This window comes from Phaseolus vulgaris, chromosome 6, assembly GCF_000499845.2.
Source record: "Phaseolus vulgaris cultivar G19833 chromosome 6, P. vulgaris v2.0, whole genome shotgun sequence".
Taxonomy (NCBI): Eukaryota; Viridiplantae; Streptophyta; class Magnoliopsida; order Fabales; family Fabaceae; genus Phaseolus; species Phaseolus vulgaris.
Window position 1 is genome coordinate 30,413,617 of NC_023754.2, and position 233,990 is coordinate 30,647,606.

Sequence of the window (233,990 nt, forward strand, 5' to 3'; positions counted from 1 at the left end):
TGGAACAATAACTGGAATCAGTGGAGCAATGGTTCTAACATTCCTTAAAGGCCCAGAAATTGAGATATTGTCGTTCCATATAAACCTTTTTAACAACCCAAACACCAACGTAGTACATCCACACGCTTCTTCTGGCTTTATGACCATGTTCGGTGCTCTCGCGTCTGTCGGAAGCAACGTATCTTATGCACTCTGGCTTATCATTCAGGTCGGTTTCATTTTACGTTTATGTGTCACAATTGTGGTTTGGAGGATTGTTTATATGAACATAGTTTTGATGACTAATGCAGAGTTTTTAGTGTAGTGCAGGCAAAAATGAGTGAAAGATACCCTTCTCCTTATTCAAGCACAGCCTTAATGTCCCTAATGGGGGCACTGCTATCCGTTTCTTATGCATTTTGTGTTGAAAGGGATTTGACTCAGTGGAGATTAGGTTGGAATATCAGACTATTCACAGTAGCTTATGCGGTATGTATGCTACCTTCTTTCTATTCATTATTATACGTATATAGGAACAAAGTGAACGATTAAGTTCATTCTTGGTGGGTCGATTTATCTTTCCTTTCTTCATCTTGAAATGGTTTTTGTGCTCTCCTTTCACTCTTTTATTTTTTGTCTATGTGAAATCCAAACTTGGATAATATCTACAAAAAATTTCCACACTCGTGCTATTAATACTGAATGATGATGTACCTTATTCTCAAAATTTGTGCTTATTTATATAATTATCATAGGTAATTTATTATTGGGCCGGATTAGAGTTTTAGATCATCATTAAAAGTGTATTACTTAAGGCTTAACTATTGATTAATCTTGTTACTCTTCTGTTTAGACATAATGAATTTAGTCGTGTCAGTCGGTTCTGATCAGGGTTGAGACTTTCCAACTATGAACCTGAGTGGTACAAAATATATATATATATATATATATATATTAACACAATTTCTTAGTTGGGAACATATGGGAGGCCACAGATCATTGACTATAATGATCTGTCACTGAATACACTATGATTGACTAATTGAGACCATATACTAAGGTTTTATATGTTAATGATATAAGTGGATGGATATGTGAATTATTGATGTAGGGTATAGTGGTTTCTGGAGTGATGGTGGCTGTGATTTCGTGGTGTGTACGCACGAGAGGTCCATTGTTTGTCTCCATTTTTAGCCCTCTTATGCTTGTGGTTGTGGCCTTTGCTGGATCCACTATTTTGGACGAGAAGCTATACCTTGGAAGGTAACTATATATATATATATTATTAATGTTTGTCATTGTCTGCTTCATCTTTACAATAATTAATGCTTATGTAATACTCCAATACACACAGAGCCTATTCATTATTCCCTACAAAATGAATTTTACATAGTTATTCAGTTACATATGGTTTACATAGAGTAAGCCTTTTTTTTTGTTGAAATTTGTTGGCACATACATTTGAATGGTTTGGTTTAACTAATTATTTACTTTTGTTGGTTTCAGCATAATTGGATCAGTGATGATTATTTGCGGATTATACATGGTTCTGTGGGGGAAAAGCAAAGAGATGAGGAAGAATGAACGGATTCCATCAGAAAGCACAGACAAATTTGACACAGTTGAAATAATGGTAAAACCTGGAGTAGAAGATAAGAGCAACAATAGCCTGGTGAATGCAGTAAATGGTGTTGGGGATAATGAAGATTCATGGAAAAATGGAGGTGAAAACAATCAGTGTTGCAAGACCAAAGAAGTAATATCTCAGAAGACCTAAACATTCTACAGTCCAAAGGGATTTACTGTAGATAGCTTCCCATTCTTTTCTAATTGCCCCAACATGTTATATGCATTTTTTGTAGAGCTGTAGAAGGTGAGGCTTGGCTAATTAACTTCATTCTATAACTGTTAAAAATCCCACATCAACTTCTATTCTTATCACAATAGCCTTTATATGTTACAGTAATGAAAATGTTTTATTTCAACCTTTATTTGCCTCTTTTTATTATATTATGACCACTTATGATACTTTTTGGAGGTGTGGATTAGTGCCCATGATTTTGATCATTTCCTTATTTTTAATCTTTCGCAACAAATAAAGTATAAGAAGAAGTGTATAAGCAACAACCTCACATGCAATACGTTTTTATTACCTTTTTCTTATCGACAACGATTTTCCACTTACGGTCTGTGTAAACAAATAGATGTTTAAAATATTAAGAAACATTTTTTTATTTGTTGTTTGTTTGTGCTAAACATGGTTCAATGAAAAAAATATTGATTCAGTAATGTTTAGTTTGATGTTAGTCTGGAATCCATAATTCAGATGTAAAAAAATAACAATTATTTAAAATAGTTTGAACTTGATTATAAATGATAAATTCATATTTAACTTCAAATTGCTTTTAGTAGTTCAAATCAGTTATAAATACTCTTTTTCAGTCTAACAAGTTAGGCATGTAATTTTTTCCACGAGATCACGTAAAAAAAAAGAAATATTAAGCTTTTGGGGTTGCATGGAGACAGAAGAAAACGTAAGACTTTTAATAATTACCACCTATGAATGGAAGAATTGAACATGATTACATATATTATCTTTGTTTTCTTCCATGTAAGTGTGAACTGATGAAAGATTAATGTCGAACTCACTCCTCAAATTACTTCTATTATCCTTCGCAGACATCTGCATAAAATTTCTAAATCTTCAGTTTTCAAAGAACTCAAATTCAAGTTGGAAATGAAGAATATGTATTCCCAAGAGAGGGGTGTTAATATTATTAATATTGGGCCTTTATTTTTTCTGTACACTTTTGCTTTTGTATTGGGCCGCATCTCGTTGGACCATTTTTTTTAACTATTTCTTCCTGCACCTCCACCTTCTTCTCTCGCCTCCATAAATTTTTGAATTTTTCTCCTCTGTAATATTCTGGATTTCATATGTGTATGTGTGCAGAGACAATTTTTCACTTTCAATGGTGCAGAAATGTTAATATTCTCATTAAAAACATATACTCATTTTAATAAATTAATATTTTTTTAATTGAAAAATATTATTATATTATTACAAATAGTGTTAAAGGAATGTTATTTACTATTTATAATAATGTCAAAAAATAAAAATAAAATCCTGGAAATATCAAATTTGAGTATTAAATAATAAAATTAAATGTATATGAAAATAATATCTTTAGAAACAAACGCATTTTGAAGGAGAAAGGTAATGACATGGATGAATGCTGAATTCATGCCTTAAATCATACTATATCAATTCAATTCATGCTATTTCTACTCTCTTTTTCACCAAACCCTTGCGTTGTTACTGCAATTATTTCAAAACTATGGAAGATACACATTCATTCATAGTGAACTAACCAAGAATAAAAAAAATATAGTTTAACAATATAATATAATATAATATAATATATATATATAAATTATTTTAGAGTGATGAAACCCATATAAAAAAAATAAAAAAAATTTAACAACATAACAATTTTTAAACAATTACTTAATTAATAAATCCGATCAAAAAATAACTGTCGTCAACCAACTAAAACAAGGAAAGACAGATCACAGAATCTAAGACATCAATAAAAATAAAAACATAATAATATTTATAATGTGTTTTTTACCAATTATGATAAAGAGATGTTATGGATGAGAGACTGGTACAAAGAAATCCAAATTAAAATTATAAATACAGAAGAGATGAAGTAGTAATTTCAACTTTGAACTCTCACCTCTGCATCAACCTCCACTTCATTTTTCTAATAATAAACATGGTGAAAAGATGCTTAAAAAAGTATTTTACAACAAGATTTCATGAATCTGTGTGCTGAAGTGGTGGCATTTAAGTAGCAATAGTTCCATGGCACTGCTATATAAACACTTTAGAATTAATTAAGTATTTCTGTGTGCCTGCACAACTCCTCATTGAGTGTCATCATCACCTATTCAAAAACATGAAAGAAGTTAAATGGATAGTGAGATAAGATTCTCAATTGTGGAGCCTAAGGATTTTGTTTTAACTTTTAATTCTTCTATTCACTTTCACCAGTTACTATTTTATTTTCTTCCTCTCTTTTTAATCTAATACTACTTCTCATTTTCATTTCTCATTTTAGATCTTAATTAAGTAAATTAGAGACAATTAATGTTAATTTTGTTGAAGATGATTTTAGGGTTTTTGACTATGGAGTTATTTTTTTTGTTTTTACCAAAATGGGGTCTGTTTAAAAAAAATTACAAATTTAAACAAGTCGTGCCAATTCGGCACGACTTCATATGCACAAATCGTCCCAATTAGACACGATTTTGGCACGACTTTAGTATGACATGACAGAGTCGTGTCTAATTGAGACGATTTGTGCATATGAAGTCGTGCCGAATTGACACGACTTACCTAAATTTATAATTTTTTTTAAACGGACAAAAAAAAAACAACTTCATGATGGTCAAAAACCCATGATTTTACTTATCATTTTTCAACTCTTGGTAAAGTTTTTTTCTAAAGTTACCAATAAATAAGTCAAATGTTCCAAATTTGTATTACATCAGGTATATGTTTATAAATTACTTAACCCTTAATACTGCTTTGGGGAAATTCTAATTATCTAAAACTTCAAAAAAATAAGTAAAAGGAAAATCAGTTCCATATACAGAAACTTGCACTAACTTGTGTTTTTTATTCTCTTTTGACTAAAATTCCTTTTTATAACTTTTCAAAATAAATTTTAATAACGAGTTGGAAAAGTAATAAGTTTAATTGATGACTTCATATAATTTGTTTGAACTTCAAAAATATAACTCTTTCAAAATAAATTTTAATAAGGAGTTACTTAAAAAAAAAAAGGAATAAGTTTAATTGACTTGATGAAGCGTTTCATAACTTGTTTGAACTTCAAAAATAGTTGTGATATATTTTTTTATAATTTTTAATTTGTGAACAATAATATTAAAAAGCTTCATCTAACCCATAAGGCAAATTGATTTTAAGAAAAAAAAATCATTTTTAAGGCAGTTTAACAACTTTTATTGTAGATTTCGATCACTTATATAATTCACACAGTAATTATTTGCATTAAAAGTTATAATGAAACTCTAATTTTGATTGAAAAGTAACATCAAAATCACCCGAAAGAATAGCATGTAAGCTTTGTATTTAGAAATTAACACCAAAAATATTTAAGTATATACATATAACTTTCGCTCTTGACTTTTAACAACTCTAAATAATAATAAAACATTAAATTAAGAAATTTAATTAAAATAAATTAATTATTGAATAAAAAATTAATAAGAATAGTTATGGAATGGTAGTTTAAATTTGAAAGAGTGTCAACTTTTTAAAGTTCATCTTTTCAGACTCACCTTTATATATTGCAGCACTGTATAAGAAAAAGCTACTTTCAAATTAACTATATATTATTATTCACATGTCTCTTTCAAATTACCTATATATTATTATTCACATATATCTCTATCCGTAAATAAATTTTAAATTATGTACACCTACAAATCTATATTAAGGATATTCAATATTATTATTAATATAAATATTTTTATTAACAATATTAATAATATTAATTATAATATATGTATATAATATGAATAATTATAAAATTATAATTAATATTTATAAATAAAAATAATTATTATTATAACTAATAGATAGGTATACTATTAACATTATAAAACTATAAATAATATTATTATTAATAATATTAATGATATTAATGGTATTAATGATATTAATGATAGTATTAATGATTTATAATATTTAATAGTATTATTATCTATACTTATATATAAAGGGGATTTTCATCTTTAACTACTCTTTTGGTGTTTATCAATTTTATCTTAGACATTTCAGTCATCTCATTACTTTTTTAAGTATTTAATAAATAACTAATTATTCTTATAATTAATTGAAAATTATTTTTCTTTTTTATTTTTAAAATTAATATTCTATCATTTTGTAAAAAGTAGTTACCAATTTTAAATTGGATGTGGAGTAGTTTATTAAATATTTTGTACACGTGGAACAATTTTTTACTCCATATCTTCATCTCACTTAACATTCTTTTTTTTTTATCAGCAAAGAATGAAATTAAATTAAGAGAAATACAAAAGGGGTATTCCAACCCTTTTACATAAACCAAACCACATTAAGAATCTCCAAAAATAAAAAGATAAACAAATATTCCAGAAGCAATAGATAGATAATGTTTGTTGCATAAGTTAGACATCATAGCACAGTTCACCTAACATTCTCTTATTGACATAAACTTAAATTCTAGTCTCATCCATTACAGTTTATTTCTAACATTAATTACAATTATAATTATAATAATATATATAATGATTATCAATAATAATCATCATAAATAATTAGGTAATGCTGAGTTATCCTTGTAGTGAGACTTGATGTTGCAAATTGACTAATTCGTGGTGCTTCCTTGATCTGTGTGAACTGTGGTATCTGACATACATACAAACAGCATTAACACATCACTGCAAAATTAAAGATTAATTTGACTTCCTGATGTCCCAAACTTGAACTCTATGAAACCACCATGAAAAGCACTTCAATGCTTCCTTAAATTTGGAGATCTCTGTTTTCCACCTACCATTATTTTTTATATAAACAACCCATGGTTTACCTTCTACTTCCACATCACCATAAATAACTCCATATCACTCACTAGGTTCTTTAATTGCAGACCCTTTTGCAGCAGTTACCTGTGATGATCACGTAGACATATACACATTTCAAGTGTAAGTACAACACTGTGTGAGCAATGAGAGATATAGGGAAAGTAGTACATGGGTTGAAACCAGCCCTTCTAATGTTGATGGTGCAGATTGCATTTGCTTCAGTCAACGTGCTCTACAAGTTTGCCTTAAACGATGGAATGAGTGTGAGCGTAATTACTGCCTACCGTCTCATGTTTGCAGCAGCTTCTACTGTTCCTCTTGCTCTTATTTTTGAAAGGTCCATCTACATCCCTAGCCCCACAACCTAGTTATTGCATGTTTATGTCTTTCTCAATCTTTACTTGACATGATTAAAATTTAGTTTATAAAATCCAATTTAACATTCAATAGTTTATCATCAGCTTCCTATGTTTATGTACTTTCCACTAGACTACTGTGTCCAATGTTTCTTTTAACTTGGTTAAAACTGTTTTCCTTTTTTATTATTTGCAGGAAAAACATACCAACACTGACTTGGAGGGTGATTTTAAAGGCATTTTTCTGTGGCCTATTCGGGTAAGTTTACATAAACTCATCACCCTCAATTTCGCACCTTGTTTAATTGTACAGCAAACAAAATATGGTATCATTCGAATATTATTTATTTTCTCATATGATCATGCAATAACATGACAGGGGAAGTCTATTCCAAAACCTTTATTTCGAGTCCTTGAAATTGATATCAGCAACATTTGGTTCTGCTGTTTATAATCTCATTCCTGCAGTCACTTTTATCTTGGCAGTAACTTGCGGGTACGTATTCATAATACACCAGTAACTCCAACCACTATACTTTTCAACAAATTAAGCTATCCAATGTCCGTACTACACATGACAGATAAATTAACTTGTTGTTGTTGTTGAATTTCCTTAGTTTTGAAAAATTAAATTTCCAAAGGGCATCAGGTAAGGCTAAGGTGTTGGGAACAATAACAGGAGTTGGCGGGGCAATGATGCTGACATTTCTCAAAGGTGTAGAAATCAACATTTGGACCTCCCACATTAACCTTTTGCATAAAAAGGGTACCAGGGGAACACAGAATGATGACTCTGGAAGTAAAGTGCTAGGAGTCTTTTGTGGTTTTGGAAGCTGCTTCTGTTTTGCATTATGGCTCATTGTTCAGGTTAGCTTAAGTATCAATTACCAACCACTTAAATTCTTCACTACATAATAGAAACTAATTTGTTTTATTAGTGGCAGAGTGTTGTGGTTATAATTGATTATTATATACATATGATACTTCAGGCTCAGATGAGTAAAGAGTTCCCAGGCCATCACTCAAGCACAGCTTTGATGTCAGTAATGGGGGCAATTCAAGCCACTATTTATGCCCTGTGTGTTGAGAAGGATTGGAGCCAATGGAGGTTGGGTTGGAGCATTAGGCTTCTAACTGCAGCATATTCGGTGTGCTAAATATTAATCTGACTCTGATAAAAAGAAAGAAATTTTGTGTCAGCTTACTTAAGATAATGACAATAATGACAAGTAGTAATTAATCAGTGTATGTATTGGTTATGTGAACTAATAATGCATATAACTTAATATATGGTTGATAAAAGGAGACACCTTACGTGAATTGGTGGTGTTTTTGCAGGGAATTGTTTGCTCTGGAATAATGGTTGTTGTGATTGCATGGTGTGTAAGGATGAGAGGTCCAATGTATGCATCTGTTTTCAATCCTCTTTTGCTAGTGCTTGTGGCCATTGCTGGTTCCTTGATGTTGGATGAGAAGCTGTACATAGGAAGGTATGTACCAAATATTGCACCTCAATTAATACGCCATAATGAGCATTAACTTTAGTTTATGATCCGGGGTCCACTCACACACTGATGAATTAACTTTTTGAAACATGTTTAGTGTGATGGGAGCAGTGCTAATTGTGATGGGATTGTACATGGTGCTGTGGGGTAAGAGCAAAGAAATGAAAAGAGTGAGTCACTTAGAAACTACTCCAGAACTAGAAGAAATTGAGGTTCATGATCAAAGTAGGTGCAGCAACGACAAGTACACCTGTAGTGAGAGCAATAGTGTTGGGAAGGATGATGATAATGCTTCAAAAAGCGAAGATGAAGGACAAGACAAGGAAAATAATGGAAAACAAGATATGGGTAGCTCCAATGGAAGTGTAGAAGGCCTAAAAGGTAGAACTTAGAATATAGAATGACAGAGGGTACATAGTTGGATGCAAAGCAAACCCATCTTTTCCATTTCTGCCACCAATTCAAAAGGGAAAGATTTGATAGTTTAGCCACACAGATCAGAGATCCAACTTTACTCCTAACAATTTCTAATAATTTCGATCTAAGCAAATGTTTATTCTCCTCCTAATAATATCCAAATGTAAAGTACAATTTAACATGCAAAATTTCAATGGATGAAGTACAATTTCAATGCCATGCAAAATTACATTTTAACACAGTTTGTTGTTATGAGTGAACGCAGACATTGAAAATTTTTGGGACGCTTTGTTGTTATTAGAGGTGATTTTTGGGTCTTTTTCTTTCTTCTTCTAGGCCCACCTCGATTGGAATGACAGGAGAAATATATAAACAAATATTTATTTTATTTTATTTGTTTTAATTTTTCATTAATTTAAAATATAAAAAAATTAAATAACTTATATTTGCCTTCATCACTTAAGGAAAAAGACAAATTTATATAGATTTATTTTTTCAAAAAACATTACCATAGTAAGTTAGAATTATTATTTTTAATTCAAAATATATTAGGATTAAGAACAATTCACAAGAATTCGTGTTTGGGGATTTAAAAAGTCACACTCAGAAGAAGTTGTAGGTCCAGCTGAATTCAAAGGAAGTTGAATGAAGTTTGATTTTTTTTTAACGGATAAGGTTTAATAGACCATCTAATCAGATTGTCTAGTATTTAGACAAACAGTAATAAAATAAATAATAAAAATATAAAGACACAATAAATTATAGTGGTTTATTTAAATTTTAGTTTTATTGAATTAACTGCTCAAGAGAGTTTCATTAATTAACACATTTAGTTATAACGAGTATTTTTTATCTTTTGAGATTACCACGAGTATTCATATATGTCATTTGTACAAAATAGTATTAAATCATTCAAATTACAAATAAAATATTGAAACTAAATTTTGTTATGCAACTAATAAATTTTATTAATCTATCAATTATGAACACATGTTGTTATGTTTAAAGAATTTACTATGTATTGTTATTGGACAAAATATTGTTAGAACATTCAAAATACAAAATAAATCATTTTATTTAAATATCATGAGTGGTCAATTTATATTTTCTTTTAATGATTTTGAAATACTTTTTTAACTACATGTAATTTAGTAAAATCCGTTGAACTGTAAATTAGATAATAAAAAATTAATTTATTTTTTATATTAGTCAATTTAATGTGTTCTCGAATTCAATCAACTAAAAAAAATTATTAAATAAAAATTAATTTAAAAAAAATTATTAAATAAAAATTAATTTTAAATAAAAATAATTATTAATTATTATATTAATTAAATTAAATATTATTTTATAGACTACAAAATTATTGATATATAAAGTAATTTTTATTATTAATAAAAATTTATAAGCTAATTTCTAAATTTATATTTAATTAGTTATCAAAATTTTAACTAACACTTAACTTAAATTTTAAAGTTGCACTAAAATCTTGATAGTTAATTGGATATTTAAAAATCAATTTATAAGTTTTTATTAATAATAAAAACATAAAAAAATATTCTATAATATCTAATTTAATTAATATAGTTACTAATTATTTTTTATCTCTAGAACTAGTTTATATTTAATAATTTCTAGTGTTTTTGCAAAACCTTTTATTATACTGATTATTTAAAATTATAATATAGAAAAATAAGTTGTGCATAATTTTTAATTAATAAATTAAAAAACTAATTTTGAATAATTTTAATTGATTTTTCAATTATATAAAATAAATATTTTATGACTAATTATCTCTCCATTTTAATTCATATTTATTCTTATTAAAAAAATTAAAGTATTTTATGAAACATTGAAAAATATTCAAATAATTTTTTTGTAGTTTAAGAAAAGCTTGACTCAAATAATTCAATGAATAAATTTAAATCAACTAAGAAAACTTAATTATATATTCATCTAATCATATATAGGAACTTTATTCTTCCAATTGTCATATCAAAACTTTTATACATCAACAAAAGTAGGTCGAATCTATCACTAATAATTTGATTTAAAGCAAATAAAATAAGATATAGGACAACAAAAGAAATTTGAATAGAAAAAAAGGGAGAAAGTACATCCATTAGTGTAATATGTAAGAAAAAATTAAGATAAATAAAAAAATTATATTCTTTCTAAATTTTTCTTTTCTTTCTCTTCCGACCAAAACACAAAGGTACCATATCCTTTTATCATCCTTAACTTTTGAGGACCATCTATTTTACTTTCCTTTGCATGTTGCTGAGAGTTGACACAAACTTATTTTGTGCTGCTTTAAAACTATTTTTACAAAGAATAATGTTACATGCCTAGTTGGCAATACAATTTAATTTATGAACAAAAAATAGTATATGACTTCAGAAAAACAAGATAATATTCCAAATTCAGTTTGGCACACCCAAAAACTTATAGGATTATTATAATTTTTTTAATCTTTAACTTTAATTAATTAATTTACTGCTGAAAATAGAAAATATTAATAAAATAATTAATGTAGTAAAAAAATATTTCAAATAAATATAGTTACATTTCATTTCGGTATCATGTGTTTATTATTTTATATAAGTGAAATAGTTCCATCTTATTTACTTTCATAATTTGGTTTAATTTTAATAATATTATGAATAAGACTCATCTATTATTATTTTTTCAATAATATATTCTATATACACTTATTTTTTTCATAATATATTTTAAATTAAGTGTTGGAGATCCACATCGACTAGAGATTAGAGTTTTTCCTTGTATATAAGTGGGTGTAAACCTCAACTTTATGAACCGGTTTAATGGGGTTGAGTTAGGCTTAAAGTCTACTCTGTAATGACTCTGTAATATTAAGTGTTGAAAGACTAATAAGAAAATAGATTTTATATACTGGAACAAAAGTACTTTTAAAATTTTATAAAGACTGAAAAAGAAGAAATTAAAAAAAAAACATGTTTTTGCGGTTAGTTTGCATAAGTTTATGCAGTTTTTATTTTTTTTCTTTTATTAAATACTTATACTTTATTTTTATTTTTAAATTTAATTATAATAGAAAAAAAAAATGTTACTGTTGAAGGTTGTGGTACCGAAATACAACTTTTCTAAAATAAATCCTAATCAAAATCATTTTAGACTGACATAATTTTAAACTTAATATCAAAATTTACCACTTACACATTAACATAATAAAAATTATGTTACATTAATACGATTTTTTTACATTAAAATTATTTCATATTTAATCGTTTTTTTTTTTTAAATAGACTCACTTCTTGAATAAAAGACGGGCAAAATTGTCCCCACTTTAGTAAAAAAACCTAAAAACTAACTTGTGTATACTCTAATTTAATTTATAAAAATGCAATAATAATCGTTGGTTAAAATGTAGCGATTTTAACAAAAATATATATACTGGTACAAAAATAAGTGCTAATATTATAATTGTGAATTTTAGGTTTAATGATTGATAATTTATTAGTGGGTATTTTAGAAACGGTAATGGTCCATTGGTAGCATTCATACTATTTGCCCCCTCTTTTATAGCATGCATTATGCAATTGTTGCACAATGAAATTAGTGGAATGTATATGGCTCATAAACCTACATAGGAGAAGGACAACCAGGTTTTGGTTGCTTACTACCCAACTCTTCAACCATACTTTCCATGTCAATTTCTACTCCTAATTGCCCCCTTAATGTCTCTCATAATTGCTTTCTTTCAACACTAAAGCTCTCAACTAATAGACTATAATCTAATTATTATTTTAGATAATTAAAAAATATATTTAAAATAAGAAATAAAATATTAATAACTGTTACCGACAAAGGTCGTGACGATCTTAGATCCAGAACACTCAATATACTAAAGAATAAATGTATTCTTAACCAGTTTGTAAATTTGTCTTCTCTTATTATGTGTTCTCTGATACATACTGAAAATTCATGTTTCCTTCTTCTTGTATCGGGTCTTAATACTAGTTTAATTCAATAATAAAGACTAATTATTCAAGGTCCTTGATTTTTACTGATCCAGTATTAATGTTTTTGGATATGTAAGGTCGGTAAGCAATCTGTTTATATGTTATATCAGACGGCTTAGCTCATGACGCTACAATAACAAATAAAATTATTTTTTTACTTTTTTTACTCAATACAAATAATTTTACTTTTTTTTTACACACTTTTCATTTTCCCAATTTTGTATATTTTATAAACAGATTTTCAATAAAATAGTCATGAAGAGTGGTCGTTCATTACATGTTTATTGTTGGTTGAATAACAACATTATTAATCAAGAAATAGGAAATAATTTATGTTGAAATGACTAACAAAATGTTTGACCAGTGAATGAAAAAACACAATTCTATCACACCGGTACCTTACAATTCACCTCAACTGTGCACCATCACCATCATACTAACCAAGTGCACAAGTCAATGTTATTTTTATTCAACAACTCACCCGCAATTATCAATAAAAATAAAAATAAAAATATTTAAAAAAAGAAAAAAAAAAGTAGAAGGAGAAGGAAAAAAGTTACACCACCTCTTACAATCGCCACCATTCCCCGTCATTGTCGCACTGTCAGAACGCCTGTAATTGAAGAACAGAAATAAAAGAGTTGGGTTGATATTGAGGGATTAAAACGGAAAACTTTTAAAAGTTCTTACTTAACAACCAAGTTCTTGCTTAATTCTGCTGGTTATCAGAGAAAGGAAGACAATTATTGATGAATTTTATGTTCGGTTCATTTAATGTACAATAATAACGTTTTTCTTTTTAAATTCATAATTATTTATATAATTATTATATATTCATTATTATTTCATCAACGTTTCATAATTAAGAGTACATTACTTAATACTTAAACTTATTAATTTATTGTTTGAATTTAATAAATTTAATCATATTAATCGATATAACCTCTAATTCTATCGATACAAGTTTTAACTCTCAAATTTATGGAACATTTTCTCTCTTCTTCCAAAATATTAGTGACGGTTTACTTAGGCAAAAGATTACAAGAGAATTACGTTGAAGGTAATTTTATACACTGTTTGATTTTTACTACTTACAATAATCTCATACGAAATCATGACATGTATATTTATTTTAGTGAATTATTTTCCTGAGGAGAAAAATATATAAGATAAACCTCCAGAGATAGAATTGAGAAACACCTGTAATCCTACCATAAGGAGAAGAAAAAAAAACCTTTTGATCTAGTTCTTTAGATTTTTGTGGTTATCCTATTAGACAGTGAATTTTTTTTTTCACTTAGTTCTTTAGATTTTCATTTTTTAAATTTATCATGTTAAAATTTTGTTATTTATATGTTTTTTTAATGTTCATTTCAAGTTAAGGAAAACAAGTTATAGGAAGATCAGGATTTGCCTTGTTTTTTACAAATTACTTTTTACTTTTTCTAGAAAGACTCATTTGCACAAACACGGCTAGAATATAGACTACAAAAAGTCACTTATGTTTGTTTGCACTGAGATGGATTTGAGAAAGTGGAAAAGAAAAGTGGAAAGTGATTTTTAATAGTATAATATTTTTGAATAGTATTATTATCTTCTTAATATATTTTTTTTAATTATTGTTAACTTTTAGTTAATATAAGAATTTTAAACATTTTATAATATAAAAGTTGAATGTAAATCTCATTTTATAAATCGATTTTATAGAAATAAATTAAATTTAAAATTTATTTTTTAATAAAATTAAATTATTTTTTATTATAATGAAATAAGTATAAGTATTTTAAAGAAGTTGAAAAATTAAGGGATGTTTAAATTTGTGACCAAACTTAACTCACTCGAGTTTAATCACAAAATATTTAGCTTACCAACAAGTAACGGAATTGAAATAATTAATTTTTAGCTATTTTGAAGACATAATTAACTCACTTTTAGAGCTAATTAAGCGTAATTTAGGATGAGTGGTGGAAGTACTATTTACCCACATTGATAGAACATGCACATTCACACATTGTTGCCACCAAAAGTTATTCCCTTTCAAATCATCACTTTGATTCATTGAATCACGCTGCTTGCATCCTGCGGATATATCTCAACACCATCTTCTTTCTTTTTTTAAGAAAAAAAAAAAACTTTAACTTCTATATATATTCAATATAAAAACAAATTGTTAGCCATAAAAATCATAATAATAAATAAAGTTATTTAAAAAAATATTATTATCGTGATTTTATCATGTTTATTATTGTTAACGCGCTTAATCTTGTCTGAATGATTTGAAATGGGCCTACAAGGTTTGCAATGTTGAGAACACTAAGAAGTTAGTTGTAAAACACTTCTGAGACATGTTCTTCTGCTCTGCACTTCCTCACCACGCAGCCACCACTGTAACCAGTCAAACAAAAAATCCCAACTTCAACTTTTAGTCTCATTTCTACAAAATTTTGTTTCACTTTTTATGATTTCATTATTATTTTTTTACTAAATTTCTATTCGATTAAGCCTAACTCAATCCCATAAAACCGGCTCATAGGGTTGAGGTTTGCACACACTTATATATAATGAAAGGCTGTGGGATCTCCAACAAATATGAATATGAAACTATAAGTTAATTGCATCAAATTTACATTTTTTTTAATTTGTCTCGTTTAAACAATGGAGTGTAAACGTATGCTTAATCTTATCTATTTAACTAAATAAATTATATTAGTTAATATTTTAATGAATCAGACTCCAATCATATATAAATAGTTTGACTCGTTTATTGGTCACTCGTAAAATAAAGCAAAGTCATGAAATTTTTGTCCATATCGTAACTCATCAACAACTAGTTATAGTAATTAATGATTGATACATTATACACACAAGTTATCATTAATATATAATATATCAGTAATTTATTTGTTTATATAAACAAAATAACTACAAAAAGTTATGACTTACTACTGATCACTATAGATTAGGGGATAAGATTGAATAAAACAATATACAATTATTGATTATAGACATAAATATTGGATAATGTTTTGCAAGAAATATGGAGAGATGAAGATGAAGAAATAAAAAAGAGTATTACGAAGTGAACTTTAAGCCTAATTCAACCCCATAAAACCGACACAAATACTCGTTAGGATAAGCTCGAAATGGCTCTGATATCATATTACAAAGTGGACTTTAAGCCTAACTCAATCTCATAAAACCAACTCATAGGATTGAGGTTTGCACCCACTTATATACAATGAAATGCCCTAATCTCTAGTCGACGTGGGATCTCCAACAAAGAGAATGGTGAAATACTTAGTTGAGAATAGATATAGCTAAGTAATAGCAAAAAGAGTTGAAATGTTATAGTGTTGTGAAATGGAACAGTGAGAAGGAATATATTTGATATGTGGTGGAGGGTTGTGAGGATAAGGAAGGGATTTGGTGCTGCGAAAAGGCTTTGTTCCTTTGATTTTGTGAAGTTTGTATGTGAGAAACGCAGAGAAGGAGCATCGGAAAGTGGCTCCACGAACCACTGCGAAAGCTATGCTTTCAACACAGGTAGAGTCAAATATACCACATGTACTCAATGGTTTAACATCTATTTTTATCACAACTTGTGCTATCACTTTCTGTGGATTATAAATTCTTAATTTTTTTGTTTCACTTTCCAATAATCGTAAAGTCCTTTTTGTACCAAATCAACTTTAAACTTGTTTCCTCCTCCTCCCACTTTTTTAAAGCTTCTACCAATTAACAATTTAGTAAAGCCTCTTCTAATTCATTTCAAGCTCAATTATGGGATTTTTCTTTTCTACTTTTTTTTTGTTGATATTATCAGATATCATTTTTAAGCTTCTCTTTCGGCTAGGATTTGATACGATCGAGTTGATAATAGTTAATGACTAAATGAACATGTAAAAAATATAAATATAGTAGTTAATAAACATTAATGAAACAGTACGCAAACCAAGTGATGCATGATTATGCCTTATAATATAGTTGGCAAAATCAATTTAGAAAGACCAAAAGATACATGGCAATTTCCATAAAGCCATAAAACAAGATATAACCAAAAAAGACAAGCCCTAGCATGACTTTTCAAAAGCCAGATGCATGGAAATTTTCGTAAAGCAATAAAACCAGCGATTTGCCTCAGCAGTGAATTTTAAAGATAAAAAGAAAAGTTGTTGAGTTTTTGGAGTTAAGAAAGAAAACTGTGTAAGAGTATTGAGTATAAGAATATTGTAAAAGATGATAAGAAGAAATGAGTATGATGTAGCATATTCTAAAGGAAAACATGAAATGGTAAAAGAAGGAGAAAGATTGAGGATTGGTTGGAAAAACATATGGTGGTCGTAGGACATGGTTGAGCAGAAACATTAATTGAATCTGTTGAAGGGTTCAAGTAATGTTCCCACAGGAATTGGTCCAGTTTGTCTTCCACTGTCCTCTGCATCTGTCAGCTTCAAACCAAAGCAATGCCAAGCCAAAAGCCTAACGTCCAATTGGCAAGACGTCCCGATTGACCTATTATTTTATTTTTTATCATTTTATATTATATTATATTATGCCTTGCACGTGCAAATCATAGTTAAAAGCTTCTACCAATGTTTCTTTGCATTCTTACTCTTATGTTGCGTCAAACCATTCACTTATAAATAATTTTAAGAACAAATTCTATTTCATAATATATAATATATAAGTGACTATATCTTCAAGATTTCATCCGATATCTCATCCTATAAGTCGATTTTATGAGATTGAGTTAAACTTGAAGTTCACATCTTGTATTAGAACCATTTAGAGTCTATCACAGTGACTAACGGTTGGATTTATCACACCACCCGCTATTAGGTCACTCATAATATATAGTCCTACGTACCCAGTTGGTAGTCTCGACGTAAGAAGTGTGTGTTGAATATTTCACATTAACTAAAGATTATGACATGTCATATATAAGTGGGTGGAAATCTCACCTCATAAACTGGTTATGAGATTGAGTTAAACTTAAAGTCCACTTCTTAATACTATAAAAAATTAATTTTATAAGATTGAGTTAAACTTTAATTTTATTTATAAATAAATTGCCAGCTACTATATCATATCTAAATATGACTTTTTTTTAATTATAAGGGATATGGATAATTTATAAAAAACAATTAAATATAGTGTTATATTCATCAATTGGTTATGTTTTATAGTTATTCTTTAATGTAATTTATCTTTTATATTAACTTTTTCGTCACATAGAGTTGTTGATCTTTAATTACTTTAACAATAATTGTAACAATGTTTTAATCAAACCATTTGTTTATCTAATCACACCCCCCCGTCATATTAAGCAATATGATGACACGAGTGATGAATATTATGTTTGGCAAACATGTTAAATTAGTTAACTTTTATCAATAAACTGAAAAAGTTGTTTGACTGATTAGTTGTGTTTGTTTGGTACTATCTCATTACCTTCTAACACTTTTATGATGCATTACTTTAAATACTTTTTTTTTATATATTTTAGTTTCTATTTTTTTTAAGTAATTATTAAATTTATTTTACTCTTTTTATGTAAGATAATATTTTTTTTCCATATTTTACTGTTTATTTTTATCATTATTTTATTTATCTTATTATTTAAAAATATATTTCAAATATTAATAACAAACTAGCGTGAGAATATTAACTTGCAAGTATATTAAAAGATAAAAGTATCCCCATTCTAGATTACCAGTCAACAAAATTAAAGTATAACTTGTTTTCACTATGATATTGATATAAATTAAAATATAACTTTTTATTTTAAATATATGCTATTTTTTTATTGATATAAAATAAAATTAATTAATCAGAACATTTGAGAGATGCTCCCACCCATAATTTAAGTGTATGTTGTACTATTATAAATTTGTTTAATATTTTAGCACATAATATATTGTAGAATGTAGCATATGTAAAATTATTGATTGAAATGAAATAAAAAAATGAACTAACTTTAAATTAAAACTTATAAGATTTTTAAAACTAAATTATAAATACATAAAATTATATTTTTATAAAATAATATTAAATTAATCATTAAACATTTATAATTCAATAAACTAACCTAATAACTTTCACTTAACCACATCAACTTATTTTGTTACTTTTAATTAGATTATATTTATCTTCGTTAAACATACTCTAATTTTTATTAAATATGTATATACAGATTTAATTCTTTAAAATTATATATTTAAGTTATAATGACGATTTTTCCATTATAAAAAAAATAAAGATATGTACATTGACAGGTTCGAAGAAAAAAAAAAGGTCAAACTTTTCTTTATATAAAAGCAGTCATTTATAATATTCCACGGATTCATATTGTCACGTTTAAAATATCCTTTCTAAATAATAAAGTAAATAAATGAATAAAATTTAGTACTCTAAATATAAGTATTAGTTATTGAGGATTTTAGGTTTGTATGGGTTGATTTTATATATGGATGAAAGTAAATTTTCAAAGATTATACTGTTTACTTATTCTCTTTTGTTCGTTTGTACAAAGATATTGTTTTAATATAATAATTAAAAATACTTATTCATTTTATTTGTCTCTTTCCTTACATCCAAAAGATTCAATCTCATGTATTTACTCACTCAATTTAAAGTAAAAACAATTATCTTATTTTATATTCATAATTATTTTCAATTTAAATATTTTCACTCATCAAAACACTATAAGTTTTTATTACAAAGTGGACTTTAAGCTTAACTCAATCCCATAAAACCGGCTCAATGAGATGAGATTTGCACCCACTTATATACTATGAAAGACTCTAATATCTAGTTGTGGGATCTCCAAAAGTTTCTCATCAAAAAGCAATGCTAAATGTTACAGTGATTAAGTTGTGAAAGAAATTTGTGTTGAAAGATTTAGGGGAGGAGTTTGGTGAGCAAAGTTTGGAAGGACAAAAAATGCAGCGAAGCAAAAGGAAACAAGTTTTGTTTAAAGAAGAATGATTGAATAGATATTAAAGTGTTTTTTTTTTTTGGAGTTAAAGTTGTATAAAAATAATAGAAAATAATTGGAATGAGAAACACTATTTGGAATCTGCATCTTCATTATTCATTCATTCATCTCTCCCCCTCATTGTAAGTATAAATACCCCTTTGTTGCTGACTCTATTATCTTCACATCGCACTCTATTATCTTCACTTTGCACCAAACAAACACAATGGTGGAAATAAAGGGAGTGATGAATGCAATGCATGAGCTGAAACCAGTGTTGTTGATGGTGTTAGTGCAAATTGCATACAGTGCTGTGAATGTGCTTTTCAAGCTCGCCATAAACGATGGAATGAGTGTAAAAGTTGCTACAGCATATCGTCTCGCTTTTGGATCTGCTTTCACTGTTCCTCTTGCTCTCATTTCTGAAAGGTCCATCATCATTTGCTTACTTCACCTTCTTCTCTTTGTTACTTTAAACTTAACCTCATGTTGTACTACAACCCAACATATTAACTTAATTCTCTTTCTTTTCTTTTTCTTCTGCACAGGAACAAAAGACCAAAGATGACTTGGAGAGTGCTTTTCATGGCATGTCTTTGTGGATTATTCGGGTATGTGTTATGTGAATGAACTTCTTTTCTCCCCCATGAATAAACTGTCATATGAAGATATATATGCAGTCAATTACGCTATATTAATTAATTAATCATCAACCAATCTAATACATGCCTATTATTACAGGGGAAGTTTATTTCAAAACCTTTTCTATGAATCCTTGGCCATAACATCAGCAACGTTTGCCTCCGCTCTCTACAATCTCATTCCAGCTATCACCTTTGTATTGGCCATCTCCTGCGGGTAATCATCACTTTCCACCATCAACACTATTTTTTCTTAATGTTCATCAATCATGCAGTTAATAAACAGTGTTCAATATAGTTTCATATAGCTAGGAATTGAGGTTAAGGTTAAGAACAATTTATATTAGCAGAACAAAACAGTATTGTTTGATTTAGTGGAAATTGAAGTTAGTGTTGTTTAATCTTGTGCAGTTTCGAAAGGTTGAATTTGAGGGCAGCCGCAGGAAGGGCCAAGGTGTTGGGAACTATAATTGGAATTGGTGGGGCAATGTTGTTGACTTTTATCAAAGGTGCAGAAATTAATATCTGGCCCTTCCACATCAACCTTATGCATCCACATCAGCACCAAGATAGCCACGTGGCACAGTTTCATTCTGACTCTAGCAATAAGTTGTTGGGGGCTCTCTGTTCCATAGCAAGCTGCTTCTCTTTTTCTCTCTGGCTCACCATTCAGGTCACCCACTATCTCATACTCCTTAGTTTAACTTCTTTAACTTGCATCTTTTTTTCCTATTTCTGAAATGGCCTCTTGTGGCACAGGCCAAGATGAGCAAAGAATACCCTTGTCACTATTCAAGCACGGCTCTGATGTCTACAGCAGGAGCAATACAAGCCACTGCTTTTGGTTTCTGTGTTGAGAGAGATCTGAGCCAATGGAAGTTGGGTTGGAATATTAGGTTACTTGCTGTGGCTTATTCGGTATATATTCTTATTTTAATTATTACAACTTCATTTGTTCATATACAATTACATAAAATAGATACATGAATGAAATAAGAAAGTTAAATTTAATTATTGCAGGGAATCGTGGCCTCTGGAATAGTAGTTATTATCACTGCATGGTGCATACAAAAGAGAGGGCCTCTCTTTGCGTCTGTTTTCAACCCCCTAATGCTTGTGCTTGTGGCTATTGCTGGTTCTTTGATGTTGAACGAGAACTTGTATGTAGGAAGGTACATGTTCTAAATCTCAATTCACCTATATATGTGTGTTTATACTTTCACTTTGGGCCTTGATTACACATATTCATGAGATGGGTTATTTTGTTTTGTATATAGTGTGGTTGGAGCAGTGCTGATAGTGTTTGGGTTGTACATGGTTCTGTGGGGTAAAAGTAAAGAGATGAAAAACATCACTCAGTTAGTTCCATCAGAGACCATTCGAGAAGCTGAAGCCATAGAAGTTGTTGTGGTGTCGACGCCAATGGATCATGAGAAACGTGACCACAAAAACCGAAGCCAAATCACTGATACTACAAGGAATGTGGACAAAGATTGTGAGGATTTGACCAAAAAATAAGGAGACTGATGATGAGGGGTTACGTCTCCTCCGTTAACACTTGTTTTTGCGTTTCATTCTTTTATTCCACTGCTGCTCAATCAACTACACTACACTTTACTGCTACTAATAATAATATATAATGAAACTGTATCATAAAGTTTAACATAAGCCTTCATGAATTTCCACTACCAATCACCCCAAACTTCTGGCTCATGATGCTTGGGCCTGGTGTAACAACATAATTTCATGTGGGCCTCTACTTTGGGCTTTAGCCCATAAACATGTATGCATTAGAGAGGTAGATTTTTTTTGTTTTATTTGCCAACCGAAATAAATAATAAATGCATAGACTTTGTTATTATGATATAAATTTTGAAATTTCTAATATAGTTTAGTGTTTATTTTATGGTGCAAAATTTCAGTTCAACCACGTATTCCCATGTCGTAATCACACTCATCAAATTTATTAAACTTAAATTAATAACGTTTAAAAGAAATCACGAAATTAATATGTAGAGTTACTTATTGATATAAATCGTCATATATTCAAACGCAGCCTTTAACTGTGTCGTTTTCTTTTCATTAATTGTTTTTTCGCATAATAAGTAAAGCTGCTAGTGAATTTTTTATAAAGCTACCTTATTTTATTAAATAAATAAATGAATTATGTTTAAAATTAGATTATATATATGTATGTGTTTTATATTATTATAAAAGATTATAACGCTAAGATCACGAATAAATTATATATATATATATGTATGTGTTTTATATTATTATAAAAGATTATAAATTTCACAATATCATTCTATTGTGAATTGTATGAAGATATTTTATTAAAATACTAAATTGTTACGGTTAAAAAAATTATGAAACCTGTTTTCTTTAGTGAATATCTCTTTTATAATTTATTTTTATTAAACAAAAATAAAAATGAGTATAAATATTACGTGACTTATTTTAAGTGAAGGAACTGAAAAAAAATGTCGAAAATGGTGAAGCGAGGTTTTTGGATGGGGTCACCCGCTAGAACCGAACTTGGTGAAATCCACGTGGCTTGATATTAATGACACGCAGTTTGATATAAACGTATGCGTGAGAAGTATGAATACGAAACTATGAATATCCACACAAATACCACAACTGAATGCATTAATTGGCGTTTCTTTCATCTCTCAAAAAAATTGTCTGGGCCTTGAAGGATAATTTCAACAGTGTTCAAAATTGGTGGCTGATGGATAAGGATGTAGTTATTGTGAGAGCACTGCATGTGCCTATGCCGTTCAGATATGGCGTGGCATTTCCGTAATTCGTCGAGTAAGGATGGTCGTTTATTTAGGGTAGAGTAGATAAATATGAAATCAAAACCTGCTTTATTTCAAGAAAGTGGAAGGAGAAGATGAAGAAGATGATGGCTGCGATGATGTTTTTGCTTCTCATCGCTTCGCAAATGGAGAGCGTTGTGCCTGATGCTGCCGATTGCCTCGACGGTTGCACTACCGGCTGTGTTCAAAGAGACTGTAAGTCATCATCGTTCTCATTACCATTTCTCTTTTTTTTTCAATTTTTTTTCATCATAAACAAATCTTTATTTCTAATAAAATATCTTAATTCATTCCTTTACTTTTCTGTAACTCTGATTGCTCTTTAATTGTGCTTAAAACTGTTGAATCAGCTTAATCATGTAAAACTACACTACGCTTCAAACCTAAACTCGTTAATTGAAGAATTTGGCTTGGCTTTGGTTTAATCGTATAGTGCAAACTAGTTTTACATTTTGAATGTTTGGCAAAATCAGAAGATGAAATTAGATGTAGGTATTATTGAGATGTGTATATGATGATGAGAGGTGAAAATGTGGCATGCAGCGAGGCTTCAAGCACGGTGTGAACGCAAGTGCAGCATTAGATGCGGTCCAGGTAATATTTCTTCTTCTTACATTACTTTCTTTTAACATTTTAATTAATCAATAAAACGAAACGACTAAGAAAAAACTCAATTCGAGTCTCGAGTAAGATTTCATGTGCGTGGGTTTTTGACTTGGTGCTAACAGAGTTTATTTTTATAATAATTAATTTCAAAGCTTAATTATACTAAGAAATGTCTTTTTATTATCAAGTACCATTGGTGTTTTCTTTCTATTATTGCTTTGCTTATTAAATTTGTTGAGCTTAAGAAATTTCTCCATAATATAAATTAGATTATTTCAGAAAACTGAAAACTGAAAACGTATTTCAGAAAATAAACTTTGAAATTCAGGAAAGAGTTCTGGAAATATAAATTCGAAAAAATATTCTGAAAAAAGGATTTTAGAATATATTTTTATTCACATTTCTTTTCTTTGACGAGTATTTTTGTCATTTTACATTTACATCTGGTGCATGTTCATATTTGCTTGGGGGTGCAGGAGGTAATTACTGTTTCTAATTTACTTTTTCTTATGGGTCAGTATGCCCCAATTTTAGCCAAGTTTAAGGCAATTGCTTTCTGCACCATATAACTGCACCCAATAAAAGCGGAAAAGACAAGAATACCCTTAAAAATGGGATTCATATTAAATTACATTTCGGATCCCTTTTCGGACCGAATAAATTTTTCTAGAATTATTTTCAATTCCAGACTTTTTTATTGGAATGAGATTTTGATTTTTTGTTTTCGGATTTTTATATCCGGAACACAATAATCTATTTTTCCAGAATGCATTATTTTCAATTCCAGATTTTCATTTTCAGAGGAAAGGGTATTTTTGGAATTTTTGAAATTGTGTTGGGTGCAGGAAGCAATTGCTCAAGTTGAAAGTTAATTGGGCCTCTAGTAAATGATCACTACAACAGCAAATCACGGCATCAAGATCAATTGATTCACATAACACATTTTAAATAATATCCAAAGACAATGATAATTATCGTCATTCTATTTGCTTTTTAAATAAATTAATTAACCATTAAATATTCAAATTGTATATTATAAAATTATTTTAGTCTCTTACATTAAACATTAGACGTATAAGTTAAATTAAAAGCTTATCATATGGAAAAAATTATGTTGTACGGATTTAATTTTATAAATTTTAGTCACACAAGCGTATAGCTAGGAAGATTGGTCAACTGTACAAGCAAACGCAACGCCTCAGTACTTATATAATACGACAGGTTTTAATGAATTTCGAAAAAGTGATTTTAAAGGTCTCGTTCTATACTTTAAATTTTACTTTTGTTTCTTTCTCGTATGTTTCTTCCTCTTTTTTCATATTTTTTCTTTTTTTGCCAAATTTACCGCGTTTAAGAAAGAATGAAGATGATTGTCATTTGGAAAGTTATCTATTAGTTTAAAAAATGTTGAAATTTTATAGAAATTGGTTTTTCATGGGTATATCTGAAAGATTTTTTTGTTTTACATTATTGTTAGAAAAATGGATTATTTTTTACTCGATCTTTAAAATCTTTTCTATTTTGAAAGCATAAAAGAGTGGAGCTAAATTAAATCAAAGGTGAATTTAGGTTGATGTATTGATAATAATTAGTCCTAAAGTTGATGTACTTGTCTGGGTGGTGTAGTTGCTTATCACGCTAGTCCCACACACTAGAGGTCCCCGGTTCGAACCCGGGCTCAGACACAGAGTTATTTAATTTTTTACGTGGAGATTCATTTTTAGGTTTTGATTAACCTTTTGTGATTTAATTTTACAGATTCCACAGTGAAGGAGGAAATGGGTTGATTAAGTAAAGCCAAGGAATGAAAACTAGTTGGTTCTGTCTTTGTGGTAACATCTAAACAAACATGGTTCTGTGGACAGCTTTTTGTGATCAAGTTTGTTGGATATAAGGAATAATGTTTTATTGTATAAGGAAATAAATACATCACCACCAATATTACTATGCATTTGCAATAAACTACTGTCTATGTTATCAAGTAGTTTCTTTTTATGAATTAAGCCCACTGCCGACTAGCTCCATTTTTTAAGATATTTAACTAATAGTATATTTAACTGATTAGTTATATTTATATTTATTGTGTGCGTTAAGAGATATATATGTTGATTAAGAGATATATATGTTGATCAGGGATCGTCAGAATAAACTTAATTTTTAATCACTCTGTATGGGGTTAGAGATTGTAGGTCATGGACTGAGTCTCATATTATTTATAAATAAGTAGTTTACTGATATTAGGTCAGTCTTAAATAATTGATAACATTTATTATTAAATTAAGTTAATAATAAAAAAAATATTGTGAAAATTAATATATAAAAACAAAAATAAAATTATATTAATTATATTAAATATTTTAGGTTTTAGATAGTTAATACTCTTATTTAGAATTATATTTTAAAAAAAACTGTTAAATTGTGCAAATGAAAAGTCTGACAGGTGATGTTAATTAATAATTTTCTGTCTTCGCACATAAAAAAATATACATTGGGATGATCTTTCTTATATGAAAGTGAGAAAAATAAATTTAGATTATACAAACTTTAAATTTTGATGTCACCTGTGGTCCCTTGGAAAAAAAGTCATATGACACGTGTTTTATTTTCTATCATTTATCTAAGATCTGAGGTTTAATGTTTCTGAAAATAAAGGAATTTTAAGTTTATTTATGACTTGTATACTTTCGTTACAGAATAATATTTGACTTCAAATTAAAATATACTTTAACTAGTGTAGGTTATTACATTTATTTTAGCAAGTTGTTTAAAACAAGTAACAGTTATAATAGATAGAAGCTATTTTGATAGTTTAATTATATATTTCAATTAATGTATTTCTATCAATATACAGTTATATGATAAACATTAATATAACATTTAAACTTATACATACAATTGTTAAAGTAAATTAAAATAAATATATATAAGTCGTTTAAACTATATATAAATAAAAATGTTTAAGGTTTTTTTAGAAAGTCATCAATGAAACTAAATTATGTTAGAGCGAATTTTGGCTAATCTTAATAAATTTCTTCCAATTCTAATTTCATAAAAAAAATTATGAATTTTAGTTGGAGGAATTTTGTTGAAGAATTTCTTTTAATATTTTCTCTTTTCAACAATGTTTTATACTTTGAAGAATAAACTTTTTCTCCAACATCATATTTGACAACCATGAACCTATTACTTTTAGTTAATAAATTCAATTTCATCAACTTTACAAATCACAATCGAATCTAACTACCAAAACTAACCATTCTATTTGTCTCAACTTAATTGAGCACCAACAAAGTTTGTACCACAAATTTCAAACACTTTATAATTCAACCATAATGTATCAAAGTATTACGCAATATACTTTATTAAAATACACATTTATAAAAAAAAAAACTTATTTTATAACTTGCTTGCAAACCAAAAATTCTCAAGAAAAACATAAAGCTAAAATTCAATTCCAAAGACAGAATTAATGTTGTATACATTGATCTATTTACAAATGTAATAAACTTAAGTATTGAAAAAAGAGTGTCAAGTAGTTGAAAATTAGTTCAATTCAAACAAATTAATTATCTACTGACAAAAATTAGTTTAACATCACCTAAAACCTTTTTTGTCTCAAATATACACTTCTCACTTTTTAACCCTTATTCCATTATATGCAACAAATAACATAATTTATATATTAATTCACTTATATAGTCCATAAACCACACATAAAACCTTAATCCTTACATCTACCTTTACATTAAACTTAAAAATTAATTTTATAATTTTCAAATATTTATTTTTATATGTTTCTAATAACACCAATAAACTCCAAAGCATCATGTTATTATAACGTAACTACAGGAAATGAAACAAAATAATGTTTTTTACTTTAAAAATTATAAAACATATTGTATCCATTTATTTATTTTGATTACATCAGTTAGCTTATAAATCTTACATAATTTTTTGTCGACAGAGTAAAATAAAAATAATGCATGTTTTTCAATTTAACTCCGTAATATTAAAATAAATTCTCAATTTTAGTCAATAGAAGATAAAAAAAAATGTATTAATTTCTGGAAAAAGCAAAAATTGAATTTGATGGTCATTTATGGGTGTTATGAAGAGTTGGAAGATTTTGACGAAAGCTAAAAGTAGTTGAGTCTATTTTTGAGTGTTGTTCTTCCCTCATAATGATGCCATGAAATGCAGTTCCCTAAATAGCTTCACAGAGAGGAAACATGGACCCCACACTCCTCTTCAAACATCTGTGTATTCTACCTAAATTCTGCCCTTTCATAAATCACAATGTTTTTCTCCATTCATTTGGTTTTTAATTTTCTAGAACTAGTTTGGTGAATCATCATAAGAAAATAAGTTTATAATAGGTAACAACATAAGAAACTATTATCCCAAATTTTTTTTACTATATATATACAAAATAATAAACTAAAAGATTATACTTTTATTTTTTTTTACAAATTAAAAAATGTTATTTTAATTAATTATATAAACTTATATTTCATTCATACAACTATTTTATATTTTATATAAAAAATTATTTTATTCTATTATACTCTCCGTCCAATTTAATCTTACATCGATTAGAGATAAAAAAAATATGGATATAATCTCACCTTATAAACTAGTTTTATAAGATTAAATCAGTCTTAAAATTCATTTTTCGCTATAAGAAAATCATGAAATAGAAACCAATTTTTAGAGACCAAAATAATTAGTTGCAATAGTAACTAAATTAGAGACCATTTTAGAAACTAAAAAAAGAATTGATTTCTAAATTAGTTTATATTATTGTTAAATAGTTTATAAATTGTTATCTAATTAACCACCAATGTTTTAACTACCAATTATTTAGTTTCTAAATTTGGTAGAAAAACCTTGATTGTTAATTAGATACCAATTTAAAAACTATCTAACCATAATAGAAACTAATTTAGAAACTATTTATTTCTAGTTTCTAAAATGGTCTCTAATTTAGTTATTATTTAACTAATTATTTTGATATCTAAAAATTAATTTTTATTTCATATTTTTTTTAGTGTTTTAATATATATATATATATTAGAGTTAGTTATTATACGATTAGTTATATATTATACGATAGTTTTATGAACTTATCATATCACCCAAATATATTATACAAATCTCAACTTATAAAATTAATTGAATTAAGATTAAAATTTATTTTTTAATATTTTATATATATATATATAACTCAGTTAACAAAATTAGGTATGGTTGATTGGAAATGAAAAAAGGTAAAAAGGGAAAGTATATAAAACATAATAATTATGGTAAGGTAGAGTAATAATAGTAGTATGAAGGTTGTTGAATAATGATTAATGAGCATTGTCTCGTCGTTCGTCAAACTCATACTTTGAAGCCAAAACTCCAACCCTAAACAATCAATCATTAATCTTAGTTCATTAAACATTATTTATAAATGAAAATTATTTTAAATTAATGAAATTGAAGTGGAAAGTACACTTTATTAAAAAATATTTAAATACCGTTTTGAAATATTGAATTGGTGTTACTGCCATTAAGAACTTTGACATAAACGCATAAAAAACGGAGAAAAAAATAGTAAATGAAGTACTAAACTTTGACATTGCTGTTGCTTCCAATTTATTACTATATTTGTTTTCCAATAATGAGTATCATGCATTTCACGTTTTTAAATTTCAGAATAACATTAAAAATATAAATTAAACAAAACTTATTTAAAAAACTAGTTCATAGCTCAAGTATTTTACTTAAAATTGAAAAAATATTGAATTATAAATGTTAAATACTTTTATGTTATTATTAACATTTTTCTCTAGTAAAATCAAATACATGTCTTATGAGTAGGAACTTTTAATCATACACTAACGTTTTTCTATTAAATTACACTACTAACATAAAATGAATAAGTGAATATATTTACGCAATATTTTGATATAAAATTAATTTAATTTTTTGAAAAAATATATATTTACGCATATAATTCTCTTTTTTTTTAATTTTGATTTAAAGATGATTTATTTTAGTTATAACTTTTACTTTAAAAATCCTTTTTAGTAAAAACTTAAAAAAGCAAAAAAAAAAAACAACATAAATTTCAATATTGTATGAAGAAACAAAGAGAATAACTAGTGAAAGATGTAGCTGCATCAATCTCAAAGAATATTGTCTTGGAAATGTAGAAGGAAGAAAAATACGATTACTTGAAACAAAGATAAAAAAAAGAAAATACAAATGAGATATAAGGTCAAACAAATAAGAATAATTAATAAGTATTTCAGATTAAAAGAAAATCATGTATAATAATTTCCCTTCCAACACCAAAAAAATATGTATAATAAATTATAAATTAAAGGTGGCATATCATAAAAAAAAATGCAACATTGATTATATTATTTATTAACATTTGTAGTACCGTATCACTACCTGGCATCTGTAATTTTTCAAATTATTAAATAAATCTGATTTATTTTTAAATAAACAATAAAAATGAAGAGAATAATGTATAATTTTAAAATAAATTAAAGAAAAATTCCTTGATTTTATTCAAACTAAAGATATGAATTCTAAATTATAATAAGATTAATAATACAATATATACACCGGAATGAATATAAGAAATACAAGTAAAGTCTAAAAATTAACATTATAGTACTTCAATTATTTACTACAAGTAATCAAATAAATTATATGTGATATATATTAATTTGTTATGTTAATGAAGGTTCTCACTCAAAGTCATATTCTAAGTTTCTTTTAGATTATTCTCTCAAAAAGGCTAAGATGAATTTGATCTTCTTACACATTATTATGACACGATTATATCAATTAATTAACACAAAAAATGAAATATTTTTATAAATTGGATGATATTATTTTGATCTGAACATGTTATTAGACTTTTTATATTTGAAAACGATATAATATTTTTCTTTTTTCAAGTTGTTTAGTTCATTAATAAAAAAAATGATATCTTATAAGAAATTACAGTGAAATTTACGTATCTGACAACGCGAGTTTTTTTAATAATATCACTTCTACAAGGAACACCACTTAACAGAAAAATAGGAAAAAAATGTAAATAAAAATTTAATTATAGAAAAAAGTATGAATTCATATAAAAGTTAGTCACTGAAATAAAACTTATAAAAAATTGGTATAAATTGTTAATAAAAAATCTTGAACATGTTGTTTATAAAAATCAGCCACGCAACAAATAGTTTAAATAAAACACAATAAATTATGGATAACTAATCAAACCATGTTTAAAAGGGTATAGAAAATTGAATAAAAAAAAAAGATGAGTTTGTGTCTAATAATATAAGAACCGATAATTTAGAAACCTCCATTTCAGCTGCATTTAAATATTGATTGAATCGATTTCATTACATAATCCTGAATTTTAGAAAGTCGTTGGTGGGTTTTCTTCTAATTAATTTGATGTGATTAGTTTGAATTTTCATAAAGTGTTTGGTAGAAGGAAAAACAAGTTCATTAAAAAATGTCCGAAAAAAAAAGGAGAAGAAAAAGAAATAATTATGATAATGATAATGGCAGAGAGAGTGAGCACATGATGGTGCTTGGCGCAACCTTTATGGAACCATTTCTTCACGGAGACCAAGTGGTTACATTAAACACAAAATTACCTTAACTATTAAAAAAATATTATTACAACTTTTAAATAAATAATTCAACAACGTTGCTTTTTATTTTTTTTACCTCAAGAATTACATTTAATGAAAGTTTGGAGTCCGGACATGAGGGAGAGAGAGAGAAGAGGGAGGTGTAAGAAATCCGAAGATGTTGTTGTTGCCATTCTGACCTAAAGCTCGTGTCTTTCTGCTTTGTTGTATCTTCTGCTGTGTAAAAGTGATCCCTTTCTGATTCATTTCTAGATTTCATCTCAGGAACTAGTGCTAATACTTCACCTACAGATCTCTCTATTCTGGGTACGTTCTCTCCCAAATTCAAAGTGTTTTCTTTTTTTCTTTCATTCTAACACTTTGTGGAGGGTTTCTTCAAATCTGGCTCTTTTTTAATTCTACTGGGTCTCTGTTGAAAATGCTGGGGGGGTAAAAAGTCATGGTTTTCAGTTTTGGTAAGTTTCTGGGAGGGAAATGGTGGGAGTAGAAATGGGGTTATTTTGTTTCCAGTGTTTGTGGGAGGCAAATCTCAAATGATGTAGTGGGATTTGAAGTTTTGATGAGTTTTCTTCTGACACTTTTTTGTGCTTTGCAGATGAAGGCTGGCTTTTGATCCGGCTTGGGAGTCTTGATCGACTTGATTTTAACTCCAAGTTGAAAGAGGTAGTTTCTTCTGGTCCTTGGTGTTGTCAATAATGGCCAAAGGAAAAGAAAATTGAAAGTTTTCCATTTCTGTACCTGCAAAATTGGCCGGTGAATTGGTGATATTTTTTCCAAATTTCTTGTAATTAATTAGTTTTTTGTGCCTATTTGCGATTTCTTTATAAATCCCAAATACGATTTGTAGGATAACTAAGCGATTGCTTTTTCAATAATGGCAGACACAAAATGATGGCATTTTTGCTTATGTATTTGTTACCACCTAATCATGATAATGCTGTTTTGAGCTATCCTTTTCGATTGGGAGTGATGACCAAATCTGTAGTCTTTGACACGCTTGTTGCTTCTGGCATTTTACTGTTTGCTGTTTAACCCTATTGACTTAAATTGTTGTCAATACATCTTTCATCAACTTCATGCCCATGGATGCTTAATTTGGAGAGTTTGAAAACACTGGTTGATGTTATAGGATAGAGTTTATTTTGGATTTTAGTCTTAATTTAAGAGAGTATTTTGGTTGGAAAGATGAAGATTAATAACTGTATTTGGTGAATGGCAGCCATTTGGTCACAGTGGTTGGATATAGTACATCAGAAGTTCACACATGAGATATATATATAATTATTCTTGGGATCCACCTGCAGAATGTCATTCCGCAGCATAGTTCGTGATGTGAGGGATAGTTTTGGGAGCTTGTCTAGACGTAGTTTTGATCTCAGACTTACGGGTCATCATAGAGGAAAATCTCAAGGATCGGTGCAGGATTTGCATGACCAACCTCTAGTGATTCAAAATAGCCGCTGGGCGAGCTTACCCCCAGAATTGCTATTTGATATCATTAGACGGCTTGAAGAGAGTGAGAATACATGGCCTTCTCGAAAGCACGTTGTTGCATGTGCTGCCGTTTGCCAGTCTTGGAGGAACATGTGCAAAGAAATTGTTAAGAGCCCAGAGTTCTGTGGCAAACTTACATTCCCCGTGTCCTTGAAGCAGGTTAGCTTTTTTTCTGTTGTAGAAGATTGATTCATTTTGATTAACCAAACTATTACATATATGGTGGTGGTTATAACAATGTTAGTTTATGGTGTGGTTTGAAGCAACACCCTGATTGTTTGCTCCTTTTGCTTTTCAGCCTGGACCACGGGATGGAATCATTCAATGTTTTATCAAAAGAGATAAATCTAATTTAACATACCACCTATTCCTTTGTCTCAGCCCTGGTAAGTTTTCTATTTATACATTTAGTTAATGCTTGGTTTTGTATGGTTGTATTGATCTGCCATACAAGCTCATGATTTTTTTTGCAAATTTTTATTCTGTCTGCATGTGTGTAGATCTTTGCATGAGTATATGGTTTGAGATCTGCATGAGATGGAACTTGCAATGCTGTAATTTATACTTGAAGCAATTACTGCTGCTAGTGTTAGAGGATAATTTTGGAAATGGGTTTTATAGATCAAGTTTCTATCCATATTTTCTCATTTTTTGCTCTAATCTGCCTTCACTCATTGCTCTGTGCATGGAAATCTGTTACTTCTATTATGATTGGTCTCTGTGTTTATTATTTCCCTTTATGGCCGATTTGAAGAAAGGGTCATCTTGTTTGATAGTCATTTAGTTGGGGGCAAACCTAGTTTTTTTGTCGTTTTATGTATGAATTGTCGTTGCTACCGTCATCAAAGTTTTATAAAGATATATTGTTGATAATCTTATGTAAACAGCCAAATACTTTATTTTTTAAATAAGGGGGATAATGTTAATCAGTGGTCATTCTTGTTTTACTTTGAGTTTTGCAGCTTTGTTGGTTGAAAATGGGAAATTCCTCCTTTCTGCTAAGAGGACAAGGAGAACAACTTACACTGAGTATGTTATTTCCATGGATGCTGACAACATCTCTAGATCAAGTAACACCTACATTGGAAAGCTGAGGTGAGTTTACTGCTTGCAAGTGTACACCTGCAGACTACGTTGTCTTTGACTTTATGCAAGGAGCCCCTTTTTGTGTCTTTTAAAAGAACTGTTAAAAGCATGATTTGAAAATTTAGAATAGGAGAGTGCATTCTATCTCCCTGAAGTATAATGGCAGAATTCATGATCTTGATGTCAACTTCAGTTGGTGAGAGATGTAAGCATTGTGACTGATATTATCTAATCAAACAACACTTTCCTAAATATCTATCTAAAGCAACAGTTCAGATTCTTATCCCATTGTTAGTTTCCCACAAGCCTATTTACTTGATATTTAATTTTGATGCTCTATTTAATACCCTTGTGTTCTAACTGATGAGATTTTGTTGGACTTCCAGATCAAATTTTCTTGGTACAAAGTTCATTATTAATGATACACAGCCTCCATACTCTTCGGCCCATATATGCCCTCCTGGGACTGGGAAGACGAGCCGCAGATTTTATTCAAAAAAGGTCTCGCCTAAGGTCCCATCTGGGAGTTACAACATAGCTCAGGTAACATATGAACTAAATGTGCTTGGGACTAGAGGCCCCAGAAAGATGCACTGTGTCATGCACTCGATACCGGCTTCAGCACTGGATGCAGGTGGCACTGTTCCAGGCCAGCCAGAGCTTCTTCCCCGTGCCCTGGAGGACTCATTTCGGAGCATCTCATTTTCGAAGTCTCTAGATCGCTCTATTGAGTTCAGCAGTTCACGGTTTTCTGAGATCGGGGAATCCTGTCTTGAGGACGATGATGGCAAGATGAGACCCTTGGTTCTGAAAAACAAGCCTCCAAGGTGGCATGAACAGTTACAATGTTGGTGCCTTAATTTTCGCGGCCGAGTAACTGTTGCGTCTGTTAAAAACTTTCAGTTGATTGCTGCCACCCAACCAGCTGCTGGTGCACCTACACCCTCTCAACCGGCTCCACCAGAGCATGATAAGATCATTCTTCAGTTTGGCAAAGTTGGGAAAGACATGTTCACCATGGATTATCGGTACCCTTTATCAGCATTCCAAGCTTTTGCAATATGCTTGAGCAGCTTTGACACCAAATTGGCTTGTGAATAAGATAAAATGATGATGAAGCAAAAGGGTTTAAGTGAGAGCTAATGAAACAGTGATGATGGTATCTTTCCCTTTGTTTTACTTTCCTTTTCCTATTTTCATTATCAGTGTCATGGGAATAGGCAATTGTTGTTACTCAGCTTCTGTATGACTCAATTGTAACCGTAGTGCATCTCTGATGTAATAGGATTTCAGAGCATTTTTAACATACAATGTTGCTATGTTTCTTTCTCAGTTGATTCTACCAACAGACCATCATTTAACATATATTAGGCTCTGCTGCTGTCTGCTACATGTTTGGTAATGGAGAGCTACATATAAACTGTCACATGGTGGTGTATGTGCTTGTACCTTCTATGCTGGGCACCCAATATATTCATCTAAAGACTTGTTTGGGAATCAGGAAAATAATGGTGCCTAAGGAGAATTATTGGCATGGGTTGTCTCAATGTTGGACCCATTCCAATAGTGATATTTCACTTGTTTTTGGAACATATTCATCATCTTTTGAGATTCACTTCAACTAATTATTGTAAAAACAAGTGACTGTGTCAGCAGCTTTGATAACACCACTTCAATTTCTGCTCCCAAATTAACATATCTATTGGATCTGGTCGTTTTAATTTGTATGCTTCTAAAACCTTTTCCATTTTCGTTTCTAACAGTTTCTATAAATGAAATTGTAAACCTTTAGCAAAAGTTTCTTTATTCTTAGAAGAATTTTCATTTATTCTTGAATCATTTTTACTTTAACTATTGATCAAGAAATAGTATCACTTTATATTCATTAACTAAAACCAAAAAGAAAATGAACACAATAAGGCCGAAAACATGAAATTTCTTTGTGGAATATTTTTGTCGAAAAATTGACTGAGCAATTTTAATAAGGTTTTCCTTTCCGATTAAGATTTTTCGATCCACTTACTTTAGGCAATAGAATCTAGTAAAATAGAAAAAGAAAACTTTTTTAAGATTAAAATCAAAGATACCCTAACAATATAAAAGTTAAAATATATTTTAGTCAAATATAAAAATAAAACTACTTTCACATAAGCAATAAGCAATGGATTTGAATTAGAAATAAAACAGTTTGTAATGGAAATGAAATATTCAACAAACGACTCATTTACTTGATAAAAAATATAAATGCAAAAGTAATGGTTATTTTAAAAAAATATTGTAATGGTTTGGCTAAGCTTTAATAACTTTTCATTTTTGTTCTCCTCTTATAATGTTAATAAAATTGGAGTGTTGAATTATAGCATAAAATGTGGATAATATGATTGAAGATATGGGACATTGTGTGTGGAAGTCAACTAAACATGTTGAGGCAAATGAATAAAGCAGCTCAAATGGTGAAACTATAAAATCTGATAAGTCAAACAATTATTAGCCACCAATGAACAATCCTAGAGCTTCAAATCATACACAACAACCACATAAAATTGAAAGCACCAATTTTATTTTTATTTATTATTATATTTTTTGGGAAAAACAAAAAATGCACCCATTAACACTTTTTTCTAGTTCAATTTAGATCACACTATATTAATAATAATCAATAAATAAAAATGAAAGATGTTATACTCAAATAATATTTTATTTCTCCTTATTCTTAGTACTCTGCTTTATTTTCAATAATATGATAGTTAAAAATATTTTTTTCCTATAAAAAAAACTAGTGTAAGTGTTTTTATAAGTTTATGCCTAAATAATTTTAATTTACAGAAAAAAATTATTTTATTTTTACTTTTTTCTTAAAAAATTATAATTTTTTTTCCCTATCATACCTTTTACCTATTTTTATTCTATTTGTAACACCAAAATGATCCTAAATATTTTAATTTGAAGTAGCAAGAAAATGATCTATTACATTCTCTTTGTTCCCCAAAGAAGAATAGTTTTTTTTATTTTTTCATTAAATTATTTTTCTTGCTTCAATAGACATCAAGAAAAGCAAGAAGTTTGTGAATTCGCCATTGCCCATTACCTCTGCCATACGCTTCCTTTCTTTGTCTGTTTCCAACTTCCTGTTTTCTTTGGATTTTCAGTTGTGTACGTTCCTGAAACCTGGTTTAAACCATAAAGGTACTTCATTTCTTGTGTTTTTCTTTTGATTCCTTGCATAGTGTGCCTGCATTTGATCTCTGGTGTTTTATTGTGTGGTCTTTAGAACATAATTGAATCTGGGTATTAGGATATTAACAGGTCTTAGCGTTATGTTAAGTTTCATTATTTTTTGTGAGGTTGATTGCTTTTCAGTGAGTTTGAAACTGAAGGAGATAAAAGTGATATGATTGAAATTGTGCTTTTTTTGAATTTGGATTTCTATTCCACTATCGTTGTTTGTTTGATTCCTTTGGTCAAAGGGATAATTTGATCACTTCAAGGCTTAACTAGTAGCACCTTCTATGTTGATTATGCTGAATTTTTTAGATTTTTTTACTCGTAATTGGGATGCAAGTTGAAGCAAGGAATGAGAACGCAGCTGTTTTTGATGGGTTCTATGTGATGTGGTGTTTGTCTACTGTTTTTCTGAAAGGGAATTTTTGTGAAGAGTTGTGACTTTTGACAATGTCCTCCGCTGATAATCACAGCCCTTCTCCACAAATTTCCTCCTTTGGCCGCTCTAAAAATCGTCTCAGGCAGGAACAGGTTCATTCTTTGGAAGAGAATCACAGATCCAGTACCCGGGATTCGGAGCTTGAATCATTCCAAAAGCAGGTTACTGATCGATTTGAGGAGCTGTTCAGGGTTAGTGATGATGAATTGCTCTCAATTGATTGGATACAGAAGCTTCTGAATGCATTTATCTGCTGCCATGAGCAATTCAGAGCTATTCTGTTGAACAATAAAGAGCAGCTCTCGAATTCCCCTCTGGACCGATCAATCTCTGAATTCTTTGAGAGGTTGGTGAAGGCACTTGACATTTGTAATGCAAGCCGCAACGGGATTGAGAAGGTTCGAGTGTGGCTAAAGCATTTGGAAATTGTGCTGTGTGCCTTGGGTTCAAATCAGAGAGCATTGAGTGAAGGCCAAGTCCTGAGGGCCAGAAAGGCTCTGATGGATTTGGCAGTGGCAATGTTAGATGAGAAAGATTGTGGTTCAGTTTTTCCTCAGCGTAACAGGTCTTTTGGGCGGCATAACACGAACAAGGATCATCGCCGCCACTTCACAGCTCTTTCTCGATCACATTCATGGAGTGTATCAAGATCTTGGTCTGCAGCCAAGCAACTGCATTCCATTGCAAGCAACTTGGTTCCCCCTCGTGGGAATGAAATTGTTGCAACAAATGGGCTTGCAATTCCTGTTTATACTATGAATTCTGTTCTCTTGTTTGTTTTGTGGGCTCTTGTTGCAGCTATTCCTTGCCAGGATAGAGGCCTCAATATTCAGATGTCAGTTCCACGGCAATTCTCATGGGGCGTCCCAGTTACTTCACTTCATGATCGGATCAAGAAGCGAGAGCGCAGAAGCTCAAATGGTTTGCTGAAGGAGATAAATCAAGTTGAAAGTTGTGTCCGGAACATGACTGAGTTGGTAGATTCAGTTCAGTTTCCACTGACAGATGAGCAGAAAATGGAAGTTAAGGAGAGACTGAAAGAGCTGAGTCTTGTTTGTGGAGCCTTAAGAGATGGATTGGATCCATTGGAACGGCAAGTGAGGGAAGTGTTCCGGAAGATTATGACTTGCCGAGCTGAGGGACTTGATTACACGAGCTAGGTACGTTATGCATGCAGAAACATAGACATTCACATAAACACTGATATGATATGAGACGATGAACATGGAGAAACATATTATCTCTCATGTAGACACATATCTATATATATTATATAATTATAAATTATATAAATTGACAGTAAATATTGTGTACAAGTATGTTTCAGTTTTTTTTTAACAGAAAGATATTTTTTCATGGCTTGTTCAAAATGATTTGTTCCTTATTTTTATAACCATACTAGAAATATAAAATAAGTTTGAATTTTTAGAAAATTAATATTAAAATTGTGTTAGAACCGTGTTAAAATTGTCAGAAATCCAATAAATATTTTTTGAATTGAACATTTCATTGATACATGTCATACGAGTGTATGTCACTGTGTGTCCAAAATGGATACGATATTTAAGATGAGTGTCTCCTAATACAATGTAATGGAACTGTTGCTTGCATGCAAATGTACATTTTACATCTTAACACCATTTTGGAAGGGGAAAGAGTGATTAAACCCGTTTAGCAGACAAATCAACCTTACTTGCAATGGATTTTTGTCAATACTTGTGAGAAACAATGATGATACTATTATTTGTATATTTATGATTTCCTTCATCAGTCACACACACCCCAAATGTTTCCTATGGACTATTGTCTGACAAAATTGTTTATGCTGTGATTCCAGAAATAGAAAGCAAATATCAGAGTCCTACTCTTGCCACGAGTCTTATTCTGATGCTGTCATTTTTTTCTCCTTAAGCTTAACAATATTTTTAGTCCCGTTAATTTGGATTACATGTGATTTTAATCTTTTGAATTTTTTTTAAGCTAATTACATTAATGATTTTTTAAATTAAACAAATTTGGTCTATTAATTGAGTTTGTTCTTTATCAACACCTAATTCTCATTTTCTACCCAATTTTAATAAATGAATTAAGTTATTTTAAACTTTTTATTGAAACTTCATCAACCAAAAAGCAAAGTTGTTTTAAATAGAATGATTTTGTTTACAGTTCTTGAACAAAAAATAAGTTATTTTTATCCTTATAATGTTTGACATGGCATGACTTGCCATTTGAAATGAATTTCTTTTATGTCCATGCAAATATGGAGATATTATTTTTTAGTTTATTCCATGAAAAATATACTAAATTTGTTTCTTGTTAGTGTGACTTGATAGTTCAACCTGCCATAGAAATCAGGTGAATAACGAATATTACAATTATCAAAATCTTTTAACCAAAAGTAGAGGGATTAGAAAAAAAGGGATATATTTATTAAAACATAACATATTTAAGCCTATCAATTATGTCCCCTTCAAATCCTAATTTCATATCTTACAAAATCTTTCAAATTTTGTTAATCACTGTTTTTAAACTATTTTATATCTCAACTATATCATAAACCTCAAAATATTTGAATAAAGAAAAGAACTAAATTAATTTGATATTAAAAATAAAAAATTAATTATTCTAAGAAAACTTAAAGACCATTATACAACTAAAAGAATGAAAAGTGTAACAATATTTTTACTCTAGAATATTTCCTTTTTGGTACAAAGTTGTGTATGACTGAGCATCAATCTTTTCCTACTAAGTTTGTTGATTAGCAACTTTACATAAATTTTTTCAAATTGAGAAGAAAAAAAGTTCAAATTAAGCTGAAAACGAGTGGTGGTGTTATCAATAATTTTTTTTTGATGAGCAAGAAAATTTTGAAGTGAGAGGACAATTTTCTGCTTTTCTCTGTTGGATGATGATGAGTTGTTGAAAACTGAAGCAAGAGGGGAGAATAATTGATCCTTCTTTTGGCCTTTTGTAAACGTCCTATAGAATATGTTGGTTGAGTCAAAGACAAATTAACAGTGAGAAAGCGCAAAATGAGGCAGCTGATAGAATCAAACTATACTAAAGTGAGATAAATAATAATAAACACCAGAGTTGGACCGTAGACAGCGGCAAAACATTTGGCATCAAAACAGTTGACACAACACTGGACCACTCCAATTGTAAAGTGTATAGAAGAGATCATTTTTTACTTTTAGAACAAAATTCTTTGAATTTCAAAGTCTGTATACAAGGTGTTGCCTATTTTCCTAATCCTACACATGCTGTTGGTTGTGCATGAGCATGCCAATTCCAACGCAAAAAATAATTGCATTGCCATCTAAGGAGTGCTATGATCTCAATGCAGTATTCACAATGAATCTATTCACTGAGTTGTGGAAGTCGTGTGTGATGCAAATTCCATGGTATACTACTAATGCTAACAGAACAGCTCTGGAAAAGACCACATTATGAACTTGACAAAAATGTCACACTCCAAGAATTCAATGTGAGCAGCACGTCCAATAAGTGTGTTGAAGCTCCTCTTGCCGTAGGAGGAGGCTCCAAAGTTAATGTCACAGCGCATGACAACACGGTGGTCAGAGTTAGTTCTCATTTGGTCCAAGCAATTATTTAACATCTCCAGAAACACTTTCCCTTGTTTTGAGAAGTCCAATGTAGCTGCTGGACTCAGTTCTATTCTAGCAGAATGATATGGAACATAACCATCCTGACACGTAATGTGCAGAAAACATCATGACAAGGCTTTAGATATGCACAAGCTATGATAACAACTTCTGTATTACAGACATATAAAGGATGTTACCTGAGGTGAGGATAAAAGAATCACATTCTTAAAGTTTGTCAGTGTCTTCTTCTGTAGTACAAGATAACAACCAGTATTATACTTTGACAACCAAAACTCATAAAATATAAATTATATCCCTATGCTCTAACCCTGAATTGAATTGAATTGAATAGAAACATTTTCTGCAGCCTTCTCTTCTAATAATTAGAGACTTGGGATGAGAGAGCAATAAATAAGGCAAGGTAATATGAATTCAATACCTTTGAAAGATTGTAGATGAAGGTGTTCTCAAGATCATGATCATCAGTGAAAGTTAGTTGGTGGATGCATTGTGTGCCCTTGATCTTCTTCAAGAGCCACAATCCTGAATTGAATAGAGAGTTCGAACTATACATATAACCCAAGTGTGGACCAGATATAGAAACATATGTATACAAATATCTTAGATATGGCTCCATGATGCTTTCTGAAATAAAAATAAAAGAAGACACGTTAATTTCCTTAGTTTTAGTAATGTCGAACATGAAAGCTTTATATAAAAAAAATCCTAGTTCAAATTTTGACGGGTATTATCCTCCATTCCTTCAAAACTATGTAAATACCTGCCAAAGCAGCTCTGACAATGAGGTTCCCAATAGAATGACCAACAAAGCTGAGCTTAATATCTTTTAAGATTCCAACTCTTGAAGCTCTATCCATCTTCTTCTTCAGAAAAGAAATCACTTCCTGAGCAAGTCGTACTCCCATTTCCCTGAAGTCTTCAGAAGTTTTGTCTTCGTTTGACTCTGACATAAGAACCTGTATTTTGGGGTCTAATAAAAGCCACTGGTTCCGAATAAGCCGTAAATCTAAATGATGTCCCTGCTTGTTTAAGAGGAAGAGGGTGTACTTAGTCAAACGATCCAGTCAAAACACAAACAGAATACTAAAATAACTGAGGCTAGATTAAGAAGTAAAAGACAAGATCATCAAAGCAAACACCAATAACCAGAGGAAATAAGGAAGTTATATTGCATTTCTTCACGGTTCTCTTTGAATTACTGATCTAAATTACATGTTACTCATAAATTTTGAAAACTCGGGATTCATTGATATAATATATACTTGAATCTAAACAAGGCCAACAATCGAATTGTTTGTTACCATGGTTAGCAGGTAGGCTGCTACAGTTTTCAAATGAAAAAAGTAGTTTTCTTTCAAAGACAAATAAGTAGTTTGTTAACCCCAAAAAGTTAAAGGCCACTGGGTAAAATGAAATCAGGAAAGAAATGCGAAATGATAAAGCCACCGCAAGAATGTGAAGCATGCCTGAAACCCGTGTACAAAAACAACTACTCTCAAAACATGCTCATTTTGTTGTGGGTTATTCCCAGGCAACTTGATTAAGGCTCTAGATCCATTTTCCAGAATATGTTTATCTTCGTCCTCAAAAGGAAGGAAATATGACTTCACACTGGTGGAACGATACATGTTCTCCAAGCGTTCTACCGTAATAACAGGAACACGTAAAGGATCTTCATATATATACATGTCTTGAAGTGATCGATTGTTGATCTGCATTGAATACACACGGCAAAAACACAAATCATCAGGAAAAACAAAAGTTGTAATCATACACATTCCATAAGTAAAAAACCACTTGCCTTCATTTGTGCTATACCACGTCTATGAAGTTCGGCTCGCATTGTTGCAGTCTGAATGGGCTGAAAAAGAAAAGAGATAGAACATTTTTGAAGAATTTGTTAAGCCAATTCACTTAAAGACAATAAAATGATTAGTTTCAAACTCATCCGATAATTTATGAAGTTTATGAATCAGATATAGTGTATACTATATAATTACATCATCATTAAACCTCCTTGTACTTGCTGATCTAACACGTAAGCTACGGTACAATGATGTCCCTTCAACTCCATTACTCATGTACTGGTGAGGCATATCAACCTTGGAGTACATCATCCATATTGACCACTCAGTTCTTCGATCATTAGCCCATGAGTTACGGAGAAATTCCAGTATCTTTGTTTTATTTTCCCTGACGAAGGGATGAGAATAAAATCGAAGAGAAAAAACATGTTATTGACTTGAGAGTGCTTAATGTTATGCTCTAAGATTTTCTCATAAAATACGTACCAACCTTAATCCTATTGCTAACAAAAAATGTTTAGTACCAACCTTAATGCTATTGCTAACAAAAAATGTTTAGAAAATAACTAAATGCCTGTAGATCAGGCTCCTTCATGCCTAATTATACCATGCAAAAATGAACACAGAAAGCAGCCTTTTCCAGATACCATAATGGTCATAACAGATACACAGACACTACAGCCTTAATTCATTGAAAATGAGGCTACAACGTCTCATAATTATTTGGATGTGTAATTACTACATAAATAAATTTGAGTATACCTGTGGAATTTCAGAAATGTATTCCAGATATGTAAGAGCTGGTTCCCAACAGACTGGAAGGGTTTCAGCATATCATCCCAAGACTGTTGAAGGTTAAGTATGATTGAGTGAGCAAAAAATCTAAAGCATTAAACGGGCATAACAGATAATGAAGCATTCACTTTGCCAGGATTAAGTACCTCAGCACTGATTTTTGTCCCATCAGACAGTTGAAGTGATGTCTCATCATCAGTACTTTTGTAATGAGCAGGAGAAGGAGAATTTAATGACTTAGTACCATCAAGCTCAAAATTAATTCCGGCCAAATCAATAGCTTGGTTAATTCCTCTGCTTATTCTTATTAGGTCATCAACCAGGATATCATGTGCAGCCCTCAATTCTTTGACGACCGCAGCCTGGTTTGAAAGAATGAGATACAACTGTAAGCAAATATATATTAAGATAAAAGTTGTAAGAAATTAAGAATCTTAACCAATACGGTAAATCACATTTACAATTCAACTTAAACAATTTAACGAAGCAAGGAGCACTACTATGCAGTTATAAAAGATTTTCTATCTTAACAGAACACACCTTGTTTAACCTGAGGTAGTCTTCACGGCATGTTTCTTTAGAAGCCAAAGAATTACTGGTACAACAAAATTAACATTTTTCAGAACAGAAGTTATGGTAATGCAATGGTTGCTACTTGAACCATAAAATATGAGTTCTGACAAACCTGGGTACCTTCAGTTGTGGTGTGTGATAACCAGATTTTAGTAGACTGATATGAACACTAGTATCGACAAGAACTGCATGGAAAGCATCAAAATATACAGGACAATATGAATGCAATCCCAGAAGAGCTTTCGGAGGGATTCTATACTCATGAACTGAAGCCGCACATGTATCCAATGAACTTTGTATCTCGGGCCTGCTCAATTACATGACAGTTTTAGAAGTCAGATCAGAACCTCTAGTCATCATATCAACTCCAGTTCAATCAGTGTCCCAGCTGTAACTTTCACTCAATTAACAGAACATGAGAAAGAGTATCATTAACTAACCCCATTTCAGGTGTTGGAGTGTGAAAGAGCTCAAACTTCAAGATAACAGCAGAGGATTTCCCCTGTGGATAAAAATAATCATCAGCTCAGATATTTGTCATAGAGAATAAAAAAATTTAACTATATGCCACTTCAAAACATGAATAAGTTACAACAGATTTACATTTTTTATATATTATCAAAAGGGCAGAAGAATAATTGAGAGGAGGACATAAACTGAAATGAAAACATCAACTCAATAGTGCAATAAAGCCATACAGTTCCTTTGCTAATTAGCAATAAAAATTCCCTTGAAAAAAATTATCCTTTGAAAGTGAACATATACAATGATGAAGGGTAAAAGACACCCTTGAAAATATGTCCTCCTTTACAACCCAATATTCCACGGAATTGCATGGCTTCTGATTTTACAACTGAAGATATCTGGATTTGAGAAAATGTTTTTTCTGTTCTACAATATATCCTTATTGCTTCTGCCATCAGCTTATTGAGTGAGATGAAGAAAGGTAGTAACTATCATCAAATATCAAGGTAATTTAGTTAAAATTTGATGTCAGGTGACCTGCACTTAGGTACACAGCTTTGGATAAGCAACTTTAGAGATATCACCACACATAATAGTCAATCCATGTTTATGTACTGATTTTGACAAATAAATACATTAATACATTAAATTTGTCATGTGTCAACGATCATGATCGTGTATGTCTTTAATCTTTAATGAGATCTTTGTATCTGTTCTTCCTGTAGTTATTTGTCACAAATTATTATTTAGATTTTCATTATGTTGTCCGAAGCCTGATAATTTCTGCTTCTTTCAAGAATTTTAAAATTATCCACATGATGTCAGCAAAATTGTTATTTTGATCACATAGAAAGCTTCATAAGATCATATGGTGCCTAAAATTTGTGTTGGTTGTGATTGGACTGTTTCTAACACTGTTTTTGTACTTGACTAAGACTGTTAGTTGTGTTGATTAGATGACTAAAACAAAAAGGTCATCCTTCATTGCTTGTGTATACTACAGGATATGGTTTATACTTAAAAATAACAGCGAGAAATTAGAAGTTACCTCATGTACGCCATAAGATAGATAGAATGAGATCATTATAGAAAGAAATACATCCTGCCTTGCATATCTGATCCGGAATGATGGTGTTGAAAAACTGTTATCTTTATCATCAATCATCCAAACTCCACAAAAATTTTCAGTGGTAACTTCAGGAGCTGCAGCTCAAAGAAAAGATAAACACAAAGGTTTTACTCTGTCTAAGAAAATATTGTGCTAGACGGCAAACTAACTGAGCAAAAAAGTAAACACCCAGCATATCCAGTGTGCTAGTTCTAATGTCTCAAAAATCAAAGCGTAAGGCAGTTCAAAATAGTAGGCATAAAGAATTTCAGAACATATTCCAATCAAGAATAATATGAAGTTGAATACAAAAAATATAATGAAAAACACTGGCAAAATCATTGAGGGAACAAAAAGAATAAGTTTGGAATGGTTAAATAAAAATTATGATAAGCTCAAAGAGCCAAACCTAAGTTGCTCGTAAAGAAAATATAAAAAAGAGAACGGAAGAAAAAACAAGAAAGTTCTGTTCTAATTTCCTAAGCCGAAAAAAAGGCATAAACAAGTTAGTATCAATTTGTCGCTCATTGATATCATATAACCCTTTCTTCCGAAATTGAAACCTAATTATAAAAGCTTCAACCATTTGTTTCCAAACTAAATAATAGATTTCCCCAACTTCAGCATAGCATAATGAATATACTTACAAGTGATGCACATGTTAAACTCTATTCAGCAAAACAAACAGAATACCACACTCATCAGTCATCACAACTTATCACTTGTAAAAAGTTGAAATAGACCTACTTAAAGTATGTAGGTTCCATATTAGAAAATATTGGTGGGCAAATCCCAAACACACCCACCCAAAAGGAGCCCTTAAACATCACAGGCACAGCATATCAGGACCAAAACAATTAAGTCTCAGTTAATTAAATAGATTGTTACGGCAAACCTAAAGTCAACAACTACAAAAGCCTTATCACATGAATAGCCCCACCGGACCGGGCTGATTAACTACCAAATTCTCAAACTGAAGAACATAACTGCAACTAAACACAACATTTCAAAATATCAGGAATATATTTCACCTTCATACTGAACAACCCGTGCAGGAATCCCGGGATAGGAGTCAGCATCGTCCTCCCATCTCATGGTAACCTTGATTCTGTACCATCTGCACAGCAATAACAAGAACAAAAAAGCGTAAAAAATAAGTTTTTAATTGTACATAAGACATAACCACACGAATGGCATAAATTAAAGCTTACCCTTGTTCGAAAAGGTCGAGATTGTGAAACCTGTGAATGTAAACAGCAACTTCGTGAACAGCATCCAGCATAGGTAGTTGGTGATTTGGCCTACCAGAGGGAGGTTGGTGGGCATTGAGCAACCTTTTGGTCGACAAATTGGTTTGATTCAAACCCACAAACCATCCTAGTCTCTGAAACATATGTAGGGTGTGGTGCAGGCAGACACAGTGATACAGAATACCCAAATGATCATCACTTAGAATTTCAATGGAAGTTGAGCAAAACCCATACGGTGTGAATAAAAAAGAAAACAACTTTGGTATCCCCACCTCACAGTTGCTTAAAACTTCACATGTAAAATATGAAGGGTGAGAAGAGAATGTGTGTGGGGTGAGGGGATTTGATTAGTTAGAGTTGGGAAAAGTTGGGACGAAAGTGGAATAGGGGAATGGAGTGTAGGCGTGGAAACAACAAGAACAAAGCATAGCAATAGTAATAATTTTTTTTGGATTAATATTAAAATTAAAAAAGAATGGTTTTGGCTGGCAATGAGAGCACAAGAGAGGGACCCAAAGAGCATCATTTTCGTCAACCCTTTATCGCAGGTGATGTTTTGCTGTTTTTTAATCCCAAAAAAGATCAAAAAAAGGTAACTTTGAAAATGGCACCAAGGCATGCTGTCGTGTCGGTGCTGACACACCCCGTTTCTACTTTTCCTTTCATCAACATTTTCAACTGTACAGATCGAAATTCACGGGCAGTTTCCTCCTCCATTTTCTACTGTTTCTTTACTCTCTCTCTCCTTTGCTTTCTGTTATTCTTCTTCATACCATTCTTACTCGTCTCATCATCTTATTATCCACTCAAATATCTTTTTCTTTCATCAAAACTTATGTATGAAATACACTGACGAAGTATATATAATATATAAAATATAGATAAAAAATACATATTTATATATTATATAATTGATAAAAAAAATTTGTATGTACAAGTATCTTCTATATTATTTTTTAGAGTAGACAAATATTTTTCATTATTAGTTCAAAATAATTTGTTTCTTATTTTTATAATAATAATAATAAATTTATATAATAAGTTTGAGAATTTAGAAAATTAGTGTACTTTAAAAAAAAACTGTGTTAGAACCGTATTAGAATTGTCATAAATCCAACAAAATACTTTTAAATTGGATACTGATATGTGTCCTAGAAGTGTCATATCGGTGTTCGATATGAGTATCTGACTTAAGAGAAGTGTCATAGCTTTATACATCACACTATTTCAATTTCTTATCACAATATAAGGATATTTTAAAATAATATTTATCATTTTAATTATTTTTATTATACTTATAGAGCATTTAAATTGAATTTTTATATTACTTTATGGTTTTAAAAAAATTAACAGTTCACATTAAAATAAAAAACGTAAATATGTATATGCACAACTTTAAAAATATAGAATTATTATTTTCCTCACTCTTTCAACTAATTGACTGCTCAATTTTGCTGGGATTGGGAGCATATAATTTGTTTTATTATTCTTTTTCTTTTTTCTAATTTCAAGAGATTGCTAGTTGTTATGAAAAGTAAAAGAGGTTAAACTTGTTGGTTTTGTTTCCATTTTTTTTACATATTTGACCATTGAGTTAGTGTTAATATTTATGAGGTGGGTTACTTTTCTTACCTTCATTTGATTAGTTTAAAATCAATTTTAAATAATAAAAATCAAGTTAACAAGTATTTCTTACAAAAATAGAATTTCATCTTTTTCTAATGTTATCTATAATATTTTTATTTTGTTTAAAATACATCAAAATAATAATAAAAAAGTATGAGTGTGCATCAGGGCTCTCCATCCTTTTCCACTAATGTTTCAAATGGATATATCATTAGATGGACGTGTGTAATTAATAAAATGATTCTATTTTATATATTTTATGTGTGTCAAAGTTATTATGAAGATATTTTTGAAATATATTTTCAATATTATAAGTTAATAGATATGATTAAATATTTAGATTTTTAACGATACATTGAACAAGACAGACGAATGTATCACGATAGATATTTTTTTATGTTAAGAGTGAGAGTTATTAATACTCAACTAAAAATATAAAATCGTCTTGTTATATGAAGTTTTTATATATTATGTGTCTCAAATTAAGGTAAATTATAACACATAATATTAAGTTACTTATAGATATCTGTTTTTTTTTATGAACTTAATGTTATTTTTCTAAGTAAATATTCTTTATTTCTGTTTATGTTTATGTAAGATACTATTTTTAATACTCAGGTGATCACATTAAATATGTATTAATGTTACTATGTATTTAATTCAAATAGTAAATTAATTTTTTTATCATATTTTATGACATATTTTTGGCTAAAGTGTGTAAATTTACAGGAAAAAATTAGAAATAAAATAATATTAATATATATATATATATGAATGATTTATACTTATATTACTGAGTTTTTTTAGTGTTACATATAAAAATAATAATGAATTTAAAAGTAATATCAAAGTTTGAAATTACTTAATATCATCAAATTATTAGAAAAGAGAAAAAAAAATAAAAAAAAATTGGTGTATAATCTATAAAAAAATATATACTTTGGACGATTTCAAATTCATATGATAAATATGAAAAAGAAAACACGATCAAACATTTTTTTTCCATGTATGTTTGATGCGAAAATTAATAAATAGCCATATTCATATTCAATTAATAAATAATTTGCAAAAAATGTAAAATTACAAATATTACATAGTTTAAAATTAAAGTTACGCCATAGTATGTTTTATATAAATTTGAAATGAAACAATAATAAATAATTTTTGCAATGATTTTGTATCCTTAAATAAGAAACATTAATCTTTTTTTACTAAAAAAAGGTAATAGGATTTAAGATTTATACAAGTAAAAAATGTTCGTTAATAAAGTAATCATTGTTTTAAATTATATATATATATATATATATATATATATATAGATATATGTATACATATATCTAGATATATGTATAAATCCTAATGAAAAGTCGTATAGTTTATATAATTATATTTTAATTGATAAATTGAATAATCTCTTGCAGCTTCGCTTTCTGTCTCTGTTTCAGATAAAAAAAGATTGTTTCCAATAATTATCACTTTACATATTTAATGATACATTAAATACTTTTCTGGATTATGCTTAATTAATACTCCCTGCATTTATTAATTCATGTATCAAAATCTTAAATGTAAAGGAGAGAGAATTTATTAAATACAATAAATAGTACTATTTAAATAAATATATTTATTACATATTTGTAACGACATATTTCTCTTTTTTTAACTGACTTATTTTTTAATTATTTATTTATCGTTTTCAATGTTTAAAGTAACAATTATATCCTTTCCTTTTATCTATTTTTTTATTTTCTATATATACATATATATATATATATATATATATACTTTAGTAAAATAGAAAATCCCATATCTATTCAATTAGGAATGATAAAAAAATATTTATTTTTCTACTAAAAAACCTGGAAAAGCAAAAAATGGCGTAGTTAATAACATTATGCATAATGTTAATATCAAAATAATAAATATAATTAATGTAAAAATATCGTCAGACATAATTAATATCATTAAATTTAATTACATTCAAAAACTAGTGTCAAATTATTACACACATATATATATATATATATATAAGTAATATTTTTAATACTATTACACTCTGGTTTTCACATGTTATTTTTTAAAATTAATTGAATTAAAAAAATAACCATAATAATAACAATAGTTTTTCTGACATAATAATAATTCCACTATTTTACTTTTCAATTATAATTTTCCTATCATTACTATCTTGCATAATAATAATAATAATAAAAATAAAATAAAAAATAATGTTAGTTGTATAGTAGATTATGCAATAATAATCTTAAAATAACAATAATGATAGATTGTTTATCATGGATAAAATTAATGTTTTAATTAAGGTTATCATTTACAACAAAAATTATAATTAAAAAAATACTAGCTTTTCTTATCCAACTTTCTTCACTCTTCACATTATATATAAGAAATGGAAACAAAGAAGGAATAAAAATACCTAAAAAACTTATTAATTAGTTCAAAAAATTCCATCGTAGTCACAAAACATCCATAATTGCATTAAATATCACCAAAACCCTTTCTCTAAAACAAAACTTTTCTATATGTATGTAACTTACTTATAACTCTCAACAAGAATAAGAAGGTATTGAATTCTTCTAATTGTTGCTAGATAGTAGAGTTTGAAGAAATGACAAGAGAAAAAAGAGAAGAGCAAAGTACTCAAGAAAAAGAAAAAATAATAAGAGATGAAAGAACGTAAAGAAAACATTGAAGCAGAAAGTTATCTTAATATATTGAGATAATGAATTGTTCTATTCACACCACTCAAATATATGTTCACCCTTTCATGCTAAACGTTTTTTAATTTTCATAACTAGATTTCCCGTGCAACAAGCCCAAACTCACAAAGCTTTACTTTAGGCACCACTCCTAAAATTGTCTCCACTCCCAAATAAAACACCTTAATGAATACTAAAACTAGCTCTCACACACATCTAATACATATTTTAAATACTCGTTTGATTAAAATAAAAAAATTTAGACCTAATTTAAGTTTAACTATCAATTTTCAATTTATTCCATTCACTCATATAAAAACAACTCATCACCGTACTATTAAATATCTAGAATAGTATTTTTTTATTTGAGGTGAATCACTTTTTTTTTTCTTATACCACTGGAACATATTCTTCAGATATTTTTTTTAATAATTATATTTTTTTTATCGATAAAAATAATTAAATAAATAAATATGGTTCAACTCTTATACATCTTGAATACAATCAACCTAACAAAACAAAACAAAGACAATGTCCCCTCTCAAAACAAACACACAAATACCTGATCAATATAAAATAAATAACTTATTTTCAATCAAAAACATAATATCAGGAGATCAAGACATCACTTTGGAGGTAATTCAAAACCAAAACTTCAATTGAGCCGATAAGATTTCAGAATTATTGATCTTTCCTCCCTTAAAAATGTGTTTATTTCGATGTCATCAAAAGTCACTTACCAAAACAATCCCGACACTTTTAAAAACTAAATTGAGAGATATAAAAACAACCAACAGAACTGAAGTGCAATTCACCCGACAGATTTAATAATTATTCCGACAGATTTAATAATTACATAATATTGTTGTTATTAATTTATCTGATTAAAATTGTTACATAAACGTTGGTTAAGAGAAATAAAATATATTGGAACCCACCATTCGTAAATAAATGTGATTCCTTTTAAATTTGAAATTCCCATATACAACATAGAAATGCATGTGAAACAACATTAGAGACGAAATTTCATTTCGATTTATACGTACAATGAATGGCATTTGTGTTTAGTGGTTGTGAAATTCTTATATAAAATGTATAAATGTCAAAGAGAAGGTAAGATATGAGGTTGATCTTAAAATAAAAGTTAGATGGAAAAGTTTGTCAAACCAAAAATGGGTAAGAATCTGATACAAAATTGTCTTGTATATGAATGAGAAGAGTGGGAGAAAAGCACACTCAACTTGCACAAAACATCCTTTTGAATAAATAATTTTGATTAAATTCAAATCATTCCAATTTTTTAATTGTGTATGCCATTAACGTGGAATCGCCAATTATGGTAACAATCTACCACAAAACACAATTTCATTAATAACTTTCATTCCTAACTTTTGTAATCACCTTTCAAACTCATCTTCACCTTTTTACCCTTTTTTCCCCTAATCAATTTGGATTATTCTCCCCTAGTATCACATCCGTGTACGGTTAAATTAAATTTAAATTAAATCAATCATCTTAATCAAATACTTAATTCCAAATTTCAATTTCCAATAAATAAATAATACCATGCTATATTTATGTGTTGACTTTATGCATTATAAATTGCAATATCATAATATTAAATTGATTTTTGCTGTGTAATATTTGAGTTTGGAATCTCCATATTTGTAGATTTAGAGTTTGTGTTCCTATTCTTAAAAACGGTAAAATATAATGATTTCATATGGCCTATTCGTAGTGTTATGCTATAATGAATAAACATAGAAATTTAATATGCTTACGGCTGAAAAAATATTCCCTTCATCCACCATGACAAAGATTTAATATTCTTTTATAAACTTCAAAACAACAATAAAAATATATACACTTTAAAACAATTTTACTGAAATGATCTTTCTTTTTCAATATATTAAGTAAATAAATAATTTTAAGACATTCGAAGTGAGAACATTAATTAATTTGAATTTTTAGATAATTAAAACTACAGTTTTTATTATGATGAATTGTAGAACGAAGGAAACACGTTTCTTACTATCTTATACGCTATAAAATGATGTTGTATTAGTATAAGTAACTCTAAAAAAATGAAACGTTATAATTGTGTGTGTTCAATGCATAATATTCATGAATTAATTACAATTTGAAGTACCTATCTTCAATGTATACATTGAAACTTTATTCTAATGCTGTTTTTTAATTTATAAGTTTGGCTCCCATAAAAAATATATTTAGTTTACATTGGAAATATAATTAATTTAGAAAAACTAAATTCTACCATACTTATTTTTATGACCGATGTAAAATTTTATATTGTAATAATCGAGGTAGAATTTAAATTGTTAAAATCAATATAGTTTTTTAAGGTTTTATATCAGTTTTTTCTTTAATTGATTGGGTCGATTGCAAATTTAATATAAGAAACTTTCATTTTCTATTTTATATATAACACTTTAAAATTGATGTAAATAACGTGCGATGTAGAAATCGAACAATACCATTAATTAAACTAAATAAATTTCACCATTCACCTCTAAAAATTTAGTAAAATAAAACCAGTATAAATTTTCAATGTTTAGCCAAGACATAGTCCAATTTTATATATAAAAAATAAAAGGAATTTAATGGCAATATTTATTTATTAATTATTAATAAAATGATTTTGCTTAGAACAAAATTAGCAATATTTGTTTGAAGTTTACACGATTAAACCTATCCTATGATGTCTACCATATACTTGAAACCAAAAATTGTATGGTTTTTCATAATCAATCACGGGATTCTTAAATCTTTTGTTCACTTATAAGGCTATAAGATAAGAAACAAAGATTAGTGATTTTGTAGGTTGGTTACACGCTTCAAGGTAAAGAAGGCAATAGAAAAAAAAAATAGGCTTCCAAATGAGGTTAATGTTGTGAAGGTTGCAGTTCTTGATATGTTAGTCTCGTAGCAATATCTATAACAATACCTTTTTTTAAAAATATCGACTCAATTATCCACAAGTGCGATTTTAGTGGCGACTCTAAAATGTTTTGCGACACCAATGATGTGTGTACCACAACACTAATTATGTGTGTACCACAACACTGAAAAACACTTTATGAAAGATGACATCTTTTAATGTTGTTTGTTTCAATGAAAATAGTTTCAGTTTGTGTAGTACTTGATTCTAAGAACTAATCATGCACATTGCAAATAGAAAATTTTTCCAACTCAGTAATTTACTTGCTTTTGAAGAGTGTATGCAAATGTTAATGTTGAGTGGGAAAGTGATAGAATAATTAGAGACTGGGGCATGTGGTTACGCAGTAGCAGTGCTAATGAAACATAAATCAGAAATGCAGTGCAGTTTTAGTGACTTGAGAATATGGGAATTTCTGTTAGCACAAAAGTTTGTTTTAGTGAAAGAGAAATGATACACTAAACCTTAAACCTGAAACTGTTTCACTATACAATTTCTAATTGAAAAAAAATGGTATTTTCCTTATTTTATATAAAACTAAAATTTTAGACATTGAAATAAAATTGTATACTAGAGCAAGTTTTAATATATAATTTATTTTAGTGGAAGCAACTCATAAGAAATAATGAATCACAGTAATTAGATAACTAATCTCTACCTTTATTTCTAAAATATCTAATTTATATATGTGAGTTTTAAGTTAACGAACTAACAGAAGTTCATTTACTTTTACTAACTAATAGTCAAAAGCAAACCCCTTCCTTCATTTCGAATTATAGATTTTGGAATGAATGAAATCTCTCCAAGTAGGATTTGAACCTAATAAGGTCAGTTAACAGCCGACTGCTCTACCACTGAGCTAGAAACAATGGAAAATTCGATCTCATAGAGTTCAATTCCCGTTCTTAACCCATGACCAATAGAAGCTCGAATTTTCCTTCGTAACCCTATTATATTATGTAATCCTTCATATAGGTTGTTTTTGTTATCTCTCAAACCTTCCTGTAACGTTAGTCCTTCTCTGTCAAAAGCTCTGCGGAAAAATAAAATTGTATATTAGAACAAATTTTTAATATATCATTTAATTGAAAAGTAGAGTGCGTATCAGAGAACTAGTTGTACATTCCCTACAAGCTAAACCTTTTTAACTTTTTTTATGGACAGTTTTTTGTAGGCAATGGCAGCAAGATGAGATACATTAATTTGAGAGGCCGTATTTTACTTGTTCTTTAACTAAGAGTCAAGAGAGGTTTGACTGAATAAATTGGACGAAGATAGGAATTAGGAAGGCTATTATACCCTCATGTTATACCCTTGATCTACAATGTAAATCCACCAAACTCTACTCAACTTATGATTCAAAAATCACTCTAAAACAAGCAAGTAGTAACTCATCATGACTTAAGAAGCTAACTTTTCACCATCATCCATGTAATTGATGGCGATGCACTTACGTATATTTTGACTAACTTTTTTATCGATTTGGTCAAAAGGTAAATTATTCGCACTAACACATTAAGAGTATATTTGTTAAGAGAATATTAATTTGTTACTGTGCAATTGACGTTTATAATTGATGGGACTAAGAATAAACATATTACCATATTGCGTGGTTACCCAAGATGACATATACGATCCTGAATTGGAAATTGTAGACGAGCTCAAGTAATGAAAGCAATCCCAATCATTGAGAAAAACGGATTGAATCAAAATGGCAAAGGATACAGTGACTTTATGAGTTCTCCACCAATGAACAAGAACAAATAATAACAAATATGTTGATGGGTATCTTCTTTTGTCTTACTCCTACCTTAGAAGAAATGGGAGGCTTCAAGGGGAAAAAGAACCAGATGCCTCTCACACACGAAAACCTTCAATTTCCACACAATAACAGCTAGCTCACACTATCAGACAAAGCACCAACACAAGGGCAAAGAAAGTGTGTCACATAACAAGAGAAGAGAAAAAAAAAAACCCACCATCTCATGCTAATTTGTTTTCGGATGGTTTCAATGCATGCACAGTGAAACCAACAAATCATTTCTTTGCTGTGCTCACGTGAATCCATCCCTACCCCTAACCCTACTACCTTAGACACATTCCCCATATCTTATCATCAACTTCTCCAGGACCAAGATCTGCATGCTAAATTGCCAGGAATCCTAATTATATATCTTTAAAGCCTCTCAAACTTATCCTCCATGAAAATACAATTAATTGAACTGGTGCAGAAAATGTTAAAAACGGCGGTTTTCTAGCTACAGTTGACTAGTGTGTAACCTTATGTTCCAAAATAAAGAAGACAACTATTTAACCGTTTTTTATATTTAAGAAAAGAGGGTAACTATGGTAAAAACAATCCTTTTATATCTCCTTATAAGATGTATGTATAATATATGCATGAGGGGTAAAAAATGCGGTTTTACCTCATAGTCATCGTTTTATACTCCGTAATTTTGTAGTGTTGAAAATAGTCAATTTTTTCACTGGTAACAGCTTCAAAGTACATGATTCGGTGCATACACAATTGTTTAATCATAGTTTTGCAGTGACTAGTAAGTTAGACGATCTGTTATGTCCACCCTGACCCTTTTTCCTTTTCTTTTGTAATCACAACAGAAAGAAATAAACGTTACATGTAGATGAGTAAACTATTCCAAAAACTTACATATAAACAGAGTTTGCATATCATACACAACCATTTGCATGGCAGGTGTCAGCATGCTATTGACGGGGTTGGAAAATTTAGACAGATGTGAAATTTGTCACTTAGAGAAATGAAGTGCCACGAAGGCAAAATGGTTTTTGGCTACGCTACCTACTAAAAGAGATGAATCCCTCATGAAGGGTGAATGACTTGATTACTCAGTAGTAGCAGTGGCACATACCCCTCACCAATAATAACAATTAATACATGCTTTATGTTATATTTTCCCGTATTTTGGATGCCTTATTTTCTCACCACTTTCCCTTCACGTTGGTTTGTGTATAAATAGGAGGAGTTGCTCAACACATTTTCATTCAGTGGCCTGCACCAGATTGAGGGGGTTGCTTTCGAAGAAACCCACCTAAGGTTTCCTCACAACCCCTAAAACCTCGTGCTTTTCCTCAAACTCCAAACACCAACAACTTCACTACCATATCATGGCTATCTTGGGTAGTCACAATCCTTGGGCAGCAGCTTTTGGCATACTAGGTATCACACCATAATGCTCATATCATTTCATCACTTGCTTCATTTCTTTCTTCCCTTTTTCTTCCTACCATCCATATTCACCACCTTAAACTATGTTCTTTTCTTAAGTAAATGTTCCTCTGCATGTGCATTTTGCAATTTCTCCATTTATGTTCATTGATTTCTGATTAATAACTCTTAATATTTTCTTCTCTGTTTTCGCACTGCTATAAGTGATAGTTGAGTTATTGGTAGATCACAAATTCATTCCCGCTAATGGTTGTTGAGAAATATTGTTTTTGTGGAGACACCTATAAAAAAGAATAAAGTTTTTTTTTCCCATAATCCATAATATAATCATGTATCTACTCTGATAAAGAGGAACTAACATGTTCATATTCACCTTTTGATATGTTCAGGAAACATCATTTCCTTGATGGTATACCTGGCTCCGGCGTAAGTACATGATTATCTATGTCAAATTTCATCATTTTTTTAGCTGAATCTGATTTGAATTTCCCTTACCTGAATTGCAGGCATACGTTTTACCGAATATACAAAAAGAAATGCACGGAAGGTTTCCAATCTCTGCCTTACTTGGTGGCGTTATTCAGTTCTTCGCTTTGGTTATATTACGCATCCTTCAACATTAAACATTCTGTTTTCCTTATTACGATCAACTCCCTTGGATGTGTGATAGAGATCGTCTACATTGTCATCTTCATCAAGTATGCGCATAAGGATGCTAAGGTATATATATACATGTGTGCCTCAACCCAAAATAATTAAGTATCATATTACCATTTCATATTTATTTATAGTGATATGTGAATCTTAATCACAGAACTTAACCATTAAGCTAGTTGCGGCAATGAACTTGGGGTCTTTGGCCTTGATCCTTTTGGTCACGCATTTCGCTCTGAATGCTTCCCTACAAGTCAAAGTCATCGGATGGATTTGTGACATCGTTTCACTCAGTGTCTTTGCAGCACCTCTAAGCATTATGGTAAGTGAAATTTTCATTTCAATTTTTTTTATCAGCAAAATAAGAGTTATTTCAGTAATATTTTAACCTTTATACAAAATCATGTCTAACCTCCTTACTCTAACATACAAACCTCACCTGTGACACATTCATATATTCATGTAAACCTTTACAAAATCCATTCTAACCCCTCTACTCAACAAAATCACCTAATAATTTTTGACAAATCTCATACAAACAAGTGACTCAAGACACCAATCACAATATGAAAAACTTAACCCCAACTTTATTCACTTTCCATGACTACGCCTTCAGCTGTGTCACTGTAAAAATATCTATATGGTCTACTCTGTTGCTTTTAAAGATCCTTTTATTCCTATGTTTCCAAAGTTCACCTATAACTTCTATTTACACACTACTCCAAATCTGGTTAACACTTTCATTCACGTCTCTCCTCTTAAAACATAAAAAATGTTTTTTTGGCTTGAAGAGATGAAGTTAGTGATGAGTTTGCAATCCTCTAACCAGTTATGAGTATGCAGGCACAAGTTGTTAGAACGAAGAGTGTACAGTTTATGCCCTTCAGTTTGTCATTTTCCCTCACACTGAATGCCATAATGTGGCTTGCTTATGGTCTCTTTAACAAGGACAATTGCGTTGCCGTAAGTATCTATAGCGCCACATAAACTAAGTAATAATAAGTTAATAAGATATTAATTTGATTAGCGTTGCAGCTGCCAAATGTGGGGGGTGTAGCACTGGGGCTACTTCAGATGGTGCTATATGCGATTTACAGGAATTGTGGTGCGAGGGAGCTAGCAACAGAGGGTGGAATGAGAACCATCGTTGTAGTGAATCCATTGGGACCTGCAGAAGTGTTCCCGATAGCAGAGAATGATGAGGTGAATGATGAAGTTGCAGAGGACCATGCACAAGAGAAAACCGTGGAAGCCATCGATTGCCCACTGTGATACGTATAAATAACACTACCCACTACTTTCTTCTTTTGTTGCTGCCTACGTTTCTCTCAATCATTCTATCATCTTTATGTTATGCTTGTTCAAACCTTATTAATCAAACAGAATATGCTTTAGCTTTACTAATTCATTCATTTACCTTCTTTATCTCAGTATTTTCATTCTTTTCATGAGTTAAAGAACAATAAACAATGGCAATCATAGATACTTTAACAAAATCTCACATAATTTAAGTGAGAAAATCATCTAAAGTTTTATACCAATATCGATGACTTAATTTAATATGATCCACGCAGATTTTTAAGATAACTTTTCTTTATTAAACTTTATACAGAATAAACAAATATAGTTTGAACATGCAACGTTGTGGTTACAGCACAAGAAAAAAGTTAGAGAATATTAGGGTGGTTAGTTTTTCTTTTCTGATAAAAAAACAAATGAATAAATAGGAAACAAATGAATAAATAAGAGATATTTCAACTCTTATACAAAAGATCTACCTAAAGTTCTTTCCTTCTAATCTTATTACAAAACCAAAAAACCTTAATAGAGACACCTATTACTCATGATATAGATTTCTTAGAAAAATTGACGCACATCATGAGAAGAGTTGACTCAAGACAACAATCTAAATACGAAAAACATAGTCACACTTTAGACATTACTCATGACCAAGCCTTCAACTGTGTCAGGGTAAAGATTTCAACATGATTTATTCTCTTACTTCTAAAAGTCTTCTTATTCCTATGTTTCCACAATTCTACAACAAATCTGATTATGTTCTCCTTGACACCGCTTATCTTAAAAACTTAAAAACTGTTTTTTTTACTCTCTATTATCCATCCATGCCAGTCTCATTCAATCATAACACCGGTGTGGTTAGTATTATGAATGCAAATCGAACTTCAGAGAATAGATGAGCACCCAGATGGCTTTATAAAAGGATGGCGGAAACAGAAACAAAGGAAACATTTTGTCGTGTATTTATTATGGTAGCTACTTTAGCAGCTTTTAAGGTGGCAGTTACCACCCAAAAGGTTGATTGTGCATGAAAAAGAGAAAGGTGTTTCCGCCAATAATGACGCTTTTTCTTCTTTTTTTTTATTAGAGTATCGTATCAGTTCATAACTTTTAGTATCAAATACGAGGTTCACACTTTGTCACACCTTTATGATCTTAAACGCTAAAATAACGCTACCATTTCTTTCTCAGAACAAAATTAAAATAATAGTTATACCCTAGGTGATGAGTCCAGCCAGATGGTACAGTAAAAGATGATTTTTATCTATATGTCCGGATACTATTTTAACACAAGTCAATAGAACTCGATTAATTAATTTTAATAACTCAATTAGGATAGGATCATAATTATATTTAAAGAAGTCATGATTGATTTTTTCAATATATATCATATAAGACAATGGTAAAAGAACATCTCTTAATACTTGATTATTAATGGAGAGTGCACTTATTTTTTATCACTTTAAATATACTTTGAATATAGCAATAGTTATTTTTTATCCTTGAATATACCAATAGAGAGTGCACTTATTAAAGTTGACCTTCTATCCATTAACTATACAATCATTGTCATGTTGTTACAAACTCTTTCTTTTTTTTAACATAATTTAGAAGCTACTCTCAAATTCAGACTTTTCGATTATATAATCCAGAATACCATTTTTTTAAATATATTTTGGATTACATAATCTGTAGGTTATTTTTGAATCTGAGATTAGCTTCCAGATTATATGTAATCCGGAATATATATATATATATATATATATATATAATTTTTAAAAAATTGCTTATGGATTTTATAAATCTACAGAGATGACACAAAAAGAATAAAAGAATATTTTTCACAATTTGTATGGAGGTGACATAAGAATAAGAATGGAGGTGCACCAAGAAACAGTCCTAAAGGTTCAATCTGACGAAAGTAGAAGCCCAAACAATATTGTCCACCTTTGTCCAATATGGGTTTCAATAGGACAAATTGGTGGATGAACCCCCAAGTTCCAGCTTGAATAAAAATCAAGGCACGCTCATTTATTTTCGGAAGAGATACTTAGGAGTATAATCTTTTAGATATTAAAAAATATTTTTCAGAATTAAAAAATACATTTTGAAGAAAGAAATTTATAATAATTTTTTTGTGTTCTGGAAATGAAATTCTAGAAGAGAAATGGAAAACCAAAATCTTATTTTAGAAAAAAGAATCCAGAGTAAAAAAAATACAAATACATTTTGACATGCATCTGTCCCTCCTACTTAAAAATCACGGAGGAAATTTTGGTAATTTCGTGTTAATAATAAGGTACAAATTCAAATTCCTTGGGTCGAGAAAGCAATTACCATGACTTTGTTATATATATTTTTGGAACATGTTATTATATATTTTTTAAAGGTTTCTAAATTCTTCAATTTTTATTTTTAATCAACTTAAAACAATATAGGCAAATGGGCCTATATTTGAACAATGATCCGTTTAAATTTCACTAAATTACAATTTTTATTTTCTTAATTCATGATATTATTTATAAGGAACACAATTCAACTTCATACGTGTATTGTTTAATGCAATATTAGTCTGTTAGGCATAATTTTTTGTGAATTAATAGTTTGAAATTCATGTCATTTTGTCATTTTCACTGTATATATTCGCACACAAAACCAATTCAACGAGTTAAGGGACAAGTTGGATTAGGTTGATTTTTTAAATATGTTTTAATGCGTAAATCGCTTCATTAAATACTATTTTCTTCGATACAAATTTTGTAAATGATTACAAATTTTACATTGTTTTTAACTACTTTTATTATATATATATATAAGTCATTTTTTATTTATTTAACATATCAATTTAAGTAAACTAAATCTGCATTCTTTTGTTACGAAGTTGGGGTTTGATTAAAGTGGGTTGGATAAGCTATTTTTTTAGAAAAAAAAACTCAATTGGTGCGGATTCTTGATCTGTCATCGTTACTATTAGAATAAATTTTTTGTCTGTCAAAAACAGTTACGTAATGGGTTTTTCTTGGAGAAAGAAAAAAATACGAAAAACAGTGATTTATTTTATATATATATAATTAGTATGTATAGAGTTGGTGTGGGTGAAAAAAAAAATGATATAATAATGATATATGACAACTTTCTTCAATATAAAAGAACGAGATTGATAATATGAAAAAAATGTATATCGTTTAGAAAAAATGGATTCTAAACTGGTTTAAGTTGTTAACATTTCACTAATAAAAATGTATAGTGTTCTACCAAGGGCTGAGTGGCCAAATGACTCTATAGCCAACGGCCTCTTGGCAAATCTAACATCCACGTCAAACTTCAGGGCTTGTGAGATAATCTTGATTAAGAGACACAAAAGATGATTAAATGATTATTGGACGTACATTAGCTCTTTAATAAAATAGGATTCAGTAAAAAGGTATAAATAAGATAAAACTCTGATATTTAAAGATAATGGTTGTTTAAATTTTAAAATAAATTAATTAAATTGACTTTATTTAACTTGATCATTAGTAGTTAAAATTTTTGTTGCTAATTAGATATCAATTTAAAAATTATTTAACAATAATATAAATTAATTTAAAAATTATTATTTTTTCTCTAAAATATTTTTAATTTAATTACTATTGTAATTAATTATTTTAGTTTATTTGATAATTTTATTGTCATATAGTTAAATCATTTGAATAATAAAGTGAAACTTACAGTAATTTGAAATCTTATATTTGAGTGGTTGCTTACGGTCATGACCTCTATCACCAACAATTAGCCACGCAGCAACAAGGTTGATGATATTTTTTTTATGAATTAATTAATGAATCAAATTTTAAAAGAGTGTTGATTTTTTTTATGGGTAATAAATAAATGGAACCACGGGTGGTTCAACCTTATATATAAAAAGCAAAACACATTATCATACTCCTACCACGAAAGACCTACCTGATTATCTAAGGAATAACCAAACTAACCACAAGAAAACATTAAACTATCCTCATACAATTCATTGGGTTCAAAACCCAATTAAAGTACCTGAAGGAAGCATAATGAAACTTTTCATAAATCCATGACCAAACCTTTACCTATACCAAGGCGAATACTTTGAGCACATCTATCATTCATATCGAAGGACACTCAGTTCTTATGATTTCAAATACCACTCACAACTCCAACCCAAATTGCATCTCAAACGTCATTAACCGAATCTGAAGTCTGACTTAACCTGAATAAGGACGTCTTTCCAAAGTTTGCCAAAGGATCCTTATGAATAAGGACGTCTTTCCAGATTTACCCTAATAACAACCTTATTCTCTTTAGTTGTATCCTGTTTAGTTGTGCAGTGCATGCCCTTTTTTGGGAGTGTGAGCTCTTGGTGGGTTGTTATAACTGTATTTGTGAGACTTCTATATCTCGGACTGGTTTTTTTTTTGTTGATTTGTAGTATATCTTATGTTGGTAGGGTGTTAGGAAACTTATTTTGGAGTGTTTTGTATAAGGGTTGGGACACCTTGAAGTGTCTCATTTTATTTTATTTATTCTTTACTGATAAAAAAAACAAGCTTATTCTCTATCACCCTCCAAACTCTGAACAAAACAGAAGGCAATAAAAAGTAAATTTATAATTAAATGGTATGAAAAAATTTAAAATAATAATATTATGAGTTTAACTTAATTAATTTTAATTTTTTTTAATTGTAAATATGTTAAAAATCCACAAAAATCACGGTTAAGAATGAATAAAAATTCTATAGAACAAAACGTGTTTGAAATTCAAATAGTCAAAAAGTGGCTACAACTATTTAAAAAGACCAAATCAAACAAACCGAATCACTTAACCGGTGGTGGAGGTTTTTTCTTGTGTTTTGTCGTTTCTCCGGCATTCGTGCGACGCTGTGACCAGTGGTGTGTTGCTAGGGGTAGCTGCGGTGTAGGGCGTGGTGGTGACGTTTAGTAACAGATTGGTTGGGGCAGCTGAGTTCATCAGTTTGAGCTTGGCATCCGTATTCATGATTGCATTATTCACCGCTCAATCAATTCTTTTTAACAAATAAAATAAAATAAAATACTTTAACTATCTGAATCTTTATAAAAAAGAATTATAACAAAGTTCTTAAGATCCAACAAATTGATGCTACAAAACAGGTACCTGATCAAATCCGGTGGTTTGTAGTCTTCTGAGTTACTCCCACTCCTAATTGCATTATTCACCGCCACCGCCCAATCAAAACTACCAACGGTGTAGTCTTCTAAGTTACTCCCACTCCTAATTGCATTATTCACCGCCATATCAAAACTACCAACGATGTAGTCTTCTAAGTTACTCCCACTCCTAATTGCGTTATCCACCACCAAACTAAAACCAGGAACGTTCTCCGCCGGTTTGGAATTTGAGTTTCTCGCTATCATAATTGTATTATCCACCGCCAAACTAAGACCAGGAACTTCGTCCGCTGGTTTGGAATTTGAGATTTTCGCACTCCTCATTGCATTATTCACTGTCCAACAAAATCTACGGCCGCGGTATACTCCTTTTCCCCAAATTGAATCATTACTACTCTTAACCTCTGAGGCGATTCTTCCAATTGCACAACCCATTTCCCAACTCAAATAATCAAATGTAATGCGCCCGTGTTTAACCTAAGGCCCAAACACACAAAATATATAGAGAGAGAGAGAGCCGAGTTGACTTGAGTTCAGCAGCTACCAGGCAAATGCAAGAGAAGAGAAGGTCTTCGTTGCACTCTAATCATATTCCACACGGCATAAACACGTTTCTTTTACAAAAGTTTTCTCCTAACTATATATATATATATATATATATATATATATATATATATATATATATATATATTGTGTGTTTAGGGTTTAGTAAATAATATACATTTGACATTATTTATAATAATATTTTTAAATTAAAAAATGAAATGAAAATGAATAAATGTTAATTTATGAAAAAGTGAAGTATATGTTTTAAGTGTCGAGGAAGTTAATATATCAGATCTCTTTTTTAGCCTTGATGGCACATCTTGAATAATCTCACTTCCACATTAATTAATTAATTTTCCTTTTTAATCTTTTTCTTCTGTGAAAAATATATGTTAAAAATTATCAATACTTTAATTCATTATTTTATTAACATTTGTTGTTGTTCTTTCCAAAAAGTTTATTTAAACAGAATTTAATAATGGTAAAGTGTATTCAAAAGTGATGGTAAAAAAAAAGGGGGTTTCTAGATGGATATAAGGAGCATGTGTTTACTAACCACTTGCTGCAACAATTCCAGGAAGGTTCCAAGTGTTTCGCGTGCGGAATCGCAGCTACAAACAACTTGTCAACATATATATACTCTTAGTACTTACTGTAATTTTGGTTGAAAATCATAAACTTTAATGCAGATAATAAGAATTGTAGGTTTAAGATTGAAAATTAAATTATGTATCGTTGAACCCTTAGGAATTGGAGTTATTCGCACTCCTAATTGCATTATCCACCACCAAACTAAAACTACAAACGTTGTCCGATTGTTCGGAATTTGAGTTATTCTCACTCCTAATTGCATCATCAACCACCAAACTAAAACTATGAACGCTGTCCCGTATTTCCAAATTTGACTCACCCGTAATCTCCTGAGACGATTCTTCCAATTGCACAACCCATTTGCCAAGTGAACTAATGTAATGTAATGCGCCTGTGTGTTTAACTTAAGGCCCAAACACACAGAATATATATAGAGAGAAAGAGACTGGCGACTTGACTTGAGTTCAGTAGCCACCAGGCAAATTCAAGAGAAGAGAAGGTCTTGCACTCTAATCTTATTCCACACCGAGTAAACACGTTTTTTTACATCCTCACTCTCTCATTAATTATCAAACATTTTTATTTATTATTTTATTAATATTTGTTCTTCTTCTTATTCAAGATCACCGCGTTTTCTACGTAAACTTACTTTTAATGAAAGTACTTTCCAAAAAGGTTTAACAAGAGTTTATTTAAAGAGAATTTAATAATGGTAAAGTGTATTAAAACGTGAGGGTGGATAAGGAGCATGTCTTTACTAACCACTTGCTGCAACCATTTTTCCAGGAAACTAAGGAGAAGCAGCATCTGCAATGTCAACGAATTTTTATTTAAGAATTTTAAATATTAAGGGCTGCTTCAAGGAAACTTCCAAGTTTTTCGCGTGCAGAATCGCTGCTACAAACAACTTCTCAACATATATATATATATATATACTCTTAGTTCTTACTGAAATTGCTTCAAAATTCATAAACTTTAATGCAGATAATACGAATTGTAGGTTGAAGATTCAAAGTTAAATTATGCATTACCCACTTATATACAATGAAATGTTCTAATATCTAGTCATTGTGATATCTCTAACACACACCCCTCACACTGAGAATGATAACTCATATTATGAATAGTTCCAGTTTGATAGGAGTGACTTTGATACCATATTATGAAGTAGACTTTAAACTTAACTCAACATCATAAAATCAACTTATAAGGTGAGATTTGCACCACTTATATATACAATGAAATGTTTTAATAACAATTAATGTAGAATTTCCAACTGATCCTGCCTGTTGACCAAAACGTAAGAGCCTTGCCTCGTCAAATCTGGATCGGCTTTGCGCCGTGCTAGCTCCTATCCTTCTCCTTGATTCACCTCAAGAACCTGTAAAAGACAGAACGGCGCCGCTGCGGCCGATCGCGCTCCGACGCCCAAGTCAGCGACTGGACCACCAAAATACTAAGAGAAAACTAAGAACTTCAGGAACCGTGCAATGTTCTCTCTCAGCGTACTCAAGTTCTCGCAAGCGTAAAATAAATATCTAAAACACATGCGTACCTCAGAAGTTCGTTAGGATCCCTTATATACCTTGTGCGCTTTCTCTCTCCTGGCGGTTATTCATCTGGACACGTGGCTCGCATCCAGCTGTACACGTGTCACCATCTGGAGCATCCTTGACTTGAGCGTCACCTCTTACTCTTCAGGCTGTTTGACTAAGTTACTTATGCGGGAAGCAACTCAGTGTATAGCTGCCTTGGAGCGCGATCTCTTCTGCGTGGCGAGTACGGGTGTTTTCATACACACCTTCCCTGTGGTCTCGCCGGCCGCCATTATATTCTACTTTACGCACTTCACTACGCATGCTCGGGTAGACTGTTCTACGACCTCAACCTCTGGCCAGCTAGGGAATGACCATCTGACGACTTCATCCTTTGCTTCGAAAGCCTGGAACAAGCTTTCCTGATCCTTTGGCGATGTCCTTCTCTCGGCGATCTCCGGTCACCTTGTCGCCTGGGTTCACACCCGGCGACTACGACACAAACTTGGTAACCGCCGGTTTAGGTATGCTAGAGATCAGAGCACGCCAACTTAACGACTGGCGACCACACGATCCCCCGTCTTCCTTCCCTTCTGCCAGCCAGGTGTCCCGTTCAACACACCTACATTATAGCTTGCTGCCACGTCATCTATTCTGACTACCCGGGCGGTATACCAACCATTTATATTATATAAAAAATACAAACAGCAGGTTCTCAAGGTAAAATTCCTTTGTTGTGATTTATTTTTTAATAATATATTGAATTTGAAGTGCCAATAATTTATTATGAAACACTTATAGAGATATAAAAGGAAAAATACATAAATATAATATGATAAAAAAATTGAACATTAAGAGTATTTACAGGTTAGTTTAGATTTGATTTAAAAGGAAATAAAATATGAACAAAATAATTTTTTATTCCTTCGATTTGAATTTTTAATTACAAACTCAGTAATCAAACTAATCTCCACCGTAATTGAATTTTAAATTGTTAATTTTGTCATCAACAATCACTATTATTGCACGTTACACCTGAAATGCTAATGACTAATGCTTGACAAAAAAAATTTCAAAGAAAGAAAAAAAATTTGGAAACACAGTGATTTATTTCAAATATGTTAATTATTGATGTTTGGTAAGAATTAAAGATGATGTATAGAGTTGGTGAGAATTTTTTGTTTCCTACCTAAATCATTTTAATAATATGCAGTGAAACTTACAGTAATGGGAAATTTTATATTTTAGTGGTTGCTTATCACCAACAATCACACAATGGTAGCCATGCATGCAGTGTATTAGGTGGATGGTGTTTTCTTGTATGAATTAATTAATGAACCAAATTATTATATGTAATGTAAGGTTGTGATTTTGAAATGAGAGATAGATAACAATAGATATGGGTTTCACAAAATACCTGCAAACACTCAAAGACCTGCTACAAAACTAACCAACTTTACACATTATTTAATCATCTTCATCCCAACCAAGACACCAATCAATATAAAATCAATATAAGAGAAAACAACTAAGAATGACTTACATATAATTCAAAATCAAACATTTAATTGGACAATTCTAAAACATTAGATATGTTGATTAAGAGGGGGATTAAACAAAGCATGCTCTAACAGATGATGATGGTGTTGAAAGAGAAGCATGTGTTGGTGATGGAGGGTGACGAAAGCTTCAACTCCACCGTCCCTAGTATCCATCAAAGCAATGGTGTTACTGCAAATCTTATTCACACTGCATCCCCACACAGCTTCTCCCCAACTAAAATCAACCTCAAGCAATGGAAACTTGCACCAACTGGAACACTTGTAAACAACACTCTTCTGCTTCAAAACTTCATCTCTCTCCATCAAACTCTCTATAACCGCTCCAAATGCACCATCCTCTAACAACCTCTTTGTATTGGTTTCAATACACTATTAAGAAGTGAATTTTAAACTTAACTAAAAGTCATAAAATCGACTTATAAAATGAGATTTGTAACATTTATATATTATGAAATTTTTTAATTTTTAGTCGATGTGAGATCTCCAACACACCCTTCTACGCTGAAAGTAACAATTTGTACGTGTGACAACATATTATGAGTAGTCTGATAATGATAAACACTTCTTAAGATATATAAACTCAAAATTAACTCTAATACCATATTAAAAAATAGACTTTAAGATTAACTCAACCTCATAAAACTCACTTGTGAGGTGAGATTTATATATAAATATATATAATATAAAATAAATTCGCAAGAAAAAATATTAAAATAGTAATATTGTAAATTGTAATGTAATTATAAAAATTGCGTTTTCAATGTATCTTTGAGGGTCTCTACACCCCAACTTGAGAAAGGCTTGCACGACTTCCTAAAATTTAAATTTTTTAATGAATTAAGGTCCCTAATTAATTTCAATTTTTTTAATTGCAAATATGTTAAAAACCCATAAAAAACCACGGTTAAGAACCTCACAATAAAAATTCTATAGAAGAAAACATGTTTGAAATTCAAATACTCAAAAAGGGGCTACAACTATTTAAAAAGACCTAATCAAACAAACCGAATCCCATGTCGTCATCACTTCCTTCCTTCTTTTCCTCAGCGGCGGGAGCGGCAACGGCGACGGCGACGGCGGCACCTGCGGCAGAAGCGGCGTTCAAGATGGTTTGGACTTTTCTGAGTTAGCCGCACTCCTTATTGCATTATCCACCGTCGCACTATAACTGTGAACGTTGGGCGGTGGTTTGGACTTTTCTGAGTTACCGGCACTCCTAATTGCATTATCCACCACCCCAACAAAACTATGAACGTTTTCCTGTGCTTTCGACTTCTCTGAGTTACTCGCACTCTTAATTCTACTATTCACCACCCCACCAAAACTATCACCATTCTCCACTGTTGAACCAAATCTACGAGCCTTGTATTTTTCTTCTCCCCCAACTGAATCATTACTACTTGCACAACCCATTTCCCAACTCAAATTATCTAATCTAATTATGCTATACTCTATGTTTAACTTAAGGCAACAGCTGTAGAAGATTCTCTCATATTCAAGTTTAATCAAGTACTTCCAAAAAAAATTAATTGTTTAAACAGAATTTACTAACCACTTTCTGCAACCATTTTTCCAGGAAAATAAGGAGAAGCAGCATTTGCAATGTCAGCAAATTATTATTTAAGAATTTTAAATATTAAGGGCTGCCTCAAGGAAACTTCCAATCTTTTGCCTGCAGAATCGCACAACATTAATCTACTAACTGCAACTACCAAAATCCTGTTGGATTATCCAACATCAATTAGATGAATTGTATATAACTGGGTGTAAACTTTATTCATGAGCCGGTTTTATAGAGTTTAATTAGACTTGAAATCCACTTCGTAATATTAAAGTCATTTAAAGTATATTCTATCGAGAATTTATTGGTCTTATCAGCGAGTCATCATGAGATCATCCGTAATGAAAATAATTCATTGCTTAAAGTCCACTTCGTAATAACTCCCACAAAACTAATAGAAAATCATTTTTGGACATTAATGTATTATGAAACACTATAAAATTTAAAATATATATAAATATTATACATAATATAATGTGATACAAAGAAAAAAAAATGGATATGAGGAGTATTTACAGGTTAGTTTAGATTTGATTTAAAAGGAAATAAAGTATGAACCGATTAATTTTTATTCGTTCGATTTGAATTTTTAATTACAAACTCAGTAATCAAACTGAAATCTCCTCCATAATTGAATTTTAAATTGTTAATTTTGTAATCAACAATAATTATAATTGCACTGTATCCTTTCAACTACATCCCACTTAATGTTCAAAACTAAAATTTAGCAATTATGTTACACCTGAAATGCTAATAACTAATGCTTGATAAAAAGAATTTCAAAGAAAAAAAAAATACGAAACACAGTGATTTATTTCATATATGTTAATTAGTGATGTTTGGTAATAATCGATGATGATGTATAGAGTTGGTGAGGAAATTTTTGTTTCCCTACCAATGGTAGCCATGCATGCAGTGTATAAGGTGGATGGTGTTTTCTTGTGTGAATTAATTAATCACCAAAGTTATTATATGTAATGTAGGATTGTGATTGTGAATTGAGAAATAGATATATTAAGAGTGAGCTCATGCTTCAGATAATATATTATGAATGTTATGATAAGTTAAACAAAATTTAGTTAGGATAAATTCGAAATATAAGAAGTGGATTTTAAACCTAACTAAATCTCATAAAACCGATTTATAAGGTGATTTTTGTTCCACTATATACCATGAAATACTATGTCTGATTGGTGTCTCGCCCCTTTATCTTGTTTGAATTCGATATAAGTTATCTGTTTTTGTTTAGGTTGTCAGGTATCTTTATTTTGTTGGATGTCGGGTTTTTGACGAATAGTGGGTTGGTTGTTGGTCTAGGTGGTTAAGGTTTATTGCTCTGATGTTCCTTGGTATGTTTGAAGTGTGTTTCTAACGTCTGGATTGTTAGATTGGTTTTGGTTCTTGTTGGAGATCCCACATCGACTAGAGATTAGAGCCTTTCATTGTATATAAGTGGGTGCAAACCTCAACCTTATCAAACCGGTTTTATGGGGTTGAGTTAGGCTTCAGAGCCATTTCGAGCCTATCCTAGCGAGTGTTTAATTCTTTATTTTTGATAAAAAAAACTAATATATTTTATTTTTTTAGTTGATGCGGATCTACAACAAGATAACATTAGATATGGTGATTAACTAGGGGATTAAGCAAAGCATACTGTAAAAGATGATGATGGTGTTGAAAGAGAAGCATGTGTTGGTGATCGAGGGTGACGAAAGCTTCAACTCCACCGTTCCTAGTATCCATCAAAGCAATGGTGTTACTGCAAATCTTATTCACACTGCATCCCCACACAGCTTCTCCCCAACCAAAATCAACCTCTAGCAATGGAAACTTGCACCAACTGGAACACTTATAAACAACACTCTTCTGCTTCAAAACTTCATCTCTCTCCTTCAGACTCTCCATAACCGCTTCAAACGCACCATCCTCTGAGAACCTCTTTGCCTTGCTTTCCACAAACTCCTTCATACTCTCCCTCATCCTCTTCACCATCACGTGCAGTTCCAAGTGCGCCTCCTCCTCCACCGTAACCGCGAACGGCCACACAAAGTTCCCCACGGCACCGTCCGCCACCGCTGGCTCCATCCGGGGACGGAGGTTCACCGCTTGGAACAAAACCGAACGCTCGAACGACGTCGTTTCCGAGCCAGAAGCCGAGAGAGCGCATTTCCATATGAGCGCCAGCACCGCCTCCACCCTCGAAGGTTCAAACACGCAACCTTCTCCGATTCTCTTCTTTAGCGCTTTGACCTTGGACGCCTCGATAACGAACCTCCTCGACGTGAAATTCTCCGACGAGACGGTGCTTACGGACGCGGTCATGACGGGAAGCTCTCTCGGAGGAAAGAGCACGGCGCCGGCGGCGAGTTCGGGATCCCTCGGAGGGGTTTGTCCGGCGCACGCAGCAGTCCAGGTTTTGAGGAGTGCGATGACGGCTGCTATGTCGGCGATTTTGTGGGAGAGAGAAACGGTTACGGCTGTGCCGCCGCAGCGAAAGGAGGTGAAGCGTACGAGGAGCATGGGAGCGTTTGTTGAAGTTTGGTTATCTGTGGAGGGGAGGAGACACTGAAGGGTGTCGAAGTTTGGGGCTTCGAGGATGTCGGAGAGAGAGGCGTGAGTGTGGGAGTGGATGAAGAGGGCGCCACCGTCGTTGCAGTGGAGGGTGGTGGCATCATGGAGGTTTCCGGCGAGAGGGTAGAAGCGGGTCAAGGTGTGGGAGAGGGAGGTTTGAAGGAGTTGGGATTTGGTGGAGAAGTGTGGAAGTGTGTGGGTGGTGTGAGGGTAGAAGAGAGTGATGTTGCCATGGATGTTTGGGGAAAGTTGGTCAAGTAAAGAGAGTTTAAAGGTTTGAAGGTGTGGTGGTGTGGCTATAGAGGGTTTTATGTATATTCTGTGTTCCACCTCTAACTTTATCTCTTCGCTCATTTCGTCTTCTTTCATTCCATTTCTCATGCTTAGCTCAGGCCCTTATATACCACAAACTCTCTGTTTCCATGCCTATTTTTGTAATTCTCTTATCCAATAATCATATTTAAAGAAAGGATTAAAAAGTCAATTTGTTGTTTGAAAGTCTGAAACCAGGTTTTATGTAAATAACCTTTCAAATCTTTTCCTCTCTTTTTCATATTTACCATTTAACACTATCATGTATCATTGTTTGGTATCTACAGACTTCAAAACTAGTCCTAACATATTACATCACCACTGGGCTGAATTCACTCTCCGTAACATTCGTCTTGGTTTACTCTTCTCCTCAACTGGAATAAGTCACTCCATGAGCCGCAAACAAAGAGTAAAAGGAGACTGATCACATTAACACACATGCACCACTTCAAAGTATTTTATTGAAGAGGGATAGTTGAAGTCGGTTAAAGTCAGTAAGGGAATAAATATAGAATAAAATATGAGTTGGAACTACTTCCCAATTGTGTCATTTCTATGGAGCTTAATCTGGTATATATACATTGGATTGTAACCCCTCCGCCTTTAGTCATTATTCTCTTTTAATTGAACGATTAAGGTTAATTGATTGAGATCCTTTTACTTGTATTCCCTCATAACGTTATACTTCAAAAAACAATCCATATATGATTAACCATCACACTAGACCCATGACCTTATATACCTTCCATATCTCAGATGAGGTATTTATTATATTTCATTGTCATACCATAACAATAAAAATGTCTTAGATGAGTTTGTTGTCCCAGCATTACTTATCGAAGTTGGGGTTTTATTAAAGTGGATTGAATAAGCCATTTTATTAGAAACAAAAACTCAATTGGTGCAGATTCTTTATCTGCCATCGTTACTAGTAGAATAATTTTTTTGTCCGTAAAAAATAGAGCTATATATTTGTTTTCGAGAAAGAAAAAAAAACGAAAAACAGTGATTTATTTTATATATATAATTAGTGATGTTTGGTAAGGATTGAAGATAAGTATGTATAGAGTTGGTGTGGGTGAAAAAAAGTGTATAGATTTGGGATGGAATTTTTTTTCCTACCTAAATCATTTGAATAATATGAAGTGAAACTTACAATTGGAAATCTTATATTTAAGTGGTTGCTTATCCTTGCGGTCATGACCTATAACACCCGCAAGTACACAATTGTAAGTACGCAATAAGGTGGATAATATTTTCTTGTGTAAATTAATTAATAAACCAAAGTTATAAATGGTTGTGATTTTGAAAGAGCATTGTAAAATATAGAGTTCACAAACCTTAGAATTGTATACTATTCTTAATATAATAAATAAATAATAAATTTAAAATTAAATAATACAAAAAATATTAAAAATTATAATATAATTGTAAAAAATATGAATTGTCAATATTTTTTTAATCAATAAAATATGAATTAACCATAAAAAAAAAGTGCTCCAACTTTATATTCTTTAAAGACCCGTTACATAGTCTGAAAGCACATTAAAAAAAGGTATAAAAACCTCTCTTTCCTCACAAATATATCATTACCCAAACTTTTAAAGAATAAAGGACCGCAATTAATTTCAAATTTTGGAGGAATGACTTATTTGTATTTTCATATTCGTCCATTCAAAGTTTTTGTTGTTCTCGCCATCGTGGTTTTCATTGTTGTGGTCGGTTGTCTTGGTCTTGGTGATGGTGTCGCCGCTTTCGCTCCGGTCATTGGTGCGACGCTGTGACCAGTGGTGGATCTCTATTTATGGGTGGTAAAGCATTTATCGTTTTCGATTCCGTAACAGGTAGCGCTTCTGCCATGACGCTCTGTTGGCCGACTCTGCAGTGTCAGCTTCTGCATCAGTTTCAGCTTGGCCATCCCTATTCCTGATTGCTTTATTCACCGTATTCCGATCTGAGTTATTCGCACTCCTAATTGCATTATCCACCACCAAACTAAAACTAGAAACGTTTTCCGGTGGTTTGGAATCTGAGTTATTGGCACTCCTAATTGCATTATCCACCACCGAACTAAAACTATGAACACTTTCCCGTTTTTCCAAATTTGACTCACCCCTACTTCTAATTATATTATTCACTCCTTTTTCCCAATTTGAATCATTGCCACTTTTAATCTCCGGGACGATTCTTCCAAATGCACAACCCATTTGCCAAGTCAAATAATCTTATGTAATGTAATGCGCCACTGTGTTCAACTTAAGGTATATATATAAACACAGAGATAGAGAGAGGCGAGTTGACTTTATTTAGATAAGTAGGTACCAGGCAAATGCAAGGGAAGATAAGGTCTTGCACTCTAATCGTATTCCACTCGGGGTAAACAAGGGAAGATAAGGTCTTGCACTCTAATCGTATTCCACACGGGGTAAACACAATTTTTTGGTCTTGACGCCACGTCCTCAATAATCCACTCTCACATTAGTTAATTTACTTATTTTATGTAAAACTGTTCTCGGTGGTATATTATAATAGAGCAACTATACAATTCTTCATTTATGATATAAAAAAAAAAGTATTTTTTTCATTTTATACAAAAGTTGAAATTTTAGGTAAAGAAAGAGAGTTACATAGGGGAGTAAGATTATCATTTTGTATCATTTTCCATTATAATATAGGGTAATGATATATCTCTTTTATACCACCACGTTACAACTCCCAATATTATTATTTTAATATTTTTTATATCATTTAATTACAAATTTATTCTTTACTATATATATTTATTTCTATACCTATCACATCAAAGATTGTAAAGAGTAAATTTATAATTAAATGATATAAAAAATATTAAAATAATAGTATTGAGAGTTGTAACGTGGTTGTATAAAAAATTGAGGTTGTTCATATATCATTACTCTTTATAATATATTTTGTATAAAATCTGAATGTGATGTATATAAATCCACACAAAGTTAAAGAATCTAAAAGGATAAATGCTTTCCGCACTGACGTTGGAGGAGACACATTCTCTTCCCTAGACACGCCGTAAAAGTCAAAAAAAAAAAAAGACGCAATCCAGTGTTTTAAAGATGTTTTCCACAGTAAATCACAAACAAAATCTTAAAATCTCAAAAAAAATAGTTAAATAAAAAATTATACAAAAGCCTTTAAAAAATCCAGAAAGAAAACAGAAAATTAGGAATAAATAACATCTTTTTCCTTAAAAGAATTTATAATATAAAAAATACACTCTATAAATCTGGATTAAAACGCATAACATAACTGTGGTGCGGTGGAGAGCATTGCTACCGCAGAAGAAGAGAAGAAAAAGAGAGGTGAGTAAGGTAAGTAACGTAAATTGTTTTTAGTTTTTAATTTTATTGTCAGTTTTTCAGCCCAATTAATTCCTTTCTAAGTATTCCAATTCCAATGTTAAAATTCTTTTATTTGACATTAAATTCAAATCTGTCATATAAGAATTGTAATAAATTACTACTTTTTCTATAATTTGCACACAGTACAATTTCAATTTCATATAACAAAATATATTATTACATTTTAATTTATATATTGCATTCTATAATTTTCAATTTAATCGTAATTTTGTGTTTGACGTTATAACCGTAATACCATATCTATGTCCATATCCGTGTTTGTGTTAGTTTCATGTCTGCGTCCGTGTCCATGATGTCTCCGTGTCCATATCTGTATCGTTTTCGTGGATTGGCTTGTTGACCGAGTTTGGAGTGTCAGCTTCTTCTGCATCAGTTTCAGCTTGGGCATCCCAATTCCAGATTGCTTTATTCACAATCAAATCTGAGTTATTCCCACTCCTAATTGCATTATCCACCACTAAACTAAAACTAGGAACGATGTTCGGTTTTTTGGAGTGTGAGTTATTCTCACTCCTAATTGCATTATCCACCATCCAACTAAAACTAGAAACGTTGTCCGGTGGTTTGGAATCTGAGTTATTCTCACTCCTAATTGCATTATCCACCACCGAACTAAAACTATGAAGACTTTCCCGTTTTTCCGAATTTGACTCACCCCTATTCCTAATTGCATTACTCACTCCTTTTCCCCAATTTGAATCATTGCTACTCTTAATCTCCGGCAGGATTTGATAAGGGTTTGGGTGCAGGTCGTTGTGTTGAAAAAGAGGTATAGGGATGGAAGTGTTGATGGTGTGGGTGGGAGTTTCATATTTTCTTTCCAAAGTTATTTGGCCTAAGGATTGGTGAAGGTTACTGTATTGATTTTCATGATGGGTGCTACGGAGAGTTTCATCTAGGTTTTTGTTGGGTTTAGGAGCCATAGTGCAAAACACCAATTGATACGCGGTTGCTTAAAAAACAAAAAAAAAGAGAGAGAGGCGACTTGACTTTCTAATCGTTGGTAACTCTTGGCCCACACGTTATTGAGCCACCTTCCCGTGTCAGGCTTGTCGGCCCAAATCCCGTGGTTATCGAACATTTTTATTTATTATTTTATTAATTTTTGTTCTTATTGACACACTAAGACAGTGTTGTAGGAGATTCTCCAAGATTCAAGTTTTAATCATAATACTTTTCAGAAAAATTAAAAATAGATTATTTAAAGAGAATTTAATAATGGTAAAGTGTATTAAAACGTGAGGGTGGATAAGGAGCATGTCTTTACTAACCACTTGCTGCAACCATTTTTCCAGGAAACTAAGGAGAGGCAGCATCTGCAATATCAACAAATTATTATTTAAGAATTTTAAATATTAAGGGCTGCCTCAAGGAAACTTCCAATGTTTCGCGTGCAAAATCGCAGCTACAAACACCGGTAAGAAATTATGTAAATTAATTTCTATAAAATGACTCACATGACTTAGAGTTTGGGCTTTGGGCCCAAATATGATTTATAGGGTACTAAAGGTTATAGGGTTCTGTCTTTGCACAAATAATAGTTGTATCACTGTTAACCATCACGAAAGTGTGTGACAAGAACGGAATTGCAAGAGATAGATTGGGATAAAGGAGATAAAGTAACTGTTCAATTAGGATCACTCATGGATAAGGTAAGTGCCTATTCCTTCTTCACTTTATGTTTTGTGTGAGAATCATGATATGATAAGATCTTTTAAGAACATAATTGTATGGGTTCAATTTACGTTTATTCATGTTTTGATTTACACGTGGTATTAGAGTCTCGTTGCTCATGTTGTGATTCTCCATTAATGCTTTTCCAAAATCATAAACCCTAATTTTTACGCCATTAACAACGTAAAACCTTTTGAACCCAAACGCAAGAAAGTGGCTGCTGCTGCGACACGGTGACTCATTGTGAGAGGGGTGGTTAACGGCATCCCTGCAGCTTAAGAAATTTTGCTTCATGAAAAAAAAAGCAAATTTGATTTACTGTGCCTTAGGTTATCAATTTTATTAATATTATATTAGAAATATAAAATAATGAAATACGTCAATTTTATTAATATTATATTATAATATAATAAAATGCATGAAAAGAATCTAATTAGTGAATCCATGTATGAATTATTCTCTACCATCATGAAATGCATGAATTCTTTGCTGCACCCCATATTAAAGTTTAATCAATTGTTACTTTTCTGTAATTTAGGTTATGTTATAATGTAATTAAATTTACATTTAAATTAAACTTTAATTAATTAATTAAAAGTGAGTAACGAAAAATTATTTTCTGTTTTATGTATCATGTTTTAATGTAATTTTATTTGCATTAAATTAAAGTTTAATTAAAATTTTAATTTAATTTTATTATGTTTTAATGTAATTTTATTTGCATTAAATTAAAGTTTAATTAAAGTTTTAATGAAATTTTATTAACTTCGTTAAATTAAATTTTAATTAATTGACTGAAAGTGAGGAATGGAAAATTATTTTTCCACTTTATGTATTTAATTTTAAATTGAAATTTTGGAATTACTTGTATGATGTATTTGTAATCACCAAAGTGATCAAATATTTAAGTTTTATTTAATTCCAAATTATGGATGAAATTTTATTTCATATAATGATATTATTTATGGAATTATTTGTATGATAGATTTGTAATCACCAAAGTGATCAAATCTTTAAGTTTTATTTAATTCCAAATTATGGATGAAATTTTATTTCAATTAATGATATTATTTATGAAATTATTTGTATGATAGATTTGTAATCATCAAAGTGATCAAATCTTTATGTTTTATTTAATTCCAAATTATGGATGATGAAATTTTATTTCAATTAATTATATTATTTATGGAATTATTTGTATGATAGATTTGTAATCACCAAAGTGATCAAATCTTTAAGTTTTATTTAATTCCAGATTACTGATAAATTTTATTCCAATTACCTATAGAATGGATGCTAAATTATTTATATATATGGGTAAATGGAAATTCATTATTATAGGGCATTATGGATCACCCAAAGGTTGATTAGTTGTCCTTATAATTAATGAATATGATTGTTGGTAGTGAGTATGTGTTATTAGTTTTGCTTGTATATACAAAGATAACAAGTGTTTCTATTTAATGCATACATCTTGCCAAATAAAGTTAATACTATTAGCATCATTATGTTTTGTGTATTAATGAATCTCCCAAAGGAGAACATTAGTATACATAGAATGTTTTCTGAATCTGTATAGTATGTTTAGTTTATGACTCAAAGTATTAATGTTAAGCATGTGTGATCAAGTATTGTTTCTGTATCTTTATGCGAATGAGCATAGCAAGTAATATTAAGTCTGCTCTTCCCAAAACTGATGGTGCAAAAGAATTTATGAAATTTGTGGAAGAGCGCTCCCAAACTACTGATAAGTCTCTTGTTGGGACATTAATGAGTATATTAACCACCATGGAATTTGATGGTTCTCGTACTATGCACGAACATGTCATTGAAATGACTAATATTGCGGCAAGACTTAAGTCTATTGGATCTAGTACTCTTTATGATGGATTATATAGATTGAATCTCGATAAACTATATGCTGAAACTCTTATGACCTCGCATCATAATGTTGGCACTAAACGAAGTTTGGTGAATGAATGTTCTGCTTTCTTGAGGCACAAACGTTTGGGACATATTTCCAAGGAAAGAATGGAGAGATTGGTAAAGTATGAAATACTTCCAAGTTTGGATTTTACTGATCTGAATGTATGTGTGGATTGTATTAAAGGCAAACAAATAAAACACACAAAGAAGGGTGCCACAAGAAGTACTCAGCTTCTTGAAATTATACACACTGATATATGTGGACCTTTTGATGCAAGTTCTTTCAATAAAGAAAGGTATTTTATCACCTTTATTGATGATTTTTCACGTTATGGTTATGTTTATTTACTGCATGAAAAATTGCAAGCGGTGAATGCCTTGGAAGTTTATATAAATGAAGTGGAAAGGCAATTAGATAGAAAGGTGGAAATTTTCAGGTCAGATAGAGGTGGTGAATATTATGGAAAGTATGATGAAAGTGGACAACACCTTGGTCTGTTTGCTAAGTTCCTTGAGAGACGTGGTATTTGTGCTCAATACACAATGTCAGGTACACCACAACAAAATGGTGTTTCAGAAAGGCGTAATCGAACCTTAATGTATATGGTTAGGAGCATGTTAAGTAAGTCAACTGTACCTGTTTCATTGTGGATGTATGCTTTAAAAACTGTCATGTATCTGTTTAACATGGTTCCTAGTAAGGCAGTTCAAAAGACACCTTTTGAATTGTGGACAGGAAGGAAACCCAGTTTGAGATACCTGCATGTTTGGGGATGTCAGGCAGAAGTTAGAATATGCAATCCGCAAGAAAAGAAATTGGATGCAAGAACAATCAGTGGATATTTCATTGGTTATCCGGCAAAGTCAAAAGGATATATGTTTTACTGTCCTACCCATAGCACAAGAATGGTTGAATCTGGAAATGCACGGTTCATTGAAAATGGTGAAACCAGTGAGAGTGATACTTCACAAAATGTGGAGATTAAGGAAGTTAGAGTACAAGTTCCTTTAACTAGTACCTTTACTTCAAGTATTGTTGTTCCTAATGTAGTTGAGTCACTCAACAATGAAGAAGAACAACAAATTAATGATCATGAAGTTAACAATGAACCTGTAGTAGAACAACCACAACAAATAGTATTAAGAAGATCTCAAAGAGAAAGAAATTATGTTATTTCTAATGATTATGTGGTTTATCTACAAGAGTCAGAAAATGACTTAGGTATTGATAATGATCCAGTTTCATTTTCAGACGCCGTCAATGATGATAATTCTGATAAGTGGTTAGATGCCATGAAAGATGAGCTTAAATCAATGGCACAGAATGATGTATGGGACCTTATAGAATTGTCAGAAGGATGCAAGAGAGTCGGGTGTAAATGGGTCTTTAAGACTAAACGTGACTCTCATGGCAATATCGAACGTTACAAGGCCCGACTTGTTGCCAAAGGTTTTACTCAAAAGGATGGCATTGATTATAAGGAAACATTTTCACCTCTTTCTAAGAAAGATTCCTTTAGAATTATCATGGCATTAGTAGCTCATTATGATCTTGAGTTGCATCAGATGAATGTCAAAACTGCTTTTCTGAATGGGGATTTAGAAGAGGATGTTTATATGGACCAACCAGTGGGGTTCATTGAAGAAGGAAAGGAACACATGGTGTGTAAACTTAAGAAATCAATATACGGGCTTAAACAGGCTTCTAGGCAATGGTATCTTAAGTTCAATAATATTATTGTGTCCTTTGGGTTTAAGGAAAACATCGTTGATCGGTGTATATACCTGAAGGTCAGTGGGAGCAAGTTTATATTCCTGATTTTGTATGTTGATGATATCTTGCTTGCAACTAATGATCTTGGTCTATTAAGTGAGACTAAGAAGTTTCTCTCTAATAACTTTGAGATGAAAGATATGGGTGAGGCATACTATGTGATAGAAATTGAAATATTCCGTGACAGATCACAAGGACTGTTAGGTTTGTCTCAAAAAGCATATATTAATAAAGTTTTAGAGAGATTCAGAATGGATAAATGTTCGACATCTCCTGTTCCAATACAGAAAGGAGACAAATTTAGTCTCATGCAATGTTCAAAGAATGACTTGGAACGGAAACAGATGGAGAATATACCTTATGCATCTATTGTTGGGAGTTTAATGTATGCTCAAAACTTGTACACGACCAGATATTAGTTTTGCAGTTGGTATGCTTGGTAGATACCAGAGTAATCCAGGATTGGATCATTGGAAAGCTGCAAAGAAAGTTTTAAGATACTTGCAAGGAACGAAGGATCACATGCTTACTTATAAAAGATCTTATCATCTTGAGGTGATTGGATATGCAGATTCAGATTTTGCTGGCTGTGTGGATACACGAAAGTCTACATTTGGTTATGTGTATCTTTTAGCCAGAGGAGCGATTTCATGGAAAAGTGCGAAGCAGTCAGTCATTGTTGCGTCCACTATGGAAGCTGAATTTGTGGCATGCTTTGAGGCCACAGTTCAGGCTAATTGGTTGCAGAATTTTATTTCAGGACTTGAAATTGTTGACAGTATTGCCAAGCCGCTGAAAATTTATTGTGATAACTCCGCAACAGTCTTCTTTTCTAAAAAAAACGACAAGTATTCCAAAGGTGCTAAACATATGGAATTGAAATACTTTGCCGTTAAAGAAGAAGTTCAGAAACATAAAGTGTCAATAGAACGTATTAGCAATGATCTTATGATTGCTGACCCTTTAACAAAAGGGTTACCGCCCAAAACATTTACTGGTCATGTTGTAAATATGGGCATTATGTCTACTAGTGAATTATGAATGTTGTTAATGCTTATTTGACACTCTGAGCTCATTGATAAATAAAGTTTCTGAAATTTATGTTGTTTTCTACTTTATGTATATGCATGCAAATTATGTTATTGTGTATGGAAAACAAATTATGTTGTTATTGATGACAATGACATTATGTTTGAACCTATTATGAATTTCTCACTATAAAGTCATATTAAGGAGAAAGAATGATATAGTAGTACATGGAAGGAAATGTGTTGATTCAAATGACATGTAACCGCCATGACTCTTATTATTTCTGTATTCTTGATTATGAATAATGATAGAACTAATTTATGTAAGGCCTTTTAAATGCGCATTTATGTCATTATTAAATCATGAAAGTATTATAACTCATATGAGTCAAGTGGGAGAATGTAAGAAATTATGTAAATTAATTTCTATAAAGTGACTCACATGACTTAGAGTTTGGGCTTTGGGCCCAAATATGATTTAATAATAATAATAGAATTAAAGGTCCATTGGTTAATGTGAGAAATATATATATGATGGTATACCTAATGAAAACCTACATCTGATGGAGATTGGGTACTAAAGGTTATAGGGTTCTGTCTTTGCAAATAATAGTTGTCTCACTGTTAACCATCACGAAAGTGTGTGACAAGAACGGAATTGCAAGAGATAGATTGAGATAAAGGAGATAAAGTAACTGTTCAATTAGGATCACTCATGGATCAAGGTAAGTGCCTATTCCTTCTTCACTTTATGTTTTGTGTGAGAATCATGATATGATAAGATCTATTTATGAACATAATTGTATGTGTTCAATTTACGTTTATTCATGTTTTGATTTACAACAACTTCTCAACATATATAAACCTCAAGCAATGGAAACTTCCACCAACTGGAACACTTATAAATATCACTCTTCTGCTTCAAAACTTCACCTCTCTCCTTCAGACTCTCCATAACCGCTTCAAACGCACCATCCTCTGAGAACCTCTTTGCCTTGCTTTCCACAAACTCCTTCATACTCTCCCTCATCCTCTTCACCATCACGTGCACTTCCAAGTGCGCTCCTCCTCCACCGTAACCGCAAACGGCCACACAAAGTTCCCCACGGCACCGTCCGCCACCGCTGGCTCCATCCGGGGACAGAGGTTCACCGCTTGGAACAAAACCGAACGCTTCAACGACGCCGTTTCCGAGCGAGCGAGAAGCCGAGAAAGCGCATTTCCTTGTTGTAGATTGAGTGTTTGTTGGAGGGTTGTCAATTATTTTTGGTAGAATTTTGGTTGTATTTTTAAGATTGAATTACTCTTAAAATGTTTCACAACTTATTATTTTTTCTGATAAGAAAATATTAATATTAATCACACACATAAATACATAACAATTTCATTACATTTAAAAAAAAATCAAAATAAAATTATTTGGTTGTATGAATTTATAATATATATATATATATTATAAGAGAAAAAATAATCTAACAAATTTCAAATATATATATATATATATACATTTAATTTTTTCTTCAATTTATCTTTATTACATTTTCTACCCTTATATGAATGCTTAATATGATTTGGAAAATATGATATTTACATTTTGAAGAAATAAGTTCTAGAATAGATAGGCATTTTGCAGAAAAGATTATATATAAAATTTATAAAAATATTTTTTCTTTACACTCGTATATTTAAAATTAATTATTCTAGGATCATTTTAAAATAAAATATTATATTATAATAAAATAATAATTTTTTTAGATATTAAAAGGGGAAGAAACTGATATCAAATTAACATTGCTAGACTTAGAATACTATTACAACATAGTCCACTTTTATCACTGTATCCTCTCTAAAACATGAAAAACCATACAATCTAACATTACTCAGATACAATCTAACATTACTTGGCTTCAGCTTCAATATCCATCAATAGTGAACCAATAATAGGCTTCAGCTTCAATCAAATTAGTTAAATTACTTGGCAGCAGCCATTTTCTCTTTACTGCAATGTAACTTGGAATGATCCTGCAAAATAATCAGCAAAGCTACATGTATGTGAATAATCTTTCAAATCTTTTCCTCTCTTTTTCATATTTACCCTTTAACACTATCATGCATCATTGTTTGGTATCTACACTAGGACTTCAAAGCTAGTCCGTTAGAACTAGCAACACATTACATCACCACTGGGCTGAATTCACTCTCCGAAGCATTCTTCTTGGTTTACTCTTCTCCTCAACTGGTATAAGGCACTCCATGAGCTGCAAACAAAGAGTAAAAGGAGACGGATCACATTAACAGACATGCAGCACTTCAAAGGTAATTATACCCTTAGATGGGTTTGTTGCCCAACCATTACTTATCGAAGCCATTCTTTGTACAGTTGTAAGAAAAGAGGGAGTTCACTTTACTCTCTGAAGTCTAGAAACAAAAATATTACTCCTGATCTTCAATCTATATTTTACCAAAACATGTAAATCTAGGTATTGATCAAGTGATGCATAGTATGTAGCAGGTGTATGAGTTCCAAGAATATATTTCCAACAAATTCCAAGGACAAGTGGATAACTGACACATGGCACATGAATGTAATTCAAGAGTACATCAAAAGTGTTGTGCCAGTGAGATTGAATAATCCATCAAGAATGGTAGGCGAGACAATTATGATCTGACTGAACGAGCCAACAATGGTAGTTCATCTGGATGACTTGAAAGATCAGTAAGAAGGCAACTGATCCCAAAAGAAAGCAGAAATTGAGATTAAACCTAACCTAACCACTGCAATTATATGCTGTACGCTGATCAAACCTAACCCAAATGTTTGAAAGGCAGTTAAAACGTGAACATTAATTGACTTCTCTGTGGACATTATTACACTTGCAAGGGTGACTCACCCCAAAAACTACTGTAGTTGTTAAAATTGAAGATACAATGTTGAGGAAAAAGCTCAGCAGCATTGAATTCAAAGTTATAAAAGCAAATAAATGAAAGTTGACTTGTTTTCTAGAGGTTTTCAAGAATTACGCCAATCCAGTTACAACACCAAGGTTGAAGCAGAAGGGAAGTGCATACTGTACATACCTCATTCAACCTCTGCCTTCTCCTATCAGCCTGCATATAACAATACCCAATATTTCATAAACTCCTGAATCATATTTAAACCAAAAAAATACAAATCTCCAGAAAGAATCAACCAGGAAAGCCCAGATTTTCACATCAGACGCGACCCGAAAAATTACGACTTTTCATTACCAACCACTGGAGTTAAAGTTGAAAGTTTACACTTGAATTATAGAAAATGCAGAAAATAAGTTGGAGTGAATTTGAACTACATAAATAAATTTAAACATACTCGTTTGGGTTAGCAAAAAGTAACAAAGAGAGAGGGGACAATTCCTCATAATAATAATAATAAATTAATAAAAAAGATGAGGTGTGAGGAATCAAACCTCTTCCTTTAACAAACGAGCATTCTCTTCCTCGAGAATTGTAACCAAAGACTCTAACTCAACTGTATAAGCCTGGAAACAACATAATCATCATCACCACACACTGTCACTCTCCGAACAAGTTTCAAATTAAAAAATAAAATAAAATAAAAAACAAAAAAAGAGAAAAGGGAATAGAAAGAATACCTGTTTTCGTTCCCTGGACCTAGCGGCAGATTCTCTGTTTTTATCATCCTTCTCTGTTTCTGTTGAGTGGCCCTATCCACGACGACTTCCTGCACGGCCTTTCTCTTTCCCCTTCCTCCGTGAGAGGGCTGAACGGCGTCGTTTCTGGCAACGGAGGTCAACAACAAATCGTGAAGGTTGATTGTCATGTCCTGAGACTGAGTGGGCGTGACCACCTCGTCCCATACCTGAGTCGAAATCGAACTCTGAGATGGCACATCGGGATTCGTGGTGACCACCACCTTGGACGATGCCATGTCGTGTTCTGATTTCCGAGGTTGGAGTTAGTTGTTTTAGAGAAGAGAGAATAGAGAATAGAATGGGAATAAATAATCAACCTTCTTCTCTCACCAAACTCTCTTCATTTCCCCAACACACCCCAACTAAATTCTTCTACGCTAAATCCTGCTACAACTTTTAATACTAAGGAAAATGATGGTTTGAGATCTCAAAAATTACAATTCTTGATGATGTGAGTATAAAAATATATAATAAAAAATAAATTTATAATTAAATAATAAAAAATAAAAAATATTAAAATAATAATAGAGTTGTATAAAAATGGTAGGTTTTTAATATATGATTATCTTCACAACAATCACAAACTAACCATTAATATTTTATAAATCTCGCACACTCCTCTTAAAATGACGTGTTCATGTCAGAGATACGTATCAGACAACCATACTCATAAACATAGTATCAGTTAAGTGTCTAATTCTAAAAATATTTGTTGAATTTCTTATAATTGTAGCATAGATCTAACACAGTTTTAAAAAAAAGAAATACATTAATTTTTTTTAAAACTCAAAATTATTGTATAAATCTTATTATTATTATAAAAAATAAGGAACAGATAATGTTGAATCAATCATAAAAAAACATTTTTTAGTAAAAAAAAACTGAAACATACTTAGTACACTTAAATCTTTATTGTCAATTTATATAATTCATAATTATATAATATATAGATCGTGTATCGTGTCTTACATTTTAAAAATTATACGTATTTTTATGTTTGTGTCCCATATCGTATTAGTGGCCATGTAAGTGTTTTTGCTACGTAGTTAATATTATTCTCTAACTTACATGTCGTGCAACACTTCAAAACAACTTTCAAATTCAAAATTAAATTAAGAATTGTGTAAACATAATTAATTAATAAAGAAGAATACACACTTAAAACATTTTCAAATTCATAACAAAATAAAACAAAATAAAAATATTATAATTATTCTCGACCCAATCAATATGATACTATTTGGTCTCGACATAAATAATGTTGACATGTTAACACTCTCAAATTTTCAAATACATTACATATAATTAAAATATATATATATATATTAATTGTTGTGGACATCCTTAATAAAAGAATGTGTTGGAAGATAATGAAATAGAAATTCTCTTTTATTAAATTACGTTGTTATTCTCATTTAATATATAATAATATAAAAAAAACAATAACAAATATATAAAATAGCATACCTTTTTCATATTACAAATGAATAAAAAGTACAAATGTATTTCCTAAAACAAATAAATGTTAATTATTAGGCAATAAAAGAAAAATGAATTTGATTTATATTTATGATTACGATGATAATAATGAATTTGAAAATGGAGTGGTTGGTGGAAGTGTTATTAGTGAAAAGACGCAGTTTGGTATGATTGGTGGAAGAATGAAATGTTTTTTGAGAAGAAAAGATGGATCATGGACAGCACAAAAGATTCGTCTGGAATTAAGTTATTGATTGGTGGAGAAGAACAGAGTCGGCAGAGACCAACTAATATTCTACTGTTCTTTTTTTACAATTAATACAATAAATTAGTACCACAAACTCACATTCAACAAAAAGGAAAAACAAAACATAATATTTTTTATGAAAAGTAGATGAATAAGGTAAATGCGTTTTGATTGCCACTACCAGCCAAAAGCTGAATAAATAATTCGAATTTGCCCTTCTTCTTTTACAAGGTTTATTCCTCACAAAACAAAAATTGGATTTTTTTAAGATATTTTTTATTATATTTTAGATAATAAATTACAGGTGTGATAATTCTTATTTGAGAAAGAAGTATTCAGATTTTGATCAATTTACTAAACATCTATAGTTATAACGATTTCTTATTGTACTCAAATTATTTTCCATTTTATTTTTAATAATATTTTAAAACTATAATACCAAACTAACAATAAAAAAATATCAACATTCAAAATTAAAACATGTTTGAAAAAAACTAATAAATAGTGAAAAGAGAATTGAAAAGAATAATTAGTCTCAGTTTATACAAATTAATCTCTAAATATTTAGAATGCTTGATTCTGTATAATTTAATATAATATACAATAAATAATCTATTTAATTATTTTTTATATAACAAAAAATACATACAAAAATATTAATCTATCAATTTTGTTAATAATGATTAAATGAAACAAATTATTTGTATGTAGGCAACAAGACCTTAGCATATATAATGGAATCTAACATATATCTCAATTACTATATCCTAAACTATATTTTAAGACAATTAGTAATCAATTTATGTCTAGTTAATTTTGTTCTAATCATAATATTAATCTAGTAAGGTCAAATTAACCTACTTATATAGAAATCTTCTTTCTTTTTTACCATGTAAATACACAGGTAAGAAAAAAACATTGACATATGATCGAAGTCTCGAATCAAATTCGTTTACTCAAACCTAATACATAGTTTAAGACAATTATTATGCATAATAATCCATGTGTATAGAATCATGTCTTAATCATTAGTAACAAAATTGTTTATACTTTTATATAAATAAAATTAAACTAAAAGACCAATTAAAATTTAATTAAGTAAGATCTACCACTATAAAAAAATACGACAACTTTGTATTTTATATGACGAAATACATCAATCAGTCAATATTTAATTTAACTTTTTTAAAATATGTTAGTTTAAAAGGATGAAAAACATAATTTAAAAAATGATTTCATTACAGAAATAAAAATTAATTATGGATAAAAAATTTATATAGTATGATTAAAAAATAATAATTCAATACTCTTGTTTGTGGTATCAATTGGTATGGTATAGGTTGATAGAGGAATTGATGATTGGTTGTGTGGTGTCTTAAATTAATACGCAACTCATGTGAAACACATGAAATCTGAGCTCTAATACTCATGACTGCACGTGAACTTTCTCTCAAAAAGCTTCTTTCAGTAACAGAATATACCTAAGTTTTCTTTTTTATAAATTGTGTCTGTACACCTACATAAACATGTACCATGCTATGCTTTTAATAATTTTAAACAGTATATATTTGAAAATAACTGTATGGGTTTACACCTATATAAACCACTATTATAAAACATTTATGAGTATAACACTATGCATAGCCATAAAATTATATGTTATTAACTTGTAAATGAATTAAAACACTATTTAAAAAAAATAATTTATTAGAAGAACTTTAATTTATACTTCAACCTTTTACATCCGTTCCTCTTTTCTATATTTAAATTATTTATTAAATAATATATAATGGAATTTTATTATTTTTTATATACTCTTTTACCTTTGCATGTATAAGATATTGATAATAACTAGTTTTTTTATTTGTTTTTTTCATTTTGCGAAAATGGTTATATTGATAGAGATACTATAAGAAATTAAAAAATATGGTTTCACAATATTACTAATTTATTAATCAAAATAATAATTTATATTTGGGTCAATTATCTAATGTTAAAATAAAATATTATTTATACAAGTTTTGCACTTAATTAAGAAATAACAAGTTGTGGTATAATGAAACCGGAACATATAAAGGCAAGTTAGCTTCTTACAAATGGTGGAAGGATCGTACCATTCAAAATTATGAGGTCACAAACCATTCAAAATTATCATTGCTAGGTGTCACTGATTTTGCAGATGATTACTTGACAAGTAATTACATTTATAAATAATAGGAATTTATTTAGATAAATATTTAGTAATTTAACTATGAATTTAAGTTTCATTTAAAATAAAATAAAAATAAGTACTATATAAGGAAGAAAATCCATAACTCATTATGTTAAGATTTTAGATTGAGATGTGATATTAATTTCTTATATAATTTTGACTCAAGTGTGTTGAATCTCCCAATAAATTTTTCATCAAAGAGGTAACAAAATAATTTTCTTAATTAAACAGTTAGTAAATAACTATACTATATATCAGACAAATGTTTATACGCATATAGATTGTCTCTTTAGTCTATTAATATATTGCAGGACTTATTAAAGAAGAAAAAATTATCCGATGAAAATTTCAAATACTTATGATAAAATAAGTAAAATAAAAAATATATATGAATTATTCCAAAAGCTTGTTTAATTCTTTTTAAAAGCCACAATAATTTCAGCTTAATAAGTAGGTAAACTAAAACACTCTGTTTTGTAATAGTTTTTATTTGAGATTACAAGTACCTTCATGAGATGTTTAAAGGAGAAATAGGCATAATACAATATGATTAATTCTTAAAGAAGTTTTTTTCGTATATATAAATTAAAACCAAAAATCGTATCTATAAAAACAAAATATATATTATATAAGTCAACCACGTGCTAGTAAATTTATAATAACTTAGGTGTTATTATTAATATTTAAAAAATCAGAAAATAGAAGAATACATATTTGTGTATTGCATAGATGCAAATATTAAGGGTCTTTTATGACCTATTTCATTTCACTAATCCATCTCTTTTTCAAAAAATATTTTTGTGTTAAGATATTTTAAAAAATTATTGTATTTAAAAAAAAAATGTCATTTTGAATAAAACATAAAAGCCAAATATATTTTGGTTTCGTTTAACATTTAATATAAATAAAATAAAAAAATAATTTGTTCTTGATTTTAATTCAATCTAAATAGTTAAAAAGAAAATTGAGTTTTGAATTTTTTTTAATCCATTTGAGTTATTTTTTTAATGTAATCGGTTATGAGATGAAAAATGAAATGAAATTGAAGTAAGAGGTGTATTTGTTAAAAAAGGTGATTTTGAAGTGGGTAAAAGGCCCAGTAAGAGAGTGGTTTAAAAGCCCAATGGGTGAAGAAAGAAAAGGGCAAGAAGGAGAGTGGGAAAATTGGCAATAAAAGGCAAAAAGTATGAAGACGAGGGTATAGAAGTAATATTTTGAAAGAAAAAAGGCACGAAAAGAAGAAACGTGATCTTGAAAATGTGGAGATTGGGTGCAGTGTGGGTGAGGTGCATGGTAGTAGCGATAGTGATGAACGCCGTTAGAGTGAGGAGCATACCGAAAAGAGAGTTTGATTCCATGCTGAGCAGCGTAAGAGGCAGAGGGTACCACCTCTTCTGCAACGCAATCGTCACCTCTGATCTACAAATGGACATTCTCTCAGACAACACCTCACGCGCCTTCACCTTCTTCGCTCCCACCGACGCTTCCCTCTTCGCCCTCGACATGACTCAGACCGCCTCCACTTACACCGAAACGCTCCGTTTCCACGTCGTCCCTAACCGCCTCTCCCTCGCGCACCTCCGCCTGCTCCCCGACGGTTACTCGCTTCCCACTCTCCTTCCTCAGCGCCTCCTCCAACTTACGCGTCCCAATCCCTCCGCCATCGCCGTCGGCGGTGTCGACGTTGCTTTCCCCGGCCTCTTTCACGGCCGCTACGTCGTCGTTCACGGCCTTGCTGGAATTCTCAGTCTCCGATCCGACGACTATCCTTCGCCGTCGCCGGTTGTTCCTCCGATTAGTTCCGTAGATCGCTGGTTCTTCTCTCCGAGAAGCAGTCCTAACTCGCCGTCGAACCAACCAGTTCTTGCTCCGCTTACGAATTTCGATCTGTTACACGTTCCTCCGGTTGATGCTCCGGCAGCGGTTACTTGGCCGGTTGATTCTTCGGAGGAGGAACCTGATTGGACAGTTTATGCTCCGGCAGATTCGACTCCGAGATATTCTGATTCGGCAATATCAGAGCCGCCGAAGGGATATTCCGACGGTTTGGTTTCATCTCCGGCGCCTGAAGCATTAGAAGGAATGAGAAAGTGTCTGAATCCAGATGTAGGGTTGGAGGAGTCTGACATGCAGTGCCATTCAGCATAAACTAGCTTCGTACATTTCAATTTGAGTGACACTCACACTGACACTGAATGCTGCATATTCAGATTCTTTTTTTTTTCTTTGGCCATTTGGTGTTTTGAAATTAACAAAAACTTGATTTCTTGCCGTTACCTACACTTGCATGCTTCATTTGTGTTTTTCAAAATCATTTCTAGAACATACTTTTATATTACAGTTTTCATTTCTTCAATTCGTAAAATCAAGTATTTTCCATAAAAAGAATCTGTTTGTAATAAATAAAGTGCAAAAAAAAAAAAAAAAGGAATCAATGTACCACGAGAAAGTCATTGCAATGGCTGCATCTGAAGCAGTTTTTATGACAAGAGAGCTTCTATCCAAGCTTAGTCATAATTTCACAGGTTCTGAATTGTAAAATATTTGGATAAAAAATTCGTTTCACTTTTGGTTCATAAAACAAGTTTTGGATTGCAACTTTTATTAAAAAAAGTTTGAGATTGGTTAATTCTAAGGAGAAAAATAAAATAAAATTAGAGATTGAAAGATGCTGATTTTGACCATTGGGAAGAAATTTGTTAGAATAGGAATGTATTAAGTTGAAAGCATGGTCAACATTCTAAATTCTTCCAAAGAGAATCATGCTATAATTTGTGTTTCTTCGTTAACAATGGTTACGTACGATGCACGTAAATTTTTTAATTTTCTAAGGGAAAAGTTTGACAAATAATAAACGTATCCACGGGCTTCTATTATAGTAAAGGAATATTAAAAAGTTAATTATTATATTTTTCATTTTCCTTTCAAACCAAATAAACAAAAAGTATTTATTTTTTTCTCTAGTTTGATGTAATGCAAATAATAATGAGAAATTTATAAAAGACGTGTTAAAAGAGAGAGAAAAAAATTATAATTTTTTTATCGTAGGTTGAAAACAGAAATGGTTTATGTTAGTGAGTGATATTCTGAGTCTCCTTTCTGAGGAAGGAACAGAATAAATCAAAATCCTTATGAATGAAGGAGTGATAAATAACTGGCAGAAGCATGTTTACAACGCAACGCGTAAACGTGTAGTTTAAATATAGAAACGATGACGAAATGATGATAATGGCTCCAAAAAAATAAGAAAGAAAGAAGCATGATGGTGTCGACATTAATTGAATAGTAATAAACATTATAAACTCATTTTATAAATTGATATTATGAAATTTAAAATAGATTTAAAATTCACTTTTTAACACGTATATATTTAATATTTAATTTAATATTAGTAAGCGATAAATAACAGTTTTAAAGGCTATATAAAATTATGTGTGGGTTGTGTTTTGTTTCACCCTTTTTTTCTCTCTCAATGGCATGCGAAAATAAAAAGAATGCTGAGAAGCGAAAAAAACCTTGTATCTTCACCCAAACGGAGATTGAGATGGCGAAGCTGCTCATACAACTTAGCAACAGCATCGCAGATTCTAGCAGCACTCATTTGCGGGAAGATGCGCTTAGCTTCAGCAGCAGCGAAAGTGTGGAATGGAAATGGCAAAAGAGTGATGCAGTAGAGGATGTGTTGGCAGATATAGAAGAAGATGAAAGCTTGAGGAGAAGAAAGAACAGGTACCGTTACATTCGAGATTTATATAACGCTACAAGATCAGCTGAGGACAAGTGTACATAATCCTAGGTAGATACTTTTAGAATGCTTCCATGTTTTTTTGCCTGTCAGAAACTTTCACAAATTTGCAGACACAGAGACATTACTATTGTATTATATATCTCAGAACTGCAATATTCAGAAGAGTAAATAGTTTGTATATATTAGCGAGGTTAATCATGTGAGTGGTATTTTATTCAGGAATTTCTCCATATAGCGCTTTTATGTTACTCTACGCTAGAAGCTCAATAAGGTTAAAACAGTAGGAGGCTACACATTGACTCAAAATGTAGTAATTAAGACTTTAAAATTTATTCGTAGTATATTGTGTAAATCTCCAAAATACAACATGAATTTCTTTAAAATTTTCGATAATCAGTACTAGCAAACTATTCTTAAGGAGAAAGCTCATATTTATAGAATGGAAAAAAATGATTTTTCCCACAGTTAGTTGTTCAATGCTGTGGCAAAGAAGAAGATTGAGTCTTCCCGGATAATGCTTTAGAAGGTTATGCGCAACCTCTGCCTATTTGTAATTTCACAAGACAAAATATGGTTTAACTGCTATGTAGACACTAAATGCTTCTCCAAGATTATTAACTTACAAGTGAAGAAATCCACAACATCGCATGGACTCCTATGCCAAACACAAGTTTCTAGTTTATTAATAGGGAGGGCAACACTTGTATCATTGGGCGTTACTGCAACACATTCTATGCAAGAAAGTCGAGTTGATAACAGATTAAGGCAACTAGAATCCAAAATTCAATTATAATGACGTAAAGAATGTATGGGATTACTTTCTAAAATTATAATCCAACTAATAGATAAAAATAATCAGCGTTAATATTGAATTGTCCACAGTAATTTAAATTATATTCCAAAATTATCGTACTAACAATGAAATTAAGATTTTCATGACAAACAATTCAGAAAACATGATAAAATTTAGGTTTTATTTTATTTTACTATATCATCTAACAATTAATTAAAATAAACGTTAACTACTTCAAATAAATTTATAACTTCAGTATATAAAAACTAGGTATCTCAGACAATCTGTTTAACTGTAATCAATGATATCTTGTAGTTTATCGCACAGTGAATGTACCACAACAAAATCCCACACGCCAAACAGTAGGAGTGGCGGTACGTTGAAGTAATATCTATAAACAATCTAATTCGTACGGTGTCGTACAAACAATAGATTAAGACAAATATCAAAATATTCAGTATATATACAGACGGACATTTCTTCCCAAAACAAGTCTAACTTTTATAACTGTTCAAATGTCATATGAGAGAGACTGAGAGAGGCGTGTCGAATAACTACCAAGTGAACTTCACCAATCGGTGCTGAAGTCCAAACACATAGAGGTTGGCTACAAAATTATCAACAGTATACATTCACTTTCAACAACATAGAATGTTTGATTGATCAATTTGAGAATAATTTCTTATAAAATAAAACGTCTAATTCTTCATAACTAAAAGCTTCAATGCTCAAGATGGAAAACATATTCTGTCAACCGCTGTAATTTACTATGATCAAGTTTCTGCTCGGTCACAACAGGTTGCTTCTTCACAATAAACATCCGAGAGGCAGGGTCCACAGTCCAGCCTTGCTGTAGTACATCTAAATTATACAACCAAAAATGTCAATAATAAGGAGAGGGTGGAGACAGTCCAGGTACAAAATATAATCAATATCCACTTTCTAAGGCTTCTAGATAGTGAAAATCACTTACAATTTGTAGCATCATCCTCATTCATTCCCAGAAATAAAGCAGTGTCTTTAATGCTTATTGTTGAATAAGCAGAGAGAAGCAGCTGAAACATCTCCTTCGTGTAAAGTTCTGGAAGAGTCTATTGGTGTTAACATTTTCATCGTACTAAACACCAGATATAGATGCACAAGACTTGTTGTGAATTCAAGCTATTTGGAAAGTCATATAAAACTAAGAAGCATATTTAATCAAACAAAGCATAAGTTACTTTGGAAGCAGCACAACACATTACTACTTTTATGCAATATCCATAGAACCTCTATCTTCAGACATGTTAGCCCAAGAAATTACAACATTCATCTACATCTTTTCATGTTATTTATCTAGGGGGGAAAGGAAAGTCCAACCAAAGCATATTTTTAATTCTTTGAGGTTTGAACTATAATACATTTTGTTCTCATCAAACTAAATTATAAGGTGTCATTGCTTTCATCCATTACGGCAATCACAGCAAAAACAACACTGCATAGTGTTACATAAAACCAATAACACTTTAAACAAATTAATTGATCCAAACATACACGCTTCACCAATTCCCCGACCCAGAAAGCATAACATAAAGTCTATAATTAACATTCAACAAAAGTTACATGTAACGGGTTATAATAAAAGTGAGGACAACATTTTGATGAAGCAAGGATCTCGGATAACAGCTTACGTCTCAGAAATTGAACAGAATTGACATATATACAGTTGGATTGTTTAGAAGACATTCGAAGTGACAAACTGAATAGAATGGTGCATTAATTATAGTGAGGATATACAATTCGTAACAGTTTCTTTAGTCTTGCCTGAAAATGCAGCGACTAGGCCTTGGACATCCTGACTCCAATCAAAGCCACGGATTGCCTCGTGCACTCCAGCATAGTCACGTAACCAGAGCTTTTGACCGATTTTCCAAACCGCGGCAACTTCAGGCTGGCTCTCTTTGATTGAGGAAGGTATTGATTTCCAAAGAAAGCGCGCACTGTTGCTGCAAAACCACAACAACACTTCCAAATTGAGACACACACACACACACGAGCGCGTATTAAAAGAATCAATTGCATAACAGCAATTATTTATTTCAGAAGCAACATGCGTGTAAAGTAACAGCCATTTCGTTGAGATATACAGTAATGTAGAGCGGGAAAACGAGAAGAGAATTGAAAGATAGATACATGTCGTGAACGTAATAGTGAGAGAGGAGGTGAATGGCGTAGGGCCAATCGTCCTGGTAAGCAATGCCATCAGCTGCAACCTGAGTGAGGATTCGTGAATTTGAAGTAAGTCACAAGCCCTAAGAAAAGGGAAAAGGAACAAGATGAAATAGACAGGTACCTGAAGCATTAGGTTATCGCATACATCCGCAACTTTCTCGTACGACTTCGAATCCAACGTAGCTTTCACCGAAGAGAAATCCATCACTCTCCTCTCCGATCAAATGAAATCCCTGTAGCAGCTAAACTCAAAAACTCAAACTAAACGCTAACCTCGAAATTCAAATAAAATGGGCAGTGAATAACTCTCTTACGCAACCAAACACGGCATTAGCGGAGCCATACCTCAATTCGATGCGATGAGAATGAAGATTGAAAAGCTCAAACCAGATTCTATTTCTCCGGCCAAGACCTATATATATTCTATGGTAACGACGTCGTTCTTACTCAAATTTGTATCCGTGACAGTGCCAAAAAGTGTGGGCTTTTCCAGCCCAACAAAGTATTGGGTAAGTGTATGCAAGGTCCATAGGGCCCAATATTAAAAAATAGGCTGCTTCTTCCTGCACCTCCATACCTTCTTCTCTCACCTCCATAGATTTTCGTATTTCCAAAACTACCCCTATGTAATATTCCGGATTAGATAATCCGAAAGTCATTTTTCAAATTTGTAATTAGCTTCCGGATTATATAATCCGGAAGTCTTTTTTCAGATGCATGATTACTTTATGAATTACGTAATCCGGAAGTCTTTTTAACTTCCGGATTATGTAATCCAGAAGTCTTTTTCCAAATGCGTTTCCAGATTACATAATCCAGGAGTTATTCTATGGAGTGAGACAAGAAGGATAAAAATGTATTTTCATGTTGTGTATGGAGGTGCCAGAAAAAGATATGGAGGTGCAGGAAGAAATAGTCTAAAAAATAATGGGTGAGTGAGATTACGTTGCCATATTCTGATCTCGTAGTTGGGCAAACATTACCCAATAATTTAAAAAGAATAAGGGTATTACGCCCCCACTTTATTTAAAATACCAGAATTATTCTTGATAATTTTGGATGATTAAATAGAGATTTGTAAGCAAAAGGTTTCAGAATAGAAGTTCTATAAGCAAGTATGTTTCCGGAATAGAAAATCTAAAAGTCAAAAAACCATTACATAATATCCTTTTTAGAACACATTTTTTTAATTTCTGAAATGGTAAATCCAGAACTCATGAAATGTATTCTGGAAAATATATTCCAAAAATATTCTGCAAAAAATAATTTGGAAGTCATATTTAAAAAGGATAAAATGGTCTTTTCCGAAAATGATGGGGGTGCAGGAGACATATGTTGGGGTGCCGGAGAAACACCCAATGAATAATTATTAATCATCAATAAAAATATTACTTTCATCCTACATGGTTTTTTACAATTTGAAAATATTGACGTTGTTATTTATGTTTTTAGTTATATTTTTATTAAAAAATTACTGTAACATTAATTTATTACAAGAAGTGAGATACATAAAAACAAATACTTGGCTTAAATACAATAACATTTTATATTTATTAAATACTCTGCGGATATAGAAAAATGTAACTATAAATGCAAGAACTTTAATTTAACTAAACACTTCACTTATCTTGATTTTAAACCCGGTGTAACTTAAATTGCATGGATGAATTTGGAGAAAAGTAACTGGATTTAAAATTAAAAAAATATTGAAAAAAAATAAAATAAAAAATTAATAATAATTTTTTAATTTAATAATTCGATCATAAAAATACAAGTGAATTAAAGTAAGTTAATCAACCTATGAACTCGATTAACTCGTGAAATGAACAACACTAGATTTTTTAGTGGTAGTATAAAATAAAGGTCACGTGTGTTAGTCTTGGTCTACAAAATTGTGTTTTTCTTTATTACATGAATCTTGTTTATAAGGATGATTTTGGTGTTTTAGTCACATATGGATCAAAGTTAGATGGTTATGTTATAATTACAATTATTCAAGTGCTAACCAAATTACCCAAAATAGAAGTATCTTTGTAGGTTGACGCAATGACGCATTCTCATAATACCCCAAAATCCGCAAATGAAAGAAGACACACCAAAATTATTTTCTTTCCTCAAAGTGCTGGTGGTGTTGGCTTTAAATTTTAGAGCTCAAAAAAATTAAAAACAAGTGGCATATAACAGATCTTCTTACACGAAATTTGAATAATTAATGTAATGAAATGAGCAAAACTTGCGAGGCACTTTCCAAAAGCAAAAAAAAGCTGAGGGAGAAAAAGGTTGAAAAGTGAAGAGAAGGAGCAGATTAACAAAAACCCATAGGGAAGGATACCTCACCCACTCATTGGATGCACTTTACAGTTTACACGTTGTTCCGCAGATTTTTGTCTTCCAAGTGAAGTAACCTATTCAAAACAATTCTGCAAAATTCTTTGACAAAAATGTTAAATGCCCTAATTCATATATTTTCCTAAACCTGTTGTTGTTTCTTCCACTTTCCAGTTTAACAGATTTTCTCTGTCTCCTTTCCCTCCTCATTTCTTCCTTAAATTAGTCGAAGAAACGATGATGCAGTGAGAAATTGCGTGGAGGATAAGGATATTGACAGTGCCAACAAGAATGATATGATCAAACAGTCAATCCATCGAATCCACACTGCTTGTAAGACAGAGATTGCTTTCTGGGACTGATCACAATAGCACAGTCCACCGAAACCTGTGTAATTGAGTTGTGGTTAATATATTGGTAAAAGTAAAAGAGGTTGATGAAAAATGTATTACTATTGCTTAAAACAGAAGCCCAAAAATGATAATGTGAACAGAGAAGAAGAAGAAGAATGAGAGCACTCCCACCCCATGTGCTGCACCGCAGAAACAGGATGGTCACATGGTAAAGACTTTTTCTTGGGCTTGAAAGAAAATTAAAGTAGTGTTTGACATTTCACATTTGTAAGCTATTCTCTAACTTTAAATTGTAAAGTTGGAATAGAGAATGACAAAACTTGCACAGTTAGTTAATCTGACATGTAATAGAGATGAACCTCACCCCACCCCAAAAAAACACTACTCCTCCCCATTAAGTTTTCTTTTTTAAGAAAAAAAATACCCAATTTTTCTGTTGGAGAGAAAAAGGGTGCTAAGGACAAACACTATAATGAACATTATTGAGCTTCAGTTGGTTTTGACACCGTCGTGTAGTAGTTGGTACCCGATTCAACACTGGTGGGACCTTCCAATTTTACCATTTTCTTTGCACTTTCTAATCATTCCTTCTTCAGTCCTAACCCCCAAATTCCATTTTTTATATTGCTGATTCCCATCATAAAATATTCCAGTCCTCGAAATTAAAGATTTCTCCATTGTTGTGCCCATCAGACACAGAAAAAATGTACTGCTACAACACTGATGCGCTCAAGTTATTGGAATGTCTAGCCATGCTATTCAGACAAATGCATAAAAGAGCGTGAAGAAAAGGCACTTAACAGAATCCTGCAATTAAGGTCCAGGTTTTTAAAGTGGTTTCACGGACTACTAGTAAATAATTAAAGCCATTGCTAGTTTGAAAATAAGAATGTAATAAATATTTTCTTTTGAAATGCACAGAGTGAAATGTTGGTAGAATCGTAATTTGATTAATTAATGAACAGAGAAGAGGAACGTATTTATGAATTACCCAGAGATGAACAGAAAAAAAAGTGATTTAAGAGAGAGGTGGGAAGAATAAAAAAGTGGAAAGGAAGATCCAGAAGGATGAATCCAAAAATGAAAAATGAAAAATGAGTGAATGTGATACAGCAATGCAAAAGAAAAGAAGAAAAATAAAATTGAAGAAAGTAGGAAATGGTGGAAAAAACAGATGTGTCCCTTCTCAGTTCACAAAGATAAGATCAAATTCAGACAAAACACTCAATATCAATACCAATGTCTTCAAATATTAATATCACTGTTATCACAGACAACGTCGTACAGTAACCGTAGAGCAGTGTTAGCCAGAGGGAAGAAAAAACACAGGTAAAGAAAACAGAAAACAACCACACTCTTGATTTAAAAGAAAAAGAAAAGGAAAACGAAAATTGCGAAGAAGATGCAGGTTTAATCAATCTGTGAGCGAAGAGTGAAAATGTGAGGTAACCTAAATTGGGAAAGAGGCGAATTGAAGAAGGGGACGAGTGTGTTACCTGAACGGCAGGGGAATCGAAGTTCATGACGCGGATCTTGGCGGCGACATCGCCGAGGACGCGGAGGTCCACGCGGTCGTTGAGGGAGGCGTCGCGAATCAAGTCGGCGGCGTCGGCCTGAAGGAGATTGACGCGATCGACGGCGATGGTGGCGATGACCTGGCGGGTGCTGTGGGGTTGTTGGAAGAAGCCGGGGACGGTGGCTTTCCCGAGGGGGATGCCGCGGTACATGACGGTGAAGCTGGACTGGCCGTATCGGATGCCGACCTTGTTCGGGTTGGTGGCGGAGAAGAGGAGGCGAATGGTGAGGGAGAGAGAGGCCGTGGAGGGGGGATTGGGTGTGATGCCCATGTACTGCACTCCCACCTGCTCCAGATTGAACTGCGGCTTCTTGGGCTTCACCGCCAGGATTATCACCAGCACCACCGCTAGCACCAGCAGCGCCAGGAACGAGAATAGAAGGAAGAGACAGCAGCAGCACCCTTTGAACGACGCCGACGACGACGACGAGCGAGCCGGCGTTGTCGGGTGGTACTGTCTGTACCCGTTGTAAGAAGTGGAATGTGCCGCCGCTGTCGGTGCCGCTTCCACCGCCGCTGCCGGTGGCCATTGTCTTCTCTCGCCGTTTTGATGTGGGTGGTGGTTTGCACTTGAGGTCATTCTCTTTCTCTCTCTCTCTCTGAATGGGTTTTGATTCTTTCTTCTTCTACTGTGTGTGTGTGTGTGACTCTGTATTTCTAGCAATCAGAAGTTCCGAAACAGCACAGAGAGAGAGAGAGAGTGAAGATGACTTTTGACGATGAGGGTGACCCCTCTTTGTTCTTTGCCAAAGTTAATGTAACTATTAAATAATACATTATATTACTCAAAAACAATTATTCAAAAACCATAACAAAGTTCCTCTGTTTATGCTCTATAACTGTTACTAAATTAAGAAACAAAATTGGGATAAGATTGTTACATTCATATATGTTCTAACAATTAACACTGTGATTGATGTCTGCATTCTAAGATTGTGTTCTCGCACAAAGTATATTCTCCACATTAACACTAATCTACTGTTTTATACTCAATTACTATTATATTGTCTGAAGATTATATTTGTACCATTTTCTGCATATTATTATAAGAACTTAATGGTAGGAGGTTGAATACCAAAAACGAATATTATTATTGTGATATAATTTCACGTGTAAGTTAGAATTATATACAATTCTTAAAGTGCTTGTCTGCATCAGAAATTGTGAAAATATTAAATATTTTAAAGTGACAATGACAACGACGATGAAGATTATCTTGAAAATTGAAACGGTGCTGACCAATAGCTCCATGGTTTAGTTGAATAACTTCTATCTTTCTTGTTTTGTCACGGATTCACGTAATTTCTTCCTGCATCTCAACATTTTCCACAGCATTCCCTGTAATTATAAAAATATTAAATATCTTTTGCTTTCTTGTTTTCTTTTAAATTCCGAAAAATAAAATTTGGAGAGTTCTCAAATCATAGATTTTGAAAAGTTAAAATTTATAATTTTTTTCATTTTGAAATATAAATTCTGTGATATAGAGTTTGTATTTTGAAATGTAAATTTGAGATATAAATATTGTATTTTTTATAGTAAAATCAAGAATACAAATTTATATTTAAAATTTTACAATTCGAAATACTATTTATTTTTTTTAATTTAGATAGACAGTCCAGAATTGAAATTATATAAATTTGTGTTCAAATTTTAGAATCTAAAATGGATAATTTATATTTTTGAAAGTATGGGAGTGCAGGAGAGAAACATGGTGTGCAGAGAGAAATTGCCCAAATGAGAAAATGTTCAGGCCCGCTGCACCATGAGAATTTGAATTGCCTGGGTCCAACAAATTGGGCTACAATGTTCTTTCGGCCTTTTTTGCTTCTTAACAAAAACAAGTTTGTTAAAAAATATGTTTTTTTAACCCAGGTATTTAAGTCCGATTGATTTTAACAAAACTTAATCTTTTCTATTAAAAATAATTGTAATAATTATTATAACTGTTTATTTTTTATAAAAAGGAAATAATTTGATTAAAAAATATTTATATTTATTAATTTATTTTGTGTCTATTTTAGATTTATCCGTGTCTCTTGGGTCATTTACATTATCATTTAATGTCTCAGAAGTTGTATGAACATCAAAATTAATAATTTTAAAAATATATTTTTAAATAAAACAATTTCATGATTTAATATGAATTAACTATTCAATAAAATTTAATAACTAATATTATTTTTTCTATATAATAATTCTAATTTGATATACAGAAACTTTGTACTAAGTGAATGTGTTAGGTTTTTGTGAAGCTTTGAATTGGGCTATTTCCATATCTTCAGCATGTTCTGTTTCTGTTCTCCATACTCCACTGGGCCTACCATCCAGATATCTCATTCATAGTGTGAGGTTTTCCAGTGGAATAATAATTTTTTTACATCTTTACTTAAAAATAATAAGTTTTATTTTAATTTTCAAAGCACTGGACAAATATTTCTCATTTTTTATCTCTTGTTTTCTCTAGTATTAATATGCCAAATTCTTCTCCACCTCCATATTTTTCTCATACACCCCTTCATATTAATTTCACATAGTATATGTCATCTTACACCTTCGTATTAATTGTGAAAAAGTAAGTTTAACATTTTTTTAAAATAATTTTAAATAAAACATAATTTCACTATTTTAAATAACATCAGCTGTAATCTCGTACCATTATACCTCCATTCTAACCATAATACTAGTTACATTATTTGAACGTGTGTAAGAAAAGTGTTAGCGAAAATATTTATTGTATTAAACGTTGACCGTCAAGATAATTTTATTTTTTTTTAGTTTTGTGAGAAGAATGTTAGCGAGAATATTTGTTGATTTTTTTTCTTCTGAATTTTGTAACTTTTAAAAAATAAAATAAACAAACAAAAACACTAATAAAAATATCATAAAACCTATCCCAACTATCAACAATTTTCCAACAAATATTATTGCTTACAATACTCGAATATTAGATTGTTGGTTAAAAGTATCACAAGTTGGTGACATTATAATTGAATTAATTAAAGCCAATTAGCGAAGACTTTGAAGTAGGCAACAATCACATCACATCACAACTTTCTTTCTCACTAAGAAAAGCCTACAACATCAAGACATTCATTCTTCAAAGAAATTAGGATTGTTATTATCATTGAAAGATGAATGTTTATATTTTGATCATAAACCCTATAGAACAGAAAAGAAGAGCAATTAAAGGAGAAGTTTTACAAGTTTGGTTTGCTTTATTTGAAACCAGATGGAATCTTTTTCCCTTTCTTCTTTATTTTACAAAAGCAATGTTGCTCAGAGCTTTGTAGGAAACTATCCAAATAATGTTTCTGCGTTCTACTTCATTTTCAGTGACGTCCAAATCCAAAGCTACTGCATGTTAACATAATAAACAATCTCTTCTTTCTTAAGGCAATGTTTTACACATCATCATAAACTTTTATAACCTTTTACACAGTTTTTTTGTTTAGTAAAGAGAGAGAGAAAAGGACAAGAAGGAGAAAGAACTGAAAGTTAAATTAATGAATGAGGTCTATAGAGATAAAAAAAAATGTTTTATAATATTGTGCAACATGCTACTATCTTTATACATATCCACTAATAGGAACATCCACGCTTACACTCTTATCCATACCCAACTCTTTCAAAATATCCACTTTTTGTGCACAATTCTTTTCAAATAGAATACTTTGATTTTTATTATGAAAATGAACTGTTAAGTAGAATCACTGCATATCAAGTTACATTAAAAAGTTTTAGCAGGTCTCATAAAAAAGTTACTCAATCTCACTACATTTTAGTGGCAAAATGACTTGGTTTTGTCTCATTATGAATATGCTATCCTGTGTGCCTAAAAACCTGTCCAAATTTTGTTATACTACTAAATATCCATAAGTACTCCTAAATATATTTTTTTAAAAACTTCAAAAATAAAATATTTGAAAATGTAGTTAAAAGAAATTAAATAATTAAATATAAGTACAATTAATTATTTTTTTTGTAAAGAAACAAATAGAAAGGTGGCCCACAAATTATAAGTTAAAAAAAAATCTTTAGAAATAACGTTAGTTTTATAAACCTAAATAAAAAAATATAAATCTATAAAATCTAATTTTAAATAGTCCTTCATTAACATTTTTCACCAACAATTTTATTTTTTATCAATTACTTTAAAAAGATAATATCTTATTTACATGACCCAGTGCATAAATCGAAAGAGGTGTAATAGGTGCTTAATTTTTAAGCGGTTACTACCAGGTTCGTACTATCCAATAGTAATTAATACAAAACACAACACAATAGCGCTGCAGAGGCTCTGATGAACAAAATTAATTCAAATATAATTCTAATTGAATGCTTTATGAACTAATTATTTACATGATTAATTTTATATTAATTATATTTTTATGTAAAAAATTAAAAAGTAATAATTAAAATAATTATAATTTTAAATCAACTGGAACCATTAGGCAACGTGAATAAAGCAAAGCTCAAACTAAAATAAATGGATATATTGTGAAACTTCAACTGAATTAAAATTCTGACTCGATGTGTCTCATTTCCCTAATTTATATTTCTCATTCAAATAACGTATTCATGCCTACCTACCACCAAATATTTGCAAATACTTTATCAAGGTAAATACCCAAATACATATAGGAAAAACTTTTTACAAAAAATATTCTCATCGCTAGTTGTAGTTTTTTTTCTTCCTGTAAAATTAAAAGCCAGATGAGAAGAAACGCAATTTGAATTGAAATGAATGCATGCTAAGTTTGCTCGTTAAGGGCATAAACCCAACAAACATACTGTGCATTAATTTAATTCTCCAAACGGTGTTAACAGTACAAAGAGAACAAGTGTATATATAGTCCAAGGTTAATACAGAAAATTGAAAGGCTGAAAGTCCAAATACGTAAGCTTAGAATAGCAAAGGTATAAACTACAAAACTAATAACTCATAACTAATGAAAATTGTGACCTTGTGCGTCATCACTTCCCTTCCGCATTGTCGGCATCAGCTGCGGGATCTGCAATGGCGTTACCTGCTTCCGACTTTGTTGTTTCATCAATCCTCCTACCAGAGTCATCGTCTAATTCATCATCCATCATGTCATCCTCTCCCACATTTATATCTTCCACATCATCATCATCTTCATTATTGTTTCCATCTGGGATCTTTCTTTTCTTGGGACCATGCTCCAGCCTATGAGTATCCAACTCTTTGTCCATAGTCTCCTGCAAATTCTGATCATTGTTTACTTTCCTTGCGTTCCTTGAATTCTGCCATCTCTCCAGTTCCTTCTCAACATTAGCAAGGTACTGGTCCCCAATCTGTTTCTGGTACTCAGACACTTCCTCTCTTCTTGCATTCTTCCATTCTAGGAAAGCCTGCAGATTGAAGAATATATACATATTACCAAGAAGAAATAAGACAAGTTTTAAAATGCCATAATCCTGAATCTAGTGTGATAGTGAGCAAGCACTCGTAAATAGCCATTTAACAACAAAAAATAACATCAATATTTGAGATTTAACAGGCCAATCCTGGTTCGCTGCCCATAGTGTTAAACATGATGTTTTAAGATGAAGACCAAGAGAAATCGAATGTCTAAATTTGACAACCTCTTCTTTGCGCTTCTCAAGTGACGTGGGGTCTTCATCCAAGGGCTTGTTGGGCAAATAGTAGATCGGAGGTTCTGCTTTTGTCCTGCAAACATTAATGCAACAATCAATCAAAGAAGTACGAAAAAGTTCAAATTAAAACTTTCACATGTCTACCTAAAATCCTGCTATTAGCAGGAAACATCCAGTCATCAAGTTGAGTCAACACTACAATGCACATGAATAGAAACTTATCTTCGTCTGAATAAAATGTGAATATGGACACTTTTGGACCAAAATTAAAAATAACCTGCATACCATGATTTGAAGTCAGATATAATTATACGACCAGATTGGAAGATACTAGATGATACGGACCCATGCCTCATTAGTTTACAGTTGAAAAGGGCAAACCTTATAAAATTGCTTAGTCTTTTATGATGCTCACTCCAGCGAAGAAACAGCAACTCCAATTTCTTTTCTTCTGTCTTAGCAGCCACACGTGCCCTAAGAGTCTGATGAGAATAAGGAAACAATATATTTGTTAATGAGGATCAAAGTGGAACTGCGTTGTCTATTATGATTAGCAAAGAATAGTTATCATCGAAACTCAACCAAGTCTCTCCTTCGTTTTTCAGCAATCTGTTCACGCTCTTCTTTCCTAAGCCTTTCACTTTCTTCACGTGCCCTTTGCTCTGCCTAGGAAATTATTTAAAGGTATATGAGATTATTCTGAAGCTTTGGATGCTATTATGCGTGAGAGAAGACAAAGTGGCAACAAAAATTCAGTGCTTGAGATGTAGTTGCTCAGAGAACTTGCAATCATCATAACATAAAATATTGCAATGAAAAAATCCTTCATCTAATTATAAAATGGCACATTGCACCGTAATCTAGTCACCGGTTCACTATTGCCTTAATTTTAGCCTTGTCCAACCAAATTGGAACTTAAGTTAATCAATAACTCCGGATACATTTTCAGGGTACATATTACAGTCAAATGAATGTACATGTTTCCATTAAAAGAAGTTGTAACAGCCTTTTTGGGACTTTGGACCATGTAAAACTTGTTCGTTCAATTGACAGGCATTATAATGAATATCATATACTGTCATTAATCACTAACTTTTATGGCAAAATTCGTTGGGCTGGGTGAAAAATTGATATAATGTCAATAGATTAAGGAGGGAAACTGCAATTGGGTCCAATAATTTGAGGTAGCCAAGGGCAATATCCCCTGATGTTAATTTCATGCATATGAAAGAAATAAAGAGAACGATTAATAGAAAGCATTATTTAAAATTGACTTACATATGATCACACCTAGATATGCTGTGGCTATCAATGCAAGGGGATGGCTTAATAAAAGATGAATATGTACTCTATGCTTTATAAGAACATATGAACACACTTAGATGTCACGGCTAACAATGCAAGGGAGTGGCTTAATAAAAGATGAAAACATATTCCATGCTTTATATTAACAAGACCTAGTAGACATAGCTTAAAAAACTCTACCTATTAGGAACATTCGAAATGAGTATTTCTAGTAAACACAAAAGGATCTAAAAAATTCATTCATCAAAATGTTTCAGTTCAGTAAGTTTATTGTAAAATATCAAATCATATTGATATTAACAAAGATGATAGCCACAATTTAGCCATAACCTTGTAAACAAGATAGACTCACTGAATTTATTTTCAAGGACGTTATTATATTTAAAGACAGTGGTGGCATTGGGTACTGCATCTTCACATGACAATGGACATGAACTTACTCTTTGCAATGAATTAGATCTTCGCATATATGCCTCTGTTCCCGAGAGTTGCTTGTCTTCCTTTCTGAATTTCTGGAATAGTTCAGAATAAAGGACATGTAAAAATCTATAAATAATAATATGAACAAATGGAGTTGATGAATAAATCAGAGACACCTGCCTACATAATGAAAAAATACTTGTAAGAACATTAAAAGTGACACTGAAAACAGTGTGAGACAGATAATTCAAGAAAAGCATTTATTGAGAGAAAGAGTTGAGTGAAAGAATTTAAATGTGCACTACAAATAAACTACAGAGTTGAGCTTATAGAGATGTCCTAAAACCAAGCAACTAATTTAACATACCTCCAGAGTTCCCAAAAGCTGACCCAACATTCTTTTATTCCTATTAACCAAACTGGGATCCTCATTCTTTGGCAATACCCTTGGAACATGTTCCGCGGGGGGGATATCAGAAACCTGACATGGACAACCGGCCAAAGTTTAGATATACAACTTTAAACCAACAATCAACAGGAAGATACTACATTTCTCTTTACCACATTCGAAGTTCTTTGATTGCCATCTCTCTTAGACCATCCACTTTGCTGAGAATTGAAAAGGTTCCTATCACTCTGGACCACTGCACCGGTCCCATTCACACCTTCAATAGCTAAATCCTTTGCCTTTCCATCCTGCCCTGCTTCACCATCTTCAGGCAACTCGCCATCATCCACCTTCATTCCCAAACACAGATTTAGTTAAAAACACATCCTATCTTTCCCCTTGTGGGGAGAATGATGTACAGCAGGAGGGGCACGACAGAAATGGTTTTTTTTTATCTCAACTAACACCACAATCGAATTTTGAAGCACCACCCCCACCCCACTTCTCAGCAATCATCGGAAAATAAATCCCAAAAAAACAAGAGAAGAAAACAATCGACTTAAAAATCAAAGAACCAGCAAGACACAACTAGATTCAAGAAATAAGTAACAACACCTTAACGACAGCGGATGAAAGCCGACGTTTTGCCGGAGGTTGATCTTCAGAATCAACCCTGTCTCCCTGAACAGTAAATTAAAAGTATCAATACAACTAAATCTAATACCATGATATTAATCTTTCCAAAAATCAGCACTGAAATGAAGAAATTGGGAAAGAACCCTAAAAAGAGTGAAAAAGAGGGAATTCAGAAATACTAACAGAGCGAATGAAAGGTCTTTGGCGAACACCACCATTAGTACGAAGAGCAGGACCGGCCAAGGCACCTCTGCGAAGACCTCGAGGATCTCGAAGCCTCTCCGTAATCTACAAAATCAACAAACATAACAAAAAATCGAACACGTTGATGTAAGATATTTGTGTAGAGAGAGAGAGAAAACCTCGCGCTGTTGGCGAAGAAGCTCATCGATCTCGCTGCGGAGCACTTCCTCCGTCTTCTCCACCGCCGTGCTCCCCATCGGCGTCGGCACCGCGCTGTTTATTGCCTTGCAAAAACCCTTGCTCTCTCACTCAAACCTTATTTGCTTACCCACCAGAAAACCCTTTTCTAAGCTAACCTTTTTTTTTTCTTTCAATAATTATTTTGTTCTTTTATACTCTCCCATTTCTTGTATTCATTTAATTTTTCTAACAACAATCATTTATGAAGAAGTTAAATATCATAAAGTTTAGGAAAATCATTTCTCCATCATCCACATTTTCAATGGCAAGATAAATAGCAAGAGAAGAAATATCAGTGTTTATTTTTTATATACTTACATTTTAGTATATAATACATATGATAAATGTTTATTTTTCTATAATAAAAAATTATAAAAATATATAAATATAAAATCACAGTATAATTTAAAATTTCGATAAATAATATTATGATTTGTAAATTATATTAAGATAATAAGTGAATTTTAAAATAGTTTAGAATGTTTTTTACATAAAAAGTATTATGGTTTGAAATAAGACTTTTGAATAATAATTCTATAATATTCAATAAATTTTTAGAAGGTATTGTTCAATTGAAATTTAAAATATTAAAAACTTATTTTTTATTAAAAATCATATAAATTTCAATAAATGATTTTGGTAGTTAAATTATATTTTGTGTAATTTTTCTTCTATATGTATAAATATCATTCATTTCATCTAAATATATGAGTTTTTTTTTTTGTTATGTTATATGAGTTTAGTTAAATTATATTATGTGTATCTTTATCCTTACATTTTTAAGTAAAATATAATATTTATATGTATATATTTAAATTGATAAACAAATGTCTTTTTAACTTAAATATTGCACTAATTCCTTAAAAAACTTGATACTTAAACTAAAAAAATATTTTTATTACCGTGAACCTTTTCAAATTGACACTTTATTTATTTATTCCTTCTTTTATGCTAACACATAACTCATTGCAAAGTTTGTTACTGCTAAGTATATGGTAATAGTGGTGGTTGAGAAATAATGCATTTCTTCATATTTTTAAACATTACCTCACATTTTTAGGTGCTTTAACCAACTTTAAGAACAATCTTGTATTTTTTTACCACCTTCAATAAAAAAAAACTAAAAAAAAAAATTCACCGAGTTGTTTTGTTCTGACTCCTATAATCTCTATAGTTTTTAGCACTTAATATATATATATATATATATATATATATATATATATATTTCACATTTATTTGAATTTGTCCTAAAAATGATAAAAATACGTATAGTTCTCTTCTCAAATTTATATTAATTTATTTATGATAGTTTTTGGCTGAATTTACTTGTATTTTACACTCAATAGAAAATAATCAATCTATGGTGTAGAAATGGATACTTTATTAAATTAAAGGCTAACACATTTTATAGTAAATGTTAGGACGAAAATGAAATAACCTATTAAACATGTATGAAGGTGGTTTTGGATTAAATTTCTCTACCGAAACATATAATAACATTTTATTGAATGAAAATGTAAAAATATTTTTATGACTCGAAGATACAAAGATAAAAATAAATTAATTTTTCTTTTATAAATACTCTATGTTATTTGAGCCTGAAAAACAAATATACTATTGGATAGGCGAGAAGACTGACATGACCAAATGGTCAAGAAAGTATAATGATTATTTTAATCTAAACACAACCTATAAACTCACAGTTAATCATAAGTAGTCAGTTTAATTGTAAATGATGATTAAGGCAATATTAGACTATCTTCTAAACCTTCGAGCAAACTCATGATAGATGAGACTCATCTAAAATGTATAAATAGTATAGATAATATAACGTTAAAGATAAACAAAATTTCTCAACTTACATGCACATTATACTCGAACTAACTTGATTGTCAAAGTACATTTACGGATTTCTCACTCATTCGACAAAAGAAAAAATTAATCAGAGACCACCTAGAAGTCGTGAAAACCGAAAGCAAAAGACAAAAAGAGTCACTGTATAAGAAACCCGACTAAGAAGACTTTCATATTTTGTATTTTATATTCTCAATTTCGGATTAAGGGTGAAAAAATGATTTTAAATAAAAATAGTTATTTGTTAACTTGTAACGTTGCAAATCTCTGTGTGTTTAAAATAAGAAGTTGGTAAAATATTCAAGATTTGGATATGATAATGGATAAGAAGCATTCAATTCAAAGCCCGTGGGCTTCGTATTCAAGCTAGTCATATCTTTTTGCAACTTGACATTTTCACGATCACTCTTCTTATTATTATAACAGCATTTAGCTGCGCGATGGAAAAAATGGCTTTTTCTTCTTTCTTTTTTTTTCTAATTGGAGTCGAAAAAATTAAAATAATAGGACAAAAAAGTAGTGAATATTATTTATTTAAATATCATGCTAATATATATTTTCGCATTGTCCATGTGAAATCAAAGTTGACAAAGAAGTGGTGAAGAAATTGAAAACTTTGAAACCAAAAACAGTGCTAAAATATTTGGTCGTAGAAGATATTTAGTTAGGTAGGTATCAGTGTGTTGTAACAGGTGTTGTGTATTATTTTATTATTTATTATATTATATAAAGTAAAAGGAGTTTACATTAGGACCACTTTTCAGAATTTGTATAAAATGGAATGTACACTGCAAAATAAAAACTACAATAAATTATTATATTAATTTAGTTTTTAAATAATCTAATAATTACTTTGTTTAACTTATTAGATTCAAAAGTATATTTTAAAATACAATGTTTTTAATAAAATTTAAATTTAATTTAGTTTTCTTAAATTATAATGTAATTCAATTTAAATTCTTCAAACGATTATATATTTTAATTTAATTATTTAAAAATAATTTTTAAAAATTAGTTTAATTCAATTTACGCATTCTTATCTACCTAGATTTATTGATTTAATCACATATTTTTTTATTATATTTTATTAAACTATCTGAGACCTTATTTGACATATTTAAAAGGTTCAATTTTCTCATATTTAGAAGTGCATTTCATACCTATCTCTCAATAAACAAATAAACACAAAAGAATAAATAAATTAAGTCAATCATTTGGATATAGACTAAATTTGGATTACATTTTTAAAACTTATAAACAAAGAGTCCAGTCTAATATAGTTAATTCAATATTCTTTATTTTTCACACTTTAATCACGATCCAATACTTTAATATGATATAACAATAAATAATTCATAATAATCACATAAATAGACATAAATATCAAGAATCATTCAGTATTAATAGTACGAGTATCGATACCGAAATCTCGGATTGTAATATCTTTTACATATACCAATTTACCAAGACGAAGAGTAATAAAATAAAAAGAGAGCACAAAACTAAACTGTTGAAAAAAAACACAAATCTATTTTGAAAAAAAAATGGAAAAAGTAAGATAATTGTTGTTTTAGTTTCAACCTATTTGAGAAAATAAAAATAAAAACAGAAGAATGAAAAATTAAATACATTTTAACTTAATTAATAAATTTGATTTAAATTTTAGATAAACATGTTTTATGCATTTGGAGGTTAGAAAAAAACAAAGAGATGGCACCAACTGCCACGTGGCATGCGAGGCTTTTTCCTTATGTTACACAAGTACAATGATTGGAATAAAATAAGGAACAAGGAATATAAATGTGTTGTATTGCGTTGTGTGCAGTGCCGTCTAATGTGTTTTCGATTGGAAGAAGATAAAGGGTCAATGCGTTGTGCGTCAGAACACAATGGAAGCTCACCGGAACCCGTCGAAGCCGCGCCTTGAGCGGCGGAACGCCATGAAGAACATCGATTACCGGTTGAAGGAGGAAGAAGATACAGACACCGACACGGACATAGACATAGATAGTTTGGATGAAAGGAGTTTCCGAGTCGAAGGAATCGACGGCGAATTTGACCGTATCTTTCGGAGCTTGGGCCTGTCCGGGCCCGAGGACTTTGCCATCCCAGCCGCGGCCTGGAAACAAGCCCAGGCCCACAAGGCCCGCAGCACCATGAACCTTCAACACGAACCGTCACAGAATAAAAAACAGAGTGAGGGGGGAATAAACGGCGTTAGGCCTCCCGTTTTGGAACCGACGCAGGTTAGTTCTACTTGGAGCTCCCAACAACCTACGGAGAGGGACCCACTTTCTGATTCCGTGTCACGTGATGATGACAGTGATGTTGGTGTTGAAGCTGAAATTGAAAAGGTTTCTGGTTCGGTCGGGAATGAGACCTTTGATGTTCATAATCTGTCGCCGAATGTGAACGGTTATTTCGGGTCGTGGCAAAAGGGCGAGATCTTGGGAAAGGGTTCTTTTGGAACTGTTTATGAAGGCTTCACCGAGTCAGTACACTACACCACACTACTCTTCATTCTCTTTCATTCAGCTTGCATGCATAGAGATTATTCATTTGATTTTACTGTATCTTAGTAATCTACAATTAGAAACACCATCTGGGTAGCTTTATGGAAATTTGCTCCAATTTTTTATTGGGGATTTAATGCAATCATCTTGTTAAGATTATTTGGTTCAGAAGTCTTTTTTTTTTTTTGGGTCAGACACTTGTTTTGAAAAAAAGAGAACATTAACGAATCGTATCTTTAATATTCTAAAAACACACTAAAAGTTAAACTTAAGAAAGAATTCTTCTAAAAAAAACAAATCAACATTTGCTAATGTATAACACTGTTTTGATTTTTCTTAAAACATATTTAAAATGTAACTTGCTAATATAATTCTTCTAAAACACAATGATATCCAAAAAATGTGTACTAGTTTGATAATAATAATCTCCAAACTAGAATGAGTGCCCAACAACCTATATAGAAAAGTTTTGATTCTATCATAAATGCAGTGCTGAATTCAACTTTACAAAATCAACATGTAAATAATTACCTAAATATTCTAATAAATACATTTGCTATGTATCTAGTTAATGTTAAATTTCACAATTTTTGTACTGTGCTGTTGAGGCATATGCAAATAGACCATTTTGTTTTCACTGAAGTAAAAGATACATTTTCTTTTCCTTGCAGTGATGGGAACTTTTTTGCTGTAAAGGAGGTGTCTTTACTGGATGACGATAGCCAGGGCAAACAGAGCATTTTCCAGCTTCAGCAGGTGAGAGGATTTAGTCTTCTTTCCCTTCTCATCAAACAAACTTCATGGCATAATCTAATTTTTTGTCAAACCATACACACATTCCTCATTTGTTTGTTCCATCTTATACATAAGCATTTGATAATATGAGTATTTTGGTCTTCCAGGAAATCTCTCTTTTGAGTCAGTTCCGACACGACAACATAGTTCGATATCTTGGCACTGACAAGGTATGCTGCTTTCCAATTTTATTAGAATTTGTGTGGGTTATGTTACTCAGTCTGCACATTCAACTTAAGCGGCTTGTTTATCCAAATACCCCTATTACAAAAGGTTTATGCGAGAAAAAAATAAGGGAAATGGGAATAGATGTATTTGATGTAGTTCCAAGAAGTTAAGAGTTATTACCATGTTAGTAAAGTTAGTTAAAGAATAAGAGAGGTTTGTAAAAATAATGTTCATCTTCCTTAAGTTTTCTGATCCAGTTTCTATAATTAGCTGTGTCTCAAGTGTTTGGTGGTGCTCCTTGAATTTTTTTTGTTACTTAGGAGTAAATTGAGTTCAATTGTTTTCTCCTCTTCTTTTATTTGTTATCTGTATTTACGTCTTACTATTTCTCAGGATAATGATAAGCTGTATATCTTCCTTGAACTTGTAACAAAAGGATCATTAGCAAGTCTCTATCAAAAGTATCGATTAAGGGACTCACAAGTGTCTGCATACACAAGACAGATTTTGAGTGGCTTGAAGTATCTTCATGATCGTAATGTGGTTCACAGGTAACATGAGTGAAATTTCTATCTTGATGCAGCCTAATGATTGTGCCTGTAATAAGTGCAATATTTTTTAAGCCGATTTCCACTTTATATGACTATTGAAATCACCGAATAGTCAAAGTTGGATGCAGTGGTTGGAAATTGATGACCGAAGTATCTCAAATTTACATGGATTTCTGCATTCTAACTTTTAGTTCATCGAAAATTTTAAATTTTAAGGGACATCAAGTGTGCCAATATATTGGTTGATGCAAATGGGTCCGTCAAGCTTGCAGATTTTGGATTGGCGAAGGTACATTTCTTCAGCAAAATAAACTTTCTCGAGTCAGCATCTTATCACAGCAAATTCCAATGCTAACAACCACTTGCAATTACATGGTTCTTTTTTTCCTTTGCAGGCAACCAAGTTGAATGATGTTAAATCAAGTAAAGGCTCTCCTTACTGGATGGCCCCAGAGGTTTGTCTCTCTCCATGTTCAACTAATTCCTTTAATTGGATGAACTGGAAGTAGATGGATCATATGTCTGTCTTATTCAGTTTAGCACACACAACAATTTCTCACTTGCTTCAATGACAATTATCAATCAAGTGAATGATTTTATACATAAACATGCTTCCATTCCACTGAGTTTTTCTTATACCTTACTGCAGAATCACCATTTTCAATATTTGTAATTTCTTTGAATTGTTGATAGGTTGTTAACTTGAGGAACCGTGGATATGGGTTAGCAGCTGATATATGGAGCTTAGGATGTACAGTACTAGAGATGTTGACGCGCCAACCTCCTTACTCTCATTTGGAAGGAGTATGTCTAACATTTTACAGTTTTTACTATCACCTTTCTTTACCCTTAGTTCTATATTTTTGCTAGATTCATTCATTAACAAGACTGAATTTTCCCTGTGACCATTTCTTGTCCAAATCATCTCATAGGATTTCACCTTAACAGACAATTAATAAAGACTGTACTATCCTACATACCTTTAAAATTAAAGAAACAATGCTAAATACCTCTTTGTTTACATTTTTTACTACAGATGCAAGCGATATTTCGAATTGGCAGTGGTCAACCTCCACCTGTTGCAGAATCTTTGTCAACAGATGCTCGAGATTTCATTCTTAAATGCTTACAAGTTAACCCTAACAAACGGCCAACTGCTGCGCGGCTATTGGATCATCCATTTGTAAAGAGAACTCTTCTGTCTCCCATTAGTCCAATTTCTCCAAGTATTAATCTTTTACTGTCTTAAGAGGTTCTCAATCACCTCTTAAGTATGTCAATTCCATCTGTTATTTTTTGTTGTTTATCTTAGCAGTGAGCTCAGGTTTAGACTGGTGCGCTACACAGGACAAGGTCAGTAGTTTTGCTGATATATCCCTGTGTTGGACATTACAGTCTAAACCATATCTGGTTATAATCACCTACCTTAGACTACCATGGTGGTCCCTGGTGACGGGTTTTGTGAATAGAGATGTGAAATTGAGAAAAATGAGACACATTAGACACACACTACAAGAAAATCACTAAATAGAAACCAATTCTAGAAACAAAAAATAATTAGTCACTGTATTAACTAAATTATATCTTATTTTAGAGACTAAAATTTTATTGCTATCTAAAGCAATTTCTATTATTTTTAAAATTTATAAATTAGTTTCTAAATATAGTGATTAATTATTTTTATCTCTATAATTGGTTTCTATTTAGTGATTTTTTTTGTAGTAGAGATCTATATGTGGGGTTGAGTTCTTAGTTTTCTGGTGACCTTTCTTTTTCCTTCAGCTTAGCCTTTTGAAATTCTTTTTGTCAAGCATTACTTGTTGATTAGAGCAATGGTTGGTAGTACTTGTATTGTAGCCATAGGCATGGTCCTTTCACATGTGTGAATAGTTTGGTAAGAAAGGGAAGTAGCTACCTACAAAGCAACTATTTAGTATTGAGTTTTTGGTATCAAAACATGTATAAAAGGAAAAGTAGTATCTCCTTCGTTTCTTTTATCACTATCCCAATCTCCATCACTTTAACATAATTGCTAAATTTTACTTTTGAACATTGAATTTTGGGCACCTATTTTTTGTTAACACCTCACTAATATCTGTGATGGGATTTTACACTTCTAAAGTGAGATGTAGTTGAAAGGATAAACTGCAGTAATAATTGTTGATTACAAAATTAACAATTTAAAATTCAGTTATGGTGGAGATTAGTTTGATTATTGAGTCTGTAATTTGAAAATTCAAACCAATCGAATAAAAAGTATTTGGTTCATATTTTATTTCCTTTTAAATCAAATCTAAACTAACCTATAAATACTCCTAATACCCAATATTTTTTCTTCTTTGTATCACATTATATATATTTTTAATTTTATAGTGTTTCAAATCAAGCTTTTTATTTCATATTCTCTACAACTTGTGCATATATGTTTTAGCCTATGCATATTTACATAATTGAAATCAATTCAAATACATCTAACAATGTAATTTGAATGTGGAATACAGGGTGCAAGATAAGAACATACTGGTCCTCTTAACTTTTTATATATTTTAAAATATTATGTGTGCCAAACTCTTGGAACTTTCCTTCTGGCAGCCCTTAATATTAGAAATCATTTAATAAGAATTGGTTGATATAGTTTCTAGTTTCAATCCAAATGCTGTTTCTCCTTAGTTTCCTGGAATGGTTGCAGCAAGTGGTTAGTGAACACATGCTCCTTATTCATCTAGAAACCCCCTTTATTATTCCCCCACCCTCACTTTTTAATACACTTTACCATTATTAAATTCTGTTTAAATAAACTCTTTTTCAGCTTTTTTGGAAAGAGCTTTCATTAAAAATTGAATAAGTTTTATAATTAATTTTTTAATTTCTTCAATTTATATTATATGCAATAAACAATTTAAAATTCATCAATTCAAATAAAATTTCAAATTCTTAAAAATTAATTATATTTATGATATATATTAAAAATTAATTTATTATAAATAGGTTGTTAATTTGAAGAGTCGTGGATATGGAGTAGCAGCTGATAAATGGAGTTTAGGATGTACAATATTAAAGATATTAATACGACAACCTTTTTACTCTGTACATGGAATTGACAAGGATAATTTTCACTTGTTCCCGAGTCCCTATCAGCACATGTCCCAGATTTCATTCTTAAATGCTTACAAGTTAACTCAAACAAATTCCCAACTCCTCAACTATTGGAGCATCCATTTATAAATACATTCTCCAAACCAACAAAATATTGAATTTTTTTAGACTGAACACCAATATTTATTGAGTAATGCTATTATTTTACAATGGTTTGTTTTAGATAAATATAGGCAGTTTCTTCCTGCACCCCTACATTTTTCTTCATGCACCCCACAATGTAATGCAAAGACAAAAATATTCTTACTATTTTTAAAAAATCCCAAAATACACATAAGACCCACACTACTCTTTCTTCTTCCGAACAATGCAATTCGGTAATTTATGGAATGGGAAATCCGCATTTATTTTTTTGCATTCTGAATTGGAAAATCCATAAATATTCCGAATTGGTGAATCCGATAATCTTTCGGATTCATCAATCCATAACAAAAATTAGACTTTTGGATTCAGCAATCCAGAAATCAACAAGTTACTTTTGAAACACCCCTTTATTTGAAAAAGAACACGAATCACTTTTGGATTGATGAATCCGTAGAACACTCCCGATATCCGATAACCTAAAAATCTCTAGTTTTTACAAATTAAAGGTGAAGGTCAGTTTTGGGATTTACAAAATTGTGGGGTGCAGGAAGAAAAACGTAGGGGTACAGGAAGAAGAAGCCTCAAATATAACGGACCATGATTTCGGGCTTGGAAGACCTCAGAAAACAGGCTCATTTCAACAAAGGCAAATTCTTCCTGCACCACATCAATTCTATCATACACCCAATCTGATATTAAAAATGACAAATACCTCTAAAAAACAACGAAAATAATCTTAGCTAAAAAGAGAGTGGTTTTTCTAGAAATATTTTGGATTTAAATTTCCAAAACACATTTATGAATTTCAGAAATTCTTATTTGAAATACATTTTCAATTTTGTATTCCAGATTTTTTTAACTGAAATGTATTTTTAAATTTTGAATTATATTTATTATTTCAGATTTTCAAATCCAAAATAAGGATAATTTTAAAATTTATTTTGGAGAACGCACAGAATGGAAGAAGGCTTTACCAACAGTTGGATCTCTAACTGTTATCTATCATAATCATGGTCCTACCCCAAAACTGGAAAACCACAACCAGAACACTCCATGTTGGTAAGATTGCTGGAGAAAAGGCTGAAAGTGACACAAAATTTGACAACCAGAGATCAATGGAACAAGAAATTTCTAGGAAAGAGGTATTGGGTGTGAAAAGGCCTATGATATCAGCATAATCAAATGGCTGATATTGATGATTTGTAGCAGTACATCGTATTCTCCATCCTGAAACTTACAGAAAGACGTACAGGGGAAAAAATTACAGAATTAAATGACAAACATGATTTAAACCTTAACTTTATAAGACTAGTCGCCATAGAAGTTTTTGTACAAAAGGGGTCAAATCGTCTATGTCTGAATACCACACTAAAGAATTAAATTTGCAAGGCGAAGTGACATGTGAACACTACCTAAAATTAATGAAGTTTCGTTTTTTTCTCAATATCTACCTCTCCACATGCAATGCCCCCCTACACTCAACTGAGACAGCAGCTGCAGTTTCTGATAGATCCCTCCTCATCTCTGAAATTTTGGACCCCACGTGTTCTTTAAACTTCGAGACTGAATCAACCAACTGAAAGAGTTCGCTGACACGCATTTGAATTTCTTCTTCACTTTGTTTAATCGCTTCCTGCAACTTCAATTCGGATGTCTTGACAAAAATGAAGTTCATTAGGTAGAATATCGTCACATAAATCACACGTCAGTAAAGAAAGAAAAAACACACTTTTGTCTACATTCAAATTTCAAAATGACTTCTGTTTGTAATTTTGCTGATTTAGCAAAAATAGGGTACATAATTTGCTGGGATTATTTCCTATTTCTGGGCCTGTGGTAGTTTGTTTGGCTTGATATCCCTAGAGTCATCTAGAACAATTACATACACATGCCAAAGCTAAATCTCAAAATGAATGGATTATTGGATTCAATAGTATGCAAGCTAAGAGCAGAGTTCCCCTCTTAAGGAAAAGTACTTCCACAAAGATCGTCAACACCATCTAAACCCTCCTCATTGAGACATAACAACAACAACAGACAAATTCTCCATATCTTGAACAATTCTTGGCATTTCAAATTCAATATATTAGAGAAGTAAATTACAAAAAGGATTACCTTGAGAACCTCCGCTGCCTCTCTTTCCATAATATCGATTTCATGATCTGCTAACTGTATATCCTCCAACATTTTTTTAGCTTCAGCAGAACATCCGCTGGTGTATTCCTGTGTTTCCTTCTTTTTCATGTTTAGTTGAGTTTCCATCTGATAGATGAATCACAAGCAGCAGAAATGGAAGTCAAAGAGAAGTCATTACTAGGAAGGATTACTCGTCTGTCCAATACTAATGAAAATCCAACAGAGTGTAACGGAACTTTCTACCAGGAAGTGAGTTGAAGTGTATATGAATATTTGATCTGTATGTTTTAACACAAGCTATAATATTCTCCGCAAGTGTAATGGAAATCGAAAGAATTCCCTCATTAAAACCAAAAAATATACACTGGACCAGTCTTGATCTTAAATAGCGAAGTGAGAAACATCTAGTCATGCTTAAGTCATAGTGCACTGCTAGTATGACAGGTGATTTGAATTCAAAAAGATGAAAAAAGCATTGTTACTGATTGCTACCTACAAAAGGGTAAAACATATATACTCGGGCTGTGCAAGTTCAAAATTTGAGAACGCAGGCATCAATGCAAGGCATTGCTAACATTTTAACTTTCTAGTAAAAGTGTTACTCTCTTCGTACATCAAGTTTGCTACTATCAAGGCCCGGCCAATCATCTACCAAATCAAATTCTCAATCCACTATTCCAGTCATCAAACAAATTTGAAATGAAAACTAGTTCCCTGTGCAGTAGCAGATTATACAGACCAAGTGACACGACAATGCACTTACTTCATCAACGCGCAACTGCACTGCGGCTAGCTGATTTCTTTTCCCTTCAAGCCTCGCAGCATTTTCACCGGACTTCTTCTGATAAGAAATGCACTCTTCCAGTTTTTCCATAGAACCTTTTTTTATTTCATCAGCAAAGGATCTAAGCGCAGGCTTCAGCATGATTTTGTGATCAATGCCCATTATCTCAGCAGGAGTAGTACCCTTGTCATTCAAGACATACTGAATTCCATTCCCAATCTTCAACCTACAACCGCTCAATCAGTAGCATTGACATGAGAATAAAAATTAATTCAAGACTCAACACAGTATCCATTAGCTAGCATCATCAAACACAATTTACTTCATAGTAATTATAACATGACAGTTAATAATGAAAATGGTGATAAAAATGTGACCTCCTAAGGGCTTGGTTGCAGTCCAGAGCGAGAACTTCTAGGTCGTTGATCTTGTGCGAGATAGTGGTGTCGATATCCCACGCCTTCTCTTCCCACGCATTCCTCGCAAGCTCAGCCTCCGCAGTGTCCCTCTCCACCGCCTGTAACTCTCTCTTCATCCTCTCCACGTCCCTCGCATTGAACGTCTGCGCCTCCACGCGCCTCTTCAGCTCCTCGTTCTCCTCGCAGATCGTCTCCCTTTCCGCCTCTTTCGCCTCCAACTGCTTCTCCTTCTCCTCCAAAACCCTCTCCGCCTGCTCGATCCGCGACGACAGCTCTTCGATCATCTTGTGGAACTTAATCATGTCGTTCTCCAGAATCGCCTTGTCCTTCTCCAGAGCCTCCTTCGGCGAGGGCGCGGTCCGGAGCCGCTCCAGCTCAGCATTCAGCTTCGCGACGCCGCGCCGAGCCTCGTCGAGGCGTTCCTGCGCCGCGGCAGTCTGCTGTTGGATCTTCTCCTTGATGCTGCAGTCGAGTTCCTCGACGGCGTCGTCGTCGCCGCGGATGTAGAGCATGTAGCTGTTGACAGTGTATTGGTAGATGGCGTTGTGCTGTTTGGGGGAAGAAGATATGTGGGAGTGGAATTTGGCGATCTGGATGAGCCAATGAATGAGAGCGAGAAGGGTTGGCCATTGGTGAGGCGCGGCAGGGGAACGGAGAATTGATTTGTTGAGTTTGAAAGGGTAATTGAGGCGTTTGAGGAGGAAAGGGAGATCGTCTTCGAGTTTGGAGAAGGGGAAATCGAGGAGGGAGAGGAGGAATTTTAGGGTTTCGAGGATGTCTTTGGCGGAGGGGAAGGTTGTTTTGAAGGTGATTGGGAAGTTGTGGGAGGAGAGGAAGGAGTTGATGGTGGAAACCACCGATTGCTGGAACTGCCGGTCTTTGTAGGAGTCCAGGGTGGGGCGTCCGCCGACGCCGACGGATGAGGGGCGGCTGCTGACGTCGGAGTCGCGGGAGGGGTACTGGCGGTGGTGGAAGTCGACCGGAGTTGGTGGCGGCGGAGGAATGAAGGAGTCCTTGGGTTGGCGACGGGCGGTGGGCCTCATGGTCTCAGAATTGATTGAAATTTGAATTTTTGTAATCTTATGTGCGCGGGTGTATTTTGAGAGTGTGTATGTGGCTTCTGCTTTAACGATGGAGTTCGATTTTATTCGGATTTCCCGCTCTTAATCACTCTACTATGGTTTATTGCACCAACATAAAATTTAAAATCTAATAATATTTTTCACTTCATTTTGTGGTTATTATATATTTCAGATTAAAATATATAGAATATCATTTTGTTGCTTTGTTTAACTTTTTAAATTACTATAAATGATGAGTTATGAGTTTCAGTTTTCATGTCATGAATAATATGTTGTAAATGAAGTTGATGATCATTAAGGATAAAATTGATATCAGAAAATCATTTATGTTGTTCAAATAAATTTTGAGATCTGAAAATGACATATTACTTTTGAACTTGAATATCCAAAATTTTGTGATTTAATTTATAAATATGAATATTAGGAAGATAATTTTTTTTAACTCATTAAAGATAAAACGGATATTCAATATCAGTATAAATTCTAATTGATATAGTGCAGGAAGAATGAACCTTACTATATGTTTCGCAGCCCAACTGTATAATAATAATCTTTACATTTCTTTCACATACCTATAATTCTGTTGAGTGTTTCATTAAAATTTTCATAGCGTTCGATAAATAAATATGATATGTATATTTAATTGTTACATTACAAGATTTCAAATTCATATTTAATTTAATTTTATAAGTATTGAATATGATTTTTTAAATGAAATGTAAACATAACAAACAAACAAAATAGAGGAAAAAATACTGCATTTCCTATTTTTCATTTACATAATAATCACATAATTGATAATATTTCAGATAAGTAAATTGTCGAATATAATCGACAAAAAAATCATATCTATTACAAAAGTAATCCAATAAAGAATATTTTAGATTGTTAACATAAAGTTGTACAACTGTAACAATATTATTACTCTTAAAATTAAATGGTTTATTTTATTTAGTTAACACTAAAATGCAACTTCGATTGTATATTAACTTTTAAAGTTGCTCAAAAGTCTAGATCAAAACTAATTTATATGATTCTTACTATGATGTGAAATTATATTAACAATATCAGACGACAATAGACTATTCATCATTGAGACTATGATGTAAAACTATATTAGACGACAATGTAAAAATAGAATATAAATGAGAAGAAATAGTATTTTTCATGGTATATCAATGTGTTAAGTACACAATATTCATTTGTACACTAAAGTAATATATACAAATTGAAATGCTACAAACGGATAGACAAGAAAGCTTACACGGACAAAAATGTTATTTCTTCAAACACATCAAACTCCCTTCTTGGAGGAGAGAATGAAGAAGACTCAGTTTGCATGCCCCTATAAAGAGGCAGGAAAAAATAATTAAATAAGGTTAAAAAAATGTAAATACTGTTAAGGTTGTTTTCTGAAACCCTACTACAGAGGCTAAATATCCCTTTTCCTCCAAATTCCGGTGGGAACCCCATAACATACTGGAGCTGCCCCTGTCAAGAAAGGAAGAGTGCAAACTTCCCGTGCCTGACCCATGAAAGCTCCAATTTTGCGTCGGTGACCACAGTTCTTAGGTGACTCGTTCTCGGCCAACTGTAATTTCTTCCGCGGAGCCCTCTTCTTTGGTCTACCCTTGCGGGGCTTCAAGTTCATGGCCTCAAATTCTTCGGACAGTAAATTGCATTGACAGCATTCCGAGGACATATCTGATCTTTCTTTCAACCATGCATCGAACATTGCCTTACCAAATCGATCGATATCCTTGTCTGTCACTTCCCATAGATTGCCAACGATTGCTGGAGAACCAGCCAGCAGATATGAGAGGGGAACGCCTTGGGGTGCATATTGACCAGGTAAGTTCAATGAACCACTAGAGCACCCCATCAGAAGCGTAGCACCACAATTGTCTAGTTTCTGAATCTCATGCCTAGGAATGTACTGTGCTCCTGTAAAAACACGTTTAGTCAGTATTATAAATATAGGAGCCAAAGGGAATTACACATTATTTGTCAGACATATAATAAGTGTTATGCAAAACATATTACCACTTCCATGCCCAAAATATATGAAAAGGTCGTGACTTTCCAATGCTGAAGCCAATTCTTTGATGGTGGGTCTCGAACCAGCCTTTCCCTGTAAATAACAAAAGATAAAAGAAAACATACTTATTAAGTAGGACTAATAGATAAAACAATTAGCAGGGATATAAAAAAATCTGAGTACTATATTACCTCCAGGTTTTGATCTCTAAAATAATCCTCAAACACACTTTGAGTGTGACGGAGATCACCATCTGGATTTAATAAATAAAAAGCATCCAGCGGATCTATCAAAGGAAAGGGCACTAAATTCCTTCCTACTAGCTCCTCATTGTCGCTGCCTTTATGAAGAACAGCAGAAATGCTGCTCAAAGAAGGCATGCGATAAACCTCCTGGTTCCGTAAAACAGGCAAGTTTTCCCAAGGAAGCATCTGTCGCAGTAGTAGTTATTGAAGTCAATAGTAAAAATAAACAGGTAAAACCAAGAATACATACATAGTTCAGTTTTGAAAAGCAAAGCATGAGTTTATTTCCTTGCAGCTAAATTTCACTTGGCAGATGTGTAAAGGACTGTCAAATAAGAAATTACAAAATTGAAAATAAACAATTTGGTCATGTCTGTTGAAAATATTGCCACTTCAAATGTAAATTATAAGCACATAAAATGTCAGTTAATAAAATCTGAAAGAAATAAAAACCAACAGTCAATTCTTCATAAGAGTAGAAATGAATTTAAAACCATATAAGCATTTTATTAATTTGATGTACCATCGAACATAAAAGAGTAGACCTTAATGCTTAAAATTAATTCATAACTACATAGTAAGTGAGTCAGAAATAATTCACTTACCTGCACCTCATAGTCCAACACAAGAATTATAGGTTCTCTGTTCACAGCGCCATCCACTTCCAGCACATTTAATGCATCGCTTAACAATTCAAAAGCAACCTCCGACGACATTCCAAATCCATTGGCGGCATTTAACAATATCCCCTTCCTTGCTTCATCACAATATCCTACTTTAGCAATGTAGCAGCCTTTCTTTGAGCATAGTTGTGAATCCAATGTTTTCCCATCACAAACATATTTAGAACCTCCAAGAATAATTTTAAGGAGGCCCTCATTAACATCCAATTTGCATTTAGATCTTAAATCATTCACAAGATTCTTAAGCACCAACTCATAATTTTTGCAGTTCAACAATTCTCCAAGAAGCAGACATTTCCATGAACCAAACCACGACTCTTCAAGATTCCTAGTTAGATATGACAATAACACAAGATGAGAAAACATTTAATTTCTTAAAAATTTAAAACTACCACTACCCAAGACAATGATACCAATCTTTTAAAGTTTGAGTTCATTAATAAAGAATGGATAAAACATTGCATTGAGTACACACACTGTTCAACTACAGAATGCGCAGTGTACATTCTTAAATCAACTTATGAAATTACAAGAGGTAGAGCTCGCACCTGAGTAATTTATCAAGACGGTGATCAAGGTTCTTTCTCCACTTCCACCATAACATCCTATTCTGTGTTGTATCTTCAGAAGGAGATCTTGATGACAAGTAGTTTTCTTCTAAAATTGTTTTGAATGCTGGAGCCACATCATCAACAACTGTAAAACCCCAAGGGCAATGCCATTTTTCACTATGTTCCTCACAGTTCAAAAATGTGCCCGAACCAGTACTCGGATCACCCTCATCTGAAGAATGTGATGAAAAGTTTAAAATTACTTGTTAAGTTCAAATGGTTAAGCTTAACACTTACATCAGAGTTGTACATCTGTGCTTACAGGAGTTAAATACCTTGTAAAATAGAATCAAGTGGCAGTAACATTACAACAGGTTCGTTCTTAAAGCTCAGTCTTGACACCAGCATCCACGCTTGAACACATGTGGGATAAGGCAACAATTCCTGTAGTAAACTAATATAATCATGTCCAAGCAAACTTATACTGATGATAGTTGTCGATGGAAGTCCGGATAAAAACTTCTTCACATACTCTGCAAGATCTACAGTGGTATCAGGCACAAGCCTGCAACAGGAAGGAACACAGACATTGAGATCATTGCTTCAAGTTACATGACAAAGACATTGAGATCATTAGCTTGCTTTATAACGCAAAACGAAGAACTGCTACCTGAGTAAGTCAGATGTGCACTCCCTGGTGCTAGAAGATCCCGTAACATATAAACCCTGAAATTGTACTTATATTATTTACATTAAATGGACTGTGCTTGAAAAGGCACAATACAGCATTCAACAAGCAAGAAATATTCTACACCTTTGAGTTGTACGGACAATCAGCATTTATGTATGCGTGCGAAGTGTGCATAATTTGTTGGGTCAAATGCATGATTAGGGTTTATATATATGGATGAGCATTGCGTTAAATCTCACTTTTAGAGGCCTGTGGAAAAGAATTTGCTCTTCAAAAATTACTTCACTAGTCACGAGGCTTATTTTAAAATGCCATTTACTTGTGAAAGGATGATTTTGAATTACAACGTTGTCAAACTATCCTAAACCTATAAATTTCCTCTTCTGCTAAAGCACAAATGTAGGGATGTCATTGTTGACCAATAGAAATCAATCTTTAGGTCACTAACAGCTCAGATTTCCCAAACATTAAAGAGTTCTCATTCTAAAACTATTAGTTGATCATGTAATTCATCCTATAAAATTGAAGTTAAAGGCTACTTAGTTTGTGTTTGGCTCTGCACCAATACCCCAAAACATGAATGAAAAATGTGAAATCAGAGGCTAGTCCCTTATAACTTCTCCGTTTACATGGGTAACAGACGAGTATTTTCTCATGCACAACATGTTACCAGAATAGGCTACTGGACAATGAAATAAAATAAAAAGTCATATAGCTACTAATGTATGGCAAAAAATGTCTGATAATGAGTGCAAATTCAGGATTTCTCAATTGATAAACCAAAAATCAGTGCTTCTATTCAGAAGTCAATGTTCATAATGCATAGATAAAAACTCCTTATATTCATAAACAAGATATGCCTACAACATCATTCACGGGTGTTACCTTGCATCTCCCAGTTTGAGGTGATAGAAATTGATAAGTAAGATGAGTAATTGAAGCTTGGTGGAAATATGATGACCAATCATTTTCACCCAAAACTCTGCTAAAAGACAACAGAGAAAATTGTTCGCTGATGGAAGAAACTACACACATCACAGCAAGTAATTTTGACACCTGTCAGAGAGTATCATCAGCACACTAAGGACATAAACCTGCCCAATTGGTAGTAGGAAAGTAACAAATGAAGAGATCAAAAGGCTAAGAGTCAGGATTAAGAAACTCTAAAAGCATTTGCAATCCAGAATACACTGCAAGTGCTTTACAGAAAATAAAGCATATCCTGATATGTTATATCAAATTTTTAATGTTCTCGAAAATTGCACTTAAGTTTCAATTATCAACATGAAAATGAATAAACAGTAAAGTATAGTAAATATGGAATGTGGTTTTCAGCCACCATAGATGTAAACAGTGTAAAACGGAAGAGATGTCAAGAACTCCAAGGGGTTCAACTTTATTTCATGTTTCAAAAACTGTCATGACAAGTAATCTGGAATACTATGAATCTACAACCAAGTAAATGATAAAGTGAAAATTATCAATTAAGTGAAAATTGACGCTTAACAATAACAGGAAGATAAAGATGTATGACCTTTTGAAAGATTACAGGAATCTCGCGAGAAAGTACAAAGGCTGCCATCAACCAAGAAGCCAGGTCTTCAAACTTTACGGAAGACATATTGCAGAAAATGTTCCTGTAAGGAAAAACCAGTGTCAGAATTTAAAAAATAGCCTCTTCCGTGACAATGTTTCAAGAGCACCACCATGATATTCAATCGAGAATATTAGGAAAATGGAACATTTTCTAATACAATACTCGGGCAAGTTATTAATCAAAATGTAATTCATTTATTTTCATTCAACTCCAGATTTTAATAGAGGATCTCTTCTAGGGCACAATATCTCTTACGGTGAATAAGCAGCAAAAAGCAGATTTTAATTAATAATGTTCCATGAAATACCTCAGACAACAATTTCAACTGAAGGAAGCTTATTAATTAAAATTTCCTTACTGATGATCTAATGGGTACTCTTTTTAAGCAGGAACATTGATTCTGATGTCACATATGAACAACACAAATATTTTAGGAAAGCACATAAAAAAGGCGTGATAATTGTCAGCTAGCCAGTCACAACTACATCAAGGAACACAATGACAAGGCACATTTTGGACATGAATATGCACATATAAATTTGTTTTTTCATTAAAAAAATTAGGAAACTACACGTATGAATCAAACTAGTTGGTATAAATACCTTGCAAGCTTGGAATGATAGCTCTTCAAAGAATACCAGCATATGTCATGTACTATTTCTGCTCGTTCAATAGTAAATACATCTCCAGGGATCTCCCTTGCAACCAAATGATTAAAATATTCTAGAGGAATAGATGAAAGCCCATGGTAGAATGGGTTTCTGCTGACAAGAACCGATATGCTTCTCAGAAGAAATTTATGCGTTTCATCAATTTGGCCAGGATACTCCAAGCATTTCACTGTAAAGAAACATATTATGAAATTAGAGAAACACACAACTTTATCCAAAAAATAAATAAATAGCCCTAATCATGCAAGCAAGAAAGAGTCACATAATATAAAGCAAGTTACTAGCCAACTTTTGACTGCAAAGTGCCTGTAGACAATTATCCACAAATCTAGTAGCAAGCAAGTTAGTGCGGAATCCAATGCACTGTTGAAAAAAAAAAAAACTTTATCCCAAATTTTCCACTGATAAATAAATATAATTGTCTTACATTTCATCTCATTTTCAAAGGATGCAAATAAACACTTCTTGAACTGGTAACTTCAATAATATGTTAAAAAAATGGATTTTCCAAATTTGGGGAAGGAAATTCTCAAGTTTACCTTACTCGGAAAATGCCATGTAAAATAGTTTGAAAATAAAATGAGAAGGACCATATGTAGATGTCAACTGAATAAAGAGCATAAATATGAAAGGGAGTGTACCTACTCGGCTGAGTAGCTTCATTGAAAGTTGCCTCCGGACAAACTCCCATTTAAGATCAATAAAATCATTTAGTAAACCAGATTTTACAACTTCAGATGGAAGACAGTACCAACACCTCATTTTCGAGAAAACACAAGTAGTTGCACACCTTGAATTAAAGGAACAACCTATCTTGCTCAAAACAGTCCCATCTTTACTAAGCATGTCAGATGAATCAGAAACATGATTCCCCTGTAGAGTTTCACGTACTTCTGACTTCCTGTAAATGCTTGTAGCTTCGCTTTGAGAAGATCGATATCTAGAACGAGTTATCCTTGAGTTGTTCTCAACCACTAAGTTCGGTTCCTTTGGTAAAATCTTGGTTGCATTTTTAGTCTTTCTATTTTGTTTTGCCCCAGTGTCAATTTCTCGCCCTGCTTTCACAGATTTATTTACATTTTCGCCTGCTTCGTTCATTATAAAGCAAGTACAAGTCTTACCAGAAGCATCTGTTGCGCTTTCATCATTGTTGTCTTCAGGACAACTAAGAGGATTTTTCCACTCAGAAAGATTTAGTTTGTCAAGAGCTGACATATACCATTTTTTTGCAGTCTCTTTAGAAATAACCCCGTCACAAGTGTCAAATTTACTTTGAAACAAATCTCCAAGATACTCATACAGAGTAATTTCAAGCTTCAATTTACACTTTGAGCAACAAAATGGTTTGCTGCTTTCCTTTAAAATCTGTTCAGCATTTCGAAGTTCCTTTTCTGCTAAATCCCAATGTCTTTTCTTAACATATAGTTTTCCTAGTAAAACACACCACAGAAATTACAAATCAATTTCATACCAACCAATGAACGGAAGCTTAGCAATCCAAGCAGAGAAAAAAACGTACAAGTAATTTTTATACCTAAAGAGGAAGAGAAAGCAACTGTAAAGAAAGGGAGATTTAGAGAACAGGATATGGTTTTGCCCCACTTGAGATGGGATTCAGCATGAGCTCCATCTCCAATCATTTCATGGATGATTCCTACCTGCAAGTGCAAATGTTGTTGAAATAAGATGCATTACAGGCCTTATCTGACTATATTTACTTTCATATAAGAGGACTAAGGGATAGAATCAAACCTGAAGTGTGCTCTCAAGATAATATTGCATAACTTTCCATGCACTGAGATAACTGTCTTTCAAGTCCCATGATATAGAATCAAATAGCAAAATTTCCATCGCAACTGATAAGTTTAGTCCAATATTCTTTGAGGAATCAACTATTACATTGTGCTCTTCATTCTGCTGCTGAACATTATGTGTAAATTTCCTTTGGAAGAGCTGGGAAAATAATCTATGAGCTTCTTTTGCAGAGGAAAGAGCCTAATACATTTGAAAAAAAAAATGGTAAGTTGGGAGAAACAATGTAAGTTTAAAAAAAGGCATAAATAAAAAATATACCAAAATTTGTGTTTCAATGGTAGGTCTTCTATAAGCATCATTAGCTCTAACTAGATCTTTCAGCATGTCATGATTACAATGGGGCAACGTCCCTTTCCCCTTACCTTTTTCTTCACTCTAAGTGTGTGTGTGTTGTGTAAAGAACTTGGTAACCTATATTGCATAGGAAGTTTTAATCTGTGGTACAAGCATTTTATCTTCAATTACTACCTAAACACTCATTTAATTGAAAATTGTTCTTATCATATCCTGTCTATTACAAAAAACAAATGAAAATAGCATGACTTGTTAGGACTGAGGAAACGAAGATTCCTTTCATGGAGGAATGCTCAATTTGAAAAGCAGACAACATATTTCCACAACCAACAGACAAATAATTTTGAACTTCAAAATTGCTATCCTTTGTTTTTAAAGAATTAAGGTCTGCTTGGGTGTAAATATAAAATGAAAAGGAGTAAATTGAATAGGTATTTAGACTATAATAATGTAAATAAATGAACATAACATTCTTTTAAATTCTTAGTTTCATCTCCAGTTTGCCTATTCTGAATACATCTTCACTATTTACGTACTCAATCAAGTAACCTTAGGGGTATAAGTTATCACATCTAAAAGTCCAAACCATTTTCAGTTAGAAACAGGAGCATCAAGAGTTGAAAAGCAATGACAAATTCATCACTATTGCAAACTTTTACACAAACAGTACCACTTAAGACAATCGAGAACTTGCTTCAATATCACTTGTCTTGTTTAGAAGTTAAGAGACTGGTTATCCGTAATATAAGAATTGAAATCAGAACTAACACACCTTACCTCTATTAGCTGTCCATTTGCAACAAGTCTTGGGCACAAATCATAAAAAAGACACCCGGCAAGAAATATCGAATGACTGGGGACAGGAACCTAGGAGAAGATTAATAGATAACAGAGTGATGATTTTGGATAAAAAGATATTGTGAGAAGCTATGTCTCAAAATAAACTTACATTTGAAATCAAATCAAGTGCTGCTTTTTGAACTTCATCAATTGTGATGTCTGTTTGAAAAGAGCTCTCATTACTGCAAGAATAACTATGAGAGCTGGCAAATAAGAAAGAAAAATTCTGCTGAAACCCTATCAATGATGATTGATTTCCCTGAAGATAACGTATCCAGAAATTAATATTTGAAAGTTCTTTGAACTCATCCAATGAATTCATGATGAACTCCTCATTAACAGGTGAAACACAGAGAGCATGACATAGACTTCTACTTTCCCACATTAAGGTCAACCACTTCTCAATTGGAACATTCTTCCATTTAAACATTTTAATGACCAGTCGATATGCATCATTGAACAGTTCCATGAAACCCTGAAGATATGCCACGGAAATAAGAAACCGTCACTATAAATCTTACAAAAACTACAGAAACCAAAATGATTAAAGGGAAACGGACCTTCAATTGTACTAAATCGACTATGTTATAGAATAGAATCATTAAACTGTCAGATAATGCAGAACAATCTCCCTCTTCTAAGTGATTAAGATGCGATGTACTCAACCATAGATCCAAAGCAGCCTTGACATCTTCAAAGATTTGCTATTTGGTGTATTAACCAAGATAAGCTTTTGTCAATAAAAGAAATTTATTAAGGGAGAAAAAGAAAATATGATTACAAAGAATTAGCATGATAAGAAATTCCCTTTACAATAATAAGAAAATATAAGCAAAAGAGATGGAAAAAACATTAATGGTGCAAAGCTCCCCCATCCCTCAACATAAGAATAAGGAAAACCAAGCTAAGCCTTAAGGAAGCTGTTGAATTTAACATGTAAAATGATCGTGACATCATCAGTGACAATTCTCCATCTTAAAAAAAATAATAGTTTTTGACAAAAAAAATTAATAGATTTTGGCAACGAAAATTATATGCATATTTTTGGTACCTTTGAATTAGCTTCAGCTTCCTGTGTACATATTGCACGCAAGCAATATGCCACACCCAATTGATGATGAATGGAATTATTATCAGTGCATATCTCACCAGAAATCTCCTTCTGTTGAAGAGGAATTACATCATATTAATGGCACGTACATCCCCAACATAAAATATTTTACACATAAGAGAGCTTAGATATTTGAGGGAAAACAGAAGAACCAAAAGGCTTACCATAATAGCTATTGCCTCTGACAGACACTGGATGCATTCCCTGAGACCACTTATGCCCCTAAACCTGACTGCCTTTCCCTTCCTCACTAGAATTTGTGCCATTTGAAAACGACTATCTGGAGTGATATATATATCTTGCAGAAGAATACCCGTGATTTTCATTTGCATTTTCTGACATATTTTAGAGTATTTAAAACCCATCTCCTCATATGCAGTAAGCTCCTAATCAGGCAACAAAAAAACACTTTACAAAAAGGACATACGCATAAATTTAAACAAATGGCAACAAAATATGATGAAAATTCTGTGAAAAGGAAATATATACACACACAGAGACTGAACCTGCTCCAAGATCACTCCAATATTCCTCTTTGACAATTGCATAGAAGATGACAGTAAGCAATACAAGCTGGGAGAATCAATTCTCTCATCCACCTGTGTAGCACGTTTACATTCTATCTACATACCATTATCAATACCATAAAATAATCAGAGAGACTAAATAAGTAAAGTTGAACTGAAATGGGAAACCTTCCACACACTTAAAAGAAAATACTTCAAAATGTTACCTTCACCCACTGCTTTACAACAGGTACTGGAGCTGGAAGCTTCTCAAACAAATCATTAGCAGTGAAATAGTTTTTAAGGATCTCAATCACCTTTTTGTTTATCTTTACATTGTTGACATCATACATAATATCTAAAAGAAGAGCACTTCTGGTGCAAGCCTCCATTACAAAGTCCTTCAAAGCACCTTCTGACAGGTTAGTACAATGACACTTAATACAGAGCCATGAAGCTTTGCAGCACAAGTTTAACACCTTTGAAGCCTGCAGTGATATGTTAGACAGAAATAAAAGTTAAGCACTGAAATTTAAATATTTCCATTTCTTTAATTTTGCAGAGTCAAAATCAATGGTAAGAAAATGGAAACTTCACATGGCTGCGGGTGATTGTACTCAGTTTATGCATGTTTCCTTACAGATAGAAATACTTTTTCACCCATTTTTTTATCACTAATTGCTGCATTTTTATTTCTTCAAACCTATGGAAAGTTGAAAACCATTGTGTCCAAGTAGTTCTCAGTTCAAAGTAGAATGCACCTTTAGCGCAAGTAACTGAGTAAGTTGTTTGCCTCATTTCAACCTTAGTGGCCTAGCAGGCATGGTAGAGTTAAGAAAATCAAACGCATGGACCCCTAGTAAATTTCTTAAGTTTTCAGGCTACATTAATCATGATGTATCAAATAAGATTCAAGGATTCTTTTATAAAAGCTTCCATCAAGTGATAAAGCTTCAGTTACAATATTGGTTTTCAAATCCATGACCAAGAGCACATTAATTCCTTGTGGAAACATCTCAAGAAGCAAATATGTGTGATATATTATCATTAAATGGAATATTTGAACAAAAAAAGGGGAATGAAATACCTTTTTTAGTTGCCCGTTTTTGTACAAAAATACAGAAATATTGTAGAGACAAACAATTATGTAATTTAATCCTTCTGTTTCAATCCATTTGCTAGCAGTGATCTGCTTAATTAATTGCTTGCTCTTCTGAAACACCAACAAAAAACTATTTAGCCATTATAACACAGGATCCAATAATATTTTGGCATTCTGCCGATAGTTTCAGAAATTCAATACTTTGTTGTTTAGTGGAAAAACCATTACAGTAGGAATATGAGCATTTCAGGGTAACAAGGAGAACCTCGACTTTAAGATTGGTTCTAATGGAAAGGGTGAATGCAGCTACAACTACAATAGGCACTGTTTTGTTCTTTTCATCAAATCCATCTCCGTTGTTTTTAGGCACAAAGCTGCAGCTAATAACAAGTGAAATTTAGATATTTTCATAGAAAACAACACAACACGAAATTCTTTCAAACCTGTTAAGATATCTTATCTTTTATAAAATCCAAATAACAAAAAATAAGAACTTAGAAACTACTCCTTACTATTAATGTCACAGGAAAACTACTGTAAAAAAAGAGAACATGTTCACTGGATATACTATACCTTGTACTAGAAAGAATAAGATGACAAAGTATATGGAATGCATCTTGGATAGTAGACATCATAGTCATATCTGAAGCATCATCCACTTCTGTAACTAATTGTTTCCTTTCTGAATTAATTGATTTAGCAAGTGGTTGGCATAGAAATTTCAATGCCTCAACATAAACTGACTGGTAAGTCATAGAAGCCTGACTATCTAAACCTGATAGTGTCCATGGGATACCAGCTAAACACTGATCTTCTACTCTGGGCGACATACAATTACTTTTGCTGCAAATATGCAAGGAACCAAGCAATGATGGTGAATTCTGTAGTATTTTCTTGTTTTCATGTAGAGTTCCAAGCAAACACCCAAATTTGGCACTGCCAGGTGATGCAAGATCTCCAGTTCTGGACCTTAAATTACAACTAACAAGGAGCAATCCAGCAGCATAAAGCCTCAGTATTGAATTAATGGGTGTCATAACCTGCCCAGCTACTTCAATCAAAGTGGAATACAGAATGTGGAGAATAACATTGTAAATGAAAAGCATACACAAGAAAAACCTAGATAGAAGAGAAGAATACCTGTTTGAAATGTTCTGCTATTTTGTTCAAATATGCTGCAAATGCACTACAAAAACTTGCATTTGCAGTTTGACATTTATTCACACAGTAATATACAAGTTCAGCAAATTCTGTCCCTTTGTTTCCTTCCTCAACCTGAAAGGATAAATATAATAGATGAATATATCATGAATAAAGGGCTCCAACAAAAAAATACCAACTTTATTATTTAGATGTGTCAAAACTGTTTAGGAAGTTTTATATTTTATCCTTATTATATTTTTATTTTGTATCACAGCTGTATCTTACTATTAATATTAGGATTATGTATTTAGAAACAATCCCACAATCATAGGGATTTGTTTCTCTAGAATTAGTTGTCCATATTTCCTAAAATAACTAGCAAGCTCTCATGTATATATAGGTCTAATGACCTCATAATTTATATAGAAGAAAATATTATTCCTTCTAAACTTGATATGGTATCAGAGCCATTTTCGAGCCTATCCTAGCGAGTATTTGTTGGGCCTATCGTGCCACCCGCTATCGGACCACCCATAATATATAGTCCCACGCACGAGTTGGCAGTCTCGGCGTGAGGGGGGTGTGTTGGAGATCCCACATCGACTAGAGATTAGAGCCTTTCATTGTATATAAGTGGGTGCAAACCTCAACCCTATGAGCCGGTTTTATGGGGTTGAGTTAGGCTTAAAGTCCACTTCGTAATATGGTATCAGAGCTCCTGATCTTTAGGAGTCTCTGACCATGCCTGAAAACCCTAAGTTGCAGCCGTCATTGCTGCACAACATTGAGCCTTGCTGCAGCCTTCATTGCTGCACAACCTTGGCCTAATCGCAGCCTTCATTGCTGTGTAGCCTTCACCGCGGCTACTGTTCACCGCGGTTACTGTTCACCACGCACTGTTCATCACGGTTACTGTTCACCGCCGCTACTGTTCATCACTGTGATGGCTGAGATCGTGAATCCTATTGGGGACAGATCCCAAACTGCTGGAGAATTGCAGAATGTTCATTCTGCTTATAGATTAAATGGAAAAAATTATCTCAAATGGTTTCAACTCATTAGAACCATCTTGAAAGGAAAAGGAAAGGTCAGTCACCTGACTGATATGGCCCCTGATGAACAGGATGCCAAGTTCAAATCATGGGATGAAGAAGACTCCATGATCATGGCATGGCTGTGGAATTCAATGGTCCCAGAAATCAGTGATACCTGCATGTTCCTTAAATCAGCAAAGGAAATTTGGGAGGCAGTAGAACAAACCTATTCTAAGGCCAAGGATGCTGCTCAAATATATGATGTAAAAGTGAAAACCGTGGCTGCCAAGCAGGGAAACAAATCTGTTACAGAATATGCCAATCAACTCAAGTCCCTATGGATGGAATTGGATCACTACCGAGTTATAAAAGCAAAATGTTCAGAAGACTCAGCAATTCTTAAGGAGTATATTGAACAAGATAGAGTCTATGATTTCTTGGTAGGCCTGAATCCTGAATATGATCAGGTTCGAATCCAAATCTTGGGAAAAGAGAAGGTCCCAGGGCTTAATGAAGTGGTAGCCATTATTCGAAGTGAAGAAAGCAGGAGAGGACTGATGTTGGAGACCCCAACTACTGAAAGCTGAAGGAGGAACAGCCATGCTAACTAACCAGAAGAAAAGCGGGTTTTCCAATATACAGAAAAAACAGGAGGAAGTCTGGTGTACCTACTGCAACAAGCCGCGCCACACAAGGGAAAAGTGCTAGAAATTACATGGAAAACCCCCAAGCAGAGAATGGGGCCAGAAAGGAGGCCCTCCAAAAAGGGAAGGACAAAGACAAGCACACATTGTTAATGGACAAGGAGAAGAATATGTCCAGCTGAATCATGAAGAGATAGAAAGGGTAAGGTCCTTCCTTAGTAAATTGGAGAAGCCCTCAGGTATGTGCTCCTTAACATATTCTGGTAAGTTTCCATTTTCTTTTGGACTTACTGCTTCAGATACACCCTTTACTCATTTCTGGATACTAGATTCGGGTGCTACTGACCATATGACCCCTCTACCTAAATACTTCTCCACATATATCCCATGTCCTAGCAACAAGAAAATTTCCACAGCAGATGGAACATGTATAACTGCCGCAGGTCAAGGAGAAGTCCAAATAAGCCCATCTATAACATTAAAACATGTCCTTCATGTCCCTAAATTGTCCACCAATCTGATTTCTGTACAGAAACTCACAAAAGATCTCTCTTGTAACGTTGTTTTTCATAACAACTATTGTGTATTTTAGGACAAAAACTCAGGGAGGACGATTGGACATGCTAGAGAATGGAATGGCCTATACTACATGGAGGATCCTAATCTTGGTATCAATAGTCACTCTCTCATATCTGAATCCACCATGACCAGTAAAGAGAAAGCTCAACTATATCATTGTCGGCTAGGACACCCTTCATTTCAAGTTGTAAAAGTGCTCTTCCCTTCCTTGTTTCAGAATTTAAATGTGGAGAGTCTCCATTGTGAGGTGTGTGAGCTTGAGAAACACAAGCGTGTACCTTTTCCCATTAGTAATAAAATGAGTCCTTTCCCTTTTTTTCTTATCCATACTGATGTCTGGGGTCCTGCTAATATTCCTAATATCTCAGGTGCTAAGTGGTTTTTAACCTTCATAGATGATTGTACACGGGTGACTTGGGTTTTCCTATTGAAACATAAATCTGAGGTTAGCTCCATTTTTGTTCAGTTTGTGTCTATGATTAAAAATCAATTTGGAGTTAATATCAAGAGAATTAGGTCTAATAATGCCAAGGACTACTTTAACCTGGTGCTAAACTCTTTTTGCCAAAAGGAAGGGATAATTCATGAGTCTTCATGTGTTAACACACCCCAACAGAATGGGATTGCAGAAAGAAAAAATGGGCACTTATTAGACCAAACTAGAGCTCTACTTTTTCAAAATCATGTCCCTAAGAAATTTTGGGGGGAAGCCCTTCTTACGGCCACCTACCTAATCAATAGGTTACCCTCTAAAATCTTAGCATCAAAAAGCCCCATGGAAGTCCTATCCTCCTTCTACCCACACCTAAACCCTACAAATAAACTCCAACCTAGAATATTTGGGTGTGTATCCTTTGTGCATGTTCATAGTAATGAAAGGGGAAAGTTGGACCCTAGGGCTGTCAAATGTGTATTCTTAGGGTACTCAACCACACAAAAAGGATACAAGTGTTTTCACCCCCCGTCAAAGAGATTCTTTGTGTCAAGGGATGTCACATTCAACGAACAAGAGAGCTACTTCCAGCCTCATCTTCAAGGGGAGAATGTAAGAGAGGAAGATGAGCCTCTCATGCTTCCAAATATGGCATTTGGACCTGAAATTGGGACAAATAGCATTGTTGTCCCTGAAATTGAGACAAGAACAAAACAAGCACCTGAACCAGCAGCAAGACCTGAATCAGCTCCTGAACAGGCACCTGAATCAGCAGCTGAATCTGCACCTAATGGTGGTGGGAAATTCAGAAAAAATCTGGTATATTCAAGAAGAGGAAAGGTCATTCCAGAATCTATCCATGTCCAGGAATCCAACCTACCATCTTTACATGAGGTAACAGTTTCTAATCCTAGACATTCCAATAATTCTAATGAGTTTATTTTGGAAAATTCAGAAGCACAGGAGGATCAAAACCTGGATCTTCCTATTGCCCTTAGAAAGGGAACCAGAACCTGCACCCAACAGCCACTTTACCCTCTATCAAATTTCCTATCCTTTGAAAAATTCTCTCCTACCCATAAAACCTTTCTCACAAACTTAAACTCTACACCCACACCTTCCTCTGTATCTGAAGCATTATCTGACAGGAAATGGAAACAAGCCATGGATGTGGAAATGGAGGCACTAAACAAGAACAGGACCTGGGAGCTTGTCACCTTACCAACTGGAAAAAAACCAGTAGGGTGTAAGTGGGTATACGCTGTAAAGTATCGGGCTGATGGGACTATTGAGCGTTACAAGGCAAGGTTAGTAGCCAAAGGATTCGCTCAAACCTATGGAGTGGATTACTTGGAGACTGTTAGATATTATTAGATATAATTAGATATTATTTGATATTATGAGATATTATAGATATTGTTAGATATCTCATATTTATGTAATGGGCTTAGCCCATATGTTTCTTTTTCCTATATAAACATAACCCTATGTGTTCAATATACACAAGGGATTTACCCTATTCTTTCTTTTCCTTTAATATGGTATCAGAGCATAAGGTTAGAGTTTAGGGTTTAGGGTTCAATTTTTATTGGTGAATCCACTATTCACTGGAATTTTCCAGCCACCACCCCCACTGTCTCGCCGGACCTTCGCCGGACCTTCGCCGGACCTCCGCCGGGCCTTCGCCGGACCTCCGCCGGACCTCCGCCGGACCTTCGCCGGACCTCCGCCGGACCTTCGCCGGACCTTCGCCGGAATCTCGCCGGAATCGCTGTCGGAGCCTTCATCTTTGTTGCTCCCGCCAATTAACCGGTGACTGGATTTGTCCTTATCTTTTATGGCTTCTTCCGCTTCCGCTGCCACTATGGCTTCTTCTTTAGTCATTATGCCGGATTCATCTATTTATACTAATTACGTCAATGTTCATCTTTCCATTGACAAATTGGATGGAACCAATTATGACACTTGGGCATCAGATATTAAATTATGGCTTAAGAGTCAAGGTTATGTTGATCATCTTACTCATCCTACTCTTGCTGAAAATGAGGTTGTTCGTTGGTCGAAAATTGATGCTCAATTATGCATTGTTATCAAATCGACCATTCACTCATCTTTAAAACAAATTTTTCGTACCTATGAAACATGTTCAGAAGTTTGGGAACAAGCAAAATTATTATACACCAATGATACTCAACGTCTTTATGGTGTGTGTCAAAATCTTCTCACAATTGTTGCTCCCAAACGTCTTGATGGTACAATGGCAGAATATCTAGGTAAAATTCATGCTCTTCTTCATGATTTTAATGAGTTATTACCTCCTGCTTCTACTCCTTCTCAAGAACTAGAACAAAGATCCAAGTTCTTCATGTTATTGGGTTTACATGGTCTTCCTGATGATTATTCTCACGTTCGTGATCAAATTTTGGGATCTCCTATTGTGCCCAATTTTACTTCCACTTGTTCTACCCTTTTGCGCGTGCCAGGTAAACACACCGCTGATATAACGTCTCATGTTGATGACTCTTCTGCTTTAGTATCTCAGCATAATGATCGTACTCGCCCTCACAAGCCGGGCAAAGGGCGTCACAAGTGTGACCATTGTGGCAAACTTGGCCACAAAATTGACAGATGTTATGCCTTACATGGTCGTCCTCCTAGATCTGTTGCGGTTGCTCAAATTGCCCCTGTGCAACCTTCTACCATGGACCATACTTCAATTGATACCCCAAGCCAGCCTGCTATTTTCAATGAATTTCTTAAATGGTATGAGGATCGTCAGAACCCTAGTTCCACGGCTTCTGTTGCACATTCAGGTACATCTTTTGTTGGCCTCACTCACTCCACTTCCCATGGCCCTTGGGTTCTAGATTCAGGTGCCACTGATCACATTACTGGTAATAAATCTTTTTTCTCTTCCTTATCTACTACGGGTTATTTACCTTCAGTTACCATGGCCAATGGATATAGGGTACCATCACATGGTGTTGGTACTATTAATCTTTTTTCATCTTTATCTATTGATAATGTTCTTTATGTCCCTGGGTCTCCATTTAACTTATTATCCATTAGTCGTCTCACTCGTTCCCTTGACTGTGTTATTTCTTTTACCAAAGATTCTGTTACTTTACAGGACCGGAGTTCGGGACGGATGATTGGCACCGGATGTGAGTCTCATGGACTTTATCAACTACAGATCTCTGCACATGTTGGCGCAATTATGGATTCTCCATCTCTCATTCATGCTCGGTTGGGTCATCCTAGTCTTGCCAAGATGCAACAGCTTGTTCCAAGTTTGTCTAATGTGTCTACTTTATCGTGTGAGTCGTGTCAGTTAGGGAAACACATTCGTAGTTCTTTTCCTCGTAGTGTCTCACAACGTGCTTCATCTCCTTTTGCCTTAGTTCACTCTGACATTTGGGGACCAAGTCGTATTAAGTCTAATTTAGGATTTCAGTATTTTGTTACTTTTATTGATGATTATTCAAGATGTACTTGGGTATTTTTAATGAAAAACCGTTCTGAGTTGTTTTCTATATTTCAAATATTTTACAATGAAATTAAAAATCAATTTGGAATTTCCATCCGAATTTTGCGCAGTGATAATGGACGTGAGTATCTTTCTCATTCTTTTAAAAATTTTATGGCTTCTCATGGTATTCTTCATCAAACTTCATGTGCTTATACACCTCAACAAAATGGGGTAGCTGAGCGCAAGAATAGACATCTTGTTGAAACAACTCGTACTATTTTAATCCATGGTGATGTTCCTCAGCGTTTTTGGGGTGATGCTGTTCTTAGTGCATGTTATCTCATTAATCGCATGCCATCTTCAGTTTTAGATAACAAAATTCCTCATTCTATTTTATTTCCACATGACCCTCTCCACTCTTTACCTCCCAAAGTTTTTGGGTCCACATGTTTTGTTCATAATTTTAGTCCTGGTCTTGATAAATTATCTCCTAAGTCACACAAATGTGTCTTTTTAGGGTTCACTAGATCACAAAAAGGATATAAATGTTTCTCACCATCTTTAAACCGTTATTTTATTTCAGCAGATGTCACCTTCAGTGAATCTTCCCTTTACTTTAAGTCTTGTCCTTCTCCTTCCATTTCTTCATCTAATCAAGTTAATATTCCTCTTGTTGTGCCTAGTGCATCTAACAATTCACCACCGCCGCCAACTCTTCAGGTGTATAGTCGTCGTCAACCGTCTCATCGTCCATCAGCAGACTCTATTTTGGTGCCAACACCTCATCCCCCTCCGGCTCCTATAGTTGAACCTCCGACTGTTGAACCTGATCTTCCTATTGCTATCCGTAAAGGTATACGTTCTACTCGTAATCCCTCTCCACATTATACTGCTTTGAGTTACCATAGACTATCTCAACCCTTTTATACCTGCCTTTCGTCTATTTCTTCTGTATCAATTCCAAAATCTGTAGGTGATGCCTTAGCCCATCCTGGTTGGCGTCAGGCCATGCTTGATGAAATGAATGCGCTTCAGAATAATGGAACTTGGGAACTTGTTCCTTTACCATCTAGGAAATCTGTTGTTGGTTGCAGGTGGATTTTTGCTATCAAAGTTGGTCCTGATGGTACTATTGATCGTCTCAAAGCTCGTCTTGTGGCTAAGGGTTATACCCAAATTTTTGGTTTAGACTATGGTGATACTTTTTCTCCAGTAGCAAAGATGGCCTCTGTTCGCTTATTCATAGCTATGGCTGCTCTTCAACAATGGCCTCTTTATCAACTGGATGTTAAAAATGCTTTTCTTAATGGGGATTTGCAGGAAGAAATTTATATGGAGCAACCTCCCGGTTTTGTTGCTCAGGGGGAGTCTTCTGGATTGGTATGTCGTCTTCGCAAATCCTTATATGGCCTCAAGCAGTCTCCTAGGGCTTGGTTTGGAAAATTTAGCAATGTTGTTCAACAATTTGGTATGACTCGCAGTGAAGGCGATCATTCAGTTTTTTATCGTCACTCGAGTGCTGGGTGTATCTATCTTGTAGTATATGTTGATGACATTGTTCTTACAGGCAGTGATCACCATGGCATCTCACAAGTAAAACAACACCTTTGTCAACACTTTCAGACCAAAGATCTTGGCAAACTCAGATATTTCTTGGGGATTGAGGTAGCACAATCCAATACTGGTATTGTTATCTCTCAAAGAAAATACGCATTAGATATTTTGGAGGAAATTGGGTTGATGAATTCGAAATCTGTTGATACTCCCATGGATCCCAACGTCAAGCTTCTACCCAATCAGGGGGAACCTCTTTCAGATCCTGAGAAGTACAGGAGATTAGTTGGAAGATTGAACTATCTCACTGTTACTCGTCCTGATATTTCCTTTGCAGTCAGTGTGGTGAGTCAATTTCTTAATTCTCCATGTGAAGATCATTGGAATGCAGTCATTCGTATAGTGAAGTACATTAAAGGCTCTCCTGGAAAAGGTTTGTTATATGGTCATAATAACCATACTAAAGTCGTTTGTTATTCAGATGCTGATTGGGCAGGATCTCCATCTGATAGAAGGTCAACTTCTGGTTATTGTGTCTCCATTGGTGATAACTTGATCTCTTGGAAGAGCAAGAAACAAAGTGTTGTGGCAAGATCTAGTGCAGAAGCAGAATATAGAGCTATGGCCTCGGCTACTTGTGAGCTTATTTGGCTTAAACAGTTACTTAAAGAATTGCAATTTGGAGAGGTTACTCAAATGACACTGATATGTGATAATCAGGCTGCTCTTCATATTAGCTCAAATCCAGTTTTTCATGAAAGGACAAAACATATTGAGATTGATTGTCATTTCATTCGAGAAAAGATTATATCAGGAGATATCAAGACTGAGTTTGTTAATTCAAATAATCAATTAGCAGATATTTTTACTAAACCCTTACGAGGACCTAGGATTGATTACATTTGTAACAAGCTGGGTACATATGATCTATATGCACCAGCTTGAGGGGGAGTGTTAGATATTATTAGATATAATTAGATATTATTTGATATTATGAGATATTATAGATATTGTTAGATATCTCATATTTATGTAATGGGCTTAGCCCATATGTTTCTTTTTCCTATATAAACATAACCCTATGTGTTCAATATACACAAGGGATTTACCCTATTCTTTCTTTTCCTTTAATAGAGACATTTGCTCCGGTTGCTAAGATGAACACGGTCAGAGTAATATTGTCATTAGCAGCAAATCATGATTGGGATATGCAGCAGTTCGATGTGAAGAATGCATTCCTACATGGAGACCTTGAAGAAGAAATATACATGGAGTTGCCCCCTGGCTATGATGGACAGGTTGCTGCTGGAACCGTTTGTAAGCTAAAAAAGGCTCTATATGGGCTGAAACAATCCCCAAGAGCATGGTTTGGAAGATTCACCAAAGTTTTGACAAGTTTGGGCTACAAACAGAGCCAAGGAGATCACACTTTATTTATTAAACATTCAGTTTCAGGAGGAGTAACAATATTATTGGTGTATGTAGATGATATTATAATAACTGGAGATGACAAAGAGGAGCAGCAAACGTTAAGTCAATGTCTTGCCACAGAATTTGAAATTAAGACATTAAGGAGACTTAAATATTTTTTGGGAATTGAAGTGGCCCATTCCAAGAAAGGAATCTTCATATCTCAACAAAAATATATTACTGACTTGCTTAGAGAAACAGGAAAGACAGCCTGCAAACCAGCAAGTACTCCAGTTGATCCAAATATAAAGTTGGGAAGTGCGGAGGAGGATAATGCCGTGGACAAGGAAATGTACCAAAGACTCGTGGGCAGGCTTATTTACTTATCTCACACTAGGCCAGACATTGCTTTTGCTGTGAGTCTAGTCAGTCAATTTATGCACCAACCAAAGGAGGCACATTTGCAAGCTGCCCTTAGAATTGTGCAGTATTTAAAAGGGACTCTAGGAAGAGGGATTTTGTTCAAACGAAACAAAAGTGTTCGTCTTGAAGCATACACGGATGCAGATTATGCAGAGTCAGTTGTGGATAGGAGATCAACTACTGGATACTGCACCTTCCTTGGTGGAAATCTAGTGACTTGGAAGAGTAAAAAACAAAGTGTAGTAGCTAGATCAAGTGCTGAAGCAGAATTTCGAGCAATGGCCCAAGGAATATGTGAACTTCTATGGCTGAAGATTATATTGGAAGACTTGAAGATAAGATGGGATGAACCTATGAGGTTATATTGTGACAATAAATCTGCAATCAGCATAGCCCACAACCCAGTACAGCATGATAGAACTAAACATATCGAGGTGGACAGACATTTTATCAAGGAAAAGTTAGACAGTGGCTTGATTTGCACCCCATATGTGTCCACTCAGAGTCAACTTGCAGACATACTCACCAAAGGACTGAACTGCAGTAACTTTGAAAGAATTATATCCAAGCTGGGAATGGAGAACATCTATTCACCAGCTTGAGGGGGAGTGTCAAAACTGTTTAGGAAGTTTTATATTTTATCCTTATTATATTTTTATTTTGTATCACAGCTGTATCTTACTATTAATATTAGGATTATGTATTTAGAAACAATCCCACAATCATAGGGATTTGTTTCTCTAGAATTAGTTGTCTATATTTCCTAAAATAACTAGCAAGCTCTCATGTATATATAGGTCTAATGACCTCATAATTTATATAGAAGAAAATATTATTCCTTCTAAACTTGATAAGATGGAAAACAAACTTGTAAAAGAATATGGCCCTAATAAAAGAAAAAACAAAAAATGAACAAAATAAGCCCAGTAAATCATCTAAATATGTGTAATACACAAATGATAGAATATTTAGCACCCTGAGTAGAATATATGGTGATGGGCACCTTGCACTCCCGAATTATGCAATCCAGTATGTCCATGATATACAGGGAATTACTATCCCGCAGTGCCAACAACGAGGAACATATCCTGTGAGCAATCTGCAATAAAAATTTCATGAAGGTGGCGAGTGAAAAATGTGTTGATGTGTATGTCCAAAAGTAGAGGCCTACATTACCTTATAGACTTGATCTCTGACTGGAGACTTCACATAGCCAGTCAATGTCGTACAGCAAAACAACATCACCAATTCCCGATCAGGAAATGGCATCCTCCCCAATAAACTTAAAGTACACTTACCCAGATGAATTACTAACATCTTGTGCAACTTCTCATTCGAATCAGAATCCAATTCCCTGAAAAAATAAGTTTTATAAATAGGCAACTTCATAGCTCACTTCAGTTACAAAAAGGTAGTTGTGACAAGAACAAGACTAACCCAAACTAAATTCTATTGTAGAGATTTTTTAAAATTGAAAATAAAATACAACTCAGAGTTTCAAGACAGTTGACAGACAAAACAAAGCTTGAGACAAGCAGTAGCTTCTTCATGTAAGGTGTCTCCCAGGGATAATTTACATCATCTTTGGGCACAAGCACAGTATTGAAAGTCACAAGTAAAGAAAGAACAGAGAGTAAAAGTAAATGAGAAAGTACAACGAGAGAATCCAAGATAGCTATTCTCTCTAATTTTCCAAATGTTAAATGGGTACTATAGGGGAACTCTATCTATATTTACTAGGGGTAGAGAAAATGCATGAATTGAACTTGAAATATTATAAAACTGAACCAAACTTTAAAAGTGGTTTAAGAGAGTCGAATTGAATTGTATAATGGTTTAAATGAACTGAACCGAATTACACCATGGTTTGTGTGAACTACTCTAAATTGCTTGAACTACATGAATTGTTTAGATTATTATCAGTAAACATCCTATTTTAAAGTATATTTTCCAATATCATAAATAAGTTATAGTTCAATTTAGTTCAAGCTGTCTTGTGTAAGAGTAATTCAATATTTTAACACTAAATTAATAAAACAAGTCAGTGCAGATTTTATTTTAAACAATTCAATTTTTTTTATCCAAATCAAATAAGTTTATTATCAATTTGATTGAGTTCAAATGTTTTTTAGCAACTATTTACATAGTTCAGAGTTGCACACCAAAGCAGTTTTGACAGCTAGCAAAAGTGATTACTAAGTTTGAAATTAGCTGAGCAGGAAGGAGAACAATACATGTTCAATCCAGTTTTTCCCATCTCAGAGTAAACCAAGAGTCCACGTATTCACAGGCCAAGCTATAGCAACAGGAATATACAGTGTAACAACAAGCACACACACAAAGAAACATAGTGCAAAAATTATAGGCAGCGACGGAAACAATAAACAGTGGGACGTGCCTGAGCCAAGGGGTTACTTCCTCCACCAACTGAAGCACCTTCTTGAAATCGTCATCTTCTTTAGCCAAACCCGCGGATGCACACCTGACGAGGCTCACGGCAATATCAACTACCAACGAACATAACTCCTTACCGCCTCCGCCGCCCTTGTCTATTTCAGGGAGAAGCTTGCCCTTCCTCTTCGCCGGTCGAAGCTTCTCAAGAAGCCTCAAACCCTCGACTTCGGCTTCGGCGAACAGCGCGCATGACTCGAGGCAGTGCATCAAGCGAAGTCTCTGGAATTCAACGGAGAACGGCTTGGGAACCAACTGAGGAGCAATGGTGTCCAAGCAATCGAGGCAGAGCCTGTAGACGCGGAGCAGTTCGAGGAGCAAGACGGCGTCGTTGGACTTGGAAACCTCGGGGAGGCGTTTGGGGAGCATGGAGAGAGAGGTGTTGATGAAGGAGAGGAAGCGTTTCACGAGGGAGCGAATTAGGGTTTGGTCGGAGTTGGATTTCTTGGTAGGCTTGAGATCCGCGAGGGGGCGGAGGTAATCGGAGACTAGGGCGTAGATGCCGGGGGAATCGGAGGACTGAAGCTTGGCGATGAGAGAGGATTCGGAGGGAGAATCCATGGAAGAGTGAGTGAAGTTGCAGTTGAAATGGATGCAAGAAGCGCAAAGAAGGAGTCTGAGCTAATGTGGAAGGCGCCAAAAACACCGTTCTTCTTCCACTTTAATTTTCAAACTTTGAGGATGCAACGGAGCATCCATTTATATATATATATAACGGTCTTTTTTCAACAAATGCTCCATTCTGTTTTAATTGTTTTAGCTTTTATTTCTAAATATTATAAAACCCACTTTTTTGAAAAAAATTGTATTGATATTTATAATTTTATAATTAAAATAAATTTTGAATGTCCTAAGTAAATTATAACAATAAATATACACTATTTTATTTGAAATTATTTTTTTCTTCTTTAAATTTCTCTTAGGTCCACATCGTTAACAACCATAATTACATTTATTTTCAAATGTTTTGTTTGTTTATTTTTTCCATTGTAACTATTTTTGGTTTGGTGTAAATAGTTTATTATTATTTTATTTTTCTATTAATATTTATTTTATTTTTTTATTTTATAATTACTTGAATTTAAAAATAAACAAAATAATTAATATTAAATTTAAAATAAACTGTTTGAAAGAGATGCACTATATTTATTATTTGAAAAGAAGGAATCAATTGAATTTTTTAATTGAAAGTAGTTGATTTGATTTAGAATTACTTTTAATTATTTTAAAATATAATAAAGATTTAAGTAAAAATTCATAAATATCTCACTAATGTAAAAAGAAAGTATAAAATTAATAAATTTAAAATTTGGTTTTAATAATATTAATGGTTAAATTACATGATTTTTTCTTCAAAATTTAGACAATTTAAATCTTATATAATACATAGATCGGTCAATAATCTAAATAAATGTACGTAAACTAATATTTTAAAAAAAATATTTGTATATTTATATTAAAAACTTAAATTTATAATTTATTTTAATAAATACTAATATATTATATCTTTGTATACAAATATTCTTCTTTATAATTGGTTTTAAGAATGATATAGTACAAATTATACTTTCTTTGCATGTGGGTAGGGGTGGCAATGAGTGAGGTTGGTCCGCTCCGCATAGAATTTGTGGGTTGATTTTTCTAGTCCGCCCTGCATAAGGGTTAGCCCACGGGCCTACGGGCCAGTCCGCATAAGAAATATTTATTAAATAAATAAATATTTAATTTTTTTTTTATTTAGATGCATTAAGTAAATTGTCTCATAATATTATTTTCATCAAACATGCGTAGTAAAATGTTATTAAAATTTTCAGAATGTAAAATATGAGGCTACATGAATAAAATATGAGGTGTAGAAAAAAATTATACATTTTAAAGTTATGCGGGCCAACCCGCCCCACACTTGCCCTGTACGGGCTGCGGGTTATTTAATTGAAATGTTAGTTTCTGAAATTGGAATAACAACCTGCGAGATGTGCAGTGACCTGTGAATATGTAACTATCATTTCCTTTTTAAAGTTAAAATCTCACCATTTTGGTTCAATTTTTCTCTGCACAGGCTGTTCTACGTGATATTCTTGACAAGTTTTTGCCTCATGATGTTCATATAAGATCTAATGGGAGAGTCCGAGGTAATTCTGGATGTTCAGCAACTGTTAGTTTTGTCATGAAACTGTCTTGTGCCAAGAACAAAACTGCAAATCCTTTTTGCTATTTTTCTAGGATGAGTGGAAATAACACAGGTTAAACTATAAAAATATATAGTCTGTAGTTGTCCACAGCAATTATACTCGTCTATCAGATTTTTAAATTACATTCGTAGCCTCAGTTTATTACATTATTAAAAAAATGAAAATTACGATTTATTTTATCTTTTGAACTTTTGGGCCAAAAAATGTTGCAAAAGTTCTCTTTATAGTGGTGAAGAATTTTGAGGTCTTGCTGTGACTTACGTTTCACCTTCTGTTGCAGTTGCTGTGACACAGCTTCTTTGGAGACCCAGGGGTTTGCTGGTAGATCAGTTTGATTCCAAGGAAGATCTAATCAATGCAGTTTTTACCTCTTCCTTTATCCCTGGGTGATTTGTTATAGTACTATTTTTCCTTAGTTGCATGTGATTTTTTACTTGTTATAAATTATTAAGTTAATTTAGAACTTACTTACACTCACCAGATATCTTGCTCCAAGGCCAGCAACAGTGTTTCGGAATCGATTATGCATTGATGGGGGTTTGACTTTGTTTATGCCACCAACATCTGCTGCACAAACGGTATTTTCATTATTTACTAATTGGATTATTGATTGAGGTGATTTATTATTTGTTGAAACCTTTATTTAAGTGCTGAGGGGTTTATAAAATGTGTTCTTTCTTTCTTTGTTCTGTACTTTGTATTAACTTTTTTTATTAAATTGAATGATGTCCCGTCTACACGGGGGCATGATTCTACCTGAGATTTGTCATATGCTCTTTTCCTTTTTCTTTGCCTTGAAATTGATCATTGTTGCCTTTGAAATTCTTGCTAGAGTCTCTGACTTGTTGATCCCCACCTCCTCTACCTCTACCCTTTCCTCTAAAATTGTTGAAATGAGTATTGGTAGAAGCTTTCAACACTTGTTCCTCGATTTCTGGTTGTTTAAACTTGTTCTCATGAACAGATGGCGAACTTTGAAATTCATTAAGAGTTCATCAATGTATTTTGATTCTTCTATGGCACATACAACAAAGTTGAACTTTGGTACTAAAGAGTGAAATATCTTTTCTACAATCGTAGTTTGTTCAGCTTCGTCTCCAAATGTGCACATCTTGCTTAAAATAGTCATCATGCGAGAGAAGTAATTTGAAATTGATTCTTCAAACTTCATTCAAAGGGTTTCAAACTCAACCTGAAGAGTTTGAAGCTGCTGCCTCCTTGCTATTGTAGAACCTCTATTTTTTTATGGAATCCCAAATGTTTGGACGTGAGTGTGCAAAGGATGGTTTTTGAACAATCAATGGCTTGGAAAAGATAATTTTTTGCCTTTAAATCCTTCAAATCCTTCAAGCACAGTCCTTTTACTTCGTTTTTTTTTTAAGCCTGTCACTGCTATGCCAGTTGCTGGTTCCTCAATTTCTTCAAAACAACCTGCCAATACTCCTTGTACTTCAATAGGTTCTCCATCAACATACCCCAATGGTCATAGTGTCCATCAAAGTAGGAAATGGATGATTGAACAAGGGTGTCGGTGACCATCGTCTATTGCTGCTCTAGAATAGGAATCGGAATGAAAAATTGCAGACTCTCTGTCTCACTTCCCAGTGTATGTCCAAACTTAACCTGCTGGTATTTATTTTCAATCTCCCTTGTTTACACTTTAAACTGAGAACCTAAACTCATACCACTATTGAAAAAATAGATGATGAAATTACAGAAGTATAAAGAAAATTCTGGAAGTGCATTTTCTTTATTAATCCATAACCTATATGTATGTAATACAACAAAAACAGTAGATAACCATTATTCTACTAACAAAAACCAATTGCATGAAAATAGGAACCGATTCAGAGCGCCGACTTTATGACTTAGTGTAACAAAACAACTACTAGACTCGCTGACTCGGAATAAAATAAAAGAAATTCTGAGACTTGGTCAACCGGTATCCAACCTCAATTTCTTTAACAATTTTTTGGATTTAAATAACATGATGCCTATGGAAAATGATTCCGACTTCCTCTGATCATCTACGAAAAGATGAAAAGTCAAAAAGTGTTCTAGAAATAGGTGAACTATAGGGAACCTTGGCAGGTTTATGTGGATGAAATGATTGAAAATATTTATTTTTATGCACTTTAATTGTTGTATTTCAATTCAGATGTGACTAAACAGATCTATGATTTATCATGTTATTTATTTTCACGTTGTTTCAACCTAAAAAAGTATCTACCATTTTCACAGGTTCGTGTTTGTGCTTTCCCTGCAAGTCGATTGGGACTGGAAGGTATAGGAATTAGTCCAGATTGCAATCCAGAAAATGCATGTAGTCCACGGCAGGTAACCCTATTCTGTGAATTAACATAATAATTTTCGTAAGGGTAAGTAGAGATGAATATTCTGAATGAAATCATTGCAGCTTTTCAATTGGGCACTTGAACCAGCAGAAGATGCAGTTCTTGACCGACTCTTTGAGCTTGGATATCTAGATGCTGCTGTCTGGGCAAAGGAAAACCCAGTTGAAGCAATAGTTCAAGATGATAGTCCTGCGTTTGGGAACAGCAGTGCAGCCACTGCGAACTAGATCGATGACGGTCCTACATATGAACTACATAATGATAGTTCACTCTGTGGGTTGAAGATGCATCGACCATTGGATCAACTAACTATGCTTCCTTGTAATGGAGCATCAAATTAGGAAAAATTCATGGGGAGAGAAGTACAGAATGAGAGTAATAATCTCGTTTATTCATATTTATTGTATATTGCATTAGAATCAAAGCAAGGAAAGAAAGAAAAAGAAGAGGTAATATATTTAAATTTACCAGTCACAAGGTTAATGTAATTTGAAAATTATAGTGAATTATAAATAGAATTTATAGCTAGTTCTTCTGTCCAAGAGAAAGTTTTGGTATTAGTTTCATGAATGTGATGTTTTCCTTTAAAGATAAGTGGTAAGGAAAACATCAGTCCAAAATATATTCTGAAAATTTTATTCTAAAAATGTTGTTCCGAATGGAATAAATTTTTAGGAACAAACATTCAGAAACCATTTTTTTTTCACAACACTTTCTCTCTCCCTTCTTCCTCTGCAACATTCTCCCTCTCTTCTTTTTCTGCAGCAGTGATGGTGCAGCAGCTCAATGGTAGGGTATTCCAGTCTTTGTCTGATAGTAGTGGGGTGCAGTTAACAAGATACTCAATACAATTTGGATGTAATTACAACTCAAAATATCTAAATTTCAAATTCCGAAACAAATAATAAAATACTATAAACCCAAAGGTCATAATCAACTAATGAAATGATTTCTAAATTATTACGAAAATTCATAAAAAATCATACTCAATTGACAAAAAGTATTTCTGATGTTTCTACAAGTCTAATTTTCATATCAGTAAAGTCCACATTGATGCCAAGTTGAAATTAGGTCTTACTGAACTTTGAAATAGTCCAAAAGTTCAATCGACTAGGCCTAATGTGCAGGGAACTGCAGTTCGAAGCTTTGAGCCGCCAATCAACTGAAGTCTTGGCTCAAGCTTAGGTGGCTAGCTGAATGGAGCAATGCAGTTCACCATTGAATAATCAACTTTTTTTTATCAGTAAAAATAAATAAAAAAATATGAATCACTTCATGAATATTTCAATCTATATACAAAATAAGACACAACAGATCTAATATTTCCCCTTACAGTTTGCTAAAACCCAACAAAACTAACAACAAATCAAGCAACCCAACTAAACGATGAGCCTTTCCCTTATTCACAAACACTTCAAACCCAACATACTACGACAAATAACCTTGGAGTACAAAGTCACTTAATAAAATACATAAAACCAGAGTATCATTGCACCTATGAAGAATGTTGAGAAGTGAAGACAAGGGATGGAAGAGGGAGCCAAGGAAAAAAAAGCAGCTGTATTGGTAATGTTGTGCAGGAATAGATGCAGGGCTGTATCAATGTAGCATAAATGTTTTTTGAATGATGCTCTTTAATAATTATAAATGATGCTGCATGTGTACATATATAGTAACTTCTACTGCATTGATGCAGAAAAAGAGTTTTAGAACTAATTGTATTGAAACAAAAAGATTGAATTGACAAAGTAATGTGGGAGACATGGACAGCCCATTTTGCATCCTCCTTTTGCAGCAACTCAGAAAAGCACATATCAATCATATTATCCCTACAAAGCACCTCAATTTTCAATGCAAAACATTGCTGTCTTACACAAACATAACCACATTTTAGTAGTAAACTTGTGAAGACAAAACCAAGGTTCAATTAAAAAAGTCTTTTATCTTTATTGCAACATAAGCTCCCACCATACCCTCAGATCGTACAACTCCATGCACGCTGGTGCACTTTCTTTCTATAAAAACCCCATCTTCAATTCAAATTACAATTATGGAAAACTTTGTTGTTTCTTCCTCATTTCTCTTTATTGCAACAACCTCTATCCCCTTCTTCACTAAAACTTAAGCTACAATCTCCATTTCCTTGTGCTTTTCCTTTGCTCTCTTGGGTTTCTCAGAGCTCTTGTTCCATAGACATTTTGGCATTCTGTCCACCTCCATTGTGTCACAAAGCATGCAGTTTGGAGGTGGCCAGAATGCCAAACGGGCTCTGTGTATCTGTCTCTGAGAAACTTTTTTTGAGGGTTCAACCATGTAATGTAGTGTAAATGATACATTGTAGCATTTTCTTCTAGATCAACACTAGTACAGAAATGACATTTTACATCGATTTTAGGAGATATTTTATACCAATTTTGTTATCGATGTAGACGTGGATGTTGTAAAATGTGAATTACATATAACGCCGGTTAAGCCACCAGTATTATATGTGGTCCTATATTATACTGGTTACTAGAACTAATCAGTATAATATAGAAACTTAAATGCACAGTTGGTATGCCCTTATAGTAACCGATGTAATATTGGATCAGATTGACTTATGAATAAGTTGCATATTACCAGAGTTATCAATATCAGAATGCCACTATAGTCCCAAAACTGTTTCGTAATATTTGAATATCTAAATGCCTATTCTCTTTTAACATCTCTTGCAGCTTCATATTAATCAGAAACACAATGCTTATCCCTCCTTAGTCCTTTCTATGATGAAAGCACTTGATTGAAGAGGGAATATTTTTCTTTTTGCTGGTTGGAGATCATGATTTTAAGGTAATATTTAATTAATTTTCGTTTTTCATTCAAATGAGCTAGTGATTTGGGGTGAAAGTGAAGATTTGGGAGAAACTTGTACCAACTAAAATTATATTGATCATGCTCCAGTTTTCCCTTGATTATGTGATTTGGCTGGTGTGGAAGTCAACCATGAAACTGGAACATGAAAAGAGGAATATGTACTAGTTGTTCTACTTTTCTCTTACTTGTTATAGGTAAAAACTTTTGTCTTGGCTTGTTATGATGGCAAGCTGTACCCTTTTGCATAGCTTTTCAAACTTTAAAGGAATATGGATCATTGCATCTGCCTCCACTTGTTTCAAGTCTATTGGCTTGAAAGGGCTCTGCTTCCAGCATTGGATTCCTAATAACTCCTACACAAATCTTTAGGTAAACACACAGTTATTTTAAGACTTATAATTTAGCACACGTTTATTAAATGGTGTGTGTTTAACATATATATTGAATATCACTACTTATATCATTACTCGTAGTATACTTATTGAAGAAATATTCAATTTAAAAATATTATATTTCTAAAGATTTTAACACGGTTATAACCTAATTTAAATATATATATATATATATTAACTTTTATTTTATAAACTTTTATTATAATTACAAAAATAAAAAATAAATCATTTTGAATAAAAAAAATATTTTTTTATTAAAACAAAATTGAAACTTGTATAAGTTTTATTATTAATTTATATAATATATATATATATATTTATATTTTCGTATCTTACATTTTAAAAATTATACATATCTTCATATCTATAATCATATCGTATCACGTATCTCTGTTTATGTTTTGATCAAAATATTTTTTTGTTAAAACAAAATTGAAACTTGTATAAATTTTTATTATTAATTTATATAATATATATATTCATATTTTCGTATTTTATATTTTAAAAATTATACATATCTTTATATCTATAATTACGTATCTCTATTTTAAAAATCATGTTTTGTGCTGCATAGTTGCTATGTAATCTATGTAATGCCACTGTATATAGATGATTGTTGCACACTAAGAGCATAATTTAACCATTTTTTAAACAATATTCACATTTTAGTTAAAACCTATTATCTTATACTTATTAATGAGTTTTACAGCATAACTTGACATGCTATGTTAAGAAAGTTCTGATAACTATTTTTCAATCGTTGCATTATTTATATATAAAAGCATACTATTGAAATTAAAATTTGATTCAAGTCATTTCTGGTTGGTATATTGAAAAATCGAATAAATCTTTGTACATTCTCTTAGAGCAGCACAAAAATTGGCATGCTTAAAACAATGATACAATCATATATGCACGCTTGATCACAGGAAAAATATAGAAAAAGAAATAAAATAAATAATTAAACACAGGTTGATCCCAATTTTATACTCCTTCTAACTTTAAATTTATTTTGTATTATATATATTTATTTTTAAATTCATCACATAAAAAATTTATATAACTCCTAGAGTTATTAAAGTATCATTTTCCTTTCAGCTATGTCCCAAAATTTCTATGTGAAAAAATAATTTAACCTAGTATATAAATGGGTTGACATATTTAGTATTTCTAATTTATTTATTGTTTTTTTTATTAAAAAATATTTAATATAATGTTCGACTCACATTTTTATATGTTTTATTTGGATGTTATTAAAGGAGTATATTTTTTCTTCTTGCAACTAGAGTTTTATTTAAATTTTATATTTTTTTATTCTTACAACTAGGGGTTTATTTAAATTTTACATTTCTTTTCGTATCATCAGCGTATTTTAATTGTACATTTCAACGATGATGTCTTATAAGATTTGAATTATTAAAAATACTCTCTTATGAATAAGTAGAATGAGTAAATACATGTTGATTAAATTTCATTATTAAAAACTCAAATAATCTTCATTAAAATTCATTACTCTGTACTAAAATGAAATTTTTATTCATTCAAATTAAGACATTAAATCATTTTTAATTTAGGGAGAGGTGTGCTAACTTTGATTTTTTTATTTTACCATCACCTTGCTTTTGAAATCTACCGTCAATGATCTAATTTTAAAACAAACATTTAATTTTTTTTCACATTCTTTTTAATGAAATGTCATTCATGTTTAATTTTATCTAAAAATAATATATAAAACTTAAAAAAATTATAAAAATTAAGAATTGGAATTTAAAAATTGAAGGAATTTTTATAAGAAAAAGTTGAATGATTTAGTTATTATATATATATGAATAATATAAAAAAATATCATCATCACCCAACTTAAATTATCTTATGATCTAAAAATTATTTTTTTAGTAATTAGAAATACGCTTGTATAAAAATTGGAATATCCTAAGTATCTTTATTAATTTTATTATTTCTTTGTCGATAAAAAATAAAAATATTTTTTATTGAAACATGATCTCTATATAAAATAAATAAATAATTATAAATGCATGATTAAATTTATTATTTTATATTTACATATCAGTTTAATATAAACTTAAATATAAATAAACCAACGAATAACTAATATATATATATATATATATATATAAAAGAAATGAAAAAAATTATATTAATTTATTTTCTTTTTCCCTTTTACTAAAAACCTAAACATTAATGTTTTAAAAACTAAAGTAATTTTATTTAGTAAACACAATTATTGTTGGTATTATATATTTAATGTTTGTAGTGATGGTTGAATTAGTCATATTAAGTATTAATTAATACAGGTCGATAGAAGTCACTGGTTGAACCCCACATTAAAATAGAAAATTTGATTATGTAGATACTTTTTAGTAAATATTAATATTATTATGCAGGTCTAAGTTAACTTAATAAAAGAAAAAGAAAGAAAGGTAGGATAGTTATGTTTTTATTGTGACCAAAGTCGTCTTAACAAATACACATGCACCAACCCATTTTGATCCAAAATGGAAGTTACAATGCTGATTGAAGGTGTATATAAGACATAGAATGAAAAAAAAGGTGGTAAAAGAAGGTGGTAATGAAGTAATCATGCAGCATTAATTGCAATTTTCATCCCTTGCTGGCAGTGACCAGGAAAAGAGCAGATGAAGTAGGTTGTTCCTTGCGCAAGTGTGACCTGATCATGCCCTGAATGAAATGACTTTGATGCTTTTGAAGGATTGCATGAATTGTATCCATTCACATCTACTACTCTCACATCGTGATGAGAAGGATCGTAGTTGAATACTGAACACAAACAACACGAGTCATCATTTCAGAGGTATTTCAACCCTTATTCATATATTTTAAAAATATCTCAACTCTTATATAAAAAAAATCAATCTGTCAAACACCTAATCTACAATTATACTTAAACTCTATTATAACTGTATCATCAAACTAATCCTGCAAGACACCATAAACGCAAGACACCATAAACGCAACAACAGAAAACAATATCTACCTTGAACATTCATTCATTTCTCAGAAATTGATTGATTCATATATAGAAAAGGAAGAGCAAAATAAGGAGGATATGACAAACCTAGTACATCGCCAGCCTTAAATTTCTTTCCATTTGGCCAATTGTTTGTGTTGAAGCTCCAGCCATTGTTATCACCAACCACAAAGCTTGTTGCATCAGCCATCTCAGAGAGAAGCACCAACACACAGCAGAACAGAATCATTGCACTGAAGCCTCTTCCCTGAGCCATGGTTTTGCAGAATACAACACCAATTCAGAATGTGAATGTCAGTGAAGACTCAAACCAGTGATGTGAGTGAAAACTGAAACCAGTGGTAGGATTTTATAGGTGAGGAGGAAACACTTTTCACTGAAAAAAAAATAAATCATTAAATAACAATCAATTTTTTTTATTAGCAATAACAAATATATAAATGTGAATGAGGAATGGATCACAATAAATACATAATTCAACGTCTAAGAGTACCCTTAAAACCAATTTAAATAATTAGTCACTATATTGACTATATTAGATATCATTTAGATACTATAAATTATTGTTATCTAAAATGTTTTTTTATTGTATATTAATAAATAATTTTTAAATTGATATCAGCTATCAAGATTTTAACTAGTGATATTTTAAATTCTAAATTAGTCTCTAAAATATTAATAATAGATATTAGTTTAGAATATAGATTACTTAGTAATTAAAATCTTGATAGCTAATGATTAGAAATATCAATTTAAAAATTATTTTATAATTTTTTTGTTGATAATAAAAATTACTTTAAATACTAATAAATTTTTAATTTATAAGATAATTTCTAATTTAGTCAAATACTAACTAATTATTTTGATCTCTAAAATTAAAATTTATTTAATATTTTATTTAATGTTTAAAGTTGAGGTCCACCTTTCTCTATATATCTCAAGTGATGCTTCCTTCTCATTTAATTAAAGTAAGTGGTCTTAATTAGTAAATGAGGTGATGCTTCCTTGTTATTTAATTGAAGTAAGTGCTGTTAATTAATAAATGATGTCTTACAATAAATAAATGAGAAACTGTCAGTTTTACAATAAATCAATTAATGTTTAGTTTTTTAAAGGAAATTCAAATTTGTTGAGGTCCATTTGTAACACTATATGTGTTTATATTAAAATGAGACTAATTCAGTAAAAAAATAATAAAATTATTGTTCTTTTTTATATGTAAATAATCTTAAACTGAACTGAAATCATATTTTTATTAAAACTTGTAATGTTTATTATTAAATGATAAGTTATAACTCTCCTAATTTATGATGATGACGGTCCAAAAGCGTTATTTGTTTGTAACTTAATCTGCATAAAAGTTATCAAATTTTTAATCATTAATTACTAATTACTAATTTAGAATATAAAATAGTTAATAGTTAAAATATTAGTAGCTAATCTTATACCAATTTAAAATACAACTTATAATATTTTAATTAATAAAAATTATTTTAAAAATTAATAGTTTTTTAATTTTTAAAATAGTATCTAGCTTAGTTAATATAGTAACTAATTGTTTGTCTGTCTTTAATTAATTTTTATTTAATAATTTTTTAGTAGTATAAATTATAATTGGGATATGATGAAAGAGATAAATTTTGATATATTTTTTCTGTCATCACTAAAAAAAAAATCATGAAATTACAATTAATTTTAGAGACCAAAATATTTAGTTACTATTTGATTAAATTAGAAACAATTTTAGAGACTAAACGAATTATTAATATCTATGGTAGTTTTTTTTATCAACAATAAATAAATAAATTAAATTGAACATTAGGGACGTCTCAACTATTATACAAAACACATCTAATTTCTATTATTAATAAAAATTTATAAAATAGTTTTTAAATTGGTATCTAACCATTAACTATCAAGATTTTTAGCTACTAATATTCTAGATCATAAATTATTCTCTAAAAGACTAATCGAGACCAATTTAAAATATAAAATATTATTAGTTAAAATCTTAATAGCTAATTTATATATCAATTTTTAAATTATTTCATAATTTTTTATTAACAATATAAATTATTTTAAATATTATTTATTTAGTGATTAATTATTTTTATTTCTAATTTTAATTATTATTTAATGTATGCTCGTACTAAACCGTTTTGCTTGCGATTATGATCTCTTTTGACAGTATTATATAAGAATGCAATGCATTTGTGTGTTTCAGTGTTATTTTGCAGAATCGAGGTAGTCTTGTGTATTTTATTTTTTTAAATGAGATTCAAACACCCTTAAATGATTTTTTTAATTCTTTATTTTTAGATGATAAAAACATTAAAAATTATGAAATTAGTTAATTTGAAACATTTTTAGTAATTAAAACTAAAAATATATATAACATAAATTTCCTATCAATAAAACCTTTATTTTACAGATTTCGTAAATATAATTTTTAAAATTGAGAAAAATATTTGTCTAAGTCAATTTTCAATAACTTATATTAGTAATTTTCTCGTTAAAATAATATTTTTAGTGATAAAAATTCTTCCTAAAAGAAACTCTCTCATTCTGTGACGGAGAACGCAGACCACCATACAATTTTATCATTTTCTGTCATATTTGTAACAACAAATCAAATATAATAGATAGATAAACCACATCTTAAACTATAGAATTGTAAGTTGATAATAAATAGTTTTTTATGATGATTTATTAATGAGTTTCTTAACTTCAAGAAATGAAAAAAAAATTCATCTCATAAACATTATATGTGACATACCAAGTTTTTTCAACTTGAGAAAACAAATTGTATGTGAAAAGGTTGTTTAGAATAAAAATACGAATTCCTAAATAAAAGTAAACCAATTATAAACTAAAATTTATTTAAAATATAATTAAGTAGAGATAAAAAAATATAAAACTATGAATTTCTTAAAAAAAAAAATCAATAGAACTAGTGATATTACAAGAAAAACAAAAATTAATCTGACGGTCAAACCTATGATAAATGGACGTAAAGTAAAGATTGTGTGGATCAGTCCAATAACATATATCAAGAGAAAGTGAAAGAAAAAAATTAAAAAAGTATTTGTACTAATTAGTGGTAGTTTTAGATTTTTTAATAAATTCTTCTTTAAATAGAAGATCAAATAAAGATTGGTATTTGAAGAAGAAAATAATAATTTGCAATATCCTGATTTTAGAATAATTTTTTTTCTCTAAATGGAAGATCAAATAAAGATTAATATTGAGAATGTGTTTCACCTATATTTCTATATACATAAATTCTAAAAAAACAATAATTAATATTGATAATATTATTAATTATTAGTATTATTATTTTAATAAAATTAATATTAATAATTAAACTTTATCTACATATACAAATTTTTTATTTTATTTACGTATTCTTATCAAAATTAAAAGAAAAATAACTATCGTGATTGCTAAGTATAATAATTTATTTGATTTTCATAAGAAAAATAAAAATTGAATTACAATGTGAAATAAATAAAAAGTATAAAGCTAAATAATTTATATATAGAGAGAAACATAAAAGCTAAATAATTTATATATATATATATATTTATCTAATTTTGTTTAGCAAGATCTATGTGACACTAGGAGATACATATAATCTCTAAAATGCAAGGCATGATGACACAAATTTATATATTATATAATTATGAATTATATATATTGACAATAAAGATTTATATTTATGTATATAAGTATGTTTCATATTTCTTTTTGGAGTATGAAGATGTTTCTCTTAGTTCAAAAGGATTTGTTCTTTATTTTTGTAATCATGATAAAAATTTATACAATAAGTTTAGTTTGAGTTTTTAGAAAATTAATGTATTTCTCCTTATTAGAACTGTGCTAGAATTTTCAAAAATCTAACACATAAACACTTTACTAATACATGTCCTACGAGTGTTAGTGTCCGATACGTGTCTCCGACACAAATACACCATTTAAGAGGCGTGTCTAAGCCTCATAGGGCAGGATACTTAATCATCCTAAAAGCCGTTTTCAAAACAAAACTGTAATATCATTCTTAAAATCAGTTATAAAAAATAATATTATATATATAATATATTCGTATTTATTAAAATAAATTATAAATTTATATTTTTAATATAAATATACAAATAATAATATTTTATTTTATTTTAAATATTAGTTTACATACAAAAAAATCATGTAATTTAACCATCAGTATTAATAAAATTAAATTTTAAATTTATCAATTTTATAAAAAAATAAATTGCATTGATGTGATATTTATGGAGTTTTACTTAAACTCCTACTATATTTTAAAAGAATTATCACATTTCAATTCAAAATTCAATTTAACTCATTTTTTTTTTCAAATAATAAATGTAGTACATACTCTCAAACTTTTTTCTTTTGTTTCAAATTTAATATTAACTTTTTTTTAAGTTTTAAATTTACGAAATTATAAAATGACAAAAAAACTAAAAGAAAAACAATAAAATGAAATATTGATAGAAGAATAAAATAGTAACAAATTTGTGTACATAAAAAAAATAGTTATAATGAAGAATGTCCTTTATAGTTATAATAATAATGAAATACTTAGTCAAATCATTCTTATTCTTTATCACAACCTGTTAACCACTTCCTCTTCATATCCTCCATCACAAGGATCCCTTATTCTTAATCATTTCAATCAAATCTCAAAACATAAGTGTTTCACTTGTTTGTTCTTTTCTCTCCCGATCCATTTTCTCACTCCTTCCTACTCATAGAATAACAACTAACACGTCTCCCTTTCAATTTTTTATTCAATGAACAAAATCCTATTATTATTTTTATAATAGTTTTGTTATAAGTTTAATTAAATTGATGTCTTTGTGTACTTTGTGGAGTTATTTGTATCAGCACAATAATAATAATATTGTCCAATACTTCTCATATTTTGAATTATGAATATGAAAATAGAAAACCAAAAAGTGTTTGATGGGATAAAAGTGAAAATGAACGAGAGAAAAAATTTAATTGTACAGTACTTCTCAACAAGTATCATTTTGCAATGTTTAGTTTTGAATTAAAAAAAAAAAATTTTAAAATTTTTGAATTTAGAAATTTTTGAATTTAAAATTTTTTGAATTTTTGAATTTAAAATTTTTGTTAATTTTAAAATCTTTTGAATTTTAGATTTTTTTGAATTTAAGTTTTTAAATTTAAAAAGTTTTGAATTTTAAAATAATTTTGTTATCATTTTGAGATATAAAATTAAGTTTAAATATAGAGAGGTAAGATTAAGTATATAATTTGACGTATATCTCCGCGCGATTTCTTATTTTCTCACTTCATTCAATCTTCTCATTGCCACGGTTCGGAGTTCCACAGGTTCCTTCTAATCCCTTCCTTTTTTATTCATTCTCACTTTCTTTCACATTCTCATTCTAATTCATCATCCTTAGGTTTTCCGCCGGAGGGCTACGGAAAGGAACCATATCCACAGCAAGGCTATCCTCCACCGCCCTACCCCGTCGGCTATCCTCCGCCTCCACCTCACCATCAACAAAATTTCCAGGGTTCTGGTCGTTTGGAAAGCTGGTGTGTCTCTCTATCTTGCATTGTTCTTGTATGGTCATGTTACTTTTTTTAGAATTTATGAATTATACAGTTTGGCTACTCTATGTGGCTGCTATCTATTGAATGTCTACTTCTTAGACGAAATTTGTTTTTGCACAAACTGAACATAAAACATTAATTCAATAATCAAATTTGTAATTTTTTTCTTTTCTTTGATTTAAGTTACCCGTTCTTTACTATCTTTGAAGAAAGGGTAAACTAAAGAAAAGAAACAAACACAAATTTAATTGAATTGAAAGAAATAAATATTTATTAAATAAATAAATAAATAAAAAATTGAATTTTTTATTTATTTAGATGCATTAAGTAAATGGTCTCATAATATTATTTTCATCAAACATGCGTAGTAAAATGTTATTAAAATTTTCAAAATGTAAAATATGAGGCTACATGAATAAAATATGAGGTGTAGAAAAAAATTATACATTTTAAAGTTATGCGGGCCAACTCGCCCCACACTTATCCCGTACGGGCTGCGGGTTATGCGGGGCGAGCCTAAGCGGGCCAGTAGGTTGAAATAAGCAATCTGCCCCGCACGACCCATCCCACTTTGGCATCCCTATGTCTTGAGAATGATTTTAGGTTTAGGGTTTTGTTTCTGTTAGAATTGTTGATCGACTTCGTCTTCCTTCCTCCTATGGGTCAGTCAGCTTACACTGTGATATCTGCAAAAGGCACTTCGACTTTCAAGTCAGCATAGCAAAGGGTGTTCGACACTCGGTTGTCAAAGCACCGTAAATAATGACGTACCTGGTTTCTTGAAAGATGTGCTATTTATATTGCTACCATGGATTTTACCTTATTAAATCAGATTAGGGAGTTAGATTGTGATTAGGGTTGCATTATCTAACTCCTAACGTTGAGTTAACCTTGATGATCTTACTTTAGCGTAAATGGATTCATAAGGTCGGTCGATCTTACAAATTTGGATTGTAAAGACTCAATCGGTCTACGATGGAGTCCGAGACATGCTAGCGATCGTGCAAACTGTAAAAAGTACTGTTTGAGTTGTTATGTTTTTTATATAGGAATAAAACATTTTTATTTCATAATTTTTTTTTAATTCTTAGATATCACTTTTATTATTACTTGTTATTATAGATATCAAGTGATTGTCGTTATTATTTTGCCCAGTGACTTTGGTGTATGAAGAGTCACTACATGGTGACATGTGTAAAAAATTACTTTGCTTATTAAAAAATATGCATTTGATTTTGAAAAATGAAAATCGAATTAAATCCCAGTTGTTCTTCGTAAATTTGTTATTATTCATAAAAACGATATTTTATCTAGTTCAATGGAAATATTGCGGAAAATTCTCCAGTATAAATTTCAACTAATATTAATACATTAAAAGAAAAACACTACTGATGATAACATCATAGAGGTAAAACAAATTTAACTTCTCAATAATAATTTAATTATGCTGAAGGATAAGAGAAAATTTGTGCATCTGAAATATTAAAATAATAAACATTTTTCTTCGTTTTATCATCAAACAGCAATGTCAAATGAAAAAAATATGCTCACATCTGTATTTTTTTTTTTATCCTTGTATTTGTTTATTAGCTTCCATCAATTTTATTATTTTCTATCATTGTTTTAGAATTTTTTTTATGATATAACATACTATTTTGAAGACCTCATTCAGAGCTAAGAACATTATCTTCTTGTTTGTTACTTTTGATACTGTATTTCTGTTATTAAAATCGTTTTTTAATAAAATAAATGTGAAATGTTCTTCAAGTGTCACATGAAGTCTAAAGTGAAGGAAGAACTCTCCAACAAAAGTTCTTCCAAGAGTGTATATATATATATATATATATATATATATATATATATATATATATATATATATATATATATGAGTATACTGTGATTTAGCTGATAAAAATAGTAGAGAAAGTAAGAAGAAAGAGTAAGTAGTAAATGTTTGTGATTGATATATGGTGAATGAAATAATCCTTATATTGCATATATAGTATGATCTCGAGTGAAGAAGTTTGAAATGTGATATCAGAGAGCAGTAACTGATAACTTCAAGCCACCCTGACATTGACCAGGAAGAGAAGAAATGAAGAAGGAAGGTCCTTTGGGTAACTGGATGTAATCATGGCCTGTCTGATAAGTTTTTGATCCTGCTGAAGCACTGCATGAATTGTATCCTCCTTCATCCACCACCACCACGTTGTGTTGCGTAGCATTGTAGTAGAACACTGCATGCATGCAAATACAACAAACCAATAACTCTCATAAATTATGCAGATAATAAACTTTTTAGTTTCTGATTTGATACTTACACAATGTATCACCAGCCTTATAAACCTTTCCATTCCAAGCAGTCATGTCTCCAGACCAACCAGTTCTACCACCTACCACATAGGTGCTTGCATGAGCCATCTCTGAGTACAACACCAACATGCACAACAACACAACTGTTACACTCATGCTTCTTCCTTCACCCATTTTTTCCTCACCAATTCAGAGATATGATTCAAATATGATTATGATTCAAATACAAACCTAATGAAAAGCTTTTATAGCTGAGGAATTCATGGTCTTGCTCTTTGTTATAATACTTCTTAAACTCTTTTTTTTAAATTTTAATCTCTCTAATCTAACCTATCTATTTGTTTATTTTAACCCTAATAGAGTTTAATTTTTACGGTTCAAAAAGGTATGATATAAAAGATATAACGTGTATTAACTGCTAATTTATTTTATAATTAATTTTTTTGGATAATACTTTAATTATAGGATCTATAATAAAAACTATTCTTTAAATTATATACAATGTCCTTTTATATTTTTATGCAACAAATATTGCAAAAAATATCAAAAATTAATGTAGGTAATAATTATTGCAGTTACTCACGCACACTAAAAAAGTTGACAGTATGATAAAAAATTATGGTAAAAAAACAGTTGACACTAAAAAAATTTAGTTAATACATTTTTAAATATTTTAAAAATAATATATATATATATATATAAATAAACTAATGATGCTTTCTGTAAAAAAAATTAATTTTATATATTTTCTTATATTTTTATAACTAAACAAATCAACAACTTCCACTTATTCAATCAAAATGATAATATTCAGGTTTCAGTTTAAGTACAAAATAGTCATTTGCTCACTAATTGCATATCTCTACAGTCAACCAGTTTGTATTAATTAATTCAATTGAAAATTAACTAATAGTTTTAAATTAAAATAAAAAAGATAAAATTTAGATAATATTCTTTAAATTTTTTTTTCATGTTATTGTATTGTTGAATGAGAATACTTTATGCATCGATATGTATTTACTATTTGTTTATCAAAACTCTTAAAATACTTATTTTAAAATAATATGTTTTGGATCATGTATTATATATACGTGGTATTATTTTTGCTTTTATTTGTGAATATATTTGTGTGTCCTGTATTAGTTTTATAAGTTTGTCTTGGTTTATTCATTATATAATCATTTTATATCTTTGGTAAAAAATAATTTTTACAAAAGCTTTTAAAAAAGTGTTTAAGAATGCAATTATAGATTAGGTAAAAATATAAATTAATTATTTTGTTATAATGGATGATTATGAGTGGAACAACTAATAGATTTAGGCTATGTTGTAATGAATGATTATGAGTGGAAATTAATTATCTTAAATAATAATTGATTATTCAAAACTTAATAAAAACATAAAATTAGAAATTAATTAATTAAAATTTAAAATAATTACAAATTTAATTAAGAATAAAATAATAAATCACTAATTAAAATAATACATTACTTTATTTCTAATTTTTTTTATAAAAAATACTCTTTTTGAGATAAATAAATAAATAAATATATTACATGTGGTTCATATTTCCATGGATGATCATATTAATTATGATTTTTTTTTATCAAGATTCCCTTATTGAAAATCAAACTCAGATTTCAGATATGAAATCTAAAACGAGTATCTCAGATAATCTTGTGAATATCTTATAATTATTATTACTGGTGGAAAGATGTGTATGTATATCAAATTTTTTTTCATGATAACTAATGTTAAATAATTAATTCTTATAAAATATTATTATTGAATTTGCTCTTCTGACTACAAGAATTCATTTTTCCTATGGTAGTTGACCTTTATATTCATAGAATATAATTATAAAATAAATAAATAAACTTTTTAATTTTATAATATGTAATTTTTTACTGTAGTTAGTTAACTGATTTTTAAACAATTACAAAAGTTAAAAGATAAATAATAAATAAAATATATTGATGAAATTAAAATCGGTAATAAATTGTGTACACTAGTTATGAACTAATTATGAAGAAGGATCTCCTTTATTAACAGTTATACTCTTATTATAATAATAATTATTATCATTATTATTATTATTATTATTATTATTATTAGGTAGAATAAGAATAACAACATTTTTAATAATTTTAATATACAACTTCAACACAAATTTTTACTAACTTCTTAATGTTCTTGAATAAAATTTGAAATTATATCTTATTAGCCTGTGGAAATTCATTACCTGAATTATTGAATTGGAGTTTGGCTTTCATAACAGAACACCAAAAACACGTAAAGTATAGGCAGTTTCTTCCTGCACCCTACGTTTTTCTTCTTGTACCCCCACAATATTTAATATTATGCAAAGAAAAAAATAAACCTATTATTTTTTAAAAACGCCAAAATGCATATAAGACCCACACTACTCTTTTTTCTTCCTTTACCCAGAGACTGCACACAGATTTCATTTTTCTCTGAATAACGACGACGCTGCTCCATCTCTTAGCACAGAAAGGTGTTTCTTTTGATGATGGTTGATAATATCTTGGATTATCGTTTCCGTAGTTTATATCTAATATTTCAAATAATGTAGTTCGATAATTTTACAGAATTAGGAATTCACATTGATTTTTCACATTCCGGATTCATAACATAAATTAGGCTTCCAGATTCAGTAATTCGAAAATAGGCAATTTATTAACATTTTGCTTCCGGAACACATCCTCATCCAAAAACAACATGATTCACTTCGAGATTGATAAATTCGTAGCACACTCCAACACCGTGCCCTTTTTCAAATAAAAAGTCAAGACCAATATCGGGACTTTTAAAATTGTGGGGGTGCAGGAAGAAAAATGTTGGGTGCAGGAAGAAGAAACCTAAAGTATAAACTTTAACCAATTTGAAATCGTCCTGCAAGACATTTCTGTTAATCCTTTTGATTTACTAATTAAACAAAAAAACAATTTTTTTTCTGAGATATAAAATGTGTTTACCTTTCTATTATATACCGCATATAAAATATAAGGTAGAGGGATTAATATAATTAAGAAAATGTAATAATACTACTCTTTAAAAAACTTTCAGTAACAATTTTTACATTTCATGTTGAAATACACTTAAATTTATTGTTTAAGAGGGAAATTAGTGTTTAGTTACATTGGGTTTTAAAAGGTCATCATAACATTAAATATTATCTTTTCAATTACACTCTTATCTTTATACTACTTATCATGAAAGTTGAACCATTATCTTTTCCATTGCACTCTTATCTTTGTCTTATTACTTACTATCAGTGAAGAGAAATGACTTACTTGTGCATTTAATAAAACTATTATCTACCCATATGTATGTTTTCCATCCTAAACTCCAACATATTCAACGCTGACAAATCCCAAGATGAAACTGGTGACAAAATACCATGAATAAAATGAAACTGGTGAATCTTGGAACATTTCAATCGCATTCAATATCTCAATTCAAACCCAGCTCTTCCTTGAGGTGCTTAATTGCCTCTGATACGCCATCCTGGAGGAAGAAGAATGATCATGTGATGTATACATGCATGACAAAATGTATAGTTTTTAGAACCATTAAGCTTACGGTTTTCAGATCAAATCTAAAACAAACTTCATAAGAGGTCCTAACAAATCTAAGACTTGTTTAATTACTAGAAAAAGTTTAAAGTCTTATAACACATGGCAATTTATTCCTCAATGACAATATAAAAAACTTTTACAGTGGCAATACCTTCTAATCAAATTCAATAACGAAGCATCTCATTATTCATATGGAAATCTAGTTCTAAATAGTGTTCCAGACAAAAAAAAAACATACAAATTTAAGAATAGTTGTTACCTCAAGCAATATCCGTTGGGCAACTTCTGCAGCCCGTGCTTTGACTGTTGATGATAATGCATGATGGATTGCCAGCGATAGTAGACGCGCAGCTTCCTGGATACTTGTGTCATCATTTTTATCAGGAAGCAAATGATTTCTGCAGAGTGGTTCAGGTGAAACGCCAAGCCAATGCATTCTCTCCGCCCAATAAAACTGATCTAGCATGAAAGGGCATACTACCTGCAAGTTGGTTCCACCATATCAACCACATCTGACCATAAATTACCATTATACATCAGCTTCAAGAGACTTTTGCTGAGTTGGGAAGTAGTTTAATCTAGCATGGTCTTAATAATGCCTTTTATGGTTTTTATAATGCTGAATTAAAAAAAAAAAAAATAAAAATTTAATTTTTTTTGAATTTAAAATATTTTTAAATTTAAAAACCTTTGAATTTAATTTTTTTAAAATTTAAAAACTTTTGAATTTAAAAATATTCATCTTATGATTTTGAGATATAAAATTAAGTTTAAACGTATATCTCCGCGCGCCGAATAAATTGATTTGTTATCTTGTGACTTCTTCATTCAATCTTTTCATTGGCAATGAGTTATTACAATCAGCAGCAGCAGCAACCACGAGTTCCACAGGTTCCTTCTAATCCCTTCCTTTCATTCATTCTCACTTTCTTTCACATTCTCATTCTAATTCACATCCTTAGCTTTTCCGCCGGAGGGATACGGAAAGGAATCATATCCACCGCAAGGCTATCCTCCACCGCCCTACCCCGTCGGCTATCCTCCGCCTCCGCCTCACCATCAACAAAATTTACAGGTTCTGGTTGTTTGGAAAGATGGTGTGTCTCTCTATCTTGCATTGTTCTTGTACGCTGATATTACTTTTTTTGAAATTTATGAATTATACCGTTTGGCTACTCTCTGTGGCTGCTACCTATTGGATGCCTACTTCTTAGACGAAATTTGTTTTGCACAAACTGAACAGAGAGCATTAATTCAATAATCAAATTTGTGATTTCTTTCTTTTCTTTACTTTAACTTACCCGTTCTTTACTATCTTTGAAGAAAGGGTAAAGTAAAGAAAAGAATGAAACACAAATTTAATTGAATTGAATGTTCAAGACTTGAGTTTCTGCAAAAACAAACATCATCTCAAATGCAGACATACAATTGATAGCAGCAACAGAGTGCAGCTATTCATAAATTTCAAATAATCAACGTCACCATACAATAACATTTTTTATTTTTATAATTATTGTTATATATATATATATATTTGTATTTATTAAAATTAACTATGAAAATATAATATGGTTGTTTGTTGTAAAGGCATTTGAGAGAAAATAAGAAATTAATTTATTGGTGTGAAGAGATATACCCTAATTCTTCTTTTTCTTTCTCATTCATTCATTCAATCATCTCATTCCCAAATGAGTTATTACAATCAGCACCAGCAACCACCGGTCGGAGTTCTTCCTTCTAATTCCTTCCTTTTATTCATTCTCACTTTCTTTCATATTCTTATTTTAATTCCCAAAATCTTTTCAAATTCGAATAGGGGAGGAACAAGGTGCATACGAAGTAAGTGCTTGAATTGGGAAACAAGTCATCTTCAAGAAAAAAATGGGGGACAGAAGAAGAAAGAGAAAACCTTAACATTCTTCTTGCAACATTATTAAAGAACAGTGTCATCTTCAAAAAATGGGGCTGAGAGTGAAAGAAGAAACTAGGATTTGGAAGAGAAGAGGAAAATTGGGTTTTGGAAGATGTATTGTACAAAAAATTAGGTAGAATTTTTAAAAGCTAAATCGGTATTCAACTTCACACAATTGCTTTTTTAATTAATTTATTGATCTATGTTCTTATAATTTAAATGGATATATTAAAAAAGTTGACTTTTTATCTGTGTACAGTACAAGGCAGAAAGACAAAAACACACTTGAAATCAATTGGATGATGATTGAATTTTCAGTTCAACATTCAACAATAATAAAATTATAGAGTAAGTTATCTTTTTCTTGTAAAAATATATGTTTTTTTTGGTTAAATATATTTAACAAGTGAACATTATTTGAATGATTTTATTTAAATTATGTAATATGCTATACATCATTAACTAATAATATTAAAATATTATCAATATATAAGATAAATAATAAAAAAAAGTACTCATACTAATATATAGGTGATTTTTTATTTATTTAATTCAATAAATTCATATTAAAAAGAAAACATACTAGCCGTGCATGTGGAGCGGTGCTTGTATATATAAACTAACGTGGTCATGCATTTTATTAAACAATAACAATAATAATAAATATTCATTTTTTATGTTCTTTTCATGTTTAGTTTTTTAACAGATGCATAGACTATATTAATAATTATTTGTTGTGAAAAAACAACTCGAAAACTTTCAAATTTAGGGTTTAGGGTATGCAATTTTACCTTTTCAGCAGCATTAAATTGCCTTGTTGATATTATTTGAAAAAAAAGTTTTTAAATTAGGTGATATTCTTCTCAAAAGTTAATTCTTATTGGATTTAGAATTTAATTTCCAAATACAATTTATAAATTACTTTAAAAATAAATACAAATTTACAATATTTAAAAAAATCAAAGTTTCAAATATATTAAATTATATATTTAAATTATTATTTTTAATCTAGACATTTTTTAAAGTAAACAAATAGAAATTTTGACTAAAAAATAAGATTATTTCTTCATCCATCTCATATAAAACGGGAAAATACATTTTTATTTATGTCACTCTATAAATTTATAAAATATGGAAACAATTTTAAAAAAATTATATATTTCATATTACATCACCCATAAATTAATCTTAAATTTAAAAATAGTTTACAGATTATATAATCTGAAATATATTTTAAAAAAAATAATATTTTGGATTCTAAATTACGTAATCCATAAGCTACTCTCAAATTCAGAATAGACTTTCAGATTATATAATAAAAAAACTAATAACGCATATGGAAAAAAACTTTCAGATTACATAATCGATAAACTAATCTTATATTAGAATATATTTTTAAATTATATAATCCAGAAAATAATCACGTATATAAAAAAAAATCGAATTACATAATCCAGGAAGCTAATTACAAATTTGAAAAAAAAACTTTCGAATTACGTATCTGGAATATTATAGAATGATATTTTTGAAATACAAATTTATGGAGTTCAGAGAAGAGAATATGGAGGAGGTGCATAAAGAAGCAGTAAAAAAATAAATAGAACAAAAGACAATGGGCTTAAAAAGAAAGCCCATTCACAATGCGCAAAGCCCAACCCGAAACGAGGAGGTAAATACCGAGTCTATTATATGATACTTCATCACAAAACCAAAACCCTACAACGAGAAGTTGCAACAGCGAGGGTTAAGCGAAGAGAACACAAGAACTTCAAAATGCCAAAATCGAAGAGAAATAGACAAGGTATGCGCGTTTCGTTACTCTCATTCTTCATTTTCTATTTATAACTTTGATGTTTTCATGCGTTTGCGTTGATCGAAATTGGAAGCGAAGACGATGGTTTTGTTGATTTTTCTGAAAAAACGCAGTTACGCTATCGAAGACGAAGAAGAAGGGAAGGGGTCATAAAGAGACCATAGTGAACGGAATAAAGGAGGCGGTAGAAAAGTATGCGTGTGTATACGTGTTTTCGTTCGAGAGCATGCGGAATCAGAAATTGAAGGAGTTCAGGGAACAACTGAAATCGAGTAGCAGATTCTTTCTCGGCTCTAACAAAGTAATGCAAGTTGCTTTAGGTCGTTCCGCCGCCGATGAGATCAGTTCCGGCATTCATAAGGTTTCAAAGGTTGTATTCTCACTCCTTTCTGTCAAGTATCAATTTATTTTTATTTTTATTCATTAAATTATATACGTTTTGTTCTTATAGCTATTGCGAGGAGATGCTGGCATGTTTCTTACGAATTTGTCTAAGGAAGAAGTTGAAAGGTTAGTTGGCAACACTGAAAATAAAATGCTATGTATTATCTTTTTATGTTATCAATGTATGTATCTGTTTTCTTTTCCTTCTCCGTTAAGCAATTTAATGTATTAAGACTAAACGTGTAGGTATGTGTAGTAATGAGCAAATTTATGAGTGGTGTGTGTAGGCCATGTCTTTTCGTTTCGTGATTTTCCAACTTTGCGTCATTCTAGGTGTCCCGTTTTCTTTGTCACTCAGATTTGAGTTTTGTTGTTTCATTTGCAGGCTCTTTAAAGAATTTAAAGAGTATGACTTTGCAAGAACGGGAAGCCTTGCCACGGAAAAGGTGTTTAGTTTAAGTCTATTTCATGCAAAGGCTGTGTGGTAGAAATTATGGAGTGATTTCGGTCATGAACCAGAATTCTCCTCATAGACCATTTGTCTTTCGTAACCGTTAGATACTCCTTTCAATTCTAATTTACGAATTCACACTTTCACTGTATGAGTGTTGTAGGTGGATCTCAAAGAGGGTCCCTTGGAGCAGTTTACTCATGAGATGGAACCTTTTCTACGGAAGCAAGGCATGCCTGTTAGGTTAAATAAAGGTACTTTATTGCAATGTTTTGTAACTTCGGTATAAATGCACCTGGGCAGTGGACATGCTTAATTGGTTTTTCCATTATTTACAGGAGTTGTGGAGCTTGTTTCCGATTTTGTTGTTTGTGAGGAAGGAAAGCCCTTGTCACCTGAAGCTTCTCGTATACTGGTTAGTGATATTTTACTGTTTCTTGAATCATTCATGCCACGTATTGTAACATTTTTATGATAGTTGGAAGGCCTTTTTGATGGCAACAACTTTTTCCCCCTTGTGTCTTCATTCCTCAATTTTTTGTGGGGAGTAACACTGCCATCTTTGTTGAGAAAATATTGGGTGTATGAAATTGATGCTTGCGATTATTTTGCCAATTTAAATTCCCCACACACTTTCCCGATTTTTGCCCCTAGTAGTCAATTACTTGGGTTAGTGATAGGCATTCATGTCGTCCTCAATTATATTATTCCTGTCATTTAACAAGTACTCTGCGTGTTGGTAACTGTAATGATGGTATGCAATTGTTAGTGCTCTGTAAGATTGCGAAACTGACATAGCAATTACTCTTAATTGCAGCGTTTAATGGGAATCAAGATGGCTACATTTCGACTTAACCTAATTTGCAGGTGGAGTCCCGATGAGTTTGAACTATACATCGATGGACCTGATGAATCAGATGTTGAATGCTCATAGTACCTCTCTTCATGAAGCAATCCCTCTAAAAAAAGTTTGAACATTACGAGATATGACGCAAATGTGATTTTGCAGCTACAGTGTTGTAGCGATTATTGGTTAATGTATTTTAAGATGAGTTGATTTTTGGGAATGTTAGAAATTCTGTGAACTAGGCTGAGTGGTTAACTGGGAAGTGGTGTTTAGCTGTTTTTTGTAACTTGATGAAAAAAATCAAAAGTACTTTGATGCAGTTTTGATAGATTCAGATGTTTGTCTGCTGATATATAATTTATATCAATTTTGAATTAGATTACTAGTATATCCCTTGGAGGGAGATCACTCCCGAAATTTCATATTCAAGTCAATCGGGAAAATTATCCTGTTACTAGTTTTGCCAAGTTTTGTCCAAACATGGAGAGAATACAATGATGCTTTTTTAAATGTCATCATTCCTCTAATTCATGTGCCTTAAATGAGATTTAAACTCCTGATCTTATTCTAGACTGATCTTTGAATCAAACTTTATTACTGAACTTTATCTCTGGAACCAAGAGTTCATTAGCAGGTTAGAGAAAATCAAATTTAGACACATGTACAGTGTCTGTGTCATAAGACTCGTTATAGTTGCCAAACACGGTCTTGTCTCATAGCAAGAGCAGTTTTAAAGAGACTGGACAACCTTCGTGGCACTCAAATTGGCCACAGTTTAGGTTAACTGAACAAGTTGAATGCGATGTTCATTCCAGCACGAACTATCATTGGTAGTTTTTGTTTCTGTTAAATGGAAGAAAACAGCATAAATTAACGCCTATGGAATCGGGACGCGATAGGATAGGAAGATGCAACAAGTTTTTTTTAAAATTTAGGGTGGGATAGCTCATGGATAAATTTACTATTCAATATGCTATCAATCTCACCTTTAAATTTTTTTTATAAAGTTAAGATAGATTTACTATTCAATTATGCTATCAAAATTATTTAAAACATATTATAGCAAGAGTTTTTAAACTTATCCGCAGAATTTCACATATGGCAAATGCTCCTTGCACCCAATCATTTTTAACCTGCACCCAACATATTTTTTTAATTTCCAAAAATGCCCTTAATTCTGAAAATAAAATTCCGGAATTGAAAATAATATATTCCGGAAAAATAAATCCGGAATTAATTATTGAGTTTCGGAAATAAAAATCCGGAAACCAAAATTAAAATTCTATTTCGGAAAAAAAATCTGGAATTGAAAAATAATACATTCCAAAAAAAAAATCTGGAAAAGAAATAATTGTGTTTCGGAAATAAAAATCCGAAAACAAAAATAAAAAATCAATTCCGAATAAAAAAATCCGTAATACAAAATTTCGTTCTGGAAAAAAATATCCAGAACACATATTTTGGAAATTTTTTTTAAGGACAGTTTCGTCTTTTCCGCTAAGATCGGGTGCAGTGATATGGTGCAGGAAGCAATTGCCTTCACATATTTAAGGGTTTTTTATACTTCTATCTTTTTCATGTTCATGTACTTCATGATGCAGAGTAATTTAGACTGACATATGCTCTAAGGAGTGCGGTTTATTATTAATTTTACTTTTCGTGTTCAAATTTGATTGGTATAAATATGCCTTTAAAACTACTCACGGTAACAATTTTGACATGTTCAATTAATTAAAAATAATTGATACGATTATTTTAAAAGTAATTATTATAAAAATAATAAATTTATTATATATAATAATTTGTGATTAAATATCAATATATTTTTTATACTTTTTTTGTGATACTTTGATATTGGTAAAAATTACTCATATTAGCTATACGGACTAATAATGTTGATCACATATAAGGTGATCTTCTTCTTCAAACTATATTTTAAATGCATATGTTGTTTTCTCTGAAATTATTAAGGGCAGAATAACCTTTTCAATAAAATTATATTTTTAAAATTTAAACTGAAAATCATTGGATAACTTTGTGTCCCACCTTATTGATAGGTTGAGTTTCGTGAATAAAAAAATGTATATTCGTTTAAATATATTTATTCAACTTTGTAAGCAAGTCCTTATTATTCCGTAATTTATTGTTTTAAAACTTTTATCAGTTCTTACATATAATATTCGGCGCTCTAAGTAAACACGAGAAAAATCAAGTTTAGCCAAATATATTATATATTGTACTACCCACATTTATATAGGAATATTACAAAAGATATTGGAGCTTTAGTACTTATACTAAAAACAGGATAGGTAGAAACACCAAAACAAAAATCAAATGGTTTATTGGTAGTAATATAAAATCAATACTATTTATTATATTGTAATAATTTAAAGCTAATAATAAAAAAATAAAGTACATGGTAGAAATCGGCTGGAATATAAACAGTAAATATTGGTATTATAACTTGAAAATAGTGAATAATAGACAGCATGAGATTTTATTACACGATAATTAGTTTGCAATTCATAACACTAAAATATAAGTAATAAAAACGAGATTATAGAATCCACACTCAGTGCCTCTATTTCTTTTTTAATAAAATAAAATTAATAAAAGTGGTTCATCTATGTATTTTCTTAAAAATTGAAATTAATAATAGTTGTTACATAAAGAAACAGTAAATTGATTTATAATATAATGCGTTATTGAAAAATGCAAGCAATTTGTAGTATTGTGTGGTTAAAATGTGTATAATTGTTTTTAACATTTGAATAATTTATTTTCATTATTTTTGAATTTTAAAGTATAACTAACGACAAACCAAGAATATAAGATGTAAATGTACACTATTTTAATATATTGTTGTAGATTTAATAACAGTAACAGGATTACTGGCATAAGTAGTTAGCAGAAAGGAAAGGAAAGTAAAGTTAGAAACTCACGATGCATTAAGACTTGCTTCTCTGTTATACACATGCTATTCCAACGGCCGAAGAGATTTCGGACTCCAGAACTGTGAGGGCGAAAAAAGGATACACAAGTTTTGATCATCAACACGTGCAATCACTTCTTATACATTAATTCCATACAGAACAAAAGGTATTCTAAAACAGAATATGAAGTTGTTCTATTCGGGTACAAAATGAACAAAATTTTACAACACTTCTTCTTATGAAGGGTTGTGGCACAAACCTAAAGACTTGGAAACCCAGCTGTAAAAGCAGTGCAGTGCGGTTAATAAAACCTGTTAAGAGATCATTCCCTTTTATCCTCCTCTTCTGACTCGTCTTCTTGATCAAAGGATCCATCAGTTCCTACATTTTTCTCTTGCCGAGCTAAACTTATTTCACTTTGACCTTCCTGCTTTTCCTTAGTGAGAGACTGGGCTTCTTCGTCATCAGAATCTTCTCCCACTTTCTCCGAATAAGCATACCTATACATAGATTGCAGAGACAAATCAGACATAAGAAGCCAGACCCATCCCTAACCTAAGCCATTTGAATCAGACACTACAAGATGAAATGACATGATCATTTTGTTTTTTCACAGCTACAACAACACTAGCATGACATAAATATAAATGAATGATCCTTAATGGATGAAGCTAGCGCAAAGTTCAACTGGTAGCCGGATGCCCAGACGCATCCCATATTACTGATAAACCATAATATGCCTAAATCATCCAACCCCAAAGAATAACAGGTAAATTTTGCACACGAGATTGCTCTGTCTGTGGACAATAAAGGTTTCCTTTCAAGACAAGGCAATCTCATCAGAGGAACCATAAATTTCAAAAGCTTGTAGCCTAATTGTTGTTGAGATTCATTTAATGAATCACTTTGAAATAGAAATATAACCAATGATAAATATGGGGAAGGAAATGACATGTTTCAACAACAACAACAAAAACCTTATATCACTAGGTATTCACCTTTGAGAACTTTGGGACGGGCCCCAGAGATAGCATATAACACAGAGTAATGCAAATGTTATAACGTCCCAGAATGCAGTGATGATCCAAGCACTCTGCCAGCGCTCATTGAAAGGATCTGTAGCTTTGAAGTATACCTGTAAAAAGAAAATGGTAGTGTGATTGCAATCCAGATAACAGATTGAAGACGGAAGCAATATGACAGTAAAATTCCATGATAAAACAACATTTCAGAAATTTATAGTTAAACAGTGATAAGAAATTTCTACAACAATTAAATGCAAGCCAAATATAATTAAAACCAGTGTTAGATACACCCCTACAATATTCCTTTAAATATATTTGGAAGGCAATGAATGAATCCACTGAATTTGTACAGCATTTAACCAATTTTCCTTCTAGAAAGCACTGCTCTGGTGGTCTCCTCTGATGAGACATTTTCCTCTTGTTCAGTTAGTTGAAAGAGTGATTGCGGAGTTTTATCTCTGATGAGTGGGAGATTCTCTGACACTGATTCTCACGCTGCTGCTTCTCTACTAATAGTTGGTTTTTGTGATATTTCAACCACAAAATAGCAAGCCTTATCCCATTAAATGGAAGGTCCTATTTGCATGGATCAATGTCATGGCGCTTTTCATATAACTAGTCCAAATTCTTTATAATTGTTTCTCCTAAGTTCTTTTAGGCCTTCCCCTCTCCTTTCTTTAGTCATACTAATCTTCTATTTGATCAACTCTCTCTAAAGCGTCTATTGGTCTTCTGTTCAGTGACTTTCACATGACCAAACCTCTATTAATCTCCTTGATATTCGTCCAGAAAAATGGTCAAATAACAGGTGTTACTTAACAACTGAGAACTTGCTTGATTCTCAAATGCCAAAAATTCCAAACAATCCCCTTTCCATTGCATACTCCTATTTATCTATCAACTAAACCTTCTATCTAACCAACTGTTCCTAACCACTTTGACTCCCTTTCATTCTTCGCAGCAAATACTGTTTCCCTTCTGTACAACAAGATCAGTGATATCTAAAGAACTTGAGGCACTACCTATATGCTTCATTGGGGTATAGTAGGTTGTCAGCTTAATACCTTGCAAGTACCGAGGCAGGAATCCTCTTAATGGTGCTTTATAAATTCTCCCACATCTGGATAGTATAGAATTGCATATAGGGTGGGTGAAGTACCTGTCTTTTCGCTTCCAGGAAAACAATGACACAGCTTCCACAGTTTGAATCAGTGGGAATGAAATTAAAAGGGATAGAATACAAAAAAGAAAGCTTGAAAAGGGCTAGTAAATTAAAGCCAGGACCAGGATTCTTGTTCTTCACTTTTTTTGCAAAAATGCAGTATCAAACATTGAAATTTGAATAGCAGTACTTTTTTTTTAAATAGAACATCAATTTCAGTTATTCGTTACAAGAAGTGCATGTAAATTTTGTGCAAGAAAAAAATAAATTGATTATAAGCCTCACCTCGAATCCTATCCAAGCAACTGAGGAGATCACTGTTACTGCCAATGCATTTGAGAATTTCCGGTATATATCCAACTTAACAGAACTTCGTTTTGCCTGACAACCACACAAACACAACTCAAACATATTGAACAAGCAAGTTTACAAGAGATTGACAATAAACAAATTTAGAGGTATGGTGCCCCAAAATAACAGCAATTGCAGGAAAAGATACCTGTAACTGCTCCAGTGTTTTTGAAAGAGATGTAAAAATCCATAATATCAAAAATGCATCTAAGAAAGCATCAGGAATAACAAGAAGAAGCCTTGCCCTGCCTGATACATCATTGATGGTCCCCACATATTCAGTAATATTCAGCAACTCCGATGCTAGAAAGTAAGTTATTCCAAGTAAAAGAACCTTTGATGTCAGACCACCAAGAGTGGGTCGCACAACACCATAACCCATGGAAACAGAGAGAATGAGAAGCCGTGATAGTGTTTTTCTTATAGCCCCGACAGTGACAACCCATGTTGTGAGCACAATAGGTCTCATTCCAGTATTGTTGAAATTGACATACTCAAAATACCAGAGAATCATCTCAAACAATCCAAGAGCAATGACAGCTGTGATACAGTGCTGAAGCTGAAGTACATCATCCCAAAATCTCACATACTGAAAAAACCAAATGATGCTAAGACAGACATAAGCCAGTGCCATAAATACATAAAACTTCTTTAATGGGGCCATCCTACCAGGCAAATACCCATCAGGGTTTTTCCATATTGTCTTCCCACTCATTACCATGTCCTTGAGTTTGGGGTCACAAGCTACAAAAAACAAATTATACATTCCAGTCTTTTTTATGGAAACTTTCTGAGAGTTTAGACTTGAAATTACGGATTTGCCTTTGAATTGTACATCTAAAACAACTGGCCAATTAATATCTGTTGCAGAAGGCCTCCTAATAATCTCTCCTTGCTTACAAACACCCATCTTAGCTAAATCAGGAGTGCAGCAGATTGCCCGTTGTCCTCCATAAGCAGAACCACCTATATCATTTCGATCAGCAGCCTCGAAAATTATGATGTGCACTGGCACAGAACCTCGTGCCTTGGCTGCAGCTTTGGGTCTCCTAAACGTTATGTTCTCAAATCTATCCCCCAATCAAAAGGTCAGTTGTGCACTCAAAGATTATGCAAGAGATATAAATTATTAATTTCATATGCATATTCTAAAATTTCAAAAAGCACAGCATTAAAGATACATATTTTTCATGCTTCAAGTTGGGGTTTCCTCATTCATATCTTCCCTGCTTATTAGTTTGATGGTTCATAAAGATCATCAGTATTTTGAGGAAGAGACATATATCATTAATTTCATATACAAATTCTAGTATTAAGATACGTATGGCTCATGCTTCAGGTCGAGGTTACCTCATTTATGCATATGTTGCCCGCTTATTATTAGTTTGTTGGCTCATAAAGATCACAGCAGTATTTTGAGGTCGAGATATAAATTATTAACTTCATATGCCAATTCTAAAGTTTCAAAGACCAGCACTAAAGATGCATATTCCCCAATACTTTCTTGATGAGTGCTAACAACACACTTTCTACTATTGTTAAAATTGATTGAAAACTACTAAGAATAGGTAAAACTCATTAAATAAGTGAAACGCACAAAACTTTGCGTTATCCAATAAATTTCACCCAATAATAGTGTAAGATAGCGAATTGCTAGCATTTCTCTAGTCTCTTGGAAGATTTCGCAGCAGCATCTCGAATCATTCTTTGAGGAAACTAATATAAAAATTTAACCTAATAAAGAGTTTATATTTTATCTTAGCTGCAGCATTCATAAATAATACATATATTATTCAAACTTCTAACAGATTAATTAATCAGTCCAGGCTCCGGAGGATGAAAAGGACAGTAAGACTAATTTCGCTTAGCTCTCAATTTCTACTCCATCAATTAGTGTAGTTCAGCTCCCCCTATTATACATAAACCATTGAGTCCACATTTTCCTCCAACTCGTTAGGAATTCACGAATCCACACAAATCAGGTATAAGTAGACCACAGATTTCACTTTAAGTCCCTCGCAGTACCAGACTCAGTCAAAATCAAGCATGTAAAGAGTTTTTCCACGAATCAACCAATCTCGCAGCTGAAATCGCGACAGAGAGAGAGAGATTACCGGATGTAAGAGCGGCCGTCATGGATGGAACTGCCTTGGGAAGCGGCGGCGACGATGGCTTCGCTACCACCGGCGAGGAGGTAGGCATTGCCGAGTTCTTGGAATGGTTCATGATCGTAGATGTGGATGGATGCGAAGGTGGTGACTGCGATGGAAGAGAGTAATATATATACGAGTGAGGCTGCGAAACACACGGATCTCGATCTTCCTCTCGCAAACGCTGAATCCATGCCGATTCACACTCTCACTCGCTCAGATTGGATCGCCGAAAAGAATGCGCAGAGAGAGAGAGAGAAGGAGACATGTCGATATGATATCGTTGCAACGTCACTCTCCCTGGGAGGGACGAGAGTAGACGCTAGCTTCACGCGCGGATTATCCATGTCATCACCCTTTTACTCCTCTCATTAATGCTTCGTAATAAAAATAAAATAAAGGTGTAAAATTAAATAGTTTTGTATTTATTTAATTGAAAAAATAAATAAATTTTGGTGCATAAAAAAGGTTGAAAAATAAAATTGGTGATTTATTTATGTGATGTAAATTTTTTAATCACTTTCCGTTCTATACGTTTTAATCTTATACTTTAATAGTATAAATATCTATATTATTATTTTCTTAAAGAGAGAACACAAATATAATCAGTTTTAAAACTATATTTTTTCCTTTTTTCTTACAAAAAAATAGTAAACATTGGATTTTTGTATATAGATTTATTTATTATATCATATTAAGTTATCCAATAACTAGTTAAATTTTAAATAGTATTCATTTTATTTTTATATGTGATGAATAATGTGGGCAATGAAAAACATGAAAGGCAAAAATGAGAATTGTGAATGGTCTAATTTAACATCATCTAAGAGGTAGGAATTATTGGTAATTTGATTTTAAGAAATTAGAAGCTATATATTTAAAAAATGAATTCGGGTCGGAGTTCGATTTATTACAATCTATAGTTCAATAGAGATATATATTAAATATTTTTATTTTCTGGTGACTATTTAAATAAATTATACAGTATATAATAAAATTGTTACTAGACAAAAAATTGTACAGTCTATAAATTTGTGTAGCTAAATTCTGAATAATTTACAAAATTTATAAATAAGTTAATTTAATTATACAGTTTTTATTTCATCTCTCTTTGTTTTTTATCAAATCACTAACACTAGAATATTTGTATTTTTTTAAATGAATAATAAAAGGATATTAAATAGACTTTAAATTTACTGAATCTTTTTATGAGCAAAAATCATAAAATATTAAAGCAGAATTTGCAGGCTTATTAAGAATCATGGAAGTCGAATAAAGAAAGTGCAGAGTTCAGAAATGAAAATCTGAATGATCCCTGATCTGTCTTAGAAGAACGAGTCCAAGCCCTATCTCAGTGGTGGGTATGAAGTTGTTGACGTTATCCACCAATGTATCCTCTTCTGGGAATCTCTCCTTTGGTTGCTTTTCACTTCTATACAAACTCAGAAGCTGCTTTTCAAACCTCTCCAATGGTGTCATCTCCCTGTACACCACCTCGGACCGTTTCCTTGTAGGGATGTTCCCAAAATCTGAAATATTCACTTTATAGTTGTAGCTCAATAATATACATATATATGATAAGAAAAATGTTAATTTGACTACCGTAAATTGAAAATTACCAGATATAAAAGACATCATTTTTGTTTCAACTAGATAATATCGTTATGGTCAATCATCATATTCGAGGTATTGTTCATTTTGAAAGTCGGTTTTGTCTTTAAAAGGCGTCCGACGGATTGAGAGGAGATGGAGTGTATAAACTGTCATTGACCTCGACTCCGAAGCGATGTAAGACTATATTGGCGATACCAGAGTCCTACAGTCGAGGTCTAAGAAAAGTTAATTCTCCCTAGTTGAGGAACTTGAGACACATTTTCGTTCTCATAGACGACGGTTTGAGACACATTTTCGTTCTCATAGATGGTGTCACTATCTCGAGCTCAAAGTGGGCAATACTTCAGATACGATAATTGACATTAGCGATGTTATCTCTCATATTTGAGGTCGGAAGAGTTGTTCCGGTACCACCAATATAGTCTCATATTGCTCAGAAGTCAAGACCAAAGATAGTTAATACACTCTCTACCCCTCAATCTGTCGAAACATCTTTTAAAGATAAAACCGTGACGGAACACCAACGTCCAAAACAGACAATACTTAAAATACGATGATTGACCCTACTATCTATCACACTTAAAGGTTGAAATAATTTCAAAATTAATCTATTTTAGTAAAAAATTGTTTTTCTTTTCGGTTTGTGCATGATTGTCAATATGTCCACACTATACGATAAATGAGATAAAAAGGGATACCTTGTTCTGATACATAATGAAGATCTGGGCTTGATTCATTGCTGCTTCCATTATGTTCTGAAAGTTGGTCTTCAACATTGAGATGAAGTTCGCCATAGTACTTGTGGTGTTTGGGGAGATAATTCTGAAGGTGCCCTTTCAACTTGTATCGTGATCCACAAGCGTTGCACAACACAGGTTTCTCAGCTGGTCCATTACGCCAAAGTGGTGTACCTTTTCAAATTATATTTGTTCTACTTGTAAGTAAGAACCATTCTACATGTTTTCTTTTTTAAATTTAAATAATATATATAGGTTAAATAGAAATGCACATCTACCAATTTAAGTAAATAAACTACTACTAACTTCAATTTATTCTGAAGGAATTTATGCATATTAAGAGTACGAATAAAGGAAAGTTGAGAAAAAAGAGAGTTTTATATGTAAAATTCAAAACAATTAAAACGGATATTTATAAAAATGTCAAAGGAGAGAAAATTTTGGAATAATTAATAATTTTAAAATATATAAACAAGTTTATTGAGAATGTTAACCTCAAATTTATTGACAATGTCATGAACAAGTTGAAGTGCTAAATCTGAGGTGTGATTGTGTGTGTATATATAATGTTTTCATATTTTAAATTAAAATATAGTGAATCAATGACGTTAGAGTTTGTAACTTTACAACTTGTGTTTAATTTAGTCAAGTCAAAGTGATGGAGATAATTTATATTTTAAAACAGCATATGTAATTTATTTACACACACAAAAAATACAAGAAAATCCGATTCAGTTAATATTTTCTTTTAAGTTATAATGAATAATTAATTATATTATTTATGAATGGAAGAATATTATTAATAATTTTTATCAACCTTTTACATTCAAATATTAATATTTCTTAAATCGATCCTCTTGTGTCTACGTCTTTTATATACCTTTTCTTTGAAAATTACTTTTTTTACTAATATTTTTATTTTCCTCTATTTATTATTTTAATGAAAAAATTGTATGATTTATTCAACAAGAATACATAAACACTTGCATTATCTGATTATATATATTTATATATTCTTATTACAAATATACATCTTTCTTCTATTGGTATATACCTCTCTTAAAATATCTAGTAACATATATAGTAGTTTTCATATTTTTTAATAAAAAATAATATATGAACACTAATAAAAATATAAGAAAATTCCATAACCACATAAAGAGATGACTTACAATTAACCCTGCAATGCGAACATGGACCTTTCTTCACCATCACTGACTGAAGTGTCTTTATTTCTCAACTAAAACAACACAGAAAAATAACTTAGTATGGGAAAATCTTCATGACCATTCAAAACAATTAATAAAAAAATAAATAAGAACAAAATTTTAAGTATTTATATTCAATTGAAATATGAACATTAAATAAAGAAAAGAAAACTTAAATCCATGTTTATAATTACATGAATATGTAAATTTTCAAAGCATTGTTGCAGGGCTTCTTCTTCTTCAATCTATCAACGCAACTTCTTCTTCGCTCTGTTCGCTTAACAGAGAAGAAATTGAGAAAGAGAAAATAAGTATCTCAGAAAAAGAGAGAAATAAGTGAAAGTAGAATAAAAATAAACGTGTTTAATTTGGGATAGATAAAAAAGAAATATAAAAAATTAAAGAAATAAAAACTTTTATAATTGATTATGTGTATATGCCCAAAATATAATAGTAACGTTAGGTTTTATCATTAATTACATTTAGAAGTGTATTGAATTATGGGTTTTAACGGTGACAAGTTTTTCATCCTTTTCACACATTTTGCAATAGTCTGTCCCACATGAATTCTATTTACTTTTTAGCTTTTCATTTCTTTTTTTTTTTCTTACTTTCATAAAAAAATTTAACTATACGATTATTTTATTATCTACGCAATGTTAAATTTAGCTTGAATCTATATCTAAATATTTGAATTACTTTATTTACAATGAGTGGTATGAGGTGAAAAAATCATGTACGATTCCGTAATAAAGATGGAATTAAACAAAATATTAATTATAACCTCCAAAGAACTAGATTTGATGAATACAAAGGAAGAAAATGGTAACCTCCAAGGAACAATTATCGAAGGAATCATATTTGTTTTAGAAGATATGCTCTTCAGACACTTGAGTCAATAGGACGGCGAACAATGTCAACAAATATTCGTCGAGATGAACAAATATGGGTACGCATTTTTTCAGATAAATTATTTACGGTAAGACCTACTGAAACACGTACGGATTTAGGGAAGTATTTCTCAAATATTGGATAATTGTTGTTAAACCTAAAAAAAAATACTCTATAAAATGGGTGGAGTACCAACAAATATAACAAAAAATATTATTTTGATAGCATCATCGAAGATGACGACAAACTCAATTCATTATTTCAGATAATAAATGATAACCAATAAAAACAGGGTTGTAGAATGAAAATAGAAAAGATAATGATAAATTTTTTTTAACACACAATATTTTATTTTTTTTTAATTAAAATAATAAAAAATATATGATTCAACCTCAAACTCATTTAAATCTAGGAAATAACATAGGAGTACGTAAACGCGTATTTTCGAATCCTAGGAGATAGTAGTCAACAATATACTTATATTGACGACATTGTATCAAATACGAATTTTCTCAAAAATTACTTTTTCTCTTATTATAATATTGATTAAATTTTGTTTTTTGGTTTTGTTGAATCACAATCTCATTATTGAATCAAATGATTTTTACCATATATTTGCACTCATTTCTAATAAATTTATTTATTATTTATTTTTCATATAAAAATATTTGACTTTCAATTTCAAGTATTTAATTGCGTAGCATGTTTTGTCTTTTCTATTTTTTTTTATTCTTAGGTTCATTTCATTTAAGAACATTTCTTTAACTACACAAATTTTTATTTTTCTCAATAATTCGACTAGTTTAATATCCAAAAAGTATAGTAATAATGTCTCCAGGTTATTTATCGTCTTATCCCAACCTTCCTAACACATTTTTTTTTTCCTTTGTGTAATTTTGTTTAAAGAGCGTATTGCATTTAAAAAAATATAATCCTCAATTTTCATTAAATTAAAATATATTTTTGATATTTTTTTATACTTATTTATCATTTATGTAATAATTAGTTGATACTTACGTAGTTATAATCTTTTTATTGATATTTCACATTATAATATATATATATATATATATATATATATATATATATATATATATTAAGAAAGATAAATATATGAATAAATAAATAAATTATTTTACGTCTTCACATCTAATAAACCGTTTGATAAAATATTTTACCTTTAAAATTTAAAATTGATAATCACTTTAGTATATTAGTTTAAAAAAAATTTACCAAAATTTATTGAAAAAAACACAATTTTATTCATATTCAAAATTCATTATTTATATTTTTTTTAGTTTTATATTAGTAACAATAAATCTAAAATAATGATTTATTAGTCTTAATTTAAATATTTTAATATAATTATGTTTATTGTATTAAAAATTTGAATTTTTTTAATATATTTTTTTATTGTAATTAAATAAAAGAGATAAAAACTATATTGGATGAAATTTTTAAAATTCTTTTACCATAGCATAATATTTGTAAATTGCATTACATTTGTAATCTTAAATATTTTATACATTATATTTTTACTAGTTCTAATAAAAGTAAAATCAATCCATTAAAATAACTTTTAAATTTAATATTATTTTTGTTTTAGTTTTAAATTTAAGTCATTATAAAATGATAAAATAACTAAAATAAAATAATAAATAAATAAGATAAAAAAATGTATAAAAAAATAATTATAATGGAAAATCCTTTATATAGGCATATAGGCGTAGATTATAAATTTTTACATAAAAGATATAATCTTTATAAAAGATATAATCTTTTTAATATAATCTTTTATAAAAGATATAATCTTTTATATATATATATATATATGAAGAGATAGTTTTGAATTTGCAACAAAAAGAATCTCTAAATAGCTGATTACAAAATATAGATTTGGATTTAAAATCCAATCCAAATATTTGGATATGAATAATGTAAAAATCCAAATTAGTTTTATAAAAAATATAGATATAAATTTAAAATTTATTCTAAATATTTGGATTTGGATGGGATATAATCTTTGATATATATATATATGAAGAGATAGTTTTGAATTTGCAACAAGAAGAAGCTCTAAATCGCTGATTACAAACTCATTCTCAATCTCATCAGAGGTATAGTCTCTAATTCGCTTCCTCTCGTTTCTTTGATCTATGTAAAAATCTTTTGCTGTTACTTTTCACACCCTCATATTCCCTTCTTCTCACCTCTATTTTTCTTCTATTTTCCTTTTTACCTTTTAACCTACCTTGGTTTTCTTTGGACCAATTGAGTTATTGATTTAACATTAGTCCATCATGTAGATTGGTATCAAATTAAAATTTGTAGTCAATAACCTTCTCAGTTTTTGTGTTACAATTCCTTTGTCCAACGAGTTTAAGTGCATTGGATATATCTTTCTTCTTTTCATTGACAAGATCTCTAAATTACCATGAAATTGGTTTCTAATAATTTTTCTAATAAAACAAGCTCATTGATCAGGCTACAGTGATGCCGAGATTGCCGAGAAACTCCGCCAAAATTTGGAAGATGCCTCTGCCACCAATGAAACCTATGGACTTGGGCATGTATCTGCATCAGATAATAAGTAATTGATCTTGATCTGATGTTTTTTTAGAATTGTCATTCTTGTGAAATAATTGTGTCTATGTTTGTCTGTATAAATTTAAGTATTTGCCAATACAAATAAAACATATCAACTAAACTAAATTTATACTTATGATAAGTAAAGGCTATTGATTTCCTCAAGTTGTATATAAATTTTATACACCAATGAAACCTATAAACTAAATTTCAGGACTTCATATTGATGTGGTATAATATCAGCAAAAAGTGAAGAAGTTGTTTTGCATGTTGGATTATTGGGATGTAAGGTTGTTTTAATTATTTTAGTGGTTGCTTGTTAATTGATGTTTTGAAGGCATAAATGCAGTTAGATTCTGATTAAGGTGTATGTCAATTTTTGAATGGTGTGTGTAAAGTTATGTCTAGATATGTATTTAATAAAAAAATATTTGGAGTTTTTCAGGGTTTCAGATACGCAGACTCATCAAATTGCTGCTAGGAATGCCTTTTTGGACAAAAATTTCAGTAGGAAAAAACAAATGGTCGAAGGTCAAAAGGATGAAAATGTTAAAAAGAGCGAGATTGGAACTCGGGAGAAAATGTAGAAGGATGATTCTTCTGATTCAGATACCTCTTCAAATGAGAAGAGAGGTACAAAGAAGCCTTGTGAAAAGTATACAAGCAGCACTGATGAATCAGAAGATTCCTAAGCACCGTATTTAATTGATGAAAGAAAAAGTTACAGGAAGATATAATAGGCAGACTTCATATAATATTAATATTATATGTATCTTATAAACTATGAATTTGTAACATTCATTATAATATCTACCTTCATTATTCATTATAATCTATATCTAAAGAGGATTTTCCTCTTTCTTAATTTTTTTATTTATTTTATCTTTGTATTAATATTTGATTTTATTATTGTATTATGGTCACTGTGTTATTTTTTATTCCCTCTTAACTGCTCTTTAACTTCTCATTTTAATGTTATTAAGAGAAATTGTTTTTGAAGAATAAAAAAAATACTAAAGAAAGAGAAATAAAAAATGCGGATATACACTACTATTTAATTGTATACTCTTTAACTTCTCATTTTAATTTTATCAAGAGAAATTGTTTTTGAAAAATAAAAAAAATACTAAGAAAATAAAAATAAAAAATACAGATAAAGTGTTTGTTTTCCCGCTAGTAAATATAATAAAGATAGATATTTTTATTATGATTAACCATTTAAAGAAGTCTCTATTCTTTTTCGATCACATCAATTTAGATATTTCTTAAATATTATAATTATTATATATATATATAAATTATATTTAAACTCAAATTTTTTATACAAGTTACGTTACAAAATTAATTTATATAATTTTTTAACACTTTTAAAAATCAAATTCATTTAATTAATAACTTTTAAAAACCAAATAACATTTAAACTGTTGGATAGAAAAAGGTATTTAAGATATCAGTGAAATAAAAACTAAGTGAAATATTATATATATATATATATATTTAATTTATTTATAAAAACAATATTATTTTTAGATTTTTTTACCTTATATATATTATAATATAGGTTTTAACTTATATATATTTTATTTTTATAATCTAATAAAATTACGTACACAGAAAAAAGAAACAGTTGTAGATAAACAATTTAAAATTCATCATTTCAAATTTTTAAAAGCTAATTATATTTATGATACATATTAAAAATCAAATTATAATAGTTTTTAATTTATATGAAAAACGATTAAACTGCAAGAACTATTTAGGGAAGGTAGAAAGAATATGATATGAAGGGTGGTTAGTTCTTGGTAGTTTCGAATCCAACAGCTACAACGCAACCTTCTCTGCATTTGCCTCGCAACTACTCAATTCTTTCAACTTGCCTCTCTCTATATGTGTTCCTGTGCTTCCGCCCTAAACCACTACACACGCACATAATTTCACTTCGCAAATGGCAAGTTTCATTGGAAGAATTGAAGAGGCGATTAAGAGTAGCAGTGATTCAATTTTGGGAAAAGGAGAATACCGCGTCCGTGGATTTGGTTCGGCAGTAGACAGTGGCATAAGGAGTAGGACTGCGTCAAATTTGGAAACAGAGGAGAGTGTTGATGGTTTTAGTTGGGCGGTGGATAATGCAATGAAGAGTACGGTTGCGCCAAATCCCCCTTCTCTCCACAGTTTCGCTTCGGCAGTGGATAATGCCATCAGTAGCAACGTTGATGCCGAAGCTGAGGCCGAAGTTGAAAGTGATGCAGAAGCTGAAACGGAAGAGTCGGCGAACAGAGAGAGGTACATGGGGCTATGGCAGAAGGGGTACATGTTAGGGAAGGGCTCCTTCGGAACCGTCTACGAAGCCTTCGCAGAGTTTGTAATCTCATCTTTTCTATTCTATTTTTTGTTGGTAGTCATAATAATTATGCAATTCATTAATAAATTAATTAATATTTTAATTATATTTAAATTTAAAGTATTGTTATATTGTTATATTATTATAATAATTTATTTTTATTTTTTAATTTTTAATGTCAACATTTTTTTTTCTTTTTTCTTTTCTTCTCACTTCCTTATAAATTATTCTCTTTTTATAACGCAATTTTAATATCGTTTTTTTCAAAATTATATCACAAATATCTATGAATCAATTTATGCTAAAAATAATAATAATAAATGTTTTTTTCCCTCTATTTTTTGGGTTGAAGAAAATGGTAATTGTAACAAGGTAAAAATAAAATAGAAGTTTTTTTTAGTTTTACTTATTTTTGTAAGTTTCAAACATGCAAAAATTATTTTGTTAAAAGAGTTTTTATTTTATTTTGAAATTTTCCCGCTAAAATTGCATTCGAAGAAGCTTTTGGGTAACTTAGCCCATGTAGGTGACGGAACATTACAGGTAACAATTCAGAATATATTCCAATTTTCATCCGGGAATTAATCTGTGTTAAATATGTGTTTAATTTATGTAAATGGATAATTATTTTTTCTTTTTAAATTTTGTCAGATTTAGATCATAGTAACATTTCTTTTAGTGTTTTTTAAATTCTTATAATGAACTCTGTTAGTTTAATATTGGCAAGATAGATAAAATAAAGAATTTTATTTAATAGAATAAAAAGTATTTAAATTTAGACAATTTAATTGTTTCTAGTAGCATACAGTTCAATTAAATAATATATTTATTATTTTATATAAAAAGGGTTAATTAAGTACTAATTATACAATTTTTTATACAGGTAGACCTTACGAAAAAAAATGTTACTTTTAAATAAACTTTTATACAAGTAGACCTTACAGCACTTTAATATTGACACAACTGACAAAATAAAAAATATTATTTAAAATAATATTTTTTTTTATATTAACATAATTATATTTTTTTAAGTATGTAATTCAATTAAATAATGTATTTATTATTTTAAATTCTCAAGATAATTATATAATTTATTATTATTAATTTTCAAATAATTGCGAACAATGATTTTTATTAATTTTAATATTGTTCTTACTTTTCAATTCAATAATTTAGTTAGTCATCATCCATTTCGTCGTGTTTTTGCTTTCAGAGATAACACATACATTTTCTTTTCCAACAGTGATGGGAACTTTTTTGCTGCAAAGGAGGTGTCCTTGCTGGATGATAGAAATCAGGGCAAACAGAGCATTTTCCAACTTCGACAGGTGAGAGGACTTGGTCTTTCCTTCAAACTTAATTACATAATTTATTTCTCATAAAAAATGTCAACAAATTATGTATTTTTTTTCCATCTTATATATATGCATTTGATTATATATGAATATTTCTGGCTTTCGATTCAGGAAATATCTCTTTTGAGTCAGTTCCGGCATGATAACATCGTTCAATATCTAGGCACAGGCAAGGTATATTTCTTTCTAGCTCGCAAGTCTATTATAATTTATGGGTTGGGCATGTTTGAAAGTGTGGACTTTAAGCTTGTTTAGTGTGTTTTAGCCAAACATGGATTCAAAGAAAAATCAGAACTAATTTTTTTTCCTTTTTAACTCACCTACAAAATGAACACTTGCAAAAAAAATAATAAACTGATAATAAAAAATAGAACAAATAGAATAATGATATCTAGATTTTTAATTGGGAAAGCTTCCTTAACTTGACAAATAAAAATTCACGAGACCTAATTCATAAAATGTCTCCACTATGAAGGTAGGATTACAATATTGACTTCTCTCACTCTTTGAGGATAATACTTAATCTTACTTTAAATACGATGAAATACAAAATCTCTCTAACATCTTACTAAGATTTTTAATCTCATACTATGGTGGATATCTATTTTTTCATTTCTCTCTATGTTGCTCTTCTCCCTTTTTTCTTTTCTCTTCCTCACAAGTTCCCTTTATATAGATAATGAGAAGAGAATTTTTTCATAAAGAGATAATGAAAGACTTTTTCATACCTTAAAAATATTATTTTCAACCTTTTAGGCTGAACTTCAAAGTTTTCAAATAAATATAATTTTAAGATTTTGAAATGACCATCATACTTAATGAATCAATTATTAATGTTCATATTGGTTATGGTATCCCATTAAATTAAAGAGATTATCAGTATATACTTTTTTATTTAATACTACTTCTTTGATACCCTGAATATTATATTATATTTGGCAAATGAATAGAAGTACTTGCACTTTCTTTTCTACATGACTTGTTTCTGATTATTTTTTTCCTGATTACATCATTTGGGAGTAATTACATTTCGACAATTTTTCTCTTTTTTTTTATTGTTATTGCTATTTACATTTCCATTATTTCTCAGGATAATGACAAGTTGTATATCTTCCTCGAGCTTGTAACAAAAGGATCATTAGCAAACCTCTATAAAAAGTATCGTTTAATGGACTCCCAAGTTTCTGCATATACAAGGCAAATTTTAAGTGGCTTGAAGTATCTTCATGACCGTAATGTGATTCACAGGTAACACTACTGAGGTTTCTATCTTAATGCAATGCAACTGTTGTAAAAAATGCTTCTTTGGAAACATGTCGATTTTGGATTTTGATTTTTTCTTTTGTATCATGAGAATTCTATTAATGAGCATGTAAATCACTTAATAGTCAAAGTTTGATGCAATGGTTGGAAATAGACGAGGGAAATATTTATTAATTTACATTGACTTGCTACATTCCAATTTTTATTTGATCTAAAATTTGAAGGGACATAAAGTGTGCCAATATACTGGTTGATGCAACTGGGTCCGTCAAGCTTGCAGATTTTGGTTTGGCAAAGGTACCTTTAACATAACCCACTTTCTCAAGTGAACATCTTATCATAGTAAATTCCATATACTATCTGCTTTCAATTATACTGTTGTTGGTTCTTTTTCCTTGTAGGTTACAAAGTTAAACAATGTTAATTCAGTTGGAGGCTCTCTGTACTGGATGGCCCCTGAGGTTTTTCTTCTGCATGTCGCATATGTTTGACATAATTTCTTTTTTTTTTTTAAAGTTTTCATGTTAGGTGTCATTATGCAACTTGACATTTCAGCTAGGCTGACATCTCAAGTAACAACAATCATCTGCCATCACATGAAAAAAGTATTATTAAAAAAAAAATAAAAAAATACAAAAATATGGGGGGACTAGACCAAAACCCACATGTTAACAAAAACGATACATAGGTAGACTATGTTGAATAAACTTTAATGTAATTTGTGGGTTTTAAAGTTAGAAGTTACTAGAAAAGAGTAGAATGGGAGTTTGGATATGTAAAAGGTCAAAAGTTGTGAGTGGGATTTTAATTGTGTTGTTAGTGGGGTTTTAAGGCCATAATGAAGACTTTTCTAGAAGAGCTTCCTAAAGCCTATAAATAAGATGCTCTCTCAATTGTAAGATACACCACAGAAAGAAATACAATAGAGAGAATTGCAAAGAAGAGTGTTTCTTTTAGAGAGAATTTAAGTGTGAGTGAGTGTCTATTTTTTACAATTTGGTATCAGAGCCAATGGCGAATGTGACGGGTCAAATACCGCTACCACGGTTAACGAAGGCGACCAGATATGACAACTGGAGCATTCAAATGAAAGCTCTTCTCGGTTCTCAGGATTCATGGGAGGTGGTCGAAGAAGGTTTTGAAGAACCGACCAATACCACGGGTTATACGGCAGCTCAAACCAAGGCATTAAAAGAGATGCGATCGAAAGATAAGGCAGCTTTGTACATGTTGTATAGAGCTGTTGATGAGGCAATTTTTGAGAAGATTGCTGGTGCGTCCACTTCAAAGGAAGCATGGGACATATTGGAGAAGGTGTTCAAAGGAGCTGACCGAGTTAAGCAAGTGCGTCTACAAACTCTGCGTGGCGAGTTGGAGAACATGAAGATGATGGAGTCAGAAAGTGTATCTGACTACATCACGCGTGTACAGGCTGTGGTGAATCAACTCAACCGAAACGGTGAAACTCTAACCGATGCACGAGTTGTGGAGAAGATTTTGAGAACATTAACAGACAATTTTGAGAGTATTGTGTGCGCGATAGAAGAGTTAAAGGACCTTGCGACGCTCACAGTCGACGAGCTCGCCGGTTCTCTCAAGGCACACGAGCAACGAAAGAAGAAGAAGAAGGAGGAAACACTCGAGCAAGCACTTCAAACCAAGGCGTCAATCCAAGACGAAAAGGTACTCTATCATCAAAATTCTCAATATAGAGGGCGTGGTCGTGGAAGTCGTGGAAACGGTCGTGGTGGAAAAGGCAGCAACCATGAAGGGTACTATAAGGAGAAGGAACAGTCGAGCCAACCAAATTGGCGTGGAAGAGGACGTGGTAGAGGAAGAGGTGGCCGATCGAATTATTCCAACATCGAGTGCTACAAATGTCACAAATATGGTCACTATGCGAAGGATTGTAACTCTGACAAATGTTACAATTGTGGTAAAGTGGGGCATTTTGCAAAAGATTGTCGTGCTGATATAAAGATAGAAGAAACAACCAACCTAGCCTTGGAAGTCGAAACGAATGAAGGTGTTCTCTTGATGGCTCAAGATGAAGTCAACATTAACAATGACACTCTGTGGTACCTCGACTCTGGAGCAAGCAACCATATGTGCGGTCACGAGTACCTATTCAAAGATATGCAAAAGATTGAAGATGGTCATGTTTCATTTGGAGATGCATCAAAGGTGGAGGTCAAAGGGCGAGGTACGGTTTGCTACTTACAAAAGGATGGCTTAATTAGGTCACTCCAAGATGTTTATTACGTACCAGACCTCAAGACCAACATTTTGAGTATGGGGCAACTCACGGAGAAAGGTTACTCGATATTTTTGAAAGATCGATTCCTACACTTGAAGAACAAGCAAGGGTGTTTGGTTGCCCGAATTGAGATGGCAAGAAATCGGATGTACAAGCTGAATTTGAGAAGCATACGAGAAAAATGTTTGCAAGTCAACATAGAAGATAAGGCATCGTTGTGGCATCTCCGTTTTTGTCACCTACATCATGGTGGACTAAAAGAGTTAGCGAAGAAGAATATGGTGCACGGGCTACCCAACATGGACTACGAGGGAAATTTTTGTGAAGAATGTGTGCTCAGCAAGCATGTGAGAACCTCGTTTCCAAAAAAGGCTCAATATTGGGCTAAGCAACCTCTCGAATTGATTCATACCGACATATGTGGACCAATTACTCCAGAGTCCTTCAGCGGTAAAAGGTATTTCATTACCTTCATTGATGATTTCTCACGGAAAACTTGGGTTTACTTTCTGAAAGAAAAATCCGAGGCATTTGAGGTGTTCAAAAAGTTCAAGGTGATGGTGGAGAGGACAACTGATAAACAGATCAAAGCTGTACGATCTGATAGAGGTGGCGAGTATACTTCAACGACTTTCATGGAGTATTGCGAGGAGCAAGGCATAAGGCGATTTCTAACTGCACCATACACTCCTCAACAAAATGGTGTGGCCGAGAGGAAGAATCGGACCATTCTCGACATGGTTCGATCAATGCTTAAGAGCAAAAAGATGCCAAAGGAATTTTGGGCGGAAGCTGTGCAATGCGCCATCTATGTGCAAAATCGATGTCCACATGTGAAGTTAGATGATCAAACACCACAAGAGGCATGGAGCGGACAAAAGCCAACAGTTTCTCATCTCAAAGTGTTTGGTAGTGTGGCTTATGCACACGTACCAGATCAACGAAGAACGAAGCTCGAAGACAAAAGCAAAAGGTATGTTTTTATTGGGTATGATGAGAAGACCAAAGGGTACAAGCTACTTGATCCAATAAGCAAGAAGGTGACGGTGAGTCGTGATGTGCAAATAAATGAAGCAAGCGAGTGGGATTGGAACAATTCTTCAGAGGTTATGATTGAAGTTGGAGAATCATCACCGACAAGTATAAATTTCGAAACAACCGATGATGAAGATGAACCACGACAACCTAAAATTCGAAGTTTGCATGATTTGTATGATTCGACAAATGAGGTACACCTAGTATGTCTTTTGGCAGATGCTGAAAATATCAGCTTTAAAGAGGCGGTGCGAGACAAGAAGTGGCAAACTGCCATGGATGAGGAGATTAAAGCGATTGACCGCAACAACACATGGGAGCTAACAGAATTGCCAGAGGGAAGTCAGCCCATTGGTGTGAAGTGGATATTCAAGAAAAAGATGAATGCTCAAGGCGAGATAGAGAGGTACAAGGCGCGACTCGTTGCGAAGGGATACAAACAAAAGGAGGGAATTGACTACGATGAGGTGTTTGCTCCCGTTGTAAGAATGGAGACAATTCGATTGCTCATTTCCCAAGCGGCTCAATTTAAATGGCCGATATTTCAAATGGATGTCAAGTCGGCATTCTTGAATGGTGTGCTTGAAGAAGAAGTTTACATCGAACAACCACCTGGGTACATGAAAATCGGAGAGGAGAAGAAGGTGCTAAAATTGAAGAAGGCACTTTACGGGTTGAAGCAAGCACCGCGGGCATGGAATACTCGTATCGATACATACTTCAAGGAGAACGGGTTCAAGCAATGTCCTTACGAGCATGCTCTTTACGCAAAGAACAATGGAGGTAACATGATATTTGTTGCTCTTTATGTTGATGATCTCATTTTTATGGGTAACAATAATGATATGATAGAAGAGTTTAAGGGCACAATGAGACGGGAATTTGAGATGACAGATTTGGGATTGATGAAGTTTTTCCTTGGCTTGGAAGTTAGACAAAAAGAGACAGGTATTTTTGTATCACAGGAGAAATATGCAAAGGAGATTTTGAAGAAGTACAAGATGGAAAATTGCAACCCAGTATCAATACCAATGGAACCAGGTGCAAAACTCTCAAAGTTCGATGGAGGAGAACGTGTCGATGCAAGTAGATACCGGAGTTTGATAGGAAGCCTTCGTTATCTCACATGCACACGGCCGAATCTTTCATTAAGTGTCGGCATCATAAGTCGATTCATGGAGGAACCGGTTTACTCACATTGGAAGGCGTTGAAGCGAGTCCTACGGTACATCCAAGGTACTGTATCACTCGGATTGTTCTACTCAAAAGCAGAAGATTACAAGTTGGTGGGTTACTCTGACAGCGATTGGTGTGGAGACATAGATGATCGAAAAAGTACATCGGGATATGTATTCTTTATGGGCAACACAGCATTTTCTTGGCTTTCAAAGAAGCAACTGATCGTGACGCTATCGACGTGTGAAGCTGAATATGTGGCAGCATCTTGGTGTGTATGTCATGCGATATGGCTAAGAAACGTGTTGAGTAAGATGGAGCTAAAGCAACTAGATGCAACTGTGATTCAAGTTGACAACAAATCAACAATTGAGTTGGCAAAGAACCCAGTGAACCATGAAAGAAGCAAACATATTGACGTTCGTTTTCACTTTATTCGTGATCATGTGAAGAAAGGAAGTGTGGAATTGGTGCATGTGGCAAGTCAAGATCAAGTTGCTGATATCTTCACAAAACCGCTACCGAAAGTCTTTTTCGACAAATTCAAGAAGATGATTGGCATGATGGATGGTAGAAACATTTAAGTTTATGGGGGAGTTTTGTTGAATAAACTTTAATGTAATTTGTGGGTTTTAAAGTTAGAAGTTACTAGAAAAGAGTAGAATGGGAGTTTGGATATGTAAAAGGTCAAAAGTTGTGAGTGGGATTTTAATTGTGTTGTTAGTGGGGTTTTAAGGCCATAATGAAGACTTTTCTAGAAGAGCTTCCTAAAGCCTATAAATAGGATGCTCTCTCAATTGTAAGATACACCACAGAAAGAAATACAATAGAGAGAATTGCAAAGAAGAGTGTTTCTTTTAGAGAGAATTTAAGTGTGAGTGAGTGTCTATTTTTTACAGACTATACCTATTCATAAAGAATTCTAAGAACAGACTAGATGGAAGTCTATTATACCAATGAAATGATTCTCTATGAATGAACCCTAAATTAGGCAACTTATCAGCACATGCATTTCCCTCACGAAAAATATGAGTAACTCTAAACCTGGTTATCCTACAGAAATTAAGACAAGTATTCCATCGATTACGAAGCATCCACGGAACATTAGTCCTAGCAGTAAGCGCAACACAAACCAAGACAGAACCACATTCAAGCCAAACATTAGTAAGTCTCATCTTTTGAGCTTCCTCCATAGCATGTATAACTCCATAAAACTCAGCAACCAAAACAGTCTGAACTTCAAGAAACCCTGAAAAAGCACTAATAAATTCTCCCATACTCCCACGAAAAATACCTCCACAAATAGTAAGACCAGGATACCCCTAACAGCCCCGTCAGTTTGACATAATTTCTTTAATTGGTTGTCTAGTTTACCATTTTGAATCATTTGTAATTTCATAATGTGCCTAAAATGAGTTTGAATTGTTGGATGATAGGTTGTTAACTTGAGGAGCCGTGGATATGGGCTAGCAGCAGATATATGGAGCTTGGGATGTACAGTATTGGAGATGTTAACACGACAACCTCCTTACTCTCATTTGGAACCAGTATGTCTGATATTTTTAAATTTATAATTAATATATGAGAAGTAATATATTTACAATTTGTATTATTTATATTTTCATTTTTTATAAAATAATAAAAATACTTTTTTATATATTATAAATCGTATATACTCGAGGAGGATGTGAATGTATGGTTAGTGTTAATATTCAGTGCACGTACATTTAAAACTAGACAACTGATGCTGAATAGTTTTCATTTGTTACAACAGTTGCAAGCCATATTTCAAATTGAAGGTGGTGAACCTCCACTTGTTCCAGAATCAATATCAACAAATGGCCGAGATTTCATTCTTAAATGCTTACAAGCTGATCCAAACAAACGACCAACTGCTTCTCAACTATTGGATCATCCATTTGTAAACATTTGCACCATCAAGAATGGAGAACAAAACAAAGACGTAGACTACGAGAGGAAATACATAAGTGAGATTCTATAAAGTGGAACTAGATAGTATTTAAGACTCGTTATACAACTAATGTGTTAATTTTTTTTTTTCTCACTTCAACTCTGCTACTTTAATAATAATAAGTGTTTTTTTTCCTCTATTTTTTGGGTTGAAGAAAATGGTAATTGTAATAATGGTAATCATTTATGAATAAAATGATTTCTACAATATATTTGCACTCATTTCTAATAATTTTATTTATTATTTATTTTTCATATAAAATTATTTGACTTTCAATTTTAAGTATTTAATTGCGTAGCGTGTTTTGTCTTTTCTATTTTTTTATTCTTAGGTTCATTTCGTTTTAAGAACATTTATTTAACTATACAAATTTTCATTTTTCTCAATAATTCGATATAGTAATAATGTCTCTGTTATTTCTCGTCTTATCCCAACCTTCTTGACACATTTTTTTTTTCTTTGTGTAATTTTGTTTAAAAAGCGTATTGCATCTAAAAAAAAATATAATACTCAATTTCATCAAATTAAAATATATTCTTTATTTTTATTTTTTTATACTTATTTATCATTTATGTAGTAATTAGTAGATACTCTAATTTGATACTTACATAGTTATAATCTTTTTATTGATATTTGACATTAATATATATATATATATATATATTAATATTGAATTTTTTATAATATTATAATTTTTTTTAAAATTAAACAAATATTTAGAATTGAAAGAGAGCGAGTACTAAAATGAGTATTTCTCTTAACTAATGAGGAAGGGACAAAAAGTTTTATACTAAGTCTGTAGAGAGACAAAAATGAAAATGAATTTTTATTTTTGAAAGAAGGGAAGAGTAACACTGTGCTCCCTTAGTTTTTATTTGATGTATTTGTATTGAAATAATTGAATTTAAGACATTTATTTTGATAGATTTTCTGTAAATATTTTTATAAGAAAATAAAATAAATTATATCTAAATTTAAATAGATAACTCGAACAAAATTTAAATAGATAAATAAAAGAGACTTGAAACAAACCGTTATGTAGATGTATTATAATCTTTTATAAAAGATATAATCTTTTATATATATATATATGAAGAGATAGTTTTATATTAGCAAATCCTTAAGTCTCACTCAATCAAATAAAAGAATAAATTGCAACAAGAATCCCCTAGATTATATCTTTTATAGAAGATATAATTCTTTTATAAAAGATATATAATCTTTTATAGAAGATATAATCTTTGATATATATATATATATATGAAGAGATAGTTTTGAATTTGCAACAAGAAGAAGCTCTAAATCGCTGATTACAAACTCATTCTCAATCTCATCAGAGGTATAGTCTCTAATTCGCTTCCTCTCGTTTCTTTGATCTATGTAAAAATCTTTTACTGTTACTTTTCACACCCTCATATTCCCTTCTTCTCACCTCTATTTTTCTTCTATTTTCCTTTTTACCCTTCAACCTACCTTGGTTTTCTTTGAACCAATTGAGTTATTGATCTAACATTAGTCCATCATGTAGATTTTTGTGTTTCAATTCCTTTGTCCAACGAGTTTAAGTGCATTGGATATATCTTTCTTCTTTTCATTGACAAGATCTCTAAATTACCATGAAATTGGTTTCTAATAATTTTTCTAATAAAACAAGCTCATTGATCAGGCTACAGTGATGCCGAGATTGCCGAGAAACTCCGCCAAAATTTGGAAGATGCCTCTGCCACCAATGAAACCTATGGACTTGGGCATGTATCTGCATCAGATAATAAGTAATTGATCTTGATCTGATGTTTTTTTAGAATTGTCATTCTTGTGAAATAATTGTGTCTATGTTTGTCTGTATAAATTTAAGTATTTGCCAATACAAATAAAACATATCAACTAAACTAAATTTATACTTATGATAAGTAAAGGCTATTGATTTCCTCAAGTTGTATTGGATATATCTTTCTTCTTTTCATGACAAGATAATGAAATTGGTTTCTAATAATTAAAATGAGTCATTTGTATGCAAAATTGATTTAATTTGAGGAATTATTTAAAATAATCAAGACAACAACGAATTTTAAGAAAAATTAAAAATTATTTCATATATATAATAATTCATTAATATTATTTTCATACTACAAATACATAAATAATATAAAATTTTGAAAAAAACACGAAAAACAAATTCATGCTATAAAAACATATTTAACTAATTTCAAAATAATATATTTTAATTTAAAATAAGATAAAAACATATTATTATAGAAAAATATGTATTAGTTTTGTGCTAAGAAATATATTAGCGAATAAAAGTGATGTACAAGAGATACTTATGCTCTTAACGAGTAATTAGGTGAACACTCACTCTTTCTTTTTAATGTGAAGAACAGGGAAATTCGTCAGCAACATTATCATCATCATCATCACGTTCTACCTGGTGCTGTTACTCACTCTTTCTCTCTCCAATCTCAAATTTCATGCATTATTGTTTTTAATTCCTTATTGCTATTTCACATCCAAAATAAAGCTATCTTTCCATTACTATTGCGTTCCCTCTAAAGCCTTAATTTTGTTGTTATTGGTGTGTTATTAGTGCATCTGTGATTAAGATTATTTTAATCACAAAGAGTGTGTAGCATTTCTTTCTGTATTCCACTTGGTTTTATTGTTATTTTCATGATCAATGAAGCATGACCTGGTATTTCTGATCCTTCATTGCTGCACCTGTTTTTGGGACTAAAAAAAAGAGGAACACAGGGATTGTGTGTAGTTAATCAACCAGACCAGGAAAAAATTGAATTCTTTATCCCTCTAGAAATTGACTTTTAATTAAAAAGATTCAATTTTTTTATAGGATTGGTTGTGGGTTTTTTGAAATTTAAGAAATCGGTAATCAGTGAAACTTGTTCTTGACTCTGTGTGCTATCTCCATCACAATCATCACATAGTCTCTTCAATTATATTAGTTGGAGGAGGCATTTTCACTTTATCATTGAATTGATCCAATGTTTTGGCTCTACATTGTGAATTGATTAACTTGATTTAGCTGACATGAGTTTGAAGCTTGGTACTGTTTCGATTTATATTTAAATTAAGTTTGTATCCACGAGGTAAGAATGTCTTTGAAACCAATACCTTGGGAACATCTTGTGTTGGATTTTAGTTTTTTTTTTTTTTTAATTAAGCCACCCATCTGTTTGTTTATTGTTTGCCTGACATCATTGTTGAGGCCTCTGTAAGTATGAGGTAATTGATATTTATTCTTCGGTGTAACAATTTCCAGGTCCTGTTGAATCATGGCTGAAGATGGTGCTGATCCTTTTCCCCAGTTGCGAAGTGTGTACAGAGTGTCTGCTCCCCAGAGCAATCTGTTGAACTCAAGATGGCTACATCCCATTTCTGATGGCAGTGCTTCAAGACCCTGGTTTTCTCAAAACTCTGCTCCAAATGCTTGGGGAAATCCAAATGGTATTCAGAAGCTTAAGTTGGTAAAGAGGAAAAACAACTCTCTTGGTACTTTGGCTTGTATAGGAAGTGAAACTTTGAACAACAGTAATTTGCCTCCTCAGTCAGTACTAACTCCAGTGTTGGAGAAAGAGTTAAATTCATCTATTGGAGTTGACCCAACTACATCTAAGGATTGCAAAAATGATCAATGCAAAAGTGCAAAATTCCTAGAACATGGTGAGAACAATGATGAGATTGTTGAAGATAAATCTGACATTGTTTCGGACAGTGATGATAATTGTTCTTTAGATGACATTGACTCGGACACTGGAGAGAGAAGCCATGAACAGTGCAAAAAGAGCAAGTGGCTTAGGAATTTCTTTGATAGATTAAATGCACTGGCCAATGAGGAGATAAGTTCACAAGACAGACAGTGGCATTGTCCAGCGTGCCAAGGGATGCCTGGTGCTATTGATTGGTACAATGGGCTGCAACCCCTTTTGGATCATTCCAGAACAATACAATCAAAGAGGGTAAGAGTGCACCGAATGTTTGCTGAAACCTTGGAAGAAGAGTGTTTGAGGAGAAGGGTTCCATTAACAGTGGTCTGTGAAATCCATGATAGATGGGAGGTTCTTGACAAGAAAGTCAAGGATCATGAAATAGTTTGGCCCCCAATGGTTATCATCATGAATACAAGATATCAGCAGGACGAAAATAACAAGGTCCAATATTACATATATTAATCTCCATTTTTTAGTCTTTTGTGCTATAAACATATGTTTTTCTTTCATCTCACTGAGTTCAATTTTAGTGGAATGGAATGGGGAATCAAGAACTCCTTGATTGCTTTCGTGATTATGCTGCATTTAAAGCTCGGCACTCATATGGTCCGCAAGGTCACAGAGGGTTGAGTGTTTTAATCTTTGAGGAATCCACAGCAGGTTATTTAGAAGCAGTGCGATTACACAAGCATTTTAAAGAACAGAGAAGAGATAGGGAAGCTTGGAATAGCTGTCAGAATCCATTTATCGCAGGTGGAAAGCGCCAACTCTATGGTTACTTGGCTTCTAAAGAAGATTTGAATGATTTCAATCGGCACTCCAGAGGTGATTTTTCCTTCTCAGCCTAATCTGTGGTGAACTTGAACATGATAACATTAATTTTATTTCAGCAATAGTTTTCATTCTTGTAATTCTGTTTATTGTTTCAATTGATGTTGCTGGTACATCTATATGTTTTAGGTAAGCCACATTTGAAGTTTGAAATGAGATCATACCAAGAGATGGTTGAGAGCAAGATAAAGCATATTAGTGATGATAGTCGGAAGCTTAACTATTACAAGAGCATGATAGTTGAAGAACAAAGCAAATCACAAATCTGTTTGGATTCTTTCTGTGAATTAAGTGAGAAGTTAAGCCTGACAACAGAAGAAAACCTTGTTGGTCGACAGAACAAGGAGGTAAGTTATGACACTGAAATTATATTAATGATATTTTTTGGAGCTTATTGTGTTTAGTAAGATGAAACTTCGATATTTTTCGTTTAAGAATCTGTATGCAAAATATGATTAGAGTGCTCTATATTTTGAAGGTGAACAGTAACTGTTTTTATGAAAAGTCTATCTTGGAGAAACCAAACCCATTATGAATATACAAATTTGTATGCGAAAAATCCTTCAATTACTGGTCATTCTGATATGAATATACAAATCTGTATGATGTGAAAAATCCATCAATGACTGATCAATTTGATATGAATATGTAAAATGTGTATGATGTAAAAAATCCTTCATGACTGATCCTTTTGATACTATTTTGTAGATGGACTCAGAAGAAAAAAATTTCCAGGATCAAATCAAAGTCATTCAGCAAGTTGTAGCAGCAAAAGAAATTCAGTTTGTGAAATTGCAGCAGGCGATGCAAGAAAAAGCAAAAAACACTTGTCAAGAATCTTTCAAAAAAGAGGACAAGTAATTGTTCATAAATCCTAATTGTTTATATTATAATTCCAATCACGTTTCAAAATGTGTTTCTTTATTATCATTCTTTTCCTAATATATCTTACCTTTCTGTTGCCATTTGAGATTCAGTTTTTTATTTCTAGGGAGCAAAATTCTCATTGGTTTTTGGTGTTTTCTAATCTGTCTTCTCTGTGGGTGGAAATAATATATGTAGTTCCCAGAAGTCTCAGGACAAGGAGATTATGCAGTTAGAGTCCGAGAGAGAGAAAATAATGAAAATTCATGAAGAGAAAAAGTTGGCTCTGAAGAAGAAACAGAGGCAGGAGATGGTTGAACTTGAGAAGGAATTAGAGAATGAATTGACACAGCTCATGGACAAGTACACTTCCAACCAGTCACAAGGGAACAACTTATCTCAAATCAATGGCTGCTAAGTAACATTATTAACAGAAAAGTGTCTAAAGCCAGAATCATCTACAGATATACACATATCTCTCTGAGAAATGAGAGCTGACATTTGACAAACCTCACTGACATCAGAATTTTGGTCTCATTTTACCCTTAAATGTAGTTTTTGTTCTTATTATACATTTAAGTTTAGCATTCTTTGCTTGCTAGTTTTCATTATAATTTTATGTACCGATAGGATCTGCACAACCGAGACTCTGACTCGCCATCTAGTTTAAACCGATTAACATGACCAACAACGAGACTGATTAATGACCAAACGTTTTTTAATATCTTTTTATTAGGCCCAATAACACAATGGATCCACAATAATTATATAAATAAGCAAGGATTTCAAAGGATCTGATACGCAATCATCTAATACTAAATATTGAGTGTCGAGTGTTGAAGTTGACTTCAGCGTCAGAATGTCTTTTGCACCGAGACTGGAGTTAGCATGGAGGAAGAGTAGGAGAGTGAAAACGTAAAAATCCAATTGAGAGGAAGGAGTGGGAGAGTGAAAACGTAAAAATCCAATTGAGAGGAAGGAGTGAGATGCAGACAGACTGGTCTTAGTTCCAACCCGTTCGAGAACATTTTGTGTTGAAGTTTTGTCTTATTATATATTTTGCATGTATAGTTTTAAATAAAATTAGGTATGAGTGAGATCAAATATGAATAATGAGTCATAGTGTATTAGTTTTTATTAACAATAAAATGTCTTTAAAGTGTTTATTTTAAGATATATATAACAAAGATCAAAATCAAATAATAGAAAATTATATCAAAATATTTTTTTTTATAAAAATAATAAACAAAATGCAACTATGCTTGAGATTTAAAAATATATTTAAACTCAATATAAAGATACATCTGGTTCCATCTAAAAGTATTACACTTCTCCTTATAAATATTATATATATGTATATATATATATGTATATGTATAAGTCAAATTATATTTTATATAAACCATCTGTTGGTTTCAGAACATAATAACATAATTTCAGAACATAATAACATTGTATATATAGTAAATATTTGTGGTGTTATAACATATAAGTAAAATCGCATAGCTAACATGATAATACTTTTGAATTATATATTACATTTTAATTTTAAAAACAAAATAAATAATAGTTTTAGCTTTTTAAATAATATTATTATAATGATATTAAAAATTTAAAATTCTGGGCCTTATTTTCTGTTGGGTCTGGGCCGCACCTACCTACGGCCTGTACTCTCAGGTCAATCTTCATTATTTAGCTCTTATTAATTTTAATTACTTTCACGAATATTTAATTATTTTTTAAACGTTTTAAAAACATTATATTTTTTTGGGGTTAAATAAGTAATTTTGAACTTGTTGATTTTAATAATTTAAAATTATTATATTTTTAAAAAAAAAATTTATAAACTATTTTTTATTCTGGCAATAGTTGAAATTATATTTACTGGTTTTACTTATTTAAAAATCATTAGAAGTAAGTTTTAGGAATTTTAAACTTTAAAAATATTATAAATCCCTTTTCTTGAACTGATCAGGATTAGTTAGAGTTAAATTGATAATTGAATAATTTTTTTCTTAAAAAATTATTCATACATAAAATAACTTAATGAGTATTTAAATTTAATAGATTCTAATACATACAAATGAAAAAGAATTGGTGTTATTCATAAAAATAATTAGTATTTATATCGCAATAATTTTTTTATCAAAATTAATAATGTTTTTGAGATACTTAATCGGATCTCACTTTACTGTTTTATAACAATCTAATTATTTTTAAAACAATATTTTCTTCTTCTAAAGAACATCTAAACATGGTCATGTATATGAAAAGGATGGTAATACATTAAGACCATATAGTAAAAACATATATCTAACATCCTAATAAATTAATATTTTAATTATATATATATATTTTTTTTAATTTAAAATATTATTATAAAGATTTGTGAAATGTGTGTCTTTTATAATTTGCAGTGTCAAAGAAGTTGGGGGAAGTGAGGTATCTTTGGGAAGAGAGGAAAATGGAGAGAAGGAAGCCCAAAGCAGTGTTCATGGCCTTCGGTACTAAAGGCGATGTCTACCCTCTTGCTGTCAGTTTTTCTTCTTCTTTCTAAATTCTTTTTCGCTATTTGTTTCCCAAAGTTTCTTTTTTTCTGCTGCTCTGTGTACACGACATAAGGGTAATGCTTACAACTGGGTGTATAATTGTATTGGATTTCTCAATGAATTGTTTATGAAATGAATTCCTGACTACTGAAACAATTATCTTATCAGCTTGTATATGCATTTATGTGGTTATTTCAAGGTTAGATTCTCTTGAAAAGTCTTCCTTGCATTGTTGTTGATTGCAGGCCATTGCTGCAGCTTTTGCGTGTGACCAGAACCAATATGATGTGATGTTAATAACTCATTCAGCACACGAGGTTTGCATTTTAAACATTTACCTAAAGTCTAAAAGATCATTATGTTAGTTTTTGAATCACTCTTTCGTTGACTTTAGTACTAGTTGGAACATCCTTTTTGGATGGATTCTTGTGTTTGTGATTTTTCTCATTCACCAATCACTGCAATCCTCTTACTTAGGTAGTTGCGATGGTTTGCTAAACTATTTGTCAGTAAGTTCTCCAGAAAATTTTAAGCAATACAAAGAAATGACTTTTTATTGTTTCGGCACTGCGGTTAACATTTTGTATTTCAACTTCATTTTGTTTGCTTTTGTTACTGTTAATTTCTGACACTTGAACAAAATGTTTCCTTTTAGAGCTTAAGTACTCAGTTGGCTCAGAAACATGTTCAATTTTGCCCAGTTTCATCGCTTCCAGTTGTTTGTGCTGATCAGACTGACACTGAAGGTTTGAGCAATCAATTTGGTTCTAACTATAAAATATGAACTGCTATTATAAGGAGAGAATATAAATTTCTAAGGGGTCTTCTATTTTATCAGGGAAAGTAGAGTCATCGTTTTTCTTGCACAAAAGGAAAGTTACAAGAGATCATAGGCAAGAATGCTATGCATTAATTGAAAGGATATTTGGAGATGGCCCAAGCTTGGACGGTGATCTTATTATGATAAATTTTTTTGCTTTGGTATTCTAATTCTAAGTTGAAAACTGTATCATGAGAAACCCTTTTGAATTTGAACAAGTTTCTGACATAATTAGGGGAGAGGGAATTAATTGAGTTAGACTTGTTAATGTCAATTGATTTATAAAAAAATGTTCTTATTGCTCATTACTGCATGGGGAATATGGAATAATTTGTATAAAACTATTAGTGTCCAAGGACACAAAGAGACATTTAATGCCACTGGAATAAAAAGTAGAATCAATCAACTGTCATGTTCTAATAGCGATTTGCTAATTGAGGAGATTTTTGTGATGGTTCAGGAAGGATGGAGCCTTGCAGAAAGCTTTTGCGTCCGTTGCATTGTGGCTGCTCCTTATGTTGTTCCATACAGGTACTTAACAAGTTCATCCCCAACATATATGATATCAAACATTCTGGAATTTGGATACATATATGATTGTTTTTTTGGTGAGCAATTACAGTTTTGTAAGAGCATCAATGATCATGAACTTCTAACATTTAGAACTCAGATAATTGAAGTTCCATAATAACATAACATGTAAATTTTGAAATTAAGAAAATATAACCTGATAGTATTTTTACAGTTCTAGAATAAGCACAAAATTTTAAATTTTATTTAGAGTGCTAGTATAGGCACAGAATATACAACTCTACTTTGTAGGTTAAGAAAACTAAACCATAATGTTCAAATGAAAAACACTTGCATGTTGCAAGTTGCTTGCATTGCATCACTTGGAGTATAAGTTGTTCAATAATGTCTATTTTTTCAGGTAAGAAATACAACACTTTTTCCTAAAAAAATTATTCTCTCAAGATAATTGAATATAAAATGTTATATCTAGTTGATGATTGCCTATATAGTTTAGGAAGCTACAATACAACTGATGTTGATCATTCAATCATTGATTTATTGTGCAGTGCACCTTCAACATTTGAAAGCAAATTCCAAATAGAACTTCCTCTTTTGTATAGATACCTCATTGATGCTCCTTCTGGTAAGGTATTTCTTTATTTTTTTATAATCTAATGTTTTCAGTTTGGAAAGAGACTGTTTCAAGTGATTTGTTTATTTTCCTACTTACTACTAACCACAGCATGGTGTTGTAAAGAAGATGAAAAAGTTCTAGTCTCTGCCACTGCAGTTATAATAGGATCAGGAACTTTTGAAACTTTAGGGTTTAGGGAAGGAAAGGGGAAGACAAAGAACTATGGCTAACATTGATGTTAGAATGCTACACACAAATACAATACTCTAATTCCCTTATCTATACTACTAATTAGGTCAAGACTGGTACAAACCCAAGCTCACTACTAACAACTGTATATCTTATATGGAGAAATAGCACTTATATATTGATTTGTCATTTTTGAATCATCTTGATTTCCAATAGGTCTGTTGGAAGGACGTGATTCATTGGATGTGGCCTCTTTTCACAGAAAATTGGGGATCATGGAGAAATGATGTCTTGCATCTTAGTCCATGTCCTTTTACTGTTAGTGCTTCCTATAATTATTTTATTTTTCTGCCTTAAAAAAGTTATTTGTATGCCTTCTAGTCTTGTTTAAAAAATGTTTATTCTGCCTGAGTTAGGTTGTTAGAGATACGTGCCCTTGCTGAAAAGTATGGGACGTCCTCATTCCTTTAGATTCACTCAGTCACCCTTTTTTTATGATTTCAGGATCCTGTAACAGGCATGCCTACTTGGCATGATAGACCACAATCTCCTCTTCTGATGTAAGTAACGGACTCAAAATGCAAAAGTTGCTTTCAATATTTTTTTTTTGGTGTGACTCTCTTACAGAACTCACTGGATTAAACTTCGTATTGTTGTTCTTTTGGCATTGTTGCTTGAATAATCACTATGTTGTTGTCCTAAGCTGGATAGAAGTTGCATGGAATTTTGAAATGATATATTTTAATCCCTACCAGTTACTGAGGGTTTTAGGATTTGTTTTGTATAAAAAATACTTGTTTTTCTCTTTGTGCGTGACTTGTAACAGCTGGATAAATCCCACAAAAGGGCAAGTGATTATAAATTTACATGATCTTTTTAATTCTTATGGAATATTACTTTTGATTTTCATCTCTGATTCTGTGTATTGTTCAACAGGTATGGTTTTAGTAAAGAAGTAGTTGAATGTCCTGGTATGTTTGTTCTTCTCTTTAATATAATTTTTTTCATATCTATCTCCGTGATGTTAGCTGTTTAGAGTTTAAGTTGCTTGCTTTTTGTTTTAATCCATTTATCATTTATTCCCTTTTTTCTCCTATCCATTTGGAGGTCCTATCCTCCTGATATTAAACCATAAAATTGGGATGTCACGTGACAGTTGTGGTAACGTACTAAGGGGTGAAGGGTAGTGCTCCAATTAAACGCTTCTCAAATTATTTTGTCACATTCAAATGTCCTTTTCGGCATCTCTTATGAAGGAATGAAAAATAGAGGAGGTATTAAGATATTGGACTTGTATTGTATCTATCTTGTAAATTTTTGTTCCAATCAAGCACTTGGTAACACATCAAGTATAAATTTGTTCAGAAATCAGAGCCTATGAGTGAACTGTGACTTTTTGGGTTGAAAAAAATGTGATTAATTAGTTATGATAAATTTTCTTTGCTTTTGATCTTCTAGCAAGAAAGCTTTATGAAGTCATGGTTAGTGTGGTGTATCTAAGTCTCTTTCACTATTTATGAAGTATGAATGACGCCTTAAACATTATGTTTTACTGTTGGATGCTTTTAGCAAAACTTTATTTTCCTTGGAGTATGTTATTTCTCTACTGCACCTGTCTTTAGATTTTTGGTTTAATCACCTGATTAAATTTAGTGCACTGACAGCATATTGGCCTTCAAAAGTTCTGGTTTGTGGTTTCTGGTTCCTCCCTATTGAATGGCAGTTTACGTGTAAGAAGTGTAGAGATATTTCAGTACATGATTCATCAGGGCATCGATATGCTAAAGATGACTTGTGTCCCAGTCATTTAGAGCTGCAAAACTTTATAAAGACTACACCAATTTTTATTGGACTCAGTTCTATTGGAAGGTACCATTTGCTTCAAGTTTGTATTCAGTCTTGTAACGTAGTAGAGCTGTTGATTTAGGGTGCATTTGCTTTAGCTAAATCCCACATTCCAATTCATGTTAAACTCTAGCCTCCTCTCACATTGTATTGGTGTTCAACGTGAAGGAATGGTGATTCAAATTCACCTTAGTCATTATATGTATATTTTTGACTGATTTTATGCATTTATTTGCAGCATGGGTTTCTTAAAAGACCCTTATGCATTTATATGCGTTCTTCAGACAGTCCTGAGCACCACAAATTACAGATTTATTCTATTTACAGCTGGATATGAACCCTTAGAATCAATCGTTCGTACCATTGCCACTGAAGCCTCGTTTGAGCCGAAAAATTGGAGTGACGATTGTGTTCCTCTTTGTAATGGGAAACTCTTGTGTTTTTCTGGGTGAGTTTTCCTTGGCTATTTTACTACAAAAAACAATTGGAGGGGACTGCCCTTTAAATAGAATAACTTGGATTTGACATCCAACTTTTTAGATTTAATTAAATTTGGATTTCTGATATAGTGCAGTGTCACTTGAAATTGAAATTATGTTTTCTTTCCATCTTATCACCTCTGATAATAAAACAAAAGTTAATGTTCCCTCTCCAAATTTCTTTAAATGAAAGAAAAAAAGCTAGAAGAGTGACATGGTTTTTACATAATGTGAATAGTTCCGTACCATACGGTTGGCTTTTCCCAAAATGTGCTGCTGTAATTCACCATGGTGGCAGGTAGGATAATTTGATCCCAAGCTGTTTTGGTATTAACACTAAATTGAAGCATTCAAGAGGCATGCTTACTAATGTATATATTTTGTATGGAATGTCTATCTCTAAATTAGTGGAACTACTGCTGCTGCATTACAGGCAGGAACACCACAGGTTGGCACTTCATTCCTTGCTTGATTAAACTATAACAAGATTTATGTCAGCATTATAAAAACCATAAAAGGCATTATTAAGACCATGCTAGATTAAACTACTTCCCAACTCAGCAAAAGTCTCTTGAAGCTGATGTATAATGGTAATTTATGGTCAGATGTGGTTGATATGGTGGAACCAACTTGCAGGTAGTATGCCCTTTCATGCTAGATCAGTTTTATTGGGCGGAGAGAATGCATTGGCTTGGCGTTTCACCTGAACCACTCTGCAGAAATCATTTGCTTCCTGATAAAAATGATGACACAAGTATCCAGGAAGCTGCGCGTCTACTATCGCTGGCAATCCATCATGCATTATCATCAACAGTCAAAGCACGGGCTGCAGAAGTTGCCCAACGGATATTGCTTGAGGTAACAACTATTCTTAAATTTGTATGTTTTTTTTTTGTCTGGAACACTATTTAGAACTAGATTTCCATATGAATAATGAGATGCTTCGTTATTGAATTTGATTAGAAGGTATTGCCACTGTAAAAGTTTTTTATATTGTCATTGAGGAATAAATTGCCATGTGTTATAAGACTTTAAACTTTTTCTAGTAATTAAACAAGTCTTAGATTTGTTAGGACCTCTTATGAAGTTTGTTTTAGATTTGATCTGAAAACCGTAAGCTTAATGGTTCTAAAAACTATACATTTTGTCATGCATGTATACATCACATGATCATTCTTCTTCCTCCAGGATGGCGTATCAGAGGCAATTAAGCACCTCAAGGAAGAGCTGGGTTTGAATTGAGATATTGAATGCGATTGAAATGTTCCAAGATTCACCAGTTTCATTTTATTCATGGTATTTTGTCACCAGTTTCATCTTGGGATTTGTCAGCGTTGAATATGTTGGAGTTTAGGATGGAAAACATACATATGGGTAGATAATAGTTTTATTAAATGCACAAGTAAGTCATTTCTCTTCACTGATAGTAAGTAATAAGACAAAGATAAGAGTGCAATGGAAAAGATAATGGTTCAACTTTCATGATAAGTAGTATAAAGATAAGAGTGTAATTGAAAAGATAATATTTAATGTTATGATGACCTTTTAAAACCCAATGTAACTAAACACTAATTTCCCTCTTAAACAATAAATTTAAGTGTATTTCAACATGAAATGTAAAAATTGTTACTGAAAGTTTTTTAAAGAGTAGTATTATTACATTTTCTTAATTATATTAATCCCTCTACCTTATATTTTATATGCGGTATATAATAGAAAGGTAAACACATTTTATATCTCAGAAAAAAAATTGTTTTTTTGTTTAATTAGTAAATCAAAAGGATTAACAGAAATGTCTTGCAGGACGATTTCAAATTGGTTAAAGTTTATACTTTAGGTTTCTTCTTCCTGCACCCAACATTTTTCTTCCTGCACCCCCACAATTTTAAAAGTCCCGATATTGGTCTTGACTTTTTATTTGAAAAAGGGCACGGTGTTGGAGTGTGCTACGAATTTATCAATCTCGAAGTGAATCATGTTGTTTTTGGATGAGGATGTGTTCCGGAAGCAAAATGTTAATAAATTGCCTATTTTCGAATTACTGAATCTGGAAGCCTAATTTATGTTATGAATCCGGAATGTGAAAAATCAATGTGAATTCCTAATTCTGTAAAATTATCGAACTACATTATTTGAAATATTAGATATAAACTACGGAAACGATAATCCAAGATATTATCAACCATCATCAAAAGAAACACCTTTCTGTGCTAAGAGATGGAGCAGCGTCGTCGTTATTCAGAGAAAAATGAAATCTGTGTGCAGTCTCTGGGTAAAGGAAGAAAAAAGAGTAGTGTGGGTCTTATATGCATTTTGGCGTTTTTAAAAAATAATAGGTTTATTTTTTTCTTTGCATAATATTAAATATTGTGGGGGTACAAGAAGAAAAACGTAGGGTGCAGGAAGAAACTGCCTATACTTTACGTGTTTTTGGTGTTCTGTTATGAAAGCCAAACTCCAATTCAATAATTCAGGTAATGAATTTCCACAGGCTAATAAGATATAATTTCAAATTTTATTCAAGAACATTAAGAAGTTAGTAAAAATTTGTGTTGAAGTTGTATATTAAAATTATTAAAAATGTTGTTATTCTTATTCTACCTAATAATAATAATAATAATAATAATAATAATGATAATAATTATTATTATAATAAGAGTATAACTGTTAATAAAGGAGATCCTTCTTCATAATTAGTTCATAACTAGTGTACACAATTTATTACCGATTTTAATTTCATCAATATATTTTATTTATTATTTATCTTTTAACTTTTGTAATTGTTTAAAAATCAGTTAACTAACTACAGTAAAAAATTACATATTATAAAATTAAAAAGTTTATTTATTTATTTTATAATTATATTCTATGAATATAAAGGTCAACTACCATAGGAAAAATGAATTCTTGTAGTCAGAAGAGCAAATTCAATAATAATATTTTATAAGAATTAATTATTTAACATTAGTTATCATGAAAAAAAATTTGATATACATACACATCTTTCCACCAGTAATAATAATTATAAGATATTCACAAGATTATCTGAGATACTCGTTTTAGATTTCATATCTGAAATCTGAGTTTGATTTTCAATAAGGGAATCTTGATAAAAAAAAATCATAATTAATATGATCATCCATGGAAATATGAACCACATGTAATATATTTATTTATTTATTTATCTCAAAAAGAGTATTTTTTATAAAAAAAATTAGAAATAAAGTAATGTATTATTTTAATTAGTGATTTATTATTTTATTCTTAATTAAATTTGTAATTATTTTAAATTTTAATTAATTAATTTCTAATTTTATGTTTTTATTAAGTTTTGAATAATCAATTATTATTTAAGATAATTAATTTCCACTCATAATCATTCATTACAACATAGCCTAAATCTATTAGTTGTTCCACTCATAATCATCCATTATAACAAAATAATTAATTTATATTTTTACCTAATCTATAATTGCATTCTTAAACACTTTTTTAAAAGCTTTTGTAAAAATTATTTTTTACCAAAGATATAAAATGATTATATAATGAATAAACCAAGACAAACTTATAAAACTAATACAGGACACACAAATATATTCACAAATAAAAGCAAAAATAATACCACGTATATATAATACATGATCCAAAACATATTATTTTAAAATAAGTATTTTAAGAGTTTTGATAAACAAATAGTAAATACATATCGATGCATAAAGTATTCTCATTCAACAATACAATAACATGAAAAAAAAATTTAAAGAATATTATCTAAATTTTATCTTTTTTATTTTAATTTAAAACTATTAGTTAATTTTCAATTGAATTAATTAATACAAACTGGTTGACTGTAGAGATATGCAATTAGTGAGCAAATGACTATTTTGTACTTAAACTGAAACCTGAATATTATCATTTTGATTGAATAAGTGGAAGTTGTTGATTTGTTTAGTTATAAAAATATAAGAAAATATATAAAATTAATTTTTTTTACAGAAAGCATCATTAGTTTATTTATATATATATATATATATTATTTTTAAAATATTTAAAAATGTATTAACTAAATTTTTTTAGTGTCAACTGTTTTTTTACCATAATTTTTTATCATACTGTCAACTTTTTTAGTGTGCGTGAGTAACTGCAATAATTATTACCTACATTAATTTTTGATATTTTTTGCAATATTTGTTGCATAAAAATATAAAAGGACATTGTATATAATTTAAAGAATAGTTTTTATTATAGATCCTATAATTAAAGTATTATCCAAAAAAATTAATTATAAAATAAATTAGCAGTTAATACACGTTATATCTTTTATATCATACCTTTTTGAACCGTAAAAATTAAACTCTATTAGGGTTAAAATAAACAAATAGATAGGTTAGATTAGAGAGATTAAAATTTAAAAAAAAGAGTTTAAGAAGTATTATAACAAAGAGCAAGACCATGAATTCCTCAGCTATAAAAGCTTTTCATTAGGTTTGTATTTGAATCATAATCATATTTGAATCATATCTCTGAATTGGTGAGGAAAAAATGGGTGAAGGAAGAAGCATGAGTGTAACAGTTGTGTTGTTGTGCATGTTGGTGTTGTACTCAGAGATGGCTCATGCAAGCACCTATGTGGTAGGTGGTAGAACTGGTTGGTCTGGAGACATGACTGCTTGGAATGGAAAGGTTTATAAGGCTGGTGATACATTGTGTAAGTATCAAATCAGAAACTAAAAAGTTTATTATCTGCATAATTTATGAGAGTTATTGGTTTGTTGTATTTGCATGCATGCAGTGTTCTACTACAATGCTACGCAACACAACGTGGTGGTGGTGGATGAAGGAGGATACAATTCATGCAGTGCTTCAGCAGGATCAAAAACTTATCAGACAGGCCATGATTACATCCAGTTACCCAAAGGACCTTCCTTCTTCATTTCTTCTCTTGCTGGTCAATGTCAGGGTGGCTTGAAGTTATCAGTTACTGCTCTCTGATATCACATTTCAAACTTCTTCACTCGAGATCATACTATATATGCAATATAAGGATTATTTCATTCACCATATATCAATCACAAACATTTACTACTTACTCTTTCTTCTTACTTTCTCTACTATTTTTATCAGCTAAATCACAGTATACTCATATATATATATATATATATATATATATATATATATATATATATATATATATATATATATACACTCTTGGAAGAACTTTTGTTGGAGAGTTCTTCCTTCACTTTAGACTTCATGTGACACTTGAAGAACATTTCACATTTATTTTATTAAAAAACGATTTTAATAACAGAAATACAGTATCAAAAGTAACAAACAAGAAGATAATGTTCTTAGCTCTGAATGAGGTCTTCAAAATAGTATGTTATATCATAAAAAAAATTCTAAAACAATGATAGAAAATAATAAAATTGATGGAAGCTAATAAACAAATACAAGGATAAAAAAAAAAATACAGATGTGAGCATATTTTTTTCATTTGACATTGCTGTTTGATGATAAAACGAAGAAAAATGTTTATTATTTTAATATTTCAGATGCACAAATTTTCTCTTATCCTTCAGCATAATTAAATTATTATTGAGAAGTTAAATTTGTTTTACCTCTATGATGTTATCATCAGTAGTGTTTTTCTTTTAATGTATTAATATTAGTTGAAATTTATACTGGAGAATTTTCCGCAATATTTCCATTGAACTAGATAAAATATCGTTTTTATGAATAATAACAAATTTACGAAGAACAACTGGGATTTAATTCGATTTTCATTTTTCAAAATCAAATGCATATTTTTTAATAAGCAAAGTAATTTTTTACACATGTCACCATGTAGTGACTCTTCATACACCAAAGTCACTGGGCAAAATAATAACGACAATCACTTGATATCTATAATAACAAGTAATAATAAAAGTGATATCTAAGAATTAAAAAAAAATTATGAAATAAAAATGTTTTATTCCTATATAAAAAACATAACAACTCAAACAGTACTTTTTACAGTTTGCACGATCGCTAGCATGTCTCGGACTCCATCGTAGACCGATTGAGTCTTTACAACCCAAATTTGTAAGATCGACCGACCTTATGAATCCATTTACGCTAAAGTAAGATCATCAAGGTTAACTCAACGTTAGGAGTTAGATAATGCAACCCTAATCACAATCTAACTCCCTAATCTGATTTAATAAGGTAAAATCCATGGTAGCAATATAAATAGCACATCTTTCAAGAAACCAGGTACGTCATTATTTACGGTGCTTTGACAACCGAGTGTCGAACACCCTTTGCTATGCTGACTTGAAAGTCGAAGTGCCTTTTGCAGATATCACAGTGTAAGCTGACTGACCCATAGGAGGAAGGAAGACGAAGTCGATCAACAATTCTAACAGAAACAAAACCCTAAACCTAAAATCATTCTCAAGACATAGGGATGCCAAAGTGGGATGGGTCGTGCGGGGCAGATTGCTTATTTCAACCTACTGGCCCGCTTAGGCTCGCCCCGCATAACCCGCAGCCCGTACGGGATAAGTGTGGGGCGAGTTGGCCCGCATAACTTTAAAATGTATAATTTTTTTCTACACCTCATATTTTATTCATGTAGCCTCATATTTTACATTTTGAAAATTTTAATAACATTTTACTACGCATGTTTGATGAAAATAATATTATGAGACCATTTACTTAATGCATCTAAATAAATAAAAAATTCAATTTTTTATTTATTTATTTATTTAATAAATATTTATTTCTTTCAATTCAATTAAATTTGTGTTTGTTTCTTTTCTTTAGTTTACCCTTTCTTCAAAGATAGTAAAGAACGGGTAACTTAAATCAAAGAAAAGAAAAAAATTACAAATTTGATTATTGAATTAATGTTTTATGTTCAGTTTGTGCAAAAACAAATTTCGTCTAAGAAGTAGACATTCAATAGATAGCAGCCACATAGAGTAGCCAAACTGTATAATTCATAAATTCTAAAAAAAGTAACATGACCATACAAGAACAATGCAAGATAGAGAGACACACCAGCTTTCCAAACGACCAGAACCCTGGAAATTTTGTTGATGGTGAGGTGGAGGCGGAGGATAGCCGACGGGGTAGGGCGGTGGAGGATAGCCTTGCTGTGGATATGGTTCCTTTCCGTAGCCCTCCGGCGGAAAACCTAAGGATGATGAATTAGAATGAGAATGTGAAAGAAAGTGAGAATGAATAAAAAAGGAAGGGATTAGAAGGAACCTGTGGAACTCCGAACCGTGGCAATGAGAAGATTGAATGAAGTGAGAAAATAAGAAATCGCGCGGAGATATACGTCAAATTATATACTTAATCTTACCTCTCTATATTTAAACTTAATTTTATATCTCAAAATGATAACAAAATTATTTTAAAATTCAAAACTTTTTAAATTTAAAAACTTAAATTCAAAAAAATCTAAAATTCAAAAGATTTTAAAATTAACAAAAATTTTAAATTCAAAAATTCAAAAAATTTTAAATTCAAAAATTTCTAAATTCAAAAATTTTAAAATTTTTTTTTTTTAATTCAAAACTAAACATTGCAAAATGATACTTGTTGAGAAGTACTGTACAATTAAATTTTTTCTCTCGTTCATTTTCACTTTTATCCCATCAAACACTTTTTGGTTTTCTATTTTCATATTCATAATTCAAAATATGAGAAGTATTGGACAATATTATTATTATTGTGCTGATACAAATAACTCCACAAAGTACACAAAGACATCAATTTAATTAAACTTATAACAAAACTATTATAAAAATAATAATAGGATTTTGTTCATTGAATAAAAAATTGAAAGGGAGACGTGTTAGTTGTTATTCTATGAGTAGGAAGGAGTGAGAAAATGGATCGGGAGAGAAAAGAACAAACAAGTGAAACACTTATGTTTTGAGATTTGATTGAAATGATTAAGAATAAGGGATCCTTGTGATGGAGGATATGAAGAGGAAGTGGTTAACAGGTTGTGATAAAGAATAAGAATGATTTGACTAAGTATTTCATTATTATTATAACTATAAAGGACATTCTTCATTATAACTATTTTTTTATGTACACAAATTTGTTACTATTTTATTCTTCTATCAATATTTCATTTTATTGTTTTTCTTTTAGTTTTTTTGTCATTTTATAATTTCGTAAATTTAAAACTTAAAAAAAGTTAATATTAAATTTGAAACAAAAGAAAAAAGTTTGAGAGTATGTACTACATTTATTATTTGAAAAAAAAAATGAGTTAAATTGAATTTTGAATTGAAATGTGATAATTCTTTTAAAATATAGTAGGAGTTTAAGTAAAACTCCATAAATATCACATCAATGCAATTTATTTTTTTATAAAATTGATAAATTTAAAATTTAATTTTATTAATACTGATGGTTAAATTACATGATTTTTTTGTATGTAAACTAATATTTAAAATAAAATAAAATATTATTATTTGTATATTTATATTAAAATATAAATTTATAATTTATTTTAATAAATACGAATATATTATATATATAATATTATTTTTTATAACTGATTTTAAGAATGATATTACAGTTTTGTTTTGAAAACGGCTTTTAGGATGATTAAGTATCCTGCCCTATGAGGCTTAGACACGCCTCTTAAATGGTGTATTTGTGTCGGAGACACGTATCGGACACTAACACTCGTAGGACATGTATTAGTAAAGTGTTTATGTGTTAGATTTTTGAAAATTCTAGCACAGTTCTAATAAGGAGAAATACATTAATTTTCTAAAAACTCAAACTAAACTTATTGTATAAATTTTTATCATGATTACAAAAATAAAGAACAAATCCTTTTGAACTAAGAGAAACATCTTCATACTCCAAAAAGAAATATGAAACATACTTATATACATAAATATAAATCTTTATTGTCAATATATATAATTCATAATTATATAATATATAAATTTGTGTCATCATGCCTTGCATTTTAGAGATTATATGTATCTCCTAGTGTCACATAGATCTTGCTAAACAAAATTAGATAAATATATATATATATATAAATTATTTAGCTTTTATGTTTCTCTCTATATATAAATTATTTAGCTTTATACTTTTTATTTATTTCACATTGTAATTCAATTTTTATTTTTCTTATGAAAATCAAATAAATTATTATACTTAGCAATCACGATAGTTATTTTTCTTTTAATTTTGATAAGAATACGTAAATAAAATAAAAAATTTGTATATGTAGATAAAGTTTAATTATTAATATTAATTTTATTAAAATAATAATACTAATAATTAATAATATTATCAATATTAATTATTGTTTTTTTAGAATTTATGTATATAGAAATATAGGTGAAACACATTCTCAATATTAATCTTTATTTGATCTTCCATTTAGAGAAAAAAAATTATTCTAAAATCAGGATATTGCAAATTATTATTTTCTTCTTCAAATACCAATCTTTATTTGATCTTCTATTTAAAGAAGAATTTATTAAAAAATCTAAAACTACCACTAATTAGTACAAATACTTTTTTAATTTTTTTCTTTCACTTTCTCTTGATATATGTTATTGGACTGATCCACACAATCTTTACTTTACGTCCATTTATCATAGGTTTGACCGTCAGATTAATTTTTGTTTTTCTTGTAATATCACTAGTTCTATTGATTTTTTTTTTAAGAAATTCATAGTTTTATATTTTTTATCTCTACTTAATTATATTTTAAATAAATTTTAGTTTATAATTGGTTTACTTTTATTTAGGAATTCGTATTTTTATTCTAAACAACCTTTTCACATACAATTTGTTTTCTCAAGTTGAAAAAACTTGGTATGTCACATATAATGTTTATGAGATGAATTTTTTTTTCATTTCTTGAAGTTAAGAAACTCATTAATAAATCATCATAAAAAACTATTTATTATCAACTTACAATTCTATAGTTTAAGATGTGGTTTATCTATCTATTATATTTGATTTGTTGTTACAAATATGACAGAAAATGATAAAATTGTATGGTGGTCTGCGTTCTCCGTCACAGAATGAGAGAGTTTCTTTTAGGAAGAATTTTTATCACTAAAAATATTATTTTAACGAGAAAATTACTAATATAAGTTATTGAAAATTGACTTAGACAAATATTTTTCTCAATTTTAAAAATTATATTTACGAAATCTGTAAAATAAAGGTTTTATTGATAGGAAATTTATGTTATATATATTTTTAGTTTTAATTACTAAAAATGTTTCAAATTAACTAATTTCATAATTTTTAATGTTTTTATCATCTAAAAATAAAGAATTAAAAAAATCATTTAAGGGTGTTTGAATCTCATTTAAAAAAATAAAATACACAAGACTACCTCGATTCTGCAAAATAACACTGAAACACACAAATGCATTGCATTCTTATATAATACTGTCAAAAGAGATCATAATCGCAAGCAAAACGGTTTAGTACGAGCATACATTAAATAATAATTAAAATTAGAAATAAAAAATAATTAATCACTAAATAAATAATATTTAAAATAATTTATATTGTTAATAAAAAATTATGAAATAATTTAAAAATTGATATATAAATTAGCTATTAAGATTTTAACTAATAATATTTTATATTTTAAATTGGTCTCGATTAGTCTTTTAGAGAATAATTTATGATCTAGAATATTAGTAGCTAAAAATCTTGATAGTTAATGGTTAGATACCAATTTAAAAACTATTTTATAAATTTTTATTAATAATAGAAATTAGATGTGTTTTGTATAATAGTTGAGACGTCCCTAATGTTCAATTTAATTTATTTATTTATTGTTGATAAAAAAAACTACCATAGATATTAATAATTCGTTTAGTCTCTAAAATTGTTTCTAATTTAATCAAATAGTAACTAAATATTTTGGTCTCTAAAATTAATTGTAATTTCATGATTTTTTTTTTAGTGATGACAGAAAAAATATATCAAAATTTATCTCTTTCATCATATCCCAATTATAATTTATACTACTAAAAAATTATTAAATAAAAATTAATTAAAGACAGACAAACAATTAGTTACTATATTAACTAAGCTAGATACTATTTTAAAAATTAAAAAACTATTAATTTTTAAAATAATTTTTATTAATTAAAATATTATAAGTTGTATTTTAAATTGGTATAAGATTAGCTACTAATATTTTAACTATTAACTATTTTATATTCTAAATTAGTAATTAGTAATTAATGATTAAAAATTTGATAACTTTTATGCAGATTAAGTTACAAACAAATAACGCTTTTGGACCGTCATCATCATAAATTAGGAGAGTTATAACTTATCATTTAATAATAAACATTACAAGTTTTAATAAAAATATGATTTCAGTTCAGTTTAAGATTATTTACATATAAAAAAGAACAATAATTTTATTATTTTTTTACTGAATTAGTCTCATTTTAATATAAACACATATAGTGTTACAAATGGACCTCAACAAATTTGAATTTCCTTTAAAAAACTAAACATTAATTGATTTATTGTAAAACTGACAGTTTCTCATTTATTTATTGTAAGACATCATTTATTAATTAACAGCACTTACTTCAATTAAATAACAAGGAAGCATCACCTCATTTACTAATTAAGACCACTTACTTTAATTAAATGAGAAGGAAGCATCACTTGAGATATATAGAGAAAGGTGGACCTCAACTTTAAACATTAAATAAAATATTAAATAAATTTTAATTTTAGAGATCAAAATAATTAGTTAGTATTTGACTAAATTAGAAATTATCTTATAAATTAAAAATTTATTAGTATTTAAAGTAATTTTTATTATCAACAAAAAAATTATAAAATAATTTTTAAATTGATATTTCTAATCATTAGCTATCAAGATTTTAATTACTAAGTAATCTATATTCTAAACTAATATCTATTATTAATATTTTAGAGACTAATTTAGAATTTAAAATATCACTAGTTAAAATCTTGATAGCTGATATCAATTTAAAAATTATTTATTAATATACAATAAAAAAACATTTTAGATAACAATAATTTATAGTATCTAAATGATATCTAATATAGTCAATATAGTGACTAATTATTTAAATTGGTTTTAAGGGTACTCTTAGACGTTGAATTATGTATTTATTGTGATCCATTCCTCATTCACATTTATATATTTGTTATTGCTAATAAAAAAATTGATTGTTATTTAATGATTTATTTTTTTTTCAGTGAAAAGTGTTTCCTCCTCACCTATAAAATCCTACCACTGGTTTCAGTTTTCACTCACATCACTGGTTTGAGTCTTCACTGACATTCACATTCTGAATTGGTGTTGTATTCTGCAAAACCATGGCTCAGGGAAGAGGCTTCAGTGCAATGATTCTGTTCTGCTGTGTGTTGGTGCTTCTCTCTGAGATGGCTGATGCAACAAGCTTTGTGGTTGGTGATAACAATGGCTGGAGCTTCAACACAAACAATTGGCCAAATGGAAAGAAATTTAAGGCTGGCGATGTACTAGGTTTGTCATATCCTCCTTATTTTGCTCTTCCTTTTCTATATATGAATCAATCAATTTCTGAGAAATGAATGAATGTTCAAGGTAGATATTGTTTTCTGTTGTTGCGTTTATGGTGTCTTGCGTTTATGGTGTCTTGCAGGATTAGTTTGATGATACAGTTATAATAGAGTTTAAGTATAATTGTAGATTAGGTGTTTGACAGATTGATTTTTTTTATATAAGAGTTGAGATATTTTTAAAATATATGAATAAGGGTTGAAATACCTCTGAAATGATGACTCGTGTTGTTTGTGTTCAGTATTCAACTACGATCCTTCTCATCACGATGTGAGAGTAGTAGATGTGAATGGATACAATTCATGCAATCCTTCAAAAGCATCAAAGTCATTTCATTCAGGGCATGATCAGGTCACACTTGCGCAAGGAACAACCTACTTCATCTGCTCTTTTCCTGGTCACTGCCAGCAAGGGATGAAAATTGCAATTAATGCTGCATGATTACTTCATTACCACCTTCTTTTACCACCTTTTTTTTCATTCTATGTCTTATATACACCTTCAATCAGCATTGTAACTTCCATTTTGGATCAAAATGGGTTGGTGCATGTGTATTTGTTAAGACGACTTTGGTCACAATAAAAACATAACTATCCTACCTTTCTTTCTTTTTCTTTTATTAAGTTAACTTAGACCTGCATAATAATATTAATATTTACTAAAAAGTATCTACATAATCAAATTTTCTATTTTAATGTGGGGTTCAACCAGTGACTTCTATCGACCTGTATTAATTAATACTTAATATGACTAATTCAACCATCACTACAAACATTAAATATATAATACCAACAATAATTGTGTTTACTAAATAAAATTACTTTAGTTTTTAAAACATTAATGTTTAGGTTTTTAGTAAAAGGGAAAAAGAAAATAAATTAATATAATTTTTTTCATTTCTTTTATATATATATATATATATATATTAGTTATTCGTTGGTTTATTTATATTTAAGTTTATATTAAACTGATATGTAAATATAAAATAATAAATTTAATCATGCATTTATAATTATTTATTTATTTTATATAGAGATCATGTTTCAATAAAAAATATTTTTATTTTTTATCGACAAAGAAATAATAAAATTAATAAAGATACTTAGGATATTCCAATTTTTATACAAGCGTATTTCTAATTACTAAAAAAATAATTTTTAGATCATAAGATAATTTAAGTTGGGTGATGATGATATTTTTTTATATTATTCATATATATATAATAACTAAATCATTCAACTTTTTCTTATAAAAATTCCTTCAATTTTTAAATTCCAATTCTTAATTTTTATAATTTTTTTAAGTTTTATATATTATTTTTAGATAAAATTAAACATGAATGACATTTCATTAAAAAGAATGTGAAAAAAAATTAAATGTTTGTTTTAAAATTAGATCATTGACGGTAGATTTCAAAAGCAAGGTGATGGTAAAATAAAAAAATCAAAGTTAGCACACCTCTCCCTAAATTAAAAATGATTTAATGTCTTAATTTGAATGAATAAAAATTTCATTTTAGTACAGAGTAATGAATTTTAATGAAGATTATTTGAGTTTTTAATAATGAAATTTAATCAACATGTATTTACTCATTCTACTTATTCATAAGAGAGTATTTTTAATAATTCAAATCTTATAAGACATCATCGTTGAAATGTACAATTAAAATACGCTGATGATACGAAAAGAAATGTAAAATTTAAATAAACCCCTAGTTGTAAGAATAAAAAAATATAAAATTTAAATAAAACTCTAGTTGCAAGAAGAAAAAATATACTCCTTTAATAACATCCAAATAAAACATATAAAAATGTGAGTCGAACATTATATTAAATATTTTTTAATAAAAAAAACAATAAATAAATTAGAAATACTAAATATGTCAACCCATTTATATACTAGGTTAAATTATTTTTTCACATAGAAATTTTGGGACATAGCTGAAAGGAAAATGATACTTTAATAACTCTAGGAGTTATATAAATTTTTTATGTGATGAATTTAAAAATAAATATATATAATACAAAATAAATTTAAAGTTAGAAGGAGTATAAAATTGGGATCAACCTGTGTTTAATTATTTATTTTATTTCTTTTTCTATATTTTTCCTGTGATCAAGCGTGCATATATGATTGTATCATTGTTTTAAGCATGCCAATTTTTGTGCTGCTCTAAGAGAATGTACAAAGATTTATTCGATTTTTCAATATACCAACCAGAAATGACTTGAATCAAATTTTAATTTCAATAGTATGCTTTTATATATAAATAATGCAACGATTGAAAAATAGTTATCAGAACTTTCTTAACATAGCATGTCAAGTTATGCTGTAAAACTCATTAATAAGTATAAGATAATAGGTTTTAACTAAAATGTGAATATTGTTTAAAAAATGGTTAAATTATGCTCTTAGTGTGCAACAATCATCTATATACAGTGGCATTACATAGATTACATAGCAACTATGCAGCACAAAACATGATTTTTAAAATAGAGATACGTAATTATAGATATAAAGATATGTATAATTTTTAAAATATAAAATACGAAAATATGAATATATATATTATATAAATTAATAATAAAAATTTATACAAGTTTCAATTTTGTTTTAACAAAAAAATATTTTGATCAAAACATAAACAGAGATACGTGATACGATATGATTATAGATATGAAGATATGTATAATTTTTAAAATGTAAGATACGAAAATATAAATATATATATATATATTATATAAATTAATAATAAAAACTTATACAAGTTTCAATTTTGTTTTAATAAAAAAATATTTTTTTATTCAAAATGATTTATTTTTTATTTTTGTAATTATAATAAAAGTTTATAAAATAAAAGTTAATATATATATATATATATTTAAATTAGGTTATAACCGTGTTAAAATCTTTAGAAATATAATATTTTTAAATTGAATATTTCTTCAATAAGTATACTACGAGTAATGATATAAGTAGTGATATTCAATATATATGTTAAACACACACCATTTAATAAACGTGTGCTAAATTATAAGTCTTAAAATAACTGTGTGTTTACCTAAAGATTTGTGTAGGAGTTATTAGGAATCCAATGCTGGAAGCAGAGCCCTTTCAAGCCAATAGACTTGAAACAAGTGGAGGCAGATGCAATGATCCATATTCCTTTAAAGTTTGAAAAGCTATGCAAAAGGGTACAGCTTGCCATCATAACAAGCCAAGACAAAAGTTTTTACCTATAACAAGTAAGAGAAAAGTAGAACAACTAGTACATATTCCTCTTTTCATGTTCCAGTTTCATGGTTGACTTCCACACCAGCCAAATCACATAATCAAGGGAAAACTGGAGCATGATCAATATAATTTTAGTTGGTACAAGTTTCTCCCAAATCTTCACTTTCACCCCAAATCACTAGCTCATTTGAATGAAAAACGAAATTAATTAAATATTACCTTAAAATCATGATCTCCAACCAGCAAAAAGAAAAATATTCCCTCTTCAATCAAGTGCTTTCATCATAGAAAGGACTAAGGAGGGATAAGCATTGTGTTTCTGATTAATATGAAGCTGCAAGAGATGTTAAAAGAGAATAGGCATTTAGATATTCAAATATTACGAAACAGTTTTGGGACTATAGTGGCATTCTGATATTGATAACTCTGGTAATATGCAACTTATTCATAAGTCAATCTGATCCAATATTACATCGGTTACTATAAGGGCATACCAACTGTGCATTTAAGTTTCTATATTATACTGATTAGTTCTAGTAACCAGTATAATATAGGACCACATATAATACTGGTGGCTTAACCGGCGTTATATGTAATTCACATTTTACAACATCCACGTCTACATCGATAACAAAATTGGTATAAAATATCTCCTAAAATCGATGTAAAATGTCATTTCTGTACTAGTGTTGATCTAGAAGAAAATGCTACAATGTATCATTTACACTACATTACATGGTTGAACCCTCAAAAAAGTTTCTCAGAGACAGATACACAGAGCCCGTTTGGCATTCTGGCCACCTCCAAACTGCATGCTTTGTGACACAATGGAGGTGGACAGAATGCCAAAATGTCTATGGAACAAGAGCTCTGAGAAACCCAAGAGAGCAAAGGAAAAGCACAAGGAAATGGAGATTGTAGCTTAAGTTTTAGTGAAGAAGGGGATAGAGGTTGTTGCAATAAAGAGAAATGAGGAAGAAACAACAAAGTTTTCCATAATTGTAATTTGAATTGAAGATGGGGTTTTTATAGAAAGAAAGTGCACCAGCGTGCATGGAGTTGTACGATCTGAGGGTATGGTGGGAGCTTATGTTGCAATAAAGATAAAAGACTTTTTTAATTGAACCTTGGTTTTGTCTTCACAAGTTTACTACTAAAATGTGGTTATGTTTGTGTAAGACAGCAATGTTTTGCATTGAAAATTGAGGTGCTTTGTAGGGATAATATGATTGATATGTGCTTTTCTGAGTTGCTGCAAAAGGAGGATGCAAAATGGGCTGTCCATGTCTCCCACATTACTTTGTCAATTCAATCTTTTTGTTTCAATACAATTAGTTCTAAAACTCTTTTTCTGCATCAATGCAGTAGAAGTTACTATATATGTACACATGCAGCATCATTTATAATTATTAAAGAGCATCATTCAAAAAACATTTATGCTACATTGATACAGCCCTGCATCTATTCCTGCACAACATTACCAATACAGCTGCTTTTTTTCCTTGGCTCCCTCTTCCATCCCTTGTCTTCACTTCTCAACATTCTTCATAGGTGCAATGATACTCTGGTTTTATGTATTTTATTAAGTGACTTTGTACTCCAAGGTTATTTGTCGTAGTATGTTGGGTTTGAAGTGTTTGTGAATAAGGGAAAGGCTCATCGTTTAGTTGGGTTGCTTGATTTGTTGTTAGTTTTGTTGGGTTTTAGCAAACTGTAAGGGGAAATATTAGATCTGTTGTGTCTTATTTTGTATATAGATTGAAATATTCATGAAGTGATTCATATTTTTTTATTTATTTTTACTGATAAAAAAAAGTTGATTATTCAATGGTGAACTGCATTGCTCCATTCAGCTAGCCACCTAAGCTTGAGCCAAGACTTCAGTTGATTGGCGGCTCAAAGCTTCGAACTGCAGTTCCCTGCACATTAGGCCTAGTCGATTGAACTTTTGGACTATTTCAAAGTTCAGTAAGACCTAATTTCAACTTGGCATCAATGTGGACTTTACTGATATGAAAATTAGACTTGTAGAAACATCAGAAATACTTTTTGTCAATTGAGTATGATTTTTTATGAATTTTCGTA

The 233,990-nt window shown here is 31.2% G+C and overlaps 28 protein-coding genes, 3 long non-coding RNA genes and 1 other non-coding gene across 46 annotated transcripts in view; 17 read left to right on the plus strand and 15 right to left on the minus strand.

Annotated features, from left to right (window-relative positions):
* Positions 1–1,970, plus strand: part of LOC137832832 (WAT1-related protein At1g68170-like) — a 4,289-nt gene extending 2,319 nt beyond the window's left edge. Inside the window, exons 4-7 of the mRNA XM_068641186.1 lie at positions 1–208; positions 310–468; positions 1,091–1,242; positions 1,486–1,970. The exon at positions 1–208 is cut by the window's left edge and continues 48 nt beyond it. Of these exons, the coding sequence (XP_068497287.1) occupies positions 1–208; positions 310–468; positions 1,091–1,242; positions 1,486–1,756 (790 nt within the window). The 3' untranslated portion in view covers positions 1,757–1,970. The remainder of the gene's footprint in view (positions 209–309; positions 469–1,090; positions 1,243–1,485) is intronic.
* Positions 1,971–6,417: 4,447 nt separating this feature from the next.
* Positions 6,418–9,126, plus strand: LOC137832831 (WAT1-related protein At1g68170-like). Its single transcript, XM_068641185.1, has 7 exons — positions 6,418–6,973; positions 7,189–7,251; positions 7,372–7,488; positions 7,610–7,859; positions 7,982–8,140; positions 8,331–8,482; positions 8,595–9,126. Exons 1-7 carry the CDS (start codon positions 6,780–6,782, stop codon positions 8,887–8,889), a joined length of 1,230 nt encoding a protein of 409 aa, XP_068497286.1. The 5' UTR covers positions 6,418–6,779; the 3' UTR covers positions 8,890–9,126.
* A 10,913-nt stretch (positions 9,127–20,039) lies between these two features.
* Positions 20,040–22,405, plus strand: LOC137832833 (WAT1-related protein At1g68170-like). Its single transcript, XM_068641187.1, has 7 exons — positions 20,040–20,323; positions 20,443–20,505; positions 20,636–20,752; positions 20,947–21,208; positions 21,295–21,453; positions 21,556–21,707; positions 21,813–22,405. Exons 1-7 carry the CDS (start codon positions 20,121–20,123, stop codon positions 22,051–22,053), a joined length of 1,197 nt encoding a protein of 398 aa, XP_068497288.1. The 5' UTR covers positions 20,040–20,120; the 3' UTR covers positions 22,054–22,405.
* Positions 22,406–25,577: 3,172 nt separating this feature from the next.
* TRNAV-CAC (transfer RNA valine (anticodon CAC)) lies at positions 25,578–25,651 on the plus strand. The gene has a single exon. It is a non-coding gene; the product is annotated as a tRNA-Val (tRNA).
* A 5,885-nt stretch (positions 25,652–31,536) lies between these two features.
* On the plus strand, positions 31,537–35,630 carry LOC137832834 (tubby-like F-box protein 8). 2 transcript variants are annotated; one of them, XM_068641189.1, is made up of 6 exons: positions 31,537–31,930; positions 32,220–32,287; positions 32,929–33,277; positions 33,417–33,504; positions 34,081–34,213; positions 34,591–35,630. In XM_068641189.1, exons 3-6 carry the CDS (start codon positions 32,930–32,932, stop codon positions 35,303–35,305), a joined length of 1,284 nt encoding a protein of 427 aa, XP_068497290.1. In that variant the 5' UTR covers positions 31,537–31,930; positions 32,220–32,287; position 32,929; the 3' UTR covers positions 35,306–35,630. The 2 variants fall into 2 exon arrangements, with proteins under 2 accessions (XP_068497290.1, XP_068497291.1); XM_068641190.1 differs by having other exon boundaries at positions 31,690–31,930; positions 32,844–33,277.
* A 1,514-nt stretch (positions 35,631–37,144) lies between these two features.
* LOC137832836 (protein BYPASS1-LIKE-like) lies at positions 37,145–41,784 on the plus strand. 2 transcript variants are annotated; one of them, XM_068641192.1, is made up of 3 exons: positions 37,145–37,390; positions 37,739–39,025; positions 41,212–41,784. In XM_068641192.1, the coding sequence occupies exon 2, from the start codon at positions 37,877–37,879 to the stop codon at positions 39,023–39,025; it is 1,149 nt and encodes a 382-aa protein (XP_068497293.1). In that variant the 5' UTR covers positions 37,145–37,390; positions 37,739–37,876; the 3' UTR covers positions 41,212–41,784. The 2 variants fall into 2 exon arrangements, with proteins under 2 accessions (XP_068497293.1, XP_068497294.1); XM_068641193.1 differs by having other exon boundaries at positions 37,252–37,390; positions 37,767–39,025.
* LOC137832835 (uncharacterized) lies at positions 41,025–47,980 on the minus strand. The gene is made up of 15 exons (XM_068641191.1): positions 47,452–47,980; positions 47,272–47,357; positions 46,181–46,335; positions 45,108–45,169; positions 44,780–44,974; positions 44,635–44,689; positions 44,241–44,456; positions 44,062–44,144; positions 43,495–43,687; positions 43,296–43,355; positions 42,961–43,206; positions 42,255–42,513; positions 41,913–42,118; positions 41,671–41,721; positions 41,025–41,574 (listed from the first exon to the last, which is right to left on the minus strand). The coding sequence occupies exons 1-15, from the start codon at positions 47,631–47,633 to the stop codon at positions 41,284–41,286; spliced, it is 2,340 nt and encodes a 779-aa protein (XP_068497292.1). The 5' UTR covers positions 47,634–47,980; the 3' UTR covers positions 41,025–41,283.
* A 9,815-nt stretch (positions 47,981–57,795) lies between these two features.
* LOC137832837 (bidirectional sugar transporter N3-like) lies at positions 57,796–60,055 on the plus strand. The gene is made up of 6 exons (XM_068641194.1): positions 57,796–57,988; positions 58,387–58,423; positions 58,504–58,717; positions 58,812–58,973; positions 59,495–59,614; positions 59,687–60,055. The coding sequence occupies exons 1-6, from the start codon at positions 57,937–57,939 to the stop codon at positions 59,921–59,923; spliced, it is 822 nt and encodes a 273-aa protein (XP_068497295.1). The 5' UTR covers positions 57,796–57,936; the 3' UTR covers positions 59,924–60,055.
* A 4,624-nt stretch (positions 60,056–64,679) lies between these two features.
* On the minus strand, positions 64,680–65,614 carry LOC137832838 (uncharacterized). The gene is made up of 2 exons (XR_011084613.1): positions 65,100–65,614; positions 64,680–64,989 (listed from the first exon to the last, which is right to left on the minus strand). It is a non-coding gene; the product is annotated as an uncharacterized lncRNA (long non-coding RNA).
* A 3,757-nt stretch (positions 65,615–69,371) lies between these two features.
* Positions 69,372–70,760, minus strand: LOC137833590 (BAHD acyltransferase BIA1-like). Its single transcript, XM_068641930.1, has 2 exons — positions 70,524–70,760; positions 69,372–69,716 (listed from the first exon to the last, which is right to left on the minus strand). The coding sequence occupies exons 1-2, from the start codon at positions 70,758–70,760 to the stop codon at positions 69,372–69,374; spliced, it is 582 nt and encodes a 193-aa protein (XP_068498031.1).
* On the minus strand, positions 70,252–73,896 carry LOC137832841 (BAHD acyltransferase BIA1-like). Its single transcript, XM_068641196.1, has one exon. The coding sequence runs from the start codon at positions 73,858–73,860 to the stop codon at positions 72,523–72,525; it is 1,338 nt and encodes a 445-aa protein (XP_068497297.1). The 5' UTR covers positions 73,861–73,896; the 3' UTR covers positions 70,252–72,522.
* An 11,457-nt stretch (positions 73,897–85,353) lies between these two features.
* LOC137832839 (bZIP transcription factor 12-like) lies at positions 85,354–87,658 on the minus strand. Its single transcript, XM_068641195.1, is given in 5 exon segments — positions 85,354–85,846; positions 86,667–86,696; positions 87,035–87,106; positions 87,221–87,264; positions 87,267–87,658. Coding segments are annotated over 5 exon segments (477 nt in total). The 5' UTR covers positions 87,517–87,658; the 3' UTR covers positions 85,354–85,765.
* Positions 87,659–92,500: 4,842 nt separating this feature from the next.
* On the plus strand, positions 92,501–93,511 carry LOC137832842 (fasciclin-like arabinogalactan protein 19). Its single transcript, XM_068641197.1, has one exon. The coding sequence runs from the start codon at positions 92,509–92,511 to the stop codon at positions 93,364–93,366; it is 858 nt and encodes a 285-aa protein (XP_068497298.1). The 5' UTR covers positions 92,501–92,508; the 3' UTR covers positions 93,367–93,511.
* A 2,724-nt stretch (positions 93,512–96,235) lies between these two features.
* On the minus strand, positions 96,236–98,481 carry LOC137832843 (COP9 signalosome complex subunit 8). Of its 4 annotated transcripts, none has more exons than XM_068641198.1 (6): positions 98,316–98,481; positions 98,092–98,203; positions 97,932–98,011; positions 97,563–97,744; positions 96,733–96,840; positions 96,236–96,620 (listed from the first exon to the last, which is right to left on the minus strand). In XM_068641198.1, the coding sequence occupies exons 2-6, from the start codon at positions 98,173–98,175 to the stop codon at positions 96,481–96,483; spliced, it is 594 nt and encodes a 197-aa protein (XP_068497299.1). In that variant the 5' UTR covers positions 98,176–98,203; positions 98,316–98,481; the 3' UTR covers positions 96,236–96,480. The 4 variants fall into 4 exon arrangements, with proteins under 4 accessions (XP_068497299.1, XP_068497301.1, XP_068497302.1 ...); XM_068641200.1 differs by having other exon boundaries at positions 98,092–98,212; positions 98,316–98,397; XM_068641201.1 differs by having other exon boundaries at positions 98,285–98,395.
* Positions 98,482–100,275: 1,794 nt separating this feature from the next.
* Positions 100,276–103,181, minus strand: LOC137832844 (NDR1/HIN1-like protein 26). The gene is made up of 2 exons (XM_068641203.1): positions 102,148–103,181; positions 100,276–100,685 (listed from the first exon to the last, which is right to left on the minus strand). Exons 1-2 carry the CDS (start codon positions 102,805–102,807, stop codon positions 100,599–100,601), a joined length of 747 nt encoding a protein of 248 aa, XP_068497304.1. The 5' UTR covers positions 102,808–103,181; the 3' UTR covers positions 100,276–100,598.
* Positions 103,182–107,050: 3,869 nt separating this feature from the next.
* LOC137832845 (uncharacterized) lies at positions 107,051–111,274 on the minus strand. Its single transcript, XM_068641204.1, has 10 exons — positions 110,961–111,274; positions 110,782–110,886; positions 110,578–110,643; positions 110,136–110,312; positions 109,942–110,055; positions 109,595–109,666; positions 108,432–108,515; positions 108,231–108,331; positions 107,838–107,922; positions 107,051–107,603 (listed from the first exon to the last, which is right to left on the minus strand). Exons 1-10 carry the CDS (start codon positions 111,036–111,038, stop codon positions 107,205–107,207), a joined length of 1,281 nt encoding a protein of 426 aa, XP_068497305.1. The 5' UTR covers positions 111,039–111,274; the 3' UTR covers positions 107,051–107,204.
* A 3,400-nt stretch (positions 111,275–114,674) lies between these two features.
* On the plus strand, positions 114,675–118,899 carry LOC137832852 (mitogen-activated protein kinase kinase kinase 1-like). The gene is made up of 8 exons (XM_068641212.1): positions 114,675–115,366; positions 116,060–116,144; positions 116,291–116,353; positions 116,745–116,902; positions 117,119–117,191; positions 117,298–117,357; positions 117,596–117,706; positions 117,939–118,899. The coding sequence occupies exons 1-8, from the start codon at positions 114,765–114,767 to the stop codon at positions 118,149–118,151; spliced, it is 1,365 nt and encodes a 454-aa protein (XP_068497313.1). The 5' UTR covers positions 114,675–114,764; the 3' UTR covers positions 118,152–118,899.
* Positions 118,900–121,425: 2,526 nt separating this feature from the next.
* LOC137832846 (kinetochore protein NDC80 homolog) lies at positions 121,426–124,635 on the minus strand. Its single transcript, XM_068641205.1, has 4 exons — positions 123,440–124,635; positions 123,042–123,288; positions 122,258–122,404; positions 121,426–121,796 (listed from the first exon to the last, which is right to left on the minus strand). Exons 1-4 carry the CDS (start codon positions 124,522–124,524, stop codon positions 121,590–121,592), a joined length of 1,686 nt encoding a protein of 561 aa, XP_068497306.1. The 5' UTR covers positions 124,525–124,635; the 3' UTR covers positions 121,426–121,589.
* A 1,074-nt stretch (positions 124,636–125,709) lies between these two features.
* LOC137832847 (separase) lies at positions 125,710–150,524 on the minus strand. 2 transcript variants are annotated; one of them, XM_068641207.1, is made up of 27 exons: positions 149,795–150,524; positions 148,573–148,750; positions 148,400–148,495; positions 137,848–137,982; positions 137,281–137,747; positions 136,973–137,081; positions 136,693–136,818; positions 135,833–136,093; positions 135,606–135,722; positions 135,264–135,485; positions 135,040–135,150; positions 134,549–134,692; positions 134,098–134,463; positions 133,926–134,015; positions 132,792–133,034; positions 132,574–132,697; positions 131,681–132,469; positions 130,971–131,208; positions 130,306–130,408; positions 129,657–129,827; positions 128,751–128,806; positions 128,416–128,645; positions 128,078–128,312; positions 127,452–127,857; positions 126,793–127,032; positions 126,607–126,694; positions 125,710–126,507 (listed from the first exon to the last, which is right to left on the minus strand). In XM_068641207.1, the coding sequence occupies exons 1-27, from the start codon at positions 150,406–150,408 to the stop codon at positions 125,996–125,998; spliced, it is 6,471 nt and encodes a 2,156-aa protein (XP_068497308.1). In that variant the 5' UTR covers positions 150,409–150,524; the 3' UTR covers positions 125,710–125,995. The 2 variants fall into 2 exon arrangements, with proteins under 2 accessions (XP_068497308.1, XP_068497307.1); XM_068641206.1 differs by having other exon boundaries at positions 136,973–137,087.
* A 1,259-nt stretch (positions 150,525–151,783) lies between these two features.
* Positions 151,784–154,921, plus strand: LOC137832849 (uncharacterized). Its single transcript, XM_068641208.1, has 5 exons — positions 151,784–151,979; positions 152,320–152,425; positions 152,521–152,617; positions 154,281–154,376; positions 154,456–154,921. The coding sequence occupies exons 3-5, from the start codon at positions 152,591–152,593 to the stop codon at positions 154,618–154,620; spliced, it is 288 nt and encodes a 95-aa protein (XP_068497309.1). The 5' UTR covers positions 151,784–151,979; positions 152,320–152,425; positions 152,521–152,590; the 3' UTR covers positions 154,621–154,921.
* A 5,153-nt stretch (positions 154,922–160,074) lies between these two features.
* LOC137833598 (basic blue protein-like) lies at positions 160,075–160,972 on the minus strand. Its single transcript, XM_068641939.1, has 2 exons — positions 160,736–160,972; positions 160,075–160,437 (listed from the first exon to the last, which is right to left on the minus strand). The coding sequence occupies exons 1-2, from the start codon at positions 160,902–160,904 to the stop codon at positions 160,238–160,240; spliced, it is 369 nt and encodes a 122-aa protein (XP_068498040.1). The 5' UTR covers positions 160,905–160,972; the 3' UTR covers positions 160,075–160,237.
* Positions 160,973–168,289: 7,317 nt separating this feature from the next.
* Positions 168,290–168,739, minus strand: LOC137833591 (basic blue protein-like). The gene is made up of 2 exons (XM_068641931.1): positions 168,574–168,739; positions 168,290–168,489 (listed from the first exon to the last, which is right to left on the minus strand). The coding sequence occupies exons 1-2, from the start codon at positions 168,737–168,739 to the stop codon at positions 168,290–168,292; spliced, it is 366 nt and encodes a 121-aa protein (XP_068498032.1).
* A 3,122-nt stretch (positions 168,740–171,861) lies between these two features.
* On the minus strand, positions 171,862–172,565 carry LOC137833599 (uncharacterized). The gene is made up of 2 exons (XR_011084700.1): positions 172,424–172,565; positions 171,862–172,093 (listed from the first exon to the last, which is right to left on the minus strand). It is a non-coding gene; the product is annotated as an uncharacterized lncRNA (long non-coding RNA).
* A 406-nt stretch (positions 172,566–172,971) lies between these two features.
* On the plus strand, positions 172,972–174,258 carry LOC137833600 (uncharacterized). Its single transcript, XR_011084701.1, has 3 exons — positions 172,972–173,055; positions 173,127–173,885; positions 173,981–174,258. It is a non-coding gene; the product is annotated as an uncharacterized lncRNA (long non-coding RNA).
* A 1,461-nt stretch (positions 174,259–175,719) lies between these two features.
* LOC137832850 (uncharacterized) lies at positions 175,720–177,948 on the plus strand. Its single transcript, XM_068641210.1, has 7 exons — positions 175,720–175,877; positions 176,003–176,259; positions 176,341–176,399; positions 176,659–176,719; positions 176,888–176,978; positions 177,063–177,139; positions 177,542–177,948. The coding sequence occupies exons 1-7, from the start codon at positions 175,766–175,768 to the stop codon at positions 177,656–177,658; spliced, it is 774 nt and encodes a 257-aa protein (XP_068497311.1). The 5' UTR covers positions 175,720–175,765; the 3' UTR covers positions 177,659–177,948.
* A 2,452-nt stretch (positions 177,949–180,400) lies between these two features.
* Positions 180,401–185,553, minus strand: LOC137832851 (uncharacterized). Of its 4 annotated transcripts, none has more exons than XR_011084614.1 (6): positions 185,157–185,553; positions 183,191–184,112; positions 182,977–183,072; positions 181,503–181,639; positions 180,764–181,004; positions 180,401–180,584 (listed from the first exon to the last, which is right to left on the minus strand). XR_011084614.1 is itself a non-coding variant. In XM_068641211.1 (5 exons), the coding sequence occupies exons 1-5, from the start codon at positions 185,384–185,386 to the stop codon at positions 180,827–180,829; spliced, it is 1,563 nt and encodes a 520-aa protein (XP_068497312.1). In that variant the 5' UTR covers positions 185,387–185,553; the 3' UTR covers positions 180,613–180,826. The 4 variants fall into 4 exon arrangements, 1 of the variants encoding a protein (XP_068497312.1); XR_011084616.1 differs by having other exon boundaries at positions 182,594–183,072; positions 185,157–185,537; XR_011084615.1 differs by lacking the exon at positions 180,401–180,584 and having other exon boundaries at positions 180,613–181,004; positions 182,594–183,072; positions 185,157–185,537.
* A 929-nt stretch (positions 185,554–186,482) lies between these two features.
* Positions 186,483–188,755, minus strand: LOC137833592 (uncharacterized). The gene is made up of 3 exons (XM_068641932.1): positions 188,716–188,755; positions 187,505–187,717; positions 186,483–186,721 (listed from the first exon to the last, which is right to left on the minus strand). The coding sequence occupies exons 1-3, from the start codon at positions 188,753–188,755 to the stop codon at positions 186,483–186,485; spliced, it is 492 nt and encodes a 163-aa protein (XP_068498033.1).
* Positions 188,756–193,986: 5,231 nt separating this feature from the next.
* LOC137832853 (mitogen-activated protein kinase kinase kinase 1-like) lies at positions 193,987–203,867 on the plus strand. 4 transcript variants are annotated; one of them, XM_068641213.1, is made up of 9 exons: positions 194,042–194,586; positions 195,813–195,897; positions 196,036–196,098; positions 197,015–197,172; positions 197,412–197,484; positions 197,589–197,648; positions 202,715–202,819; positions 203,092–203,202; positions 203,430–203,867. In XM_068641213.1, the coding sequence occupies exons 1-9, from the start codon at positions 194,174–194,176 to the stop codon at positions 203,655–203,657; spliced, it is 1,296 nt and encodes a 431-aa protein (XP_068497314.1). In that variant the 5' UTR covers positions 194,042–194,173; the 3' UTR covers positions 203,658–203,867. The 4 variants fall into 4 exon arrangements, with proteins under 4 accessions (XP_068497315.1, XP_068497314.1, XP_068497316.1 ...); XM_068641215.1 differs by having other exon boundaries at positions 203,411–203,591; XM_068641214.1 differs by lacking the exon at positions 202,715–202,819 and having other exon boundaries at positions 193,987–194,586.
* Positions 203,868–205,971: 2,104 nt separating this feature from the next.
* Positions 205,972–209,633, plus strand: LOC137832855 (protein SUPPRESSOR OF GENE SILENCING 3-like). 2 transcript variants are annotated; one of them, XM_068641218.1, is made up of 6 exons: positions 205,972–206,055; positions 206,902–207,790; positions 207,880–208,174; positions 208,310–208,527; positions 208,889–209,037; positions 209,243–209,633. In XM_068641218.1, exons 2-6 carry the CDS (start codon positions 206,915–206,917, stop codon positions 209,460–209,462), a joined length of 1,758 nt encoding a protein of 585 aa, XP_068497319.1. In that variant the 5' UTR covers positions 205,972–206,055; positions 206,902–206,914; the 3' UTR covers positions 209,463–209,633. The 2 variants fall into 2 exon arrangements, with proteins under 2 accessions (XP_068497319.1, XP_068497320.1); XM_068641219.1 differs by lacking the exon at positions 205,972–206,055 and having other exon boundaries at positions 206,058–207,790.
* Positions 209,634–211,456: 1,823 nt separating this feature from the next.
* LOC137832856 (sterol 3-beta-glucosyltransferase UGT80B1) lies at positions 211,457–217,493 on the plus strand. 2 transcript variants are annotated; one of them, XR_011084617.1, is made up of 15 exons: positions 211,457–211,577; positions 211,839–211,910; positions 212,249–212,339; positions 212,432–212,574; positions 212,874–212,944; positions 213,493–213,574; positions 213,966–214,067; positions 214,254–214,309; positions 214,686–214,720; positions 215,414–215,618; positions 215,833–216,042; positions 216,312–216,371; positions 216,482–216,521; positions 216,679–216,931; positions 217,262–217,493. XR_011084617.1 is itself a non-coding variant. In XM_068641220.1 (15 exons), exons 1-15 carry the CDS (start codon positions 211,509–211,511, stop codon positions 217,313–217,315), a joined length of 1,512 nt encoding a protein of 503 aa, XP_068497321.1. In that variant the 5' UTR covers positions 211,457–211,508; the 3' UTR covers positions 217,316–217,493. The 2 variants fall into 2 exon arrangements, 1 of the variants encoding a protein (XP_068497321.1); XM_068641220.1 differs by having other exon boundaries at positions 216,710–216,931.
* Positions 217,494–220,615: 3,122 nt separating this feature from the next.
* Positions 220,616–221,065, plus strand: LOC137833593 (basic blue protein-like). Its single transcript, XM_068641934.1, has 2 exons — positions 220,616–220,781; positions 220,866–221,065. The coding sequence occupies exons 1-2, from the start codon at positions 220,616–220,618 to the stop codon at positions 221,063–221,065; spliced, it is 366 nt and encodes a 121-aa protein (XP_068498035.1).
* A 7,380-nt stretch (positions 221,066–228,445) lies between these two features.
* LOC137833594 (basic blue protein-like) lies at positions 228,446–229,112 on the plus strand. Its single transcript, XM_068641935.1, has 2 exons — positions 228,446–228,614; positions 228,913–229,112. The coding sequence occupies exons 1-2, from the start codon at positions 228,446–228,448 to the stop codon at positions 229,110–229,112; spliced, it is 369 nt and encodes a 122-aa protein (XP_068498036.1).
* Positions 229,113–233,990: the final 4,878 nt, after the last annotated feature.

Coding starts and splice junctions, on each gene's coding strand:
- LOC137832831 (XM_068641185.1), top strand. CDS start 6,780: ATGAGAGATATAGGGAAAGTAGTACATGGGTTGAAACCAGCCCTTCTA. Junction 6,974..7,188: donor CTTGCTCTTATTTTTGAAAG/GTCCATCTACAT, acceptor TATTATTTGCAG/GAAAAACATACCAACACTGA. Junction 7,489..7,609: donor ATCTTGGCAGTAACTTGCGG/GTACGTATTCAT, acceptor GAATTTCCTTAG/TTTTGAAAAATTAAATTTCC.
- LOC137832833 (XM_068641187.1), top strand. CDS start 20,121: ATGGTGGAAATAAAGGGAGTGATGAATGCAATGCATGAGCTGAAACCA. Junction 20,324..20,442: donor CTTGCTCTCATTTCTGAAAG/GTCCATCATCAT, acceptor TCTTCTGCACAG/GAACAAAAGACCAAAGATGA. Junction 21,708..21,812: donor GAGAACTTGTATGTAGGAAG/GTACATGTTCTA, acceptor TTTTGTATATAG/TGTGGTTGGAGCAGTGCTGA.
- LOC137832834 (XM_068641189.1), top strand. CDS start 32,930: ATGTCATTCCGCAGCATAGTTCGTGATGTGAGGGATAGTTTTGGGAGC. Junction 33,505..34,080: donor ATTCCTTTGTCTCAGCCCTG/GTAAGTTTTCTA, acceptor TGAGTTTTGCAG/CTTTGTTGGTTGAAAATGGG. Junction 34,214..34,590: donor ACCTACATTGGAAAGCTGAG/GTGAGTTTACTG, acceptor TTGGACTTCCAG/ATCAAATTTTCTTGGTACAA.
- LOC137832836 (XM_068641192.1), top strand. CDS start 37,877: ATGTCCTCCGCTGATAATCACAGCCCTTCTCCACAAATTTCCTCCTTT.
- LOC137832835 (XM_068641191.1), bottom strand. CDS start 47,633: ATGTTTCAGAGACTAGGATGGTTTGTGGGTTTGAATCAAACCAATTTG. Junction 43,356..43,494: donor CAAGGAGGTTTAATGATGAT/GTAATTATATAG, acceptor TTTCTTTTTCAG/CCCATTCAGACTGCAACAAT. Junction 41,575..41,670: donor TTCTTTTATCCTCACCTCAG/GTAACATCCTTT, acceptor ATTACGTGTCAG/GATGGTTATGTTCCATATCA.
- LOC137832837 (XM_068641194.1), top strand. CDS start 57,937: ATGGCTATCTTGGGTAGTCACAATCCTTGGGCAGCAGCTTTTGGCATA. Junction 57,989..58,386: donor AGCAGCTTTTGGCATACTAG/GTATCACACCAT, acceptor TGATATGTTCAG/GAAACATCATTTCCTTGATG. Junction 58,974..59,494: donor CAGCACCTCTAAGCATTATG/GTAAGTGAAATT, acceptor ATGAGTATGCAG/GCACAAGTTGTTAGAACGAA.
- LOC137833590 (XM_068641930.1), bottom strand. CDS start 70,760: ATGGGTTGTGCAAGTAGTAATGATTCAGTTGGGGGAGAAGAAAAATAC. Junction 69,717..70,523: donor AGTCCAAACCACCGCCCAAC/GTTCACAGTTAT, acceptor ACTTCTTAATAG/TGTATTGAAACCAATACAAA.
- LOC137832841 (XM_068641196.1), bottom strand. CDS start 73,860: ATGAGAAATGGAATGAAAGAAGACGAAATGAGCGAAGAGATAAAGTTA.
- LOC137832842 (XM_068641197.1), top strand. CDS start 92,509: ATGGTAGTAGCGATAGTGATGAACGCCGTTAGAGTGAGGAGCATACCG.
- LOC137832843 (XM_068641198.1), bottom strand. CDS start 98,175: ATGGATTTCTCTTCGGTGAAAGCTACGTTGGATTCGAAGTCGTACGAG. Junction 97,745..97,931: donor CACTATTACGTTCACGACAT/GTATCTATCTTT, acceptor GTGGTTTTGCAG/CAACAGTGCGCGCTTTCTTT. Junction 96,621..96,732: donor TGAGGATGATGCTACAAATT/GTAAGTGATTTT, acceptor TGTATAATTTAG/ATGTACTACAGCAAGGCTGG.
- LOC137832844 (XM_068641203.1), bottom strand. CDS start 102,807: ATGACCTCAAGTGCAAACCACCACCCACATCAAAACGGCGAGAGAAGA. Junction 100,686..102,147: donor TCGATTCCCCTGCCGTTCAG/GTAACACACTCG, acceptor TCAATTACACAG/GTTTCGGTGGACTGTGCTAT.
- LOC137832845 (XM_068641204.1), bottom strand. CDS start 111,038: ATGGGGAGCACGGCGGTGGAGAAGACGGAGGAAGTGCTCCGCAGCGAG. Junction 108,516..109,594: donor GATCTAATTCATTGCAAAGA/GTAAGTTCATGT, acceptor ATAATTTCCTAG/GCAGAGCAAAGGGCACGTGA. Junction 107,923..108,230: donor AGACTAAGCAATTTTATAAG/GTTTGCCCTTTT, acceptor TAATGTTTGCAG/GACAAAAGCAGAACCTCCGA.
- LOC137832852 (XM_068641212.1), top strand. CDS start 114,765: ATGGAAGCTCACCGGAACCCGTCGAAGCCGCGCCTTGAGCGGCGGAAC. Junction 116,354..116,744: donor GATATCTTGGCACTGACAAG/GTATGCTGCTTT, acceptor ACTATTTCTCAG/GATAATGATAAGCTGTATAT. Junction 117,192..117,297: donor CAGATTTTGGATTGGCGAAG/GTACATTTCTTC, acceptor TTTCCTTTGCAG/GCAACCAAGTTGAATGATGT.
- LOC137832846 (XM_068641205.1), bottom strand. CDS start 124,524: ATGAGGCCCACCGCCCGTCGCCAACCCAAGGACTCCTTCATTCCTCCG. Junction 123,289..123,439: donor TGCAACCAAGCCCTTAGGAG/GTCACATTTTTA, acceptor GAGCGGTTGTAG/GTTGAAGATTGGGAATGGAA. Junction 121,797..122,257: donor AGGCAGCGGAGGTTCTCAAG/GTAATCCTTTTT, acceptor ATTTTTGTCAAG/ACATCCGAATTGAAGTTGCA.
- LOC137832847 (XM_068641206.1), bottom strand. CDS start 150,408: ATGGATTCTCCCTCCGAATCCTCTCTCATCGCCAAGCTTCAGTCCTCC. Junction 131,209..131,680: donor GAAGCTACTCAGCCGAGTAG/GTACACTCCCTT, acceptor GTTTCTTTACAG/TGAAATGCTTGGAGTATCCT. Junction 126,695..126,792: donor TTAGAGATCAAAACCTGGAG/GTAATATAGTAC, acceptor TGTTATTTACAG/GGAAAGGCTGGTTCGAGACC.
- LOC137832849 (XM_068641208.1), top strand. CDS start 152,591: ATGCCACCAACATCTGCTGCACAAACG. Junction 152,618..154,280: donor CAACATCTGCTGCACAAACG/GTATTTTCATTA, acceptor CCATTTTCACAG/GTTCGTGTTTGTGCTTTCCC. Junction 154,377..154,455: donor ATGCATGTAGTCCACGGCAG/GTAACCCTATTC, acceptor AAATCATTGCAG/CTTTTCAATTGGGCACTTGA.
- LOC137833598 (XM_068641939.1), bottom strand. CDS start 160,904: ATGGCTCAGGGAAGAGGCTTCAGTGCAATGATTCTGTTCTGCTGTGTG. Junction 160,438..160,735: donor TAAGGCTGGCGATGTACTAG/GTTTGTCATATC, acceptor GTTTGTGTTCAG/TATTCAACTACGATCCTTCT.
- LOC137833591 (XM_068641931.1), bottom strand. CDS start 168,739: ATGGGTGAAGGAAGAAGCATGAGTGTAACAGTTGTGTTGTTGTGCATG. Junction 168,490..168,573: donor TAAGGCTGGTGATACATTGT/GTAAGTATCAAA, acceptor GCATGCATGCAG/TGTTCTACTACAATGCTACG.
- LOC137832850 (XM_068641210.1), top strand. CDS start 175,766: ATGATACTTCATCACAAAACCAAAACCCTACAACGAGAAGTTGCAACA. Junction 176,260..176,340: donor GCATTCATAAGGTTTCAAAG/GTTGTATTCTCA, acceptor TTGTTCTTATAG/CTATTGCGAGGAGATGCTGG. Junction 176,400..176,658: donor TCTAAGGAAGAAGTTGAAAG/GTTAGTTGGCAA, acceptor TTTCATTTGCAG/GCTCTTTAAAGAATTTAAAG.
- LOC137832851 (XM_068641211.1), bottom strand. CDS start 185,386: ATGGATTCAGCGTTTGCGAGAGGAAGATCGAGATCCGTGTGTTTCGCA. Junction 184,113..185,156: donor GACGGCCGCTCTTACATCCG/GTAATCTCTCTC, acceptor ATTGGGGGATAG/ATTTGAGAACATAACGTTTA. Junction 183,073..183,190: donor AAACACTGGAGCAGTTACAG/GTATCTTTTCCT, acceptor TGTGGTTGTCAG/GCAAAACGAAGTTCTGTTAA.
- LOC137833592 (XM_068641932.1), bottom strand. CDS start 188,755: ATGGTGAAGAAAGGTCCATGTTCGCATTGCAGGGTTAATT. Junction 187,718..188,715: donor TTCGCATTGCAGGGTTAATT/GTAAGTCATCTC, acceptor TAATTTGAAAAG/GTACACCACTTTGGCGTAAT. Junction 186,722..187,504: donor TCATTATGTATCAGAACAAG/GTATCCCTTTTT, acceptor TGAATATTTCAG/ATTTTGGGAACATCCCTACA.
- LOC137832853 (XM_068641213.1), top strand. CDS start 194,174: ATGGCAAGTTTCATTGGAAGAATTGAAGAGGCGATTAAGAGTAGCAGT. Junction 196,099..197,014: donor AATATCTAGGCACAGGCAAG/GTATATTTCTTT, acceptor ATTATTTCTCAG/GATAATGACAAGTTGTATAT. Junction 203,203..203,429: donor CTTACTCTCATTTGGAACCA/GTATGTCTGATA, acceptor TTGTTACAACAG/TTGCAAGCCATATTTCAAAT.
- LOC137832855 (XM_068641218.1), top strand. CDS start 206,915: ATGGCTGAAGATGGTGCTGATCCTTTTCCCCAGTTGCGAAGTGTGTAC. Junction 208,528..208,888: donor TTGGTCGACAGAACAAGGAG/GTAAGTTATGAC, acceptor ACTATTTTGTAG/ATGGACTCAGAAGAAAAAAA. Junction 209,038..209,242: donor TCTTTCAAAAAAGAGGACAA/GTAATTGTTCAT, acceptor TAATATATGTAG/TTCCCAGAAGTCTCAGGACA.
- LOC137832856 (XM_068641220.1), top strand. CDS start 211,509: ATGGAGAGAAGGAAGCCCAAAGCAGTGTTCATGGCCTTCGGTACTAAA. Junction 212,575..212,873: donor TGATAAATTTTTTTGCTTTG/GTATTCTAATTC, acceptor GTGATGGTTCAG/GAAGGATGGAGCCTTGCAGA. Junction 212,945..213,492: donor CCTTATGTTGTTCCATACAG/GTACTTAACAAG, acceptor TTTATTGTGCAG/TGCACCTTCAACATTTGAAA.
- LOC137833593 (XM_068641934.1), top strand. CDS start 220,616: ATGGGTGAAGGAAGAAGCATGAGTGTAACAGTTGTGTTGTTGTGCATG. Junction 220,782..220,865: donor TAAGGCTGGTGATACATTGT/GTAAGTATCAAA, acceptor GCATGCATGCAG/TGTTCTACTACAATGCTACG.
- LOC137833594 (XM_068641935.1), top strand. CDS start 228,446: ATGGCTCAGGGAAGAGGCTTCAGTGCAATGATTCTGTTCTGCTGTGTG. Junction 228,615..228,912: donor TAAGGCTGGCGATGTACTAG/GTTTGTCATATC, acceptor GTTTGTGTTCAG/TATTCAACTACGATCCTTCT.